The 264,186-nt window shown below is 41.9% G+C and overlaps 5 protein-coding genes, 1 long non-coding RNA gene, 4 other non-coding genes and 3 pseudogenes across 12 annotated transcripts; 10 read left to right on the forward strand and 3 right to left on the reverse strand.

Annotated features, from left to right (window-relative positions):
- Positions 1-23,194: 23,194 nt before the first annotated feature.
- On the forward strand, positions 23,195-23,884 carry LOC117517724 (annotated as a pseudogene).
- Positions 23,885-26,900: 3,016 nt separating this feature from the next.
- Positions 26,901-77,580, reverse strand: LOC117517721 (heat shock cognate 71 kDa protein). 2 transcript variants are annotated; one of them, XM_034178863.1, is made up of 9 exons: positions 77,507-77,580; positions 49,833-49,965; positions 48,111-48,316; positions 47,881-48,033; positions 39,477-40,032; positions 39,157-39,359; positions 38,825-39,023; positions 38,506-38,738; positions 26,901-27,128 (listed from the first exon to the last, which is right to left on the reverse strand). In XM_034178863.1, exons 1-9 carry the CDS (start codon positions 77,558-77,560, stop codon positions 26,943-26,945), a joined length of 1,923 nt encoding a protein of 640 aa, XP_034034754.1. In that variant the 5' UTR covers positions 77,561-77,580; the 3' UTR covers positions 26,901-26,942. The 2 variants fall into 2 exon arrangements, with proteins under 2 accessions (XP_034034754.1, XP_034034753.1); XM_034178862.1 differs by lacking the exon at positions 77,507-77,580 and adding an exon at positions 51,113-51,242 and having other exon boundaries at positions 49,833-50,042.
- Positions 57,960-73,963, forward strand: LOC117517723 (cytotoxic and regulatory T-cell molecule-like). 2 transcript variants are annotated; one of them, XM_034178864.1, is made up of 11 exons: positions 57,960-58,140; positions 63,453-63,587; positions 63,692-63,844; positions 64,829-64,948; positions 66,058-66,213; positions 67,629-67,880; positions 70,541-70,609; positions 70,890-70,961; positions 71,058-71,207; positions 71,389-71,490; positions 73,694-73,963. In XM_034178864.1, the coding sequence occupies exons 1-11, from the start codon at positions 58,095-58,097 to the stop codon at positions 73,864-73,866; spliced, it is 1,428 nt and encodes a 475-aa protein (XP_034034755.1). In that variant the 5' UTR covers positions 57,960-58,094; the 3' UTR covers positions 73,867-73,963. The 2 variants fall into 2 exon arrangements, with proteins under 2 accessions (XP_034034755.1, XP_034034756.1); XM_034178865.1 differs by having other exon boundaries at positions 57,963-58,140; positions 71,404-71,490.
- Positions 77,581-80,322: 2,742 nt separating the features above from the next.
- LOC117518015 lies at positions 80,323-80,415 on the forward strand. The gene has a single exon (XR_004562887.1). It is a non-coding gene; the product is annotated as a small nucleolar RNA SNORD14 (small nucleolar RNA).
- A 71-nt stretch (positions 80,416-80,486) lies between these two features.
- On the forward strand, positions 80,487-85,029 carry LOC117517725 (annotated as a pseudogene).
- Positions 84,075-84,167, forward strand: LOC117518017. Its single transcript, XR_004562889.1, has one exon. It is a non-coding gene; the product is annotated as a small nucleolar RNA SNORD14 (small nucleolar RNA).
- Positions 85,030-85,622: 593 nt separating the features above from the next.
- On the forward strand, positions 85,623-97,697 carry LOC117517994 (cytotoxic and regulatory T-cell molecule-like). The gene is given in 10 exon segments (XM_034179110.1): positions 85,623-85,641; positions 87,218-87,357; positions 87,454-87,607; positions 88,585-88,704; positions 89,806-89,897; positions 89,900-89,962; positions 94,846-94,945; positions 95,142-95,173; positions 95,175-95,229; positions 97,428-97,697. Coding segments are annotated over 10 exon segments (948 nt in total). The 3' UTR covers positions 97,601-97,697.
- Positions 97,698-101,234: 3,537 nt separating this feature from the next.
- On the forward strand, positions 101,235-108,935 carry LOC117517726 (annotated as a pseudogene).
- Positions 104,062-104,154, forward strand: LOC117518016. The gene has a single exon (XR_004562888.1). It is a non-coding gene; the product is annotated as a small nucleolar RNA SNORD14 (small nucleolar RNA).
- Positions 107,829-107,921, forward strand: LOC117518018. The gene has a single exon (XR_004562890.1). It is a non-coding gene; the product is annotated as a small nucleolar RNA SNORD14 (small nucleolar RNA).
- Positions 108,936-112,097: 3,162 nt separating the features above from the next.
- jhy (junctional cadherin complex regulator) lies at positions 112,098-207,928 on the forward strand. The gene is given in 12 exon segments (XM_034179111.1): positions 112,098-112,488; positions 130,725-130,820; positions 136,212-136,956; positions 164,759-164,839; positions 169,144-169,670; positions 175,524-175,602; positions 181,910-181,937; positions 181,940-181,995; positions 184,650-184,655; positions 192,189-192,311; positions 207,385-207,449; positions 207,451-207,928. Coding segments are annotated over 12 exon segments (2,316 nt in total). The 5' UTR covers positions 112,098-112,120; the 3' UTR covers positions 207,593-207,928.
- Positions 207,929-211,574: 3,646 nt separating this feature from the next.
- Positions 211,575-218,022, reverse strand: LOC117516621. Its single transcript, XR_004562491.1, has 2 exons — positions 217,670-218,022; positions 211,575-211,770 (listed from the first exon to the last, which is right to left on the reverse strand). It is a non-coding gene; the product is annotated as an uncharacterized LOC117516621 (long non-coding RNA).
- A 6,683-nt stretch (positions 218,023-224,705) lies between these two features.
- bsx (brain-specific homeobox) lies at positions 224,706-227,466 on the reverse strand. The gene is made up of 3 exons (XM_034177467.1): positions 227,155-227,466; positions 225,866-226,056; positions 224,706-224,982 (listed from the first exon to the last, which is right to left on the reverse strand). Exons 1-3 carry the CDS (start codon positions 227,438-227,440, stop codon positions 224,728-224,730), a joined length of 732 nt encoding a protein of 243 aa, XP_034033358.1. The 5' UTR covers positions 227,441-227,466; the 3' UTR covers positions 224,706-224,727.
- Between the last annotated feature and the right edge of the window lie 36,720 nt (positions 227,467-264,186).

Consider the following 264,186-nt stretch of genomic DNA (forward strand, 5'->3'; position numbering starts at 1 on the left):
CCAGAGGACTCATGGAGAAAGTTACTGGTCAGATGAGACCCAAAATAGAACTTTTGGTCGCTAATTCCACCTCGCCGGGTCTGGATGAAGAAGAATGCTGAGGACCATCCCAAAAACACCCCGTCCCTACTGTGAAGCATGGGGGTGAAGCATCATGCATTTGGGGGTGTTTTTCTGCACATGGGACAGGACGACTGCACTGTATTAAGGAGAGGATGACTGGGGCCATGTATTGCGAGATTTTGGGGAACAACCTCCTTCCCTCAGTTAGAGCATTAAAGATGGGTCGTGGATGGGTCTTTCAACATGACAATAACCAGAAGCACACAGCCAGGATAACCAAGGAGTGGCGCTGTAAGAAGCGTATCAAGGTTCTGGAGTGGCCTCGCCAGTCTCCAGACCTAATCCCAACAGAAAATCTTTGGAGGGAGCTCAAACTCTGTTTCTCAGTGACAGCCCAGTAACCTGGCTGATCTAGAGAAGAATGGAGGAATGGGCCAAAATCCCTGCTGCAGTGTGTGCAAACCTGGTGAAAAACTACAGGAAACATTTGACCTCTGTAATTGCAAACAAAGGCTACTGTACCAAATATTAACATTGATTTTCACAGGTGTTCAAATACTTATTTGCAGCAGTAACATACAAAAATTATTAAAAAAAATCATATATTGTGATTTATGGATTTTTTTTAGATTATGTCTCACAGTGGACATGCACCTAAGATGAACATTTCAGACCCCTCCAAGTGGGAGAACTTGCAAAATTGCAGGGTGTTCAAATACTTATTTTCCTCATTGTATATTTATTTCCCCTTTTGACAGTTTTTTTTTTTTTTTTTTTAATAAATCAATATATATGGCTTAGTAACATAATACAGCGAAATAGCACCCACCATGGCAGACCAGCATTTTTGTTGTTGTTTGTTTTTTAATTTGAGCAAGATGGAGCGCGCAGCATGCTGTCAATCTGAACCAGATAGTGAGGATTCTATATACCATATGCCAGTTCACTTGCCTCTACTGGTGGTTACGCTCTTTCTTGCCTCTACTGGTGGTTGGCTCTCACTGCGGTATTGTATCACTTCCTGTTCCGGAGCACAGCGGTGTTTTGCTGTATCTGTTAGCTGTTTAATCTGCGCAGTTAGATTGATCTAGTTATCTAGATTACGATTTGTTTCCCAGTGTAATCTTCACGTGCCTTAACTAAAGCACTCCTTCTGCTGAATCACCTTTAAATTATTTACACATTATTCACTTTGCATGTTTTTAGGAATCCGCTAGCTTAGCGCAGCTACTAGCTCTTAGCCGATTTAGCATGGCGGCTTCTCCTGTCTCTCCCGCACTTTTCTGCTCTGGGTGTGAAATGTTTATTCCTCGGCCTCCTTTAGCAGTAACGGTACTTGTAATAAGTGTAGCTTATTCATAGCTTTGGAGGCCAGGCTGGGCGAATTGGAGACTCGGCTCCGCACCGTGGAAAATTCTACAGCTAGCCAGGCCCCTGTAGTCGGTGCGGACCAAGGTAGCTTAGCCGCCGTTAGTTCCCCTCTGGCAGATCCCGAGCAGCCGGGAAAGCAGGCCGACTGGGTGACTGTGAGGAGGAAGCGTAGTTCTAAACAGCGTAAATCTTAGTGATCGATCTCTGCTCCCCTCCACAGCATGTCTTTTTCCTGGTTCTCTCCCTCAGCCCCAACCAGTCCCAGCAGAAGACTGCCCCTCCCTGAGCCTGGTTCTGCTGGAGGTTTCTTCCTGTTAAAAGGGAGTTTTTTCTTCCCACTGTAGCCAAGTGCTTGCTCACAGGGGGTCGTTTTGACCGTTGGGGTTTTACATAATTATTGTATGGCCTTGCCTTACAATATAAAGCGCCTTGGGGCAACTGTTTGTTGTGATTTGGCGCTATATAAAAAAAAAAAATTGATTGATTGATTGAAATTGATTCTGATAAGGAGATGATCCTTCATTTATTCTGGACAAGGAACCAGAGCAGGTGAATCCACCGATGTGTGTGCATATCTTCACAGTGGGTCAGATCACACACTTCTGTTTGCAGCTGAGCTCCGTTCCAGCGCTGAGTCCTGGAATGCAGAGACGCAGACACACACTGCTCCAACAGTGGCTCCAGGCGCGTTTCATTTAAAAGCGTGGAGATCAATGTTAGCTTCGGTTGCATTTTGTTCCTCTTTCGTTTCTTTTGTACTCTTGATTCGCAGGCTATTCAGTGATAAAGCTCATTCGTCTACCTTTTCTCAACGATATGTGACTTTTTAACTTTTTTCCCCACTTTCATTCAGTAATTATCATATGCCGTGTGACCGGGCCATAAGTTATGAGATTGTTGACCCATATTTCTTGAAAGTTACTCATAAGTCGAAATACGTTCATTGATGCTGTCCATTGATTGGTTGAACAACTGAAAGCTTCCTCATGCGAACAGTTCAGACTGTTATGCCGTATTCACACCGCACGCCACAAATTCGCATCCCTCGCCTGGCATGGGCGCGCCACCATCGCCCGGTGTGTCGCTCTGCTTGAGCCGCGTTCACACCGGATGCCACAAATTCATCATTTGCTGCAGGAGCTGCGTCTGGATGACGGCCGCTTTCAGCGGTACTTCTGCCTCTCCAGGACCCAGTCTGAGGACCTCCTGTCCCGTTCGCGTGTGCACGTGAGAAAAAAAAAAAAAAAAACTGGCTGCTGCTGCTGCTCTCTCTCCCCTCAAACTCTGTCATAATTGTGTTATAAACCAGTCACCATTTGTTTTATTATACATCTGTGTAGTTAATAAAATAATCATGGACGATTCGTTCGCGTGCACGTGAAAAGAAAAAAAAAACAGCTGCTGTGGTGCTGCTGCTCGCTCTTCCCTTTAAACTCTATCATAATTGTGAAATAAAGCACAAGATCACATAAGTCCTGCTCACAGGCTGGCTGCCAGAGACAGGACATGTCCACATCAAGTATAAACTCCAGACATCTCCACGTCACTACATATCCAGTCCCTGATTGGTCAGCGCGGCGGGACAAGACAAAAAGTTCAGATTTTCAACTTGGGGAGGAGGGTGACGTGATGTGCCAATCGCTCAAAACTGCTTCATTCGCGTCCATCGTGTCGCATTGCGTGGCTTGAACTTTTGTGGCAACCTGTCGCCGCAGTCACTTGCGTTTTGTCTAGTGTGAAGGCGGCATTACAAATATTAAAAGCATTCACACACGGAGTAAATATACAGTCTTCATCTTACCTTTTCATTTCAGTGGGATCCTGACGAAAACGTATCCACATAAAGGGTCCTGATTTTGGAAAAGGACGGCTGAAAATACTTTAGTTCCTTGTTGCGGCTGAAGAAATGTAGCGTTTTAAAAGAACTGTATTTGGTGTGTTTCACAGCCTGAACCAGAGAATGCCGGGGCTTTGTGCCACAACAAGAAAATGAACTTATTTTAAAATGTCACAGTGCCTCATTCATTCACATTCAGAGTTTACCACAGATATCAGTCAATTCTTCAGCATTGTGCACGCGAGAAAATGAATCCCATGATCCACCAAAGACAAAAATAAAATAAATTACTCTGTGTGGTCTCCGTGTAGAGGAGAGAGGCAGCGCAACAACGTACATACACTCGATGACGTGCTTGTTAATATTTACATGTTCCGGCTGCCAAACAAAAGGGTTCTGCTGGCGGTGGAAATACAAACCAAGCCAGACTTAACTGTTCCGACCAGCACCGTACTGTGCAGTACCGACCCAGACCACTCGATGTAAAAGGGGCTGTCAGCATACATTGCCTAAATCGTCATGGTGTGACAGCTGCATAACGTATTCGATGTATCCAGGGTATTCACTGCATATTTCATAGGTCGGCATACGCTGGCTGAATCCTCAAGGTGTGACAAAAAAAAAAAAACTGTGAATTGGGCTGAACTGACGTGAGATTGGTTGGTTTAAGCACACGTTCTGTATTTGAAGAATCGATGTCCGTGAAACAATAAGCAAGCCTGACTGTATACAGCACATCTGAAGCTCAGGGTCAATCTCCTGTTTATGATTTTCTATGTACTGGAAGTCACAGGGACCAGCCTTGCCACTATAACTTTTATAAAACATTCCAAAGCTCTTATCTAATCATCTGTATAAATGAAATGCTACTGAAACAGTGTCATACTGTCAGAATGAAAGGTCACAATGAGCACATGACTACTTTGCTTAAAGATTTATAAAGCTACACTTTTAAAGTCCCTGTTGTTAAAGGTATAGGACACCAGCAAAGCACAAGGTCATATGCTTGTGTAGGTCAGATATTCCCCAAAAATCTGGATAAATAGGCCTGGATTTTGTGTCAGTAGACATTCTGTCACTGAGTATTCCGGGTTTGTGTGAAACAGTAACCAGGCCTTATATGTACTGATGCGCAAAGTCATACTCCATCCATCCTGGCTAACTTTTTCACAGGTCAAAGATCACAAACAGGGATGACAGTTTATTTATTTTTACTACTACTACTTCTTATGATTTATTATTAAACTAAAGATGCACTTTTCAAATCACTCTTATTAAAGTGCATCCACATAAACTGGGACATTATTGAGGCTTAAGGTCATGTGTTTGTTTTACTGTAATTTTCCTGTAGTTCAAAGGTCACAAGATGCAACTATCATCTCATATTCTACCGAAGCACACACAGTCCAATTACGAGGAAGGGGAAATAAAACCACACACAGAAAAATGTAAGCACTTCACTGACCTGGCATTCTGAATGTTCTCGGATCCAAACAACGATTCTGAAGCTGAGCAAAACAGTACATGGAAATTTGATAAAGAACTACAGCCAGCCACATCATTGGAGAAAAAGCTACAGAATAGGAGAGAAATTCAGAAATCAAGAGTGTATTTGATCTACTCTTTACAAGACAGCAAAATATGAAATAGCTTTAAAAAAGCAATAAATCGCACAAATCTGTACATAACATCATCAAAGCCCATCACATATCTGTAACAAACAAACAAATTTATTGAAGATGTCAAACTAAAAATATGAAATTTTATTTAAAACTCTATCCAACAGGCAAGTATTCAAAGTGAAGACACTGGAAAAAACTTTTGCCAATAAATAAACAATATGTCTTTAGGTTTAACTTGTTTTTTTTCTGGTCTATTTTCTCATGCATAATAATATAACACTAACTGTAATTAATTTATAATTATTTTTTTAGTGGTTTCTGCTGTTTTGGTATTGGCAGAATGGCTTGCAGAGGTGCTGTGCACCTGTTTGATCCTTTCCAATCACTGGTACGTTAAAATTATTTTGAATTGTTTTTAAAGTTTATTGATGTCAATTATAAGAATTTTTAAGGTTTTTGTAATATTTTAACCTTTGTATTTCATCATTGTGATTATTTCATTTGTGGGTTTTTAACTATTTTGTTATCATTAACAATTTTATGTATTCAATTGTATGCGTATAATGTATGTTGTTAGCCAGTGGAAAACACATAATAAATAAACTAAACTCCACAGTGAAGCATTAGTTAGCTGAAATCATGAGTGTTTGATAAATTATTTAAATAGCAACTTGAATGTATTTCTTAAATCCACACTCTGCCTATGAAAATGATTGAATGTTTAAAAAAAAAAAAATCTGAATTCATAGAAAATAGGTTTTGAAACTGATGAACACACACAGTGACGCATGTGAAACAGTTGCTTTGTCCTCTGACTTTCTGTCTTTTTTGTTTGTAAAATTTGTTTTCCCTTGATAACCAATAATCTGCTAAGTGAAAAGTTAACTGTTATAATGCTAAAGTGCTAAAGCATTTAGCTGAAGCTACTGACATTTTTATTAACTTTAGAATGAACTATTATTATTTTTTGTTCTTATTTCTGGCTTGAAAAATCTTGAAAACAGATCCACAAAGCTGAAATTTAATACTTTAGTGTAAACATGGAGGTTCCCAAAAATGTTTAGCATGCTAAAATCAGATGATCAAGATTATACAATGAATAATTAAATGGACAAATACTTTGTATCCAACATACAGTTTCTTCAAAGTACCAAAAGCATTAAATAATAAGAAATATGAAATAAAAATGCACACATAAATAACATTAATTAATCCATTTATTCTGAAGTGAACTCCTGATCCTTCATCTTTTCGCGGCAATGCTTTTTGCCTTCACATGATGGTGTCATTTTGTTTTGTGTATAAACTCCAACACGAGCAAATATCTGATTTTAGGGTTTACAAACCCTTTTTAACAATTAAATGTATTCAAATCATGTTAGCTAACTTAAAATAGCAGAACTAAATTTAGTGGTAGCTACTGGTTTGCTAATGGTTTTCAAAGTTATCTTAAAAATAATCTGCTGGTAAAAGATTTTGAAGTCAGGACTTATATCGTACCCCAAACGTGAACTCTACAGGTCTGGTACAAGAAGTAGAGCTGCAGCATTTTTATACACAGAGAAAGAATTTTAAGTCCCTTAGTGTTACTCCACGTTCACACCGCACACGACGTGAGCGACGGCGGCGACAGGTTGCCATGTAATCCCTATGGAAGGACGCCTTGTGGCGCCACAAAAGTTCGAGCCCCGCAATACGACGCGATGGATGCTGCGTTCTATTTACCTTGGAAGTTGTACGTGTAAATGACATCAGTAAAGAATGCCACAAAAATATTCAGCATACCAAAGAGACTTTATAAAGGAAGACGGTCATAGCCATATATAATGGCCCCAGTTGATAAAAACACATTGCGTGGTATTTCAGACAAAAAAAACACATTAGCGTTCACGATTTATTAAACTGGACACAAAAAAGACAGAACTGCTGAAAAACATTTAAATCTACAACTTTCACTGCTGTTTTCCTGGGCGTAGCCATGTTGAATTGTGAACTTGGAGTACTTGGGGCTCATACAAGTTGATGAGTTGGAATTTCGACTTCAGGGGCTTACTGGGACAGGCATAACGGGACACTGTCCGATCAGCATTGGTGCCAGCCAGTTCAAAAACGGTCTTTAATGACTCACGTGGGGAGGTCAGAGGTTGGGACACAGGAGAGCAGTCCACAACTTGCAACAGTGTCCGTGAGGGGATAGGCAGGAGATGCAGCAAAATGTCCAAAAACACAAGAAGCAATTAACAGCAAAGAGTCCAAAGAGCAAGCAAGGTCAAACATTTACAAGAGGCAAAAAGGTCAGCAACAAGAAAACAGTCACTGGGAAACACTAGAAGTAATGCAAGAAGAAATCAACAAAGTACAAGCATTCAAGCAGTGCACGAGAGGAACACAGGGGTATAAATACACACTGGAGGCAATCACGCGAATGAATGACAGGTGAGTGTAACAGCTGAGGAGAGACACAGGAAGAAAGTTTACAAAGCACAAAGAAACCAAACCGTTAAAATAAAACAGGAAGAAGCAACTACAATAAATATAGAAACATAACCATGATCAAATAAACACAGGAATGAAACACAATAAAACCAGACTACAATAACTCAGAAACTAAACTGCAGAACATTTAAATAAACACCAAAGACATACAAGGATAAAGACAGCACACAGACATGAAAACCCGCAGGGAGCCCAAACAACAGTCACAAAGGAGACGCAGAGGACAAGGACAGACACAGACATGAAAACCCACAGGGAACTCAAAATAACACCAGGAACAACACAAAGGGGTGCAGAGAATAAGGACAGACAGACAGACAGGGATCGTGATACTCTCCCAGTTCCTGCAGCTGAAAAACATCCCTGCAGCATGATGCTGCCACCACCATGTGTTCCTGTAGGGGTGTGCCTAGTTTCCTCCAAACATGATGCCTAGCATTTGCACCAAAGAGTTCAATCTTTGTGTCGTCAGACCACAGAATTTTGTTTCTCATGGTCTAAGAGTCCTTCAGGTGCCTTTCATCAAACTCCAGGTGGGCTGCCATGTGCCTTTTACTCAGGAGTGGCTTCTGTATGGCAATTCTACCATACAGGCCTCATTGGTGGGTTGCTGCAGAGGTGTCCCTGGAAGCTTCTCTCTCCACAGAGGAATAATGGAGCTCTAACAGAGTGACCATCAGGTTCTCAGTCACCTCCCTCACTAAGGCCCTTCTCCCCCTATTGCTCAGTTTAGACGGGCAGCCAGCTATAGGAAGAGTCCTGGTGGATCTGAACTTCTTCCATTTAAGGATGATGGAGACCACTGTGCTCATTGGGACCTTCAAAGCAGCAGAAATGTTTTTGTAATTTTCCCCAGATTTGTGCCTCCAGACTCATGTCTCAGAGGTCTACATACAATTCCTTTGACTTCATGCTTGGTTTGTGCTCTGACATGTCAACTGTGGGACCTTATATGTAGACAGGTGTGTGTCTTTCCAGATCATGTTCAATCAACTGCATTTACCCCATGTGGACTCCAATTAAGCTGTAGAAACATCTCAAGGATGATCAGTGGAAACAAAATCAACCCCCCCCCCCCCCCCCCCCCCAAAAAAACAACATTTTTCACATTGCCTTGATGGAGTATTGTGTGTAGAATTTTGACCAAACAAAGCAATTTAATCTATTTTCTAATAAGGGTGTAACATAACAAAATGTGACAAACTGAAGCACTGTGAATACTTTCCGGATGTACTGTGTATATACAACATGAGGCAAATAAGTATTTGATCCACTGTTGAGTGGGTTTTCCCACCTACAAAGAATGGAGAGGTCTGTGATTTTTATCATAGCTACACTTCTGTGAGAGACAGAATGTAAAAACAAATTTCAGAAAGTCACATTGTATGATTTTTAAATAATTAATTTGCATTTTATTGCATGAAATATGTATTTGATACAATAGAAAACAGACCTTAATATTTGATACAGAAACCTTTGTTTGCAGTTACAGAAGTCAGATGTTTCCTGTAGTTCTTGACCAGTTTGCACACTCCAGCAAAGATTTTGGTCCACTCCTCCATAGAGATCTTTTCCAGATCTTTCAGGTTTGGAGTTTCAGCTCCCTCCAAAGATTTTCTACTGAGTTCAGGTCTGGAGACTGGCTAGGCCACTCCAGGACCTTGAAAGGGTTCTTACGGAGCCACTTCTTAGTTGCCCTGGCTGTGTGTTTTGGGTCATTGTCATTCTGGAAGATTCATCCACGACCATCTTCAATGCTCTTACTGAGGGAAGGAGGTTGTTTGCCAAACTCTTGTGATACATGACCCCATCCATCTTCCCTTCAATACGGTGCAGTCGTCCTGTCCCCTTTGCAGAAAAGCCCAAACAAAAATGATGTTTCCACCCCCATGCTTCACGGTGGGATGGTGTTCTTGGGGTTGTTCTCATCCTCCAAACATGGTAAGTGGAGTTTCTAGCAAAAAGCTCTATTTTGGTTTCATCTGACCACGTGACCTTCTCCCATGCCTCCTCTGGATCATACAGATGGTCATGGCTAACTTAATATGGGCCTGGACATGTGCTGGCTTGAGCAGGAGAACCTTGCCTGCCCTGCTGGATTTTAAACCACGACAGCATCATGTGTTACTAATGTCTTTGCGACTGTGGTCTCAGCTCTCTTCAGGTCATTGACCAGGCCTTCCCGTGTAGTTCTGGGCTTTTTTCGAATCATCCTTATCCCACAAGGCGAGATCTTGCATGGAGCCCCAGACTGGGTAAGATTGACAGTCATCTTGTGTTTCTTCCATTTTTAATAATTATGCCAACAGTTGTTGTCTTTGCCAAGCTGCTTGCCTGTTGTCCTCCTGTAGTCCATCCCAGCCTGGTGCCAGTCTACAATTTTGTCTCTGGTGTCCTTAGACAGCTCTTTGGTTTTGGCCTTGGTGGACAGTTGGAGTGTGATTGAGTGTGTGAACAGGTGTCTTTTATACAGGTAACAAGTTCAAACAGGTGCAATTAATACAGGCAAAGCGTGCAGAATAGGAGGGATTCTTAAAGAAACACTAACAGGTCTGTGAGATTGGATGGATGGTGATCAAATACTTATTTCATGCAAAACAAAATTCCAATTAATGATTTAAAAATCATACAATGTGATTTTCTGATTTTTTTTAAAGCTTCTGTATCTCACAGTTGAAGTGTACCTACGATAAAAATTACAGACCTCATTCTTTGTAGGTGGGAAAACCTGCAAAATCGACATTGGATCAAATACTTATTTGCCTCACTGTATGTATGTATATATATGCTGTGTGGAAAAGTGTATAAAGTGTAGAAACCTACCTTGTACAGATGGTCAGCGTTTGCCTCAATCGAAGTTCAGCGTTTCTGCCCTCGCCTTCATGACTTTCGGGCATTTATAGTGACCCCCTTTGAGCTGATGACTATAAAAACAATTCACACAAATGCTTTGAGAAGAAAAGGAAAGCAGCAACATAAGTAGCTGTGAACGTCACAGGTGGATCGTGTGTCACACAAGCAACAATGCACTTTTGTATATGAAGTGTCTGCTCACATTATGTTAAGTACATCAATTTTTTCTGATGGAAAATCATGCTACATGAAAATAACAATGTGTTTAAAAAAGATCATAACTTCTTGTTTTAGGGGTTTATCTCTGTTGAAAAGAATATAAAACAAACAAATGTTAGCTTAATGTGTACATGTAAATAGTTTTAAAGAAAACCACACTAATAATGTTGTGGAGTTGTTGCTTTGTTTCAGCCTATTATTTTGGATTCAGCTCCACTAAACTGATGTTTTTCTCACTGCCGCTGCTTGGCCGGGGGGCAAGCGTGCTATGTTTGGGAATCGGGTCTCCTGTGCATTAGTCTGACAGAAAGACACACCCTGCTACACAAAACCTGCTATAACTCTGAGTGTCACTTGAACCACAAAAACCAACAAAATTCCCTGCAGGAAGTCTGAGACCAGACCCTCCGTCTATTTCCATTCTGTCCTCTGCTCCAGACACAAATACAACGTATGGATGTGTTTGTGTCACCTTGTCAGAGTTGTTCGGAGTTGGACCTGAAAAGAACAACCCAGTTTACAGAAAAGATCACGCAAGAGACACTGAACTTCTTTTCCTGTTCAGGAGAAAACAAACAAGGAGCTCCTTCAAGAACTGCTCTGAAGGCCCTGCCCATTTGCTTCTCCTTTTTATTGAATATAGTTACATACAAGCATACGTATAGGGGTGACAATATTACAAAACAATGGAAAGACACAAAGTCTGGTCTCACATTGATATGAAAACTGTTATGGCTTTGAGCCCTCAGTCTCCTAAGCTTCCCATAATAATGTCCAGCCCTGAACGGTGTTCCGGTTACAATGCTCTTTCCTCAAGGCTGAACTGTTAATTAAATGTGCACATCTGTGCTTAGCAAAAATGTAACTCTAGCAAAACAGTCTGCACACTGACTAAGCCAAGATCATCTGCTCCCTTTCTCGTGTGGCAGTTTTAATGATCACTTGAACAGTGATTGCTTTGACAATAAGTAATTATTTAAAGGAATAATGGTACATGAACTCTCACACATGCATACATGTATATATGAAAAATAGAGAATAGAATCAAAGACATGATCACAGAGTACATCAAAGTAAAAGTAAGTCCCTTCGGCTGCTCCCTTGTTTGCACCCGGGGTCGCCACAGCAAATCCAAGGTGGATCTGCATGTTGAATGGCACAGGTTTTACGCCGGATGCCCTTCCTGACGCAACTCCACATTACATGGAGAAATGTGGCAAGGGTGGGATTTGAACCTGGAACCTTCTGAACTGAAACCAAGCGCATTAACCACTTGGCCACCACCCCTGCTCACAGAGTACATCAAAGTAAAGACATTAATATTTGATAATATATAGTGATAATATAGAGAAAACCCTGTCATTCTTCCTCCCTGTTTATCTAATTTTAATGTCTACACTCACAACATCATCATTGTAGAAACATCAAAAAGCTTACAAACAGTGTACTTAACCACCAGTTTTCCCTGTGGGATGGGGTGACATAATTCATCTGATAGCAATGACACAACATAGTAATGGTCCAGCAATAAGCCATCAGCTGTGGTGGAAATCATCCATTGAGCCATTGATCAAGCAAGAGGAATCATACAACAAATCATAACACGTAGTAAGTCCAAAAAAAAAAAAAAAAACACAACAATGGGGTGAGCAGTTGTAGCAGGATGTGATACCACAATCCATAGAAGAGCCATGAGGTCCAGCTACCGTTCATAATAAAGTCTATACTCACAGTGCTCCTCAATAACGTTAGAATATGAATAGCTCCTATATCGTTCTAGTTACCCCAGTACATACAATAATAAGAATTTAGATGAAGCACATTCAACACACCACACAATTCAGTGGTTTCCATTAGATACATACCCATTGAACACCATTTCTTTGTATAAATATTTAAACTGATTGATATTTGGACATCGATGGAGTTTCTCAGGTAGCTTATTCCAATTGTTTGGGCCACAAACAGAGACATAGGAGCATTTCCTGGTCGTCCTTGCGCCCGCAACTTTAAAATGATACAAACCCCTTAAATTATACATTCCTTCTCTTTGCATAAAATATCCTTGAACTCTGAGAGGTACATGTTTTTTTTTTTTTACTTTATACATCAGTTGAACAGTCTTAAATGAAATCATGTCATGGAGCTTTAAAATCTTTTGATTTAATAAACAGTGGATTGGTATGATCCCGATAACCTGCATTATGAATTATTCTTAATGCTGTAGTTTTGGAGTTATTGCCCACTGTATGTTTAACTGTATTTGTTCATCTTTTTTATAGTTTCCAAATAACATTATTTTAGTTTTTAGACCAATTTAGTGACAGTTTGTTCATATCGAATCGAACCAACTTTATCATCTCTGATCCCAGATCATCTAATAATTGTTGCAAATATCCCCTGAACAAAATAAGTTCGTATCATCTGCAAAGAGGACTGCTCTAAACAGATCCGAGACTTTACATAAATCATTGATATACAATATGAATAACTTTTGGTGCCAACACAGAACCCTGAGGAACTCCACAAATGACACAAACTCCATGTGTTTATTAATCACTCCTCCTGTCATGAGGTTTTCTCTTTTTTTTCTCTAGGGACAGAGAGAGAGAGACAACAGTTCTGGTCTTGAAGACGTCTTCTTTCTTTGGTGACAGTTCAAAAGGTTCAGTTTGTCTGGGCTTAGGGGTGGAAGGTGACAGTTCACAGTCTCAGTTCAGTTCAGCAAGGGACTGAGGGAATCTGGAATGTTATGTTAGTTTGTTATGTTAGTTCCCTTCAGCTGTAGTGCATAAGTCTGTACTATCTATGTATGTGTAAAGCATGTTGCAAGTGGAATGAAAATAATGTGTCATGTACTCTGTCCTGTGGCCTGCTCTTGATGTTTTTTTTCCAAACACAGGTGCACAGGAATAGAACAGGATTCCCTTGTCTCCCGTTATCAAAGATGCAGTTTCGTCTGCTTCTTTTCTCCTGGTCTGGTCTCGTCAGCTTCAGTGCTCTTATTTCAAGCTTGTAGTCCGTCTGCTTCTAATCCTGGATTACATGGACAGGATTCTCCTTGGTTGTAGCTGGTTTCTCATCTGCTTCAGGACCCTGGCACCTGCTTCAGTCTGGTCTCTGTCTTTGTTCACTCCTGGTCACTCTCTGTCTCTGTTATGACATGCTTCCAGCCGTTGCTGGGCCTATAGGCCATCAGCCGTCACTGTTACACGTCGCTCCCCTTGTCTTGTTCAGGATCTTTCAGGTATCTTTGTCTTTTGCAGTGGGATAGATGCACCCAAGATGACCTCTCTGCGATTTTCACTGCAGTGGGGGTGGTTAGCAGCACTTGGAATGGACCTTCCCACCTCGGAGATGACCAGTTCTTTCTCTTAATAGTCTTTATCAGCACCCAGTCGCCAATCTGGATCTGATTCTCAGGGTCCTGCACAGAAATAGGAGATTCTGGTATTGTGTTAGCGTGTATTACATTCTTATGGGGGACAACACACTTCTCATATAAACAACTAATCCCTCATCCTCACTATCAGGCCCAGCTATTTTCTGTAACTCTGGTATTCTGTAGGGCCTGCCATACAAAATTTCAAATGGCGTAAGGACAGTCTCTGAGCTGGGTGTTATATGCATGTACAGTGTCACCAAATCCAAACAATAAACCCAGTTTTTTTTTCTCTTTCATCCACTTTCCTGAGCTTACTTTTAATTGTTCCATTTGTTCTTGCCACTAAACCTGCACCTTGAGGATGATAAGCACAATGTGTTTTTGCATTTATTTTCAAATGTTCTGCCAAATGTTGGATGATTTTATTTACAAAATGTGTACCATTATCACTGTACATTGTTTCAGGTGGTCCATGTCTTGGAATTATGTCTCTACAAAGTATATTTGCAACTGTCAGAGCATCTGCATGTTTAACAGGGAACACCTCTACCCATATGCTATATGCATCAATCAGTACATTACCCTGCGGGTTGTGCTTTGCACAGATTAAACATGCTCTGCAGTAATGCTTTGCATATGCCTGAAATCCAAACATCACAAAATGATTATTAACCAGTCCAACCATCCCAGCCGTAAAAACGTGACACGGTCCATGATTTAAGACAGCTGCCCACTTGAAGAGGCTGCGGGGCAGGACTGGTTTGTTTGAGGATCAGGCATACACACCATCGGCAGTTTGGTGGACATTGTGACGCATTAATCTGCAAAAATTAATTGATTGGATGAATGATAAGCACTGATTAATATCGATTATTATGTGCAGGCTAATCTTAATATGACAAATCAATTCCTGACAATGATCCAATACTCCAATTAGATCAATACACTGCCTACCATGTAGTCATACGGACAAATTTGACCCCACCACAGTACCCCAGTGCCATCCCCTCATGTCCTAGTGAGACAGAGCGTCACAGAGACAAGGTCGAATAATCGTGACTGGGCCTGCCTTAGGTTGTCCCAGGGTTTAAGATGGGATCTTACCCGTCATGGGCTCACAGCCTTCCATACAGGGCAGGGGTTCCAAGGGGTGGGGGAACACCCATTAAGAGGTGTCATGTCAAAACAGCTTTAATTGCACAGAACTTCAAACATGCAGGATAATTGAAAGTGAATTGAAGTATCTTTTAGCAATTTTTATCCCAGAATAGATCATTCTATTCTATTAATCCTAGAGTGGATCTGTTGGATTAATCAATGCTTAAACACCAATAATAAGAAATAATGACAGAATCAGATACATAAACAATGTTGGTTCGCAGGAATAACTATGGGTCAGGATGGACAATATCATGAAAAGTTGTCCAACAATCTCTATCCTTTAAGGCCTAACTTAATCTGCATACATCAAATAATAATTAATAAGTGCTTCATTGGTCTTCAATGCTTTATGAAAGACTGCAGCTTCTTGTTTGATTTGCAGCAGGGGTTAGTTGTGTGTGTGGGCCGCCAGAAGAGGAGGTACTGCTGGCCCACCACCAGAGGGCGCCCTGCCTGAAGTGCGGGCTTCAGGCACGAGAGGGCGCTGCCGCCACGGACACAGCCGGGGTGACAGCTGTCACTCACCATCTACACTACATCATCTCACTCCATAAAGACTAGACGTCATCTCCACCTCGTTGCCGAGATATCATCTACCTACGGAGGTAATACTCTCAGCCGTTGTTGTTCTAAAGAATACGTAATTCTCTGAGTTGTTGCAGGAGTTCCTGAGGAGCCTACTGATAACGGGATGCTAAGTGTGGGGAGACGTGACGAGTGACGCATGTCCAACTAAATCCCTCAGTCTCTTACTGTGTTAGAGGTGGAGGTGGAATATCCGCCATAAGTGTTACTGGGTGTTCACCACCCACATCTGATTGTTTCTGTTCCTCGCCAGCAGTACCAGATCCGACACGCGGAGACGGTGGCCACCTGGGGACTCGGAGCTTGGCGGCTCCAGTATTTTCCAGGTTCGGTGGCGGAGGAAATCGTGTGGTTCCGGTTCTTCTCAGGACAGACGTCTTCTATCCTTGAGCCTGCCCACACACCTTTGTTAATTGATTTTTGCACCTATTCTGTAATCTGCTGTGTTGAGTTGTGCTATTCACAACAGTAAAGTGTTCATATTTGACTTCCTCCATTGTCCGTTCATTTACGCCCCCTGTTGTGGGTCCGTGTCACTACACTTTCCCAACAAGTTGCATCTCATGAGAGTTCACATTATTTCAATCAAAACACAGGATGATCAAAATATTGAGTTATTATTATTTGTTGCTTCTACATTGCTGTCAGTTCACCCTCACCAACATTAACGCTTTCAACAGGAGCTCTATAAACATGTTAGAATAATCAACCCAGTCTTACTGTTCACACACTGTACAACCTTCTGCTCTGCTCTTCGGCTGGAGTGATGAATTACACTTTGTTCCCAAAACAAACCACGCTTCAAAGAATAAACACTGAATGTATTTGGTAAAGCCGATGCAACGTAATGCAAAACAACATTAAAGCTGGAATTGATTACATCAAACAAACAATATCTCTCTAAATTTAACAGTAACAAACACTTTTAAAACACTGGTATCAATTACATGTAAGCAATTACATATAAAACCCCTGTGTTTCATGTGTTAAAGCACAACAAAACATTGCTGCAGTGTTTTCTCAATTTCTCCCTCAGCAGCTGTGTGTGTACACGCTCCTCCAACACCCCAGACCAGGAACAGAATCCCACAACTGCGACAACAAACAAGCAAAATAACGCAACTCTTCTCAAATAAAACATTACACTCAACATATTATACACACATTTATACACGTAGACCTCAATGGAACTATTAATTACAGTGAACTGATAGGAGACCTTTTTTTTTTTCCTCTCTCTTTCGCCAACCTTCTGTCAGGCTGTTTGGGACCCGGAGGTCAAGAACCGGGTATGCCTTCACAGTCTCACAATCAGTTTTTAATAGTCCTCAGAGAATCTACCACAACCACTGACTGCTCCCTTCTGTCTGTTACATGTCATCAGAAAGTTAGTGGATCAGTCCATCAACAATTTTTTTTTAATCTTTTAGCATTATTTAACATGTATACTGGGGACCTGATTCATAGAAATGTTTTATGACCCAAAGTCTTCGTTGTTTACACGAGCCTGTTTCCGGACAATGAATGCCCGCTGGAACTTATTAATCTAATTGGTCAGTTCCACAGTAGCTCATTCATGATTACTGAGGCAAGATGGGCCAAATACTGCAATGTTCAGTTGAAGCAGTCAATCTGAATTTTCTTCTTTTTCCCCAGACAGAATAGAATCACCTCACACAAATTTCAAACCAACAACACACAAAAAATATATCACACAACAATAACCCAATCATTAATCACTCTACCGGAATATAATCTTGATCAGCTTTGCTTAAAATCTGTTAAGTAGGCGAAACTAACCACCTTTTACACCTTATCCAGTGTACAAAAATCAACCATATTTTAACCACTTCACCCCAGTTATATGATCATTCAATATGGACAGTAGGAAGACAATAGTATTTATTGTCTTTGAGTTATCATCTTAACAAGCTGAAAAGTTTTATTTTATCAACAGATCTATTTCAGAATTCTCCCTCAAAATACTCTATCTTCGTCCCTGGACACCAACTCACACTCATATACACGTACAAAATAGATTAATGTGCACGTATTTCTCAGTATCTTAACTCCACACTTTAAAATGTTGAAGTGGCAGCAACTGTGACCATGACAGTTTTATCTAAAACAATTCACAATAATTACACACAATCTGTCTATATCGCGACAACAGAATAAAAGTAAGGAAAAACTGACAACAAGTATAATCTGTTAGAAAAGAAAGAACGGCAACCTTGTATGTACATAAACAAAATTCATGTTGAAAGTGAAGAACTCCTCGTCTTTGCGAGTGTGTACATTCACGTGCAAAGTGTCCATTCTCCCCACACTTCCAACATGTCAATTTCCTCTTTATGTCACGCTCACGGGCTTTGCCTCTGGCCGCTCTGCGGTGCTGACCTTTGCTCTTTCCTGCAAAATACACTTCTTCCTCACACATTATTATGACTACTCCAGCCGGTTTAAAAACTGCTGTGTTTGGTGCAAAAGCACGGTCTGGTGTATTTTTCACTCCACATCTCTCTTGCCTTTTGAAAAATCACTGGTGTTCTCTTTAATGGTATCAAATAACTTTGTTGTGGAGTTTAAAACCGTAATTTTCCCCGAGAAGTTAACTGTCTCGCGCCACATTTTAAATGTTCAGGTGATGCTGCATCTTTGTCTCCATGTACCTAACAGCATTTGACTGTGTCATGTTGGCTGTGAGAACAACAACTGTTACCCATTTTAGCGGTTCGTGGGGTTATCTCATAGGGAGATCTAAACAAACAGGCTGCGGTTCTTTTTTTTTCACTGTTTGGTCTCGATCAGTCCTGAAAAGTGCCACCACTTTGACCTCTGAGAGGTGGTGACCTTGCTTAGGGCTTCTTTTCAGACTCGTAGGCTTGCAAACAGGTGTGGTGCGTAATATAGATGCGTACAACGTACGTCACAACTTACTTTGTTTTCTGCCATGGGGTTAAAACTGGTGACAGGCCCCCTGCGATTCAGTTGAGCACGTCCTCAGTCATAAACACACACACATTCACACAAACACATTCACACTGCCGCGCTTCAGCGGTTATCACGTTTAGCTCACTGTTATCACGCTTTTGCTCCAACCGCTTTTATATCAGATGTATATATCAGAATTTTAACGGCTCACCCACCGAAGAGTTCACCGACCTAACACTGTACAGTTTTTCCCGACCCAAAAGTGGTCTTTTAGTTGTCTCTTGCTTGATTAATTGCCAATTGGTAACCGCTAGCTGGCTCAATCTGGAGCCAACAGCCACATCAGGTTGACACAGCGGGAAATGCAGCGCGAGCACGTGGCTCCGTAACAGATGATCTTTAAACCGCTTGCGCCACCTGACTTTTCTCTTTCTCTCTTAGAGAGTAAAATTTAACGCTTTACAGCCAGCTTTTGCTCACACCTTACAGTGTTTAGCCAAGAGACAAACACAAGAAGCCATTACGGGGTTTTGTTTTCCCCTCGTGGTGGTCCCAGCCACACGCACACACGTGCACGTAAAGAAATTCAGTTCTCACCCGTGATCAGACTTTGCAGCTGAATTCGAAGGCCTTCACCCCTGTAAGCGTCGACCCGTAAGGGAGGAGACCCCGCCCCCGGAAAAGGGTCTGCAGGAACTGGTTCCCGCACCACGGCCGCGGAATTCCACGGCGTTCTCCGTCACGGGCCGACGGGGTTTGTCGGGTCTATTGCACCCGCGTTCGAGAGGACCAAGATGTCAGAGTTGTTCGTGAAGTTGGACCTGAAAGAACAACCATTTTACAGAAAAATGCTCATGCAAGAGACACTGAATTTCTTTTTCTGATCAGGAGAGGACAAACAAGGTGCTCCTTCAGAAAGACTGTCACTGCTCTGAGGCCCTGCCCATTTGCTTCTCTTTTTTATGGAATATAGTTTACATACAACTATAGGAGTGACAATATTACAAACAATGGAAAAGACACAAAGTCTGTCTCACACTGATATGAAAAACGTTATGGCTTTGACCCTCAGTCTCCTAAGCTTCCCATAATAATGTCCATCCCTGAACGGTGGGTCCGGGTTACAATGCTCTTTCCTCAGGCTGAACTGTTAATTAAAGTGCACATCTGCGCTTAGCAAAAACATAACCTAGCAAACAGGCTGCACACTGACTAAGCCAAGAGTCATCTGCTCCCTTTCTCGTGTGGCAGTTTTAATGATCACTTGAGCGTTCAGTATTGCTTTGACAATAGTAATTATTTAAAGGAATAATGGGTACATGAACTCTCACACATGCATACATGGTATATATGAAAAATAGAGAATAGAATCAAAGACACATCACAGAGAGTACATCAAAGTAAAAGACATTAAGATTGATAATATATATTGATAATTAGAGACAAACCCTGTCACACACCTAAAGGGTCCTGTCTCATGAATCATATCAGATCTGGAGAAGGTGTGGTGTGTGTTTGTGTGTTGTGTGTGTTGTGTGTGTGGTGGGTGTGTGTGTGTGGTGTGTGTGTGTGGTGTGTGTTGGTGTGTGTGTGTGTGTGTGTGTTTGTGTGTGTGTGTGTGTGTGTGTGTTTCTAATGACTCATATAGGCTGAGAACTGAAACAGAGAATTAATCAGCAACTGTTGTGATAATCAAATTATTGAGTAAAATGTATGAATGGTAAAATTTAGCTGAGGAAGCTTCTGCAATTAGAAGTGAAACGTCCTCGTGTCAAGTAGGGGCGTAGCACCAAATTCTGGGCCCTAGGTACTAGCCACATTGACGACCCCCCACCCACACACACACACTGTTATGTTCTTTTTTATTACCACAAACGCCAAATTTCTAATGTGTAGTCAAACCAGGTCTAAATCATGTATACCTTAGATCACACCTGGGAGTCAGAACCCTTTTTAAAGTTGGGGGAGCAATATTGAGTTGGGGGGGGTCTGGGGGACAAATTGCACCATAGACTCCCCAACTCAATATAGCGAGCTTTCAAGCTGACCTCTGTTTTCAAAGAATTTGGTTAGCGCTGCTTTCTCCCTCATTTAGTTTTTTTTTCCCTGTCCTTTTTTCTCTTCTTTTTTGAAATCCGACTTTGATTTTTTTTTTAGGAAAGACGTGTTTTTATTTCAGCCTAAACCTAGGGCTGCAACTAACGATTATTTTACTAATCAGCTCATCGGTCGATTATTTTTTCGATTAATCTTTTTTTTTTTTTCTTTTTTTTTTTTACTTACATGTGAGTTTTGCCATTATTTCTTTAAGTGAGTTATTATTAAAAGACCTTTATCATGCAACATCATCATTTGACCTTGTAATAAAGTTATGTTATATTCTCATCAAAAACATACCTGGAGTAGATTATCATAAAAAGGTAAATATTACTCAGAGACATATGCTCTTGGGGTTTTAGTGGAGAAAAATTAAGATTAAGCGAATAAAACACTGAATCACTGGACTATTGTAATTCATTATTATCAGGTTGTCCTAAAAAGTTCCCTGAAAAGCCTTCAGTTAATTCAAATGCTGCAGCTAGAGTACTAACGGGGACTAGAAGGAGAGAGCATATCTCACCCATATTGGCCTCTCTTCGTTGGCTTCCTGTTAATTCTAGAATAGAATTTAAAATTCTTCTTCTTACTTATAAGGTTTTGAATAATCAGGTCCCATCTTATCTTAGGGACCTCATAGTACCATATCACCCCAATAGAGCGCTATTGGTGACTGATCATTAGTGATTGATCTCTGCTCCCCTCCACGGCATGTCTTTTTCCTGGTTCTCTCCCTCAGCCCCAACCAGTCCCAGCAGAAGACTGCCCCTCCCTGAGCCTGGTTCTGCTGGAGGTTTCTTCCTGTTAAAAAGGGAGTTTTTCCTTCCCACTGTCGCCAAGTGCTTGCTCACAGGGGGTCTTTTGACCGGTGGGGTTTTTACGTAATTATTGTATGGCCTTGCCTTAACATATAAAGCGCCTTGGGGCAACTGTTTGTTGTGATTTGCGCTATATAAATAAATTGATTGACTGATTGATTGATTGAATCAACAAAGCACCAGATCGAATCACTGCTTCAATCTGCGAATCACTGCTTCGATTGGTTCAAGGTTCAAAGCAAAGCCGTGCTGCAGGAACGGTCATTTATATGGAAGAACGAAACGTTTGCAGTAAAACAAAGTTATGTAACAACTAATTGAGGACTAAATTAGTTGACAACTATTTATAATTAATTAAATCGATTAGTTGTCCTCAGCACTACTAAACACCTCCTCTTTCTGTCAGATCCCGTTTGTGGTGTGTGTGTGTGTGTGTGTGTGTGTGTTGTGTGTGTGTGTGTGTGTGGTGTGTGTGTGTGTGTGTGTGTGTGTGTGTGTTGTGGGTGTGTGTGTTGTGTGTGTGTGTGTGTGTGTGTGTGTGTGGCAGCGTGCCGCTTGTGCGTCTGGACTAAACACACTGTACAACTGTGAAGGGGTGGGAAGGGCCCTCAGAGATCTTTCAATATTATTGTTAGAACAAAAATATGTTTTGCAACATTTATACATTCATTCTAATTAGATTCTTTTACAACCATGAATTGTATGGACATTAATAACATGCAACACAAAAATGTATTTAATGTAACACATTTCATCTACTTCTGTTACTTTATTAAACCGAGAAGCGGTGGACTGAGGCAGGAAGGAAACCGGCAGGAGCTAGTTTTTCTGTTACATCTGTCACAGGTGTGTTAAATGAGCTGTGTGTCCAGCCTAAATGATGCCTAAATCAGGAGAATGTCTGTATAGATAGATACAATGAAAAATATGTCCAAATATAAAATTGTCAGAAATATAAAAATATCAAGAAATATAAAAAATTTCCCCAATTCCATTTTAAATGCATCTGGTGAGAGAATCAAATGACGATAAATTGTTCCATATTGACATGTTTGAAAAAAAAAAAAAAAAAAAACAAACAAAAAACTATGCTTCTGGTAAAAAAAAAAAAAAAAAAAGTGTTCAATAGTACATAAAAAGCACACATCATGCACAAACAGAAATGTAAAAATTGTCAAGAAATATAAAAATGATAATCGTCTTCTTCCTCCCTCCTTTGATTGGCGGGTGGCAACCATCACTTTAGGTCCATACCGCCACCTACTGTACCGGATGTGTCAATGGATGTATAGCTACTTAAGGTTACATTCTAGTGTGTGGTTAGTGCACATAAAAAAAATAATAAATTAATTAAAATAATAATAATAACAGCAATAAAACAAAATACCACGATAATAATAAACAAAGCACCAAAGTTGGAACTACCTACTCAGATGACAACACCTACAGTATATTATAAAGCCCCGTTCCATAAAAATGTAATAAATATAATATTTATATACTCTATATATATAATTTTGGGGAGGGAGGGGACATCTGGCTCACGTGAAACGTCACACTGTGGTCGTCTCCTCTTGGTGACTGCCTCCTATTTATAAAGCCAGTGTGCAAATTTCGATGCACCATTGCTTCACTGTGATTGGTGCGCGGCACACCAGAGGTCGGCAGTTTCTGGAGGACGCCGCGCGTCATTGGATCGTGCATTTCTCGCTCAATCCACCAATCCCAGACGCTGTCACAGGTTATAATCCGTTTTTTGTTTTTTTTTCTCCCCAGACGCGCATTACGTAAAGGTCTGAACGTGGCGCTGCTGTTTTCTTTGTGTTAGCAGTTTCACTGTGCAACCGCTATGTCTGGACGAGGGAAAACCGGAGGCAAAGCCCGAGCAAAGGCCAAATCCCGCTCCTCCAGAGCCGGGCTCCAATTTCCGGTGGGGCGCGTCCACCGACTGCTGCGCAAAGGTAACTACGCGGAGCGCGTCGGCGCCGGGGCTCCGGTCTATCTGGCGGCCGTGCTGGAGTATCTGACCGCTGAGATCCTGGAGCTGGCCGGAAAACGCGGCCAGGGACAACAAGAAGACGCGCATCATCCCGCGACAACCTCCAGCTGGCCGTGCGCAACGACGAGGAGCTGAACAAGCTGCTGGGAGGAGTGACCATCGCGCAGGGAGGAGTGCTGCCCAACATCCAGGCCGTGCTGCTGCCCAAAAAGACCGAGAACCGGCCAAGAGCAAGTAGAGACCGGACTGCTCACATCGAACCAGCCGCCTTGTAGTACTCGTTTTCTTTTTTTGGGGGGGGGGGGGGGGGTTAAAAATCTTTTCAAATATTTGGACAGTGTTTAGTGTTTGTACAGTGAACACTTTTTTCCTGTTATTGTTGTGTTCCTGAAAATGGAGGTGCACTGTCTGCCCTGAAGATAATGAAGGATGTGGGTGTTGGGGGGGGGGGGGGGGGGGGGGGGGGGGAGATGTCTACTGAACATGGACCAAAACTCAGAAAATTCTCGCTTTACGTCGTGCTGAGGTTTTTTTTTTTTTTTTTTTTTTTTGTCGTTGTGTTTGAATAAATGTCCTGTGGTTTTAGGACGAACGTAATCTGTCAGAGCTCCGCTCTTATTTTGGTGGGTTAACATCCGGGTCTTTGTGAAGACGAGCTGCACTCACATGACCACAACAAACCAGGTTAAGAGACTCCCAGGTCCTTTGACCAAACGCGGAGATCAATTCAAAGATTTGCATGTAGACACAGATTCAACGAATCACGAACCCATCAACCATAAACTGAAAGGCGTCATTTTTTTTGGCCCTTAGAATAAGTCAAGGACATGAGACTTGCGGAAAAAGGAGAAAAAGAACAATGAGACAATTTTAAATGCCAAAATGGTGAAAAACACAAACAAAAAAAAAAGTTTCTTTTAAACAAATAAATTGGACGCTATGGGGAAAATGTATTTACTTTTTGGTACTTCTGGGGGGGGCTGCAGGGGCTATGCACCAAATGTCGGTTTTTTTTTTTTGTTTTTATAAAAAATGATTGCGCACAAATTTTGGGGGCGTTAATCAAATGGGAGGGAATGCATTTATACTTGGTATATATTTAGGAGGAATGCAATTATCTTTATCGGTTATCCATCCAGTTTCCATTTGAGGCAAAAAGCCAGTTATGCATCCATTTGTCACTTAATTTAAAAAGTTTAATTCAATTTTACAACGTGCTCAGACATCAGCCAACAAATGTATTTGGATAATTCAGAACAGAATAGTGGTCAACCACAAACAGCAATTAATATACACAAGGTGAAAAAGTTATTTCTGAAGATGGGGAGCAGATCTTTGGTACAGAATAACCTTTCCTGCTCTGAAACTAAAATAAATGAAAACGCACGCAAAACAAACCTATTGATCAGATGACTTTTCAAATATTGTACTGATTTCTGAGTACTTACAGCTGTATTTTATTTATTGACTGTTTTTCTTTCAGTTATGTTTATTTCCATTTTACAACCCCAATTCCAGTGAAATTGGGATGTTGTGTAAAATGAAAATAAAAATGATTTGCAAATCCTCTTCAACCTATATTCAACTGAATACACCACAAAGACAATATATTTAATGTTCAAACTGATAAAGTTTATTTTTGTGAAAATATTTGCTCATTTTGAAATGGATGCTTGCTATACATTCAAAAAAGCTGGGACAGTGGTATGTTTTCCTTCTAACAACACTCTAAGCGTTTGGGAACTGAGAACACTAATTGTTGAAGCTTTGTAGGTGGAATTCTTTTCCATTCTTGCTTGATGTACGACTTCAGTTGTACAACAGTCCAGGGTCTCCGTTGTCGTATTTTGCGCTTCATAATGTGCCACACATTTTCGATGGGCGACAGGTCTGGACTGCAGGCAGGCCAGTCTAGTACCTGCAGTCTGTTACTACGAAGACGCACTGTTGTAACACGTGCAGAATGTGGCTTGGCATTGTCTTGCTGAAATAAGCAGAAATGTCCCTGAAAAAGACATTGCTTGGATGGCAGCATGTGTTGCTCCAAAACCTAGATGTACCTTTCAGCATTGATGGTGCCATCACAGATGTGTAAGTTGCCCCTGCCATGACACTAACACACCCCCATACCATCACAGATGCTGGCTTTTGTACTTTGCGCTGGTAACAATCTGGATGATCTTTTTCCTCTTTGTCCGGAGGACACAACGTCCATGATTTCCAAAAACAATTTGAAATGTGGACTCATCAGACCACAGCACAGTTTTCCACTTTGCACCGGTCCATTTCAAATGAGCTCGGGCCCAGAGAAGGTGGCGGCATTTCTGGATGATGTTGATGTATGGCTTTCACTTTGCATGGTAGAGTTTTAACTTGCACTTGTAGATGTAGCGACGAACTGTGTTAACTGACAATGGTTTTCTGAAATGTTACCCATGCGGTAATATCCTTTACACAAGGGGTGGGCAACTTGTTCCAGAAAGGGCCAAGAGGGTGCAGGTTTTCTTGGCAGCCACTGACTCCACCAGGTGATTTCACTGATTGCATCTACTCAGTGATATTAGTCAATGAAATCACCTGGTGATGTCAGTGGCTGCCAAGAAAACCTGCACCCCTTGGCCCTTTCTGGAACAAGTTGCCCACCCCTGCTTTACACAATGTATTTTGAATGCAGTGCCCACCTGAGGGATCGAAGGTCATGGGTATTCAATGTTGGTTTTCGGCCTTGCCGTTTACATGCAGAAAGTTCTCCAGATTCTCTGAATCTTCTGATTATGGGCCATAGATGGAATCCCCAAAATCCTTGCAATTGAATACTGAGATTGTTTTAAAATGTTTTTACTATTTTTTTTTCCACAGTTGTTCACAAAGTGGTGATCCTCGTCACATCTTTACTTGTTAATGGCTGAGCCTTTTGGGGATGCTCCTTTTATACCCAGTCATGACACTCGTTTCTAATTAGCCTGTTTACCTGTGGAATGTTCCAAACAGGTGTCTTTGAGCATTCATCAACTTTCCCAGTCTTTTATTGCCCCTGTCCCAGCTTTTTTGAAATGTGTTGCAGCATCCATTTCAAAATGAGCAAATATTTGCACAAAAAAAGTATCGTTTGAGATTAAATATCTCGTGTGTGGTGTATTACATTGAATATAGGTTGAAGAGAATTTGCAAATCATTGTATTCTGTTATTTACATTTCACACAACATCCAAACTTCATTGGAATTGGGGTTGTACTTCCAAATGTATAAACTCTGGCCTTTTATTGATGCAGATATTTTGACAACCAAGATCATAAGCGTTGAAATAAGACATTTTCAAACACTTCAGTATTTAGTCATAATTTATTAACATAGGCTTAAGCAAGTAACTAAGTGGACATAAAATGCTTGCTTCAACATCTTAATGCATTTGTGCACAAATGATTGAAGGCGAACCAGATCTGATACACTTGTTATCTCTGAACATTCATGCTCTTGTCAGTGATATTAAAGAACATTGCGGTTAATCGACTTCCTCAATGGTTGGTCCGGATGATCCTCCACCAGAAGGAGTACCACCGGCTCCAGGGAATCCACTGGGCATTCCGCCGGGCATTCCACCAGCACTCTGGTACAGCTGAGTGATGATTGGTTTGCACACCTTCTCCAGCTCCTGCTGCTGATGTTCGTATTCATCCTTCTCTGCAGTCTAGATATGAGAACAGAAGATGGCCGATCATAAAACCATCTGAGGTCTTTTTGGATGAGCTCTGACTTGTGTAAATAACCTAACGAGATTAGACATTTCTGCTTTTCAAGCAGTTGTTTGGTTAACCCTTTATTGTCTGTGGGTGTCTGAGCAGTTTCCAACAATATAATATTCCCAACAGGAAAGGTTTATTATTCCTGAACATGAAAAAAAATTAATTTGTGTACAAACTGACAAAACTTTTTAAATTTGAGTTGACCTGAAGTTTAGATGTGAGGTTGATTTAAAAACACAGAATAGGTGAATGCAGCAGACACTGTATCCAGAAGGTATTCACAGTGCTTCACTTTATCCACATTTTATGTTACAGCCTTATTCCAAAATGGAGTAAATTCATTTTTCTCTTCAAAGTTCTACTCAACACACCATAATGTCAACATGAGAAATGTTTTATGAAATTTTGCAAATTTATTAAAAATAAAACTAAGAAATCATACAAACATAACACCCCGTCACATCTTGACAATTAGCCAGCCTATGCTGACCGTATTAAAACACTGGCGTATGTCTAATAAGTTAGGGGTAAGTTTTATACAAGTTAAGAGCACGTTGAAGCACACTGATATATTGCGAGTATGTCAAAACATTTGGGCATGCACAATGTTTTCTCATACGTTCCGCATACATGGGCCATAAGTTGCAGGTAAAGGCCCGGTCACACGGCACTTAACGAAGGGAAATGAAGCCCAAATCAAACAAGAAATCTGGACTTTCGTTAACCTCCGCAGCTTCGTTCCTGTGGCTGCCGCTTCGTCAGGATTTTTAAACTGTCAAAAATTTGAACAAACACTGCTTGAAAACCTCAATTCATGCACATTTCATTTTGCTGGAGTTCTTGACGTTTTTTTTTTTTTTTTTTTTTTTTTTTAATCATTTGCTTAGTTTTTGTAACGTTAGCGTTTAGATTGACTTCGTTCGACCATCTGAATGTTTTCATACAACACAGAAGCCAGGTTATGAGCACCCCTACGTTCATGTACCATTGGAAACTACAGTGCAAACTCAGCCTTTTTGCTTGGATTTTTTTTTTATCTGGGTGGGGGCGGGGTCAACTTTACAGGGCTCAAGCACCTTACATAAGCAAAAATGAATCTTTTGTGTGGATACAATTAATTATTTTACCAAAATAAAATGAAAACCACGCTCCTGCCACAAGCAACTGCTGAATTTGAAACAACAAAAAGTTGTGTAATTTCCGACGGTACATGAATGCAGCGTCAGCAACAGCCATTGCCTCCTGCATGTGGTTTTTTTTATTTTTTTTTATTAAATATAACTGAGTGCTGGAATGACAATCCAGCCCTTATGCACATGTGGCAACAGGTAGATTATATAAGAGCTGTTCTAGAAGGCAGAGTTCACGTTGTGGATCAGCTGCACCTGGTGGAAATAACCGCACATGGAGAGTATATGTGTGGCGTTCAAATCAATTCAAATCAATTTCATTTATATAACGCCAAATCACAACAAACAGTTTGCCCCAAGGCGCCTTATATTGTAAGGCAAGGCCATACAATAATTACGTAAAAAACCCCAATGGTCAAAACGACCCCCTGTGAGCAAGCACTTGGCAACAGTGGAAGGAAAAACTCCCTTTTAACAGGAAGAAACCTCCAGCAGAACCAGGCTCAGGGAGGGGCAGTCTTCTGCTGGGACTGGTTGGGGCTGAGGGAGAGAACCAGGAAAAAGACATGCTGTGGAGGGGAGCAGAGATCAATCACTAATGATTAATGCAGAGTGGTGCATACAGAGCAAAAGAGAAAGAAACACTCAGTGCATCATGGGAACCCCCCAGCAGTCTAAGTCTATAGCAGCATAACTAAGGGATGGTTCAGGGTCACCTGATCCAGCCCTAACTATAAGCTTTAGCAAAAAGGAATGTTTTAAGCCTAATCTTAAAAGTGGAGAGGGGTGTCTGTCTCCCTGATCTGAATTGGGAGCTGGTTCCACAGGAGAGGAGCCTGAAGCTGAAGGCTCTGCCTCCCATTCTACTCTTACAAACCCTAGGAACTACAAGTAAGCCTGCAGTCAGAGTGAAGCGCTCTATTGGGGTGATATGGTACTATGAGGTCCCTAAGATAAGATGGGACCTGATTATTCAAAACCTTATAAATAAGAAGAAGAATTTTAAATTCTATTCTAGAATTAACAGGAAGCCAATGAAGAGAGGCCAATATGGGTGAGATATGCTCTCTCCTAGTCCCTGTCAGTACTCTAGCTGCAGCATTTTGAATTAACTGAAGGCTTTTCAGGGAACTTTTAGGACAACCTGATAATAATGAATTACAATAGTCCAGCGTAGAGGAAATAAATGCATGAATTAGTTTTTCAGCATCACTCTGAGACAAGACCTTTCTAATTTTAGAGATATTGCGCAAATGCAAAAAAGTAGTCCTACATATTTGTTTAATATGCGCATTGAATGACATATCCTGATCAAAAATGAATCCAAGATTTCTCACAGTATTACTAGAGGTCAGGGTAATGCCATCCAGAGTAAGGATCTGGTTAGACACCACGTTTCTAAGATTTGTGGGGCCAAGTACAATAACTTCAGTTTTATCTGAGTTTAAAAGCAGGAAATTAGAGGTCATCCATGTCTTTGTCTGTAAGACATCCTGCAGTTTAGCTAATTGGTGTGTGTCCTCTGGCTTCATGGATAGATAAAGCTGGGTATCATCTGCGTAACAATGAAAATTTAAGCAATGCCGTCTAATAATACTGCCTAAGGGAAACATGTATAAAGTGAATAAAATTGGTCCTAGCACAGAACCTTGTGGAACTCCATAATTAACCTTAGTCTGTGAAGAAGATTCCCCATTTACAATGAACAAATTGTAATCTATTAGATAAATATGATTCAAACCACCGCAGCGCAGTGCCTTTAATACCTATGGCATGCTCTAATCTCTGTAATAAAATTTTATGGTCAACAGTATCAAAAGCAGCACTGAGGCCTAACAGAACAAGCACAGAGATAGTCCACTGTCTGAGGCCATAAGAAGATCATTTGTAACCTTCACTAATGCTGTTTCTGTACTATGATGAATTCTAAAACCTGACTGAAACTCTTCCATTAGACCATTCCTCTGCAGATGATCAGTTAGCTGTTTTACAACTACCCTTTCAAGAATGTTTGAGAGAAAAGGAAGGTTGGAGATTGGCCTATAATTAGCTAAGATAGCTGGGTCAAGTGATGGCTTTTTAAGTAATGGTTTAATTACTGCCACCTTAAAAGCCTGTGGTACATAGCCAACTAATAAAGACAGATTGATCATATTTAAGATCGAAGCATTAATTAATGGTAGGGCTTCCTTGAGCCTGGTAGGAATGGGGTCTAATAGACATGTTGATGGTTTGGAGGAAGTAACTAATGAAAATAACTCAGAACAATCGGAGAGAAAGTGTCTAACCAAATACCGGCATCACTGAAAGCAGCCAAAGATAACGATATGTCTTTGGGATGGTTATGAGTAATTTTTTCTCTAATAGTTAAAATTTTATTAGTAAAGAAAGTCATGAAGTCATTACTAGTTAAAGGAATACTCGGCTCAATAGAGCTCTGACTCTGTCAGCCTGGCTACAGTGCTGAAAAGAAACCTGGGGTTGTTCTTATTTTCTTCAATTAGTGATGAGTAGTAAGATGTCCTAGCTTTATGGAGGCCTTTTTTTATAAAGCAACAGACTTTTTTCAGGCTAAGTGAATATCTTCTAAATTAGTGAGACGCCATTTCCTCTCCAACTTACGCGTTATCTGCTTTAAGCTGCGAGTTTGAGAGTTATACCACGGAGTCAGGCACTTCTGATTTAAAGCTCTCTTTTTCAGAGGAGCTACAGCATCCAAAGTTGTCTTCAATGAGGATGTAAAACTATTGACGAGATACTCTATCTCACTTACAGAGTTTAGATAGCTACTCTGCACTGTGTTGGTATATGGCATTAGAGAACATAAAGAAGGAATCATATCCTTAAACCTAGTTACAGCGCTTTCTGAAAGACATCTAGTGTAATGAAACTTATTCCCCACTGCTGGGTAGTCCATCACAGTAAATGTAAATGTTATTAAGAAATGATCAGACAGAAGGGAGTTTTCAGGGAATACTGTTAAGTCTTCAAATTCCATACCATAAGTCAGAACAAGATCTAAGATATGATTAAAGTGGTGGGTGGACTCATTTACATTTTGAGCAAAGCCAATTGAGTCTAATAATAGATTAAATGCAGTGTTGAGGCTGTCATTCTCAGCATCTGTGTGGATGTTAAAATCGCCCACTAAAATTATCTTATCTGAGCTAAGCACTAAGTCAGACAAAAGTTCTGAAAATTCACAGAGAAACTCACAGTAACAACCAGGTGGACGATAGATAATAACAAATAAAACTGTTTTTTGGGACTTCCAATTTGGATGGACAAGACTAAGAATCAAGCTTTCAAATGAATTAAAGCTCTGTCTGGGTTTTTGATTAATTAATAAGCTGGAATGGAAGATTGCTGCTAATCCTCCGCCTCGGCCCGTGCTACAAGCATTCTGGCAGTTAGTGTGACTCGGAGGTGTTGACTCATTTAAACTAACATATTCATCCTGCTGTAACCAGGTTTCTGTAAGGCAGAATAAATCAATATGTTGATCAATTATTATATCATTTACTAACAGGGACTTACAAGAGAGAGACCTAATGTTTAATAGACCACATTTAACTGTTTTAGTCTGTGGTGCAGTTGAAGGTGCTGTATTATTTTTCTTTTTGAATTTTTATGCTTAAATAGATTTTTGCTGGTTATTGGTGGTCTGGGAGCAGGCACCGTCTCTACAGGGATGGGGTAATGAGGGGATGGCAGGGGGAGAGAAGCTGCAGAGAGGTGTGTAAGACTACAACTCTGCTTCCTGGTCCCAACCCTGGATAGTCACGGTTTGGAGGATTTAAGAAAATTGGCCAGATTTCTAGAAATGAGAGATGCTCCATCCAAAGTGGGATGGATGCCGTCTCTCTTAACAAGACCAGGTTTTCCCCAGAAGCTTTGCCAATTATCTATGAAGCCCACCTCATTTTTTGGACACCACTCAGACAGCCAGCAATTCAAGGAGATCAATTGATCAGTCTGTTCACACAGACTGATCAATTTACTGCCCTGATATATTCAATCATCTTTACACTTACAGTGAGGAAAACAAGTATTTGAACACCCTGCGATTTTGCAAGTTCTCCACTTGGAAATCAATCATGGAGGGGTCTGAAATTTTCATCTTAGGTGCATGTCCACTGTGAGAGAAATCCGGAAATCACAATGTATGATTTTTTTTAATAATTTGCATGTTACTGCTGCAAATAAATATTTGAACACCTGCCAATCAGCAGAAATTCTGGCCCTCAAAGACCTATTAGTCCGCATCTAAAAAGTCCACCTCCACTCCACTTATTATTCCAAATTAGAAGCACCTATTTGAGGTCAGTAGCTGCACAAAGACACCTGTCCACCCCACACAACCAGTAAGACTCGAACTACTAACATGGCTAAGACCAAAGAGCTGTCCAAAGACACCAGAGACAAAATTGTAGACCTCCACAAGGCTAGAAAGAGCTATGGGGCAATTGCCAAGCAGCTTGGTGAAAAAAGATCAACTGTTGGAGCAATTATTAGAAAAAGGAAGAAGCTAAACATGACTTAATCTCCCTCAGACTGGGGCTCCATGCAAGATCCCACCTCGTGGCATATCAATGATCCTAAGAAAGGTGAGAAATCAGCCCAGAACTGCATGGGAGGAGCTGGTCAATGACCTGAAGAGAGCTGGCACCACTGTTTCCAGGTTACTGTGGGTAATACACTAAGACGTCATGGGTTAAAATCATGCATGGCACGGAAGGTTCCCCTCCTTAAATCAGCACACATCCAGGCCCGTCTTAAGTTTGCCCATGACCATTTGGATGATCCAGAGGACTCATGGGAGAAAGTTACATGGTCAGATGAGACCAAAATAGAACTTTTTGGTCTTAATTCCACTCGCCGTGTCTGGATGAAGAAGAATGCTGAGGACCATCCCAAAAACACCGTCCCTACTGTGAAGCATGGGGGTGAAGCATCATGCTTTGGGGGTGTTTTTCTGCACATGGGACAGGACGACTGCACTGTATTAAGGAGAGGATGACTGGGGCCATGTATTGCGAGATTTTGGGGAACAACCTCCTTCCCTCAGTTAGAGCATTAAAGATGGGTCGTGGATGGGTCTTTCAACATGACAATAACCAGAAGCACACAGCCAGGATAACCAAGGAGTGGCGCTGTAAGAAGCGTATCAAGGTTCTGGAGTGGCCTCGCCAGTCTCCAGACCTAATCCCAACAGAAAATCTTTGGAGGGAGCTCAAACTCTGTTTCTCAGTGACAGCCCAGTAACCTGGCTGATCTAGAGAAGAATGGAGGAATGGGCCAAAATCCCTGCTGCAGTGTGTGCAAACCTGGTGAAAAACTACAGGAAACATTTGACCTCTGTAATTGCAAACAAAGGCTACTGTACCAAATATTAACATTGATTTTCACAGGTGTTCAAATACTTATTTGCAGCAGTAACATACAAATAAATTATTAAAAAAAATCATATATTGTGATTTATGGATTTTTTTTAGATTATGTCTCACAGTGGACATGCACCTAAGATGAACATTTCAGACCCCTCCAAGTGGGAGAACTTGCAAAATTGCAGGGTGTTCAAATACTTATTTTCCTCATTGTATATTTATTTCCCCTTTTGACAGTTTTTTTTTTTTTTTTAATAAATCAATATATATGGCTTAGTAACATAATACAGCGAAATAGCACCCACCATGGCAGACCAGCATTTTTGTTGTTGTTTGTTTTTTAATTTGAGCAAGATGGAGCGCGCAGCATGCTGTCAATCTGAACCAGATAGTGAGGATTCTATATACCATATGCCAGTTCACTTGCCTCTACTGGTGGTTACGCTCTTTCTTGCCTCTACTGGTGGTTGGCTCTCACTGCGGTATTGTATCACTTCCTGTTCCGGAGCACAGCGGTGTTTTGCTGTATCTGTTAGCTGTTTAATCTGCGCAGTTAGATTGATCTAGTTATCTAGATTACGATTTGTTTCCCAGTGTAATCTTCACGTGCCTTAACTAAAGCACTCCTTCTGCTGAATCACCTTTAAATTATTTACACATTATTCACTTTGCATGTTTTTAGGAATCCGCTAGCTTAGCGCAGCTACTAGCTCTTAGCCGATTTAGCATGGCGGCTTCTCCTGTCTCTCCCGCACTTTTCTGCTCTGGGTGTGAAATGTTTAGTTATTCCTCGGCCTCCTTTAGCAGTAACGGTACTTGTAATAAGTGTAGCTTATTCATAGCTTTGGAGGCCAGGCTGGGCGAATTGGAGACTCGGCTCCGCACCGTGGAAAATTCTACAGCTAGCCAGGCCCCTGTAGTCGGTGCGGACCAAGGTAGCTTAGCCGCCGTTAGTTCCCCTCTGGCAGATCCCGAGCAGCCGGGAAAGCAGGCCGACTGGGTGACTGTGAGGAGGAAGCGTAGTTCTAAACAGCGTAAATCTTAGTGATCGATCTCTGCTCCCCTCCACAGCATGTCTTTTTCCTGGTTCTCTCCCTCAGCCCCAACCAGTCCCAGCAGAAGACTGCCCCTCCCTGAGCCTGGTTCTGCTGGAGGTTTCTTCCTGTTAAAAGGGAGTTTTTTCTTCCCACTGTAGCCAAGTGCTTGCTCACAGGGGGTCGTTTTGACCGTTGGGGTTTACATAATTATTGTATGGCCTTGCCTTACAATATAAAGCGCCTTGGGGCAACTGTTTGTTGTGATTTGGCGCTATATAAAAAAAAAAAAATTGATTGATTGATTGAAATTGATTCTGATAAGGAGATGATCCTTCATTTATTCTGGACAAGGAACCAGAGCAGGTGAATCCACCGATGTGTGTGCATATCTTCACAGTGGGTCAGATCACACACTTCTGTTTGCAGCTGAGCTCCGTTCCAGCGCTGAGTCCTGGAATGCAGAGACGCAGACACACACTGCTCCAACAGTGGCTCCAGGCGCGTTTCATTTAAAAGCGTGGAGATCAATGTTAGCTTCGGTTGCATTTTGTTCCTCTTTCGTTTCTTTTGTACTCTTGATTCGCAGGCTATTCAGTGATAAAGCTCATTCGTCTACCTTTTCTCAACGATATGTGACTTTTTAACTTTTTTCCCCACTTTCATTCAGTAATTATCATATGCCGTGTGACCGGGCCATAAGTTATGAGATTGTTGACCCATATTTCTTGAAAGTTACTCATAAGTCGAAATACGTTCATTGATGCTGTCCATTGATTGGTTGAACAACTGAAAGCTGCAGTCCTCATGCGAACAGTTCAGACTGTTATGCCGTATTCACACCGCACGCCACAAATTCGCATCCCTCGCCTGGCGATGGGCGCGCCACCATCGCCCGGTGTGTCGCTCTGCTTGAGCCGCGTTCACACCGGATGCCACAAATTCATCATTTGCTGCAGGAGCTGCGTCTGGATGACGGCCGCTTTCAGCGGTACTTCTGCCTCTCCAGGACCCAGTCTGAGGACCTCCTGTCCCGTTCGCGTGTGCACGTGAGAAAAAAGAAAAAAAAAAAACTGGCTGCTGCTGCTGCTCTCTCTCCCCTCAAACTCTGTCATAATTGTGTTATAAACCAGTCACCATTTGTTTTATTATACATCTGTGTAGTTAATAAAATAATCATGGACGATTCGTTCGCGTGCACGTGAAAAGAAAAAAAAACAGCTGCTGTGGTGCTGCTGCTCGCTCTTCCCTTTAAACTCTATCATAATTGTGAAATAAAGCACAAGATCACATAAGTCCTGCTCACAGGCTGGCTGCCAGAGACAGGACATGTCCACATCAAGTATAAACTCCAGACATCTCCACGTCACTACATATCCAGTCCCTGATTGGTCAGCGCGGCGGGACAAGACAAAAAAGTTCAGATTTTTCAACTTGGGGAGGAGGGTGACGTGATGTGCCAATCGCTCAAAACTGCTTCATTCGCGTCCATCGTGTCGCATTGCGTGGCTTGAACTTTTGTGGCAACCTGTCGCCGCAGTCACTTGCGTTTTGTCTAGTGTGAAGGCGGCATTACAAATATTAAAAGCATTCACACACGGAGTAAATATACAGTCTTCATCTTACCTTTTCATTTCAGTGGGATCCTGACGAAAACGTATCCACATAAAGGGTCCTGATTTTGGAAAAGGACGGCTGAAAATACTTTAGTTCCTTGTTGCGGCTGAAGAAATGTAGCGTTTTAAAAGAACTGTATTTGGTGTGTTTCACAGCCTGAACCAGAGAATGCCGGGGCTTTGTGCCACAACAAGAAAATGAACTTATTTTAAAATGTCACAGTGCCTCATTCATTCACATTCAGAGTTTACCACAGATATCAGTCAATTCTTCAGCATTGTGCACGCGAGAAAATGAATCCCATGATCCACCAAAGACAAAAATAAAATAAATTACTCTGTGTGGTCTCCGTGTAGAGGAGAGAGGCAGCGCAACAACGTACATACACTCGATGACGTGCTTGTTAATATTTACATGTTCCGGCTGCCAAACAAAAGGGTTCTGCTGGCGGTGGAAATACAAACCAAGCCAGACTTAACTGTTCCGACCAGCACCGTACTGTGCAGTACCGACCCAGACCACTCGATGTAAAAGGGGCTGTCAGCATACATTGCCTAAATCGTCATGGTGTGACAGCTGCATAACGTATTCGATGTATCCAGGGTATTCACTGCATATTTCATAGGTCGGCATACGCTGGCTGAATCCTCAAGGTGTGACAGGGCCCCAAGTAGTCACACGCTTTGCTCAATACTTTGTTGATGCTCCTTTGGCAGCAATTACAGCCTCAAGGCTTCCTGAATATGATGCCACAAGCTTAGCACACCCATATTTTGGCAGTTTTGCCTATTTCTCTTTATTCCTCATTATGGGGTGTTGTGGGTAGAATTCTGAGGGAAAAAAAAAATAAAAAAAAGAATTGACTCCATTTTGGAATAGGGCTGTAACATAAGAAAATGTGGAAAACGTGAAGTGCTGTGAATACTTCCAGGTGCCCTGAATTTTGATTCCATTAAAAATATTCAAATTCTTTAATTTCAACTTCTTAAAGGCAAATCATTTATTTTACAAGCTGCTTAACTCCTAACTGGCAGTAAACTGATTATTTTTTGGGCTGTGGATGTAAGACATCAAAAGGTATTAGCTTGGGCTCTGGATAGCACTGACGGATGTACCAACTAATTGAGAAAGAAAATAATCATTAGTTGCAGCCCCATTTACAGTCTTAACAGTGTTCATTGTCTACACAGCTGTTAGTCCTGTGAATGGACACATCATTTGATGAATATTTTACCCGAGAACCTGTGCCCACTGAAGCTGATCAATCCAGAGTCATCACTCAATTCTGCTGATAGTCTCCTGGTGTCAAAGACATTATTTAAATTTTAAAAGAAATTATATCATCAAAAAATTAATTTTTAGCTCATATGCAATATTGTTCATTGACTGGATTTTTTTTTTTGGGGGGGGGGGGGGGTCACTGTAAGAAAAGTTAATTAAAACTGAACAGTGAAAAAATCCTATTTGGATGCAAACTGCACGGGAATACTTTGCCTCTGTGACAGGCCAATTTATATTCCTATCTCAAGTGGAATAACCATCAAATTAACTTTGAAATTTTCCATCCAACATGACGGCGTGACCAGAACATACACGAATTAAGAAGCCGCTCCTCTAAATCTAAACCAGATAAGGTGGCTCTGTGGGACAACAGTTAGCCTACCAATATACAGACTAGGATTTGATTCCAGGTGTGTGCTTCAGATTCTAATCTGTGTCTTTGGACAAAACACTACATCTGCATCGTCCCAGTCAACCAGACTGTAAATGGAGCCCTGCCTTGTTTGGCAAAGTAACCTGAAATGGGATGCCATCTTTACCAGTGCAAGTTTACTCTTATCCCTTTTGCACTAGAGCAGGGGTGGGCAACTTGTTCCAGAAAGGGCCAAGAGGGTGCAGGTTTTCTTTGCAGCCACTGACTCCACCAGGTGATTTCACTGATTAATATCACTTTGAGCAGATGGAATCAGTTAGTGAGTGAAATCACCTGGTGGAGTCAGTGGCTGCAAAGAAAGTCTGCACCCTCTTGGCCCTTTCTGGAACAGGTTGCCCACCCGTGCACTAGAGTATCAGGAAATAAGCACTGGCACCAATGGGCCTGAAGGTCTACATACGCAGGACATAAGGAAGCATTATAGCAGCACACAGTCGTACCTGGTTTTTGTCAAGCCAGCTGATGACCTCGTTGCACTTGTCTAAAATCTTCTGCTTGTCATCATCACTGATCTTGCCGGCAAGTTTCTCATCCTCCACGGTAGACTTCATGTTGAAAGCATATGATTCCAAACCATTCTTTGCAGACACCTTGTCACGTTGGACATCATCTTCAGCCTTGTACTTCTCAGCTTCTTGGACCATGCGTTCAATATCCTCCTTGCTTAGACGACCTATAATAAAACATATTATAGACACATACATATTTAGCAATTGGTCATAGATTTTGAGTCAAGAAGCATGTCTTTTCTTTCTGTACCCTTGTCATTTGTGATGGTAATCTTGTTCTCTTTGCCGGTGCTCTTATCAACAGCAGAGACATTAAGGATACCATTGGCGTCAATGTCAAAGGTCACCTCAATCTGTGGAACGCCACGAGGGGCAGGAGGGATACCGGTCAGCTCAAACTTGCCCAGCAAGTTGTTGTCCTTCGTCATGGCACGCTCACCCTCATAAACCTGTTGGGCATATGGGACACTGGCAACAGTTAAGATTTTCTCAAAATGCAAGATCATAATTAAGTGATTTAATTCACTCAAACAACAAACAAAATGTATTGCACAAGTATGTGACCTAAAACTGAATCCTCACCTGGATGAGAACACCTGGCTGGTTGTCAGAGTAGGTGGTGAAGGTCTGCGTCTGTTTGGTGGGAATGGTGGTATTACGCTTGATGAGGACAGTCATGACACCTCCAGCTGTCTCAATACCCAAGGAGAGAGGGGTGACATCCAGAAGGAGCAAGTCCTGGACATTTTCAGACTTGTCACCACACAGTATGGCAGCTTGGACAGCTGTGGAGACAGATTATAGTTTCACCGAATTACTATACCACATGTCGATTGAGTTTCCTCTCCTTGCATATAGGTTAAGGGCACATTAGTGATTTCACTGAAGTTCCACAAACGTACCAGCACCATAAGCCACAGCCTCATCAGGGTTAATGCTTTTGTTGAGCTCCTTTCCGTTGAAGAAGTCCTGCAGAAGCTTCTGGATCTTGGGGATACGGGTGGAACCTCCAACCAAGACGATGTCATGAATCTGCCCTTTATCCATCTTTGCGTCACGGAGTGACTTCTCCACGGGGTCCAAGGTGCCACGGAACAGGTCAGCGTTGAGCTCTTCAAAGCGAGCCCTGGTGATGGAGGTGTAGAAGTCAACTCCCTCATACAGAGAGTCGATTTCAATACTGGCCTGGGTGCTTGAGGACAGGGTACGCTTTGCCCTCTCACATGCAGTGCGGAGACGACGGACAGCTCTTTTGTTGTCACTGATGTCCTTCTTGTATTTGCGTTTAAACTCAGTGATGAAGTGGTTGACCATGCGGTTGTCAAAGTCTTCCCCACCAAGATGAGTATCTCCAGCTGTAGACTTGACCTCAAAAATTCCATCCTCAATGGTCAAAATGGACACATCAAATGTTCCACCACCAAGATCAAAAATGAGAACGTTCCGCTCAGACCCAACCTAGAAAATTGGAGAAAGTTGAGCAAAACTAATGGCTCCTTCACACATAGTGCAAAGTTTGGACAACATTTGGATGAAAACAGTGAAACACTTTGAAATTAGCGCACAAAACATTGTGCCGATGGGCAGGCATGCACGAACCCGGTGCAAAAGTTTGTGCACACGCCAGTGTCTTTCAAGCAAGAACAGCGCCAGGTGCAGCACATGGCGCCGCTTATGTGGTATAAATAAAAAATAACCAGCCGGTACGTGTGGAACCACATCACGCCGCTTATGTGGAATAATAATAATAAAAAAAATAAAAAAAAGAGAGAGAAAAATACACCACCCACTGGACGGGAACTCGCACCTTTCAAGAGTTCGGGATTACTTTACGGGAGACTTTACTACTGAGCTAGGGAGCTGTTCTGTGAAAGCTGTGGGAATCTGCAACATATCAGGAAGGACATGGAAGTATTACAAAAAAATTAAAATCCCACACCACATAAAAACACCGCATTTATCAAGTGAGCATATGATCCGTCTGTTCCTCTAGTGATGACCCATGGTCACAGACATACAGTCAGGAAATGACATGAATGAGAAACGGTGTGCTCTGAGCATGTCCACATCTATTGATCAGGTGCATCCCGTCGGCCACGCGCGGGTTCTACCTGACACGCGTCTTGTGGATGGCACGCCACAGCACAGACACCGCGTCATGTGGAACAGAGCTCACGTGGGTGATGTGATGGTCAGATCTCCCACTGTGTGTTCTGATCTGATTGACAAGTATACTTGTCAGTTTTTCCTTACTTTGTTCTGTTGTCGCTATAGACAGACTGTGTGTAATTATTGTGAATTGTTTTAGATAAAACTGTCAAGGTCACAGTTGCTGACGCTCCAACATTTTAAAGTGTGGAGTTAAGATACTGAGAAATAAGTGCACATTAATCAATTTTGCACGTGTATGAGTGTGAGTTGGTGTCCAGTGTAAAAGAGAGTATTCTGAGGGAGAATTCTGAAATAGATCTGCTGATGAAATAAAACCTTTCCGCTTGTTAAGATGTTAACTCAAAGACAATAAATACTATCGTCTTCCTACTGTCCATGTTGAATGATCATATAACTGGGGTGAAGTGGTTAAAATATGGTTGATTTTTGTATACTGGATAAGGTGTAAAAGGTGGTTAGTTTCGCCTACTTAACAGATTTTAAGTAAAGCTGATCAAGATTATATTCCAGTAGTGATTAATGATTGGATTTATTGTTGTGTGATATATTTTTGTATGGTGTTGGTTTGAAATTTGTGTGGGTTAGTTCTTTTCTGTGGGGGGGGGGGGGGGGGGGGGGGGGGGGGGAATTCAGATTGACTGCTTCAATTAACCATTGCAGTATTTGGCCCATCTTGCCTCAGTAATCATGAATGAGCTACTGTGGAACTGACCAATTAGATCAATAAGTTCCAGCGGGTATTCATTGGCCGGAAACAGGCTCGTGTAAGCAATAAAGACTTTGGGTTCTAAAACACTGCTATGAATCAGTTATTAAATACTGCTAAAAGATTGAAAAATTGTTGATTGACTGATCCACTAATTTTTTGATGGCACATATCAGACAGAAGGGAGCAGTGGTTGTGGTAGATTCTCTGGGGACTATTAAAAACTGATTGTGAGACTGTGATTGCATACCCGGTTCTTGACCTCCGGGCCCCAAACAGCCTGACAGAAGGATGGCGAAAGAGGAAAAAAAAAAAGAAGTCTCCTATCAGTTCACTGTAATTAATAGTTCCGTTGAGATCTACGTGTCTAAATGTGTGTATAATATGTTAAGTGTAATGTAAATTGTTTGTTGTAGCAGTTGTGGGATTTTGTTCTTGGTCTGGGGTGTTGGAGGAGAAGCGTGTATACACACAGCTGCTGAGGGAAGCTCTAAATGCTCACTTCCCTCCTCCTCCTCTCCCTGCCGCCCCACACCCCCACAACTTGAGGGAGGATTTGAAAAACACTGCAGTGATATTTGTTGTGCTATAACATATGAAACACGGGGGTTTTACTAGTGTTTTAAAAGTGTTTGTTACTGTTAAATTTAGAGAGATATTGTTTGATGTAATCAATTCCAGCTTTAATGTTGTTTTGCATTATGTTGCATTGGCTTTACCAAATACATTCAGTGTTCTATTCTTTGAAGTGTGGTTTGTTTTGGGAACAAAGTGTAATTCATCACTCCAGCCGAAGAGCAGAGCAGAAGGTTGTACAGTGTGTGAACAGTAAGACTGGGTTGATTATTGTAACATGTTTATAGAGCTCCTGTTGAAAGCGTTAATGTTGGTGAGGGTGAACTGACAGCAATGTAGAAGCAACAAATAATAATAACTCAATATTTTGATCATCCTGTGTTTTGATTGAAATAATGTGAACTCTCATGTGATGCAACTAACCCCTGCTGCAAATCAAGTAAGAAGCTGCAGTCTTTCATAAAGCATTGAAGACCAATGAAGCACTTATTAATTATTATTTGATGTATGATTAAGTTAGGCCTTAAAGGATAGAGATTGTTGGACAAGTTTTCACATGATTATTGTCCATCCTGACCCATAGTTATTCCTGCAAACCAAACATTGTTTATGTATCTGATTCTGTCATTATGTCTATTTATTATTGGTGTTTAAGCACTGATTAATCCAACAGATCTATTCTGGGATGATTTGCTAAAAGATACTTCACTTTCAATGATCCTGCATGTTTGATGTTCTGTGCAATTAAAACTGCTTTGACATGACACCTCTTAATGGGTGTTCCCCCACCCCTTGTAACCCCTGCCCAGTATGGAAGGCTGTGAGCCCATGACGGGTAAGATCCCATCTTAAACCTTGGGAAAACCTAAGGCAGGCCCAGTCACGATTATTCGACCTTGTCTCTGTGACGCTCTGACTCACTAGGACATGAGGATATGGCACTGGGGTACTGTGGTGGGGTCAAATTTGTCCGTATGACTATCAATCAATTTTTTTTTATATAGCGCCAAATAACAAACAGTTGCCCCAAGGCGCTTTATATTGTAAGGCAAGGCCACACAATAATTATGTAAAACCCCAACGGTCAAAACGACCCCCTGTGAGCAAGCACTTGGCTACAGTGGGAAGGAAAAACTCCCTTTTAACAGGAAGAATCCTCCAGCAGAACCAGGCTCAGGGAGGGGCAGTCTTTTGCTGGGACTGGACTACATGGTAGGCAGTGTATTGATCTAATTGGAGTACTGGATCATTGTCGGGAATTGAATTGTCATATTAAGATTGGCCTGCACGTAATAATCGATATTAATCAATGCTTATCATTCATCCAATCAATCAATTTTTGCAAATTAATGCGTCACAATGTCCACCAAATCGCCGAGCAGAGCATGTTTAATCTGTGCGAAGCACAACCCGCAGGGTAATGTACTGATTGATGCATATAGCAAATGGGTAGAGGTGTTCCCTGTTAAACATGCAGATGCTCTGACAGTTGCAAAGATACTTTGTAGAGACATAATTCCAAGACATGGACCACCTGAAACAATGTACAGTGATAATGGTACACATTTTGTAAATAAAATCATCCAACATTTGACAGAACATTTGAAAATAAATGCAAAACACATTGTGCTTATCATCCTCAAGGCGCAGGTTTAGTGGCAAGAACAAATGGAACTATTAAAAGTAAGCTCAGGAAAATGCATGGAAAAAAAAAAAAAAACTGGGTTCATTGTTTGGATTTGGTGAAACTGTACATGCAGCATGCAGATAACACCCAGCTCAGCGACTTGCCTTACGCCATTTGAAATTTTGTATGGCAGGCCCTACAGAATACCAGAGTTACAGAAAATAGCTGGGCCTGATATTGAGGATGAGGGATTAGTTGACTATGAGACGTGTGTTATCCCATAAGAATGTCATACAAGATACCAACTAACAAGATACCAGACTCTCCTATTTCTGTGCAGGGCCCTGAGAATCAGGTCCAGATCGGAACACCTCCATTTCGGAGTGTTAGAGGACAAGTTGGGACAAGCCTATCTCGGCTTTCAGTGCTTACCAGTCGAGTCAGTATAAGAGAAACTGTGGAGAGCTGGACATGTCCCAACTTGTCCTCTAACACTCCGAAATGGAGGTGTTCCTTTGTCTCGCTTCATCACCGAATCGGTCGTGACGCGCAAAGACTCCGCGTGGCTTTCCATGACAAAATCTCTTATTAAAAATGAAATCTGCCAGAAAATGGCTGATGTCCAGCTCTTGTGATAACCAGAGAAATTGCACACGACGGTCCTGGCTCCACACAGCCATCCGTTTAGAAATGATGTGGTTTTTGCCTCTCGATGGCGGCTCGGAGCGCGGCGCGCCGTGCGCCATTGTGGGGCGTCCTTAAAGCTGTAGTAACACTCCTTATTCTCTGTGAAGCCCGTAAAATTTTCACCGAAAGCCAGATAAATTTTTCGAATGGTTTCCAGCTGCCTGTCTCTAACAGTTTCTGAAAAAATTCTGATGGAAAAAAAGCCCAAATCATTCCGCCATTTCCTCGCAATGAAACAACGACGAGAGGGGTGGACCAGTGCTCACTCAAAGCCTGCCCACAGGCGAATGACGCAACCGACAGGCGTGGAAAAACTCACGCATGCGCACGAAGGTTCAAGCTTGGCTGACGTAAAAACATATGAATCACATCCATATATTTTTTGCATACAATAAAAAGGTCGGATACTTTTCTCACAGACCTCGTATACATGTATGCATGTGTGAGAGTTCATGTACCATTATTCCTTTAAATAATTACTCATTGTCAAAGCAATCACTGTTCAAGTAATCATTAGAACTGCCACACGAGAAAGTGAGCAGATGATCTTTGGCTTAGTCAGTGTGCAGACTGTTTTGCTAGAGTTATGTTTTTGCTAAGCACAGATGTGCACCTTTAATTAACAGTTCAGCCTTGAGGAAAGAGCAATGTAACCGGAACACCGGTTCAGGGCTGGACATTATTATCGGAAGCTTAGGAGACTGAGGGCTCAAAGCCATAACAGTTTTCATATCAATGTGAGACCAGACTTTGTGTCTTTCCATCATTTTGTGATATTGTCACTCCTATATGCTTGTATGTAACTATATTCAATAAAAAGGAGAAGCAAATGGGCGGGGCCTTCAGAGCAGATGACAGTTCTTTCTGAAGGAGCTCCTCGTTTGTCCTCTCCTGATCAGGAAAAATCAAATCAAATCAATTTTATTTATATAGCACCAAATTACAACAAACAGTTGCCCCAAGGCGCTTTATATTGTAAGGCAAGGCCATACAATAATTACGGAAAAACTCCAACGGTCAAAACGACCCCCTGCGAGGGAGGGGAGCAGAGATCAATCACTAATGATTAAATGCAGAGTGGTGCATACAGAGCAAAAAGAGAAAGAAACACTCAGTGCATCATGGGAACCCCCCAGCAGTCTAAGTCTATAGCAGCATAACTAAGGGATGGTTCAGGGTCACCTGATCCAGCCCTAACTATAAGCTTTAGCAAAAAGGAATGTTTTAAGCCTAATCTTAAAAGTGGAGAGGGTGTCTGTCTCCCTGATCTGAATTGGGAGCTGGTTCCACAGGAGAGGAGCCTGAAAGCTGAAGGCTCTGCCTCCCATTCTACTCTTACAAACCCTAGGAACTACAAGTAAGCCTGCAGTCTGTTGGGGTGATATGGTACTACGAGGTCCCTAAGATAAGATGGGACCTGATTATTCAAAACCTTATAAGAAGAAGAATTTTAAATTCTATTCTAGAATTAACAGGAAGCCAATGAAGAGAGGCCAATATGGGTGAGATATGCTCTCCCCTTCTAGTCCCTGTCAGTACTCTAGCTGCAGCATTTTGAATTAACTGAAGGCTTTTCAGGGAACTTTTAGGACAACCTGATAATAATGAATTACAATAGTCCAGCCTAGGGGAAATAAATGTATGAATTAGTTTTTCAGCATCACTCTGAGACAAGACCTTTCTAATTTTAGAGATATTGCGCAAATGCAAAAAGCAGTCCTACATATTTGTTTAATATGCGCATTGAATGACATATCCTGATCAAAAATGACTCCAAGATTTCTCACAGTATTACTAGAGGTCAGGGTAATGCCATCCAGAGTAAGGATCTGGTTAGACACCATGTTTCTAAGATTTGTGGGGCCAAGTACAATAACTTCAGTTTTATCTGACTTTAAAAGCAGGAAATTAGAGGTCATCCATGTCTTTATGTCTGTAAGACAATCCTGCAGTTTAGCTAATTGGTGTGTGTCCTCTGGCTTCATGGATAGATAAAGCTGGGTATCATCTGCGTAAATGAAAATTTAAGCAATGCCGTCTAATACTGCCTAAGGGAAACATGTATAAAGTGAATAAAATTGGTCCTAGCACAGAACCTTGTGGAACTCCATAATTAACCTTAGTCTGTGAAGAAGATTCCCCATTTACATGAACAAATTGTAATCTATTAGATAAATATGATTCAAACCACCACAGCGCAGTGCCTTTAATACCTATGGCATGCTCTAATCTCTGTAATAAAATGTTATTGTCAACAGTATCAAAAGCAGCACTGAGGTCTAACAGAACAAGCACAGAGATGAGTCCACTGTCTGAGGCCATAAGATCATTTGTAACCTTCACTAATGCTGTTTCTGTACTATGATGAATTCTAAAACCTGACTGAAACTCTTCAAATAGACCATTCCTCTGCAGATGATCAGTTAGCTGTTTTACAACTACCCTTTCAAGAATTTTTGAGAGAAAAGAAAGGTTGGAGATTGGCCTATAATTAGCTAAGATAGCTGGGTCAAGTGATGGCTTTTTAAGTAATGGTTTAATTACTGCCACCTTAAAAGCCTGTGGTACATAGCCAACTAATAAAGATAGATTGATCATATTTAAGATCGAAGCATTAATTAATGGTAGGGCTTCCTTGAGCAGCCTGGTAGGAATGGGGTCTAATAGACATGTTGATGGTTTGGAGGAAGTAACTAATGAAAATAACTCAGACAGAACAATCGGAGAGAAAGAGTCTAACCAAATACCGGCATCACAAAAGAAATTCAGTGTCTCTTGCGTGATCATTTTCTGTGTGTGTGTAAACTGGGTTGTTCTTTCCAGGTCCGACTCCGAACAACTCTGACACGTTTCAACCTTGGGGGCTGTCAGTGGTCGCTCCGTGCGCATGCGCGCTCGCTGCAGCTTGTTGCCACCACGGTGATACATGTTTTTATTTATGCCCACGTAAATACAGCAATCAGACAGACGTGCCTCACAGTGGACAGCTGTTAGTCCATGACTGTCCAAAAACAGTAGGTGTTGTGTACCTGGAATGTCAGAATGACAGATCACCACAGCTGCTTCTGTCAGAAGCCACGCCTCCCGTGAATGGAGCGCACACACCCACATGTCGGGGTGTGTTTGCAAAGTCACACTGGTGGGGAACGTAGACAAATTTCACAGCAGTACGACAGTGATTGTCTGCAGTCTCTTGTCGTGTCAAGAGTGCGACTGGCCACACATTTTCTAAGTGCCAAGCAAGCGGTGTTAAATGTTTGTGCGTGTCACCTGGAATTTGGCTGGCACCTGCCGGGAGAGGGTGCGATGGGTTTGCACAGCACACACTGTCTTTCAGGTGCTTGTGTGCGCAAATAGTTGAAGCAACAGGTGTACGAGGCATTGGCGACAGGGACGACATTACACGGTTTGCACACGATTCCTACGTCATGCACACTAAGTGTACACTTCGTCCAAACTTTGCACTATTTGTGAAATACAGCTGCATAAAGGTGAACCAATCCACACACACTACATCTTCTCATGACTTTAAACTCACCTTCTTGTCCAAGCCGTAAGCAATTGCTGCAGCGGTGGGCTCATTAATAATTCTCAGAACATTTAGACCAGAGATAGTCCCAGCGTCCTTAGTTGCCTGACGCTGAGAGTCATTGAAGTATGCAGGAACTGTGATAACTGCATTTGACACAGACTAAAAAGAAGAAGCCTTATTAGTCCATTTGATCAGTAGTGCTTCATGTATTGACACAACACTATTTTGTAAATTACCTTCCCAAGATAAGCTTCAGCGATTTCCTTCATCTTTGTCAGTACCATGGAGGAAATTTCTTCTGGGTAGAATGTCTTAGTCTCACCTTTGTGCTCAACTTTCACTTTTGGGCGTCCACTGTCACTGATGACACTGAAGGGCCAATGTTTCATGTCTGACTGAACCACTGGGTCCTCATACCTTCTGCCAATTAAACGTTTTGCATCTGAAATGACAAAAATAAACAAACAGCAGTCAGATGTTGCAGACAACTCCTCCCTAACAGGTCAACATTTAAAGATTGTGCCACAAGTCTGACGCTGCACTACCCAGAGAAACACCCATTTCTACTCAGAAGATTCAGATCAATCAATGCATGAAGACTGGTCAATGTTTGACCCTCTTTTTCAAACAAGTACAAGCCAAAATTTAGCAAAAACCTTATTGATCCAAGTAAAAACAATCCAGCTAAAAATTCTACACCAATTATGGTAGATTTGGCTGATGTTGGAAAAGGTCTAGCCACTGTGATACAAACATTTTAAGTTAATCACAGGAATGATACTACAGATCAAGACCAGTATGATGAAAATGGCTTATCTGTCATCTCAGACACTGATATGATTGATGTTAAAAGATATGCGGTACAGTGGCTTAGCAGTTAGCATTGTTGCCTTACAGCAAGAAGGCCCTGGGTTCGCTTCCCCCCTTTGTCCTTTCTGGGTGGACTATGCAAGTTCTCCCTGTGTTTGTGTGGGTTCCATTCAGGTGCTCTGGTTTCCTCCCCATTCCAAATGTAGCGGCTTCTACTCTCCGCTGTTCTGTGTTGTGATTGACTCCTCCCACTCAGCACATGAGCTCACAATCACCAGCATGGGAGGTGGACACACTGGCCAGTCAGCTAAAACCTGGGCTGAGTGGCCACAGTATCCTTTAACTGTCGGGGGAGTGAGGCCTAATAGCTACCACGTGCACAGCAACTCCTGCTGGCCTCGGTCACACAGAGACATGCAGATTAGGTGAATTGTAAACTTTAATTGTCCATAGGTGTGAGTGAATGTGTTCGTCTGCCTAAATGCGCTGGTTCTGTGATGGACTAGCAGCCTGTCCAGGGTATATCCTGACTTCAGATACTTCTAGTAAGAATGCAGATGACATAATTGGGCAGGGCAGTCTCGTTTGAGGGCGGACGCTAAAGGGGTAAAATATGACGCATATGATGTAATTTCTATACATCGGGGGACAGAAACACGGCACTTTCTCTGAGATTTTGGACAAATCACATGCAAACAAAGTGAAAATGCAAAGAAAAAGTAACGATGCGGTGGAAGGTGGACGTGTTGTGCTTTGTTTACGACATGGAGCTCAAACATATCAAGGCGGTTTTGCAGGAGTAGCTACTCTAGTTAGCTCTGTAGGCTAACAGTTACCGACAACGTCTCCCATTCACGTTGCCTTCCCTTCTCCACTGGGAGCTGAAAAAAATTGCCCTTTTCTTGACTGCTTGGGTGATTGCAGCCAAAAACAGAACAGTACACCATTTTTCTGTGTGTATACAGTATTGTGCAACGGGAACGGCTGTCCCCATAAGTGGTCAAATTGTGCAATATCACCCAGGGTTCAAATGAGACTGCGCTGCCCTATTAATTTATTTGCTCAATGCTGTCACAGTGGTAAAACAGTATTGTTGGGCTGCATTAATATTACATGACACCTATCACTGCACACTCCTGTAACCTTACCAAAGACGGTGTTGGTGGGGTTCATGGCAACCTGATTCTTGGCTGCATCTCCAATAAGCCTCTCAGTATCTGTGAAGGCCACGTAGCTGGGTGTGGTCCTGTTGCCCTGGTCATTAGCAATGATTTCAACTTTGCAATGCTGGAACACACCCACACAGGAGTAGGTGGTCCCGAGATCAATACCAACAGCTGCTCCTTTGGACATGGCTCCTGTGAGAACACAATACACTTTGTTATTCCACCAGAAGCTATAAACAGTTGTTTAAATGTACATAGAAAATGCTTAATTCCTGCGGTGAGTCAGTTAGTTAATATGGTTGAACAGCATGTTTAGCACCTATATGTATGTGCAGACTATCCCTGTAGTTTTCATTATCAAACAAGCAAGGTTTTATAATTAATCAAATGAATAGTCAATAGTGTAAAAAAAATAAAGCCCCCCACAAAAATACTCCAAACTTTTCCCAACTTACCTTCATTTCCTTTCTAGATGTCTTGTATGGACCAGACAAGGACAACTGTATAACCGTGGCCCTTCGTCTGTTGGCTGGCAGACGTAATGAAGTACATTACATGTGAAGTGGTATTTTGATACCTGTTTTGAGTCTTTTGTTGGGTTTCAGGTGTAAGCTATAGTGTAATAGGACAGTCTGACATGGCTCAGGTGCTGCCGGTTTGAGACACTTTATTTTCAGTCTGAGTGCACTATACGTTCTATTAGTGCACAAACTGATTTAAATAATGTGGTCTGTTCTGCTCCCACTGCTCATCTATCCATACACACACGTCTGCACCACCTCAGAGGAACAGTAGGCCTGCTGCACCTTCCCCACCGGACAGTGTTATATTCCTGGTTTCTCATGCCTTATCCATACGGAAAAGAACTTTCCCTATGCAATCTTGTCATTTTTCTTTAACGTTTTTGTAGCTACAAGAAATATTGAAAATGACTTGAAAAAAATCACCAGCAATCGTGTTTTTGTTTTAGCTGTTTTGTTTTTGTGTGAATGTAGGCTGAATCTGCTGACAGGTGCTGCTGCTGTGAGGTAAGTATAACGGCAACCAGCTAGTTAAAGTAACCAGAAGGAACATAACCCCAGTACGCATCTATGCGGGAAAAAAAAACCCTGCTGCACCAAATATTATCGCCGCTAATACTAATTACTACGACCTAGAGACGTTTCAATAACAACACAGCGCCTTTCATTAACGATAAAACCGTTTTATAAAGCTAAAGAGATCCATTCGTTTGTGTGCATAAATATGAGCCGCGGTCTTACCTGAATAACGCTGCGGATGAACTGACGGTACCGCAGCAGCTGAAAGCGAAGCAAAAGATGCCGCACAGCTTCTAGAACTGTCCCACGAGCAACCAACCAATCAGGTTTCAGAAGAGCCAGCTTCCAGCATTTTCTCGAATCATCCTCTGATTGGCTACATCTCCGGAAACGACGGTTCTGAAAGTGTATGTTTTGCTTTTGAAAATAGTTCTGAATGTCTTTAACTTGCGTGGGGCCCCCGAACTATCTCATTGACAGTCGTTTTCTTCGTCTTTTTTCCCCCATATTGTATTGCCTTGCAGGTCATTATCACAGTAGCACATTTTTACTTTGAATGTGCCCATTGATTTCATCTGAATTATTAGGGTCTTTCCAGGTCCTGGTGCTGCCTGTCTTGTCTTACTGGTTGTGAGACTAACCAGTGACCTAATGCCCCTTTACCTACGGTGACAACTAGATGTTTTTGGTAAGTATCTTCAATGGATCCTTGGATACCGGCGGAAGGTAACTGGATACCTCGGAACCACACAACCTTGTTATCAGCAGTACTGGTACAATCTCGGAACCAGTACGATGTCAGTAACACATCTCAGAACCACTACTATCTTGGTACCACATGTTTTAAAAAAGTGTAGTGAGTCCCAAAAAAGGGGGTAAATTTGTGCTCTCGGATCTCTGTACCACATGTATTAATGCTATATGTTTTCGTCCATAAGAATCATATACTGAAACGTAAAACAACATTTTGGGACTGTTTACCCCTTAAATTAGCTCATCTAAGACAAAATTAAGAGAGCCGTGTATGAAACATATCACATTAATACATGTGGTTCTGAGATCATAGTGGATTAATACATGTAGTATGGAGATCGTACTTGTTCTGAGATCACCGGTCCCGAGGTGTCTAGAAACCCCACTGGGATGCCTTTGTATCAAGCAAACGGTTCCTAAGACACATTGTGAGGGAATATCAGCTATGACATTTTGACCATGTGGCCTCTTTCTCTGTGCATGATCCAGCACGCAGGTGCCTGAGTGTTGACCCCAGTGGCGGGAGAAGGCCAAGGGGACACCTACATTTCACCTGGCGGCGGCAGATAAATGGTTATTTTAGAGATATGGGAATGGTCCAGCTGTCTGCGTGGGTAGTTGCCATCCAGGACCTAAGGAGGTTCTGTGGTGTTTTGGATGTGACAAAGCACAGCACCTGCACACGCTCCCAAACTTAACTTGAGTTGATTTTCTGAATACAGTGGAACACAAAGTTATTAATGCTGCATTGCATCATTTAAATCTTAAACTAATTAAAAACGTGTTCTGAAATAAATGCAAATGGACAAATTCCTTTATAACCAGACTTTTTAATTAAATGTGCAAAAGGTACTGAATCAACAGCAACAGACAAAGATGCTTTTATATTATGCAATTAAAAAAACAAACTGTATGTGACAATTAATAGTACCCTTTGTTGAATTTACAATAAATCACCATTTTTACAACCTGTTTGGTTTAGACACACAAACATTTCCAAGTCACTGAATCTCTCTTAGATGTCATTTGCATTATCTTGAAGAAATTCAAAGAGTATGGTACTGTATATGGTGAATCTGTCTGAAGTAAAATGAAGGACCATGCAAGAAGGAGAACAGTGGGGAAGCCACCAAAACAGCCATGACAACTCTGAAGGACTACAGGCTTCTGTGGCTGAGATGTGAGAAACTGAGGGTAGTGTAAACAACTTCATGGTGCAGTGGAATGGAGAAGGATTTAAGACAAAACAACACAAAACAAAAAAACAACAAATCTAGCCTTGAATCTCATGTGCTTTTTGGCGATCTGCAGCTGAAATTTCACATCTTCTTTTGAAGAAAATTCTTCTCAGCTCCATTCCACCATGAAGCTGGAACTGGTGATGTAAGTTGCGCCATACTCAATCACTATTCTCCAATCACATCCACAGAAGCCTATACCTCTTTCAAAGATGTCATGGTTGTCTTGGTGGCTTCCCTCTGTAGACTAGCTCATACTTGCATGTTCACTTAGTTTGAGAACTGCCTTCTTTCCTTTGCACTTCCGCATGTTATCCACAAAAATCCACCTGGTGCTGCTATTGTTGTCTTGGTTTCAGCTAAACTTTGCAAAGTGAAGATTTTTCAAGATTTCAGACTGATGACAACATGCAGCCCAATGGAGTGATGGGGGGAAACATTAGTTTGACCATTAAGACTAGGAATGGGTATTGATAAGATTTTATCAATGTCATTATCAGTTTCGCTTATCGATTTGATTCTTTATCGATTCCCTTATCAATATCTCTTGTGAATTTTCTGTGTACTAAAAGTAGGCTTTACAGGTTTTTGATGTCAACAACATTTTATTGAGTCTTTAAATAAATATGAAATTGGTCATTGGATCCTTGATCTCTGGACATAAATATAAATAAACAAAATCTGTATTTTTTTTTCAAAAGCATTGCCTTTCAGACTTTAACACAAATGTAACTCCATAGACTCTGGCCAGTGATAGACAGTGATCAGCAGGAGGCTACAGGGTGGAGGAGGCAAAGTTCTGGACAGCAGCTGCAAGAAGCAGAGAGGTGAGTTAGGATTCATATCTTTAAATGGCTTTGATGTTTTGCCTATTGGTTGCTGTTGATGAGTAAATAGTGGACCAGCTGCTTCAGATTATGGCCCCTTCAAACATAGTGCGAATATGTACAACTCCTGGGCGACACCCGTCAGAGCAGCTGGTATGTGCATACCACGAAACATTACGCCGATGGGCAGGCATGCACGATGCTGGTGCAATGGTTCATGGACGTAGGAACACAGAGCCACTAGCTGGATGATGTGGTTACACATCTTGCAGCTGGTGTGAAGAAAAAACAAATAACAAATAAAAAAATACATGCTGTGACGGTTCCATGCATGTGGAAACACAGTAGCTTTTCCCATCACGCAGCTGAAAAAAAAATACTTGTCACCCAAGGGATTTGAATGCGTGCTTCTAAAAGCTCTTATTGCAGCCAGAAACTTTACCAAGCAAGCTGCCATTGCAGTCCTGTAAAAGGTGCTGAACACTGCCTTATATCAGGAAGCACATGGACATATAAAAAAAAAAAAAACGCACCATATAAAAACATTGCATTGTATTAAATCCCTCTCATCAAGCGGGCAATAAAAATATGATGCGTCTGTTCCTCTGTAGATGACCCATGGTCACCGATGTACAGTCATGAAATCACATGAATGAGACTCAGTTCGCTTGTCTCATTCATGTTCACATCTGCTGGAGTGTGTCTTGCCGGCCCGCAGTGGACAGTGCGCCACAGGACACCACGTTATATGGAACAGAGCTCATGTGGGTGACGTGACAGTCAGATTGCCTGTTGTGTGTTATGATCTGACGGTCCGTTTCAACCTGGGGGCAGCCTGTCCATGTGCACGCCATGTGCGCTTGCTTGCTTGCTGCAGCCCAGCGCCACAGTGATACATGTTTTTATTTTTGCCCACTTAATGACAGCAAACAGACACACGCATGTCACAGTGGTCAGTTGTTAGTCCATGTCCATCCAAACACAGTACCGTCCAGCTGGGACGTCCAGAGTGGCAGCTCTCCACGGCCGCTTCTGTCATAGCCACACCTCCTGTCAGTTCAGCGCACACACCAAAGCCACACTCGTGGGGCACTTAGACAAATTTCACTGCGAGTACGACAGTGATTGTCTGCAGACTGTTGTCATGCCAAGAGTGCGAATGGCCACACATTTTTTAAGTGCCATGCGAGCAGTGTTAGATGTTTGTGCATGTCACCTGGAATTTGGCCGACACCTGCTGCGAGAGGTTCGATGGGCTCACACAGCACACACTCTGTCTTTCAGCCGCTGGTGTGCACGAATAGTTGTAGCAACAGGTGTACGAGGCGTTGGAAGCAGCTACGAAATTACACGGTTTGCATATGATTCCTGCTTCATGCGCACTTAATGTGAAATTCGACCAAATTCGCACTATGTGCAAAGAGGCCCTTAGAGATGCACCTGTTACTAATTAGCAGATGTGAATGAAAGCTTGAAACCTGAGTCTTCGTAGTGGAATCTGCACTACGCTACATTTCTGTAGTTTCAGTTTTCTGCAGGAAGGGGCTGTGTCTTTGCAGAATTTTGTTTGTTGTCTTGATGTCTTGTGTTATGTGGCAGTGGAACCTGAGGAACCTGTGTCTTCGTGCATCATTCTGACTTTGCCTTTTGACCTGTGAATGATGTAGGCATGTGAGAACAAAGCTTCATGGTGATGCCACCTTCCAGATTTACTTCCTTAATAAAATCCAGCATCATTTTCAAACCACTTCATAGCAAGAACACTCAATATTGACACTGTATAACCACGTTATGATTATTTTGACCATTTTGAATGCGCCGTCGCAATTCTACTACATGGAGTTTACTACATGGAGAATTTGGAGTGGCGATCCAAAGCCTGGGTAAATGAGTAGGGTTGCATCAATCAATCAATCAATCAATTTTTTTATATAGCGCCAAATCACAACAAACAGTTGCCCCAAGGCGCTTTATATTGTAAGGCAAGGCCATACAATAATTATGTAAAACCCCAACGGTCAAAACGACCCCCTGTGAGCAAGCACTTGGCTACAGTGGGAAGGAAAAACTCCCTTTTAACAGGAAGAAACCTCCAGCAGAACCAGGCTCAGGGAGGGGCAGTCTTCTGCTGGGACTGGTTGGGGCTGAGGGAGAGAACCAGGAAAAAGACATGCTGTGGAGGGGAGCAGAGATCGATCACTAATGATTAAATGCAGAGTGGTGCATACAGAGCAAAAAGAGAAAGAAACAGTGCATCATGGGAACCCCCCAGCAGTCTACGTCTATAGCAGCATAACTAAGGGATGGTTCAGGGTCACCTGATCCAGCCCTAACTATAAGCTTTAGCAAAAAGGAAAGTTTTAAGCCTAATCTTAAAAGTAGAGAGGGTGTCTGTCTCCTTGATCTGAATTGGGAACTGGTTCCACAGGAGAGGAGCCTGAAAGCTGAAGGCTCTGCCTCCCATTCTACTCTTACAAACCCTAGGAACTACAAGTAAGCCTGCAGTCTGAGAGCGAAGCGCTCTATTGGGGTGATATGGTACTACGAGGTCCCTAAGATAAGATGGGACCTGATTATTCAAAACCTTATAAGTAAGAAGAAGAATTTTAAATTTGCTTTTGTTCCTTATTTTAAATGTTTTGGCACAGTTAGAGCCTTTTGCAAACAAAATGTGTCATTTTCACCTTTGGGGGCACTGGTTAGGCCTCTGTGTTAACTGTTTTGAAAATGTGGATTTTGAGTTGACTGTTGCATCAAAGCAATCAATAAAAACTGTAATATAACGTTGCTTATTGTATTGCTTCTTGAAATATCAGGAAAGACAGAAATTAAAAAGAAAGGGCTAAAAATGAGACTGGGATCTGCTTTAAAATTTAATTAAGGCTTTCCATGAACCAAGTTTCATTTCTCCACCAAAATCTGTCCTCTAATTTTTAAAAAATTCATTCAGACTATATCAATGTTAGGAATCTTAAGCCCACAGCAACTGTAGAATTTCAAGCAATCACCACTTTATTTGTGCAAGGGGTCCCCTTCATTTATTGCTGGTTTATGAATACACTGACTGTATTATCCATGGTTGTAACAAACAAAAGATGCAAATTCAGTATCAGCAAATAAACTGTCGTGCAAATATTGCACTTTTCTTTTCTCATATTTATTTATTTACTTGTTTATTGAAAAAGTCCACACTGTGTGCACAGTGATCTTGATCTTGCCTCCCAACTAGAAGGTTGTCAGTTCAAGGCCACCTGTGCCACATTCTCTATGTAGGTCTGCAGGTGCTCTCAACATAACATGTACCAGATAAACACAGAATCCCCCGACCAAAATGTGAGCAGCCAGTCCTCCACCTGAGTTTCTGTCATTGTCAGATAAATGACCTAATGACACCAGACACTTCCATTGACTCGCACTGACCTATTTTACAACCAACCATCAGAGGGAGATGGAGATATTTTGGTCTCACTTTTGAAGTGCTGATGTACTTTCTCCTTTATTTTTGCCACACTCCTTTCATATGTTTACACCTTTAAATGTGTGTGTGTGTGTTTTGTAGCATGGTGTGTTCATGATGTAATAGTCTGAGAGCTGTGAGCTCTCAGACTGGTAGATGTTATTTAGGTAATTATATTTCTCATGCAAATGGTAAATGTGTATAACCAGGTGACCTTGTGGTGAAGCGGTTAGAACAGCTGCCACCACATGGCTGAGTGGCTCAAACTAGGGATGCACCAATACCACTTTTTTTCCAGACTGAATACAAGTACGAGTACATACTTTTTGGTACTCGTCGATTGTTAGTTTGAACGACACAGCTGGTCACCCTGCTGAGTCTGGTCTGCTTCAAGTTTCTTCCTATAAGCAAAAAAAAAAAAAAAAAAACACCTGAGGGAGGTTTTCCTTAACACGTTCCCAATGGGGAGGGGTGGGCTGTGTTAAAACTTTGGGTAGATTTATGCTGTGATTTGGCGTTGTGTGAGTACATTGAATTGAATTCATTGAAAGTCAAAGGAGATAGTATTCTGTCCATTTTCTGTCAACAAACATGCTTTATAAAACCATAAGATCTTGGTTTCAGTCTGGTCCCAGCTGATTTCAGAACAGGCCCAAGCCATAGTCACACTCTTGTATTCTGAGACGTTTGAGATGAAGTAAATTTTAGAGGGAATTTTCTTGATCTTTTGCCTTCTGGGTGTATTTATAGATATCAGTGAAAGAAAACTGTCTTAAACATTTAACCTTTTGCTTTTACTTGTCACATGAGGACTTCATGAAGCTTGTGGAAAGCACACAGCTGTGACGTCATGGAAGGTCCCTGAGTGGCGTACAACTAGACCAGGCGATGAGGAAGCAGCTCTGTGTAGTTGCTGCAGAGTGTGAGTGATGGAACTGAAGCTGCAGATGAACCTCTTCCTTCTGCTCATACACAGTGAGTGCTTCACTTGTAATATTTACATGAGAGCACAATCTATGCAATGAAAATTACACTGGTGATTTTACTGTTGAACAATTTTGACAGTTGGCTACAATTTCTGTATGTAACTGCTGAAAGAAATTGTTGTATTTAGTTCAGTCAGTGAGCTGTTGGGTGAATTCTGTCATAAAACTGTGTTTTACAACCCCTGGCAAAAATTATGGAATCACCGGCCTCGGAGGATGTTCATTCAGTTGTTTAATTTTGTAGAAAAAAAGCAGATCACACACATGACACAAAACTAAAGTCATTTCAAATGGCAACTTTCTGGCTTTAAGAAACACTATAAGAAATCAAGAAAAAAAAGATTGTGGCAGTCAGTAACGGTTACTTTTTAGACCAAGCAGAGGAAAAAAATATGGAATCACTCAATTCTGAGGAAAAAATTATGGAATCACCCTGTAAATTTTCATTCCCAAAACTAACACCTGCATCATATCAGATCTGCTCATTAGTCTGCATCTAAAAAGGAGTGAACACACCTTGGAGAGCTGTTTCACCAAGTGGACTGACATGAATCATGGCTCCAACACGAGAGATGTCAGCTGAAACAAAGGAGAGGATTATCAAACTCTTAAAAGAGAGTAAATCATCATGCAATGTTGCAAAAGATGTTGGTTGTTCACAGTCAGCTGTGTCTAAACTCAGGACCAAATACAAAAAACATGGGAAGGTTGTTAAAGGCAAACATACTGGTAGACCAAGGAAGACATCAAAGCATCAAGACAGAAAACTTAAAGCAATATGTCTCAAAAATCAAAAAATGCACAACAAAACAAATGAGGAACGAATGGGAGGAAACTGGAGTCAACGTCTATGACTGAACTGTAAGAAACCGCCTAAAGGAAATGGGATTTACATACAGAAAAGGTAAATGAAAGCCATCATTAACACCTAAACAGAATAAACAAGGTTACAATGGGCTAAGGAAAAGCAGTCGTGGACTGTGGATGACTGGATGAAAGTGATATTCAGTGATGAATCTCAAATCTGCATTGGGCAAGGTGATGATGCTGGAACTTTTGTTTGGTGCCGTTCCAATGAGATTTATAAAGATGATTGCCTGAAGAGAACATCTAAATTTCCACAGTCATTGATGATATGGGGCTGCATGTCAGGTAAAGGCACTGGGGAGATGGCTGTCATTACATCATCAATAAATGCACAAGTTTACGTTGATATTTTGGACAATTGAAAGGATGTTTGGGGATGATGAAATCATTTTTCAAGATGATAATGCATCTTGCCATAGAGCAAAAACTGTGAAAACGTTCCTTGCAAAAAGACACATAGGATCAATGTCATGGCATAGGGTCAATGTCAACGAGCAGATCTGATTTGATGCAGGTTTTAGTTTGGGGGATGGAAATTTACAGGGTGATTCCATAATTCATTCCTCAGAATTGAGTGATTCCATATTTTTTTTCCTCTGCTTGGTCTAAAAAAGTAACCGTTACTGACTGTCACAATCTTTTTTTCTTGATTTCTTATAGTGTTTCTTAAAGCCAGAAAGTTGCCATTTGAAATGACTTTAGTTTTGTGTCATGTCTGTGATCTGCTTTTTTTCCACAAAATTAAACAACTGAATGAACATCCTCTGAGGCCGGTGATTCCATAATTTTTGCCAGGGGTTGTATGACACAAAATAAGTCAAACCCTTTGACAATATGTATTAGTAAAACTGGTGAACATTCTGCTTCTAGCTTTACAAACATGAACATTAGCCTTTGTCTGTTATATGACTGTAAATTAAATGTAATTGAGGACTTGACTGTTAGTTGGTAAGACATGAAAACATCCATTTTTATCAATTAGAACATATATGGTTGTCAATCCCCCACTCACAAATGCTGCTTTGGTACAAGTGCTTGGTACATTCTAATAACATTTCAAGCACTTTTATCAATTATCAGAAAATTCATCCTAAATATGTGAGGAGTTGATTTCAGAATACAGGCACAACTGGCAGTGTCTTGGTTTGCTAATCAAGGGCAATAATGTGTCAATCTTGTACAGTATTACAATATGTGTATTATCAATCAACCAGGATTTGTACCAAGTTACATGAAATTCCATGTAAACGTCTGAGAGGAGTTGATTTCAGAATGCAAGCACCCAAGCACAAAACTGATGGAGTCTAGCTTTGGTAATCAAGGTCCATAACTCTGGTAAAATGAGCCCAACTCAAATGATATTACAATATGTGTATTATCAATGTATAACAAGGAATTGTACCAAGTTTTCCAAAATTCCCACTAAAAATGTGAGAGGAGTTGATTTCAGAATGCAAGCACCCAAGGACAAAACTGATGGAGTCTAGCTTTGGTAATCAAGGTCCATAACTCTGGTAAAATGAGCCCAACTCAAATGATATTACAATATGTGTATTATCAATGTATAACAAGGAATTGTACCAAGTTTTCCAAAATTCCTACTAAAAATGTGAGAGGAGTTGATTTCAGAAAGCTTAGACCCTTTTTGGGGGTGGATGAACAGACAGATAGATGGACGGAAATCCCAACAACATAATCCCCCTTCATGCCTTTACAGAACACTTAGGATGTGGAAACTAATTTCCCAGCCCTACTATTGAAGTGTTATTATTCTGTCTTTTTAATTTTGCGTGAGTGTTTTGTGCTATACCTGTATGAGGAAACCTGACAGGAATGTACAGTACCATGACCTTGAAACCGTGATTCATACTGGACTGTGAGGGAGGTGTACTGTTACACTTCTAATACCTCCAAAAATAAAATTTCAAACTTTATAATAATAAATGGTAAATGAACTGCATTTATATAGCACTTTTCCATCTGCATCAGATGCTCAAATCGCTTTACAATTATGCCTCACATTCACCCATTCACACATACACACACACACCCCAATGTCAGGGTGCTGCCATGCAAGGCGCTCATGACACACCGGGAACAACTTGGGGATTAAGGACCTTGCCTTCGTAGTGATTTTCCGGTCAGGCTGGGGTTTGAACCGAGGATCCTCTGGTTGCAAGCCCAGTGCTTAACCATCACCTCTCCTATAAATATCATAAAATAATAAAAAAGATAATACTTCAAGCATAGTTGCATGAAGCATTACTGGACTTTAAACATGTGTATTACCATGTAGATTTTCCACTACATTTTCTTAGTGTTTTATTATATTTCATACAAGTGTGTCAGTTTATCAGATTACATTTGATGTATTGCAGTGCTGTCTGAACAGTTCTGTTTTTTTCTGTGAGTTTTCTTAAATTGGATTTATTTCACCTACATGTGTGCATATACAACCAGTGAATGGTACAGTATAACAGTTAAAAAACAAACAAAAACAAAATTGCATCCAAGCCCGAATCAACCTCAAAACACGGTCAGTTTCTCTTTGATGAGGGTCCTACCTCTCCAATAAATTTCATTAAAATCCATCAATAACTTTTTTTAGTCATGTTGTCCAAACATAAAAAATACATAACTCTTTGGTAAAGCAAAATATACCACTAACAGCATAAGAAACCCACTGTCTTACTCATTATATTATTTTAGTCATTATAGCAAAACGTAGCAATTTTCTATAACTAAGCAATAAATTTTTACTGAGAAGTTGGAGCCCACCAAAGCAACAATATTTTGTTGAATAAATTACAGAAATTAAACAATAATCAAAATAATGGTCAGTTATTTTACACGTGCTTAATTGAATATTAATTTTCGCTCTGTATTTGTTTGCTGCTCTGTATAGCAGAGTTGAAATTTGTATTACTTGTGTAACAACACCTTTTGGAAATCAGGAATACTCAGTGAGTGTAACCTTCAACAGACTTTACAGCATGATGTCGTGGAGTTAAAATTACCAAAATGTAAAGAATGCATAGCATCAAAACGTAATGGAAAAACCAACAGACAACCCACACATGTGAAAGTCCTGATGACCTCTCTGGTCCTTCACGACCACGTCCGTCACCTCTGGTGTCAGTGTGTGCCCCCTCGTGTATTTTCCAAATAGCTCATGAGTCATGGAGTGGCCCCCTCGTGCAGCCCACAGTGACTGTAGATTCTATCAAAGAATATACAGTCAGAAATATACAGAAAGTAAAGACACCCGCCTTTACTTTCTCTTTCACCACATAAGCACTGACCACGCTTCCTGACACAACGGAAAGGTGGTCAGTGTGATGCGGGGGGCTGCTAAATGTTTGCAGCTGCTGTAGATTTATTTTTCCTGCCACAACACCTCCGTGCACTGTGTGCACGAGCAGTGGTACAGAAGACTCAAACCCGTGAGAAACACAAACACACAAACACAAGTCTTCCTGTTTAACTGAAGGAGGCTGGAAAATGTCACATTTAGTTTGACTGATTTTGAAATTTGTCTTGATGTTGTGTGTCATCTGATTCTTTACCACTTGCAGATGCAGCTAATTGTGACATTTTGTGACATTTCAAATGTGAGGGATTATTTGTAAAGTGCTTTGAGCATCTGATGCAGATGGGAAAGCGCTATATAAATGCAGTCCATTTACCATTTTACCATTTACCAAAATAGCTGTTTGTGAACTGGTTGAAGCCACCTTTAAGCCATTGTTAAGCGGTTTACACTGTTTAAAATTTCAGTACAGTTTGCTTTGATTAATGTTATTCAGATTTACAGCAAACTAAGGCTCCAACAGCTTCAAATGTGTTGTTTGTTTACACCAGATATTTTAAACTTGTTTGAAGTCACCTTGATGTGGTAGAATTAGAGATAATAAAGGATCGACTGGTTTGAACAGGGCTTACATTATTTGTTAGGTAATTGTGAGCTGATATTAACATCTTGGACTGCTTTCACAAAATAGGGAATTTGATGTCTCAAAAACAAAATGTGATCGTAATTTTTTATTATTTCCTGTCATGTTCCAAAAGGAAATAGTTGATTTAATGTTTTAAAAAAGGAATGTTGTTTGCAGCGTTTGATTCTTTACAGTTGAGATGGAATTTTTTGATATTTTAGCGTTTGTTTTCAGTGGTGTGTGTGAATTTATGAAATCATCTCACGAATGTGTGAATAAAGTGATTGGAATCAAATGATTCATCTTGAGCTGGTGGGAAGCAGTGTATGTTTCCATAAACCATGTGCTGATCAACCGACTGTTATGCTTCATAGCAGAGAGCTGGTTTGTAGTGGTCGTGGGTGATTGTAAAATAAACTGTATGTATTGTTGATTTATGAAGAAAATCAATGTTCCTGCTGCCAGTTTTTTCATATTTTGGTTTTATTTCTCTATTTAGCTGCAGTTTCAGTGGCAGTGACAGTATTGGAGGGACAAACTGTCACCTTAAGGTGTTCCATTATCAGTGCTCACAAACACTATGTGGAGTGGAAGAACCCCAAAGGATATACTATGTTCTTCAGTAAAAACAGGGGTGAGAATGACTACAAATGTGTAACAGAATTTATCTCATGTTTTTTGTAATGCCAGAATTAAAGGTATGACACATCATTTTCTTTTTTGCTCATTGATTTCCAGGTGTGAAAAACAAACGGTACAATATTGTTAAACTGTCAGAAACAGAATTCATAGTTAGCATTTCCAACGTTACCTTCAGAGACGGTGGTAACTATACGTGCCATGAGTACGCTGACGTCCCCAAAGAGAAGACAGTTGAGGTGACTGTGTTAGGTGGGTATTTTTTTTTTTAATCAGTCGAGTAGTTAAAAAAAAAAATCAATTGAGAGTAGTACAACCTGATCAGCACACAGTAAAGACGCTTGAATCTTCGACTGGACTGGGTTGCTCAAAGCAACCCAGTCCAGTCGAAGATTCAAGCGTCTCTACTATGGAAACCACCCGGACAACCGAGAGCCTTCACAGAAACAACTGATCAGCATATATATATATATATATATATATATATATATATATATATATATATATATATATATATATATATATATATATATTTGGCAGGGGCATTCATGCTCTCTTGACTTCTCTTGTGATAAACGTATGATATACCAATTAAAACGGAATTAAAAAATTATGCTTCTCAGTCTAGTTAGCTTGCACTAGAAACCTGTAGACCCTGTTTAGAGAAGAAACTACTGATTCCTCTTCTTTTTTATTCAGTCTTCTGGCCACACTACAAAATGCACAATACAGAGTAAGTTTGTTCCTTTTGGGCTACTTTATCAACATGGTGTTGCAACATGGTGGGCATGGCAGCCTCCATGGGGACGGGCCCATTGGCATGTAGATATGAAGGGCTCATTCTAAGCTTATGAAAACACATGAACAGATGGTTATTATAAATGCTATATGCCATCAGCTAATAAACTGATGAATTCTACAGACTGCAGCTTTAAAAACTGAAAGTTTGTAGCTAAAAACACCCTACTGCATCTGAACTGTTGTTTGCTGTACGCAAAAATACGTCACTTAAATTTTAAATTTAGTTTGTACCTGAATAGTTTCTGCAGACACAGATTTGTGGGACTTTGTGAACATTTAAAATCAAAACAACTTTATATTGACTCTGAAATGCAGATTTTAAAAAAATTGCATAATATGACCCCTTTAACATAGCAAAACTTTTATCAATTAACTTTCTCTATATTGTGACATTGTGACGTGAATAAGAATTTTATGGTATTTATTCAATTAAAGGTTTGCCAAAAATAGAAACTGGAAAGCATGACGGGAAGTTTCTGGTAAAATGCACCACAGCGGCGAACAGCCATCCTCCTCAGATCTCCTGGGTCCTTGATCAAGAAACTGAAATTATTGGTAAGTACTGACACAAAAATATAAAAGAACAGCAACAACAAAAAACAAAATCTAAAATGATGTAACCTATGAGCCCTAAGAAATGGAAAACTTTAAGCACTGCGTACCATTTACCATTTTTAGCTCCATGATTGTGTGGCTGTTTCAATTCTGAAACTAGGGAGTACAGACTACTGGGAGTCTGCATCACAGTAGAGGTGGGCGATACCGGGAATTTTGGTATTGATCCGATACCAAGTAAATACAGGCCCAGTATCGCCGATATCGATACCGATACTGATACTTTTTCATATTTAAGCTTCATAGATCCAAAGGATCCAAAAGACCTAGGATAGAATTTCACCAAATACTGTACGTGACAACAAAATACTTTATCACAACATTTTTGTTTAAAAAAATATTACTCAACACAACTTAAAATAAAATCTCCTGAGGTAGAGGGCTGACAAACCACAATACAAGGGTGCACCGCTCCGTGTTGTGTGACACAGCGCAGCACTGCTCTTACAGACAGAGAGTAGAGTTTGATGAATCTGTGTGCACAGCAGTCAGTGCGTGCGGGAGAGAAAAAAAAAGCTTTTGAGTATTGATCTTTTTACATGAGGATCGTTCAATATCAATACCAGCGTTGGTATCGATATTATCGATATTAGGATTGATCTGCCCACCTCTACATCACAGCATTTGGGAGCTCACAACTCACTGACAGTGTAGTTAAAGTTGTGCTACAGCAATTAAAAAAAAAAAAACAACATAAAAATGCTTGCATAACTGGTTTGTGTTCAGTGCAGCTTGTTGAAGCCAACATTTTGGTCAGCATTCTGAAGTACCTTTTAGGTCCAAAGAAACAATGTGATGGTGTAATTTATCTCAGTCTGTGTTAATCAGCTTCATTTAACAGTATACCAACAGATTTTATGTAATAATAGCAGCAGAAATTGGAGAATTGATTCAGTACTATTTTGGAGGCCATGTGCGCTCCCTACAATATTAATGATACACTTTTGACACAAATGCCAAAATGATGTGTGTATAGTATACCTTAACCCAATTTAATACATTGTCAGATTGTCTGTTGAGGTACTGATTCAAACTGTTCCATTCCATAGGTCACCCCCAAGTCTACGTAGAAGACAAAAAATATATCTCTCAGGATATGCTGCATGTCAAATCAGTGAGGAACCGGATCACAGTGAAATGTCTTGTTCACCATCCAGCGTTACACTCAAGACCCCTGATAAACTTTGTCAAAATTGGACGAAACTGTGAGTGCCACTTACTAAATAAAGAAAATTTGCACAAGGCTGCTTAGATAATATCAGAAAACACAGTGGTCTTGAAAATTGATGTTGTTATTCCCAACAATGGTGATATAGTGATTGGCATGTAGTGCCTGAGCTACCGTTGTATTAGTTTGGTTTGATAATCCACAGATATATTGTGCCAGTTCATGGTTAAATCATTTAATACGTTCCCAGCCTTGATTGCTAGCCCACAAACTTGCTCAACAATCCCATATTTGATCTTCTACATGCTAACTAGCCAACCTGTTTTAGCCATTGTTTGCTATGAACTGAGATAGCTAGCAAGTCTGGAAGCATGCACTGGTGCCACGCTTCACCATATCCACTGGATGGCAATCACCCAGGCAGGCAATTTGTTTTTATCTTTATATATTATAAATCTTATATGTATATTATATACAACTTATATATTGTGACAATGACCAAGCTAAATCTGTATATTGCTTGTATTTTATTTGTTTTTAACATTGACTTGATGATGTTAACCAGTCTATTATGACGTGTGCTGCTGCCTTTCTTGGCCAGGTCACCCTTGTTAAAGAGGTTTCGATGTCAGTGGGCTTTTTATCTGGTAAAATAAAGGTTATATTATAGACACCCAGCCCATTCCCACCTCTTGAAAGTAATCATCCCCTTCGCCGTGTTAGTGTGAACAGCAGTGTCCAAAGATCATTTATGATTCGGCATTACTGGTGCAAATTCTCATGTCAGAGTTCAGTAAATTTTAATTTGACATGAAACATTTACTTGTTTTACTTGAGGGAATATTTTTGCCCCCTTGAACGGTCAAATTTGGTCAAAATCTATGCATCAAAATTCCCTGGCAAAACTTTGCATCCAGCTTCCTCCGATGAGCCTCATACATGATTTCGTTTCAACAAAAATAATTATATAGTGTTCCATCATGAAATGATTTAGTCATTCATTCACTTGCCCTGAAATGTCACTGTGCCTCCAGTGGGACGGGCCCTCCAGTTTGGGAACACACCACGCTTTCAGATATATTCATCTACGGTGTCAGTAAATAGAAAATGTATTTCGTGTACTTGGAAGTAATTCTGCATGAAAGTGTATTTGAGGAACAAAGAACGAGTAACTGTGTTGTCACAAAGTAGGAAACCACTGCCTGGGTGAATGTTTTTATAAGGGACTTTCTGTTGCTCCATATCACCGTCATGATCACCAGACTGAAAATCTACCAAACTGCCCCATTCAAATTCCTCTTTCTGCCTCTTGTAAACAGTTTGTTTCCAAGTAGTTCAATTTAAAAAAAGAAGTGTGATTTACAAAAAAGAGAGAAAACGTCAGCGTGACTGATTACTTTTTTGGTTTATAATTAACGTCTTACTTCTCTCTCTTACTTCTCTCTGTGACAGCAAAAAAATTTCACTCAACCACTTCGATCAGTTCACCCACGACTCAGCCTCAAAGGTCAGCAGAGGTAATGAGAACGACAACCCGCTGGTTGACAAGTGGAGGAAGAACAACCAGACACCTGCAGGGACCTTCATCTGAGACTGTGACAAATTTACGATCTGTTTCCTCTGATGAGCCGAAGACAGTTACAGCACGCCCTGGATTTGTGTTTGGCACTGCCACATCCACAGGCTCTCACAGCAGCACTACTGGTGAATGAAAATGTTTGATTTATTCAAAGACTCATGTGCTGTGGGTGATAATATATTGTATCACATACCAGGTGCATATGTAATTGTCAAAATATAAAGTCATTGCTCTAAGTTCTTAGTGGTTGTCATCCAGGACCTGGGCTTAAGGTGGTGAAGCTTGGTACAAACGCATGTTCTCAGGCCTGCCCCGGAGTTAAAAGAATGAGAAAATGAATATGACTTCAAAAAGAGAATGTTAGCTTTAATTTGACATTAACAGTATACATGTCAGGTGGCTAATGTAGGAACTGCAGCTCTTTTTACATTTAGCCCCCACTTTAAAGACCAAAAGTACCGTATTTTCCGGACTATAAGTCACATTTATTTTTGAAATGTATATTTGACAAGAATTCAAGAAAAAAATATTTTCTAGCAATCTGGAAATACAACACCAATTCTAATGAAGCTGGGACGTTGTGTAAAATGTAAATAAAAACAGAATACAATGATTTGCAAATACTCTTCAATCTATATTCATTTGAATACACCACAAAGACAAGATATTTAATGTTCAAACTGATAAACTTTATTGTTTTTGTGCAAATATTTGCTCATTTTGAAATGGATACCTGCAACACATTTCAAAAAAGCTGGGACAGTGGTATGTTTACCACTGTGTTACATCACCTTTCCTTCTAACAACACTCAATAAGCGTTTGGGAACTGAGAACACTAATTGTTGAAGCTTTGTAGGTGGAATTCTTTCCCATTCTTGCTTGATGTACGACTTCAGTTGTTCAACAGTCCAGGGTCTCCGTTGTCGTATTTTGTGCTTCATAATGCGCCACACATTTTCAATGGGCAACAGATCTGGACTGGAGGCAGGCCAGACTAGTACCCGCACTCTTTTACTACGAAGCCACGCTGTTGTAACACATGAAGAATGTGGCTTGGCATTGTCTTGCTGAAATAAGCAGGGACGTCCTGAAAAAGTCGTTGCTTGGATGGCAGCATGTGTTGCTCCAAAACCTGGATGTACCTTTCAGCATTAATGGTGCCATCACAGATGTGTAAGTTGCCCATGCCATGGACACTAACACACCCCCATACCATCACAGATCCTGGCTTTTGAACTTTGTACTGGTAACAATCTGGATGGTCTTTTTCCTCTTTTGTCCGGAGGACACAATGTCCATGATTTCCAAAAACAATTTGAAATGTGGACTCATCAGAGAACAGCACACTTTTCCACTTTACTGTCCATTTCAAATGAGCTCAGGCCCAGAGAAGCTGGCGGTGTTTCTGGATGTTGTTGATATATGGCTTTCGCTTTGCATGGTAGAGTTTTAACTTGCACTTGTAGATGTAGTGATGAACTGTGTTAACTGACAATGGTTTTCTGAAGTGTTCTTGAGCCCATGCAGTAAGATCGTTTACACAATGATGCCTGTTTTTAATGCAGTGCCGCCTGAGGGATCGAAGGTCACGGGCATTCAATGTTGGTTTTCGGCCTTGCCGCTTAAGGGTAGAAAGTTCTCCAGATTCTCTGAATCTTCTGATTATATTATGGACTGTAGATGATGGAATCCCTAAATTCCTTGCAATGGGATTTTGAGAAACATTGTTCTTAAACTGTTGGACTATTTTTTCATGCAGTTGTTCACAAAGTGGTGATCCTCACCCCATCTTTGCTTGTGAATGGCTGAGACGTTTGGGGATGCTCCTTTTATACCCAGTCATGACACTCACCTGTTAACAATTGTGTTAACAACCTGTTCACCTGTGGAATGTTCCAAACAGGTGTTCTTTGAGCATTGTTACCTCTGTCCCAGCTTTTTTGAAACATGTTGCAGGCATCCATTTCAAACTGAGCAAATATTTGCACAAAAACAATAAAGTCTATCAGTTTGAACATTAAATATCTTGTCTTTGTGGTGTATTCAATTGAATATAGGCTGAAGAGGATTTGTAAATCATTGTATTCTGTTTTTATTTACATTTTACACAACGTCCCAACTTCATTGGAATTGGGGTTGTACTTGTCAATCACATACTAGCCTAAACATCCATCCATTTTCTGTACCCAAATTAAGGGGGGGGGGGGTGGAGCTGGAGCCTAACCCAGCAGTCACAGGGTGTGAGACAGGGTACACCCTGGACAGGATGCCAGTCTGTCGCAGGGCCACATGCAGACCAACAAACACATTCACACCCACTTCACCTAACCTGCATGTCTTTGGATGTGGGAGGAAGCCAGAGTAGCCGGAAGGAATCCATGCAAACACAGGGAGAACATGCAAACTCCACACAGAAAGGCCCCAGGTGGGAATCAAACCCATGACCATGAGGCAGCAGTGCTAATCACTAAGCCCTAGCCTGGTTCAGTGCTGGGCATCACACAGAAAGTCAACAAGTCTAAAACAAGAGAACCTGAGAGAGAAAATCGACATTTCTCAGTTTTTACACTGAATTTATTTCAGTTATGCAACCACCACAGCTATCTCTGATGCCAAGTTCCCAGACTGTGAGAGACGTCTGTCACAAGACGTTGCAGTGTTAGTGTGAACATCAGTAAATATGGATCAACTGTGAGGTTGTTGCACAGGCACAAGAACTTCATCAAGAAGCATTTTTTTTATATTTAATTTTTTTCTTCACTTTTTTTTTTTTTTTTTTTACAGATGACTTCGTGAGGTCATCGACAATCAGGTCTCAGAATGACAGCACGAGTAATGCAACAACTACTACAGGTACAGTACTGTGAACGCAGTGTGATGCACAGATCATTGGAGTGCATGTCAAAGCTCCAAACACAATGTAAATAAATATAGAAACAAAAGTGACACTATCTGCATTTGATCACGAAGATCTGAGAGAGAGAGAGAGAGAGAGAGAGAAAGAGGAGAGAGAGAGAGAGAGAGAGCGCGAGCGACTCTTTTGCTTCCATCTAGTGGTGAATTGTACCACTGCAGTTGTACTGTTTCTGCAGCGCTTTGCGTGCTCTAATGTGCATGCTTTTCATCATTATAGGCCCACTATCTGTCTCCATGGCAACACAGGAGATCATTTTCCCTAATGGTACACTGGATAATGGAACAAGAGGTATAATGACACTGTTTTGCTTTTCCTGAATAATGTACACAATTTTAAAATGATTTTAAAGGCTGAAATATCTGACAACATTATGTCTCTTTCTAGGGAGTGTTAATGAGCTTGATGCACAAATAGGAGCTAAAACAAATTCATCACTACTGGTGTTCCTGGTGACCTGCTTGATCCTCGCTCTTCTAGTGGTGGTCATTTTTTTTGCCATCAAACTGAGGAGAGCACACCTAATCTGGAAGAGAGGTATACAGACTGTGCCTTTATTTCCTTTCATAGGAACAGCACCAACAATATCAGATGAACTTTATCTATGAAGTTAAGCAGTAAATCCTTCACACTGGCTCTAGACACATGACAGTCTGACTTTGGGTGTGCTCTTGTAACTTTTTTTTTGTTTGTTTTTTCCCCCTAAAAATTTTGACAGTATTTATTATTACAGAGAATGAAGACTCAGATCCGTCAGAGGAGAGCCACAAATCAAAATCAAGTCAGGAAGAGAAACAATCTCAAGGACAAAGGCGAAGAGGTACGTTATTAAACACTTTTTTTTGCAACTGACAACCAAAAACATTTTCAATTAAAGCATGATTCATAATTCATAATTGGGTTGCATTGATCTGCCAGTGGTCAAAAGTGAATGTGATAATTGTTACTTATTGTGCTGCAATTGTATTTTCATTATTCATGCTCACGGAGAGCAAAAGCAGTCTGTCATTTAAAATCATTCTAAGTCATTTGTCAAGGAAAAATGCCCATACTGTTTTCAGCCTTTTTACTAAAGGACTTCACTCTTGTCTATATATTTAAAAATAACATTTAAAAAGACAATGTAGTTTACTTAAATTCGATGTAGACCCCCAAAATTTTATTAAAATATGTTCTTTCAAACCCTTTTGTTTCCTTTAATCACTTTCCCAGTATTTTAAGTTCTTGCATTATGACATCACAAAGAGAGGGTCAGCTGGGAGGGAATAGTGTTTGGCCATTGTTGCATCATGGGAGATATGTCTCTGAGTGCAATTTCTTATTAAGTTTTTAAAGTGTCATAAAAAAAGGGAAAAGTAATTTTTCTGTTTCACAGAACCCAAATCACTGTGGCCAACACCAAAATATTCTGATATCAGATCATGCAAAACAGAGACAAGCAACAAATCCTATTACACTGATTAAACTAGAACTTCTCAGAAGTTACTATTCCTCCTTTGATAAAACTATATATATATATATATATATATATATATATATGTATATATATATATATATACATATATATATATATATATATATATATATATATATATATATGTATATGTATATATATATATATATGTATATGTGTGTGTGTGTGTGTGTGTGTGTGCATGTGGTCCTACATCAAATTCATGTCAGATTTATAGCAACATGGCATGTGACTCCTATGATTACACTGGATACAAGTCACTTCTAAATGTGAATGATCTGATTTAGGTCACTTCATTACATCCGCCAAAGACGTAATAAAATCATCTGTGTTTATTTATGTCTGCCTTTTAGCAGGATTATGTCTAAACTACTCCACGGATTTTGAAGACATTTTCACCACAGATAGATAGTAGGGCATGGAGGACTCCATTAAATTTTGGAGGTGATCCGAATCCAAATGGGGATCCAGATTCTGGATCAAGATTTTACTTTATATAGGCTTTTAAGGATTACGTCAAAACTACTTCACCGATTCTCACCAAATTTGCACCACAGATAGATATTAGGCCATGGAAGACGCCATTAAATTTTGGAGGTGATCCAGAGCCAGATTCTAGATCAAGATTTCATTTTATATAGGCTTTTAAGTATTACATCAAAACTACTTCACGGATTCTCACCAAATTTGCAGCATAGATGTATATTAGGCCATGGAAGACTCCACTGAATTTTGGAGGTGATCTGGATTGGGATTTTCATTTGTAAACTTCACTTTGTGGGATTTTGAGGATTACATCAAAACGACATAACTGATTATCACCAAATTTTAACCACACATTGGTGTTAGGCCTTGGAAGGCTCCATTAAATTTTGGAGGTGCCCTACATGTTGATCTGGATTCTGGATCAAGATTTCTCTTTGTAGACTTTTACATCAAAACTACTTCATGGATATGACATCACAATGTAAAACCAAGATCAGGAAGAAGCTACTTTGTTTCAGCTTGTGAATTAAATATCACATTGCAACATCTTGATCAGTTGGTCCATTCTGGGTCAGTATGCAGTTATTACATTGTGCTGTGGAATCCGGATCCAAGTAAAGTCCAGGTCACGATGTGAATCACGTATCTGTTATTTTGAGTCCTGTCAACCCTCGGCGGATGTCAGAAATCTCTGATTGTTCTTGCTTGTTAATGTAAACACAGCTTATCTTTTCATTTGAATATGTGTTGCACATATACAGTATTTTTTTGCATTCACATCACCATATTTAATGAATTATGAAATCCTTGCATAGCTGTTGCAACATTATTCTAATGCACTGTATGCAGTCTTAATATGATTAAAGGTGAGAAACTAAATAGGGCATTTTTCATTCATTTTCTGATTATTGTTATAATGAAAGATGCCCATTAATTTTATGAAACAGTTCAAACCAGAATCACTGTTTCCTCTTTTTTATTTTCTACAATTCAGTCACATTGACTTGCGTAACGTTTTACTTTTCTGCTGAATTGCTGATTATGAAATGCTCTCTTTTCACAGGGATCCTCAACACAACATTCACGCAGTACATCGTTGAAGAACCAGCAGTGATGACATCAGCAATAAACACAAACGCAGTCATAGCATCAGAGAGTACAAATCATGAGGAGAGGTCACCTGTTATTTCAGCACAAGGTCCAGTCAGATGTGAAATAAAGGAAACTGAGCTGTAACAACCATTACAATTTTTATGTGTTCAGCATCGGCAACAAAATCAATAGATTTATTTCACTGCTTTTGTAAAATAGAGTGGATGTTTACACACACACACACACACACACACACACACACCACACACACACACACACACACACACACACACACACACACACACACACACACACACACACACACACACACACACACACACACACACACACACACACACACACACATATCATGTGATAACACACTGACTTTGGCTTTAGTACTGTATAACTTTTGTATCAATGCCCTGTTCATATGTGAAAATAAAATGTATTTTTCTTAAATACCATGGCATGCTTTATTGAGACAATGGTGCATTGTTGTGCATAACGCCACAACAATCTTTTTAACTGTTTGTCTTCACTAGGCACATGATGTCTTTGGTTTGTCTTTTGTTAAAAGGAGGATGATGCAAATAATGCAGCAAACATGAACATCATAAATCACTCTTATACCTTGAAAGGAGGAGATACAGGAATTGTTTTTCATAAAAACCAAAATTAATGCAGATCTGGATGTTCCTTGGTCAATGGTCAATGACGTGAGCTGTCACAAAAACATCTGCCCCTGTTGGCTGGCAGTAGTAAAAACACTTGTATACAACTTTTGCTCTTTGACCTGGAGTTGGTGTATCATTGATTGAAAATGATGTTATAAAGTTCTTCATCGGACCAAGATCTTACCACAGATTGGGCTCCTTTTTCAGGAAGGAAAGGATTACTATGCTAAGGAAAGGATTACTACGCTTTCTGTTTGATTTGTGGGATCACTTGATGCCTTGATTGAGACACTTGAGAAGGTGAGTTAGGATTCATAATGTCTGGGTTTGTGATTGTGCTGGATCAAGACTAGGATCCTTCAGTAACTTCGTGGATTTGGTTATCAGAAGTGTACCTGCATGCAGTAAAAGTGTTGACACACACCTCAGCCTCTGAGATCAACAGATGCCTCGGAAGAGCTGATGAGAGTCACGAGAGAGAGAGAGGTAGTGCCAATATCTTTGCAAGCAAACAAAGGTCCAAGTCTTTAGGGTCCTGGCACTTCCTGTCTTACTATATAGATGTGAAAGCTAGATGATTACCAGTGACCGGATGCCTCTTGGAAGTATGCTTGGGTACTGCTGGAATGACTTTGTGACAAACTCATGGTTTCTTAGGGGGACTCAGATGAGGTGTACCACTTGCATTATGACAGAACGTCAACTACTACATTTTTGTCATGCGGCACACTTCTGGGCACGATCTATTGCGCAGGTTCCACAATGATGAGAACTCTAGCAAATAGAAAAGGCCAAGGAAATCCCCATGTACATTTGGCTGTGGCAGTTCAAGTGTAAATGGCTGCTTTTGAGAGGTTGAGATGGTAAATGGACTGCATTTATATAGCACTTTTCCATCTGCATCAGAAACTCAAAGCGCTTTACAATTATGCCTCCCATTCACACCCACTCATACACCAATGTCAGGGTGCAGCCATAAAAGATGCTCACGACACTCCGGGAGCAACTAAGGGATTAAAGACCTTTCCAAGGTAAGGGCCCTTATTAGCGATTTCTGGTCTGGTTGGGTTTTGAACCGAGGATCCTTTGGTCTGAGGACCAGCGCTTAATCACTAGACTATCAACTCCCCTGATTGGTTGTTTGCCTGGCTGGGTGCCATTGAGGACCCAAGGTGGTTCTATAGTACATTGGATGCTGTGATGTGTGGCACCAGCTCATGCCCCCAGGCTTGACATAATTTTCCACTGTCACTTCTTGCTACGACTAATAAAACTGAATTAAAATCATTTGTGAATTTCACACAAGCTTAATGCTCTTCAGCACTTTGATGGCCTGGGGTTCAGGTGATTTGACAAAATGAAAATATCTTTTGCTCAGTCACTCACTGAGGTTGATTTAATTGGTTCGGCTGTATGTGATGGGTAAAAGTTAAATAATAAATATATGTTTGGTGGTACTGAGGTTCACTTCTAAATCTGAGACCAAGGTCCTCTGTCAGAAAAGGGTGGATTGTCCCCTCATTCAGGGGAGAGTTATTGCCCCAAGTGGAGGAGTTCAAGTAACTTGGGGTCTTATTCACAAGTGGGGGTAAGATGAGAGTGCTGTATGGGGTCTGCATCTGAGGTCCAGGTCCTGTGGTTGCTTGTACTGGACATCATGGTGAAGCCAGAAGGACTAAACTCTTGATTTACCGGTCAATTTACATTCCTACCCTCACCTGTGGCCATGAGTTTTGTGTACCATATGTGTGACCAAAAGAACAAGGTCTTGGATACAAGCGGCGGAAATGAGGTTCCTCTGTCAGGTGTCTGGGCTTAGGAGGGACTGGTTGAGAAGCTGGAATATCCTCGGCATAAAGCTGCTGCAATCAATACGGAAGTGTGGGATGAGCTGCTTGGTCTGTTTCCACCACCACATGGACCCAGATATAGAGGTGGGCGGATCGATCCTAATATCGATAATATCGATACCAGCGCTGGTATTGATATTGAACGATCCTCGTGGAAAAAATTGATACTCAAGCTTTTTTTTCTCTCCCGCATGCACTGACTGCTGTGCACGCAGATTCATCAAAGTCTACTCTCTGTCTATAAGAGCAGCGCTGCGCTGTGTCACACAACACGGAGTAGCGCACCCTCCCCCCTCTGGTCTTTTGTTGTTGCGCCATCACGTGGCTCAACGGCGCCAACCAACAGCCATGCAGGTAGGCTCAGCCTGGCCTGCCCACTCAGCGCTCTCCTCAAGTCAGCCCTCTACCTCAGAAGATTTAAGTTGTGTTGAGTGATATTTTTTAAACAAAAATGTTGATTGTGATAAATAAAGTATTTTGTTGTCACGTACAATGTTTGGTGAAATTCTATCCTAGGTCTTTTGGATCCTTTGGATCTATGAAGCTTAAATATGAAAAAGTATCGGTATCAATATCGGCAATACTGGGCCTGTATTTACTTGGTATGGGATCAATACCAAAATTCCCTGTATCGCCCACCTCTACCCAGATAAGTGGCAGAAAGTGAATGAATCAATGTTTGGTGGTCTCAGCAAGCATATTGGGAACTTATGCCTGAAATATCATTTAACACACTCTTGTAGAAAACTTCCCTCCATTGTTTAATGGAGGTATATAAGAAAATTGTTTTTTGTTGGATCATGTGAATTCAGCATAAAGCAAAGAAGCTTTAATATCTTTTATATGAATGCTGTTGTTTGGCCAAAACAATGTAATCCTTTTTGACAGTATCATATGCAGTAAAATTAACCCATTAATCAATAATGAAACTGTTATGCATGTTACGTTTTATTCAGTCATTGTGATTATCATTTTTGTTCACTGTTTATTTGTGGACACGGATTACCACAAGTCCAGAACGTGGTAACATTTTAGAAACATTAAAATTTATTTGTCTTAAACCACGTGCGCGGAGTCATATTTCTCCGGAAATATATGTTGTCATTCAGTGCCGTTGTGAAATAGGTGGAAGTAGGCCGGCACGTCTCTGAACACTCAAATATTATTGGTGGGCTGTGGAGGAAACCGCTATGACTCTGAATCTGATTGGCTGCTTGACAGCAATATAGCCTTTTCCGCTCCCTCCCGTCTTTCTTTCCCCTTCTCAAGCCGGTAGGTCATCTTGCCGCTCTCCAACAGCTTCTTTTTCATTACATCTGCGGTTCGTTAAATGGTAAGTATTCTGATTTTCGATATTTGATGTTCTACGATTTTAAATGGTACTGGATACATAAGGAAAATTGGTGGGGAATAATACATACAGGTGGACCCGTATTTTAGCATCCGAACTGTTTTATGTAAATAATTAATTAATATAACTCATTCATTTATTTTAAATTAGGGTTATAGTATTACTAATTGGTTAAAGCTATTGTGGCGGGTCGATGATGGGTTAGTGTTTCAATAGAGGGGAGGGGGAGGGGAGGGGGTTGTCAAGTCTTCCAGAATGTTCTCTCGGCGTCAAGCTAAACGCGCTAATCAATGAGAGCTTACTTTCACAATAAGTTTTTCAAAATACTTCCGCTTTTTTTTTTTTTTTGCAATGTGGTTGGAGTAGGTCAACGTGTAACATATATGTACGGATTGGATGACATGGTGTCGTTGTCGTCACTCAGTGCCATGTGGCATGATAGCGCCATGTTCTCTGCTAATGCATACGAGTATGTTCAAATTATAAACTAGGCCAGCTTTTGTTGAAGGTTTTTATTTATTTATTAACAAACCCATGGCAGAGAGCTCCTGATTTGTCTTTGTCCCCTAAAAATGTCTAAATATTTTTATTGGAGGTGGGTGTCTTGATAGTGTTAGCGAATAATTGACGCGTTTTGTAGAATTGTCAGTTTTAGATCCCAACCAAACTAATTTAATCCTGTATTTTGATAATTTGATTAATAGTTGTCTTAAAATAACCAAATTATCCAATTCCAGCTTCTTAAATGTGGTTTTCTCATTTATTTTACTAGTTTCTTTCCTGCTCTGGCAGTGAACTGAATATGTGAGTTGTGTACAAACCAGGACATTTGAAGACACTAGCCTGAAGCATTGACATTTGTTCGCTCTACTTTTTTTTTTTTTTTTTGATGGAACAACAAATCTATTAATCTATGGATTATCTGACGACAATTGTTGGCTGCAGTCCTAATCAGTTTACACCCTGATCTGTAAAACTAGTGATGACTCATGAAGTAAAGCTTAGAGCAGCCATTTCTCTCTCCCTTTGTGTGTGAATGTTTGACATGCTGTGAACAAAGGTGTGCGTTCTGTACACTTACAAGTCTTGTGTTCCCCTTGAAAATATCTAATCAACCTTTTTAATTGAAGAAATTAACTTTATAAATGTTAGGTTACTGCATAAAGCATGTTTACTGACCACTCCTGATTATGAATCTGTAGGTTCATCCTCTTACTACACTGTGAGCAAAAAAAAAGAGAAAAGTTAGCCAGGGTGGTGGCCAAGTGGTTAGTGCGCTTGGTTTCAGTGCGGATATCTATCAGTTCAAACCCCCCACCCCTGCCACATTTCTCCATGTAATGTGGAGTTGGTTCAGAAAGGGCATCCGGCGTAAAATGTCAAATCAACATGCAGGAGCCATCTTGGATCTGCTGCAACAACCCTGGATGACAAAACAAGGGATCATTCGAAGGGATTTACTCGTATGCTTATTTACAGTTAAGCTGTTGTAAATGTGAAATGTTGGAAGTCGTGTGGGGTTGTTTTTTCTCTGGGTGTATGCTTTATCACTTTACTCTGTGAACAGCCCACTTTAAATGTTGAATGGAATGGATTTGTATCATGGACTGCTGTTGTGATATCAGCTGGAAGGAAAACCTCTTGGTTTACAGATATGTGTCAACTTGGATTCCTGATTCTGTAAAGTCATTTCATAAATTCTTCAGCTGTTTAACTCTTTACATAAGCTATGGAGAAATTTAGCCTTGTTAATGGAAGGAATTTTTTATTAATTGAAACACTTTTGGCCAAGTCTAAAAGCTGGTTGGTTGGGGTCAGATTTTAAGTCTTAAAATATTAATTTTCATTTCACTAGTATTGGTCCAGGTGTTTATCCAATTAAGCTACTTGTATAAACAAGGGGTTTTCAAAGCGTGGGAGAGTGAGCCCAGCCTCAGAACAAAAGCCTTTTTTTTAAAGAGCTTCGTATTCTTTCACACATTTTAAACATGTTTTAGAGAACTTTCTATTTTAGCTTTTGTCATATTTAAACATCGTTTTTTTTAAAGATCTCTGTTTCTAAACATCTTTGGCATAACTAACACATTTTAACATAATTAATATTGATTCAACGTTTATACATATTTGTCTCTCATCTAATCTTACTACTTGTTTAGTGCGAGCACCGAGTCTGGGTCTTTGACACACACAGGCGGCTGATGCGGGCATGCACCTGTGGAGAGGAGCAAACAAAAATCATCCTATCCATTTTACCCCTGGCATACATTTATTTTTGTGCCTCCCTGGGGGTGGGGTGGGAGCTCATAGCTTGAAACCACTGGTATAAACTCATGAAATCATCCATCCTTGATGGATCAAAATCTATTAATTGTAAACTAACACTAAACTTTGTTGCTGAATGATCACTTCTTTCAGAAGTCATGTCTAAGGGCCAGCTGTTGGTATTGATCTTGGGACCACTTACTCCTGTGTTGGAGTCTTCCAGCATGGCAAAGTTGAAATCATTGCCATGACCAAGGCAACAGGACCACAACCCAGCTATGGTGGCCTTCACAGATACTGAGAGGCTCATTGGGGATGCAGCCAAGAATCAGGTTGCCATGAACCCAACAAACACGGTCTTTGGTAAGAATTTAAAATTTTCTGTGAAGTACAAGAGCACCATTATGGCCTATTTCTTGCTTTCTTTTAATGTCATAAGTTAGCTTGTTACATCAGTTCTTCACTGTGATGATGATTTTCCTGCCATTCGTAGTTTCCACCAGAGGTCGAAAGACCCAAGATGGCACAAATTCTTCCTTGGATGTCTGAGTGACTTGATGCGAATCTACTATACAGAAAGTGAATTTGACGATAAAAGTAATAATTGCTTCTCCTTCTCCCCAGATGCCAACGTCTCATGGCCGCAGATTTGATGATGCCGTAGTTCAGTCTGACATGAAGCACTGGCCATTTTCTGTAGAGAGTGACGCTGGTCGTCCCAAAGTTAAAGTTGAGTACAAGGGTGAGTCGAAGAATTTTACCCAGAGGAAATTTCTTCAATGGTGCTGACAAAGATGAAGGAGATTGCAGAAGCCTACCTCGGAAAGGTACACATTACACTTAAATAATGTGCCTTTAATATAAATTGTGTTTTAAGGGAACTAACTTGCTCCTTCTGCCCTTGCAGACTGTAAACAATGCTGTAATTACAGTACCCGCCTATTTCAATGACTCCCAACGCCAGGCCACAAAGGATGCTGGTACCATCTCTGGCCTCAATGTTCTGCGTATCATCAATGAACCAACTGCTTGCTGCCATTGCATACGGGTTGGACAAGAAGGTAAACTACTTCATAATTATTTATTTTATATTTTACGAAGAAGTAGTTTTACTTTCATACCAGAGGAATTGTTGTACCCATAAAGATGGTGGGAGAGAGAAAGCTCATTTGAAAATAGTTTGTCTGGCATGTTAAGTTATTGCATAAAACTCGCCATCTGGTGGGGGTGTCAGATATTGCAACAATCTGATCAATGGGTTCTCTAAAGATGTTTGACAGTTTAAATATGCATAGTGGAGAAAGTAAAAATATTCCATGTGACATGCTACTTAAGCATAGATGAGTTAAAGAACTTTGCTTTTTAGTTTCTGACAAAGTTCTGTTATGAATGATCCTCCAATAGTTATTTTCTGAACATGGCATTCTGTTATTGACTGACTCTCATAGTAAACAGCAACTATACATGGACAAGGACCCCCCCACCAAAAAGATATCATCTTGTGCTCTAAGCAGAAAGTATGTTTCTTTATTTACATTGTGGATTATGATTCAATACCAGGCCCCAAGATGGCAGCTCAATCAACTCACTAATGGCTGCTTGTGTGTGTGTGTGTGGTGTGTTGTGTCCACTTTGCTCATCAGCTGATCAATAGCAGGGTTCGGATTGCCATTCAAATTGTGGTTTTTTTTTTTTAATCAACTTTTACTTGGGGGGGAAAAATCACTTTCAAGGGTTGTATATTGTTCAGGCCTCAATGTCCATGACTTGATCCTCCAGAGCTCTTTTTTTTTTTTTCCTTAGACTCCAGTGTGCTCACTTTAGCTCTGAGAGTTTCAATGTTGTCCTCAGCAGTAGATATGAGTATCTCCATTTGTGCTACTTGCTCTGTGCAGTCACTTATTGCTTTAATTGTTCCCATGGGTCCGTCAAATCTCAAGGAGAAATCAGTTTTCACAGATGTTACAACACAGTATTTCATCCATCTTACTGCGCTCCTGTTTCTCCTCTCCACCCGGTGCTGTTATGTGAACTCTGCTAGCATTAGCTCTCTGCACCTCGCCACAAAGAATGTCGTCTGTTAGCTTGGCTTGTTTTGACTTTTCACTCACTTGACCAGTTTTTGCTGCTTCAGGCATCTTGTTGACATGCACATATTAACACTGTAATTCTACCATAGAAAAATATTTTAAAGAAATGAAGTGTGAACAGCAGACCAAGGGAAACATCCTTTTGCATGGCTGCAATAACTGGAAGTCCTCAAATTACTTGTTGCCTAGAAGTGGTGCATGTTGGACTTCATTACATGTCTGAAATTATGAATCTGACTTCATTTCAGGTTGGCTCTGAGAGGAATGTGCTGATCTTGACCTTGGTGGTGGCACTTTTGATGTGTCCATCTTGACCATTGAAGATGGCATTTTTGAGGTCAAGTCTACAGCTGGAGATACTCATCTTGGTGGGGAAGACTTTGACAACCGCATGGTCAACCACTTCATCACTGAGTTTAAACGCAAATACAAGAAGGACATCAGTGACAACAAAAGAGCTGTCCGTCGTCTCCGCACCGCTTGTGAGAGGGCAAAGCGTACCCTGTCCTCAAGCACCCAGGCCAGTATTGAAATCGACTCTCTGTATGAGGGAGTTGACTTCTACACCTCCATCACCAGGGCTCGCTTTGAGAGCTCAACGCTGACCTGTTCCGTGGCACCTTGGACCCTGTGGAGAAGTCACTCCGTGATGCAAAGATGGATAAAGGGCAGATTCATGACATCGTCTTGGTTGGTGGTTCCACCGTATCCCCAAGATCCAGAAGCTTCTGCAGGACTTCTTCAACGGAAAGGAGCTCAACAAAAGCATTAACCCTGATGAGGCTGTGGCTTATGGTGCTGGTATGTTTGTGGAACTTCAGTGAAATCACTAATGTGCCCTTAACCTGTATGCAAGGAGAGGAAACTTAATCGACATGTGTATTGTAATCTGTCTCCACAGCTGTCCAGGCCTGCCATCCTGTGTGGTGACAAGTCTGAAAATGTCCAGGACTTGCTCCTTCTGGATGTCACCCCTCTCTCCTTGGGTATTGAGACAGCTGGAGGGGTCATGACTGTCCTCATCAAGCGTAACACCACCATTCCCACCAAACAGACCCAGACCTTCACCACCTACTCTGACAACCAGCCAGGTGTTCTCATCCAGGTAAGATGAACATGTGTCATACAGTGCCCTCCAAACATATTGGGACAGTGGGTATTTCACATTTTAATTTGTTCATGCTATTTCAAAGACAAAAATAAAAATGATCTAAAGTAAATCTCTACAACTTGAGATAGATAGATATGCAAAAATGAAGGGTTGCATAAGTAATGGAATGCTTTGGTATAATACTTGTATATCACTTTTATTGGCAGTTTTCTTGACCAGTCAGGAGATAGATACATGGACACTTCCAAATCACTGAATATATCTTGGACTCTATAAATTATCAAGAAATACAAATGGTATGGCATTCTATGGCAAATCTGTGTAGAGTAGATGGTTCTCAAAACTGAGTAACTGTGCAAGAAGAAAAGTGAGGAAAGACATCCAGAAGAAGTGAGAACTTGCTGTGGCTGTGATTGGAGAAATTGTGCATGTTTTGAATTTTGTATTCCCAGTTAACAGCTTTACGATGAAGTGGTATAGAGGTGGATTTTCTTAAATCTTCCAGAAGGTACATCTGAGATGCAAGCCTAGATCTGATGTTTTGGTGAAAGAAAATCCTCCTGCTGTGTCACTGGAGATGCAAAACATGCACTAAGCACAATTTCTCCAGTTACAGCCACAGAAGCCTATAACTTTTGTGGGTTGTCTTTGTGGCTTTCTGCACCCTTCTGTCTTGGACAGTCACTCCCATTTTGAGAACTGTCTGCTCTATGCAGACTTACCATAGAGTGCCATACTGTTTGTATTTCTTCATAATTGATGTAAATAAAGTCCAAGACCTTCAGTAACTTGGAAATGTTCATGATTATTTACAGGTATTATATCAAAGCATTCCATTGTTTACACAACCCATCATCTTGGCTTTTATTATTTTTCATTATATCAAATTGTAGATATTTGCTTTAAGTTTAAGGAAGATAATTTTACAAACTTTTTTTTTGAAGTGGCTTAAATATGTGAAATACAAAATGTTCCAATATTTTGGGGGGACACGCTACCTCCCTCTGTATTTCGCTTTGATGACTTTTATTCCAGCCATTCGTAGTTTCCACCAGAGGTCGTAAGACCAAAGATGGTCCAGACCTTCCTTGGATGTCTGAGCGAATAGTTACATTTTCAGTTTGAAAATGTAACTTCAGGACTGTATGCCACAATCATTTGCTAACCTTGTTTTTACTACAGGTTTATGAGGGTGAACGAGCAATGACCAGAGACAACAACTTGCTGGGCAAGTTTGAGCTGACTGGCATCCCTCCTGCTCCTCGTGGCGTTCCGCAGATTGAGGTGACCTTTGACATTGATGCTAACGGTATCATGAATGTCTCTGCTGTTGATAAGAGCACCGGCAAGGAGAACAAGATCACAATCACAAATGACAAAGGTGAGTAATCCTTAAAAGTAAATTTCAAAGCAAGTCAGAATGTGAATTTTCAAACTGCTGTGTGTATTTGACACCCAGGGCGCCTCAGCAAGGAGGACATTGAACGCATGGTCCAGGAAGCTGAGAAAACAAGGCAGAGGATGATGTTCAGCGTGACAAGGTGGCTGCAAAGAACAGTTTGGAATCGTATGCTTTTAACATGAAGTCCACTGTGGAGGATGAGAAACTAGCCGGTAAGATCAGTGATGATGACAAGCAGAAGATCTTGGACAAATGCAATGAAGTCATCAACTGGCTTGACAAAACCAGGTAGACACCCTTCTCACATCTTTCCCCCATTACATAAGTGTAGGGTGACTGTTCTTGATGCATTCTGTGTCTTTGCAGACTGCTGAGAAGGATGAATACGAGCACCAACAGAAGGAACTTGAGAAGGTATGCAACCCAATCATCACAAAGCTGTACCAGAGTGCAGGAGGCATGCCTGGTGGCATGCCAGAGGGGATGCCTGGTGGTTTCCCTGGTGCTGGTGGTGCTGCACCTGGTGGCCGATCATCGGGACCAACCATCGAAGAAGTTGACTAAACATTCCAGCACTGTGGGTCCTAGCTCCTTCTGTTAGCAAAGAAAGTAACCCTCTTAGCCGGAGTTGTCAATGGGCTGAAGAGTGTAATATGACATGAGAATCCCATTCATTACATTGTTCAGTACACAATAAAAGCTTGGAACCCAACAACTGTACTTGTGGTTTCTGTAAAATAAACATCAGGACAGTATTCTGCTGCAGTGATCTTGATCATAGACACAAGATAGTAAAATGTGAATGAGTTGCAGTTTCTGAAGGTGGAAGACTGGACTTTTTTTACTGGGACCACATTGGAATTTAGCTGCTGTGTAAGGCTTCAGAAGTGAACAATGTTGTTGCATGGCCCTGGCAGTTATTGAAGTTTCCACACAAGATCTTTGCATTACAATTAAGATGTAAGCTTCAAGCCATAGTCTGAACTTTATTGTAACTGCTGTCCTAGCCAGTTGACCACCTTAAATTGTCACTAGTCAAGTTTATGAAATGCTGAGTAAGACTGAATCTGGCCTGTAGCAAATTGATTTTATTCTGGCTCGCTGAACTGAGTGCAGGAAGGAATTGAATTTACAAGAAATTTGCTTGCAGAGTAACTATGTACACTTTGGATTTAGGTGTGACGTATTAACATCCTGGGGCCTTAATATCAGACATTACCAAGCTCGTGCATGCTGTTGGCAACTTTTAATCTGAAAAACTTGCACAAATCTAATTTTTACACAATGCTAAAATGAAGTACTTTCATGAAATAAGGCCTATGCATTCTAATCTCGTGGTTTTTCATTACATTAAAAGCAGCGGCGATCTACATTACTGTACTGATGTGTAGTGAACTATTAACTCATTTGTTAAAGATCATGAGGCTCCGTATTTGTTACGGATTAGATTTCTAAACTACGTCAACCACTGACTAACAAGGCGGAATAGAATTTGGAATCAATGTGGCTACGTAGGAATAGCCATTTAGTTTTTCAAAAAATTGGGTAATCTTGCAAAACAGATTTTCATGGCCCTCCTACAATACCTTCGTGGCCCACACTTTGGGGTTCACAACCCCAAAACAGTTTCCTGTGTCTTGGAAATGTTGGTTTCAGCATCCGTACTTTATAATACAAGCTGTGCCCGTTTCGAGGGTTTCTGACGATAAAACCAGCAAGGCTGTAGTGCGTCTGTGTGACCATGGAAACCACAGGCGTGTTCAGGCCTTGTGAAGCTTTGAACTTTAATTGGTTTGTTACTCGGAGCTTCATTCACTCGCTGAAGACCTCTTCTGGAGATCGGAGGTACTGCCGTTTTTGGTCAATTTAATGTACAATGGTTCATTTCAGCTCAGCTTGACGTATAAATCTCCGTTCCAGGCAGTGAGAGCTGTCAGCTGGCTGTTGGAAGCAAAAAGAGAAAAAAAACGCACACGAGCTTGTTTTCATCAGGCGGCCAGTCAAAGTACGAATTCTCGCCTTCGGACTCGCCACGCCGGAAGTGACGTATCGGCGGCAACTCAGACGCATTCATTTATAACATTGTAATTTGACAAAGGGAAACTACAGTAACTATGAAATACGTAAGCACATTGATGAATAAAACAGACATGTAATCAGAGGATCTTGTCATCAAAAATCTTAAAAAGCATTAAGTGGCAATGTAAACACCACTCCTTTCGGTTTAATTGAAAAAAAAGCTGGCATTTCGGTTTAACTTACATTATTTGTTAGGTAATTGTGAGCTGATATTAACATCTTGGACTGCTTTCACAAAATAGGGAATTTGATGTCTCAAAACAAAATGTGATCGTAATTTTTTATTATTTCCTGTCATGTTCCAAAAGGAAATAGTTGATTTAATGTTTTAAAAAAGGAATGTTGTTTGCAGCGTTTGATTCTTTACAGTTGAGATGGAATTTTTTGATATTTTAGCGTTGTTTTCAGTGGTGTGTGTGAATTTATGAAATCATCTCACGAATGTGTGAATAAAGTGATTGGAATCAAATGATTCATCTTGAGCTGGTGGGAAGCAGTGTATGTTTCCATAAACCATGTGCTGATCAACCGACTGTTATGCTTCATAGCAGAGAGCTGGTTTGTAGTGGTCGTGGGTGATTGTAAAATAAACTGTATGTATTGTTGATTTATGAAGAAAATCAATGTTCCTGCTGCCAGTTTTTTCATATTTTGGTTTTATTTCTCTATTTAGCTGCAGTTTCAGTGGCAGTGACAGTATTGGAGGGACAAACTGTCACCTTAAGGTGTTCCATTATCAGTGCTCACAAACACTATGTGGAGTGGAAGAACCCCAAAGGATATACTATGTTCTTCAGTAAAAACAGGGGTGAGAATGACTACAAATGTGTAACAGAATTTATCTCATGTTTTTGTAATGCCAGAATTAAAGGTATGACACATCATTTTCTTTTTTGCTCATTGATTTCCAGGTGTGAAAAAAAACGGTACAATATTGTTAAACTGTCAGAAACAGAATTCATAGTTAGCATTTCCAACGTTACCTTCAGAGACGGTGGTAACTATACGTGCCATGAGTACGCTGACGTCCCCAAAGAGAAGACAGTTGAGGTGACTGTGTTAGGTGGGTATTTTTTTTTTTAATCAGTCGAGTAGTTAAAAAAAAAATCAATTGAGAGTAGTACAACCTGATCAGCACACAGTAAAGACGCTTGAATCTTCGACTGGACTGGGTTGCTCAAAGCAACCCAGTCCAGTCGAAGATTCAAGCGTCTCTACTATGGAAACCACCCGGACAACCGAGAGCCTTCACAGAAACAACTGATCAGCATATATAATATATTATATATATATATATATATATATATATATATATATATATATTATATATATATATATATATTTGGCAGGGGCATTCATGCTCTCTTGACTTCTCTTGTGATAAACGTATGATATACCAATTAAAACGGAATAAAAAATTATGCTTCTCAGTCTAGTTAGCTTGCACTAGAAACCTGTAGACCCTGTTTAGAGAAGAAACTACTGATCCTCTTCTTTTTATTCAGTCTTCTGGCCACACTACAAAATGCACAATACAGAGTAAGTTTGTTCCTTTTGGGCTACTTTATCAACATGTGTTGCAACATGGTGGGCATGGCAGCCTCCATGGGGACGGGCCCATTGGCATGTAGATATGAAGGGCTCATTCTAAGCTTATGAAAACACATGAACAGATGGTTATTATAAATGCTATATGCCATCAGCTAATAAACTGATGAATTCTACAGACTGCAGCTTTAAAAACTGAAAGTTGTAGCTAAAAACACCCTACTGCATCTGAACTGTTGTTTGCTGTACGCAAAAATACGTCACTTAAATTTTAAATTTAGTTTGTACCTGAATAGTTTCTGCAGACACAGATTTGTGGGACTTTGTGAACATTTAAAATCAAAACAACTTTATATTGACTCTGAAATGCAGATTTTAAAAAAATTGCATAATATGACCCCTTTAACATAGCAAAACTTTTATCAATTAACTTTCTCTATATTGTGACATTGTGACGTGAATAAGAATTTTATGGTATTTATTCAATTAAAGGTTTGCCAAAAATAGAAACTGGAAAGCATGACGGGAAGTTTCTGGTAAAATGCACCACAGCGGCGAACAGCCATCCTCCTCAGATCTCCTGGGTCCTTGATCAAGAAACTGAAATTATTGGTAAGTACTGACACAAAAATATAAAAGAACAGCAACAACAAAAAACAAAATCTAAAATGATGTAACCTATGAGCCCTAAGAAATGGAAAACTTTAAGCACTGCGTACCATTTACCATTTTTAGCTCCATGTGTGTGGCTGTTTCAATTCTGAAACTAGGGAGTACAGACTACTGGGAGTCTGCATCACAGTAGAGGTGGGCGATACCGGGAATTTGGTATTGATCCGATACCAAGTAAATACAGGCCCAGTATCGCCGATATCGATACCGATACTGATACTTTTTCATATTTAAGCTTCATAGATCCAAAGGATCCAAAAGACCTAGGATAGAATTTCACCAAATACTGTACGTGACAACAAAATACTTTATCACAACATTTTTGTTTAAAAAATATTACTCAACACAACTTAAAATAAAATCTCCTGAGGTAGAGGGCTGCAAACCACAATACAAGGGTGCACCGCTCCGTGTTGTGTGACACAGCGCAGCACTGCTCTTACAGACAGAGAGTAGAGTTTGATGAATCTGTGTGCACAGCAGTCAGTGCGTGCGGGAGAGAAAAAAAAAGCTTGAGTATTGATCTTTTTACATGAGGATCGTTCAATATCAATACCAGCGTTGGTATCGATATTATCGATATTAGGATTGATCTGCCCACCTCTACATCACAGCATTTGGGAGCTCACAACTCACTGACAGTGTAGTTAAAGTTGTGCTACAGCAATTAAAAAAAAAAAAACAACATAAAAATGCTTGCATAACTGGTTTGTGTTCAGTGCAGCTTGTTGAAGCCAACATTTGGTCAGCATTCTGAAGTACCTTTTAGGTCCAAAGAAACAATGTGATGGTGTAATTTATCTCAGTCTGTGTTAATCAGCTTCATTTAACAGTATACCAACAGATTTTATGTAATAATAGCAGCAGAAATTGGAGAATTGATTCAGTACTATTTTGGAGGCCATGTGCGCTCCCTACAATATTAATGATACACTTTTGACACAAATGCCAAAATGATGTGTGTATAGTATACCTTAACCCAATTTAATACATTGTCAGATTGTCTGTTGAGGTACTGATTCAAACTGTTCCATTCCATAGGTCACCCCCAAGTCTACGTAGAAGACAAAAAATATATCTCTCAGGATATGCTGCATGTCAAATCAGTGAGGAACCGGATCACAGTGAAATGTCCTTGTTCACCATCCAGCGTTACAACTCAAGACCCCTGATAAACTTTGTCAAAATTGGACGAACTGTGAGTGCCACTTACTAAATAAAGAAAATTGCACAGGCTGCTTAGATAATATCAGAAAACACAGTGGTCTTGAAAATTGATGTTGTTATTCCCAACATGGTGATATAGTGATTGGCATGTAGTGCCTGAGCTACCGTTGTTACTTAGTTTGGTTTGATAATCCACAGATATATTGTGCCAGTTCATGGTTAAATCATTTAATACGTTCCCAGCCTTGATTGCTAGCCCACAAACTTGCTCAACAATCCCATATTTGATCTTCTACATGCTAACTAGCCAACCTGTTTAGCCATTGTTTGCTATGAACTGAGATAGCTAGCAAGTCTGGAAGCATGCACTGGTGCCACGCTTCACCATATCCACTGGATGGCAATCACCCAGGCAGGCAATTTGTTTTATCTTTATATATTATAAATCTTATATGTAATTATATACAACTTATATATTGTGACAATGACCAAGCTAAATCTGTATATTGCTTGTATTTTATTTGTTTTTAACATTGACTTGATGATGTTAACCAGTCTATTATGACGTGTGCTGCTGCCTTTCTTGGCCAGGTCACCCTTGTTAAAGAGGTTTCGATGTCAGTGGGCTTTTTATCTGGTAAAATAAAGGTTATATTATAGACACCCAGCCCATTCCCACCTCTTGAAAGTAATCATCCCCTTCGCCGTGTTAGTGTGAACAGCAGTGTCCAAAGATCATTTATGATTCGGCATTACTGGTGCAAATTCTCATGTCAGAGTTCAGTAAATTTTAATTTGACATGAAACATTTACTTGTTTTACTTGAGGGAATATTTTTGCCCCCTTGAACGGTCAAATTTGGTCAAAATCTATGCATCAAAATTCCCTGGCAAAACTTTGCATCCAGCTTCCTCCGATGAGCCTCATACATGATTTCGTTTCAACAAAAATAATTATATAGTGTTCCATCATGAAATGATTTAGTCCATTCATTCACTTGCCCTGAAATGTCACTGTGCCTCCAGTGGGACGGGCCCTCCAGTTTGGGAACACACCACGCTTTCAGATATATTCATCTACGGTGTCAGTAAATAGAAAATGTATTTCGTGTACTTGGAAGTAATTCTGCATGAAAGTGTATTTGAGGAACAAAGAACGAGTAACTGTGTTGTCACAAGTAGGAAACCACTGCCTGGGTGAATGTTTTTATAAGGGACTTTCTGTTGCTCCATATCACCGTCATGATCACCAGACTGAAAATCTACCAAACTGCCCCATTCAAATTCCTCTTTCTGCCTCTTGTAAACAGTTTGTTTCCAAGTAGTTCAATTTAAAAAAGAAGTGTGATTTACAAAAAAGAGAGAAAACGTCAGCGTGACTGATTACTTTTTGGTTTATAATTAACGTCTTACTTCTCTCTCTTACTTCTCTCTGTGACAGCAAAAAAATTTCACTCAACCACTTCGATCAGTTCACCCACGACTCAGCCTCAAAGGTCAGCAGAGTAATGAGAACGACAACCCGCTGGTTGACAAGTGGAGGAAGAACAACCAGACACCTGCAGGGACCTTCATCTGAGACTGTGACAAATTTACGATCTGTTTCCTCTGATGAGCCGAAGACAGTTACAGCACGCCCTGGATTTGTGTTTGGCACTGCCACATCCACAGGCTCTCAGCAGCAGCACTACTGGTGAATGAAAATGTTTGATTTATTCAAAGACTCATGTGCTGTGGGTGATAATATATTGTATCACATCCAGGTGCATATGTAATTGTCAAAATATAAAGTCCATTGCTCTAAGTTCTTAGTGGTTGTCATCCGGGACCTGGGCTTAAGGTGGTGAAGCTTGGTACAAACGCATGTTCTCAGGGCCTGCCCCGGAGTTAAAAGAATGAGAAAATGAATATGACTTCAAAAAGAGAATTTAGCTTTAATTTGGACATTAACAGTATACATGTCAGGTGGCCTAATGTAGGAACTGCAGCCTTTTATACATTTAGCCCCCACTTTAAAGACCAAAAGTACCGTATTTTCCGACTATAGTCACATTTATTTTTGAAATGTATAATTTGACAAGATTCAAGAAAAAAATATTTTCTAGCAATCTGGAAAATACAACACCAATTCTAATGAAGCTGGGACGTTGTGTAAAATGTAAATAAAAACAGAATACACTGATTTGCAAATACTCTTCAATCTATATTCATTTGAATACAACCACAAAGACAAGATATTTAATGTTCAAAACTGATAAACTTTATTGTTTTTGTGCAAATATTTGCTCATTTTGAAATGGATACCTGCAACACATTTCAAAAAAGCTGGGACAGTGGTATGTTTACCACTGTGTTACATCACCTTTCCTTCTAACAACACTCAATAAGCGTTTGGGACTGAGAACACTAATTGTTGAAGCTTTGTAGGTGGAATTCTTTCCCATTCTTGCTTGATGTACGACTTCAGTTGTTCAACAGTCCAGGTCTCCGTTGTCGTATTTTGTGCTTCATAATGCGCCACACATTTTCAATGGGCAACAGATCTGGACGGGAGGCAGGCCAGACTAGTACCCGCACTCTTTTACTACGAAGCCACGCTGTTGTAACACATGAAGATGTGGCTTGGCATTGTCTTGCTGAAATAAGCAGGGACTCCTGAAAAAGTCGTTGCTTGGATGGCAGCATGTGTTGCTCCAAACCTGGATGTACCTTTCAGCATTAATGGTGCCATCACAGATGTGTAAGTTGCCCATGCCATGGACACTAACACACCCCCATACCATCACAGATCCTGGCTTTTGAACTTTGTACTGGTACAATCTGGATGGTCTTTTTCCTCTTTTGTCCGGAGGACACAATGTCCATGATTTCCAAAACCAATTTGAAAATGTGGACTCATCAGAGACAGCACACTTTTCCACTTACTGTCCATTTCAAATGAGCTCAGGCCCAGAGAAGCTGGCGGTGTTTCTGGATGTTGTTGATATATGGCTTTCGCTTTGCATGGTAGAGTTTTAACTTGCACTTGTAGATGTAGTGATGAACTGTGTTAACTGACAATGGTTTTCTGAAGTGTTCTTGAGCCCATGCAGTAAGATCGTTTACACAATGATGCCTGTTTTTAATGCAGTGCCGCCTGAGGGATCGAAGGTCACGGGCATTCAATGTTGGTTTTCGGCCTTGCCGCTTAAGGGTAGAAAGTTCTCCAGATTCTCTGAATCTTCTGATTATATTATGGACTGTAGATGATGGAATCCCTAAATTCCTTGCAATGGGATTTTGAGAAACATTGTTCTTAAACTGTTGGACTATTTTTTCATGCAGTTGTTCACAAAGTGGTGATCCTCACCCCATCTTTGCTTGTGAATGGCTGAGACGTTTGGGGGATGCTCCTTTTATACCCAGTCATGACACTCACCTGTTAACAATTGTGTTAACAACCTGTTCACCTGTGGAATGTTCCAAACAGGTGTTCTTTGAGCATTGTTACCTCTGTCCCAGCTTTTTTTGAAACATGTTGCAGGCATCCATTTCAAACTGAGCAAATATTTGCCACAAAAAACAATAAAGTCTATCAGTTTTGAAACATTAAATATCTTGTCTTTGTGGTGTATTCAATTGAATATAGGCTGAAGAGGATTTGTAAATCATTGTATTCTGTTTTTATTTACATTTACACAACGTCCCAACTTCATTGGAATTGGGGTTGTACTTGTCAATCACATACTAGCCTAAACATCCATCCATTTTCTGTACCCAAATTAAGGGGGGGGGGGTGGAGCTGGAGCCTAACCCAGCAGTCACAGGGTGTGAGACAGGGTACACCCTGGACAGGATGCCAGTCTGTCGCAGGGCCACATGCAGACCAACAAACACATTCACACCCACTTCACCTAACCTGCATGTCTTTGGATGTTGGGAGGAAGCCAGAGTAGCCGGAAGGAATCCATGCAAACACAGGGAGAACATGCAAACTCCACACAGAAAGGCCCCAGGTGGGAATCAACCCATGACCATGAGGCAGCAGTGCTAATCACTAAGCCCTAGCCTGGTTCAGTGCTGGGCATCACACAGAAAGTCAACAAGTCTAAACACGAGAACCTGAGAGAGAAATCGACATTTTCTCAGTTTTTACACTGAATTTATTCAGTTATGCAACCACCACAGCTATCTCTGATGCCAAGTTCCCAGACTGTGAGAGACGTCTGTCACAAGACGTTGCAGTGTTAGTGTGAACATCAGTAAATATGGATCAACTGTGAGGTTGTTGCACAGGCACAAGAACTTCATCAAGAAGCATTTTTTTTATATTTAATTTTTTTCTTCACTTTTTTTTTTTTTTTTTTACAGATGACTTCGTGAGGTCATCGACAATCAGGTCTCAGAATGACAGCACGAGTAATGCAACAACTACTACAGGTACAGTACTGTGAACGCAGTGTGATGCACAGATCATTGGAGTGCATGTCAAAGCTCCAAACACAATGTAAATAAATATAGAAACAAAAGTGACACTATCTGCATTTGATCACGAAGATCTGAGAGAGAGAGAGAGAGAGAGAGAAAGAGAGAGAGAGAGAGAGAGAGAGCGCGAGCGACTCTTTTGCTTCCATCTAGTGGTGAATTGTACCACTGCAGTTGTACTGTTTCTGCAGCGCTTTGCGTGCTCTAATGTGCATGCTTTTTCATCATTATAGGCCCACTATCTGTCTCCATGGCAACACAGGAGATCATTTTTCCCTAATGGTACACTGGATAATGGAACAAGAGGTATAATGACACTGTTTTGCTTTTCCTGAATAATGTACACAATTTTAAAATGATTTTAAAGGCTGAAATATCTGACAACATTATGTCTCTTTCTAGGGAGTGTTAATGAGCTTGATGCACAAATAGGAGCTAAACAAATTCATCACTACTGGTGTTCCTGGTGACCTGCTTGATCCTCGCTCTTCTAGTGGTGGTCATTTTTTTTGCCATCAAACTGAGGAGAGCACACCTAATCTGGAAGAGAGGTATACAGACTGTGCCTTTATTTCCTTTCATAGGAACAGCACCAACAATATCAGATGAACTTTATCTATGAAGTTAAGCAGTAAATCCTTCACACTGGCTCTAGACACATGACAGTCTGACTTTGGGTGTGCTCTTGTAACTTTTTTTTTGTTTGTTTTTTCCCCCTAAAAATTTTGACAGTATTTATTATTACAGAGAATGAAGACTCAGATCCGTCAGAGGAGAGCCCACAAATCAAAATCAAGTCAGGAAGAGAAACAATCTCAAGGACAAAGGCGAAGAGGTACGTTATTAAACACTTTTTTTTTGCAAATGACAACCAAAAACATTTTCAATTAAAGCATGATTCATAATTCATAATTGGGTTGCATTGATCTGCCAGTGGTCAAAAGTGAATGTGATAATTGTTACTATTGTGCTGCAATTGTATTTTCATTATTCATGCTCACGGAGAGCAAAAGCAGTCTGTCATTTAAAATCATTCTAAGTCATTTGTCAAGGAAAAATGCCCATACTGTTTTCAGCCTTTTTACTAAAGGACTTCACTCTTGTCTATATATTTAAAAATAACATTTAAAAAGACAATGTAGTTTACTTAAATTCGATGTAGACCCCCAAAATTTTATTAAAATATGTTCTTTCAAACCCTTTGTTTCCTTTAATCACTTTCCCAGTATTTTAAGTTCTTGCATTATGACATCACAAAGAGAGGGTCAGCTGGGAGGGAATAGTGTTTGGCCATTGTTGCATCATGGGAGATATGTCTCTGAGTGCAATTTCTTATTAAGTTTTTAAAGTGTCATAAAAAAAGGGAAAAGTAATTTTTCTGTTTCACAGAACCCAAATCACTGTGGCCAACACCAAAATATTCTGATATCAGATCATGCAAACAGAGACAAGCAACAAATCCTATTACACTGATTAAACTAGAACTTCTCAGAGTTACTATTCCTCCTTTGATAAACTATATATATATATATATATATATATATATATATGTATATATATATATATATATACATATATATATATATATATATATATATATATATATATATGTATATGTATATATATATATATATGTATATGTGTGTGTGTGTGTGTGTGTGTGTGCATGTGGTCCTACATCAAATTCATGTCAGATTTATAGCAACATGGCATGTGACTCCTATGATTACACTGGATACAAGTCACTTCTAAATGTGAATGATCTGATTTAGGTCACTTCATTACATCCGCCAAAGACGTAATAAAATCATCTGTGTTTATTTATGTCTGCCTTTTAGCAGGATTATGTCTAAACTACTCCACGGATTTGAAGACATTTTCACCACAGATAGATAGTAGGGCATGGAGGACTCCATTAAATTTTGGAGGTGATCCGAATCCAAATGGGGATCCAGATTCTGGATCAAGATTTTACTTTATATAGGCTTTTAAGGATTACGTCAAAACTACTTCACCGATTCTCACCAAATTTGCACCACAGATAGATATTAGGCCATGGAAGACGCCATTAAATTTTGGAGGTGATCCAGAGCCAGATTCTAGATCAAGATTTCATTTTATATAGGCTTTTAAGTATTACATCAAAACTACTTCACGGATTCTCACCAAATTTGCAGCATAGATGTATATTAGGCCATGGAAGACTCCACTGAATTTTGGAGGTGATCTGGATTGGGATTTTCATTTGTAAACTTCACTTTGTGGGATTTTGAGGATTACATCAAAACGACATAACTGATTATCACCAAATTTTAACCACACATTGGTGTTAGGCCTTGGAAGGCTCCATTAAATTTTGGAGGTGCCCTACATGTTGATCTGGATTCTGGATCAAGATTTCTCTTTGTAGGACTTTTACATCAAAACTACTTCATGGATATGACATCACAATGTAAAACCAAGATCAGGAAGAAGCTACTTTGTTTCAGCTTGTGAATTAAATATCACATTGCAACATCTTGATCAGTTGGTCCATTCTGGGTCAGTATGCAGTTATTACATTGTGCTGTGGAATCCGGATCCAAGTAAAGTCCAGGTCACGATGTGAATCACGTATCTGTTATTTTGAGTCCTGTCAACCCTCGGCGGATGTCAGAAATCTCTGATTGTTCTTGCTTGTTAATGTAAACACAGCTTATCTTTTCATTTGAATATGTGTTGCACATATACAGTATTTTTTTGCATTCACATCACCATATTTAATGAATTATGAAATCCTTGCATAGCTGTTGCAACATTATTCTAATGCACTGTATGCAGTCTTAATATGATTAAAGGTGAGAAACTAAATAGGGCATTTTTCATTCATTTTCTGATTATTGTTATAATGAAAGATGCCCATTAATTTTATGAAACAGTTCAAACCAGAATCACTGTTTCCTCTTTTTATTTTCTACAATTCAGTCACATTGACTTGCGTAACGTTTTACTTTTCTGCTGAATTGCTGATTATGAAATGCTCTCTTTTCACAGGGATCCTCAACACAACATTCACGCAGTACATCGTTGAAGAACCAGCAGTGATGACATCAGCAATAAACACAAACGCAGTCATAGCATCAGAGAGTACAAATCATGAGGAGAGGTCACCTGTTATTTCAGCACAAGGTCCAGTCAGATGTGAAATAAAGGAAACTGAGCTGTAACAACCATTACAATTTTTATGTGTTCAGCATCGGCAACAAAATCAATAGATTTATTTCACTGCTTTTGTAAAATAGAGTGGATGTTTACACACACACACACACACACACACACACACACACACACACACACACACACACACACACACACACACACACACACACACACACACACACACACACACACACCCACACACACACACACACACACACACACACACACACACACATATCATGTGATAACACACTGACTTTGGCTTTAGTACTGTATACTTTTGTATCAATGCCCTGTTCATATGTGAAAATAAAATGTATTTTTCTTAATACCATGGCATGCTTTATTGAGACAATGGTGCATTGTTGTGCATAACGCCACAACAATCTTTTTAACTGTTTGTCTTCACTAGGCACATGATGTCTTTGGTTTGTCTTTTGTTAAAAGGAGGATGATGCAAATAATGCAGCAAACATGAACATCATAAATCACTCTTATACCTTGAAAGGAGGAGATACAGGAATTGTTTTTCATAAAAACCAAAATTAATGCAGATCTGGATGTTCCTTGGTCAATGGTCAATGACGTGAGCTGTCACAAAAACATCTGCCCCTGTTGGCTGGCAGTAGTAAAAACACTTGTATACAACTTTTTGCTCTTTGACCTGGAGTTGGTGTATCATTGATTGAAAATGATGTTATAAAGTTCTTCATCGGACCAAGATCTTACCACAGATTGGGCGCCTTTTTCAGGAAGGAAAGGATTACTATGCTAAGGAAAGGATTACTACGCTTTCTGTTTGATTTGTGGGATCACTTGATGCCTTGATTGAGACACTTGAGAAGGTGAGTTAGGATTCATAATGTCTGGGTTTGTGATTGTGCTGGATCAAGACTAGGATCCTTCAGTAACTTCGTGGATTTGGTTATCAGAAGTGTACCTGCATGCAGTAAAAGTGTTGACACACACCTCAGCCTCTGAGATCAACAGATGCCTCGGAAGAGCTGATGAGAGTCACGAGAGAGAGAGAGGTAGTGCCAATATCTTTGCAAGCAAACAAAGGTCCAAGTCTTTAGGGTCCTGGCACTTCCTGTCTTACTATATAGATGTGAAAGCTAGATGATTACCAGTGACCGGATGCCTCTTGGAAGTATGCTTGGGTACTGCTGGAATGACTTTGTGACAAACTCATGGTTTCTTAGGGGGACTCAGATGAGGTGTACCACTTGCATTATGACAGAACGTCAACTACTACATTTTTGTCATGCGGCACACTTCTGGGCACGATCTATTGCGCAGGTTCCACAATGATGAGAACTCTAGCAAATAGAAAAGGCCAAGGAAATCCCCATGTACATTTGGCTGTGGCAGTTCAAGTGTAAATGGCTGCTTTTGAGAGGTTGAGATGGTAAATGGACTGCATTTATATAGCACTTTTCCATCTGCATCAGAAACTCAAAGCGCTTTACAATTATGCCTCCCATTCACACCCACTCATACACCAATGTCAGGGTGCAGCCATAAAAGATGCTCACGACACTCCGGGAGCAACTAAGGGATTAAAGACCTTTCCCAAGGTAAGGGCCCTTATTAGCGATTTCTGGTCTGGTTGGGTTTTGAACCGAGGATCCTTTGGTCTGAGGACCAGCGCTTAATCACTAGACTATCAACTCCCCTGATTGGTTGTTTGCCTGGCTGGGTGCCATTGAGGACCCAAGGTGGTTCTATAGTACATTGGATGCTGTGATGTGTGGCACCAGCTCATGCCCCCAGGCTTGACATAATTTTCCACTGTCACTTCTTGCTACGACTAATAAAACTGAATTAAAATCATTTGTGAATTTCACACAAGCTTAATGCTCTTCAGCACTTTGATGGCCTGGGGTTCAGGTGATTTGACAAAATGAAAATATCTTTTGCTCAGTCACTCACTGAGGTTGATTTAATTGGTTCGGCTGTATGTGATGGGTAAAAGTTAAATAATAAATATATGTTTGGTGGTACTGAGGTTCACTTCTAAATCTGAGACCAAGGTCCTCTGTCAGAAAAGGGTGGATTGTCCCCTCATTCAGGGGAGAGTTATTGCCCCAAGTGGAGGAGTTCAAGTAACTTGGGGTCTTATTCACAAGTGGGGGTAAGATGAGAGTGCTGTATGGGGTCTGCATCTGAGGTCCAGGTCCTGTGGTTGCTGTACTGGACATCATGGTGAAGCCAGAAGACTAAACTCTTGATTTACCGGTCAATTTACATTCCTACCCTCACCTGTGGCCATGAGTTTTGTGTACCATATGTGTGACCAAAAGAACAAGGTCTTGGATACAAGCGGCGGAAATGAGGTTCCTCTGTCAGGTGTCTGGGCTTAGGAGGGACTGGTTGAGAAGCTGGAATATCCTCGGCATAAAGCTGCTGCAATCAATACGGAAGTGTGGGATGAGCTGCTTGGTCTGTTTCCACCACCACATGGACCCAGATATAGAGGTGGGCGGATCGATCCTAATATCGATAATATCGATACCAGCGCTGGTATTGATATTGAACGATCCTCGTGGAAAAAAATTGATACTCAAGCTTTTTTTTCTCTCCCGCATGCACTGACTGCTGTGCACGCAGATTCATCAAAGTCTACTCTCTGTCTATAAGAGCAGCGCTGCGCTGTGTCACACAACACAGAGTAGCGCACCCTCCCCCCTCTGGTCTTTTGTTGTTGCGCCATCACGTGGCTCAACGGCGCCAACCAACAGCCATGCAGGTAGGCTCAGCCTGGCCTGCCCACTCAGCGCTCTCCTCAAGTCAGCCCTCTACCTCAGAAGATTTTAAGTTGTGTTGAGTGATATTTTTTAAACAAAAATGTTGATTGTGATAAATAAAGTATTTTGTTGTCACGTACAATGTTTGGTGAAATTCTATCCTAGGTCTTTTGGATCCTTTGGATCTATGAAGCTTAAATATGAAAAAGTATCGGTATCAATATCGGCAATACTGGGCCTGTATTTACTTGGTATGGGATCAATACCAAAATTCCCTGTATCGCCCACCTCTACCCAGATAAGTGGCAGAAAGTGAATGAATCAATGTTTGGTGGTCTCAGCAAGCATATTGGGAACTTATGCCTGAAATATCATTTAACACACTCTTGTAGAAAACTTCCCTCCATTGTTTAATGGAGGTATATAAGAAAATTGTTTTTGTTGGATCATGTGAATTCAGCATAAAGCAAAGAAGCTTTAATATCTTTTATATGAATGCTGTTGTTTGGCCAAAACAATGTAATCCTTTTTGACAAGTATCATATGCAGTAAAATTAACCCATTAATCAATAATGAAACTGTTATGCATGTTACGTTTTATTCAGTCATTGTGATTATCATTTTTGTTCACTGTTTATTTGTGGACACGGATTACCACAAGTCCAGAACGTGGTAAACATTTTAGAAACATTAAAATTTATTTGTCTTAAACCACGTGCGCGGAGTCATATTTCTCCGGAAATATATGTTGTCATTCAGTGCCGTTGTGAAATAGGTGGAAGTAGGCCGGCACGTCTCTGAACACTCAAATATTATTGGTGGGCTGTGGAGGAAACCGCTATGACTCTGAAATCTGATTGGCTGCTTGACAGCAATATAGCCTTTTCCGCTCCTTCCCGTCTTTCTTTCCCCTTCTCAAGCCGGTAGGTCATCTTGCCGCTCTCCAACAGCTTCTTTTTCATTACATCTGCGGTTCGTTAAATTGGTAAGTAATTCTGATTTTCGATATTTGATGTTCTACGATTTTAAATGGTACTGGATACATAAGGAAAATTGGTGGGGAATAATACATACAGGTGACCCGTAGTTTAGCATCCGAACTGTTTTATGTAACTAATTAATTAATATAACTCATTCATTTATTTTAAATTAGGGTTATAGTATTAATAATTGGTAAAGCTATTGTGGCGGGTCGATGATGGGTTAGTTGTTCAATAGAGGGAGGGGGAGGGGGGTTGTCAAGTCTTCCAGAATGTTCTCTCGGCGTCAAGCTAAACGCGCTAATCAATGAGAGCTTACTTTCACAATAAGTTTTTCAAAATACTTCCGCTTTTTTTTTTTTTTTGCAATGTGGTTGGAGTAGGTCAACGTGTAACATATGTACGGATTGGATGACATGGTGTCGTTGTCGTCACTCAGTGCCATGTGGCATGATAGCGCCATTGTTCTCTGCTAATGCATACGAGTATGTTCAAAATTATAAACTAGGCCAGCTTTTGTTGAAGGTTTTTTATTTATTTATTAACAAACCCATGGCAGAGAGCTCCTGATTTGTCTTTGTCCCCTAAAAATGTCTAAATATTTTTATTGGAGGTGGGTGTCTTGATAGTGTTAGCGAATAATTGACGCGTTTTGTAGAATTGTCAGTTTTTAGATCCCCAACCAAACTAATTTAATCCTGTATTTTGATAATTTGATTAATAGTTGTCTTAAAATAACCAAATTATCCAATTCCAGCTTCTTAAATGTGGTTTTCTCATTTTATTTTACTAGTTTCTTTCCTGCTCTGGCAGTGAACTGAATATGTGAGTTGTGTACAAACCAGGACATTTGAAGACACTAGCCTGAAGCATTGACATTTTTCGCTCTACTTTTTTTTTTTTTTTTTGATGGAACAACAAATCTATTAATCTATGGATTATCTGACGACAATTGTTGGCTGCAGTCCTAATCAGTTTACACCCTGATCTGTAAAACTAGTGGATGACTCATGAAGTAAAGCTTAGAGCAGCCATTTTCTCTCTCCCTTTGTGTGTGAATGTTTGACATGCTGTGAACAAAGGTGTGCGTTCTGTACACTTACAAGTCTTGTGTTCCCCTTGAAAATATCTAATCAACCTTTTTAATTGAAGAAATTAACTTTATAAATGTTAGGTTACTGCATAAAGCATGTTTACTGACCACTCCTGATTATGAATCTGTAGGTTCATCCTCTTACTACACTGTGAGCAAAAAAAAAGAGAAAAGTTAGCCAGGGTGGTGGCCAAGTGGTTAGTGCACTTGGTTTCAGTGCGGATATCTATCAGTTCAAACCCCCCACCCCTGCCACATTTCTCCATGTAATGTGGAGTTGGTTCAGAAAGGGCATCCGGCGTAAAATGTCAAATCAACATGCAGAGCCATCTTGGATCTGCTGCAACAACCCTGGATGACAAAACAAGGGATCATTCGAAGGGATTTACTCGTATGCTTATTTACAGTTAAGCTGTTGTAAATGTGAAATGTTGGAAGTCGTGTGGGGTTGTTTTTTCTCTGGGTGTATGCTTTATCACTTTACTCTGTGAACAGCCCCACTTTTAAATGTTGAATGGATTTGTATCATGGACTGCTGTTGTGATATCAGCTGGAAGGAAAACCTCTTGGTTTACAGATATGTGTCAACTTGGATTCCTGATTCTGTAAAGTCATTTCATAAAATTCTTCAGCTGTTTAACTCTTTACATAAGCTATGGAGAAATTTAGCCTTGTTAATGGAAGGAATTTTTTATTAATTGAAACACTTTTGGCCAAGTCTAAAAGCTGGTTGGTTGGGGTCAGATTTTAAGTCTTAAAATATTAATTTTCATTTCACTAGTATTGGTCCAGTGTTTATCCCAATTAAGCTACTTGTATAAACAAGGGGTTTTCAAAGCGTGGGAGAGTGAGCCCAGCCTCAGAACAAAAGCCTTTTTTTAAAGAGCTTCGTATTCTTTCACACATTTTAAACATGTTTTAGAGAACTTTCTATTTTTAGCTTTTGTCATATTTTAAACATCGTTTTTTTTAAAGATCTCTGTTTCTAAACATCTTTGGCATAACTAACACATTTTAACATAATTAATATTGATTCAACGTTTATACATATTTGGTCTCTCATCTAATCTTACTACTTGTTTAGTGCGAGCACCGAGTCTGGGTCTTTGACACACACAGGCGGCTGATGCGGGCATGCACTGTGGAGAGGAGCAAACAAAAATCATCCTATCCATTTTACCCCTGGCATACATTTATTTTTGTGCCTCCCTGGGGGTGGGGTGGGAGCTCATAGCTTGAAAACCACTGGTATAAACTCATGAAATCATCCATCCTTGATGGATCAAAATCTATTAATTGTAAACTAACACTAAACTTTGTTGCTGAATGATCACTTCTTTCAGAAGTCATGTCTAAGGGGCCAGCTGTTGGTATTGATCTTGGGACCACTTACTCCTGTGTTGGAGTCTTCCAGCATGGCAAAGTTGAAATCATTGCCAATGACCAAGGCAACAGGACCACACCCAGCTATGTGGCCTTCACAGATACTGAGAGGCTCATTGGGGATGCAGCCAAGAATCAGGTTGCCATGAACCCAACAAACACGGTCTTTGGTAAGAATTTAAAATTTCTGTGAAGTACAAGAGCACCATTATGGCCTATTTCTTGCTTTCTTTTAATGTCATAAGTTAGCTTGTTACATCAGTTCTTCACTGTGATGATGATTTTCCTGCCATTCGTAGTTTCCACCAGAGGTCGAAAGACCCAAGATGGCACAAATTCTTCCTTGGATGTCTGAGTGACTTGATGCGAATCTACTATACAGAAAGTGAATTTGACGATAAAAGTAATAATTGCTTCTCCTTCTCCCCAGATGCCAAACGTCTCATTGGCCGCAGATTTGATGATGCCGTAGTTCAGTCTGACATGAAGCACTGGCCATTTTCTGTAGAGAGTGACGCTGGTCGTCCCAAAGTTAAAGTTGAGTACAAGGGTGAGTCGAAGAATTTCTACCCAGAGGAAATTTCTTCAATGGTGCTGACAAAGATGAAGGAGATTGCAGAAGCCTACCTCGGAAAGGTACACATTACACTTAAATAATGTGCCTTTAATATAAAATTGTGTTTTAAGGGAACTAACTTGCTCCTTCTGCCCTTGCAGACTGTAAACAATGCTGTAATTACAGTACCCTGCCTATTTCAATGACTCCCAACGCCAGGCCACAAAGGATGCTGGTACCATCTCTGGCCTCAATGTTCTGCGTATCATCAATGAACCAACTGCTGCTGCCATTGCATACGGGTTGGACAAGAAGGTAAACTACTTCATAATTATTTATTTTATATTTTACGAAGAAGTAGTTTTACTTTCATACCAGAGGAATTGTTGTACCCATAAAGATGGTGGGAGAGAGAAAGCTCATTTGAAAATAGTTTGTCTGGCATGTTAAGTTATTGCATAAAACTCGCCATCTGGTGGGGGTGTCAGATATTGCAACAATCTGATCAATGGGTTCTCTAAAGATGTTTGACAGTTTAAATATGCATAGTGGAGAAAGTAAAAATATTCCATGTGACATGCTACTTAAGCATAGATGAGTTAAAGAACTTTGCTTTTTAGTTTCTGACAAAGTTCTGTTATGAATGATCCTCCAATAGTTATTTTCTGAACATGGCATTCTGTTATTGACTGACTCTCATAGTAAACAGCAACTATACATGGACAAGGACCCCCCCACCAAAAAGATATCATCTTGTGCTCTAAGCAGAAAGTATGTTTCTTTATTTACATTGTGGATTATGATTCAATACCAGGCCCAAGATGGCAGCTCAATCAACTCACTAATGGCTGCTTGTGTGTGTGTGTGTGTGTGTGTGTCCACTTTGCTCAATCAGCTGATCAATAGCAGGGTTCGGATTGCCATTCAAATTGTGGTTTTTTTTTTTTAATCAACTTTTTACTTGGGGGGGAAAAATCACTTTCAAGGGTTGTATATTGTTCAGGCCTCAATGTCCATGACTTGATCCTCCAGAGCTCTTTTTTTTTTTTTTTCCTTAGACTCCAGTGTGCTCACTTTAGCTCTGAGAGTTTCAATGTTGTCCTCAGCAGTAGATATGAGTATCTCCATTTGTGCTACTTGCTCTGTGCAGTCACTTATTGCTTTAATTGTTCCCATGGGTCCGTCAAATCTCAAGGAGAAATCAGTTTTCACAGATGTTACAACACAGTATTTCATCCATCTTACTGCGCTCCTGTTTCTCCTCTCCACCCGGTGCTGTTATGTGAACTCTGCTAGCATTAGCTCTCTGCACCTCGCCACAAAGAATGTCGTCTGTTAGCTTGGCTTGTTTTGACTTTTCACTCACTTGACCAGTTTTTGCTGCTTCAGGCATCTTGTTGACATGCACATATTAACACTGTAATTTCTACCATAGAAAAATATTTTTAAAGAAATGAAGTGTGAACAGCAGACCAATGGAAACATCCTTTTGCATGGCTGCAATAACTGGAAGTCCTCAAATTACTTGTTGCCTAGAAGTGGTGCATGTTGGACTTCATTACATGTCTGAAATTATGAATCTGACTTCATTTCAGGTTGGCTCTGAGAGGAATGTGCTGATCTTTGACCTTGGTGGTGGCACTTTTGATGTGTCCATCTTGACCATTGAAGATGGCATTTTTGAGGTCAAGTCTACAGCTGGAGATACTCATCTTGGTGGGGAAGACTTTGACAACCGCATGGTCAACCACTTCATCACTGAGTTTAAACGCAAATACAAGAAGGACATCAGTGACAACAAAAGAGCTGTCCGTCGTCTCCGCACCGCTTGTGAGAGGGCAAAGCGTACCCTGTCCTCAAGCACCCAGGCCAGTATTGAAATCGACTCTCTGTATGAGGGAGTTGACTTCTACACCTCCATCACCAGGGCTCGCTTTGAAGAGCTCAACGCTGACCTGTTCCGTGGCACCTTGGACCCTGTGGAGAAGTCACTCCGTGATGCAAAGATGGATAAAGGGCAGATTCATGACATCGTCTTGGTTGGTGGTTCCACCCGTATCCCCAAGATCCAGAAGCTTCTGCAGGACTTCTTCAACGGAAAGGAGCTCAACAAAAGCATTAACCCTGATGAGGCTGTGGCTTATGGTGCTGGTATGTTTGTGGAACTTCAGTGAAATCACTAATGTGCCCTTAACCTGTATGCAAGGAGAGGAAACTTAATCGACATGTGGTATTGTAATCTGTCTCCACAGCTGTCCAGGCTGCCATCCTGTGTGGTGACAAGTCTGAAAATGTCCAGGACTTGCTCCTTCTGGATGTCACCCCTCTCTCCTTGGGTATTGAGACAGCTGGAGGTGTCATGACTGTCCTCATCAAGCGTAACACCACCATTCCCACCAAACAGACCCAGACCTTCACCACCTACTCTGACAACCAGCCAGGTGTTCTCATCCAGGTAAGATGAACATGTGTCATACAGTGCCCTCCAAACATATTGGGACAGTGGGTATTTCACATTTTAATTTGTTCATGCTATTTCAAAGACAAAAATAAAAATGATCTTAAAGTAAATCTCTACAACTTGAGATAGATAGATATGCAAAAATGAAGGGTTGCATAAGTAATGGAATGCTTTGGTATAATACTTGTATATCACTTTTATTGGCAGTTTTCTTGACCAGTCAGGAGATAGATACATGGACACTTCCAAATCACTGAATATATCTTGGACTCTATAAATTATCAAGAAATACAAATGGTATGGCATTCTATGGCAAATCTGTGTAGAGTAGATGGTTCTCAAAAACTGAGTAACTGTGCAAGAAGAAAAGTGAGGAAAGACATCCAGAAGAAGTGAGAACTTGCTGTGGCTGTGATTGGAGAAATTGTGCATGTTTTGAATTTTGTATTCCCAGTTAACAGCTTTACGATGAAGTGGTATAGAGGTGGATTTTCTTAAATCTTCCAGAAGGTACATCTGAGATGCAAGCCTAGATCTGATGTTTTGGTGAAAGAAAATCCTCCTGCTGTGTCACTGGAGATGCAAAACATGCACTAAGCACAATTTCTCCAGTTACAGCCACAGAAGCCTATAACTTCTTGTGGGTTGTCTTTGTGGCTTTCTGCACCCTTCTGTCTTGGACAGTCACTCCCATTTTTGAGAACTGTCTGCTCTATGCAGACTTACCATAGAGTGCCATACTGTTTGTATTTCTTCATAATTGATGTAAATAAAGTCCAAGACCTTCAGTAACTTGGAAATGTTCATGATTATTTACAGGTATTATATCAAAGCATTCCATTGTTTACACAACCCATCATCTTGGCTTTTATTATTTTTCATTATATCAAATTGTAGATATTTGCTTTAAGTTTAAGGAAGATAATTTTACAAACTTTTTTTTTTGAAGTGGCTTAAATATGTGAAATACAAAATGTTCCAATATTTTGGGGGGACACGCTACCTCCCTCTGTATTTCGCTTTGATGACTTTTATTCCAGCCATTCGTAGTTTCCACCAGAGGTCGTAAGACCAAAGATGGTCCAGACCTTCCTTGGATGTCTGAGCGAATAGTTACATTTTCAAACTGAAAATGTAACTTCAGGACTGTATGCCACAATCATTTGCTAACCTTGTTTTTACTACAGGTTTATGAGGGTGAACGAGCAATGACCAGAGACAACAACTTGCTGGGCAAGTTTGAGCTGACTGGCATCCCTCCTGCTCCTCGTGGCGTTCCGCAGATTGAGGTGACCTTTGACATTGATGCTAACGGTATCATGAATGTCTCTGCTGTTGATAAGAGCACCGGCAAGGAGAACAAGATCACGATCACAAATGACAAAGGTGAGTAATCCTTAAAAGTAAATTTCAAAGCAAGTCAGAATGTGAATTTTCAAACTGCTGTGTGTATTTGACACCCAGGGCGCCTCAGCAAGGAGGACATTGAACGCATGGTCCAGGAAGCTGAGAAATACAAGGCAGAGGATGATGTTCAGCGTGACAAGGTGGCTGCAAAGAACAGTTTGGAATCGTATGCTTTTAACATGAAGTCCACTGTGGAGGATGAGAAACTAGCCGGTAAGATCAGTGATGATGACAAGCAGAAGATCTTGGACAAATGCAATGAAGTCATCAACTGGCTTGACAAAAACCAGGTAGACACCCTTCTCACATCTTTCCCCCATTACATAAGTGTAGGGTGACTGTTCTTGATGCATTCTGTGTCTTTGCAGACTGCTGAGAAGGATGAATACGAGCACCAACAGAAGGAACTTGAGAAGGTATGCAACCCAATCATCACAAAGCTGTACCAGAGTGCAGGAGGCATGCCTGGTGGCATGCCAGAGGGGATGCCTGGTGGTTTCCCTGGTGCTGGTGGTGCTGCACCTGGTGGCCGATCATCGGGACCAACCATCGAAGAAGTTGACTAAACATTCCAGCACTTTGGGTCCTAGCTCCTTCTGTTAGCAAAGAAAGTAACCCTCTTAGCCGGAGTTGTCAATGGGCTGAAGAGTGTAATATGACATCTGAGAATCCCATTCATTACATTGTTCAGTACACAATAAAAGCTTGGAACCCAACAACTGTACTTGTGGTTTCTGTAAAATAAACATCAGGACAGTATTCTGCTGCAGTGATCTTGATCATAGACACAAGATAGTAAAATGTGAATGAGTTGCAGTTTCTGAAGGTGGAAGACTGGACTTTTTTTACTGGGACCACATTGGAATTTAGCTGCTGTGTAAGGCTTCAGAAGTGAACAATGTTGTTGCATGGCCCTGGCAGTTATTGAAGTTTCCACACAAGATCTTTGCATTACAATTAAGATGTAAGCTTCAAGCCATAGTCTGAACTTTATTGTAACTGCTGTCCTAGCCAGTTGACCACCTTAAATTGTCACTAGTCAAGTTTATGAAATGCTGAGTAAGACTGAATCTGGCCTGTAGCAAATTGATTTTATTCTGGCTCGCTGAACTGAGTGCAGGAAGGAATTGAATTTACAAGAAATTTGCTTGCAGAGTAACTATGTACACTTTGGATTTAGGTGTGACGTATTAACATCCTGGGGCCTTAATATCAGACATTACCAAGCTCGTGCATGCTGTTGGCAACTTTTAATCTGAAAAACTTGCACAAATCTAATTTTTACACAATGCTAAAATGAAGTACTTTCATGTTAAATAAGGCCTATGCATTCTAATCTCGTGGTTTTTCATTACATTAAAAAGCAGCGGCGATCTACATTACTGTACTGATGTAGTGAACTATTAACTCATTTGTTAAAGATCATGAGGCTCCGTATTTGTTACGGATTAGATTTCTAAACTACGTCAACCACTGACTAACAAGGCGGAATAGAATTTGGAATCAATGTGGCTACGTAGGAATAGCCATTTAGTTTTTCAAAAAATTGGGTAATCTTGCAAAACAGATTTTCATGGCCCTCCTACAATACCTTCGTGGCCCACACTTTGGGGTTCACAACCCCAAAACAGTTTCCTGTGTCTTGGAAATGTTGGTTTCAGCATCCGTACTTTATAATACAAGCTGTGAACCGTTTCGAGGGTTTCTGACGATAAAACCAGCAAGGCTGTAGTGCGTCTGTGTGACCATGGAAACCACAGGCGTGTTCAGGCCTTTTGAAGCTTTGAACTTTAATTGGTTTGTTACTCGGAGCTTCATTCACTCGCTGAAGACCTCTTCTGGAGATCGGAGGTACTGCCGTTTTTGGTCAATTTAATGTACAATGGTTCATTTCAGCTCAGCTTGACGTATAAATCTCTCCGTTCCAGGCAGTGAGAGCTGTCAGCTGGCTGTTGGAAGCAAATTAGAGAAAAGAAAACGCACACGAGCTTGTTTTCATCAGGCGGCCAGTCAAAGTACGAATTCTCGCCTTCGGACTCGCCACTTCGCCGGAAGTGACGTATCGGCGGCAACTCAGACGCATTCATTTATAACATTGTAATTTGACAAAGGGAAACTACAGTAACTATGAAATACGTAAGCACATTGATGAATAAAACAGACATGTAATCAGAGGATCTTGTCATCAAAAAATCTTAAAAAGCATTAAGTGGCAATGTAAACACCACTCCTTTCGGTTTAATTGAAAAAAAAGCTGGCATTTCGGTTTAACTAACATAGCTGAAATATTCATTTAGCTCTGTATGTAAATAAATATATAGATGATCCCAACTTTTCGAACAACGAAACAAGTTTCGACACCATGCTTTCATAATCAGCAGAGACGTGCTTCGAAGTCTGTCAGATGAAACACTGACTCATGATGGGGAACAGGTGAGTGTCTTCACTTACCAGCTTTGCCACTTTTGACGTTTAGTTTTGTTGTTACACAAACATATACAGGAGGTATCGTAAATGTGTTGCATACGTTTTATTTGATTTGTTTATTGTGACGTTAGTTGAAGCAGTGGATCTGTTGCTCTGTCGTTAGCTTAGCTCGGTGGTTCATTTCAGAAGCACGCGCCCCCTCCGGTGGATTTTTTTTTTTTCCGACTTTGTCTTTTTGTATTTCAAAGTTTAGGCACTGGGCAGTGACGAATTTTTTTTTTAATTTTGTCTCTGTACACCGCAGTGGAGTTGGAGTCATGCATTCAATATGTGTTTGTTGCTCAGACTTTGCTTGAGAGGGTTTAAGATCATCCATTTTTTGAGACCAAAAGTAACTGAACAATGCAACATAGATGTAGGGATTATTTTGAGTTCTGGGATAAAAGTATTTTGTAGTCAGTGCCTGAATCTGGAACCCAAATGCTCCTTCATTTGCTGCTTGTTTGTGGGCCTCATGTTTTGTCTTCACTAGTGAAAAGCTGCTGTATGGGATTGAGGTCAGGTGACTGCTTTGGTCATTGAAGAATATTATATTTTAATTCATTGCCTTGAAAAGCTCTTTGGTTGTTTTGACATTATTTTTTGAGTCATAAGCCATCTGCACTGTGAAGTGCTACTGAAGCACTACTACTGACGTCACTCACATAATCAATAAACATTGATTTGCTTCCATTGGCAGCCATTAATTCACTTTAGTTGTGTTCCTTGGTATTACATGGGTTTTGCTGTTTGCTGTGCTCACTGGTGCATTCCTTCTTTGGGAATGTCTAAATTGTCAGTTTGGCCACTCCTGTTGTTTCTGCTATCTGTCTTGCAGGTTCATTTTATGTATTTTCTTTTACAACCTGATTGTGGCTGCCTTCACTTGCATATTCAACACTTGGGAAAACATGAAACTATTTGTCAATTGTCCACTTACATATGGGGTCTTAAAAATGTATTCAAACAGCAATTCCTAAAAGGTTAATGCTGTTTACTCATTTAATTTTTTTATTCATTAATTTTCTGCCACTGTGGCAGCAATCCAAGCTGCTCAGCACACACTTTCTTATTCTTTGCCAAAGCCCGTAACTCTTCCTGGGGGATCCCGAGGCATTCCCAAGACAGCTGGGAATCATAATACCTCCAGCATGTCCCAGACGTTACTGTAGTTAATGTAATATTTTTGTTAACCCCCCGATTGCTACATTTCAAATCCATTGTGCTGGTGCATGGAGACAAATTTTGTCATTGTAAAAATGCTTGGGCTTTGAATGAATGTCAAAATTAAAAATTTGGATTTTCTATTGTTTCACATTGTCATATCCATAGCTTGGAAGTATGACCTAAAAAAAAAAAAGGCCAATTGTACCATGTATCATTTTTTTCTTCTTCTTTTTTATGTTAGCATGTTACTGCCCTGCTGCTTGGAATAATGCAGTGCAGGTTGAAGAATGAGCATCAGAATCCTCCTGCATTGGCAGGAGGAGTTCCGGCCAGCCAGTGGGACCCTGCTGAGTCTGACACTGAGAGCTTGGCTCAGGAAAGGACCTACCAACAACAGCTCCACACGCACACTGGCTGCTCAGATGAACCCAAATTCATACAGTCCCAAGAGGAAACAACCAACAGATTGCAATTGCAACAAGTTTTTAATGAAGATAAAGATAGTATTGATGATGAATCTGAACATCTTGGGATTTATGATAGCCTAGAAGTCACAGAATTCTCTCTGGTCAGAGACTGTGCCAGGCGACCCATTGAACCTTTCAACACAGAAAAAAAGCAGCAAAAAACACAAAGGTAAGTAGCGCCATAAGTCAACAAACAAATAAAATAAAGCAACTAGTTGGTTTTAATAACATGTCAAAAGTATAACCCCAATTCCAATGAAGTTGTGTAAAAATGTAAATAAAAACAATACGATTTGCAAATCCTCTTCAACCTAAATGCTTATTGAGTGTTGTTAGAAGGAAAGGTGATGTAACACAGTGGTAAACATACCACTGGCCCAGCTTTTTTGAAACGTGTTGCAGGCCTCCATTTCAAAATGAGCAAATATTTGGACAAAAACAAAGTTTATCAGTTTGAACATTAAATATCTTGTCTTTGTGGTGTATTGAATTGAATATAGGTTGAAGAGGATTTGCAAATCATTGTATTTTGTTTTTATTTACATTTTACACAACGTCCCAACTTCATTAGAATTGGGGTTGTACATCACTGCAGCAATACCACTATTCATTTAGGCCAAATACATTGGAGCTTAATTTGAGTTTTCAGTTTTGATTTAGAATATTTACACTTGGCCAGTAGATGGCAGTATTCAAATATTAATACTTGTACACTGCTATGGTTTTGCCTCCATTTGTCTGTTAACAGGTTTAGTAAAATAGAAAAACTGGGCCCTGTTCACTAAAAGTATGTTAAGGTTAGGAAATTCTTATTCTATTGCATTCCAAAGGCACTATCATTTTAGGTTTTAGAAGCTTTTCAAAACCAAAGGACCTGATGAGTGTGAAACTTGGTAAACGCATTGGTTGACAGGGCCTGGATGCTTGTGCTGGTACCCTGTATCACTGCATTCACCACATTACAGACCCATCTTGAATCCTTGATGGCAGCTACCCAGACACACAACCAGTCTGTCTGCACCTCTTGAAAGTAACCATCTATCTGCTGCAGTCAGGTCCTCCAGCTGCTGGGGTACTTATTACAACTGTTCTCTTTTTGCTCTGTATGCACCACTCTGCATTTAATCATTAGTGATCGATCTCTGCTCCCTCCACAGCATGTCTTTTTCCTGGTTCTCTCCCTCAGCCCCAACCAGTCCCAGCAGAAGACTGCCCCTCCCTGAGCCTGGTTCTGCTGGAGGTTTCTTCCTGTTAAAAGGGAGTTTTTCCTTCCCACTGTAGCCAAGTGCTTGCTCATAGGGGGTCGTTTTGACCGTTGGGGTTTTACATAATTATTGTATGGCCTTGCCTTACAATATAAAGCGCCTTGGGGCAACTGTTTGTTGTGATTTGGCGCTATATAAAAAATTGATTGATTGATTGATTGACTAACCACTTGGCCATTGTCTCCTGGGTTTCCCATCTACAAAGAATGGAGAGGTCTGGAATTTTTATTGTAGGTACGCTTCAACTGTGAGAGACAGAATAAAAAAAAAATCATATTGTATGATTTTTAAATAATTAATTTGCATTTTATTGCATGAAATAAGTATTTGATCACCAAACAACCAGCAAGAATTCTGGCTCTCACAGACCTGTTAGTTTTTCTTTAAGAAGCCCTCCTATTCTGCACTCTTTAAATGTATTAATTGCACCCATTTGAACTCGTTACCTGTGAAAAAGACATCTGTCCAAAAAGACACCGACCAAAGAGCTGTCTAAGGACACCAGGGACAAAATTGTAGACCTGCACAAGGCTGGGATGGGCTACAGGACAATAGACAAGCAGCTTGGTGAGAAGGCAACAACTGTTGGTGTAATTATTAGAAAATGGAAGAAACACAAGTGACTGCCAATCTTCCTTGTTCTGGGGCTCCATGCAAGATCTCACTTCATAGGATAAGGGTGATTAAAAAAAAAAAGCCCAGAACTACACGGGAGGACCTGGTCAATGACCTGAAGAGAGCTGGGCCCACAGTTGCAAAGATTACATTGCAACACACTCACCGTGTTTGGAGGATGAGAATGACCCCAATAACACCCTCAACCGTGAAGCATGGGGTGGAAACATCATTTTTGCGGGTGCTTTTCTGTAAAGGGGACAGGACGACTGCACCGTATTAAAGGGAGGATGGATGGGGTCATGTATCGTGAGATTTTGGCAAACAACCTCCTTCCCTCAGTAAGAGCATTGAAAATGGGTCATGGCTGGGTCTTCCAGCATGACACTGACCCGAAACACACAGCCAGGGCAACTAAGGAATCGCTCCGTAAGACCCATTTCAAGGTTCTGGAGTAGCCTAGCCAGTCTCCAGACCTGAACTCAATAGAAAGTTGGGGTTGGGGTTGACCGTTGGGGTTTTTCTGTAATTATTGTATGGCATTTGCCTTACAATATAAAGCGCCTTGGGGCAACTGTTTGTTGTGATTTGGTGCTATATAAATAAAGGAAATAAAGGAAAGAAAGTCTTTGGAGGGAGATGAAACTCTAAACCTGAAAGATCGGGAGAGGATCTGTATGGAGGAGTGGACCAAAATCTCTGCCGCAGTGTGCAAACTTGGTCAAGAACAACAGGAAACGCCTGACCTCTGTAATTGCAAATAAAGGTTTCTGTACCAAATATTAAGGTCTGGTTTTCTGTTGTATTAAATACTTATTTCATGCAATAAAATGCAAATTAATTATTTACAAATCATACAATGTGTTTTTTCTTTTTTTTAAGATTCTGTCACTCACAGTTGAAGTGTACCTAAAAAAGAATTAAAATAAAAAAAAAATCACAAACCTCTCCATTCATTGTAGGTGGGAAAATTTGCAAAATTGACAGTGGATCAAATACTTATTTGCCGCAGTGTGTGGCACACACATATATATATATATATATATATATATATGTATATATATATATATATATGTATATATGTATATATACCACGTACACCCCCAATTACAATGAAGTTGGGACGTTGTGTAAAATGTAAATAAAACAGAATAGAAAGATTTGCGAATCCTCTTCAACCAATATTCAATTGAATACACCACAAAGACAACATATTTAATGTTAAAACTGAAACTTTATTGTTTTTGTGAAAATATTTGCTCATTTTGAAATGGATACCTGCAACACATTTCAAAAAAGCTGGGACAGTGGTATGTTTACCACTGTGTACATCACCTTTCCTTCTAACAACATTCAATAAGCGTTTGGGAACTGAGGACACTAATTGTAATTCTTTCCCATTCTTGCTTGATGTACGACTTCAGTTGTTCTATAGTCCGGGGTCTCCATTGTGGTATTGTGCGCTTCACACTGTGCCACACATTTTCAATGGGCGACAGGTCTGGACTGCAGGCAGTCCAGTCTAGTACCCGCACTCTTTTACTATGAATCCACGCTGTTGTAACACGTGTAGAATGTGGCTTGGCATTGTCTTGCTGAAACAAGCAGGGACGTCCCTGAAAAAGACATTGCTTGGATGCAGTGGTGGGCACAGGTCCGCTAATCCACTAACCTGTAATTATTGAAGCTAATGTTTTCATTATCTGATTATCTTTTCAGATAACTTTGAAAACCATCATCGGATCATTTATCTTCCAATAAATTTTGGTCTGATAATTTTTAGACCGCTAACATATTATTGCAAGCTTAGTGAATAAAGCTTTAATAGTTAATACAAATTTTTAAAGACTGATATCAAAGATTTTAGAGCCTACCTGTTAAATGTTTTGTAGTAGACTTACAGTTCTATCCTCTACAGACAGAGGACGACTGGTTTCAGGAGAAACCGCTCTATTTTCTGCAATCAGAGAAGAGCTGGTCACAGAAGTGAACCAAAATGAGAGCCAAAAAAAAAAAAAATCTCTTGACACCCTACTAACTAGTCGGCAATATCACTCAAAACATCCAGAGGCATACAGTTTTAACTTATGGTTAACATTTTTCACTAAACTAATTTCAGACAAGTTATTTCATGAAAATATCAGCTATATGATGTAGTTTTAAAGTATTGCACTAATTTTAAAGGTTTTAGTATAGACATGGTGTGTGTGCAGTGCATTCTGGGTAACGTAAAAGTTCACAACAGGAGAAATGCACTTGATACGCTCTGATCAGGCTCCACACGGACAACAACCCTTTGTATATTGTGCCTAAAACTCTCATGAATATATTCTTGGGTTTATAGACGTTATTGTGTTTGTTTTATGTAAAAATGCCAGAAGAAGCTCAGGTTGCTTCTCCATTATTTTCAGTTGGAATCACTGTGAGCTGCAGTCGCTTCCTGTTTGCTCTATAATGTCCTGGTTATTGTCCTTTACAACACTGTTTGTCATTTTTGTTCCAGAGTAATATAAGATGTCTGAAATTCGGTTTGTGTTTATTAAATTGCACGCAGATTAAACATAGCAAACACGGATTATTTATTTGGAATATTTGTTTTGGCAAGTTTTCACGGTCTCTACTGCCATCTACTGGCAAGTAGTGTTCATGGCAGTATTCGCCCTAAGTATTGAGATATTCCATAATCCTTTGCGTTGAAGAGAGTTGCTGCAGCTGATGAAAAGAAATAAAAATGTACATTTTGGTTGTATAATGTTCATTTACAATTGTCATCATGTGTTTTCTCTCTGTGCTGTTTAAACTGCAGCAACTCTCTGGTGGGCAAAGGGTTATGGGTTAGGGTGTGAGTGTCTGGGCACAAATAGAGGCAGTGTTCTGTGCATTTTGACCCCGGTTATATCAGACGGTTGTCTAATCACAACTTGACTTTTGCAGATGGCTTTTTTTTTTTACATATGAAAAAATGGCATATTTTACAAAAGCACATTTATATGTAAACCAACACACACGTCACATTAATGTGTTTGTTTTTACATAGAATGAATGAGTCAACCAATCAGTGTTAGCGGAGGCTCATTTTACCCACAATCCTTTTGGCATATGTGTGTGTTTGTTACAAAACTTCAGAATTAGTGCATTATTTAAAATTAAAAGATATGTGTTATATTTTAACTTTGTACAAATGACAGAATTCTCATTAATGTAGTTATTCTATCCAGAATAATTTGATTTATAAATCAAAACCATAAGTCAAAACTGCTTTATTTTCCAAGACCTCTGCCTCATGGCAGAACTGCTGTATGTGGTGAAGGAATAATGACTTTTTTTTTGTGACAACTTGGTGGTCAGGCTCCTTTTGCTGCGGTAGAGTAAAATATGTAGTAAACAGGAGCTTCCAGCAAGGAGCACAGCGCAGGAAGACAGAAGTGGTGGTTCATTCATTGGGTTTGTGATCGTTTAGTTAAAACTCAATTTTGAAAGTTATCGGTTAGCTGTAGCTTCCAATAAAGTTTTGGGTGGTTTATCGGTTTAGCTTTATAAAAGATAACTTTCCAGTTAGATGATTAGCTGTTATCAAAGCTAACTTTTTGGCTAGCTGTGCCCACCACTGCTTGGATGGCAGCATGTGTTGCTCCAAAACCTCGATGTACCTTTCAGCATTGATGGTGCCATCACAGATGTGGAAGTTGCCCATGCCATGGGCACTAACACACCCCATACCATCACAGATGCTGGCTTTTGAACTTTGGGCTGGTAAAAATCTGGATGGTCTTTTTCCTGTTTTCTCTGGAGGACACGACGTCCATGATTTCCAAAAACAATTTGAAATGTGGACTCATCAGACCACAGCACACATTTCTGCTTTGCGTCTGTCCATTTCAAATGAGCTCGGGCCCAGAGAAGGTGGCAGCATTTCTGGATGTTGTTGATGTATGGCTTTCACTTTGCATGGTAGAGTTTTAACTTGCACTTGTAGATGTAGCGACGAACTGTGTTAACTGACAATGGTTTTCTGAAGTGTTCCCAAGCCCATGCGGTAAGATCCTTTACACAGTGATGTCAGTTTTTAATGCAGTGCCGCCTGAGGGATCGAAGGTCACGGGCATTCAGTGTTTGTTTTTGGCCTTGCCGCTTACATGGAGAAAGTTCTCCAGATTCTCTGAATTTTCTGATTATATTATGGACTGTAGATGATGGAATCCCTAAATTCCTTGCAACTGAATGTTGAGAAACATTGTTCTTAAACTGTTGGATTATTTTTTTTCATGCAGTTGTTTACAAAGTGGTGATCCTCACCCCATCTTTACTTGTGAATGGCTGAGCCTTTTGGGGATGCTCCTTTTATACCCAGTCACGACACTAACAATTAGTGTCCTCAGTTCCCAAATGCTTATTGAGTGTTGTTAGAAGGAAAAGTGATGTAACACAGTGGTAAACATACCTCTCTCCCAGCTTTTTTGAAACATGTTGCAGGCACCTATTTCAACATGAGCAAATATTTGCACAAAACCAATAAAGTTATGAGTTTGAAGATTAAATATCTTGTCTTTGTGGTGTATTCAATTGAATATAGGTTGAAGAGGATTTGCAAATCATTGTATTCTGTTTATATTTACATTTCACATAACGTCCCAACTTCATTGGAATTGTGCTTGTGTGTGTGTGTGTGTATATATACGAGGTCTGTCCAAAAAGTATCGGACCTTTTTATTTTTTACGAAAACCATATGGATTTGAATCACGTGTGATTGCATCAGCCAAGCTTGAACCTTCGTGCGCATACGTGAGTTTTTTCACGCCTGTCGGTTGCGTCATTCGCCTGTGAGCAGGCTTTGTGTGAGCAGTGGTCCACCCCTCTTGTCGGATTTTTATTGCGAATAAATGTCTGAATGATTTGGAGCTTTGCTGCATCAAATTTTTCCAGAAACTGTGAGAGACCTCCAGGTGGACACCATTCGGAAAATTCAGATGGCTTTCAGGGACCATTTTAAAGCCACCGACAGCCATCTGAAATCCATCTCAAAGCCGTCCTGTGAGACCAACACGGAGGTGGTTTTGTCCCGCGCAATGAGCAGCACGGTGGCGCATCCGTCCGCATCTTTTTCCATGAAAAAAACTCCTGTAACAGTGGAATGTGCCGAAAAAGTGCTGATGTCCGCGCCTTATGCCTTTTTTGTGGAAGTCAGATGACGTCCTGGATCAACAAAGCCTTCACGTTGGAAATGATCTGGTTGTTTCAGCGGGGTGTCAGCCTGTCGGCGTGCGCCGCGCTCTCAGACGCTGTGGGCGGTCTTTAAACCGGCTGGAGCACTCCTTAATCTGTGTAATCCCCATAAATGGTCCCTGAAAGCCATCTGAATTTTCCGAATGGTGTCCACCTGGAGGTCTCTCACAGTTTCTGGAAAAACTTGATGCAGCAAAGCTCCAAATCTTTCAGACATTTATTCGCAATAAAAATCTGACGAGATGGGTGGACCACTGCTCACACAAAGCCTGCTCACAGGCAAATGACGCAACCGACAGGCGTGAAAAAACTCACGCATGCGCACGAAGGTTCAAGCTTGGCTGATGCAATCACACGTGATTCAAATCCATATGGTTTTTGCAAAAATAAAAAGGTCTGATACTTTTTGGACAGACTTCGTATGTGTGTGTGTGTGTATATATATATATATATATATATATATATATATATATATATATTTTTTTTTTTTTTTTTTTTTTTTACAGTGCCCTCCTCCAACAGTATTGGAACACTTGGTATTTCACACATTTTAATTTGTTTATGCCATTTTAAATGCAAAAAATAAGTTCTAAAATTATCTTACTTATGCTCAAACTGAAAGTAAATGTCTAGAACTTGATATAAATTAAATAAAAATATAAAATCCAAAGTGATGGTGTGTATATATAATGGGCCCTGTTGGTATAATACCTGGTAAATAATCAATTTTATTGCCAATTTTCTTCAGACAAGTCAGATGATGGATACATGAACATTGCCAAGTCACTGAATATATCTTGGACTTTACCTCAGTTATGAAGAAATTAACAATGTTGTTAATGTTAATGTCACATTAATGTTAATGTGACATTAACGTTATTATGTATGCGGACGATACTGTCCTGACAGAAGTGGCCACAAAATTAACAGGAGAATTGAAAAAGGTTGCTGCTTGGCTACAAAATTGCTGTTTCACACTAAATGTTGACAAAATGGTTGCAATGTACTTTACAAACAGACAAAAACATTTAAATCAACCAGACATCCATATAAATGGGGAAAAAAAAAAATGTAAACAATTTCACCTACTTGGGCGTTGCCCTTGACCCAACCTTGACTTTTAAAAATCATGTCAAGAAATTGTGTAATTCTTTAAAATTTAATCTGGCAAATTTTAGGTACATTCGAGGATCTCTTACTGTTGAGGCATCTCATATGTATTTAAATTCTATGATTCTCTCACGCCTTCTGTATTGCGTGACTAGTTGGTCGCAGGCCAGTAAATCAGTCCTAAAGCCACTTGAATCAATGTTCAAAAGGGCAATAAAAATTCACGATAGGAAATCCAGACAATATCATCATTGTCTTATTCTTTCTAAATATGATTTTCTAAATTTTGACAATCTAATAATACATGCAAATATCTGTCTACTCTTTAAAATCATCTATGATATGGCTGCTACTCCCCTAAGAAGGTTTGTCACATTGTGCTCAGAAAGAACAACTCGAACTACAAGGGCGACCTCTAGAGGAGAGTGCAGCATCGCTAAATGTAGGACCTCTTTTGCCAAATCTGCCTTTGCTGTTGTTGCCTCTAGTCAGTGGAATATCTTACCAAATGACATAATGAAATGTACAACTTTTCCAATGTTTGCACAGCTGACAAAGAAATGGCTTTTATCAAAACAAGTTTGCACCCACCACTGATGAATGTATGTGTATGAGAGTGTGTTCACGTGAGAGCACAGAGTGCAGGTGTCTGAAAAGTATGATTTGTATATATGATGTATGTATGTATGTATGTGCCTATGCGTGAGAGTATAGCGTGAAGATGTTTGAAAAGTGTGACTATGTGTGTATATATATATATATATATATATATATATATATATATGTATGTGTATATATATATATATATGATGAGTGTGAATAAAGTGGTATCTTTTGTATATGTCTTTGAATTGATAAAATGGGGGCCAGAGCAGGCGACATTGAAGGAAATTTGAAACTGCTGGCTAAGGCTAAGCATAAATTTGGTAAGATTGTAATTCACGTCGGCAGTAATGACACCCGGTTACGCCAATCGGAGGTCACTAAAATTAACATTGAATCGGTGTGTAAAACAAAAACAATGTCGGACTCTGTAGTTTTCTCTGGGCCCCTCCCCAATCGGACCGGGAGTGACATGTTTAGCCGCATGTTCTCCTTGAATTGCTGGCTGTCTGAGTGGTGTCCAAAAAATGAGGTGGGCTTCATAGATAATTGGCAAAGCTTCTGGGGAAAACCTGGTCTTGTTAGGAGAGATGGCATCCATCCCACTTTGGATGGAGCAGTTCTCATTTCTAGAAATCTGGCCAATTTTCTTAAATCCTCCAAACCGTGACTATCCAGGGTTGGGACCAGGAAGCAGAGTTGTAGTCTTACACACCTCTCTGCAGCTTCTCTCCCCCTGCCATCCCCTCATTACCCCATCCCCGTAGAGACGGTGCCTGCTCCCAGACCATCAATAACCAGTAAAAATCTATTTAAGCATAAAAATTCAAAAAGAAAAAATAATATAGCACCTTCAACTGCACCACAGACTAAAACAGTTAAATGTGGTCTATTAAACATTAGATCTCTCTCTTCTAAGTCCCTGTTAGTAAATTATATAATAATTGATCAACATATTGATTTATTCTGCCTTACAGAAACCTGGTTACAGCAGGATGAATATGTTAGTTTAAATGAGTCAACACCCCCGAGTCACACTAACTGCCAGAATGCTCGTAGCACGGGCCGAGGCGGAGGATTAGCAGCAATCTTCCATTCCAGCTTATTAATTAATCAAAAACCCAGACAGAGCTTTAATTCATTTGAAAGCTTGACTCTTAGTCTTGTCCATCCAAATTGGAAGTCCCAAAAAACAGTTTTATTTGTTATTATCTATCGTCCACCTGGTCGTTACTGTGAGTTTCTCTGTGAATTTTCAGACCTTTTGTCTGGCTTAGTACTTGGCTCAGATAAGATAATTATAGTGGGCGATTTTAACATCCACACAGATGCTGAGAATGACAGCCTCAACACTGCATTTAATCTATTATTAGACTCAATTGGCTTTGCTCAAAATGTAAATGAGTCCACCCACCACTTTAATCATATCTTAGATCTTGTTCTGACTTATGGTATGGAAATTGAAGACTTAACAGTATTCCCTGAAAACTCCCTTCTGTCTGATCATTTCTTAATAACATTTACATTTACTCTGATGGACTACCCAGCAGTGGGGAATAAGTTTCATTACACTAGAGGTCTTTCAGAAAGTGCTGTAACAAGGTTTAAGGATATGATTCCTTCTTTATGTTCTCTAATGCCATATACCAACACAGGGCAGAGTAGCTACCTAAACTCTGTAAGTGAGATAGAGTATCTCGTCAGTAGTTTTACATCCTCATTGAAGACAACTTTGGATGCTGTAGCTCCTCTGAAAAAAAAGAGCCTTAAATCAGAAGTGCCTGACTCCGTGGTATAACTCACAAACTCGCAGCTTAAAGCAGATAACCCGTAAGTTGGAGAGGAAATGGCGTCTCACTAATTTAGAAGATCTTCGCTTAGCCTGGAAAAAGAGTCTGTTGCTCTATAAAAAAGCCCTGCGTAAAGCTAGGACATCTTACTACTCATCACTAATTGAAGAAAATAAGAACAACCCCAGGTTTCTTTTCAGCACTGTAGCCAGGCTGACAAAGAGTCAGAGCTCTATTGAACCGAGTATTCCTTTAACTTTAACTAGTAATGACTTCATGACTTTCTTTGCTAATAAAATTTTAACTATTAGAGAAAAAATTACTCACAACCATCCCAAAGACGTATCGTTATCTTTGGCTGCTTTCAGTGATGCCGGTATTTGGTTAGACTCTTTCTCTCCGATTGTTCTGTCTGAGTTATTTTCATTAGTTACTTCAAACCATCAACATGTCTATTAGACCCCATTCCTACCAGGCTGCTCAAGGAAGCCCTACCATTAATTAATGCTTCGATCTTAAATATGATCAATCTATCTTTATTAGTTGGCTATGTACCACAGGCTTTTAAGGTGGCAGTAATTAAACCATTACTTAAAAAGCCATCACTTGACCCAGCTATCTTAGCTAATTATAGGCCAATCTCCAACCTTCCTTTTCTCTCAAAAATTCTTGAAAGGGTAGTTGTAAAACAGCTAACTGATCATGAAGGTGATCAGTTAGCTGAACGTGAAGGTTACAAATGATCTTATGGCCTCAGACAGTGGACTCATCTCTGTGCTTGTTCTGTTAGACCTCAGTGCTGCTTTTGATACTGTTGACCATAAAATTTTATTACAGAGATTAGAGCATGCCATAGGTATTAAAGGCACTGCGCTGCGGTGGTTTGAATCATATTTATCTAATAGATTACAATTTGTTGATGTAAATGGGGAATCTTCTTCACAGACTAAGGTTAATTATGGAGTTCCACAAGGTTCTGTGCTAGGACCAATCTTATTCACTTTATACATGTTTCCCTTAGGCAGTATTATTAGACGGCATTGCTTACATTTTCATTGTTACGCAGATGATACCCAGCTTTATCTATCCATGAAGCCAGAGGACACACACCAATTAGCTAAACTGCAGGATTGTCTTACAGACATAAAGACATGGATGACCTCTAATTTCCTGCTTTTAAACTCAGATAAAACTGAAGTTATTGTAGTTGGCCCCACAAATCTTAGAAACATGGTGTCTAACCAGATCCTTACTCTGGATTGCATTACCCTGACCTCTAGTAATACTGTGAGAAATCTTGGAGTCATTTTTGATCAGGATATGTCATTCAGTGCGCATATTAAACAAATATGTAGGACTGCTTTTTTGCATTTACGCAATATCTCTAAAATTAGAAAGGTCTTGTCTCAGAGTGATGCTGAAAAACTAATTCATGCATTTATTTCCTCTAGGCTGGACTATTGTAATTCATTATTATCAGGTTGTCCTAAAAGTTCCCTGAAAAGCCTTCAGTTAATTCAAAATGCTGCAGCTAGAGTACTGACAGGGACTAGAAGGAGAGAGCATATCTCACCCATATTGGCCTCTCTTCATTGGCTTCCTGTTAATTCTAGAATAGAATTTAAAATTCTTCTTCTTACTTATAAGGTTTTGAATAATCAGGTCCCATCTTATCTTAGGGACCTCATAGTACCATATCACCCCAATAGAGCGCTTCGCTCTCAGACTGCAGGCTTACTTGTAGTTCCTAGGGTTTGTAAGAGTAGAATGGGAGGCAGAGCCTTCAGCTTTCAGGCTCCTCTTCTGTGGAACCAGCTCCCAATTCAGATCAGGGAGACAGACACCCTCTCTACTTTTAAGATTAGGCTTAAAACTTTCCTTTTTGCTAAAGCTTATAGTTAGGGCTGGATCAGGTGACCCTGAACCATCCTTTAGTTATGCTGCTATAGACTTAGACTGCTGGGGGGTTCCCATGATGCACTGAGTGTTTCTTTCCCTTTTTGCTCTGTATGCACCACTCTGCATTTAATCATTAGTGATTGATCTCTGCTCCCCTCCACAGCATGTCTTTTTCCTGGTTCTCTCCCTCAGCCCCAACCAGTCCCAGCAGAAGACTTCCCCTCCCTGAGCCTGGTTCTGCTGGAGGTTTCTTCCTGTTAAAAGGGAGTTTTTCCTTCCCACTGTTGCCAAGTGCTTGCTCACAGGGGGTCGTTTTGACCGTTGGGGTTTTTCCGTAATTATTGTATGGCCTTGCCTTACAATATAAAGTGCCTTGGGGCAACTGTTTGTTGTGATTTGGCTCTATATAAATAAAATTGATTTGATTTGATTTTGATTTGATAAAATGTTGAAAGTTTTTATGAATGGTATATTTGAGGGGCGAGGTATGATATGTTTACAGTATGAATAGTCTTTGTGCTAAATGGACTTTCTTTTCACTTACAAACTCTGTCACTTATAGTTAGACATCAACCTGTCCAGGGACTACAGGTGGAAATTAGTATTTTTGCTATAACCTGGCACAATGCATCTTTCCTGTTTTTTAGGTCAGTGTATTATTGTGCACTGTCCCCGAGAAATAAAATCATACCATACCATACCAAATACAAACAGTATGGCACTCTGTGGTAAATCTGCATGGAGTCGATAGTTCTCAAGAACTGAATGAATGTGCAAGAAGGAGAAGAGAGGAAAGCCACTAAGACATCCAGACAACCCAAAAGAAGTTATAGGCTTCTCTGGCTGTGATTGGAGAAATTGTGCATCATGCATGTTTTGCATCTTGTATCCCCAGTTATATAGATTCATGATGAAGTGGTACAGAGGAGGATTTTCTTTCACCAAAACATCAAATCTAGGGTTGCATCTCAGTGTACCTTGATGTGCCTTCTGGCAAATTGTAGCTGAACTTTCAGGTCTTCATTTTAAGAAAACCCTCCTCTATACCACTTCATCATGAAGCTACGAGGTCTGTCCAAAAAGTAACGGACCTTTTTATTTTTTTCAAAAACTATATGGATTTGAATCACGTGTGATTGCATCAGCCAAGCTTGAACCTTCGTGCGCATGTGTGAGTTTTTCCACGCCTGTCGGTTGCGTCATTCGCCTGTAGGCAGGCTTTGAGTGAGCACTGGTCCGCCCCTCCCGTCGGATTTCTTTTGTCTGAGAACTTGCTGAGAGACTGCCGCCTTGCTCCATGAAATTTTTTTCAGAAACTGTTAGAGACAGGCAGTTGGAAACCATTCGATAGATTCAGTTGGATATCGGTGAAGATTCTGTCAGCATCAAGTGGATTATGGACTGTTTAAACCTTTTTAAAGACGGCCCACAGTGGCGGAGGGCGCGCGGGGCGCCGAGCGGCCATTCGACAGGCTGGATCGACCAGATCATTTCTAAACTGAACGCTGTGTTGATCCGGGACATCATGTGACTACCACAGAAATGGCAACAGAGCTGGACATAGCACTTTTGCGGCACATTCCACTGTTACAGGAGATTTTGTAATGAAAGACGTGCGGAGGATTTCGCGCGTCGGCACGGAGCAGCTCGGGACGCGCAGCAAAAAAAAAAAAAGCACGCCTCCGTGTTGGAAACCATTCAGAAGATTCAGACGGCTTTCGATGGCTTTCAGTCGAGTGAGTATCTGAGAAATTGTGTAACAGCTGGACATGCCCCAACATGTCCTGTGAGACTTCCAAGACGAGACTTCCTGAGCTGCTTCGTGCCCACGTGCGAAATCCTCCGCACGTCTTTCATTACAAAATCTCCTGTAACAGTGGAATGTGCCGCAAAAGTGCTATGTCCAGCTCTGTTGCCATTTCTGTAGTAGTCACATGATGTCTTGGATCAACACAGCATTCAGTTTAGAAATTATCTGGTCATTCCAGCCTGTCAAATGGCCACTCGGCGCGCCGCGCGCCCTCCGCCACTGTGGGCTGTCTTTAAAAAGGTTTTAACAGTCCTTAATCCGTGTGACGCCGACAGAATCTTCACCGATATCCAACTGAATCTATCGAATGGTTTCCAACTGCCTGTCTCTAACAGTTTCTGAAAAAAATTTCATGGAGCAAAGCGGCAGTCTCTCAGCAAGTTCTCAGACAAAAGAAATCCGACGGTAGGGGTGGACCAGTGCTCACTCAAAGCCTGCCCACAGGCGAATGACGCAACCGACAGGCGTGGAAAAACTCACGCATGCACACGAAGGTTCAAGCTTGGCTGATGTAATCACACGTGATTCAAATCCATATAGTTTTTGAAAAAATAAAAAGGTACGATACTTTTTGGACAGACCTCGTATAAGTGTTCAGAATAATAGTAGTGCTATGTCACTAAAAAGATTAATCCAAGTTTTGAGTATATTTCTTATTGTTACATGGGAAACAAGGTACCAGTAGATTCAGTAGATTCTCACAAATCCAAGACCAAGCATTCGTGATATGCACACTCTTAAGGCTATGAAATTGGGCTATTAGTAAAAAAAGTAGAAAAGGGGGTGTTCACAATAATAGTAGCATCTGCTGTTGACGCTACATACTCAAAACTATTATGTTCAAACTGCTTTTTTAGCAAAACTAGTATTTAGTTGTATAACCACAGTTTTTCATGATTTCTTCACATCTGCGAGGCATTAATTTTGTTTTCTATTAGTAAAAAAAGTAGAAAAGGGGGTGTTCACAATAATAGTAGTGTGGCATTCAGTCAGTGAGTTTGTCAGTTTTGTGGAACAAACAGGTTTGAATCAGGTGTCCCCTATGTAAGGATGAAGCCAGCACCTGTTGAACATGCTTTTCTCTTTGACAGCCTGAGGAAAATGGGACGTTCAAGACATTGTTCAGAAGAACAGCGTAGTTTGATTAAAAAAGTTGATTGGAGAGGGGAAAACATACGCAGGTGCAAAAAATTATAGGCTGTTCATCTACAATGATCTCCAATGCTTTAAAATGGCCAAAAAACCAGAGACGCATGGAGGAAAACGGAAAACAACCATCAAAATGGATAGAAGAATAACCAGAATGGCAAAGGCTCACCCATTGATCAGCTCCAGGATGATCAAAGACAGTGTGGCATTATCTGTAAGTGCTGTGACAGTTAGAAGACGCCTGTGTGAAGCTAATTTATTTGCAAGAATCCTGTTATGTTTCGGATGCAGTCGGAGCACCGACCCAGCGTTTGAAAGGACCCAGCATAAAAGAAGCAGAGCATGTTTCAAAGGATAACAGAATTTAATAAACATAACAGTGAGCAGTGCTAAACAACCAAAAAGTCCGCGGTCTGGTGAGGTGGAAACACGGCGCGCTCTCAACAGCGCAAACGGTCCGGAGCCACAGCAGTTCGGACCCAGGGACCCCGCCGACACCCCCCAGGTGGCCGCGACAAACCAAGTCTGTGAAGAAAGAAAACATGAGGTGAGTCCAACTCCACACAGAGAGACACAACTCAAAGGTGCACGCAATCAGCAAACACTTCCTGGCTTAAATCTATACATCAGCTTCTTACCCTGCAGGCACGGAACAACTCAGTTCAAATCTCCACTGCAGCAGAAGCTGATTAGACAATTAGCATAACATGACAGCTCACTAACACAAGGTGTGAGGGACACCAAATCCACTGTCATTACTTCATAATTGTCACCAAAAACCGAATTACCTCAGGAAGTGTGCTGAAGAGCATGAGACCTCACCCAATCCTCCTTCACAGACTGTGGCGTCAAACCTGGAGCGGTCTCTGCGTCCGTGATGGTGAGATTGTTCTCCTGACGTCGATCTCACACGTCTGCTCACAAGGTCGAGTCTCTGGCAATCACACACTGTGCATTCAAGGTTTAAATGCAGCAATCTCTGATCAAGACAAAATACACCACAGCTGTGAGTCCTGATGACCTGCACGTGAAAACAAGCCTCAGGTGTTCAGGGTGAGGTCCTAATGCTCAGCCACTCAATCCTGAATGCATACCACCTGGTGGGAGAAACAGAAAACAAAAACCAAGCCAGCCAAACACCCCAGCCCACAACAAATCCCCCGCAAAGTTAAATAAAAGACATAAAAGACTCTGTTAAATAAAAGACATGTGCAGAAGAGGTTACAATTTGCCAAAAGAACACATCAACTGGTCTAAAGAGAAATGGAGGAATACTTTGTGGACTGATGAGAGTAAAATTGTTCTTTTTGGGTCCAAGGGCCGCAGACAGTTTGTGAGACGACCCCCAAACTCTGAATTCAAGCCACAGTTCACAGTGAAGACAGTGAAGCATGGTGGTGCAAGCATCGTGATATGGGCGTGTTTCTCCTACTATGGTGTTGGGCCTATATATCGCATACCAGGTATCATGGATCAGTTTGGATATGTCACAGTACTTGAAGAGGTCATGTTGCCTTATGCTGAAGAGGACATTCCCTTGAAATGGGTGTTTCAACAAGACAATGACCCCAAGCACACTAGTAAACAAGCAAAATCTTGGTTCCAAACCAACAAAATTATTGTTTTGGAGTGGCCTTCCCAATCCCCGGACCGAAATCCAATTGAGAACTTGTGGGGTGACATCAAAAAGCTGTTTCTGAAGCAAACCCAAGAAATGTGAATGAATTGTGGAATGTTGTTAAAGAATTTTGGAGTGGAATAACAGCTGAAAGGTGCCACAAGTTGGTTGACTCCATGCCTCGCAGATGTGAAGAAATCATGAAAAACTGTGGTTATACAACTAAATACTAGTTTAGTGATTCACAGGATTACTAAAAAAGCAGTTTGAACATAATAGTTTTGACGAACTCACTGACTGAATGCCACACTACTATTATTGTGAACACCCCCTTTTCTACTTTTTTTACTTATAGCCCAATTTCATAGCCTTCAGAGTGTGCATACCATGAATGCTTGGTCTTGTTGGATTTGTGAGAATCTACTGAATCTACTGGTACCTTGTTTCCCATGTAACAATAAGAAATATACTCAAAGCTGGATTAATCTTTTTAGTCACATAGCACTACTATTATTCTGAACACTACTGTACATCTGTCTCTCTGTCTATCTATGGACTATCCTATATGAAAAAAGGTGGATCAAGACATTATGATATTTATTCATTCTGTAGCCTTGTGCATTCTTATCAGAACAATTCAATTTATACATCACTGAGGAAGCTGTTTTACCACAGTGAGATTTGTGCCCTGACCTTGTTCAGTTTGCCTGTTGAGCTCAATTGTCACTGTCAGAGACAAATTAATTAAATTAAGCAGATATTAGCTAAGCCTGGGTGAAGTACCTTATAATGGGGAGATTGCAGCAGCAATCAGACCTTTCACTTTCAAACAGCACATAAAGGATAAAAAATAAAATGGGTGTTATCTCAATTGCTATTCATCACTTAATGAAACAGTGTTATTTGTTTAATGAGATGCAGACTCTGACGGTTCATTGTCGTGATTGGTGTGCTTTCAGGAAAACTGCTTTCATTTGAGGGGAATTAGACTTTTGTTTTGATAATGACAATGCCAGTAATTGGTCACTCGTGGTCCGTTAATATGGATTATTGTCGGTGTATGCAGATTTCTACCTCACTCTTTTTATTTTGAAGAGCCAACGGTGGGTATCTGTGGTCCACATCTGTTTTTGTGTTTGTCTGGTTTCTTCAGACACTGCCTGATAGTCATTTCCCTCCAAAATAGAAAAAGGGTTTTCTCCCCTTTCTCTGTCATCAACCTGTGTGGATTGATGCTCACCGAGTGCATGTCAGCTTGTAAAGTACATTGTTTCAGATGAAAATGACCATGACATATTCTCACAAAAGCCTCCATTTTGTAGCGGAGGCAGTGGACAAAGTCCCATTCCCAGCAGTGTGCAAAGTCCTATTCCCATCATCATGTTTTCAGAGTCCTCTCCACTGCCTCCTCAAAGTGGGTAAGCCTTTTCACACAATGGTAGGCATTGCATAGTTTTCAAACCCAATGGGCATTCCTCATTCAAGCAAAAGATTCCTATTCAAGCAGTTCCTTTCATTGCCCTGTGTTATATTTTACACTCATCTCTGTTCAGATATTGCTAACAGATGTTTGACTATACACTGTATGATAATAATTTTTCAGTTTCCCATTCAGTTTCTGTCATAACATTTCATTGCCTTTTGTATTTTGGTGTGTGCATCTTGGACTAGAAATAATAACGTGCCATGTTTTTGCCATTGAAGCGTTACACCCAGCTGCGCATTATTTGTAATGCATTCTCTAACTTGTTTGAGTCATTAGTGAGACATCCCTTACCCTTTTGGCCTCATAGAAGTGAAGGGCCCTACATGTAGGCAACCCTCGCCTCCGAACGCACAACATCACGACAGGAGAATTAGTCTCCCCTCGTTCTCCCAGTAAGCACAACAAAGAGGCTCTCTACTATTTATTTTAATGAGATCTTTTCATCACCATCAGAAAGAGCATTTTAGCCTGCAATTTTCTAGCCATTTCATAAGCTGAAAATTGCCATTTGTGAACCATTCCCCCGCTAGTAGCTCTCAAATACACTCTTATTAGTGAGCTTGGAGGTGAAAATCCAAAAATTATCTGTAAATACAGGCTCATAATCCCCATCATCTGTTTCAGTTTCAGAAGTCTCTGATAAGGCTCAGTTCTCATTGTTTGGAAACATCATTATTCTAATAATGGTATAATGCCTCTTGTTACTTTGACCTTTCACTGGAGTCCCATGTCGCATTCAGGGATTTGTAAAGCTTTCCTTGCATATGGAAATTGGATTATTAAAATGAATGAAATGTAATTTGACTAATAATTTTTCTAATCATGTCCAATTCCTTAATAATTGTGAATTAAGTGGGAGCGCTGTCTCTGTGTATAACTGACCATACAATCATTTACAGCTCCTGTGGTAACTTTTTGCTCTGTGGATCAGTGAAGCTACCGCTGTACAGTGCAGTTCGTTGCTCGTAACTACACTCAACAAAAATATAAACGCAACACTTTTGGTTTTGCTCCCATTTTGTGTGAGATGAACTTAAAGATCTAAAACTTTTTCCACATACACAATATCACCATTTCCCTCAAATATTGTTCACAAACCAGTCTAAATCTGTGATAGTGAGCACTTCTCCTTTGCTGAGATAATCCATCCCACCTCACAGGTGTTCCATATCAAGATGCTGATTAGACACCATGATTAGTGCACAGTTGTGCCTTAGACTGTCCACAATAAAAGGCCACTCTGAAAGGTGCAGTTTTGTTTTATTGGGGGGGATACCAGTCAGTATCTGGTGTGACCACCATTTGCCTCATGCAGTGCAATACATCTCCTTCGCATAGAGTTGATCAGGTTGTCAATTGTGGCCTGTGGAATGTTGGTCCACTCCTCTTCAATGGCTGTCCGAAGTTGCTGGATATTGGCAGGAACTGGTACACGCTGTCGTATACGCTGGTCCAGAGCATCCCAAACATGCTCAATGGGTGACATGTCCGGTGAGTATGCCGGCCATGCAAGAACTGGGACATTTTCAGCTTCCAAGAATTGTGTACAGATCCTTGCAACATGGGGCCGTGCATTATCCTGCTGCAACATGAGGTGATGTTCTTGGATGTATGGCACAACAATGGGCCTCAGGATCTCGTCACGGTATCTCTGTGCATTCAAAATGCCATCAATAAAATGCACGTGTTCTTCGTCCATAACAGACGCCTGCCCATACCATAACCCCACTACCACCATGGGCCACTCGATCCACAACATTGACATCAGAAAACCACTCACCCACATGACGCCACACACGCTGTCTGCCATCTGCCCTGAACAGTGTGAACCGGATTCATCTGTGAAGAGAACACCTCTCCAACGTGGCAAACGCCAGCGAATGTGAGCATTTGCCCACTCAAGTCGGTTACGACGATGAACTGGAGTCAGGTCGAGACCCCGATGAGGACGACGAGCATGCAGATGAGCTTCCCTGAGACGGTTTCTGACAGTTTGTGCAGAAATTCTTTGGTTATGCAAACCGATTGTTTCAGCAGCTGTCCGAGTGGCTGATCTCAGACGATCTTGGAGGTGAACATGCTGGATGTGGAGGTCCTGGGCTGGTGTGGTTACACGTAGTCTGCGGTTGTGAGGCTGGTTGGATGTACTGGCAAATTCTCTGAAACGCCTTTGGAGAAGGCTTATGGTAGAGAAATTGTTGGGAAAGTGTAGGAACACGGACCCACAACAGGGGGCGCAAATGAACGGACAATGGAGTAAGTCAAAATAACAACGCTTTACTGTTGTGAATGTGCACAACGAATACAACCAATTACAGAAATGGACAAAAGTCAATACACAAAGGTGTCGTGTGGGCAGGCTCGAAGATAGGAGACGCCTCTCCAAGGTAAGACCGGAACCACACGGCTTCCTCCGCCACAGGACCCCGGGAATACTGGAGCCGCCAAGTCCCGAACTCCCAGGTGGCCACTGCCTCCGCGTGTCGGACCTGGTACTGCTGGCGAGGGAAAAAGAACAGTTAGATGGGGGCGCGTTTGCACCCAGAACTCCGAACGGCAGGAAAGGTACCTCCACCTCTCGTTGGAACAGTAAACCAATAACTAGCTCAGTCAAAACTGTGTACTCAGTAGGCTTTGATATGTTACCTCTCTGGTAGAAACGATATCTCGGCAATGAGGTGGAGATGCCGTCCTGCTGATATACCCCACTGATGATTGCCGTCAGCTGTCTCAGGTGATGGGTGACAGCTGTCACCGAGGCTGCTCCCGTGAGGCGGCGGCGCCCTCTGGTGCCTGGAGCCCGCACTCCAGGCAGGGCGCCCTCTGGTGATGGTGGGCCAGCAGTACCTCCTCTTCAGCGGCCCACACAACAGAAATGAACATTCAATACACGAGCAACAGCTCTGGTTGACATTCCTACTGTCAGCATGCCAATTGCACGCTCCATCAAATCTTGCGACATCTGTGGCATTGTGCTGTGTGATAAAACTGCACCTTTCAGAGTGGCCTTTTATTGTGGGCAGTCTAAGGCACACCTGTGCACTAATCATGGTGTCTAATCAGCATCTTGATATGGCACACCTGTGAGGTGGGATGGTTTATCTCAGCAAAGGAGAAGTGCTCACTATCACAGATTTAGACTGGTTTTGAGAGAAATGGTGATATTGTGTATGTGGAAAAAGTTTTAGATCTTTGGGTTCATCTCATACAAAATGGGAGCAAAACCAAAAGTGTTGCATTTATATTTTTGTTGTGTATTTACAATAACAGTATGTCTTGTTGTCATGAACCAGACTTTGATAAAAACAGAATGCATGAAACAGAATTAAATGATGACAATATAGACCACAAGAAGCTCGAAACAGCAGATGTTATCTTGAGACTAGACATGCAATCAGACTATAAAACCTTTGCCAAAACATTAAATGATGATTTTGATTCATTTATTTTGAGAAAAATGTGAGGTCATGCCATGTGCACTAGGCTCAACCATCCCCCGTAACCTTTGTGAGAAATTAGGAAGGCTTCATGGGTCAAAGATGACCTCTCTTAAAGATCCTAGAGCAGAAAAAGATGAGGCACAGAACAGGAAGATCTGAGTGTTTTCTGTCCAATTAACTAGATGGAAGGACAACAAAGCCAGGTAATTGGAAGCCAGTTACAACATCCTGTACAGTGGAGTAAATGAGCAAGGTGTAAGATTAGTATTATTTGGAAAATTCAAAGATAGTTTTCAGGAGGCGCAACAGTTTAAGTGTCAAGCTGATCTTTAGTGATAATGGTAATATTTGCATATGAATTAATTTATTCGGCACACACAGACCCAAAATAACAAATTAACCTCACAATGAAAACAAAGAAAACAATCCGACAATGTGCCCATGTGTCCAAAAGGGTGTGGACAGAAGCACAAGCTATGCGTATGTTCTCAAAGTTGGCTGCGAAGAGATGAACAATGGGAGATTTTGGTTTGAGATGTTTGAGAGTATAGTGTAGCACAAGATGGAAAAAAGAGGAGTAGAAAGATGAATGTGGGGGTACATGGAGGACTTGGAGTAGAAGAAGAAAAAATACCCTAGACCTACTGCTATGTCTAAAAACCTGCTCCTAAAAATTGATCATAGTGTGTAAAAGTCAAATACGAACTACAAGTGAAGTGACAACCAATATTTAAAGACAGCAAATGAAGCAGTCAAAAGGTTTAAAGCAGTCCATTATGAATGTAGAACAGTGTACATTTTGTTAGTTAGGTTATGGTATTTAAACTTTAGCTATGTTAAAAAATGTTTAATCTTTTACCTTTGGTTTATGGAACATATTATTATTGTTGGTTTAAATCTCTTTATAACACATTTGAAAGACTATAAATGCTGTTGAAAATCATATTATCTTCTATGTAGAACAGACTAAAACCAGGTTCTTTCACAAATAGCCATATGACAATTTATTGTTGAGGTCTTAAAATGTTTGAAGATCTTTAAAAAGAATGGTAACCATGTCTCCATGCTTTAGAAAAATATGCATGCACTCTGTAAAATGCAATGAGTTATATAGTTTATATAGATAGGTTATATAGTAGATCTATTAGAGTCCATCGACCCCATTTTAACACAATAACTTGTCCTATGTGTCTTGATATAAAAAAAGGGCATATAATAAGGGTAAACTATTTAAAACCTGATGACCTTTGATGCACCAGATCAATCCAAAAAGCAATGTATATAGTACATAGTCAACGGTGGAACACTGCCATCCACTGGACATGTCTGGGCTTATCATCAAGATAATCACATGCAGGTGTGGTTGCAGTTAACCCCTTAACGCCTATTGTCGCATATATGCTACAATATTTGACTGAAATATGCAACATACCAAATTGATCAGTATGCCTGTTGTCGCAAATTTGCAACATACCATTATTATTATTATAACATTATAACATGAAGTCATTACCAAAATACCAAAATTACTATTTATTTTTTGTGCAAAAGTGAAATTAATAATCTCAACATTATTTACCATCTGCTTAAAGGCAAAAACACACACAAAACATTTTTTTTATATACAGCTATATAAATTCAGGCATTTGTCTCAAATAAAGCAAACATTGTGAAATTGTAAATAGAGTTTTTTTCTAATTGGTAATTTAAACATTTAAACTATTTTCAAAATACGTAGTTGATTTCATTGTTGTTGATTATGTTATCAATTTATGGACAACAATTAAATATCAGTGTTGATAAAATATTACAACATATTAACATCAAATGAATTGTATTACTTGAAGTGAACATTTGATCTTTTGTTTTCTTTTTACTCAAAGCAGACACATTGTTCCAGATGATGCCTACTCAGACCTGCGCTGTGATCCGAACTGGAGGACCAACCTAAAGGGAGCTAGTTGCTTTAATGACAGTCTCCAGCTGTCTGTTGAGGATTTTGACCAAATGTCTGAGAAGAAAACTCATCAACCATGTGGTGAAAGATCAGAACTAGTAAAACATGGGCATAAACGCATCATCAGCACTGACCCACCTGTTGAGACGCCTCAGATGATTAGCAACGAGTGCGACCATCCTTACAGCTTACATCTACATGATGATCAGACTGCCTCAGTAGCTTCCCACCATCACAACCATGCTCTACAACTCAGATTACTAGGAAATGGCCATGCAAGTCCCAACATTGTGACTGAAAATGAACAAAACAACAGCTGTTTGCAGAGAGGATTCAAAACTGAGCACGAGAAGGACCGCAACTGTGCTGCTGAAGACATGGACAGTTCCCTTAAATTGGAAGAACACATAAAGGAAATAAATGCCATGTATGTCCAAGAATTTGACCGCTACTACGAGCAAGAAATGGGACACATAGAGAGCAAAACTAAAACACAACAGGCTAAAATATCCAGTTTAAAGAATTTTCATCTTTTAGCAAACAAAAAGCTACAAAAGCCAGCGGATGACATAGTGGAACGCAACAAAATCACTCTGGGGTGTGGTACATCCAAATGTGGCTCTTATCTGAAGGCACATAAACAAAAGCAGGAAACATCTCAAGTTCTGAAGGTGCGTATGAAAAGTTGGATTTTTTTAACTCATAAAATCTGCTACTAATCATTCTCCCTACGTGACATTTCACACTCAAAAGGCATTAAACTGAAACATTCTGCAGTTACTGAAACAGACACCAGGAGCTGCACTCACACTGACAATGATGTTGTTTACTGGGTTACACTGTCTTGGCTTGACAGTATTCTGCATTATCCTTAATCATGGTTGAAGGTTACGTTTTGTGTGTTTGTTTGGGGAAAGAGGAAAGAGAATACTTTTTAAATCGTTATTTCAGCTATTAACGGAATTATTTGTTTGGTCTCTGTGATTAGTAGCCAGAATTTGGTGGTGTTTCCAGAACTGATCTGACAGGCATCTTTTGTTCAGTGGTTAGATGAAAATGGATATTTTATGTTTGGACAGAGGACATTCAGTATATAATGTAGATCAGATTGATTTATTGCACAAACAGTTGTTATTGTGGGTGTTTGGCAGTTTGTGTATTTTATACTGTAGGAGCAAGTAAAAGGTAGTTTGTGGTGTCTTTATAGTTATGGTAAGTTATTCAGGTTTCCATAGGTTGACATAATTTAAATACTCCTTTCAGTTCCCAGGCTTATTAATACTCTAATGTGCTGTTGTTTACATTGCTTAGAGATGTGTTGTTCTCCCTCTGTGAATAGAGGGCATGTCACTTTATTTGTCACACCCCCTGTCCACATGCGCCCTGTTAGGTTGCGGTTGACTTCCCGATAGAAAAAACTGCAAAAGGGCAAACTCACGGGATAATCACCAACCCTGCCACAATCGATCTGCAAGCACATACATGGTCATCCTGGAACACACCGCCCTCAATCTGTAGTGTCAGGATTATCGGGAACAAAATTTTGGACTGTTCAAAATTTTGACGCTGACAGAAATCATCGGGAACCCAACAGGGTCATTAGCAAGCTCACTGCAATTTAACCCGGCCATCTGCAACATTCCGGGAACCTTGCTGCATGCTGCTGGTATTAGACTTGTACCAAACACTGATGCAGATCTGTACCAGATCTGTTATCCTAAAGCTCACCACGACAGTGAGGCAAGCAGGCAGCAAACATTCCGTCCCGTGAATAGGTGTCACCAGTGGTAAGGTCCCCTTTTTGCGGCTTCGGAGGCTGTTTGCTTCCCAATTTGTCTGGAGCCCACCTGGAAACTGACAGGGAACATGTGGACACTAGGCTTCAGTCTTTCTTTAGATCAGGATTATTTGCAGAAAAATAAGTCCTAGACAGACCCTGGGACCTATTGGTGCCATTGCGTATCCACAGATGCCAGCTATACGAAAATACGAATGGACAAAATGGGGTGAAATGGAGCCTGATGATCATGAAATGGGGGTAAAATGTAATGAAATGGAGCAGACTGACCCAGTCCGACTCCAGGTATGATTCAATTAAGTACTTTTGTTATGTGTCGACGCGGTTTGAGGAGCGGACCTGCGTCTGACTGAACCCAGCGCTAAAATAACCAGAAAGCGGTTCCAATAACAACATTTATTTTCCCCCTTTTGTGCAATACTCGGTGTACAAACATAAAGCGCGTCTGTCTGGTGGAGTGAAGGACGGCGCGCTCTCCAGCGCCCAAAGGGATCGAAGCCCGGCGCCTCTGGACCCACGTTCACCACCAAACACCCCCCAGGTGGACGCGACAAACCGACTCTGTGAAGGATAGAAAAGGTGAGGTAAGTCAGCAGCTACAACTAATATCCTTCAAAGGCACACACTATCAGCAACACATTCAGGTCTGAATTTAAGCTTTATGTAAATGAGCAGCTTCTCACAACAGGTGGAGGATCATCTGTCCGCACGCCACGGCCGTGAGAAGCAAGCTGCACAACTCTCATCAATATTCACATATACTGCGTAACAAAATACCAAATTACTGTTAACAATTATTCAGACAATCAAATCACCTCTGATGTGTGCTGACAGCATGTGTCCCTCACCCGTCCTCCTTCACAGGCACGATGTGTCAAACCCAGGCGCGGTCCTCAGCGTCTCACAAACGAACATCACAAGGTCGAGTTCCCGGCAATTCTGCTCGAATCACACATGGCTTAAATGCAGAACGCCATCTCATTATCTGCTTCAGCTGAAAGTCTTTAAGGTTGCACGTGAGCATCATCCACAGGTGCTGCATATCACGTTGATGAGGGTGAAGGACTCCTCTGCCAGCACCTTCTCCACAGAATAATAAATCAGTTTGCATACCACCTGGAGAGCAAAGAAAAGAAAAGAACACCAAAATGTCCAGCCAAACCCCCCAACACACAACACTTTTATTTAAATTTTTTAGCCGAACTGGGCGAAATGGGGATTAATAATAACGAAATGGGGGCAAAATGTAACGAAATGGAGCAGACTGACCCATTGACTGAAGTTTCGTCTCTTGAATGCCAGATGCTGCACCTGCCCCTACGACATGTACTGAGTGCATCTCACAAAAAACACAAAAGCTAAACAGTTAAATAAAAGTAATTATTTGGAGTCAGTCTGGTCCACTCTGCTCCATTTTGTTACATTGTACCCCCATTTCGTTTTTATCAGTCCCAATTTCTCTCCATTTTGCTCCATTTCATATTTTAGTATGGCCATCCAGCTGCTATAGCGTGAAGTGGATGAACGTCTTGTCACTCCCCTTGGACTTGATGCCAGTTCATCACAGGTTACTTCCCAAGCCATCACGCCCATTTATATCTGATTGGACATGAAGTGTTGTGGTTAGAGGTCCAGATGGGACCGGTCTGGTTCAGACGATGGACTCAAATGCTGGAAGCAAGGATGAGACAGGAGTGGACAAAAGGAAATTTATTTACAATAATGGATTAACAAAGGATCAGTGGTGGGCACAGTTTCGCTAATCCGCTAATTATCAAAGATAATGTTTTCATTATCTGATTAGCTTTTCAGATAAGTTTGAAAATCATCATCGGACCAATTATCTTCGATACGTTTTGTCCGATAATTCTTAGACCACTAATGCAGATGTAGCTTTTTGTAGTAGATGTGCAGTTCTATCCTACAAACAGAGAAGAGCTCTATCCTCTGCAGGCAAAGGAGAACTGGTCACAGAAAGAAAAAAAAAAATCTAATTTCTTTTGACTCCATAGTAACACGCTGGCAATATCACCCAAGTCATCCAGAGGCATACAGTTTTAACTTATGGTTAAAATTGTAACCAAACTAATTTTGGACAAGTTATTTAAATTAACATCACGTCTGAAGTTTTATGAAGTGAAAATATCAGATATATGTTTTAGTTTTAAAGTAATGCACTAATTTTGAAGGTTTTAGTGTGGACATGCTGTGTCCAGGTGCATTATGGGTATCTCAGTACATTCATGACAGAAGAAATGCATTTGAGACGCTCTGATTAGGCTCCACATGGACATCAGCATTAAAATCTTTGTATATTGTGTCTAAACTCTCGTGAATATATTCTCTGGGTTTATAGGCATTGTTATTGTTTGTTTTATGTAAAAATGCCAGAAGAAGTCCAGGTTGCTTCTCAAAGCCAAAAAGTCTGTTAAATTGTGATTCAGGCTGTGTGCTATAACCTGCGTCAAAATGCATAGAACACTGCCATCTACTGGCAACCAGTTATATCACAGTGTTGTCGACCGCAGGATTTTAAAATTATCTGTAGGTTTCCAAAACCTCAGCGACTGCACATGTGGAGATAAAAAAAAAAAAAAAAAAAATCAGAGACCTGACAGGTTTAGTTGTACAGTGTGTGGTGTCAGCCACACAGTAAAAACAACACACACAAACATTCCCAGGTCAAACACCTCGCTTTCTGATGGGCTGCATGTCACATTTAGCTCCTCACGTCCTTCTTAACACACCACACATGGCAGGAATATCTGATAAGAATATATTTAGCGTCATCACAATTGTCGGGGCGTCCTTAAGATTGTCGGAAGGAGAGGATCGGGTCCGATATCGGCCTAATTATCTTGCCATGTGAACCAGGCTTGATGTCACGACGCTTCATGGAGCGACTAATTGATGTGTTATGACATCGCACCGAACATGTTTTCACTATTATTTGATTTCTTTGTGCGACTGACCTCGTTGTTCAAGCATTCAAAAGGCGATTCAGATTGCCACACAACTCTAGCCACACACGAGAAAGTTTTTTGACAGTTCTTGTTATTGAAAGAAACCTTGTCTCCCTAACTGGATAGAGTTGTGATGTCATCATGCATGCGCTTAGGTGCTGTCTAGCGGGATCTTGAAAATTTCTTTCTTTTTTTTTATATACAAATGATAAAAATTACATATTTTACAAAAGCACATTTATTTGTAAACACCAACACGTTACATTGATTCACTTGTGTTGGTTTTTACATAGAATGAGTGGAGGCTTAGTTTACCCATAATCCCTTTGGGCTTCTGTGTGTTAATGTTCAAATCTTCAGAATTAGTGCATTGTTTTAAAATTAACATATGCGTTACAGTGAGGAAAATAAGTATTTGAACACCCTGCGATTTTGCAAGTTCTCCCACTTAGAAATCATGGAGGGGTCTGAAATTTTCATCTTAGGTGCATGTCCACTGTGAGAGACATAATCAAAAAAAAAAAATCCGGAAATCACAATGTATGATTTTTTTAAATAATTTATTTGTATGTTACTGCTGCAAATAAAGTATTTCTTTAAGAAGCCCTCTTATTCTGCACTCTTTACCTGTGTTAATTGCACCTGTTTGAACTTGTTACCTGTATAAAAGACACCTGTTCACACACTCAATCAATCACACTCCAACCTGTCCACCATAGCCAAGACCAAAGAGCTGTCTAAGGACACCAGGGACAAAACTGTAGACCTGCACAAGGCTGGGATGGACTACAGGACAACAGGCAAGCAGCTTGGTAGAAGACAACAACTGTTATGATTATTTATTAGAAAGTGGAAGAAAAACACAAGATGACTGTCAGTCTCCCTCGGTCTGGGATTCCATGCAAGATCTCACTTTGTGGGGTAAGGATGATTCTGAGAAAGCTCAGAACTACACAGGAGGACCTGGTCAATGACCTGAAGAGAGCTGGGACCACAGTCACAAAGACTACATTAGTAACACATGATGCTGTCATGGTTTAAAATCCTGCAGAGTAGCAAGGTCCCCCTGCTCAAGCCAGCACATGTCCAGGCCCGTTTAAAATTCACCAGTGACAATCTGGATGATCCAGAGGAGGCATGGGAGAAGGTCATGTGGTCACATGAGACCAGAATAGAGCTTTTTGGACTCAACTCCACTTACCATGTTTAGAGGATGAGAACATCCCCAAGAAAACCATCCCAACCGTGAAGCGTGGGGGTGGAAACATCGTACTCTGGGGGTGCTCTTCTGCAAAGGGGACAGGACGACTGCATCGTATTGAAGGGAGGATGGATGGGGTCATGTATTGCGAGATTTTGGCAAACAACCTCCTTCCCTCAGTAAGAGCATTGAAGATGGGTCATGGCTGGGTCTTCCAGCATGACAATGACCCCAAATACACAGCCAGGGCAACTAAGGAGGGGCTCCAGAAGAAGCATTTCAAGGAGTGGAAAGTCTTGGAGTGGCCTGGCCAGTCTCCAAATCTGAACTCAATAGAAAATCTTTGGAGGGAGCTGAAACTCCAAACCTGAAAGATTTGGAGAAGATCTGTATGGAGGAGTGGACCAAAATCCCTGCTGCAGTGTGTGCAAACCTGGTGAAAAACTACAGTAAACGTTTGACCTCTGTAATTGCAAACAAAGGCTACTGTACCAAATATTAACATTGATTTTCACAGGTTTTGAAATACTTATTTGCAGCAGTAACATACAAATAAATTATTAAAAAATCATACATTGTGATTTCTGGATTTTTTTTTTTTTTTTTTTAGATTATGTCACAGTGGACATGCACCTAAGATGAAAATTTCAGACCTCACCATGATTTCTAAGTGGGAGAACTTGCAAAATCGCAGGATATGTTGTGAAAAGTGTAGGAACACGGACCCACAACAGGGGGCGCAAATGAACGGACAATGGAATAAGCCAAATATAACAATTTAATGTTGTGAATGTGCACAACGGAGCAACAGACAACACAATTGAGATCACCAGTCAAATAAGTTACGGTGGTGTGTGAGCAGGCTCGAGGATAGAAGACGCCTGTCCAGAAAAGAGCCGGATCCCACACGCCTTCCACTCCGCCGGACCTGAAGCAATCCTGGAGCCGCCAAGCACTGGGTCCCCAGGTGGCCACTGCCTCCGGCTGTCAGATTGGGTACTGCTGGCAGAAAGAACAGACAGGTGATGGTGGGTGTATGAACACCCAACAGTTCAACACGAAGGTGAAAGCACCTCCACCTCTCAATCACGGAGTTTGTACAGATCCTGCAGTAACAATTAACAGTCTGCAAACTCAGATTACTGTCAGTACGTACAGAAGTAAAAACGTTACAACTGTATAAATCAAAGGCTGAGACGTTTACTTCACGGTAGACGATTTCTCGGCAGTAAGGTGAAGATGCTGCCCGGCTCTTATGGAGGTGTGGATGATGATGATGAGTGACAGCTGGTGTTGTAGATGAGTGACAGCTGCCACTCCCAGTGCTCCGGCGCCCTCACGTGCCTGAAGCCCACACTTCAGGCAGGACGCCCTCTGGTGGTGGGCCAGCAGTACCTCCTCTTCAGCAGCCCACACAACAGGATGTTCAAATACTTATTTTCCTCACTGTATAGATCACTTTGTACATTTTAAGAGTTTACATTAATGTAGTTATTCTATCCGGAATAATTTTATTTTTAAAGCAAAACCATATTTCAAACCTGTTTTCCATTTCAAGACCTCTGCCTCATCGTGGGACCACTGTATCCTGTCAGGGTAAATGATGCTTCCCTACAGCAGGGGGCAGAGCGCACAAAGACATAAGCGCTGGCTCATTGGCTGTTTGGGTTTGTGATTGCCATTGGTTCTGTTAGAAGCTTTGGTGGTGTTTAAACTCAAAATCAGCTTCTTAGTAGCTGAGAGTGTGTTTGAGGCAAAATTGAAAGTTATCGGTTATCTGTAGCTTCCAATAAGTTTTTAGGCAGTTTATCGGTTTAGTGTTAAAAAAGATAACTTTTCAGTTAGCTGATGACCAGTTATTGAAGCTAGCTTTTTGGTTAGCTGTGCCCACCACTGCAAAGGATTTAATGGTGCTGAAGCTGGAGCTGGTGCCTGCAGAGCCGAGACAGGGCCCGCTTGTAGCAGTGGAAAGCCGGGAGCTGCAGTGCACACACATCCAGGCTTGAGCGTTAATGAGTGGGATGAAATCCAGGAGTATGGTACAGGAACGGGAGCCAGGTGGGATGCTTGGAACCGAGGAGGGAGGAACATTCTGAGAAATGAGGAGAACAAAGGGGAGTCATTACACTCGTAACACTGGAAGCCTTTAACAACAGAATGTTCACAGGAAGGGTTAATGCAGGAATGTTCACAGTTCAGGAATTATTCACAGTTCAGGAATTGTTCACAGAGGTCAGCAGTGGCGCATCTTATGATGCAGTTCAATTAAGCTTGACTTGGCTTCAGGAATGACTTGGAAGTTCTTAGTAGTTCTGCATAACAGTTCATACAGTCCTTGGTAATGCACAGTCAATGACAGGAGCAGAATGAGAGGGGAAAACAGACAAACAACACACAAGAGGAGAAAGAAGGGAGGGGAGAGAGGCAGACAAAGGCAACTCACGACATGAAGTGTCTTATCCCAGGACACAGACATACAGCTTGACTGGTAATTGAACCCAGGTCTATATACAAGTGCTGGTCATATAAGTAGAATATCATGAAAAAGTTGATTTATTTCAGTAATTCCATTCAAAAAGTGAAACTTGTATATTATATTCATTCATTACACGCAGACTGATCAAATGTTTATTTCTTTTAATTTTGATGATTATAACTGACAACTAATGAAAATCCCAAATTCACTATCTCAGAAAATTAGAATATTACTTAAGACCAATACACAAAAAAAGAATTTTAGAAATGTTGGCCAACTAGAAAGTATTAACATGGAAAGTATGAGCATGTACATAGTGGCCTTCAGCTCTTCTGCATTGTTGGGTCTGGTGTGTCGCATCTTCCTCTTCACAATACCCCATAGATTTTCTATGGGGTTAAGGTCACGTGAGTTTGCTGGCCAATTAAGAACAGGGATACCATGGTCCTTAAACCAGGTACTGGTAGCTTTGGCACCGTGTGCAGGTGCCAAGTCCTGTTGGAAAATGAAATCTGCATCTCCATAAAGTTGGTCAGCAGCAGGAAGCATGAAGTGCTCTGCAACTTCCTGATAGACAGCTGTGTTGACCTTGGCCCTCAGAAACCACAAGCGGACCAACACCAGCAGATTACATGGCGCCCCAAACCATCACTGACTGTGGAAACTTTACACTGGACCCCAAGCAATGAGGATTCTGTGTCTCTCCTCTCTTCCTCCAGACTCTGGGACCTTGATTTCCAAAGGAAATGCAAGATTTACTTTCATCAGAAAGCACAACTTTGGACCACTCAGCAGCAGTCCAGTCCTTTTTGTCTTTAGCCCAGGCAAGACGTCAAGTCAGCAGTCTTCCCCATGATTGTGCTGCCTACAGAACTAGACTGAGAGACCATTTAAAGGACTTTGCAGGTGTTTTGAGTTAATTAGCTGATTAGAGTGTGCCACCAGGTGTCTTCAGTATTGAACCTTTTCACAATATTCTAATTTTCTGAGATACTGAATTTGGGGTTTTCTTTAGTTGTCAGTTATAATCATCAAAATTAATAGAAATAAAAACTTGAAATATATCAGTTTGTGTGTAATGAATGTATACATGATACAAGTTTCACTTTTTGAATGGAATTACTGAAATAAATCAACTTTTTCATGATATTGTAATTATATGACCAGCACCTTTTTTTAAGAATTTTTGCTGGTGATGAGAACAAGGCTTGTACGTATTTTCTTATTATAATAGTCAGTGTGAGATTGAGCCATGACCCAATTCCTTGTTCATGCACCCAAAAGAAAAATTAGATTTTATTTATTTATTTATTTTTTTTATGTGTGTGTGTGAGGGCACTTCATCATGATTAGGACCAGAATTGCACCCAAAAAGTGTCTGTGTACTGTACTTTTGTCCCATGGGAAACATGCTTTTGATTCAGTGTTGATATGATTTAGTTTACAGTATCTGGATGGACAGATTGGGGGGAGAGGTGATGAGTAATTGCAGTAGCCACTCTGGTGGCCTTTAGTCTCCAGGGTCTTATTTCAGGTATCAGTTTAAAAAAAGATACAAAGATAAAATACAGTGTAATTGTAAAAGTCACTTACTTCAACCATATATACAATAGTAGAGACAATCCTGTTTTTGATGTAGTACACCTGCAGAACACGAGATCAATTATCTCTCAGCTTTTCTTGCAGTTGACACTGTTAAAGTTCTGTAGTGTTGTTTCACAACAAGAATGTTCCATATTTTTAAGCCACACCTTGCAGGTTTTGGCGAAGGTCTGAACTCTATGATGGCTTGCCAAATCTTCATATTTTGCACTGAAAAATGCTGGTGTGATGTTAGAGACGGTGTCAGTCAATAGTGTCTTGGATGGAAGTTTTCTCATGAGCACAATATATATATTCATTTTCTTTCTGATCTGCACCAGCCAAACTCATGTTCATTTAACCATGTAATTGGTATCTACATGTCTTTTATTGTCATTTCAGACAACAGCCAATAGAGTATCTTATGATGTTTGCCCTGACTTGTCTGGAAAATTAATTTGTTTGAAGAGCATTGCTGTTGTCATCTGCCTTATCCTCCACCTTATGAAAAGAAGGTTGCCTGGTGATACGGTGCTTATTATAAGTTGTGTACAACAGGAGCATCAGAGACACACAGTTACCAATAGGCTTTTAGATATCCCTGCACCTGGCACAGTGGCATAATTGGTCAGGATGGCCCATATACTCCATTTGTTGGGCCACAAGACTGTTTTGCTGGCTATAATACCCCCAGCCTTGTTCAACCATCTGAGCCCCAGCCCGCTACAATGTCTCATATCATTTCCATTTACATAGTCAAGAGCCGTTAGCTTTGTGCAGTGACAAACAGAGCTGGAGCCTTTCCCTCTCCTTAACCCTTGTGTTTTGTCATCTTCCCCTGAATTCACTTATTGGTTTTCCATTGCCTTCTATCTCCTTACATGTATGTGAATTGGGGACATAAAAGAAGCTGGCACCAATTTGTATGTGCTTTCCATTTTATTACAGTGTTAATAGATAAATAAGATGTTTAGCTCCAAATTTGTAACCTGTTTAACAAGCTCATTAGAAATATACACTTAAGCAAAAAAAAAAAAAAAAATGATTTAACCGTGACTGATATACGAGGGCCAGGTGAAATGTTCTGCTACCCCGATTATTTCCATAAGCTAGATATCAAAGTGAAACTGGTACGAGGATAATTCTTTACTTTTTGACTGTCTCTGTTTCAAACATTTTTTTGCCCTGCAATTTCAGGCATGCAGAGAATTGCCTTTGACGTAACCCATGGCCATAGTAATTGGTTAAAAAATGGCAACATACATGGATGTGTGTTTGAAAAAACCATGCTGTTATTGAATTACTCAGGAGGGTTGTGCACCCATGGACATTCATGGACAAATGAGTGTTGTGTATGGCGATACCTGTGCGGATGTCAGTACAGTCAGGAGGTCGGCAAAGAGTTTAAAGTGTGAAATTCTAGCAGTTACAAGTCTGCATCACCAGGCTCGAAGTGGGTGCCCCATAATAGCCACAGATGTTAACCCCCAAAATGTGAATCAGCTGCAAATCGTGAACTATCTGCAAACTGTTAAATGCAAAACGTAAATACTAAAAAAATATCTCTCAAAACGTCAAGGCAGGTCTCGCAAAATGTGAATATCATTCATGATATATATATATATTTTTTTTTCAGTTTAAGTAGTTTATGGATTTCAGTTTACAGATCAATTAATGCAGAAAGTCCTGATTGCAAACCCTATCACTGCAGAAATGATTTTTTTTTTTTTTTTTTTTGGCGGGGGTCACAACAGCCAGTGAGGTGCAGAACGTGATTGGAGCAGCTTTCGCTTCTGGTTTTACGCACCTGGTCCCGCTGGGTTTGTCCCACTCAATCAATCAATCAATCAATTTTTTTTTTTATATAGCGCAAAATCACAACAAACAGTTGCCCCAAGGCGCTTTATATTGTAAGGCAAGGCCATACAATAATTATGTAAAACCCCAACAGTCAAAACGACCCCCTGTGAGCAAGCACTTGGCTACAGTGGGAAGGAAAAACTCCCTTTTAACAGGAAGAAACCTCCAGCAGAACCAGGCTCAGGGAGGGGCAGTCTTCTGCTGGGACTGGTTGGGGCTGAGGGAGAGAACCAGGAAAAAGACATGCTGTGGAGGGGAGCAGAGATCGATCACTAATGATTAAATGCAGAGTGGTGCATACAGAGCAAAAAGAGAAAGAAACAGTGCATCATGGGAACCCCCCAGCAGTCTAAGTCTACGTCTATAGCAGCATAACTAAGGGATGGTTCAGGGTCACCTGATCCAGCCCTAACTATAAGCTTTAGCAAAAAGGAAAGTTTTAAGCCTAATCTTAAAAGTAGAGAGGGTGTCTGTCTCCCTGATCTGAATTGGGAGCTGGTTCCACAGGAGAGGAGCCTGAAAGCTGAAGGCTCTGCCTCCCATTCTACTCTTACAAACCCTAGGAACTACAAGTAAGCCTGCAGTCTGAGAGCGAAGCGCTCTATTGGGGTGATATGGTACTACGAGGTCCCTAAGATAAGATGGGACCTGATTATTCAAAACCTTATAAGTAAGAAGGAGAATTTTAAATTCTATTCTAGAATTAACAGGAAGCCAATGAAGAGAGGCCAATATGGGTGAGATATGCTCTCTCCTTCTAGTCCCCGTTAGTACTCTAGCTGCAGCATTTTGAATTAACTGAAGGCTTTTTAGGGAACTTTTAGGACAACCTGATAATAATGAATTACAATAGTCCAGCCTAGAGGAAATAAATGCATGAATTAGTTTTTCAGCATCACTCTGAGACAAGACCTTTCTAATTTTAGAGATATTGCGTAAATGCAAAAAAGCAGTCCTACATATTTGTTTAATATGCGCTTTGAATGACATATCTTGATCAAAAATGACTCCAAGATTTCTCACAGTATTACTAGAGGTCAGGGTAATGCCATCCAGAGTAAGGATCTGGTTAGACACCATGTTTCTAAGATTTGTGGGGCCAAGTACAATAACTTCAGTTTTATCTGAGTTTAAAAGCAGGAAATTAGAGGTCATCCATGTCTTTATGTCTGTAAGACAATCCTGCAGTTTAGCTAATTGGTGTGTGTCCTCTGGCTTCATGGATAGATAAAGCTGGGTATCATCTGCGTAACAATGAAAATTTAAGCAATACCGTCTAATAATACTGCCTAAGGGAAGCATGTATAAAGTGAATAAAATTGGTCCTAGCACAGAACCTTGTGGAACTCCATAATTAACTTTAGTCTGTGAAGAAGATTCCCCATTTACATGAACAAATTGTAATCTATTAGACAAATATGATTCAAACCACCGCAGCGCAGTGCCTTTAATACCTATGGCATGCTCTAATCTCTGTAATAAAATTTTATGGTCAACAGTATCAAAAGCAGCACTGAGGTCTAACAGAACAAGCACAGAGATGAGTCCACTGTCCGAGGCCATAAGAAGATCATTTGTAACCTTCACTAATGCTGTTTCTGTACTATGATGAATTCTAAAACCTGACTGAAACTCTTCAAATAGACCATTCCTCTGCAGATGATCAGTTAGCTGTTTTACAACTACCCTTTCAAGAATTTTTGAGAGAAAAGGAAGGTTGGAGATTGGCCTATAATTAGTTAAGATAGCTGGGTCAAGTGATGGCTTTTTAAGTAATGGTTTAATTACTGCCACCTTAAAAGCCTGTGGTACATAGCCAACTAACAAAGATAGATTGATCATATTTAAGATCGAAGCATTAAATAATGGTAGGGCTTCCTTGAGCAGCCTGGTAGGAATGGGGTCTAATAGACATGTTGATGGTTTGGATGAAGTAACTAATGAAAATAACTCAGACAGAACAATCGGAGAGAAAGAGTCTAACCAAATACCGGCATCACTGAAAGCAGCCAAAGATAACGATACGTCTTTGGGATGGTTATGAGTAATTTTTTCTCTAATAGTTAAAATTTTGTTAGCAAAGAAAGTCATGAAGTCATTACTAGTTAAAGTTAATGGAATACTCAGCTCAATAGAGCTCTGACTCTTTGTCAGCCTGGCTACAGTGCTGAAAAGAAACCTGGGGTTGTTCTTATTTTCTTCAATTAGTGATGAGTAGAAAGATGTCCTAGCTTTACGGAGGGCTTTTTTTTATAGAGCAACAGACTCTTTTTCCAGGCTAAGTGAAGATCTTCTAAATTAGTGAGACGCCATTTCCTCTCCAACTTACGGGTTATGTGCTAATCCTCCACCTCGGCCCGTGCTACGAGCATTCTGACAGTTAGTGTGACTCGGGGGTGTTGACTCATTTAAACTAACATTCATCCTGCTGTAACCAGGTTTCTGTAAGGCAGAATAAATCAATATGTTGATCAATTATTATATCATTTACCAACAGGGACTTAGAAGAGAGAGACCTAATGTTTAATAGACCACATTTAACTGTTTTAGTCTGTGGTGCAGTTGAAGGTGCTATATTATTTTTTCTTTTTGAATTTTTATGCTTAAATAGATTTTTGCTGGTTATTGATGGTCTGGGAGCAGACACCGTCTCTGCGGGGATGGGGTAATGAGGGGATGGCAGGGGGAGAGAAGCTGCAGAGAGGTGTGTAAGACTACAACTCTGCTTCCTGGTCCCAACCCTGGATAGTCACGGTTTGGAGGATTTAAGAAAATTGGCCAGATTTCTAGAAATGAGAGCTGCTCCATCCAAAGTGGGATGGATGCCGTCTCTCCTAACAAGACCAGGTTTTCCCCAGAAGCTTTGCCAATTATCTATGAAGCCCACCTCATTTTTTGGACACCACTCAGACAGCCAGCAATTCAAGGAGAACATGCGGCTTAACATGTCACTCCCGGTCCGATTGGGGAGGGGCCCAGAGAAAACTACAGAGTCCGACATTGTTTTTGCAAAGTTACACACCGATTCAATGTTAATTTTAGTGACCTCCGATTGGCGTAACCGGGTGTCATTACTGCCGACGTGAATTACAATCTTACCAAATTTACGCTTAGCCTTAGCCAGCAGTTTCAAATTTCCTTCAATGTCGCCTGCTCTGGCCCCCGGAAGACAATTGACTATGGTTGCTGGTGTCGCTAACTTCACATTTCGCAAAACAGAGTCGCCCATAACCAGAGTTTGATCCTCGGCGGGTGTGTCGTCGAGTGGGGAAAAACGGTTAGAGATGTGAACGGGTTGGTGGTGTACACGGGGCTTCTGTTTAGGGCTACGCTTCCTCCTCACAGTCACCCAGTTGGCCTGCTTTCCCGGCTGCTCGGGATCTGCCAGAGGGGAACTAACGGCGGCTAAGCTACGTTGGTCCGCACCGACTACAGGGGCCTGGCTAGCTGTAGAATTTTCCACGGTGCGGAGCCGAGTCTCCAATTCGCCCAGCCTGGCCTCCAAAGCTATGAATAAGCTACACTTATTACAAGTACCGTTACTGCTAAAGGAGGCCGAGGAATAACTAAACATTTCACACCCAGAGCAGAAAAGTGCGGGAGAGACAGGAGAAGCCGCCATGCTAAATCGGCTAAGAGCTAGTAGCTGCGCTAAGCTAGCGGATTCCTAAAAACACCCAAAGTGAATAATGTGTAAATAATTTAGAGGTGATTCAGCAGAAGGAGTGCTTTAGTTAAGGCATGTGAAGATTACACTGGGAAACAAATCGTTATCTAGATAACTAGATCAATCTAACTGCGCAGATTAAACAGCTAACAGATACAGCAAAACACTGCTGTGCTCCGGAACAGGAAGTGATACAATACCGCAGTGAGAGCCAACCATCAGTAGAGGACAGTGTCAGGTGAGGACTTTGACTGGGACGGTCCACCTGTCAAAGGGTACCGAAGGCATCAAACTCACGGAGGGGAGACCTCCCCCTCCGGTAAACGGCTCAATAATCTTAAGAGAAACACTGTAGAAAAACACTAGTTTCTAACCTCAAGAAGGTAGACAATGAGCTACAACCTTGTTTTTATCCATATGAGCCGTCCTCTGAGCTGGAAAAATAATATTGACCTGAACGAGCAGACGGTGGAGAAACAGAACCATAGGACTGACTACAAAGTCCAAAAACAAGAAACCAGAAAAATATTCAATAAATTCAGGTGTGGTGTCACCAAATTCACTGAACACATCAGTGGTCTCCTGCTGGTTATACTACAGCACAAAGTTTGGAAAAATGTCATTGTGAAAAACTTTGGAAAATTTTTTGATTAAATTTTCAAGAGTGCTCATGTTAGATGGTGTAGTGACAAAATTTACTGCACACATCAGTGGGGTCCTGCTGGTTGTACTATAGCGCTTAGTTTGGAATAGTGTCATTGTGAAAAACTTTGGAGAATTTTTTATTGTTTAAATTTTCAATGTCAATGTTATACGGTGTAGTGACACAAAAATTTCTGCATACATCAGTGGAGTCCTGCTGCTACAGCACTCAGTTTGGAAAAATGTGCAAAAATTGAATTTTAGTGAATTAGTGAATTTTATTGCTCATTTTATGACTTATTTTAATGATAAAAAAAATTTGTGTACATGATGTAAACAGGTGACCTGTTTACATCATGTACACAATTTTTTTTAGGTGTTTCACAAATGTTGAACCAAAAAGTGTTTGAAGCCAAATTGATGATAAAAACAGATAATAAATAATAAATTGATAGCTCTGCAAAGTCACTTTGTTGTTAATTGTTCACAGTCTGCAGGCCATTATAATTACTGTTTTTAATACAGCACTCATCAAAGTGTCGAGCAGGTACAGTGCATTCAGAAAGTATTCTCAGTGCCTCACTTTTACCACATTTTTTGTTGCAGCCTTATTCCATAATGGATGAAATTCATTTTTTTCCTGAAAATTCTACCCCATAATGACAATGTGAAAAAAGTGACAGTTCATCTTTCAACAGGCCAATGACCCTAAGTACACAGCCAAGATATCAAAGGAGTGGCTTCAGGACAACTCTGGGAATGTCCTCGAGTGGCCCATCCAGAGCCCAGACCTGAATCCGATCAAACACTCTGGAGAGGTCTGAAAATGGCTGTGCACCGACGCTCCTCATCCAACCTGATGGAGTCTGAGAGGTGCTGCAAAGAGGAGTGGACAAAACTGCCCAAAGATAGATGCACCAAGATTGTGGCATCATATTCAAGAAGACATGAGGCTGTAATTACTTCCGAAGGTACATCAACAAAGTATTGAGGAAAGGGTGTGAATATTTATGTACATTTGATTTCTTAGTTTTTTATTTTTAATAAATTAGCAAAAAATTCTAAAGAACTTTTTTCATGTCATTATGGGGTGTTGTGAGTAGAATTTTGAGGGGAAAAAATGAATGTACTCCATTTTGGAATAAGGATGTAACATAACAAAATGCAGAAAAAATGAAGCGCTGTGAATACTTTCTGAATCCACCGTAGTTCAGTGGGATGAGGAGTTAGCCTGCCAGTACACATGAGTTAAGTTCTCTGTCATGCTGCCTGTCTGTGCTATTGGATAAGACATTGTCCTAGTCCACCAACCTGTAATGGGTATCAGCCTTGACTGGGGACATACTGTAACCTGCATTAGACTAGTGTCCTGTCCAAGGGGAGGCATAAATTCTTTTCTGTATCATGCTAGAGAATTTGTTGGGAAGGTGTACCAAAGCTTGGAACGTCGCGGGGGCGTTAGTGAGGCCGAACGGCATGACCAGGTACTCAAAGTGACCTAACGGGGTGTTGAATGCCGTCTTCCATTCGTCTCCCTTCCGGATCCGAACCAGGTGGTACGCGTTTCTAAGATCCAATTTAGTGAAAATTTGGGCTCCATGCAGGGGCGTGAACACTGAATCCAACAGAGGTAACGGGTATCGGTTGCGAACTGTGATCTCGTTCAGCCCTCTGTAATCAATGCATGGACGGAGTCCGCCGTCCTTTTTACCCACAAAAAAGAAACCAGCACCCATCGGGGAGGTGGAGTTCCGGATCAGCCCGGCAGCTAAAGAGTCCCGGATGTAGGTCTCCATTGATTCGCGTTCCGGACGTGAGAGGTTGTACAACCTACTGGACGGGTACTCAGCGCCCGGGACCAAATTGATGGCACAATCGTACGGTCGGTGCGGGGGAAGAGTGAGCGCCAGATCTTTGCTGAAAACGCCAGCAAGATCATGGTACTCCTTTGGCACTGCCGATAGATTGGGGGGGACTTTAACCTCCTCATTAGCTGTCGTGCCGGGAGGAACCGAGGATCCTAAACACTCCCGGTGGCAGGTTTCGCTCCACTGCGTCACAACCCCGGACGGCCAATCTATCCGGGGATTGTGTTTCACCATCCATGGAAATCCCCAAATCACTCGGGCGGTAGAAGGTGTTACATGGAACACGATCTCCTCCCTGTGATTCCCAGACACAACCAAGGTCACTGGTTGTGTCTGATGTGTGATTAATGGAAGCAGGGTGCCATCTAGTGCTCGCACCTGCAATGGTGCCGGCAGAGCCACCAGGGGGAGCCCTACTTCCTTTGCCCATCTGCTATCTAGCAGATTCCCTTCCGACCCCGTGTCTACCAGTGCTGGGGCGTGAAGGGTTAAATCCCCACAAAGGATCGTTACTGGGATTCGTGCAGATTTGCGGGGTTAGCCCAGTTTCTAAGGACGGGCGTTGTAGTTTGACCGTTTGGGGCAGTCCTTCTGCCGGTGCTCACAAGAGCCGCAGATAAAACACTCCCCGCGGGCCAGCCTCCTTTGTCTGATGTTTGTTTTCACTTTGGCCCTGCTCGTGTCCATAGCCTCCTCAGCAGGGGGAGCTGTAGCCACACGGAACTCTCTGGCAGTGAAGCGTGGGGACGACGTCACCTTTTCGGAACCGGAAGGGGGAGGGACGGCTCGTGCCCGGTCACGCCCCCCGGCCTGCTCCCGACGATGCTCGTTTAAACGGTTGTCTAAGCGTATAACTAAATCGACAAGCCCGTCAAAATCCCGCGGTTCCTCCTTAGCCAGCAGGTGCTCCTTCAGGACCGGAGACAGTCCGTTTACGAAGGCGGCGCGGAGCGCAATGTTATTCCAGCCGGACCTCGCTGCCGCGATGCGGAAGTCGACTGCATACTCGGCTGCGCTATGGCGCCCCTGTCTCATTGACAGCAGCACGTTCGAAGCGGTCTCGCCTCTGTTGGGATGGTCAAACACTTGTTTGAACTCCCGTACAAACCCAGTATAAGACGTTAGGAGCCGTGAATTCTGCTCCCAAAGCGCCGTAGCCCAGGCGCGTGCCTCTCCTCGAAGCAGATTAATAACATAAGCCACCCGGCTGGCGTCTGACGCGTACATGACAGGGCGCTGTGAAAAGACGAGCGAACACTGCATAAGGAAGTCTGCGCACGTCTCAACACAGCCCCCGTACGGTTCCGGAGGGCTTATGTATGCTTCAGGGGACGGTGGGGGCTGTCGTTGAACGACCAGTGGAACGTCTGTTACAGGCCCAGGACCAGCCAGAGGAGTGGCTGCAGCAGCGCCCTGATCGCGCGCTTCCACTCTGGCGGTGAGAGCCTCCACCCTCCGGTTAAGGAGAACATTCTGCTCGGTCACTAAATCTAACCGAGCCGTGAAGGCGGTTAAGATCTGCTGCAGCTCACTCAACACGCCTCCCGCTGACGCCTGCGCTCCTGGCTCTTCCGTTGGCCGTTCAAGCTCGGGTTGACGCCCCTTGGAATCCATGACGATGGCCGAGAAATCCTGTTGGGAAGGTGTCGTAGCACGGACCCACAACAGGGGGCGCAAATGAATGGACAATGAATAAGCCAAAAAGTAACAATTTAATGTTGTGATACTACACAGCTAAATTCACAGAAATTTGCACAGTCAATTGACACCAGGTGACGTGTGGGCAGGCTCGAAGATAGAAGACCCCCGACGAGAGAGAAGCCGCGTCCCACACGGCTTCCACCACCAACGGTCTGAAGAACACCGGAGCCGCCAAGTCCCGAGTCCCCAGGTGGCCTCTGTCTTCGGCTGTCGACCCTGGTACTGCTGGCAGAAAGCAGAGATAAGATGAATGAATGTGAGTCCGCACACTCAGTAATCCACAGTCTATACAAAGTTAGGAGGGAGCACCTCCACCTCCAATCACACACTCGTGCAGCTCCTGGTTAACCACTTATCTGGGTTGGAGTGTGAGGCGAAGCCGTCGCTGTCACACCAAATGCCAATCCCGCAGACAAGGCAACACTCCAGGAAAACGGCTGCAACAGAAATTCAGATTGTTACACAAAGTGTCAGTCAGCAGAGAAATTACCTCTTCAGTAGTTGCGATTTCTTGGCGAGGAGGTGGAGTTGCAGTCCGGCTTTTATGGTGGTGATGATGATGATGAACGAGTGACAGCTGGTGCAGGGGATGAATGACAGCTGTCACTTCTTCTGGGTCTGGCGCCCTCTCGTGCTTGGAGCCCGCACTCCAAGCAGGGCGCCCTCTGGTGGTGGTGGGCCAGCAGTACCTCCTCTTCAGCAGCCCACATAACAGAATTCTTGATAAGTACTGGAACCAATGGCTTCCTGTAGCTGTGCCCCAATTCAGGGTTTGCACCCTTCTAAGGTCAATGTCTCACAAAACACAGCAGAGGCCAGAACAAATCGTTCTGAAATGAGACAGTCAAGCCCACTGAGTGTCTTCTGTTACATCATTACATTTTCCCGTCCGTACCTCCTGTCACTTAGCAACTTTAACAGCTGCATGTGCTAAAGTAGTGTAGTGGGTGTAATCCCTAGTGTTGTTATTTTTCAGTTGTTCTTTATGCTTTACTTACAAATACTTATTTACAATTGCATACAGTGAAAAAGGAGTTAAGCCAAAAGGTGATGCTCTCAGTTTACCACTCAATTTACGTTTCTGTCCTGACCTATGGTCACAAATTTTGGGTAATGACCAAAAGAATAAGGTTATATTCCCCCATTGGGTATGTGGGCTTACAGTCCAGGACTGACAGAAACAGTCCAGGACATGGTGAGACGCTCGACTATCTGGGAGGGACTTGGAATAGAACTGTTGCCACTTCGCATCAGAAGGAGCCAGCTGAAATGCTTTGGGCATCTGGGGAGGATGCTTCGTGGTCATCTCTTTAGGGAGGTCTTCCAGGCATCGCCAAATGGGAGGAAGCCTGTGGAAAGACCCAGGACACGCTGGAGGGATTAAATTTCCCAGCAGGCTTGGGAACACCCCGGGATCACCTGGGAAGAGTTACAGGACTTGGCTGAAAATAGGGAAATTTGGGGTGAGCTGTTTGGTCTGCTGCCACCATGACCTTGGACCCAGATAAATGGTGGAAAATGAATGAATGAATGAATGAATGAATGAACATACAGGGCCTAAAAGTGTCCCTTTTGTATTTTTTTTATTATTTTACCAACCCTTTTGTCTTAAAAAAATTTACACAATGACTCATGGGAGTCTTTGGGCCGCGAAGGATCTTCTTATTTTATTCTTCATTTTAAGGGGGAAAGAAGGCTCTGAACGTCGGCCGCTTCACAAGCAGCCTTTGAAATGGGACTGCCTAGTCGTGCCACTTATGACATAAAGGACTGACGATTACAACCTTCGAAGCGTACTGCCACGGAATTGGGACACAGCCTACTGTATATACGACTTGCTTCTTCAAAGCAGTGTTCTGAAATATCTCACAAAAAGAACATGGTGTTGGTACGTGGAGAGCAGTGACGTGCGGTGAGGTTGATGGCTGGTGAGGCACTGATTTCATCACAGTCGGTCGGCACTATTTAATAACCCTGTAAATCTGATGCGCAAACTTTCATGAAGTGTTCCTTAACTTCCTTCAGTTTTAAAAGTGTCTCTGTCTCAGTGGAGATCACTGCCATGGAAGAAAGTCCTCCTTTCTGCCTTTGAATGTGAGTGGTTGACCGCTTGTGTTTGATGAGAAAATTCTTCAGGTCACAATATCCCATTTGAATCCAGAGAGTCACAAGTTGAAAAAAGAAGGCAGCAGAAAAGGTATTTTTTCTTGCTGGATGTCCACACAGCCAGACTTTAGTGTGTGCCACTGTTAGAAAAGAGTATAGGCCTTCTGTCCCGCGCCCTTCCTTTAATTATTACCTCCTGCTTTGATTGAAAGTCCAATTTAGAAAATTGTTTCAGTTTGGATATGTAATCCTCCATTCTGAAAGTAAAGTCCAGGCGAGAGGAAAAATACATGAACAGCTGTTCTTGTTGCTTGCTGTCACTTATTCTGCAGCTGAGGAGTTGCTGCAAGAAGAATCCCCGGGATCACTAGTGCCCCCTACCATGAAGCAGGAGAACTGCATGACCCACTTGGTGTCTTTTTGCAGCCATTTTATGATTGCTCAGCACACGGAACACATTACACACACATACAGCTGGTGACAAAAAACACTGTACATTGTGTACATCAGCTAAACTATGGGATTTAAGTTCATCTAACCAAAGTGTTTAATCATTTTAATGGCGACATACAGAGAGACAGTGAGACAGAGTATCACTGCACAGTATTCTAGCAGTTAATCCAGTGACTGCGCAATCCAAGGTGAGGCCCAGCGGGTTTCTGCCTCACTGCATGTCTCTTCTCAGTATTTGAACTGCAAATGTGAAAATTCAGTGATTTTGATTAAAAAATAATCTAAAACTGGTGAAGTTAAAAGGAAAATAACTTTATAGTACAAATCACTGGATAAATATTACCATTTCATTTATTTTTTCATTTTACATTTTTTCTTTCCATGATGACAGGTGAGGCACACCCTCACCTGCCTCTCACCTGACCACACGTCACTGGTGGAGAGTGCATACTTACACTAGTGTTACAAATTTCAAAGATGAAAATTTCAAGATAAATTTGGATCTGTCTCAAAATTTAATACACTCTTTATGACCCAAGGACTATGCGTGAAATGGTTCTAATCAACAAGCAGACAAACATATTTTCTCAAAAAAAGAAGAAAAGCACTGTGATAACTGACCAAATGGCATCTGTTACGGTGTACGTATTTCTGCTGATATGTGACTGAAATTGGCGTATGTGTCATACTGTTGACCTGTCATATGGTCCTGCTGTGTCCCGCTCACATCCTGTCAGACAGACGTGACGTTCAGATCATCTGCTGCGTGTCCACATAAACTGATGCTGCGGTCCAGCTGGACTTGTCAGTGTGTGCGCTCTCCAGCCTGTTGCAATATATGTTTTTATGTTTTCAATGTGAGTACAGCAAGCGCGTGCACACACATATGTCCGTCAACGCATGGTGCATGTTCTACAGCTCTGATGCCTTGCGAGCGGTGTTAGGCGTTTGTGCGTCACCTGGAATTTGGCCGACACCTGCCGCGAGAGGGTGTGATGGGTTCGTACAGTGCACACTTTGTCTTTCAGGCACTTGTGTGCGCAAATAGTTGCAGCAACAGGTGTACAAGGCATTGGCGACAGGGACAACATTACACGGTTTGCACACGATTCCTGCGTCATGTGCACTAAGGCACTAAAATAGGGTAAAATGGAAAAAAGTACATCACATGAAATAACAAAAGGAAATTTGTATCTGTTTGTCGCATTGACATTTTGTGTTGTGTTTTCTGGCTTTGGAATCAATCTGTTTCAGTTCATACGCACCCAAATGATAAATTATAATCAAAGACTTTTGGTCTCTTCAAGATTATATCTTTACAGAATCTAATAAACACCAGTGGTAGGGACGTTTTAAAATGCCAAAAGGAGCTTTTCAGAATTTGGATCTCCACTTCCTCTGTATTGTAACTTTTTTCAAAACATAGTAACACACCTTATACACCTTGCATCAGTTTCCACAGTTGATATGTCAGTTGCTGCTTATCACTTTTAAAGCACCCGTTTTGTCTTTTGCACAAGAACAGCCACATGAAGGCAACTGGTCATGTAATCAGCCATGTTATTAAATGTACACAATTTCCTAATGCAACAAATGTTTAGCTGGGCCAAGTGGTAGAGTGGCGGTAGCAATGATTAGCTTCGTCGGAGCCCAGGTCCCTTTGATAAAGGCAGAAGTAGCAGATCAATCTACTATTGCACTCAGCCCTCAGAGTCCCTTCTCCTCTTGTAGACCCTCACTTCAAAGCCAGGGGAATATAATGTACAATCTTTTAATAGCTTTAGACCAAAGCTCTGGGGAGCTCTCTGCCACTGTATACCCTGCCGCAGTCTAAACACCTAATCAAGATTACCTGGGCTGGCCACAATAGCAGCTAAATGCAATTCAAGAAACATAGCCCCTTTGAAGTCTTTATTGCAAAAAGAAGATGTTTCCCGGGTACAGGAGGTAATATAGCTAGCTGCAATTGCCAGACTTTGTTGTGGCATCGACATGCAGACAAGCAATTACGGGTCTTCCAATTTACGAGAAAAGGTATTACACAGCTTATCATGTTCAAAATGCAATACAAGTTTGCTGATTTTCTCCAGCTGATTTGGATTTTTATAATGGACAACAAAAGCCAGTGGCAGGGGAAATGGTTAAAGGTGAGAGCCATAGAGTATTTGAGTGTGTCCACTGCTGGACATAGTTGATCACACCTGTGACTGAGCTGCCTCTGTCATTTAAAATCTTAAAATAATTTTCAGTACATTCACATATTATGTCAGAAAGTAAATGTACTGTACATTATTAGTTCAAGTGACTGTCAAAAGAATAAGGAGCTATACTGTTTAAAAACATTAAATTGTTGTTTTCCCTTGAGATTTTCAAGCATTTGGTGTACATTATCCAACAGACCAAGAACTCAGGTTTTGTTCCAGTGTACAGCATAAATATGACCGGCTGAACCTTTTAACTTTTACAAACACGTTTATTGATGTATATGTTACAAATGGATCCACCCCTTTTGTTGTGACCTTTGCCTATTCAGGCTTACAGAATTAGTGGCATTCAGTATAAAACGTGTTCAGTCTGTCAATACCATCGATCCACTCAGATGGTCCTCTGCAGCTGAGGGGAGTCCCAAATTTAACAAAATGATTTTCATTACAGCATTAACAGAACATATTGTCTGCGTCAAACTGGTGCATTAGGACCAACTTGAACAGTAAATTGATGTAATATGATTTGGTTGAGGGTAAGAAATTGGACACTCATAGGTTTTTCTTTTTAATAAAGACTTCCTTTTTAAATGTTATTTGGTTGATGTTGTGTGGGCCGCCAGAAGAGGAGGTACTGCTGGCCCACCACCAGAGGGCGCCCTGCCTGAAGTGTGGGCTTCAGGCAGGAGAGGGCGCTGCCGCCACGGACACAACCGCGAGTGACAGCTGTCACACATTAACTCATGACAGCTGTCACCCATCTTCATTTCATCACTCCGTAAAAGCCGGATGTCATCTCCACCTCGCTGCCGAGATATCATCTACCTGTGAAGGTAATTCTCTGCTAAACTGAAAACACTGACTAATAGTCTGAACTTCTTTGCAGCCGTTTTCCTGTAAGTGTTTCCTTATCTGTGGGATTGCGTTTGGTGTGATCAGCGACGGCTTCGCTTCACACCCCAACCAGATAAGTGGTTAGACAGGAGCTGCACGTGTGTGTGATTAGAGGTGGAGGTGACTTTCCACCTTCTGACTGTTTTTGTTACTGGGTGTGCACACACCCACATCTCACTGTTTGTGCTCCTCGCCAGCAGTACCAGATCCGACAGTCGGGGACGGTGATCACCTGGGAATTCGGGACTTGGCGGCTCCAGTATTCTCCGGGTTCTGTGGCGGTGGAAATCGTGTGGTTCCGGCTCTTCTCAGGACAGACGTCTCCTATCCCCGAGCCTGCCCACACGTCACCTTGGTGTATTGACTGCTGTCAGATTCTGTGATTGTCTGTATCATCGTTGTGCACATTCACAACATTAAATTGTTACCTTTTGGCTCATCTATTGACCGTTCATTTGCACCCCCTGTTGTGGGTCCGTGTCACTACACTTCCCCCAACAGTTGACTGAATAAGTTGAACTTGAATCAGATGTGAATCACATCCCTGCTGGACACCTTAGACCACTAGTCACAGATGGTCCAACGAACTTCATACAAGAACATTTTCAGACTTCTCTGAAATTTCTTTTCCACTTTTTAATACTATGTACTCATAAAGGTGTACTATGACAGATTCAGGTTAGTGCTCATGAATACAGATACTTGTGTCAGTTCCATGTGTAAACCTGCTCACAGTGATTTGGAACTATTATGTGAAACTAGATTTATTTGGAGGTGCATGTGTAAAATGCATGGCCCGCCACTGACATCAGTACAGTTATGACATGTAATTTATGTATGATACTCTGATTAAAATGGCTTCAAAGTAATGCAACATTCAGTCAGTTACTGAAAACATATAGGTTTTATGACAGCAGCTAATTTGTAAATGGCTCCCACTGAGTTCCCAGGAAGTTCTCTTAATAAATCACTTGTATGTGCTATTAATGAACACATTTGTCAGTAGCTGTTTTTTTTGCATAAGACCTTTTATTTCTACCTTACAAGCTGCAAAAGATAGAACTCCAAATTAACTTCTACTGTATTCTCATATAGACTGTGACAGAGCTTGTTTCTTAAAAGACATACGAGGTCTGTCAATAAAGTAACGGTCCTTTTTTTCAAAAACTATGGATTTCATTCATATGTTTTTACGTCAGACATGCTTGAACCCTTGTGCGCATGCGTGAGTTTTTCCATGCCTGTTGGTGACATCATTCGCCTGTGAACACGCCTTGGGAAGGAGTGGTCCTGCCCCCTCGTCGGATTTTCATTGTCTGGAAATGGCGGAATGAAAAGGACTTTTTTTCCATCAGAATTTTTTCAGAAGCTGTTAGAGACAGACACCTGGAAACCATTCGAAAAATTTATCTGGCTTTTGGTGAAACTTTTACGGGCTTCACAGAGAATAAGGACTGTTACTACAGCTTTAAGGACCCCTTTAAGGATGCTCAGCGCGCTGCGCTCTGAGCTGCGACGATGCGGCACAAGCCACCGGACCATTTCTAAACGGATGGCTTTGTGGATACGAGACCGTCGTGTGCTCTTTCTCTGGTTATCACAAGAGCTGGACATCAGCCATATTCCGGCAGATTTCGCTTTTAACAAGAGATTTTGTCATGGAAAGCCGCGCGGAGGCTTCGCACGTAAAGACCGATTCGCTTTGGAAGCGAGACAACGGAACACCTCCGTTTCGGCGTGTCAGAGGACAAGTTTGGACATGCCTATCTCGGCTTTCAATGCTTACCAGTCCAGTAAGTAACAGAGAAATTGTGGAGAGCTGGACATGTCCAAACTTGTCCTCTGACAAAAAACTCACGCATGCGCACAAGGGTTCAAGCATGTCTGACATAAAAACATATGAATGAAATCCATATAGTTTTTGAAAAAAAGGACCGTTACTTTATTAACAGACCTCGTACTTAGAAGATATACCTTACTTAATTTTCATGGAGTGCAGCTTTTGATATTTCAGGTCTGATTTCACCAAACTGTCAGTGTGGTGCTACATACCACTAACTTCCCAGTTCAAGTCAAGTCAAATCTGGTGTCACACCTTGCTGCTTCCATGATTCTGTTTAAACACTTTGGGCCCTGGATGGCAACGACCCAGGCAGAAAACTGGTCCATCCCCACCTCTTCAAAGTAACCCGGTGAAGCATGGGTGTCCTCTTGGCTTTCTGCAGCCATTGGGGTTGTCAACACTCAAGCACCTATGAGCTGGATCAAGCACAGAGAAATTTGCCACATGGCTAAAATGTTGTAGCTAACACTCTCATGATGCAAACGATACTTGTCATCTAAATCTCCCCAAGTAAACACTTGTTTGACATATATTCATTCCAGTCATCCTGCAAAGAGACCTAGTTTCAAACACATCTCTTAGGTCGCCTTATATCACTGGTTAGCATGCAAGTCTCACAACCATACAGCAAGACAGGATGCACCAGGACCCAAAGACTTGGAGCTTTGTTCTCCTGTGAAGATATTGGCATCACTGAACACCTCTGTTCAATGACCTCATGATTCCATAAACCCTTTCCAGGTGTCTTTAGAAGTCAAAGCTCAGTACTTGGAGAGATGAATGTCACTACCAAGATAAGTGAATGCCTCTACCAGTTCAACACTTAACCATCAGATGTGTCTCTGTATGCAGCGTGAGGCCAGGGAGTCATTGAAAGCCTGGATCTTAGTCTAAATCCAGGGCAGTCGCAGACCCAGGCACTTTGATTCCTCACTTAGCTTTGTAGGTACTGCTGTCAGGGTATCCATTAATTTAACAATGATAACAGCAACATGCACAAAGTCAAGGTCAGTAAACTTTTCTTTGCCAACAAAAACACCTAAACAGCTGGTTTCCAGAACCCTGCCCAGTTGAATATAATAAATATTTATATAAAACATCAGGAATATGTGACCATCTTGGTTTTACATCTTGTTTGATTTATTTATTTATTAAAAAAAAAAACCTTTTAGACTTTTCTGTAACAGTGTGTCTTTATTTTCTCGGCTTTCTAAAGTTGGATGAAACTCCAACAGGGGCGACCACTGCATACACAGAAGACAGTTCAGACTTGGAGCAGAAAACACAACCGCTTAGGGTAGGAGCTTGACACTTATTCTGGATTGTAGGACATTTTGGACACTGAATATAGGATGTTTTGGACATGAACTACAATTTTTTAAATGACATTCTAGGTTTTTTGATATTTAAACATATCCATCCATTTTCTTCCGCTTTATCCAGAGTCAGGTCGCGGGGGCAGCAGCTCAAGCAAAGCCGCCCAGACCTCCCGATCCACACACACCTAACCCAGCTCCTCCAGGGGAACCCCAAGGCGTTCCCAAGCCAGCCGAGAGATGTAGTCCCTCCAGCGTGTCCTGGGTCTTCCCCGGGGCCTCCTCCCAATGGGACGTGCCCGGAACACCTCTCCAGCGAGCCGTCCAGGGGGCATCCGGAAAAGATGCTCGAGCCACCTCAACTGACTCCTTTCGACGTGGAGGAGCAGCGGCTCGACTCCGAGCTCCTCCTGAGTGACCGAGCTCCTCACCCTATCTCTAAGGGAGCGCCCAGCCACCCTGCGGAGGAAACTCATCTCGGCCGCTTGTACTCGCGATCTCCTTCTTTCGGTCATGAGCCAAATCTCATGACCATAGGTGAGGATCGGAACGTAGATCGATCGGTAAATCAATCAATCAATCAATCAATTTTTTTATATAGCGCCAAATCACAACAAACAGTTGCCCCAAGGCGCTTTATATTGTAAGGCAAGGCCATACAATAATTATGTAAAACCCCAACGGTCAAAACGACCCCCTGTGAGCAAGCACTTGGCTACAGTGGGAAGGAAAAACTCCCTTTTAACAGGAAGAAACCTCCAGCAGAACCAGGCTCAGGGAGGGGCAGTCTTCTGCTGGGACTGGTTGGGGCTGAGGGAGAGAACCAGGAAAAAGACATGCTGTGGAGGGGAGCAGAGATCGATCACTAATGATTAAATGCAGAGTGGTGCATACAGAGCAAAATGAGAAAGAAACAGTGCATCATGGGACCCCCCAGCAGTCTACGTCTATAGCAGCATAACTAAGGGATGGTTCAGGGTCACCTGATCCAGCCCTAACTATAAGCTTTAGCAAAAAGGAAAGTTTTAAGCCTAATCTTAAAAGTAGAGAGGGTGTCTGTCTCCCTGATCTGAATTGGGAGCTGGTTCCACAGGAGAGGAGCCTGAAAGCTGAAGGCTCTGCCTCCCATTCTACTCTTACAAACCCTAGGAACTACAAGTAAGCCTGCAGTCTGAGAGCGAAGCGCTCTATTGGGGTGATATGGTACTACGAGGTCCCTAAGATAAGATGAGACCTGATTATTCAAAACCTTATAAGTAAGAAGAAGAATTTTAAATTCTATTCTAGAATTAACAGGAAGCCAATGAAGAGAGGCCAATATGGGTGAGATATGCTCTCTCCTTCTAGTCCCCGTCAGTACTCTAGCTGCAGCATTTTGAATTAACTGAAGGCTTTTTAGGGAACTTTTAGGACAACCTGATAATAATGAATTACAATAGTCCAGCCTAGAGGAAATAAATGTATGAATTAGTTTTTCAGCATCACTCTGAGACAAGACCTTTCTAATTTTAGAGATATTGCGCAAATGCAAAAAAGCAGTCCTACATATTTGTTTAATATGCGCATTGAATGACATATCCTGATCAAAAATGACTCCAAGATTTCTCACAGTATTACTAGAGGTCAGGGTAATGCCATCCAGAGTAAGGATCTGGTTAGACACCATGTTTCTAAGATTTGTGGGGCCAAGTACAATAACTTCAGTTTTACCTGAGTTTAAAAGCAGGAAATTAGAGGTCATCCATGTCTTTATGTCTGTAAGACAATCCTGCAGTTTAGCTAATTGGTGTGTGTCCTCTGGCTTCATGGATAGATAAAGCTGGGTATCATCTGCGTAACAATGAAAATTTAAGCAGGCCAATATGGGTGAGATATGCTCTCCTAGTCCCCGTCAGTACTCTAGCTGCAGCATTTTGAATTAACTGAAGGCTTTTTAGGGAACTTTTAGGACAACCTGATCGAGAGCTTTGCCCCCCTACTCAGCTCTCTCTTCACCACGACGGTCCGATACAGCGACCGCATCACTGCAGATGCTGCACCGATCCGTCTATCGATCTCATGCTCCATCCGTCCCTCACTCGTGAACAAGACCCCGAGATACTTAAACTCCTCCACTTGAGGCAAGGACACTCCACCGACCTGAAGAGGGCAATGCACCTTTTTCCGGTCGAGAACCATGGCCTCAGATTTGGAGGTGCTGATCTTCATCCCGGACGCTTCACACTCGGCTGCAAACCGCCCCAGTGCACGCTGAAGGTCCTGATTTGACGAAGCCAAATATTTAAAATATTTAAACATAAATATTCAAATTTTTTTGATGGATTTTTTTTCTTTCTTTGTTTAGAAATAAGATCACATGTTGCAGTATCACACTCACAGTGTATCAATGTGTAAAGAATACAAAATATTATTACAGTGTATCATTGTTTAATCCATACAAAATATATTACGGTATATGTACAAGGAATCAATAAGATCTAAATGTCGGCTGTCCAGCACGCAGGTTGTGGCTGATGTCCTGCAGCATCTTCCGGCCTTCCTTGAGGTCACATACAAGTTTGTAAAGTTGATTGTGTAGTTCTTTGTAAGTCTTCTTCCCATGCATGGTAGGGTGAATACCACATTCCTTATGGAGTAGACATGTTGATTTGCCGATTATTCACATCAGTAACTGCACATAAATGTGAAAGTGTCGTGACACGGACCCACAACAGGGGGCGTTAATGAACGGACAATGGATAAGCCAAAAGTAACAGTTTAATGTTGTGAATTGTACAACGACGTACAGACAATAACAATATGGTGACTGTCAATCATACACCAGGTGACATGTGGGCAGGCTTGACGATAGAAGACGCCTGGCGAGAGAAGAGCCGGATCCCACACAGCTTCCACTGCCAATGGAGCTGAAGAACACCGGAGCCGCCAAGCCCTGCGCCCCAGGTGGCCGCTGTCTTCAGCAGTCAGACCCGGTACTGCTGGCAGAGAACAGAGACAGTCCTGATGAGTGTGAGGTCGCACACTCAGTAATCCCACAGTCTGTACACAATTAGGAGGGAGAACCTCCACCTCCAATCACACACTCGTGCAGCTCCTGTCTAACCACTTATCTGGTTGGGGTGTGAAGCGAAGCCGTCGCTGATCACACCAAACGCCAATCCCACAGATAAGGACACACCACAGGAAAATGGCTGCAAAGAAGTTCAGACTATTAGTCAGTGTTAAGTCAGCAGAGAAGTTACCTGGATGGTAGCTGATTTCTCTGCGAGGAGGTGGAGTCGCAGTCCGGCCTTTATGGAGATGGTGATGAGTTGGCTGAGTGACAGCTGGTGCTGATGAAGAGTGACAGCTGTCACTCCCAGTGACTCCGGCGCCCTCTCGTGCTTGAAGCCCGCACTCCAATCAGGGCGCCATCTGGTGGTGGTGGGCCAGCAGTACCTCCTCTTCAGCGGCCCACACAACAATAAAACTTCCTTGTTGTAGATAAAACATGAATTATATATATATATATATATATTATATATATATATATATATATATATATATATATATATATATATATATATATATATATATATATAATATATATCGCTGTCCACCCTTATTCTGAATCTCATAATCTCTGCCCCTAACCATGTGTAAACTGTAGTGTAAAATCTATGGATTTGTGTAGCATAATTGTTGAAAATGTATTTCTTAATCCTTTGTCCATTGTTTTATATCCTTTGTCAGCAGTAGCTATCAGCAGCCTGTATCTATGGTCTCTTGGGGTTTTGAACACAAATACTCTGGCCAAGCTTGTCTGATATAATAACAAATAGCAAGAAGTATAAATCAAGAATTAAAGTGAGAAAGGCGGAAAATGGAGTATTGTTATTTAGGCACCAAGACAGAATTGTAAAGTTTTTTTTGCCCCTGGATTAAGTAAAGCAGAGAAATATAAACATTTCCCCCCTGGAATAAGAAAAATTGGTTTTTGCTAAATCAGTGATATTAGATGCATGAAGCACATGCTCGCAGACTTTGTCTGAAATAATTTTATTCAGATCATGTGAAGAAGAGTGCCAGCTCTCTTTACACTTGGGAAAGAATTTTGCCTCTCATCCAATGCTCATGTTTTCCTGCTGTTGTTTTTGTGTTTTAAATGGGTAGATTTAGAGCTGATACTTTGTGCTTTACACAGGCTTCTGAGACTTCACAGGTCTTGTGTTGTGCTCTGTCATTAAAATATAACTTAATCAAAAGTACTCAAATAAAAAAATAGCTAATTCTGCTTCTTGTCCAGGTCACCCAACTCAGTAAAGACAAGAAAACCAAGTGGAAAGAGAACACCATCTCTTGTCAACATCAGCAATCACCTGCCCTATGGGTTAATGCTCAACAGGGTCCTTGTTTGAACCTCCCATTAGAAAGACCTGCAGCCAAAAGTCAGCCAAAACCTAAGAAAGTCATAGACAGAACACAGCCTTCACCTCCCAGCATCCACCTCAACATCAACCTCAACACTACATCTCATCTCCTTCCATTTGTGCAGCAGCAGGGTCAAGATTCCATAATCAACTTGGCATCTGTTCGCTCCCTTCTGAATCAGAACCTCAGTTTGAATGACAGTTGCATGAACTCTCCATTCGGCAGTGATGCTAATCTTCAACAGTTTTCTTCTGCCAGTGGTCAGTTACAGGAATCACAGTTTGTCTTGGATGCAAAGTATCAACAAACAAATCCAGGAAAGTCCTCCCACATGTTTCAGGAAAAGCTAACTGTGGATCCTCATCACTGGAACCCAGTAAAGTTTCCTGGACACTGGCAAAGGTAAAGCAGCCGTGTGTGTGTGTGTGTGTGTGTGTGTGTCTGTGTGTGTGTGTGTGTGTGTGTCTCTGTCTCTGTGTTTGTGTTTTCATAACAGCTGCATGAGCCACTAAGCCTGCGCGCGTGTGCCACCGAACACCTTTGCTGAAAGTTTGCTGGCAGTGGGCCAGGTAGTCACATCATGCGTCAGATGCAGCCTTTCCAGCGAACTTTAATTTCTTTTTTCTTTTTTGTTCACTTCAGGAGCACAACACAACTCTGTACACCGTGATGTCGGTTGGATTATCACATAGGATTTAATTTTGGCCGTGATTATTTGCAGCACACAGGAGCCGGGTGAGAGGCTTTTCACCACAGGCTGTGGTTTGGGTCCTGTGCACGCTGCGCTGTGAAGCGATCCTGGTTCTGTGCTGGAGGCGAGTTTCATGTTTAATAATGTTTTCATGGACTGGCGATACAGTTCCACGTCACACCTCCTACAGAGTTTAGATGGTGATCAGGTAATAATATGTATATTACAGCAGTGAGATCCATTCAGCTCCATGCCTGATGTGCTCTATGATGCATTACTGTGCGTGAGACCACAGAGAGGCACAGTGGCAGCGGCACACGGTGCTTTTGGCTTGATAGCGCGCTGTTCACATTTACTGTACATGAGATATGTGTGCCACATACATGTTATTACATATCAACATTTCCTTTGCCCTCCCTGGCCGGGGTCCATTGGTGGTGGACATTAACATGCCGGCAGATGCTGTGACCGATCGATCTCAGAGCTCAATCAACCGCAATCAAATCGTTTGAGATGCTGTTTGATACTGTGAGAATATGTAGACTGCGATCAGATGAGGCAAAAACTGCACATAGACCGCCGTCAGATGTGCATTCCATCTTGATGGTGCCAAGAGTGTTTTGAACATGTGCAACACACTCGGGACAGTTGAGCAAATGGGACCAAATATGTAGACTGTTCATAGATTGCCGTCCGTAGGTCTTCAGACCGCACCTCAATACTTCTCGATTGTGGCCGGATGTGTCATTCTGATGTCATTCGGCCTCAGTTGGCATATGTGTGACGAGGGTATTACTCACTAAAGATCTTAAATCAGGTCAGTTATTATGAGGCAAATCCAACAAAACAGTAAGAAGCGCACTCATTAGAATGTAGTCTTCCACCAGGACAAAAATTCCAAATCTTGAAATTTGAACTATATACACAATATTGTGCAAAGGGTTTTGGTGCCATTAATGATAATTGTCATTTTTTAAATAAATAAATACAAATAACTAAAAATGTGAAACTACTTTTCACATTTACGGTTTTCTTTTAGGTGATTACAAACAGCATAATTTGTTTTTGCCTCTGAAAGAGAAACCTAATGTGGAGATTGAATATTTTGCACAGATTGCCTTTGCTTAATTCATGAAAAAAAATTTTCCTCCTGTTCTTAAATGTAAGAAGGCACTTGTTTTACAAGTAAGTTCATAAATATAACCAAAGGTTCCTGAATGAACCCCAAATTATGCAAATTTGTTTTTGTTTGTTTTTCAACAATATTGTCTTTTATCCTGTTAATTTGTTGTTTCAGGCCAGAAGCATCAAAGTGGCTCCTGTCCTGGGAAAGGGGAGAATCAGACTGAAACCGAAAATTGGCTCCAGCACCCTGCAACTACACTGACACAGGACTCAGCTCCTTATGAAGTACTTCCCCCATAGGCAAGCTTATGGTCCAGCAAAGTGGATGACCTGAACCTCCGACAGAATGTGAATGCATCCGGGTCCGTTAATAGTGACAGCTCTGAGAGCTACTTGGTTCAGAATGGACAAACAGAAACAGCAAAGGCAAAGTCCCTTATCAGGTTAGTATGTCTGAGTAATGGACTGCCTCAAAGTACTGTTCAGCTTGTGTTGCAGACCAGTACTCATGTTTGAAACCTATTCGTCATACCTTAAATTCTGTTGTTCTTATAAGGCACTGCTATGCACAACACCAGTGTCTGTTTGAAATTCGAGAAAGGTTGAATTCATGTTATTGTTGTTTAAAGGGGAACAGAAATTCTCACGGATTATTTATAGCATGAATAAACACAAAAAATGTGTTCTTTTGATAGTTCAAGAAACACTAAAGACCAAAAAACATGTACAGAAAACCTTGTTTTGTCGTGGTCTGAGAGGCTTTGACATCAACTGGCTGCCGCCATTTATGCAGGTCAGGCGGGTGACGTCACTGGTTGGGGGAAGATGAGCCTCGTTCTGAGATTCCCTGCCAGAGGCACCAACAAAGAGGTTATATATGACTACTAGAGTCCGCAACTCCCATTGCTGCGCACTAAACATGAACGTCCCTTCATGGACAGCGACATAACGCCTCCTAACCAGGCAAATATTGACCAAGTTCCCGGATGTTAATGCATTTTCAATGGGGATTCGCGGAGTGAACACACTCAACAAAACACTCGCAAAATATGTGTAAAAATGCCATTCGGACCTGGATATCGAACCAGTCAAATGAATTAACATTAAATCATATCAGGAAAGTATTAAACTTACTCTGATACGCACACATTCCAAAATATTAATGTTGAAAGTTACAAGGATCTGCGCTGTGAAGCTGCACTACTGTTTTCAGCGTAGCTCCTAAAACCATTACGAAACATATATATATATATATATATATATATATATATATATTTTTTTTTTTTTTTTATTTATTTTGTTTTACACAATTATCCTTTATTGACAGAGGTTTCATTCATGAAGTCAGTAGTGTGTGTGCACATCTCTGTGAGTCGTGTGTGTAAGTATCGTCCGTGTCCTCGGACGACACAGGCACAGGCTGGAAACATCCACCTGTTTATCAACCAAATATCATGGACAAAGTATCAAGGATAACCAAAACCACTTACTTATGGAAGGAAATATTGTCTCCCTTGTTCCTCCGTTTGTGGCTTTGCCAACATTCGCAGCTTTCCGGCATATTCCACCTGTTTCTTGATGAGACTAATAGAACTTCAATGAGTGAGCTCAGTAAACTGTCTGGAATTAAAATGGCGGCCACGCCTCCTTGCCAGGACACAGCTCAGTGCGAGTGCGGACTCTAGTTCTTATATATATGACCTCTTTGGGCACCAACAACATGGCTTCGGGATCAACAAGTGAAAGCACATCTTCGGAAATTTCTGACTTTTCTGATTGTGAGGAAGGTGTTTGTGCAGTGATGCGTTGCTCGCTATGTTGGTATCTGTACTGCACGCATCCCCAGCAGAGAAGACCCCAACCAGTGACGTCAACCGGAAGTGCCCTCCACTGACTTCAGCCAATGGTGGTTTACATGTCAATTTAGAGGCAAATTTGATTCAAATAATATTATCTACACTGTGCTCAAACATTCTGCAAGTGTATGAATAACACTTCATTTTTACCAAGGGAATGCACAAACAAATTCTCAAAAAGCATTTCTGTTCCCCTTTAAAACTTCCAATAAACACATTAGACCTAATGTGGTTAATGTTGGGAGGAGGCCGTGAATGAGCAGTGAACCGCCGGACTCATGAGGTAGCACCTTGAATAAATAATCCAGAAATGTGAATGAACAAAATAAAATGAACGTGTCTACAAAAAATGACATAATGCAGTTCTTTAACCAAACACAAGTGACACATCAATGCTTAAACTGAGTGGCATTGTCCTTTAATATCCATATACATGAGACGCTCTACAAAAAAAGTGTCTTTGAAGTCCCAAATAATCCCCTCAACTGTGTCCATGCAGGGACTAATCTGTGCAGAGTGTTCTGGTGACTAAGGGCACAAAACATCAAGCTAATTGTCTAGTCCATCTACGATATGCTTAATTGCTGTAAGAGGATGACTAGTATATAAAACAGCATGCTGCAAGCCCTGAAAAGCCATTTGAAGAAGTGTTAGAGGAAAAGGTGATTAGAGATTAGAGTGTTTGAGGCACAGGACCATGAAAGATTGATTATTTTATTAATTTTCTTTCTGTGTCTTTGGTTTGTCACGATGCAGGTGTGTCTGGAACAAATTCTAACTAGACCACTGTCTTTTACACATTAGTGACATAAATAGAGATGTGTTTATTATACATGGTGAGCACAAAGACTCCTTGAATTCAAGTAGCTATAATAGCAAATCTTTTTGGAATATGTTTATAAATGTGGTGACTAAATACATCTCCAAAACATTCTTTTCTCACCTGCAGAATTTCTGTGCATACAGTAGTGTTCAGAATAATAGTAGTGCTATGTGACTAAAAAGATTAATCCAGGTTTTGAGTATATTCCTTATTGTTACATGGGAAACAAGGTACCAGTAGATTCAGTAGATTCTCACAAATCCAACAAGACCGAGCATTCATGATATGCACACTCTTAAGGCTATGAAATTGGGCTATTAGTAAAAAAAAGTAGAAAAAGGGGTGTTCACAATAATAGTAGTGTGGCATTCAGTCAGTGAGTTCGTCAGTTTTGTGGAACAAACAGGTGTGAATCAGGTGTCCCTTATTTAAGGATGAAGCCAGCACCTGTTGAACATGCTTTTGTCTTTGAAAGCCTGAGGAAAATGGCATGTTCAAGACACTGTTCAGAAGAACAGCATAGTTTGATTAAAAAGTTGATTGGAGAGGGGAAAACATATACGCAGGTGCAAAAAATTATAGGCTGTTCATCTACAATGATCTCCAATGCTTTAACATGGACACAAAAAAAAAAACAGACGTGTGGAACAAAACGGAAAACAACCATCAAAATGGATAGAAGAATAACCAGAATGGCAAAGGCTCACCCATTGAATCAGCTCCAGGATGATCAGAGACAGTCTGGAGTTGCCTGTAAGTGCTGTGACAGTTAGAAGACCGCCTGTGTGAAGCTAATTTATTTGCAAGAATCCCCGCAAAGTCCCTGTTACATAAAAGATGTGCAGAAGAGGTTACAATTTGGCAAAGAACACATCAACTGGCCTAAAGAGAAATGGAGGAAAATTTTGTGGACTGATGAGAGTAAAATTGTTCTTTTTAGGTCCAAGGGCCGCAGAAAGTTTGTGAGACGACCCCCAAACTCTGAATTCAAGCCACAGTTCACAGGGAAGACAGTGAAGCATGGTGGTGCAAGCATCATGATATGGGCATGTTTCTCCTACTATGGTGTTGGGCCTATATATCACATACCAGGTATCATGGATCAGTTTGGATATGTCAAAATACTTGAAGAGGTCATGTTGCCTTATGCTGAAGAGGACATGCCCTTGAAATGGGTTTTTAAACAAGACAGTGACCCCAAGCACACTAGTAAACGAGCAAAATCTTGGTTCCATACCAACAAAATTAATGCCTCGCAGATGTGAAGAAATCATGAAAAACTGTGGTTATACAACTACTCGTAAATACTAGTTTAGTAATTCACGGATTGCTAAAAAAGCAGTTTGAACATAATAGTTTTGAGTTTGTAGTGTCAACAGCTGATGCTACTATGATTGTGAACACCCCCTTTTCTACTTTTTTTTTTACTAATAGCCCAATTTCATAGCCTTAAGAGTGTGCATATCATGAATGCTTGGTCTTGTTGGATTTGTGTGAATCTACTGGTACCTTGTTTCCCATGTAACAATAAGAAATATACTCAAAACCTGGATTAATCTTTTTAGTCACATAGCACTACTATTATTCTGAACACTACTGTACCTCGATCACGCCGGATACATTGCAGAGACTCTCGACGATGTTTGCTGAGTAATGGGCAGGATGCACGCTCTTACACATTGGTTGCATTATCTCATAAAATTTCATGTGATATTGGTTGGTATTACAGTTACTCATTGTGTGCCCTGCCTGTCACTTAGCAAACATCGATGTGATGATCTCGCAGTATGCATGGACCTGTCAACCTGTCTTTTCAGTGGCCTCAACAAGAAGATGACGGTTGATTTTCTGCAAAGACTGGGCTCAATAATGTGCTGTCATTAGAAAGCGACTGGTATGGGCAACCAGCCAGTGCCTGGTTTTTTTTTCACACAGATCATCAGCTGTGCATTCAGTCTCCTTCTATTTCATAAATTTCAGACCCATCGCAGCTATAATAGCCGACATCAGTGTTGCACGCAAAGCAAGGTTTTAAAGACATACAGCGGTTAAAATAAGTATTTAACACGCCACCATGTTTTTCAGCAAACAAATTCTAAGGTGCTATTGACATGAAGTCAATCAATCAAGGAGTAATACAACATATACTCAACAAAAATATAAACGCAACACTTTGGGTTTTGCTCCGTTTTGTATGAGATGAACTCAAAGATCTAAAACTTTTTCCACATACACAATATCACCATTTCCCTCAAATATTGTCACAAACCAGTCTAAATCTGTGATAGTGAGCACTTCACCTTTGCTGAGATAATCCATCCACCTCACAGGTGTGCCATATCAAGATGCTGATTAAACACCATGATTAGTGCACAGGTGTGGTTTTAGGACTGCCCACAATAAAAGGCCACTCTGAAAGGTGCAGTTTTGTTTTATTGGGGGGGATACCAGTCAGTATCTGGTATGACCACCATTTGCCTCATGCAGTGCAACACATCTCCTTCGCATAGAGTTGATCAGGTTGTGGCCTGTGGAATGTTGGTCCATTCCTCTTCAATGGCTGTGCGAAGCTGCTGGATATTGGCAGGAACTGGTACACGCTGTCGTATACGCTGGTCCAGAGCATCCCAAACATGCTCAATGGGTGACATGTCCGGCGAGTATGCCGGCCATGCAAGAACTGGGACATTTTCAGCTTCCAAGTATTGTCTACAGATACTTGCAACATGGGGCCGTGTATTATCCTGCTGCAACATGAGGTGATGGTCTTGGATGTATGGCACAACAATGGGCCTCAGGATCTCGTCACAGTATCTCTGTGCATTCAAAATGCCATCAATAAAATGCACCTGTGTTCTTCGTCCATAACAGATGCCTGCCCATACCATAAACCCCACCGCCACCATGGGCCACTCGATCCACAACACTGACATCAGAAAACCGCTCACCCACACGACACCACACACGCTGTCTGCCATCTGCCCTGAACAGTGTGAACCGGGATTCATCCATGAAGAGAACACCTCTCCAACGTGCCAAACGCCAGCGAATGTGAGCATTTGCCCACTCAAGTCGGTTACGACGATGAACTGGAGTCAGGTCAAGACCTCGATGAGGACGACGAGCATGCAGATGAGCTTCCCTGAGACAGTTTCTGACAGTTTGTGCAGAAATTCTTTGGTTATGCAAACCGATTGTTTCAGCAGCTGTCCGAGTGGCTGGTCTCAGACGATCTTGGAGGTGAACACGCTGGATGTGGAGGTCCTGGGCTGGTGTGGTTACACGTGGTCTGCGGTTGTGAGGCTGGTTGGATGTACTGCCAAATTCTCTGAAACGCCTTTGGAGACGGTTTATGGTAGAGAAATGAACATTCAATACACGAGCAACAGCTCTGGTTGATATTCCTGCTGTCAGCATGCCAATTGCACGCTCCCTCAAATCTTGCGACATCTGTGGCATTGTGCTGTGTGATAAAACTGCACCTTTCAGAGTGGCCTTTTATTGTGGGCAGTCTAAGGCACACCTGTGCACTAATCATGGTGTCTAATCAGCATCTTGATATGGCACACCTGTGAGGTGGGATGAATTATCTCAGCAAAGGAGAAGTGCTCACTATCAGATTTAGACTGGTTTGTGAACAATATTTGAGGGAAATGGTGATATTGTGTATGTGGAAAAAGTTTAAGATATTTGAGTTCATCTCATACAAAATGGGAGCAAAACCAAAAGTGTTGCATTTATATTTTTGTTGAGTGTATAAAGAAATTAAAACAAATAAGTACAAAAATTAAGTTATGTGTTTAATAATGTAAATAATAAATGACACAGGGAAAAGTATTGAACACATTGAAGAGGGTGGGGTGGAGGGTGCAGAAAGGCATGGAAAGCCAAGACACCAGCTGAAATCTTATCAGTAATTAGAAAGCAATCCTGCCCTTTGTCAGTGCAAATTAATATAATTTGGTTCAGTCCTAACTGATGGCCTATAAAAAGTGTCTCATTACCAAGGTGTCACACAAGAAACATTTCATGATGGGTAAAACAAAGAGCTCTCTTAAGATCTTCGCAATCTTATTGTTGCAAAACATACTGATGGCATTGGTTACAGAAGAATTTCTAAACTTCTGAAGGTTCCAGTGAGCACTGTTGGGGCCCTAATTTGGAAGTCGAAAGAACATTTCACCATAAACCGGTCTCCTTGCAAGATTTCTGGCACAGTGAAAAGAATTATCAGAAGAGTTGTCCAAGATCCAAGGACCAGTTGTTGAGACATAGTATGAAGAATTATTTCAAAGAAAACAATAAGTAATGCACTGTTCCACCATGGCCTTTATGCATGCTCATCACACAAGACTCCATTGCTGACGAAAAAGTATGTTGAAGCTTGTTTAAAGTTCGTTGCACGACATTTAGACAAGCCTGTAAAATACTGGCAGAATACCGTCTGGTCAGATGAGACCAAAATTTAACTCATTGCATGCAATAATTCACACCATGTTTGGAGGTCAAATTTCACTGCACATCACCCCAATAACAACAGAGCAATAGTGAAGTTTGGAGGTGGGAACATTATGGTGTAGGGCTGGTTTCCAGTGGATGACACTGGCAACATCATACGTATATTTGAAGGAAGGATAAATGGAAAAATGTACTGAGACATTCTTGATGAAAATCTACTGCCATCTACCAGGATGATGAAGATGAAACAAGGGTGGACATTTCATCAAGACAGTGATCCCAAACACGTAGCCAAGGAAACTCTTAGTTGGTTTCAGATTATGAAAATAAAGCTGCTAGAATGGACCAGCCAATCACCTGACTTGAATCCAATAGAAATCTATGGAAAGAACTAAATATCAGAGTTCATAGAAGAGGTCGACGGAACGTTCAAGATTTGAAGACTGTTTGTGTGGAAGAATGGACCAAACTCACACCTGAGCAATGCATGCGACTAGTTTCTTCATACAGGAGATGTCTTGAAGCTGTCATCACCAACAAAGGCCTTTGTAGAACATTTTAAATAAATTTCAGTAAGCATGTCCAATCATTTTCCCCCTGTGTCATTACATTTTATTACACATAACTTCATTTCTGTACTTATTTGTTTTGGTTTCTTCATATGTGTGGATTACTTGGGTTGTTACCGACATCTGGTGAAAATTCCATGTCGGTAGGACCTTTAGAAATATATTTACTGAAAAAAAGGTGATGTCTTAAGTACTTATTTTAGTTGCCCCTTATTTTAGTCACACTTGCCCCTGCCTATACCAGCTGTGCATTTTGGACCACACTCCGTTCTATCATATGAGAACACTTTCCTGCAGATACATTGATGCAGATCAGTGCATGAATATGAATTTACTGTTCCTCAGTAAATTAAAACAAAAAGCTTTCACAGAATGAAATCCCAGCTCAGTCTCGTGCTTTTTACATGTTCTCTGTACAAAGGATTTGGTTGTTTGCATTAGTTTTTTTTTTTCTCCACAGTGAAGAGTTCTGGTATTACATCATTCATTACATCATATGATTGAACTCTTCACACTTGGTGTGCGGCTCGTGGATCAGGCTCACATTTATTTAAACCTATTGATAAATAATCCTGGGGACAACCCAAAATGGAGTGTATAAATTATTCATACTGGAACCTTTACGAGTCCTTCCTTTGGTGTCCAACACTCCCAAATCGTTGACCTTCTATCTGTCTTTATGTCACACATCATGTCTGACAAGATTACAGGCTGAGTTTGTAAATCAGTCTAGCCATGGTGCCTGGACAAGAAAGTAGATGAGCATGACTTAAGGATTGGACAGAAGGCATGAATAGAAAGGTGCTCTGTTGAATCCGTGACCAATGGCTAATTCTGGAGCAGTCTGGAGTGATTACCTCCTTTTGTCTATGATAAGCTTGTGGATTATGTGCACACACATACAGACATAGTCAGTACTGCTTTTGGATAAGCCATGAAGCAAAACATCTTTTCTGACTTTGTCTGAATCACTTGGACTCCATTCCTTAAGCTTCAGGAAAAGGTCTTCAGCATTTTACTGTACATGACAGGATTTCAATACTTAGTAGCTTGCACTTGATATTGCTGGGCCCATGATCTCATGCTTGGCTGCCATTTTTATGCATACATAATACTTTTAAAATTGTAAACTCCAATTAAAATCCATGGAAAATATGTCACAATACCCCAAAAATTGTTGGATGGATGGTGACCTTTGAGGAATGCAGTGCACAAGAATTTTAAAGTGTTAGAAAGGTACCAGTGAGCAACATTAAAATTGTATTATGCTTTTCCGTGTGCATGACTGATCATGAAATAGAACTTATTAAAAAACTTCTCCTGTCCAAAATCCTCCTGTTGTTCCATACACAATGATATCCATAAAAGTTTTTTTTTTTCAGGCCACAGTCAGACTGATGGCATCCCTGAACTCAGAGTAGTGGACTGTTTACAACCAAAACCCACTAGGCAATATTTACATTCAACTATAACCTAATGTGCAATATTTTATTTTATATAATGGCTGAGTGGATCCTTGTCATTTGATTGGTGCTTTGTATATCACATGACATGGATTAATTCATCCCATTTGTGTGGCATTGCATTTAGAGAGCTTAGTTCCATTTAGAGTGCAAATTTGGTTCCATACGTTTGGTACCATTGCACTCTACACGCACGCACGTGTGCACGTCCTTGCCCATGCGCACGGCCTCGCGCATGCGCGCACACGTGCACGAGAACATGTGCGCACCCACACATGCTCGCGCCCACACATGCGAGGGCGCACGCACGCACGCACAACACGTGCGCGCACACACAAAACAAATCCTGTGCTGTCTGGAGGCTGTTAGCAGGAGGAGAGAAAGAAAAGCTGGACTCATTTCTGACGTGAATGGTTTTTTTTTTCGCTTGCACTGAGGACGTACACAGTCGACCGAGCTGGTTGCGTGTGTGTACGCACGGGGGACAACGACACGATGATTTGATTGAGCTAACTGACGCTGCTACACACACACACACACACACACACACACACACACAAAATCCACTACGCTGTAAGCCGTCTGGATGCATGAAGACCTGTTCACATGAAATGCTGATGTGATTTTTGGCTGAACTGAGGAACTACACAGTCTTTTTTTTTTTTATTATTATTTTTTTATGAAGTCTGAAGTAAGTGCGCAGCATCACTGGACTACACGTTACAGTGGAACACAAAAATGTAAGTCCCTTTCTGTGCTTCTAAATTAAAATATCAAATGACAAGGATCTATTTTAGCCGTTATATAAAACAAATAATGACTGTTTTTACATTCTTTCAATGGAATGAATATTTAATTCAGTGAAATATTCATACCATTGAACTCATAAACATTCATTATTTGTATCTTGTTCCTTTTGAATTAACAGTCATTCGTGCAATATTTATTTGATCTACATGTGCAATATACACTTTGTTATCTGTGCAGTATCCACTGTGTTGGAATATAAGTGTGCAATAACTGCTGTTCTTTATTCCCATTAACCTGACACTTTGAAATATATTTCTTTTTTCAGGTGCACTGGGTATCTTTTTTATTCTACTATACCTTTTATACTTTTGGACCTTTGTTTTTGTTTACTTGTGAGCTCTGCACAAGAATTCCAATGTATTCAAACCTTGTATGTCAGTACAAATAGCAAATAAAGTGTCTGTCTGTCTGTCCATCCATCTGTCCGTCGTCCATTTTTTTTAAATTGTAGATGAGATTTTATCAGCAGCGGTTTTGTTAAAGACCGGCCTCTGAAGCACTCATTCACTGTTCTGTTATATGGGCTTTTAATGTATCATTAGTTGCACTTATATACTGTATATTTGTGCCAAACAGCCCATCAAAAAGTTTATGACAACTGTTTCATTCACAAATAAACTCTGTCCTCACCTGCGTTATATTGGGTATGATTGAGTGTGTTGTTGGTGATTGCATTTTTATTTATTTATTTTTATCCTAAATTAATTACAGACAACAAAATGGATGGCAATAGTTGAGAATTTGTTCTTAGTGCTACCAGTGCAATAATGCAATAATCAAAAGTGTCAGGATGTCAGTCAGCTAGGACACTAATGACCTGTGATTTTTCCTGTCTGTCTCTCTTAGGCGTACACTCTAAAAGAGTACAAACAGCTGACACCACAGTGAAACTGCGCGGCCTGGGTCCAGACTATGCAGCTACCGAAAAGACAGTAAGTACTGACCTGTAACATCTGTTGTTCTGGTAGGCCAGAATTTTATAGAATTATATCACTCTCCATGGCTCACTAATATGAAACACTGTGGGACAGCAATCTGTGTTCATCAACATGAAATAGCATCCATGATGTTGCCCACTGCACCTTTATATGTCTATTTTACTTATTTTTGGAATTTAAAAGTCCTTATGTAAGGTCCCCTTCACACATAGAACAAATAAGTACAACTCAGGGTGACTCCTGGCGAAACAACTCATATGAGTGAACCACATGAACATCGAGCTGATGGGCAGGCGTACACGCAGTGGTGTCTTTGAGCAGAACGCAGTGTGAGCAGCTGCAGCACATCATGCTGCTTATGTGGAGAACAATAAAATAAAAACCAGCTGTATAATTAGTGAATATCACTGAGTTGATATAAATAATACATAAAAGGGGACATAATACAGAACCCCACAGTTAAATAACCCTGGTTAAAAAAGTCACTCATGGGATTCGAACTGATAAGCTCTGATAACAAGACAGAATTTTACACGCACGGCGCTACCATCGCTGACCTGTAATCAGTGTGGGAAAAATGCCTGAAAGCAACAGAGATAGGGATAGTGCGCTGTGTGCAGCCACTGCAGCCCGCACAAATGCGAAAGATGTTTTATTATATTTCCACTTAAGGAAAGCAGGCAGAGACACGCGGAGAGGAATGGTGTCAGCTCATTCCTTCCCAACACGGAATGTGTTCTCAAGCTGTGAGTCCAGGGAGCAGAGATCTTGAACAGCCACGGCTGTGAGCAGACACGCTCCTCCTGTCCGTTGAGCTCCCAGATCAACGTGTCACTGTTGTGAAAGTGTAGGAACACGGACCCACAACAGGGGAGCGCAATGAACGGACAATGGAAAGATAATAACAAGTTTTACTATTGTGAAACGAGCACAAACCAATACAACAATCAACATTTGGGGATAGCCGAATTCTGCTGGTGTCCGTGTTGGGCAGGCTCGAAGGTAGGAGACGTCCGTCCAGGTCGAACCGGAACCATCCAGATTCCTCTGCCCACCGAACCCTGGAAGTACTGGAACCGCCAAGTCCCGAATTCCCAGGTGGCCACTGCCTCCGCTCGTCCGATCCGGTACTGCTGGCAAGAGAGAGGCAACAACACACAGGTGTGGATGCGGCTGCACCCAGTAACACGGAGAGGGGAGAAGCTGCCTCCACCTCCTCGTCCCAAAAAAAGCAGGAAGGTGAGTACTTATCTAGTCACTGCGGCCTGCGGTAGTCCACTGTCCTGAAAGGTTTAACAAGTTTATCGATTAACACAGAATATGCTGCAGAGATGTTACCTTCTCTCTCCAATGGCGATATCTCGGCATCGAGGTGGAGACGCCGTCCCTGATGATATACCTCTGTGCTGAGTGGAAGTCAGCTGTGTCCGGTAATGGGTGACAGGCTGTCACCCCTTGCTACTCTCATCAGGCGGCAGCGCCCTCTGGTGCCTGGAGCCCGCACTCCAGGCAGGTCGCCCTCTGTGGGGTGGTGGCCAGCAGTACCTCCTCTTCAAGCGGCCCACACAACAGGACCCCCCCCCTCAACGGGCGCCTCCTGGCGCACGACCGGGCTTGTCCGGATGGCGACGGTAGAAGTCGGCCAGGAGGGCCGGGTCCAGGATGAAGCCCTTCTTCACCCAGGAGCGTTCTTCGGGGCCGTACCCCTCCCAGTCCACCAGGTACTGAAAACCCCGGCCCATTCGACGGACATCGAGGAGCCGGCGCACGGTCCAAGCCGGTTCCCCGTCGATGATCCGGGCAGGAGGTGGTGCCGGACCCGGGGTGCAGAGGGGTGAGGTGTGATGGGGTTTTATCCGGGAGACATGAAACACTGGGTGAATCCGCAGCGAGGCCGGAAGCTGAAGCCTCACTGCGGCGGGATTGATGACTTTGAGGATCTTGAAGGGACCGATGTATCGTTCTTGGAGCTTGGGGGAGTCCACTTGAAGGGGAATGTCCTTGGTGGACAACCACACTTCCTGCCCAGGACGATACGTGGGGGCCGGGGCCCGCCGCCGGTCTGCATGTTTCTTCGCCCTTGTCCGGGCCTTCAACAAAGCAGAGCGGGCGGCACGCCACACCCGACGGCACTTCCGTAGGTGGGCCTGGACCGAGGGCACACCGACCTCTCCCTCGACCACCGGAAACAAGGGGGGCTGATACCCCAAGCACACCTCAAACGGGGAGAGGCCGGTGGCTGATGACACTTGGCTGTTGTGGGTGTACTCGATCCAGGCCAGGTGGGTACTCCAGGCCGTCGGTTGCGCGGCTGTCACACAGCGTAGTGTCTGCTCCAATTCTTGGTTGTCCCGCTCTGCTTTGCCCGTTGGTCTGGGGTGGTACCCGGACGAAAGGCTGACCGAGGCCCCCAGTTCCCGGCAGAAGCTCCTCCAAACGTGTGAGGTAAACTGGGGACCGCGATCGGAGACGATGTCTGATGGTATACCATGCAGACGGACGACGTGGTGGACCAGGAGGTCCGCTGTCTCCTGGGCCGTTGGGAGCTTTGGGAGGGCCACGAAGTGGGCCGCCTTGGAGAAACGGTCCACTATCGTGAAGACGACGGTGTTTCCCTGGGACGGCGGGAGACCCGTGACAAAGTCCAGGCCGATGTGGGACCAGGGGCGATGAGGCACGGGCAGTGGCTGTAGCTGCCCTGAGGTCTTTCTGTGGTCGGCCTTGCCCCTGGCGCAGGTGGTACAGGCCTGGACGTAGTCCCGGACGTCGGCCTCCAGGGATGCCCACCAGAAGCGTTGCCGGACGACTGTCACGGTCCTTCGCACCCCAGGGTGACAGGAGAGCTTAGAACCGTGACAGAAGTCCAGGACTGCAGCCCTAGCTTCTGGTGGGATGTATAGTCTGTTCTTTGGTCCGTTTCCGGGGTCCGGGTCACGGGTCAGGGCCTCCCGGACGGTCTTCTCCACGTCCCAGGTGAGGGCGGCCACGATAGCGGACTCCGGGATGATGGGATCCGGGGGATCCGACGGTTCCGTTTTGACTTCGTCTTCGTGCACCCGGGACAATGCATCCGATCTTTGATTCTTGGTCCCGGGACGGTAGGTAATCCGGAAGTCAAAACGGCCAAAGAACAGTGACCAGCGGGCTTGCCTGGGGTTCAGCCGCTTGGCGGTCCTGATGTACTCCAGGTTCCGATGGTCAGTGAAAACCGTGAATGGCACGGCTGTTCCCTCCAACAGATGTCTCCACTCTTCGAGGGCCTCTTTCACAGCAAGGAGTTCCCGATTGCCGACGTCATAGTTCCGTTCAGCGGGGGTCAACCTGCGGGAAAATAGGCACACGGGTGAAGGACCTTATCGGTCTTCCCGCTCTGGGAGAGCACCGCTCCTATCCCTGAGTCCGAGGCATCCACTTCAACCACTAACTGGCGGCTAGGATCGGGCTGCACCAGAACTGGTGCAGACGAAAAGCGCCGTTTCAACTCCTTGAACGCGGCTTTGCACCGATCCGACCAGGTGAAGGGGACTTTTGGTGAGGTCAGGGCTGTCAGGGGGCTAACTACCTGACTGTAGCCCTTAATGAACCTCCTGTAGAAATTAGCAAAGCCGAGGAACTGTTGCAGCTTCCTACGGCTTGTGGGTTGGGGCCAATCTCTCACCGCCGCAACCTTGGCCGGATCAGGGGCGACGGAGTTGGAGGAGATGATAAACCCCAGGAAGGACAAAGAAGTGCGGTGGAATTCACACTTCTCGCCCTTCACAAACAGGCGGTTCTCCAACAACCGCTGCAGGACCTGACGGACATGCCGGACATGAGTCTCAGGATCCGGGGAAAAGATGAGTATATCGTCCAGATACACGAAGACGAACCGGTGCAGGAAGTCCCGCAAGACATCGTTTACCAACGCTTGGAAAGTCGCGGGAGCATTAGTGAGACCGAACGGCATGACCAGGTACTCAAAATGGCCTAACGGGGTGTTAAATGCCGTCTTCCATTCGTCTCCCTTCCGGATCCGAACCAAATGATACGCATTCCTAAGATCAAGCTTGGTGAAGATTTTGGCTCCATGCAAGGGGGTGAACACTGAATCCAACAAGGGCAACGGGTATCGATTGCGAACTGTGATTTCGTTCAACCCCCTATATCAATGCATGGACGAAGCCAAGCCATCCTTTTTACCCACAAAAAAGAAACCAGCACCCATCGGAGAGGTGGAATTCCGGATCAACCCGGCAGCTAATGAGTCCCGGATGTAGGTCTCCATTGATTCACGCTCCGGCCGTGAGAGGTTGTACAGCCTACTGGACGGGAACTCACTGCCTGGAACCAAATCAATGGCACAATCATACGGGCGGTGGGGAGGAAGCGTGAGAGCCAGATCCTTGCTGAACATGTCAGCGAGGTCATGGTACTCCGCCGGCACCGCCTTCAGATTGGGCGGGACTCGGACCTCCTCCTTAGCTTGGGAGCCGGGAGGAACCGAGGAACCTAGACACTCCCGATGGCAGGTTTCGCTCCACTGAACCACTACCCCGGACGGCCAATCGATCCAGGGATTGTGTTTTAGCATCCATGGAAAACCCAAAACCACACGGGAGGTGGCCTGAGTCACAAAGAACTCGATCACCTTCCGGTGGTTACCTGACACCACCAGAGTTACTGGAGGTGTCTTATGCGTGATTGGTGGGAGTAGGGAGCCATCTAGTGCCCGAACCTGCACAGGCGAGGTAAGAGCCACCAGAGGGAGCCCTATCTCCCTCGCCCATCTACTGTCTAGCAGATTCCCCTCGGAGCCCGTGTCCACCAGTGCTGGGGCCTTCAGGGTTGAATCCTCAAACAGGATCGTGACTGGGAGTCGTGTGGCAATGTGGGTGTGTCCCACGTGAATGTTTCGGCCCACCCCTGGCCCAGTCTCTAGGGGCGGGCGTTGGAGTTTAACCGCTCGGGGCAGTCGTTTGCCAGATGCTCAATCGAGCCACAAACAAAACAAGCTCCGTGGGCCCGCCTCCTTTGTGCTCCAGGTGCCCTAAATGTTGCCCTGCTCGTGTCCATAGCTTCGTCAGCAGGGGGAGCCGTAGGCGCACGGAGCGCAGGAACAGAGGAGCGTGGGGAGGGCGGAGCTCGGTCGGAACTGGAAGGGAGAGGGACGACGCGTGCCTGGCCACGCCCTTCGCCTCGTTCCCGACGGCGTTCCTCTAGCCGGTTGTCGAGTCGTATGACTAGATCGATGAGCCCATCTAAATCCCGCGGTTCGTCCTTCGCCACCAGGTGCTCTTTTAGGACCAGTGACAGTCCGTTTACAAAGGCGGCGCGGAGGGCAGTGCTATTCCAGCCGGATCTCGCCGCCGCGATGCGGAAGGCGACTGCATAGGCAGCTGCGCTCCGACGCCCCCTGTCTTATTGACAGTAGCGCGGTTGAAGCGGTCTCTCCTCTATTGGGATGATCGAACACCGTTCTGAGCTCCCGCACAAACCCATCGTATGTATGAAGGAGCCGTGAGTTCTGCTCCCAGAGCGCTGTAGCCCAAGCGCGTGCCTCCCCGCGAAGCAGGTTTATTACATAAGATACTTTGCTAGCGTCAGTCGCGTACATCACGGGACGCTGTGCGAAGACGAGCGAACACTGCATCAAAAAATCCGCGCACGTCTCCACACAGCCTCCGTACGGTTCTGGAGGGCTTATGTATGCTTCTGGGGACGGAGGGAGGGGCCGTTGAACGACCAGTGGAACGTCACTATTACGCGCAGGGTCCTCGGGAGGGAGAGCCGCAGCGGCGCCCGAAGGGCGTGCTTCCACTTGTGCGGCGAGAGCCTCCACCCTGCGGTTTAGGAGAACGTTCTGCTCGGTCATTAAATCCATCCGAGTGGTGAAAGCGGTGAGGATCCGCTGCAACTCACCGATTACCCCTCCCGAAGACGCCGACGCTCCCTGTTCTTCCATTGGCCGTTCAACAGCCGGTTGACGCCCCTCGGGATCCATGACGCTGGCCGAGATATCCTGTTGTGAAAGTGTAGGAACACGGACCCACAACAGGGAGCGCAAATGAACGGACAATGGAGAAGATAAATAACAAGTTTTACTATTGTGAAACGAGCACAACCAATACAACAATCAACAATTTGGGGATAGCCGAATTCTGCTGGTGTCGTGTGGGCAGGCTCGAAGGTAGGAGACGTCCGTCCAGGTCGAACCGGAACCATCCAGATTTCCTCTGCCACCGAACCCTGGAAGTACTGGAACCGCCAAGTCCCGAATTCCCAGGTGGCCACTGCCTCCGCTCGTCCGATCCGGTACTGCTGGCAAGAGAGAGCAACAACACACAGGTGTGGATGCGGCTGCACCCAGTAACACGGAGAGGGGAGAAGCTGCCTCCACCTCTCGTCCCAAAAAAGCAGGAAGGTGAGTACTTATCTAGTCACTCGGCCTGCGGTAGTCCGCTGTCCTGAAAGGTTTAACAAGTTTATCGATTAACACAGAATATGCTGCAGAGAATGTTACCTCTATCTCAAGGCGATATCTCGGCATTGAGGTGGAGACGCCGTCCTGATGATATACCGCCGTGCTGAGTGGAGTCAGCTGTATCCGGTAATGGGTGACAGCTGTCACCCTGGCTGCTCTCATCAGGCGGCAGCGCCCTCTGGTGCCTGGAGCCCGCACTCCAGGCAGGGCGCCCTCTGGTGGTGGTGGGCCAGCAGTACCTCCTCTTCAGCGGCCCACACAACAGTCACTCTGTGTTATGTGTTCATTCATTTTCATTATTTGTTATCTAATTGTGTATGTAGGTATTGTCGTAATTATTTATATAACTGTCCTGGTGGTGGTTTCTGTGTTTGTAATGTGTCTACTGAGCTGTCATCCAGCTGTTAGTGTGCTGCGATCAGCTGAGATGCAGCTCCTTGTGCTGTGTGCGATCAGACTTCGCTGGCGATCTGTACATACATATAAGCATTTTATGCAAGTGTGCCCCCCCGGCATGCCAGAGATGTTGGGGGAAGTGGGGGGGGGGGGCGATACATACATGCATCACGTGTGTGGCTTTTTAAAACTCCACAGTCGTGGGGCACTTAGACAAATTTCACATCCAGCTCGACAGTGATTGTCTGCTGACTGTTTTCATGATGATAGTATGAATGGCCACACAATTTCTAAGTGCCAAAACGAGCGGTGTTAGATGTTCGTGTGTGTCAGCTGGAATTTGGCCAACACCTGCCACGAGAGGGTTCCATGAGCTCGCACAGCGCACATCTTCGTCTTTCAGCCGCTGGTGTGCACAAATAGTTATAGCAACAGGTGTACGAGGCATGAGAAGCAGCTACGAATTTACAGGTTTTGCATACAATTCCTGCTTATTGTGCACTTCATGCGCAATTTAACCAAATTCGCACTATGTGTGAAGGGGCCCTAAGGTAACAGCATAGACTGTGGTGTGCACATGTGCTGCATTGAGTTCCTCTCTGTTGTTAAACTGACAGGGAAATGTTGTGTGAGTTCTGAATACAGGAAGAAAGGTGGAACTTACACTCCAGTGGGACTTATACTCTGGAAAATATGGTACATTATTTTTCATGTGCCACAGAGAAATGCAGCCTAGGATACAGGCACACATCAACATTCTTGCTTGTGCGGGGAAAACTCGAGGGATGCATGTTGCCAGTGTTCTCTCCCTTCTGGGAATAATTTGAAAATGTGCAGGACTCTGTGTGCATCAATTAAAGCTGTTGATTCTTTGTACTGTGAAGGATATTTGTGGCTGTGCACTCACTCATCCTCCTGTTTGTGACCAGTCTCCACTTTCGATAACAACTAAAAACAAACAAACGAACAAACAAAAAAGTTAGCTATCTTTTTAGCAGTCCTTTCCAGCTTACGTACCAGTGCCAGGGCCTCATGCCCACAGTTGGTCGCAATGTTTCTGTGTAGGCAAACTACACAGCCTACACAGAAACAAAAAAGATTATTTCCAGTTTCCAAACATGCACCTCCAGTGTATTATAATGCTTCACACAAAACTATGACAACTGCTGCAAAATGACTTAATTTAAATTTGAAGCATCAAAAATATTTTTTCTGTTTTCAGAAACTGAAAAGATGATGCCTTTGAAAGTGTAAATTTGAATAATTTTTAAAGGCATTTCTGACAAATTCTGATGGATACCAATGCAAATTAATCATGTCACCACATAGGAATATTAACATTTTTCTGTACATTAAAAGGGCTCTTGAATAAAAAGACAGTTAAAAATAGACCATTTAACCAGAATTATGGATCAGATCTGTCCACCTATACACACTGCCTGCTCTGAATCCTGCTGGCACAGATCATGCACATACGTGTTCACCTTTTATGTATGTTCATTTTCACTCTTTCACAACAACCAATATATGTGTGCTCGTGCACATAGAGACCCTGCTCTGACTGTAGCCTCAAATGTTTCAAAACTTTCTATCCATTCTTCACACATTCTATCCATTCTTCAGTTCCTGTTTTACTCTCCTGTGTTGATTTATATTTTATCCTGTGTTGGCCCGTGTAGTCGCCGTTATTTTTCTGCCCTGCTGTTGTTAGTTCAACCTGTTAGCTGGCGCTTATATGAAGGGTGGAATGTGCTGATGAGCATATGAATGTGCCCAGTGTTCAGCAGGTGGCAAACAACCTATGTGTAAATTCAACCACAGCGGTTCCTGCGATGGACTGGGATCCTGTTCAAGGGGAGTTGCACACTCTTGTCAGTATCTTACTATGGAATCCAGGGATAACCACCGAGCACAATGGGCATCCACAAACAGTCCAGCAGGTGGCAGACATTTCTATGGGATGTTATATAGGCAAAACAAAGTTACTTTTTGATTCATCTGAGGCATCAAAATTCACTACTATCTATGCACTTAATCCTCACTAAGTGCTCTTCTAACTTGGTGAGATAAAAGATGATAGCATGTATTGGTTTTGAGTTATTGCTTCCACAAAGCTGGGATGGACTACCCTGCCAGCCCACTCATCTTTATTTTTGCTGTAAAAGCCTTCTGCGTTTACCAGTACAGGGAGCAAAAGCAATGACAAGACTGAAAACTAGGATTTGAACAAATATAAAGAAGTGTTTATTTAACTGTGATTGGACAGTGCACCCCCATGCAAGTCCTACAGTATATGCGTATTGATTTGGTCATTGGAGAATGGTACCAAGCCCATATTATGACATGGAATTAATAATAGATAGCAATATTTTTATTGTGTTTTCTTAAAATTGAGTTGAGTAACATTGAGAGTACAATTTAATTATTTGAGAATCAGTCATACTGGACATCTTGAGGAAGGATGACACTGAGTGGCTAGTTTTCATAAAAGGATAATAAAGGTGAGTAAGTTAGCAATCTGAAAAAGTAATGCATGACAAATAGCAACTTCTAAAAATAATCGGCATATATTTTCATTTCATTTCATTTATTTATTTATTTGAAACAGGGACAGTGCACAATATACATTATCCTTAAATAGGAGAGATGCATTATGCCAGGTTGTACCACACGTGCTAAATATTATGATACGTGCAGTTCAACACAGAAATGTATATCTGGCTGAACTATCTTTGCCAGTTATCTTATCCCTTCTAAATTATATTTTTATTCATATCATGGGTTGAAAGGCAGTTTTAACAACAAAAATGTTGTTTGGGTGTGTTACCTAAACAATATGTGAGCTACAAAAAAGTGATTAGTTATTTTAACAAACGTGCCCAGGTGTCTTTCAGTGCTTCTCCTTTGTCCATATCATACTGACCACTAGTTACTGTGTTCACATCCACGTCCATGTTGCAGCCTCTCTCCACACATTGTGTTACATTACAAAGCAAATGACCATATATTTTCTGCAAGTTAAGTGCTGTTTTTGATCCCGTTCTTTAAAAGTGAGCATATTTGGCCACTTTACAAGAGACTGAACCCTGTGGATCTCTGGGGCCAAGCCTATTAATGTTTGATATGTGTAAATGTTGATAGACCACTGAACGGCTCACTGTTTTTTTTTTTTTGCTTTTGTTGGGCTGCAAGGAGACTCTCTTTCGAGGGGATACACAAAGAGAAGGGCCTTCAAGGAGTAATGGCTCAGTTAATTAAACCTTTTCTAATCTGCATCTGCTTTTCTTTCTTTTTCCCTCTGTGTCTCTTGCTCCCCTGTCTTCATGCTGAGAAAATGAGACGACAGAAGCTGTATTCAAATGTGATCCGTGAGCAGAACAAAAACATAAGTAGGATCCCCTTTCTACCAGCCAAGGACCTGGGAGGAAACAACAAGGAAGATGCCAGGATGAAGGTGCGTGTGAATGGTAGCCCATGTCTCGTTTCTATGTGAGAACGGCGAGTTGTGACTAAATAAGCGAAAACAGTGTGTGAGGATATGGATAAAGTCGCTGAAAGATTCTAAAGGCCCTGTCACACTTAGCAAGAATGACCAGGAATCAGTCTGATTCAGCCAGAATGGGGGAAAACAAGCCAAACTTTGAGGCGCAGTTGGGAGTTTGGACATTCGGACAGCTGGGTATGAATGCCGTACGATCACTTAGAATGTGGGCAGATCCCGCCACGACTGCTTCGTGCACACCCGTGCGTGTGCACATTATGGCACTCCAAACGTAGCTGCAAAACAGTACGAACCACATGATGCTGTTAGAATGCACGAAGATCAAAAATAAAGCACTCCGACTGCCGGATGAATGCGGTCGATTGCCACCTGATGTATAAAAGTCTGGACAGCAAACATGAGGAGAGGAGGGTGTGAGCCAGCGCTGTGTCTGACCTTTGCACAAGACCTGGCAATACTGTATATTGAAATACAACCAACGTATGGACTGGATTCATGTCATATGTGTCAAAGCTGTCAAATGCACTCTGTCACTGACTGAATGACTCACCCACTCACTCACTGCCTCGCTCCCTCACTCCCCACTCACACGCACTGATCTGTCAGCGGGACTCTGTGCCGGCAGAATGAAAATGTGTGTCCCACACATGATGGACCCCTTGCACTGTGCGAACGGACATAGCGCGGCGATGTTATGACACGGAGGGGCTGTGCGTTGCGCTGTCCAGTTGGAAGGCACGCATCACTACGTGGCAGGGCGTGGTGGATGAGGCATTTGTGAGCAGATGCTACCAGTTCACGGCGCAGCCAGAGTGAGAGTGAGTTCATCACAGGCTACAGCTCTTGGTCTGGTGACACTCCAATGAGCTGTGCTGTGGCACGCCGTGCAGGGCCTATGACTCACCGTGGGGTGTCAGCGCGATGTGGCGCTTCTGCATGTGGTGTTACAGCTATGATGATCATGATATTTCACATACATTATGTAATCCATGAGGGGGCATGACAATGTATCTGTAATCTAAGGTTTATTATGGATATAACACCCTTTTCAGATGTGTGCGCGATGCACCGCGGCTTTGGGACACATTAAATTGCAGGGACGCGCGGTGCTTTTGGTTTGATTGCGCGATGTTCACATGTAGTTCACAAGATGAATGCATGCCACAGACATTACACATAAGATATCCCCTTTGCGAACCCCAAACGGATCTAGTGGAGGTGCTCATAAGGCTCATCCATGCCACATTCTGAACATGCTGGCAGGAGGTTGACATGCCTGACCATGGCGAATTTCCCTCAAAGTGAACAGACTGTTTTGATGCTGTGAGAATAATTAGAAACGCAGTCAGAATGCAGTTAGAGTTCATCTTGATTGCCATACGATATTTTTCCACTTCGACTGCACCTTGACTGTTTTGTACATGTGCTAAATATTAGGACTGGCCACAGGAATTTCCCCCTACTGTTTGGAGTGCAGCAGAGTGCTGTCAGAGGTTTTTGATCGTGCCTTGACTTTGCCTGGATGGTGATCTGATATCATTCGGATGCATTCGGGCTCATTCAGATTCTAGTGTGACAAGGCTATAAAGAGGTGCTGCCTCACTGAGTATCAGCCTCGAAGTTTTAATGAGCTCTTCGCTGGACCAAGCACACTCTCTCCACAAAACTTTTTATCTAAGACCACTTATTGCTGTTGGACTTGTCCTGCAGAGGGACAGGGTTGCTCACATGACCTCCACCCTCCACCATCGGCTGGTAGGAGGTTAATTAACATGCCAACCCAGTCAGGCAGGCATTTAGCTGTTGTTCACTTGTGTTAATGTTTGTTGTTTTAGAAGATGCTGTACACATGTTCTCCTGACCACATTTCGTATGATATTATTTTGAAAGTTAAGGATTATATTTATGCAAATTCATACAAATTCCCATGTATATGCAGCAGGCAGATTTTCACTTTTAATGTTCAGAAATACACGTTTGTGTTTTGTGTTAATGTTAGGGTGAGAGTTAGGTTTAGATGTAGATTAACAATAATTATAAGTGAAAGAGGACTTAACTGAGTTCTACTGAAGTAGAATACGTGTATTTTCCTCTGTATTACATCATGAGACAATCAATAGACCAAGGTGTTTTGTCTGACATTTAGAAGGTAGCACGTTATTCCAATCTTTCAAAAAGGTAACAAATTGTTAGCAGAAAATTATAGACCAGTATGTCTGACGTCTCAAGGTGGAAACTTTGTTGAAAAATGATTAGACAAAGAGTGTGTTGACTTCCTGGAAAATAACAATATTCTGCCTTATATACTCAATACATACACAATACTACTCAATCTATGCGCTGTATATCTGCCGTTAGCGGCTGATATCTGCAACTGACAGGGATTTGCGGCTTGGCAGCAGGACTGGGACAGTGTGTAAAACAGATATTTTGCGTGCCCATCATGTCCACATCACGGACTAAAACACGTTGTAGCGACTGCATACAGATTGGCCACGAATAAAGCCTTTTTATTACGTCTGCTTGCAGCTGATTTGCGGTGGATACAAATCAGATGTGGCTGTGTTCACAGCTGGACACCGTTCTTTGTTTTAACCGGTTGCCACGCCGCTCTGCGCTGGATGCTGCGTATATAAAATAATTATTTTGTGGCGGATTAATCATTTATTCTGCAAATTGGCTGTTGAAAACGGCTCTAATCACCTCCTGAATCACAGAGGAAGCTGCAGCTGGGCCATCACGTGTGTGCACGTGCGCGCAAATGGCTAACAAGCTGCAGAAAGCATTTTGAGCTGTCTTAAAAGGTAATTATTTGACTTGTTTACATTGTCAAGACTTGATAAACAGCTGCTGTTTTTTCCTTCTTGTCTGCAGCTGTTACAGTATTTATTCCTGTTTATAACAGATTTACATTCTTATTATAATTGTTCAGACGAGCTGCGCTCTGGTGCGTTCCGCTGATGTCACCACTGCCCTGTTCACTGCTTGTTTACTCGAATCTTGTCCATGTCCAGCAAATGCTCCAGAGCCTGTATTGTTGGTGTGAATAGTGATGCCGACAGCCCGAGTGCACTTCTTTTATGACCGCAATGCAGATGCCGTGCACGCACAATACGTGCACGAAGTGTTGTGTGGGCCGCCAGAAGAGGTAGGTACTGCTGGCCCACCACCAGAGGGCGCCCTGTCTGAAGTGCGGGCTTCAGGGCACTGGAGGGCGCTGCCAACCTTCCAAGAGCGGCCGGGTTGACAGCTGTCACTCATCGGCTATGACAGCTGTCACCAATCATCTGCGCCTCACCCCACATAAAAGCAGGACGACACCTCCACCACGTCGCCGAGATATCGTTCTTCCAAGGAGGTAACTCTCTCAGCCTGAGAATTCCTAACCGTTGTTTGTTGATACATTGTTTGCAGCTGTCTTCCTGAAGGACCGGCGTATGCTGCGACTGCTTCGCTCTGCATTCCGCCAGATAAGTAATTAGACAGGAGCTGCACCAGCGTGTGATTAGAGGTGGAGGTGGAATAACCACCATCCATGTTACGGGGTGCACACACACCCACACCTGACTGTTTTTGCTCTTCGCCAGCAGTACCAGATCTGACACGCGGAGATGGTGGCCACCTGGGGAACTCGGGACCTGGCGGCTCCAGTATCCTCCTGGTTCGGTGGCGGAGGAAATCGTGTGGTTCCGGTTCTTCTCCAGACGGACGTCTCCTATCGTCGAGCCTGCCCACACGACACCTTTATTAATTGACCTTGTATTCATTCTATAATCTGCTGTGTGTAGTTGTGGCATTCACAACAGTAAAGTGTTCAAATTTAACTGCTCCTATTGTCTGTTCATTGCGCCCCCTGTTGTGGTCCGTGTCACTACACTTTCACAACAGGATATCTCGGCCAGCGTCATGGACTCCGAGGGGCGTCACCCATCTGTTGGACAGCCAATGGGAGAGCAGGGTGCACAGGCGTCTGCAGGAGGCGTGATTGGTGAGTTGCAGCACATCCTCACCGCCTTTAAGGCTCGGTTGGATCAGATGACTGAGCAAAACATCCTCTTGAACCGCAGGGTGGAGGCTCTCTCCGCACAGGTGGCAGCGAGCGCTCAGGGCGCTGCTGCAGCTCCTCCTCCTGCCGACCCTGTGCAGGATATAAATGTTCCACTGGTCGTTCAACAACCCCTCCCACCATCCCCTGAAGCATACATAAGCCCCCCAGAGCCGTACGGAGGTTGTGTGGAGACGTGCGCGGACTTTCTTATGCAGTGTTCGCTCGTCTTTGCACAACGTCCCGTCATGTACGCGTCTGATGCTAGTAAAGTAGCTTATGTAATTAATCTGCTTCGAGGAGAGGCACGCGCTTGGGCTACGGCGCTTTGGGAGCAAAATTCACGGCTCCTTCATACGTACACTGGGTTTGTGAGGGAGTTTAAGACCGTGTTTGATCACCCTAACAGGGGAGAGACCGCTTCAACTGTGCTGCTGTCAATGAGACAGTGACGCCGGAGCGCAGCCGCTTATGCAGTCGACTTCCACATTGCGGCCTGCGAGGTCCGGCTGGAATAATGCTGCGCTCTGCACCGCCTTCGTAAACGGACTGTCGTCGGTCCTGAAGGAGCACCTGGTGGCCAAGGACGAACCGCGGGAATTAGATGGGCTTATCGACCTCGTTATACGGTTAGACAATTGCTTGGAGGAACGCCGTCGGGAACGAGATGAGGGGCGTGGCCGGGCACGCGCCGTCCCTCTTCCTTCCGGGTCCGAAAAAGGTCCGCCCTTCCCACGCTCCATGGCCTCTACGCCCCGTGTGGCTACAGCTCCCCCTGCTGACGAAGCTATGGACACGAGCAGGGCCACATTCAGACCACCGAATAGACAGAGGAGGCTTCCCCGCGGGGCGTGTTTTGTTTGCGACTCAATTGAGCATCAATTGAGAGACTGCCCCGAACGGTTAAACACCAACGCCCGCCCCTAGAAACTGGGCTTAGGGTGGGCCAAGAAATTCACATGGGACATACACATATTTCCACACGACTCCCAGTTACAATCCTTAGCGGGGATTTAACCCTTCAGGCCCCAGCACTGGTAGACACAGGGTCAGAAGGGAATCTGCTAGACAGCAGATGGGCCAGGGAGGTAGGGCTCCCTCTGGTGGTGCTTCCTTCGCCATTGCAGGTGCGAGCACTAGATGGCACCCTACTCCCTTTAATCACACACAGGACACTACCAGTAACTCTGGTGGTGTCAGGGAATCATCGGGAGGAGAGAGTTTTTTGTGACTCCCTCTACCTCCCGTGTGATTCTGGGGTTCCCATGGATGTTAAAACACAATCCCCGGATTGATTGGCCATCCGGGGTGGTGGTTCAGTGGAGCGAGACCTGCCATCGGGTGTGTTTAGGATCCTCGGCCCCTCCCGGTTCCCAGGCTAAGGAGCAGGTCAAAGTCCCTCCCAATCTGTCGGCAGTGCCGGTTGAGTACCACGATCTTGCTGACGTTTTCAGCAAGGATCTGGCACTCACCCTTCCCCCGCACCGTCCGTACGATTGTGCCACTGATTTGATTCCAGGCGTGGAGTTTCCGTCCAGCAGGCTGTACAACCTCTCATGACCTGAGCGCGAATCGATGGAGACCTACATCCGGGACTCCTTAGCTGCCGGGCTGATCCGGAACTCCACCTCCCCGATGGGAGCAGGTTTCTTTTTTGTGGGCAAGAAAGATGGCGGACTTCGTCCATGCATTGATTATCGGGGGCTGAACGAGATCACGGTTCGCAGCCGATACCCGTTGCCTTTGTTAGATTCGGTGTTCACCCCCCTGCATGGAGCCAAAATATTCACAAAGCTGGATCTTAGGAATGCATATCACCTAGTTCGGGTCCGGAAGGGAGACGAGTGGGAGACGGCATTCAACACCTCGTTAGGTTATTTTGAGTACCTGGTCATGCCGTTCGGCCTCACTAACGCCCCCGCGACGTTCCAAGCTTTGGTAAACGACGTCTTGCGGGACTTCCTGCACCGATTCGTCTTCGTATATCTGGACGATATACTCATTTTTTCTCCGGACCCTGAGACTCATGTACGGCATGTACGTCAGGTCCTGCAGCGGTTGTTGGAGAACCGGCTGTTTGTGAAGGGCGAGAAATGTGAGTTTCACCGCACCTCTTTGTCCTTCCTGGGGTTTATCATCTCCTCCAACTCCGTCGCGCCGGATCCGGCCAAGGTCGCGGCGGTGAGAGACTGGCCCCAACCTACGAGCCGTAGGAAGCTGCAACAGTTCCTCAGCTTCGCAAATTTTTACAGGAGGTTCATCAAGGGGTATAGTCAGGTAGTTAGCCCCCTGACAGCCCTGACCTCACCAAAGGTTCCCTTCACCTGGTCGGATCGATGCGATGCCGCGTTCAGGGAGTTGAAACAGCGCTTCTCGACTGCACCCGTCTTGGTGCAGCCCGATCCCAGTCGCCAGTTTGTGGGTTGAAGGGACGCCTCTGACTCAGGGATAGGAGCCGTGCTATCCCAGAGCGGAGAGACCGATAAGGTCCTTCACCTGTGTGCCTATTTCTCCCGCAGGTTGACCCCAGCAGAACGGAACTATGACGTGGGCAATTGAGAACTCCTAGCGGTGAAAGAGGCTCTTGAGGAGTGGAGACATCTGCTGGAGGGAGCGTCAGTGCCATTCACGGTTTTTACTGACCACCGGAACCTGGAGTATATCAGGACCGCCAGGCGACTGAACCCCAGGCAAGCCCGCTGGTCACTGTTCTTCGGCCGTTTTGACTTCTGAATCACCTACCGCCCCGGGACCAAGAACCAGAGGTCGGATGCCTTGTCCCGGGTGCATGAAAATGAAGTCAAAACCGAGCTGTCGGATCCACCGGAACCCATCGTACCGGAGTCCGCTATCGTGGCCACCCTTACCTGGGACGTGGAGAAGACTGTCCGGGAGGCCCTGGCACGGAGCCCGGACCCCGGAACAGGGCCAAAGAACAGACTGTACGTCCCACCAGAGGCCAGGGCTGCCGTCCTGGACTTCTGTCACGGGTCCAAGCTCTCCTGCCACCCAGGGGTGCGTAGGACCGTGGCAGTGGTCCGGCAGCGCTTCTGGCGGGCGTCCCTGGAGGCTGACGTCTGGCATACATCCAGGCCTGCACCACCTGCGCCAGGGGCAAGGCGGACCACCAAAAGGCACAGGGACTCCTTCAGCCGCTTCCTGTGCCTCATCGCCCCTGGTCCCACATTGGTCTGGATTTCGTCACGGGCCTCCCGCCGTCCCAGGGGGCACACCACCATCCTCACGATAGTGGACCGGTTCTCCAAGGTGGCCCACTTCGTGGCCCTCCCGAAGCTCCCGTCGGCCCAGGAGACAGCGGATCTCCTGGTCCACCATGTCGTACGTCTGCATGGGATACCAACAGACATCGTCTCAGATCGTGGTCCCCAGTTTTCCTCGCAGGTTGGAGAAGTTTCTGCCGGGAGCTGGGGGCCACCGTGAGCCTCTCGTCCGGGTATCACCCACAGACCAACGGACAGGCTGAACAGGCTAATCAAGAGCTGGAGCAGGCCCTGCGCTGTACCACATCCGCACATCCGACGGCTTGGAGTGAACACCTGGCCTGGATCGAGTATAGCGCATAACAGCCAAGTGTCCTCTGCCACCGGCCTCTCCCCGTTCGAGGTGTGTCTGGGGTACCAGCCCCTTTGTTTTCCTGTGGTGAGGAGAGGTCGGTGTGCCTCGGTCCAGGCCCACCTGCGGAGATGCCGTCGGGTGTGGCGCACCACCCGTTTGGCCTTGTTGAAGGCCCGGACGAGGACAAAGACCCATGCAGGCCGTCGACGGTCCCCGGCCCCCGCATATCGGCCTGGGCAGGAGGTGTGGCTATCTTACAAGGGACATCCCCCTCCAGGTCGATTCCCCCAAAACTTCAGGACCGGTACATAGGGCCCTACAAGATCCTCAAGGTCCTCAGTCCCCGCCGCAGTGAGGCTCCAACTCCCGGCCTCACTGCGGATCCATCATCCGGTATTCCATGTGTCGAGACTGAAACCACATCACACCTCACCCCTCTGTACACCCGGTCCGCACGCCTCCTGCCCGTATCATCGACGGGGAGCCGGCTTGGACAGTGCGCCGGCTCCTGGACATCCGTCGAATGGGCCGGGGTTCCAGTATTTGGTGGACTGGGAGGGGTATGGACCCAAAGAACGCTCCTGGGTGAAGAGGAGCTTCATCCTGGACCCGGCCCTCCTGGCCGATTTTTACCGTCGCCACCTGGACAAGCCTGGTCGGGCGCCAGGAGGCGCCCGTTGAGGGGGGGGGTCCTGTTGTGTGGGCCGCCAGAAGAGGAGGTACTGCTGGCCCACCACCAGAGGGCGCCCTGTCTGAAGTGCGGGCTTCAGGCACTGGAGGGCGCTGCCACCTTCCAGGAGCGGCCGGGTTGACAGCTGTCACTCATCGGCTATGACAGCTGTCACCAATCATCTGCGCCTCACCCGCATAAAAGCAGACGACACCTCCACCACGTCGCCGAGATATCGTTCTTCCAAGGAGGTAACTCTCTCAGCCTGAGAATTCCTAAACGTTGTTTGTTGATACATTGTTTGCAGCTGTCTTCCTGAAGGACCGGCGTATGCTGCGACTGCTTCACTCTGCATTCCGCCAGATAAGTAATTAGACAGGAGCTGCACGAGCGTGTGATTAGAGGTGGAGGTGGAATAACCACCATCCTTGTTACGGGGTGCACACACACCCACACCTGACTGTTTTTGCTCTTCGCCAGCAGTACCAGATCTGACACGCGGAGACGGTGGCCACCTGGGGAACTCGGGACCTGGCGGCTCCAGTATCCTCCTGGTTCGGTGGCGGAGGAAATCGTGTGGTTCTGGTTCTTCTCCAGACGGACGTCTCCTATCGTCGAGCCTGCCCACACGACACCTTTATTAATTGACCTTGTATTCATTCTATAATCTGCTGTGTGTAGTTGTGGCATTCACAACAGTAAAGTGTTCAAATTTAACTGCTCCTATTGTCCGTTCATTTGAGCCCCCTGTTGTGGGTCCGTGTCACTACACTTTCACAACGCGAGGCTTTCATAATACACCCGTAATGTTGCCGTGATAATCACAATGCATCAAATCCATTTCATCACTACATGCGTTATACAACCGTGATTGTTCATCATATATTCGCTATACATTATTAATATATCCGTAATTCATACTGGGACATTTGTCATTTTTTGCCATTTTTGTTGCGGACAACAACGAATGCCCGTAATTCGTGTACTCAATTTATGCGCAATTAATCCTCTCCCAGTGGGACCGGGCCTTAGGAAAGCAAGGTCATGTTTAACTAATTTACTGTGTACTCTAGAAGAGTGGACTAGACTTTATGATGATGGATTACCATTTGATATTTTATATTTAGACTTTCGCAAAACTCTGATTCTGGTGCCTTTTACTAGATTTTCATACAAGCTGTATAAAGCAGAAATAATCAGAAAATTAAACTTTTGGATCGAGGATTTCGTCAGAGGTAGAAAGCAGGCTGTCTATATGAACGGTAGGGGTGTCGGAAAAAAATCGATTCACGTCTGAATTGCGATTCTTATTTATTACGATTCTGAATCGATCCAAAATGTCCAAGAATCGATTTTAAAAAGCATTTTTATGCTTACTCGCTGCGTGTACTGTTTGTCAGGCAATGGCTTCCGTACTGCAGCATCCCCGCGAGGGGAGGGTCCGGCGTGCTTCAAACATTCATGAGCTGTAGCTTAGCATGGCGGACGAAGAGCTAATTCAGCCAGCACCGTCTTTGCTGAAGGCAAATGTTTGGGCACATTTTGGATTTATTATTTGCTGCGTAAGAAGGAGCTTGACATGACTTATGCTGTGTGCAAAATCTGCAGAATGAAAGTCAGGTACTTCAGAAACACTTCACATCCGCAAGCCCACATGCTACGCCATCACCCAGAGCTAAAAGAGGGGAGCAGCGGTCTCTGCCGACTACTGACCAGCGCTTCACTAAACTGCCAGCCAATTCTGAACGGCAAAGCAGATAAGTAATTACATCTAAATCACGTTGATTACCTTGTAAAGCTACATTTCTTAAACATAAACATTTTTAAGTATATAACTATTTCTCAGAGCTCTTTGAATCGAAAAAACGATTCTGAATCGAATCGTCACCCCAAGAATCGGAATCGAATTAATCGTGAGTTTTTGTACGATTCACATCCCTAATAACGTAACACGTTTGTCATATCTCAGTTTTACCAGTGGAGTCCCTCAGGGTTCTGTTTTAGGACTGGTGTATTTTAGCATTTATAAATATTACCTGCAGTTTGTACCACTAAATGTAAAATTTTTGCAGACGATACCAAACTTTACCATCCTATTCTTTCTCTGGTTGATAATGGCAATGTACAAAATGATATTGATAAACTCATAGAATGATCAAATGAATGGTTATTAAGGCTTCAATAACAGCAAGTGCAAAGTTATGCATGTAAGTAGCAAAAATCCATGTTATCAGTACAATATGAATGGAAATGTAATGGACACTGTAAGTGAGGAAAAGGATTTGGGTGTACTGTGTAAATGATAAGTTACATTTTTCAAAATATATGTAAAGTTGCAGGCCAAAGCCAATACAGTTTTAGGCATGATTAAGGAGAACTTTATTCACATCTCAAAGGAGTCCTTTTTGATTTTGTTGGCCAAGCTTGGTCACCTCATCTGCAGAGGGACAAAAATGTTTTAGAGAAAGTCCAGAGGGGGGCTACAAAAATTGTACCTGAGTTACCATATGAGGACCGTTTGAAGCTTTAAAACTTGACCACCCTAGAAAATAGAAGAGTACGGGGTGACATGATTGAAGTGTATAAAATTGTTCATGGTCTTTGAAAATGTCAGGTCAGATACCTTTTTTCAAAATAGAATTTACCAGGGCTTAAGAGACCACTCTTTCATGTTGAGGTACAAAGATGTAAATATGATGTAAGAAAGTACTTTTTTCAAATAAAACATTAACCTTGTGGAGTAGTCGCCCTATCATGGGTTAATGCACCAAGTGTCAGTACTTTTAAGAAATATTATGATGACTTTTATGTTTAGAACACTTACAACATGTGCTTTATTGTACCTCTGTACATGTTTTATTTTCACACAAGAAATGATTATGAATTATGACTAACCAAGTGTCAGTCTGGTGTGGGCCTTTGCCCCTGTCCCAGCTGCCCGTAACACAGTGCACCAGACCCTTACACTCCCCTTGAGGGTAGTGAGCCCACATGGAGGTGACAACCATGTTGTTTTTTTGGTCTGAGCCCAACCGAGTCTCACGGTTGTAGACCTGGCCACCAGGCGCTTGCCTTTGAGCTCCCTGCCACAGGCCTGCCTCCAGAGGAGGCACCAATTTCCCTCATCCAAGGTGAAGTGACTTTGTCCTTTTTTGGTGTCCATCCTAAGAGTCTATTTGATTGCCCTTTGTCTGTCTCCTTACCTGGACCAGTGTGCCAACAGTGACCCTACCAGGAGCTAATGTGCCAGATAACTCGCAGGATCACTGGAGCACACAAATGCTCCACCATGATAAGGTGTTGATCTGGGATGTGCCCAGGGTGGTTATTACCCCAAGTGGAGAGTAGTGGTACTCACTCACATTGGGGGTAAGTTGCTCTGCTGCCTCCTCAAAATGAATGAATGAAAGATGACTTACCACTTTTTGTTTTTGCTTGGGTGTTCTGCCAGCTTGTTGTCAATGTTGTCACCATCTCCCAGCAGAATATACATAGAATATGTACAAATTTGGCACAAAATACCCCCCCGTACCACTTCTGTGTCTTCACTCCAAATTGCCATATACAGTAGTGTTCAGAATAATAGTAGTGCTATGTGACTAAAAGATTAATCCAGGTTTGAGTATATTTCTTATTGGTTACATGGGAAACAGGTACCAGTAGATTCAGTAGATTCTCACAAATCCAACAAGACCAAGCATTCATGACATCATACTCTGAAGGCTATGAAATTGGGCTATGGTAAAAAAAGTAGAAAAGGGGTGTTCGCAATAATAATAGTGTGGCATTCAGTCAGTGAGTTCGTCAATTTTGTGGAACAAACAGGTGTGAATCAGGTGTCCCTATTTAAGGATGAAGCCAGCACCTGTTGAACATGCTTTTCTCTTTGAAAGCCTGAGGAAAATGGGACGTTCAAGACATTGTTCAGAAGAACGGTGTAGTTTGATTAAAGAGTTGATTGGAGAGAGGAAAACTTATACGCAGGTGCAAAAATTATAGGCTGTTCATCTACAGTGATCTCCATGCTTTAAAATGGACAAAAAAAAATCAGAGACGCGTGGAAGAAAACGGAAAACAACCATCAAATGGATAGAAGAATAACCAGAATGGCAAAGGCTCCACCCATTGATCAGCTCCAGAATGATTAAAGACAGTCTGGGAGTTACCTGTAAGTGCTGTGACAGTTGAAGACGCCTGTGTGAAGCTAATTATTTGCAAGAATCCCCCCGCAAAGTCCCTCTGTTAAATAAAAGTCATGTGCAGAAGAGGTTACAATTTGCCAAGAACCATCAACTGGCCTAAAGAGAAATGGAGGAATATTTTGTGGACTGATGTGAGTAAAATTGTTCTTTTTGCTTCCAAGAGCCGCAGACAGTTTGTGAGACGACCCCCAAACTCTGAATTGAAGTTAGGTTCCAGTTGGGTGTTGAATACTTGAGATAATGTTTCAAATATTCTTCCAAAAATTACTCAAACTAACGCATGAAAAGAACATATGGCCAAGCGAGGCCTCTACAAGATTACATCTGATACATAATGGGCTGACCGTCGGTACATAGAAGCCAGCTTAGCCTTTGAAAAATGGGCCCGATGTACCACCTTAAACTGGATCAGCTGTGCCGTGTACCAAAGCGAGGATGAGCTAATCAGCCCTAGAGCAGAGACCCATGGCATCGTTAGATATGGGGAGGTCATAGCTTTTTTCCCAAGCCATCTTGGATTTATCTTGTAATGGGTTTTTAGATCCAGCATTAGATTATAGCCTAGAAATGAGACCTTTCTTTGATGGTTTAATGACATGATTCTGTCCTTGTTCTTCTGTCTCTTTGGTAGATGAAAAATTGGGCAATTGGGAAGTGAGAAAGTGATGTGCCTGAAGATAACGAAAGAAGTCAAGAGTTGAAAGATTGAATTCTCTTTAATCTGAGCAAATGATGCTACAATCCCATCCATCAGTAGATCCCTGAAACATTTGATACCATTTCGGTGCCAATGTTGAAAGCCTGAATCCATGATGGATGGCTTAAAAAAGTTATTAGCAGCAATAGGGCTCCAAACCGAGAAACTACAAAGACCAAATTGCTTTCTAAACTGAGCCCATATCTTTAGTGAGTGTTTAACACAGGGTTTTGAAAGATGTAATAAAAGTGGAACGTGGAGGCAAAGCAGAGTTGGATATGTCAAAATACTTGAAGAGGTCATGTTGCGTTATGCTGAAGAGGACATGCCCTTGAAATGGGTGTTTCAACAAGACAATGACCCCAAGCACGCTAGTAAATGAGCAAAATGTTGGTTCCAAACCAACAAAATTAATGCCTCGCAGATGTGAAGAAATCATGAAAAACTGTGGTTATACAACTAAATACTAGTTTAGTGATTCGCAGGATTGATAAAAAAGCAGTTTAAACATAATAGTTTTGAGTTTGTAGTGTCAACAGCAGATGCTACTATTTTTGTGAACACCCCCTTTTCTACTTTTTTTGCTAATAGCCCAATTTCATAGCCTTAAGTGTGTGCATATCATGAATGCTTGGTCTTGTTGGATTTGTGAGAATCTACTGAATCTACTGGTACCTTGTTTCCCATGTAACAATAAGAAATATACTCAAAACCTGGATTATTTTTTTTAGTCACATAGCACTACTATTATTCTGAACACTACTGTAGTTCAGGATCTTTCCAGGCTGTTTCCAGCAACAAACAAAAATGTCGCCTGCAACTTGGCTTGAAAACCAGGGACCCATTCGTTCTATACATTGATTTACTATTTTAGATTCCTTTCTTGACTATTAGGCATGATCCCAGATTTCTCAGTTCTTCAAAACAATTGCTGGATTGGTTGTCACAGCAACATGCGCAGGTTTATTCTGTGTAAGCAAGATTACATAATGGATTTAAACAGTGTTATTTCAGGACATCTTCCCAACCATGGCTGTGCTGTTCTTGCAGGAGGCAACTGTAGTGAAGTGAAGTGTGTTGATAATAACATTCCAAGTGGAGAGAATGTTGTGTGATTGTCAAAATCCTTTAGACATCTAAGATAATATTTGACATTCAAGATAACATTTTAGTCAGTGGGGAACAATTTTAATAATGTATTTGAAGTATTGAGATGTACAATGCTATGTCATTTTTTTCTCAAATGGGAAAAATGCAATTGAAAATGTGAATTCACAGCAAAACCCATCAGAAAATGCACAGGTTTACGTAAATAAATTGAAAATGGTGTGTTCAAATTATTTAATATTTTGCGCATTGATAGTGACCTAAGCAGCTAAGTGCATGTTGGCCTCAACTCAAAATTTGTGGTTTTGGACTTAGTGTTTTGCATTTCAACTTTTCTTTTATTATATTATTGTATTATTAATGTTCATATTTCTGTTTTACTTTAATCTGATTCCAGGTCCCTGGCGTGCTAGTAGTTAATCTGAATATTCAGTAAGATATTATAAAACTGTATATAAATTGATAAGTTTACTGAATTCCAAGCTGTTTTTTATTCTCCTGTCACATTTTTACTCACTGTATGCTCATTTGTCACTACATCTGCAAGAATGTGGTCGTTCTACTCTGAAGAAAAGGAAACATGATCTAAATATTTGCATTGATTGCACATAATCAGAATGTATCCAAATAACATGTTTTTTTTTCTGTAGGGTGCATTCTGAATGATAGTTATTGTTCCAAATGCAGGTATCTGACACAAATCTCACTCTTTCTCTCTCTCACTCCAGGCTTTAAAATATGCCAAGACAATAGCCAAGCCCACTGTGCTGTCCCAACCTAAACCGAGAGAGAAGAGCACCCGGATGCCCGCTCTCAGCCAGCTACCTACCTGAAAGACTTGATGGATCCCAGCTGGCTACATTGGAACGCCTTAGAAAGCGACATGAAGAAGAAAAACAGGCCGTGGCTGTGTTCACAAAGCTGCATGCTGTCTGAGGCAAAGTACCCAATATTTGAACTGTCCCACACTCTGATATACCTTTTTACTGCGTGACGAGGGATCCAACATGATGCATCATCATCAGATTTTTTTTCCAAGTGCATTAATAACAAGTCACAGCAACACTTTTTTTTCCAAACACATACACCCTCACATAAATATTTTTTTAATTTCAGCAATTGAAGTTGTGAGCCAGCAGTAGATTTAGCCTGGTCTTGTTCCTAAGTCATGAAATTATAACACTTTGTCAGGGCACCAGCTGAAATGGGTGGATGTGCTGGTGTGCTGGCTACAGGGAAATGTGAGCCTGCAGTTCACGTCCTTTGATAGTGTCATCACATCACATGATGCTTGAATGTGTGTTGGTATATGTGTCCAATACTGATGCTACATATATCCAAGAAACTGCTTGATAGGACCACAGGTTCCTGCACACTTGGATGCTCTGTGGTCAAGCACTTTTTGTCCATTTACTGGCAGAATACCTCCTCTTGACCAATGGCTTCCCATCTGCCTGATCTGTGGTGACACAATGGTGCACATCATAATGGTGTTAATTGCTTGGTGATGTATGTCATTGTTCATATGTAGAGAGGTATCTCACATGGGGTTGTATGACCTTAATGCATGTCTTAAATCTTAAGCATCACCATAACCCTTGCTGTAGCCTCTCTCTGACCTGTCCAATCAAAGCTGTCTGCCTGGATTGTTTTTTGTTCTGACACCAGCTTCAGATGTGGGTCCCATCTGATACAACCTCCACACTACGGTCCATTCCATTTCCGAACGCATCACTGTGCCTGTGAAGAGGGACACACACACAGCACTCCATGGGCTCTCACAAAGCGTCACACTTTTACGTTACACTTTTGCAGCCAGCCAATATTCAACAGGTGACTGTGTCTTGAAAACAACCGTAAGGTTTGCAGGTCAAAATATCCATATAGACACTGAGGGGATGTATGTTTAAAGAACAAAACGATTATGAGATTTCCAATAACTTGCCTGTTTCTGTTACTGTTGCTTAAAGTGGAAAAGAGATGCTTCTTGCCACACCATTCAAACAAGCCATCTCAGTCCTAAATTGTTTATAGCCGCATCGACATACAATTGCAGGACTTAGCCATATTGAACTAGATTAAAAAAACTAAAATAAATTTTTCACAATCTGACCCCTTGAAGGAAACTATACTATCTATAGCACAACTGACGTATAAAAATAAGAACACTCAAACCTTTTTGTTTGTATGCAGTGCAGACGGACCTGGTCAAATGTAACATGTACAGCTGTGATTGAATTTTTTTTAATGTAAGATATTTTCGTCACATTATTCCCACTTTTTTGAGATTATTCTCTAGTTACCACATTACACCTGCTGCTAAAATATAAATCCACGCACTCGTTGTGGTGGATTTGATTGTTTTCTTCCTCTGTTTCATACGTTCACAAAATCCTGCAGAAATGAAGGATGACACTTTGAAGCTCACCCAATTGCACTCCTGTCCTGCTGCGCTCAAAACAGTAACTGCTCCGCGGCACAAAACGTCGTCAAGCAGCTCATTTCACTAAAGGAACCCTCAGATCATTATCAAAGCACTATTTACTTCTGTGCAGCATTTTAATTAGATTATAGTCTCTATTTAACCCATCATCAGCTCTTTGAAGCTCTGTGTTTTTAGTGTTAAGTCCTCAGATGCGCGGTTGGAAACAAATGATGGTGCCTGTTTTGATTTAATGAGAAACGCTTTCTTTCCAGACTGCGCCACCGCATCCCCCCCATCCCCACAGGTCCCACCTACTTGTTTTTTGCCATTGAAATCCAGTTAATTGAAGAAGTCTTTCACTGCCATACATGAAGGGGCCAAATTAGCATCCCTTTCTGCCCATTGGAAAGCTGAGGCAGACGCTTTGATGTGAGAAGCACACTTTCAGGAGGCGGCGGGCTTCCTGAAAATGAGCTGATGGCCCTGCTATTAGGCCCAAATGCAGATGCATCCATGTGTTGCAAAACACTTAATCTTTTAATTGATCACCTTCTACATGGCCCGTTCTCCTACTTTCTCTGCTAATCAGAATCACATTTTGAAGAGCACATGAAAGACAAAAAGCCAGGGCAAATCCTGTACGAAGCACAAGAGAGGATTGGACGTTATTGTGCGAGATGCAGCTTGCGGAGAAACAATTTAATAAAGGTAAAAATAGCTTTTTAAAACAAGCGTGGCTCACTTTGAGAGGCCGGCATCACTTTGTTATATTGTTTACTGTTGAGCTTCTATCTCCATCTGCTTCTGCAGGCCTTATTTGGTCGAGATGATTAAATGAAACCAGATGGAAAACACATTAATTGATAAATTCATGATCTAAACATGAATAGTACACAAATTATTATTATTTTTTTTATCACACCTGCCTTATTGATGGTGCAGGTGATGCTGGAAATTACACATTCACTGATGATCTCAAAGTGACAAAGGCAAAGCTTTTAGATAAAAGTAAATAAATACAGCATATGGGGGAAAATTGCATCGCAAGGCTTGCTGGCAGTAAATATGCTGTAAAATTCTCATTTAATTTGTTTTTATCCCATAAGTTACATCAGTAATGAAAATGTGTTATAAGCGTATGCTGCAACAATAATCTGCAAGTGCCCATTTTTTGAAAATGTACTATTTTCTGGCTGTCACACCATAACCACATTTAGTCATATTCTCAACATTATAAAAGCACAAATCTGGGCAGATGTTTAAATTATTGTGCATTTGAGTAAAAATGATCAGATAATTTACTTTTAGTAAGGTGATTTAAACACTTGATAAATGTTTTGAACACTATAATGTATACAACTGCAGTTAACCAGCAGAAAAACAAACTGGTGACAGTTTCACATGGAACTGATCACAGTGCGCTGAATGTGAGACGCTCCTGACAGTTCTTTAATGCAGCACTTGAATGCATCAGCGAGGAATGTAATACTATGATTAATAATAATAATATTAACATTAATACAAATGCTGCTGCTACTGCTATATTTGTATAATACTATCTTTAATATCCAGTTACTTCTAAACATGGGAATCCATCTAAATAGTTTAACACATTTATGGTACCAATTAAAATAGTTAAAGGGAAAATACAATTACATTTTTATTGAAAGTGATTAACAATTAAAATGAAAATACATCTATTTTTTTACATTAGGGAATAAAAATGGTGAAACATTAAATCAGAATGTAACGTTTAGTCAAATGTCTAAATGAAACATGTATTGAGTTCCTTCTTACATGCGTTGAACGACCTTGGCCCCGTAATGTCTTTGGGCATGTTGTTGCACAGTTTAGGAGTAAAATTACAAAAAGCTACATCACCAGTTCTGTTCTGATTTTGTGCTGTCAGATTTAACAATGAATCATGGGAACATCTGAGTGACTGAAGGCACAAAAGGTACGAGAGAGTCTGACATGTAGAATGGTCCTGGACCATTTACAGCCTTGTACACAATAAAAGCACTTTAAATCTATTCTGAATTTGATTGGCAACCATTGACGTTGAGTTAAGACAGCAGTGATGTGCTGTCTCATCTTGGTTTTCATTTCAAGTCCTGCACAAGAGTTCTGAATAAGTTGTAGTCTCAGTTGTCTTTTTGGGAAGGGCAGTAAAATGTACGTTAGAATACTTTGACCGAGGGATGAAGGCACGGATGAGCGTTTCATCATCTAGGTGGCTGAGAAAATGATGTACTTCCATGGTATTTGTAAGGCAGAAGAATACTGTTTGGTCACCTTTTAATGCAGGAACTTAAATTTCAATTAATTCCTTCATTTTCTGCTGCTTATTAGGGTCCAGGTTACAGTGGCAGCAAGCCAAGCATACTGGGATAGGGAAGTGTAGGATGAGCTCCAATTTTTCATTTTTACAATTCAAATTACAATAACACAAGTGGTCCATGATTTTTGGCTACTGAATCAATTTAACGTTTGAGTCCAAATAGAGGTTTTTCTGTATTTTCTTCATTAAGCTTCCATATATTGCTAGCCAGGTTATGAGTACGTACAGACTAGTTTTAGGCTCCACAGTTGTATAAATGTGTCGTCAGCATAACTATATGAAAATTAATGTTGAATTTTCTGAGGGCATCTATCATGGGAAGTACGTAGCATGAGAAAAACAAAGGACCTGTTGTGTGGGCCGCCAGAAGAGGAGGTACTGCTGGCCCACCACCAGAGGGCGCCCTGCCTGAAGTGCGGGCTTCAGGTAGGAGAGGGCGCTGCCGCCATGGACACAGCCGGGGGTGACAGCTGTCGCTCATTACCTCTTGACAGCTGTCACCCATCTACTCAACATCATCTCACTCCATAAAGACCAGACGTCATCTCCACCTCGTTGCTGAGATATCATACTTCATAGGAGGTACTACTCTCAGCCTTTTTTTGAGATTTATAAATCTGTGATTGTGAGTGTTTGCAGGAGAACCGGTCGTTTTGGTGGAGGCTGTGCATGACGGCGCTCCTTTTCCTCTGAGACCATTGCAACGTGTTGAGTGAGAGGTGGAGGTGGCATTCCCACCGTTGTTGTTACTGGGTGTACACACACCCACACTTGACTGTCTTTGTTCTTCGCCAGCAGTACCAGATCCGACAGTCGGGGACGGTGATCACCTGGGAATTCGGGACTTGGCGGCTCCAGTATTCACCAGGTTCTGGGGCGGGCGGAAAATCGTGTGGTTCCGGCTCTTCTCAGGACAGACGTCTTCTATCCTCGAGCCTGCCCACACGTCACCTCTGTGTATTGACTGTTATGATATTCTGTGATTGTCTGTATGTTCGTTGTGCACATTCACAACATTAAATTGTTATATTTTGGCTCATCTGTTGACCGTTCATTTGCGCCCCCTGTTGTGGGTCCGTGTCACTACACTTTCCCAACAGGATATCTCGGCCAGCGTCATGGACTCCGAGGGGCGTCACCCAGCTGTTGAACGACCAATGGGAGAGCAGGGAGCGCAGGCGTCTGCAGGAGACGTGATTGGTGAGCTGCAGCACATTCTCACCGCCTTTACGGCTCGGTTGGATCAAAAGACTGAGCAAAACATCCTCCTGAACCGCAGGGTGGAGGCTTTCTCCGCACAGATGGCGGCGAGCGCTCAGGGCGCTGCTGCAGCTCGTCCTCCTGCCGACCCTGTGCAGGATATAAACGTTCCAGTGGTGGTTCAACAACCCCTCCCACCATCCCCTGAAGCATACATAAGCCCTCCTGAGCCGTACGGAGGTTGTGTGGAGACGTGCGCGGACTTTCTTATGCAGTGTTCGCTCGTCTTCGCACAACGTCCCGTCATGTACGCGTCAGACGCTAGTAAAATAGCTTATGTGATTGCTCTGCTTCGGGGTAAAGCACGCGCCTGGGCTACGGCGCTCTGGGAACAGAACTCACGGTTGTTATCAGCATACACTGGTTTGTGGGGGAGTTCAGAACAGTGTTTGATCACCCTAACAGAGGAGAGACCGCTTCAACTGTGCTGCTGTCATGAGACAGGGACGCGAGAGCGCAGGCCGCTTATGCAGTCACTTCCGCATCGCGGCTGCGAGGTCCGGCTGGAATAACGTTGCGCTCCGCGCCGCCTTCGTAAACGGACTGTCGTTGGTTCTGAAGGAGCAGCTGGTAGCTAAGGAGGAACCGCGGGATTTAGATGGGCTTATCGATCTCGTTATACGGTTAGACAATCGATTGGAGGAACGCCGTCGGGAGCGAGGCGAAGGACGTGACCGGATACGCGCCGCCCCTCTCCCTTCCGGGTTCAATAAGGCGCCGCCCTCCCCACGCTCCACAGCCGCAGCGGCTTTGTGGGGCAAACAGCTCCCCCTGCTGACGTTGTTAGGGAAACGCACAGGACCAAAATGGGGAGGCTGATCCGTGGAGAGTGTTTTCTCTGCAGCTCAACTGAGCACACACAGAGAAACTGCCCCAAACGGCCAAAACGACAACAACCGCCCTTAGAGACTGGGCTAAGGAGGGTCAAACCATTCAAGTGAGACACACACAAATTGCCACACGACTCCCATTCACATCCTGAGCGGGGATTTAACCCTTCAAGCCCGAGCACTGGTGGACACGGGGTTAGAAGGGAATCTGCTAGACAGCAGATGGGCAAGGGAGGTAGGGCTCCCTCTGGTGGCGCTTCCTTCGCCATTGCAGGTGCGGGCACTAGATGACACCCTCCTCCCTTTACTCACACACAAGACACAACCAGTAACTCTGGTAGTGTCTGGAAACCATCGGGAGGAGATTGAGTTTTTTGTGACTCCTTCTACCTCCCGCGTGATTTTGGGCATCCCATGGATGTTGAAGCACAATCCCCGGATTGATTGGCCGTCTGGGTGTGGTGGTTCAGTGGAGCGAAACCTGCCATCGGGGGTGTTTAGGATCCTCGGTTCCTCCCGGTTCACAGGCTAAGGAGGAGGTCAAAGTCCCTCCCAATCTGACGGCAGTGCCGGTTGAGTACCACGATCTTGCTGACGTCTTCAGCAAGGATCTGGCACTCACCCTTCCCCCGCACCGTCCGTACGATTGTGCCATTGATTTGGTTCCAGGCGCTGAGTTCCCGTCCAGCAGGCTGTACAACCTCTCACGACCTGAGCGCGAATCAATGGAGACCTACATCCGGGACTCATTAGCTGCTGGGCTGATCCGGAACTCCACCTCCCTGATGGGGGCAGGTTTCTTTTTTGTGGGCAAGAAAGATGGCGGACTTCGTCCATGTATTGATTACAGGGGGCTGAATGAGATTACGGTTCACAACCGATACCCGTTGCCATTGTTAGATTCCGTGTTCACCCCCTGCAATGGAGCCAAAATCTTTACTAAGCTTGGATCTTAGGAATGCGTATCACCTGGTTCAGATCCGGAAGGGAGACGAATGGAAGACGGCATTTAACACCCCGTTAGGTCACTTTGAGTACCTGGTCATGCCTTTCGGCCTCACCAACGCCCCCGCGACGTTCCAAGCCTTGGTTAACGACGTCTTGCGGGACTTCCTGCACCGATTCGTCTTCGTATATCTGGACGATATTCTCATCTTTTCTCCGGATCCTGAGACCCATGTCCAGCATGTACGTCAGGTCCTGCAGCGGTTGTTAGAGAACCGACTGTTTGTGAAGGGTGAGAAGTGCGAGTTTCACCGCGCGTCTTTGTCCTTCCTGGGGTTTATAATCTCCTCCAACTCCGTCGCCCCTGAGGTTGCGGCGGTGAGAGATTGGCCCCAACCAACAAGCCGTAGGAAGCTGCAACAGTTCCTCGGCTTTGCTAATTTCTATAGGAGGTTCATTAAGGGCTACAGTCAGGTAGTTAGCCCCCTGACAGCCCTGAGCTCTCCAAAAGTCCCCTTCACCTGGTCGGATCGGTGCGAAGCCGCGTTCAAGGAGTTGAAACGACGGTTCTCTACTGCGCCAGTTTTGGTGCAGCCCGACCCTAGCCGCCAGTTCATGGTTGAAGTGGACGCCTCTGACTCAGGGATAGGAGCCGTGCTGTCCCAGAGCGGAGAGACCGATAAGGTTCTTCACCCGTGTGCCTACTTTTCCCGCAGGTTGACCCCGGCTGAACGGAACTATGACGTCGGCAATTGAGAACTCCTTGCGGTGAAAGAGGCTCTTGAGGAGTGGAGACACCTGTTGGAGGGAGCGTCTGTGCCATTCACGGTTTTCACTGACCATCGGAACCTGGAGTATATCAGGACCGCCAAGCGGCTGAACCCCAGGCAAGCCCGCTGGTCACTGTTCTTCGGGCTTTTCGACTTCCGGATCACCTATCGCCCCGGGACCAAGAACCAGAGATCGGATGCCTTGTCCCGGGTACACGAAGACGAAGTCAAAACAGTGCTGTCGGATCCACCGGAGCCCATCATTCCGGAGTCCACTATCGTGGCCGTCCTCACCTGGGATGTGGAGAAGACCGTCCGGGAGGCCCTGGCACAGAGCCCGGACCCTGGAACCAGTCCGAAGAACCGTCAGTACGTCCCACCAGAGGCCAGAGCTGCAGTCTTGGACTTCTGTCACGGTTCCAAGCTCTCCTGTCATCCAGGGGTGCGAAGGACCGTGGCAGTTGTCCGGCAGCGCTTCTGGCGGGCGTCTATGGAGGCCGACGTCCGGGAATATATCCAGGCCTGCACCACCTGTGCCAGGGGCAAGGCAGTACATAAGAAGGCCCAAGGGCTCCTCCAGCCGCTGCCGGTGCCTCATCGCCCCTGGTCCCACATCGCCTGGATTTCGTCACGGGCCTCCCGGCCGTCCCAGGGCAACACCACCATCTTCACGATAGTGGACCGATTCTCCAAGGCGGCCCACTTCGTGGCCCTCCCGAAGCTCCCAACAGCCCAGGAGACAGCGGACCTCCTGGTCCACCTCGTCGTCCGTCCTGCATGGGTACCTCCGACATTGTCTCTGATCGTGGTCCCCAGTTCTCCTTCACACGTCTGGAGGAGCTTCTGCAGGAACTGGGGGCCACCGTGAGCCCTCTCGTCCGGTACCATCCACAGACGAACGGACAGGCAGAGCGGGCCAACCAGGACTTGGAACAGACACTCCGCTGCGTCACATCCGCGCACCCGACGGCCTGGAGTAACCATCGGCCTGGATCGAGTATGCGCATACAGCCAGGTGTCTCTGCCACCGGCCTCTCCCCATTTGAGGTGTGTTTGGGGTATCAGCCCCCGTTGTTTCCGTGGTGGAGGGAGAGGTCGGTGTTGCCCTCGGTCCCAGGCCCACCTGCGGAAGTGCCGTCGGGTGTGGCGCTCCGCCCGTTCTGCTGTTGAAGGCCCGGACGAGGGCGAAGTACCCAAGCAGACCGCCGGCAATCCCCGGCCCCTGCTTACCAGCCCGGGCAGGAGGTGTGGCTTTCCACGAAGGACATCCCCCTCCAGGTGGACTCCCCAAAACTTCAGGACAGGTACATTGGCCCCTTCAGGATCCTCAAAGTCCTCAGTCCTGCCGCAGTGAAGCTCCAACTCCCGGCTTCACTGCGGATCCATCCGGTTTTCCACGTGTCCCGCATCAAACCTCACCACACCTCACCCCTCTGTGCTCCCGGACCGGCGCCGCCTCCTGCTCGGATCATCGACGGGGAGCCGGCTTGGACGGTGCGCCGGCTCCTGGACGTCCGTTGGATGGGTCGGGGGTTCCAGTACTTGGTGGACTGGGAGGGGTATGGACCCGAAGAACGCTCCTGGGTGAAGAGGAGCTTCATCCTGGATCCAGCCCTCCTGGCCGACTTCTACCGCCGACACCCCGACAAACCTGGTTGGGCGCCAGGAGGCGCCCGTTGAGGGGGGGGTCCTGTTGTGTGGGCCGCCAGAAGAGGAGGTACTGCTGGCCCACCACCAGAGGGCGCCCTGCCTGAAGTGCGGGCTTCAGGCATGAGAGGGCGCTGCCGCCATGGACACAGCCGGGGGTGACAGCTGTCACTCATTACCTCTTGACAGCTGTCACCCATCTACTCAACATCATCTCACTCCATAAAGACCAGACGTCATCTCCACCTCGTTGCCGAGATATCATACTTCATAGAGGTACTACTCTCAGCCTTTTTTGAGATTTAATAAATCTGTGATTGTGAGTGTTTGCAGGAGAACCGGTCGTTTTGTGGAGGCTGTGCATGACGGCGCTCCTTTTCCTCTGAGACCACTGCAACGTGTTGAGTGAGAGGTGGAGGTGGCATTCCCACCGTTGTTGTTACTGGGTGTACACACACCCACACTTGACTGTCTTTGTTCTTCGCCAGCAGTACCAGATCCGACAGTCGGGGACGGTGATCACCTGGGAATTCGGACTTGGCGGGCTCCAGTATTCACCAGGTTCTGGGGCTGGCGGAAATCGTGTGGTTCCGGCTCTTCTCAGGACAGACGTCTTCTATCCTCGAGCCTGCCCACACGTCACCTCTGTGTATTGACTGTTATGATATTCTGTGATTGTCTGTATGTTCGTTGTGCACATTCACAACATTAAATTGTTATATTTTGGCTCATCTATTGACCGTTCATTTGCACCCCCTGTTGTGGGTCCGTGTCACTACACTTTCCCAACAGGACCAAGACAGTGTCCTTGTAGCACACCATATGAAATTGCTCTTTGTAATAAAAGACAGACCAAATTTAACACCTCATTCTAAAAGCCTACCCACTTTTCAAGATGATCTGCTGGAACACTGTGATCAACAGTGTCAAATACAGCACTGACACCTTTTTTGCGTCAGTTTTAAATCACAGAATGTTTTATTGAGTGATGTTTCTGTGCTTTTTTTTTTTTGAAAGCTCGATTTGAATTTTTCCAAATTTTGTTTTACTTTAGGAAGTTGATTTTTTAAAGGCCAGCTTTGAAAGTGTCTAGCTAATAAATGGAAGATTCCATAGGGGTTTGTAGTTACATATCACCTCCATGTCTAGATTAGATTTCTTTAATAGTAAGTTTAATGTTTTTATTATTACCAGGGCTTGACCTGAGACACTTAAATATAATCTTAACAGCTCTACTTGGGACTGGGTCAAGCTATATGTCACGGATCTGCTGTCATTCATTATTCTGGTGGAATTCAGTGGCAGAGATGAACATAAACTGACTTTTACTTGGCTGCCTGTCACAGGTCTGATGACGGGAATGATTTCCATCTGCAACGGAACCAGTATATAATCTTATAGCTTTAATGTTGTGGTTAAAGAACTGTACAAATAAATTTTTCTGGGAAGGTTTGACACTTGACATCAGAAGGATCATGTACAAATCATCGTCCAGAATGAAATCGGTTCTGTTGTTTTCACTTATTCCATATAAATGTTCTTCTCGTTTAGCATGTACAGCCTTCTTATAAGTAGTTATATTCTCTATAAATATTTCAATGGACCAGCTGAGTCTTTGTTCATTTATTTTCCACTGCTCTTTATTTTTAGGCAAAGAACAGAGTCCTCCAGGGTGATGAGTTGACATGCATTCTTTATTTAAAGTATTTAAAACTTGACTGAGACCACATTATCAAAACACACCGTGCATCGGTAAAGTATTCACAGCGCTTCACTTTTTGCACATTTTGTTATGTTGCAGCATTATTCCAAAATGGAGTCAGTTCATTTTTTTTCATAAAAATTTTGTTCACAGCACCCCATAATGATAACATGAAAAAAAGTTTTTTGTTTGTTTGTTTTTTGTTTTTTGCAAATTTATTCAAAATTTTAAAAAAGAAATCATATGTACATAAGTGTTCACACCTTTTGCTCAATACCTTGTTGATGCACCTTTGGCAGCAATTACAGCCTCAAGTCTTTTTGAATATGATGCCACAAGCTTGGTGCATCTATCTTTGGGCAGTTTTGCCCTTTGCTCTTTGCAGAACCTATCAAGCTCCATCAAGCTGGATGGGGAGCGTCGGTGTGCAGTCATTTTCAGATCTCTCCAGAGATGTTCAATTGGATTCATGTCTGGGCTCTGCCTGAGCCACTCAAGGACATTCACAGAGTTGTTCTGAAGCCACTCCTTTGTTTTCTTGGCTGTGTACCTATGTCTCTGTAAATTGCTGCATTCATCTTTCCCTCAATCCTGATTAGTCTCCCAGTTCCTGTCTCTGAAAAACATCCTTGCAGCATGATGCTGCCACCACCATGCTTTACTGTAGGGATGGTACCTGGTTTCCTCCAAAGAAGACGTCTGGCATTCACACCAAAGAATTCAATCTTTGTCGCATCAGACCAGAGAATTTTGTTTCAAATAGTCAAGTTCCAGGCGGTCTGCTATGTTCCTTTAACTAAGGAGTAGTTTCCCTTTGGCCACTCCACAGGCCTGATTGGTGGATTGCTGCAGAGATGGTTGTCCTTCTGGAAGGTTCTCATCTCTCCACTGAAGAATGCTGGAGCTCTGACAGAGTGTTCATCGAGTTCTTGGTCACCTTCCTGACTAAAGCCCTACTCCCCCGATCACACAGTTTAGGTTCCCAGCCAGCTCTAGGATCCAAACTTCTTCCATTTACAGATGATGGAGGCCACTGTGTTCATTGGAACCTTCAAAACAGCAGAAATGTTTCTGTACCCTTTCCCAGATTTGTGCCTTGAGACAATCCTGTCTGAGGTCTACAGACAATTTCTTTGACTTCATGTTTGGTTTGTGCTCTGACATGCACTGTCAACTGTGGGACCTTATATGTAGACAGGGGTATACCTTTCCAAATCATGTCCAATCAACTGAATTTACTCCAGGTGGACTCCAATTAAGCTGTAGAAACATCTCAAGGATGATCAGTGGAAACAGGAGGTACCTGAGCTAAATTTTAAGCTTCATTACAAAGGCTGTGAATACCTATGTACATGTGATTTCTTTGTTTTTTTGTTTTTTGTTTGTTTCATTTTATTTTATTGATAAATTTGCAAAAATCTAAAAAAAAAAAATCACATTGTCATTATGGGGTATTGTGTGTAGAATTTTGAGGAAAAAATGAATTTCATCCATTTTGGTATAAGGCTCTAACATAACAAAATGTGGAAAAAGTGAAGCGCTGTGAATACTTTCGGCATGCACTGTACACCAGATTTTGATATAAAATCATCAACTGTTTCATCTAATGGGCAGCTACCATTATAAAGATCCAAAGAGTTTAGTAGTTCCTGTGTCATTAATCTGTTTCCAGTTATACTTTCTAATTGTTATTGCTACTAATTATACTTAAAGGCAAAACAACATAAAGCAGTAATAATCACAAATATTCATATGAGATACTGGTAGATTCAATGTTTAGCCGATGTTGAAAAAAGCCAAATCTATTATTTCACTGTGTTGAAGTGATATTCTGAGTAGCGCAAAGTAACTGAGTAGCTAAAGCAGATTTTACAGTCTGCTCTGTTGAAGGCCTACGTTTAGGAAGATTCTCTCATAACCCATGATAACCAGATCAGCAAATTGTTGACAAAGAAAACAAACAAAACCCCCAACAATATTAATCGCTTTGGTGCTGTGTAAAGTGTAATCAGAATAATTATGTTCTATTTTTAACACATTGACCACATAGTCAAAGGAAGAAAATAATCAGACAAATTGATTTAATTATATTCTCACCTTCCTCTGTCCTGCTTAGTTGAGGAACAGAGGTTGTAGTTGAAGGTCCATGCCAGCATCACTGATGCAGCCCCGTCATTCCCCAGTCAGGTCTCAACAAGAAACACAACATACAGTTGTTCTTACTCACTGACATCTTGTCTCCAGACAACGTACTTCCATTTTAACTGCACAGTCAGTTGCTGACAGTACAAATTGTTGACCAGTTACCTTACCCATGATTTTTTCCACTATCAGTATGTTTGTTATAATAGTGTATCAGAATGAATTGAATCAAATAGCACCCAGGAAAAGTAGGAAAGAATGTGTTTAGCTTACCGTTGGCAGATACTTGAATATGATTTGGAAAATATTTCCTAATAACATAATGTGTATGGTAACTAGGGTGGCAACAAAGGGTTATTTATTTTCTCAGTTAATCAGTGACTTATTTGGTCCAAAAAAAATATGAGAAAATGGTAAAAACTATTAATCAGTGTTTTCCAAAGCTGAAGCTGATGCCCTCACATTTTATTATGTCCACAACCCAAAGATAACCAGTTTTACAAAAAAAAAAAACAACAGCAAAAAACAAAACAGAAAATGTTAATATTTAAGAAGCTGAAATTACATAAAGATTATTTAATATTCAGTTCTAACAATTCATCACTGTAGCTCCAAAGGATATATGCAAGCTGGGCATAGTTCTTTAAATGTATATTTTTAAACAAATAGTGTTTGATATCTACAACCCCAAATCAGAAAAATTGTGACAGTATGAAAATTGCACCCCCACTAAAAAAACAACAAACAAACAAAAAAAAAAACCCAAACTGCAGTAACTTTTAGTTTGATTTCTATTTAACTGCAGACAATCTGAACCCAAGATACTGGTCATTTCATTTAGTAATATACATTTCTTACCTGTAATATGTTTCAAAAAAAAAAAAAAAAAAAGCTGGAACAAGGACAACTTAGTAATGAGTTACAGTAAAATACACAATGATGTTATTTCAAACGTGACGTTAACAGGTGATCGCAATTATGATTTGGTACAAAAGCAAGATCCACCAAAAGATGAGTTGTGACAAGCAAAGATGGGCAAAGGATCTTCTGTTTTTCAGTAAATATCTGACAAAATTCTTGAAATATTTAAAAAAGTACTGCTCAAAGAAAAATTGGAAGGGATTTGCATAATTCTCCCTCCAGCACAAAATAAATAATTTTAACATCATTAACCTATTCAAGGAATCTGAAGGAATTTCAGTGTGTAAAAGGCAAGAACACAAGCCTAAGGTGAATACCCGTAACCTCTGATCCCTCAAATGGCACTGCATAAATGACCGTCATTCATCAATAGCTGATATAACCACATGGGCAAGGGGTTACTTGGGAAATCTTTGTCAAGCACTGCAATACAGAATTGCATTTACAAATGGCACTGAAAACTTTACTATGCAAAAAAGAAGCCTTATGTTAAGTTTGACCAGAAGCAGCATTGACTTCTCTGGATTCAGAGTCATCTGAGTTGGACCATCACACAATGGAAACGTGTATTGTGATCAGATAAATCAGTATTCCAGATCTGTTTTTGGGAGAAATGGATGCCTAGTGCTCCAGACCAAAGATGAAAAGCACCATCCAGATTGTTATCAGCAACAAGTCCAAAAGCCAGTCTTTCATCGTATGGTTGCCTTTGGCAAAGACAGTTTACACTTCTGTGATGGCAAATGGTAATGCAGAAAAGTACATTGAGATTTTAGAGCAACATATGTTACATTCCACACAACAACCTTTCCATGGACATGAAGGCATTTTTACAAAAAAAAAAAAAGAGAAAAAAGAAAAATCACATTCTGCATACTTTAAAGGCATGGCTGTGGAGGAAGTCGATATGGGTACTGGACTGGCCTGCCTGCAGCCCTGTGCCAAATAGAGAATGTGTGTATAATTTTGAAACAATAAATGCAACGACACTGTTATACACCTTTAAACCTGTTTATGAGAAGAATGGAACAAAGTAACGCCTGAAACGCTTCATTGCTTGGTAACCTCAATGACAAAATGTCTTGTGTCGTAGAAGGAATGGCAACATTACAAAACGGTAAATGCTTTCACTTACCAACATTTTTTAAAATATATTGCAGGCCTTCAATACAGGAATGGATGCATATTAACAAATGAAATGAAGCAGACCATAAAAAAATATAAAATATCTTGGGTGCATGGTGTCTGCAATGAAATAAAAGTCAAAGTAAATGTAAGAATTTTTTCAATTTTATTTTATTTTTTATTTGCATTTTCTACACTGTCCCAATATTTTATGATTTGGGGTTGTAGTGCTTTGTGACCTCTCGAATCTTTTACCCCCTGTGCATTGTATCTCACTCTAGAATGAGAAATAATTTATTAAAGCATTAATTAATCTTTTCCCACTGCAACCAGTAAATCAAACATCCACCTTTTTCAAATGAATTCCTTATTTTTTTTTTTACAAACAGCTAATCAAAAATGATGCAACCCTTATTTCCATTCACTGAGGAAGGATTTTGCACACTGCGGATCTGAAAACTGCTGTGTGTGATTTTTTTTTTTCTTCTTCTCTTAATGTAAAGCACAGCGGGCTGCTGGCCTCCCACTGAAAACTGGTCTTCTTGCTGTGCACGCTGTTTCCTAATGCATGTGCTTAGAATAGCAGAGGAAGGAGCTGTTTAAACCCTACACAGTAAAATCACTAGTATAAAACAGTGTTAAATTAACACTGCCAGTGTACATATGGTCCTAGTCTGGTCAGAGTGTGACCATATGTACACTGTCAGTGTTAATTTAATACTGGTGATTGTACTGTGTACCAACCACACACACACACACACATTTAGTTCAGTTTCACCATTATAAAAAAGGACAGCAATACTAAAGATTAAAAGAACTTCAGTATTTGTATGCTGTCTAAAATAGGGACCATATCACACTTATTCAGAACTCAATCTAGTAAGTCCCTTCGGCTGCTCCCTTGTTTTGTATGGGGTCGCCACAGCAAATCCAAGGTGGATGTGCATATTGAATTGACACAAATTTTAGGCCGGATGCCCTTCCTGATGCAACTCCACATTACATGGAGAAATGTGGTAGGGGTGGGATTCGAACCGGGAACCTTCTGCACTGAAACCAAGTGCATTAACCACTTGGCCACCACCCTCTAATTTCTTCAAAATCTTTTTTTTTTTTTCTTTTTTTTTTCTGAGCAACATGGTGAAAATTTTAATTTACAGATAGGAAAGCTGCACATCATGGGAACAAAAAAATTACCAAAATGTTCCTCTTTAAATGAGTCAAAATGATTACAGAAAATATTACTCATTTTCTTCTGATTGACTAATTAGTTGATTCATACAGGAAATTTCAAAGATAAGCTGGCTAAAAAAATAAAAATAAAAACTAAAGTTGTTACAGAAAACGTTACATACAAAATGTGCATGAAGAATAATGCAAAAGAAAAAAGAAAGTATTTGTACATGAGGAAAATCATATAAAATGGATCAGAAAATATTTTCATTTCGATAAAGGTGCAAAAGAATGAGGAAGCGGCTGTTAAAAAGAGCTACTGGGTTCTTATTTACAGATTTACAGATTGTCAGTAATAATGATGATAATGTTTCATTGTAGGTCTTATACATACAGAATAAAATCCTGAAAACCTGTTTGAATAAATAACATTGTGTCGTTTTTTCCATAAAGTACTTATATATATATATGTTTTTTTTTTAGGGAAATAAAAACAAATGTTTGTACAAAAGATTTACAGTGTCGTTCGCAGCTGCTGCAACCCAATCTCACGGCAGTTCATGATGGAATTACCAAAAGTAAATTAATCTACTGTTCAGCATTTTTCGTGATGGGGGCACGAATTCTTTTCTTGATGGGGCAGGAAATGAGGGGTGAAATGGTGGGGAGGTTATGGTTAGGGGTTATGATGATGGTTATGGTTAGAGTTAGGAGAAGGGGGAGGATTACGAAAATGTGAGTCATTTCGTAATGGGGGCAAGAAAAAATACGTGAGACTGGGCTGAGCCTACTATAGGAGGTGATCTGGGGAACAAATGTCCTCCTCGATGTCCACATCATCGTCATCCTCGTCGTCGTCGTGCTCCTCCTCCAGCATGTAGGAGTCTCCGGGCTCCAGGCCCTGTTTGAGCTCTTCTGCGCTCCTGTCCGTCAGTTCGCTCTCGCTGCAGTTTTCCGCAGATCTGTCCGCACTTTTGCGCTCGTCCTGCGCCTTCCTCAGCTGCTTTTTGTGCTTCATGCGCCTGTTCTGAAACCACGTTTTTACCTGCAAGGGTTTGGAAAAAATAAATAAAAAGGAAATTGTGTATATAGCATGGCGATTTCAGCAATGTTCGAACTATTCGTTTGCTCTAACCTTCAAACGTACGAAATAAAAATCATTTAGATATTTGTTTGCTTTTGCACTTACGTACAAACCTGCCACTGTCTTTTTCAACATAAAATATCAAATTGCTATAATTCTGCAATAATGCTGCTTAGAAATAAAAGACGATTTTATTATTGAAATTAATGTAATAATTAAGAAATTGGTAAATTATCTTCAGGATATTTCAAATCAACATGCAGATCAGATCTGCAGCTGCGGCCCAAAGTGAAAAAGGGAGAAGCCGAAAGAACTAACTACTATAAAAATATACATAAGTCTAAATGGTGATGATGATTGTTATAATAATATAATATTATTTTATAATATGTCGGCAAAATATGACAAATGCCTAATACTTTCCTAGAAAAGACAACCTTTTTAAATGTCTTACGTAAACAATGAAAACACAAACACTTAAAACCTAAAAAAGAAGCAAATCCATATATTCACATGAATGACAAATAATTAAAAACACACTAATTTATTTTCGAATAAATAATTTTCATTTTCTGTCTTGTATAGTTCCAGAATGTGTGTATTAACCAATTAAACAACATTATTGGAAATATACGTGGGTAATTTAAGTTTCTGAACAGTATGTTTTACATCTACTGCGTATTTAGTGCAAAAACTACCTGTATATTTTGTACCTTCATTCATATATATATATATTTTTTATTTTGGTTATCATACCATCATTTGTATTGCCAGGAAACCAAGCAATATTTGATCACTTTCAAAATTTGTTTTTGATATTTCTTGATTGGTGTCGAGCGTTTACCTGGGTCTCGGACAGGCTGAGCGCCGTGGCCAGCTCCACGCGCTCCGGTGTGGACAGGTACCGCTGGATCTCGAACCTTTTCTCCAGACCCGAGAGCTGCGAGTCCGAGAAAACCGTGCGCGCCTTCCTGCGCCTGCAATGCTTACCGGGTAAGTCAGCGTGGTGCTGGAACAGGGCCGGCATCTGCATGCCTGTTGGACACATTATCAACAGAAACAACAAAATAGAAATATAAAATAAAAAAAAAACAAAGGAAAAACAACGGCGTACAGTTTCAAAACGAACACAGCGATTCTGGAGCAATTTGCGCGTTAATAAACTTCAGTTTCCATGTGAAAAATATTCAAACACATTGTAGATATTACAAAATAGATATGCCTGTAAAGTGTCCTCAAATATTTAAATCCTAATTCTTGAGACTTTTCTTATCGTTGTAAAATTCAGCAAGGTGGCGTTTGTGATTTTCAAGACAAACGCACCAAAATAAAGGTTGGCTGCATTAAAAAGAAATATCACTAAATCGCTGTATTTGAGACTCGACCTTATTTATCTAAATGTTATTTAAATTTAATAAAATTACTGTTTTAAACATGAACATTATAATTTAAAAAAGTATCAGCTCCAATGAAAATATATTTTAAATAAATACGTATCGAATAAGCTTCGTAATGACTTTTTCTGAAATCGATTTTAGTTCTTTTTTAATGTTTAAAATGAGTTGTTTTATGCGTATATTATATGAACCAATAATTTTGAAATTCAGAGTGCTTTGAATGGATTTTGTGTGAAAGGCGCAAATCAATTATTATTACATTCATTATTATTGACTTAAAAACAAGAAAACAAAAACGAAAAATTAAAATAAATCCTTACAAATTTTATTTATTTATTTTAGATCATACTGAGTCGTTGTCTAAACCATTTTGGAACCTGTGTGATAGCCTGTTTATTCTGAAACTATGTTTTTAAATTTAGTTTTTTTTTTTTTTTACTTAAAAATAATTTCGAACCTGTTCGACTATATTTCTAAAATATATGTTTTCGATTTATTATTTTTTTTAATTACAACTAGTTCGAAACCTCTGATACTGATTTTATTCAGAAAATATCTATTTTTAAAAAGTTTTCTTTTTTAAAGTTGGGAACTTTTGTGGCAGTTTTATTCCACAAAATATGTGTTGTTTTTATTTTGTTTTATAATGTGATACATTTCAAACTATCTCTTGTAAAGTAAATGAATGTAAACTGTTGCTCTAAATATTTTTATTTATTTATTTTTCATTTATTACCGGAGGTGAAGAAGTATTGGTGGTGCTCCGGCTTGTGCAGAGGATGGTGCGGGTGCGGCGCCAGGATCGGGGTCGGCATCAGCGGGTATCCGTACTCCAGGATGGGCACCCTGGAGGCGATGGAGCCGCAGAAAGGAGGCGGGATGACCTCTCTGAGCGGTTTGGGTTTGTGCAGTAAAATGTCCTCGATGAAGAACGACGTGGCTCTGTGCGTCGGCGCTGCAGACGCGTAGTTCAGACTCATGCTTTCACTTTGCGTGTTTCCGCTCCAAATCCGCACCTTCATGTGCGCCCTGTCCGCCGCTGCTGTGCCGCCCGGTGAACCACAGCTCCGGCCGAGTTCCGGCTCTCCAACGGTTATTTATTTGGAGAGAACGGAAACGGATTTGTGCATCAGCCAATTAACGATTCGAATGGACGAGGGGCGACGTGAAGTGTCGGTTCTTCCTCCTGATTGGCTCAGACAGTTTTGGGGCGATGAGCACCTGCGCCTGAAGAAGAAGAAAAATCAATTTGTGGACAGTTAGAGTTCTACTCCAAAACGAACGATTCCGATTTGGCACCATTTCACTAAACCTTGAGTTCTTATTTCATTATGAGCGATGAGAAATTGATTTTTTTTTTTTCAGCTTAATGATGAATAACTTAAATATTTAAAACGCTGTTCTTAAGAAAATTGAAAATACAATTTGACTCTAGAGATTTGAACATTATTAACAAATGATCTACTGTCAATAAACCTCATCCAAATGTAAATTTTGTGAGTTTATAAGATTTTTGTAAACACAACCTTTAATTCCAATTCTGTTGACCCATAGCTGTGGAGAATGATAACATTTTGAATATGTTATTTAGATAAATATCAACGCATAACGACCTATTTTAGTTTATTCTGTTAGGAATGCAAAGTTGATTCATTTCTTTAACATGAGTTTGAAATAATATTTAAAAACAATGCAAAGCCGAAATAGTTTCAAAAATTGCAATTTCTTTAATAGTTATTAGAAAACTTTAGGAATGCTCAAAACGCATTCTGCAACAAAAGGAATAAATGTTTTAAGTAAAATAATCCTTACTTTGTAAATATCTTTATCTTAATTTTTTTTTTTTTTGAAAGGCTGAAAACCCGAGGTTTGATAGTTGAATTTAAAAGCTGCCTGTGCAAAGTGCTCAAATGCTGTGGTTAATGTCACAATTTAAAAAGATTTTTTTTTCCAAAAAGATGAATATTTCTCAGGTAAATTTAGTATAGCTGGTATCTTGGAGTGTGATTTATGGAATAATGCTTGTTTGTCATTTAACTTCTTTGGTGATGGTGATGGTGGTGATGATGATGATGATGATGATAATAATAGTTTACATTTACGTTTATTTTGAGGATTATGTATTATTTCATGTAAACTGATGCTGCTGCAGTGTTGCTGCTGACCATGGTGCTGAAAAGTTCCACCTCTGTCTTTCTGTGATAAGGAGCTATGCAGACATGATATGATGGTATTTAATGTAGCACTTCATATAGTAGTACTTATACGAGTATAATACTTACTAATGCTTTTAATTTTTAGACTAAATCCCTTATACACCCCAAGAAAAGGGAACTGTCCATCGTTCCGATCATTTTTGGAATCTTAATATGATGAAAGATATTTCCCAAATTACAGTTTTGCCTGATATTCTTATGACCCCCTGTCAATAACAGGGGTGTAACCAGAGAGGTATTACTGGGTTCTCCAAACCAAACTCACATTAGGAAAATCTGAAATACTGTTGGAAAATGTTTGAGCCCCACAATTAAATTTTAAAGCATCAGCAGGATACATGATTTTATACAGGCATTGTCTGATCAGAATACCGTAGGGATCGTTACGTATTTATTTATTTACACATATTCTGGGCTGGGATTAAACAGCCTTCTTCAAAGGCAAATTTCTTCCCTCATCTCTGTGATACATAATAATGTTAATAAAATGAAATGCCATAAAAAAAACACAAAACAAACAAACAAAAAACCCTATTTGACAACTGATGCCAATGTGCACATTGTTAACAAGTACCATCATGAGTTTCAAGGGCTTTAGTCAAAATTTTCAAGCACCAAAAAAACAAAACAAAAAAAACAACAACAATGAACGGACCAATTCTAATAAGGCTTTGGCTTTACAAGTGAAAGAAAATAAATAGACCATAAAAGATGGCTCAAAATTTAAACAGCAAATTAAAAATATCATACAAACCAAATGACAATGTCTTATGTACAATATGTGGCTTCAGTGATTCTCAACCAAAGGATCATGATCCAAATCTACACAAACTTTCTCTTGTTCATTGTCAGTTATGTTGTGTTGCATGTATTCCAATGCAGATAAATGCTTTAATTTTGGAGAAATTTCTGAAAATACGCCCCCCCCATTCATAGTGGTTGCGCCCCTGCGTGCTGAAGTTTTCACACAGACTTTGACTTGAAACTTTAAAACGTGTCTTTTAACAGTTGCACGCTCCATCCTGATCATTTCCCCCCTTCTTTTTTCAGTTTGTGAGGCAGCCCGTGTCACAGGAGGTTCAGGCTGCCGCAGGACTGTCATTCTGCCCAAATTGGCTGTAATTGTCGGTATTAAAATCTGGGAGAGTACAAGTGGCGCTCCTGTGCCCATTTGCGACAGAAAGCGGTGTGCAGTAATTTGTTGATATGGTGTTTTCATCACATTTCCAATAAGGCCGCTTAATGTGAAAGTGTCTTAATGCAGCCAGAATTCGCGCAGCAATCCTATTAGGTAATTAAAGGAGATGTTTGAGAATCCTCAGGCCGCAGGACAGGAAGTCCATCTGATCAGACGGGTAAATTTGTGTGAAGAAGAAACTAGATGACTTCAGGAAACACAACAAACAAATGAAAATGTCTCACAGCTGCTGTAGCAAACACCAGCTTTATGACATCACTACAGCCTTCTCTTTATTTTCTTGCCTCTTATTTGCATTTGTGTTAAATAACAATAAAGCATTTTGCACATAAACATGATCTTCACTGATGATCTTTTATCTTATTTTGTGTTGTAAATAGTTATAACTTGCCATTGCGATTGAATGTGCAAGATTTCAGTCATGAAAACCCACTAACAGTAAGGTTGGACTGGCTTGTTGTTATGATGATGGAGCTTTCGGAGTCCAGTGAGGTGGAAGAGAAGCTGCCAGCTGCTTGTTTGAGACTCCCTTGCAGCAGATGGAGCTGACCCTGGCTGCGCCCGGCTGTGCGTCAAATCCCTTTTACCGTGCGCACGGGGATAACAAGTTGCTTTTAGGGGAAAATTGGAAAGTAAATGAAACAAATGGCTATGAAATTGTCTTTAGGATCCACTCTTGAGGCGCAGTTAAGCGGCTTTTTGCAGACGTTTCATTAGGTAACGCTCAGAGGCTGTGCGTCATGTGCTCAAAGGAGAGTCAAAGGAACAAAGGGAAAGACAAAATGGACACGACATTTATGGACACGAATCATGAGTTCTTTATGTACATCACATACAATTAATGATATACGAGGTCTATTAGAAAAGTATCCGACCTTATTTTTTCAAAAACCATATGGATTTGAATCACGTGTGATTACGTCAGACATGCTTGAACCCTCGTGGGCATGCAAGAGTTTTTTCACGCCTGTCGGTTACGTCATTCGCCTGTGGGCAGTCTTTGAGTGAGGAGTCGCCCACCCTCTCGTCGATTTTTTCATTGTTTAGGAATGGCTCAGAGACTGCTGTTTTGTTTGATCAAAATTTTTTCAAAACTATAAGGCACAACTGAGTGGACACCATTCGATAAATTCAGCTGGTTTTCGGTAAAAATTTTAACGGCTGATGAGAGATTTTGGTCTGGTAGTGTCGCCGTAAGGACGGCTCACGGCGCCTGACGGCGATCTGCGCTTCGAGGCGGCAGCGTCTCACCGTTTCAAGTTGAAAACGTCCACATTTCAGGCTCTGTTGATCCAGGAAGTCGTCAGAGAACAGAGAACTTTCAGAAGAAGTCGGCATGAGGAGTTTATTCGGACATTCCATTGTTAACGGACATTTTGTAATGAAAGAACGTGCGGGCAGAGTCGCATGTCGGGCCGGACCTGACCGCGGGGGGGTCGCGACAGGAAAAACACCTCCGTTGGAAACCTTAACGGACAAGTTGGAACATGCCCAAGCTGTTAAACAATTTCTCAGTTACTCACTTGTTGAAAGCCATGAAAAGCCGCCTGAATTTTACAAATGGTTTTCAACACGGAGGTGTTTTTCCTGTCGCGGCGCACACAGATTCACCGAGTCGTCACGGAAATGACTCGGCGAATTTGCGCGCACGTCTTTCATTAAAAAATGTCCTTAAACAGTGGAATGTCCGCATACAGTCCTCATGCCGGCCTCTTCTGAATCTTCTCTGTTCTCTCACGACGTCCTGGGTCAACAGAGCCTTAAATTAGGATGATTTCAGCTTGAAACAGGCCGATGACGGCGCCTAGAAGCGCTGCAGGACGTCCCGCTCCGTGGGAAGTCCTTACAGCGACAGAAACACCCCATCTCTCATCAGCCGTTAAACTTTTCACCGAAAACCAGCTGAATTTCTCGAATAGTGTCCACTCGGATATTCCTCACAGGTCCAGAAAAAAGTTTGATAAACCAACGCGCGCCGTCTCGAGCAGCGTGTGAAACAAAGGAATTGAGCCGAGAGTGCGGGACCACATCTCACTCAAGGCCTGCCCACAGGGAAATGACGTCACCGACATGCGTGAAAAAACTCACGCATGCGCACGAGGGTTCAAGCATGATTGGTGTAATCGCATGTCAATCAAATCCATATAGTTTTTTTTTTTATAAAACTGCCGGTTAGTTTTATAAGATACCTCGTACTTACAGTACTGTTGGGTATTTTCTCCTCCAAACATTCTTAAAACCTTTAACAAGACAAACAGAGTCAAGAAACACCAGTGAGACAGAAAGTCAAATATTACGCGCGGAGTGCGGCCAGGCTGTACACCAAGGCTACACTCAAGTCTGGCCTGCTTTTCCGCTCTTTTTATTAAGAGACGCCCTCATCACATAAACAAGAAACTTGTCCTAAGGGTGGGGGTAATGACGCAAGACAAGTTTCTTCCCATAACATAAACGCATACGTCAATAAGTGCAGCTGTAAGGAAGAACACTTCAGGTCAGCACATCTTGTTCGTCTGTTGCAGGTATCAGCTGTTCTGCATCTGCCTGAAGTGTCCTGTCTTCCACACTCCTTCACACTAAACACCACATCACAAACGTCAAAACAAAATTGAATTCTCAGGATTGCATTAAGACAGGTGCAAAACAGCACATCTCCGTTCTCATGAGAAAGAAGACAAAGCTAAACAAGGTTGAATAACACGTACGTTCTCAGGGTGAAGTGCAAAACAGCACAACACCGTTCTCATGAGAAAGAAGACAAAGCTAAACAAGGTTGAATAACACGTACGTTCTCAGGGTGAAGTGCAAAACAGCACAACACCGTTCTCATGAGAAAGAAGGCAAATGTACAAACGTTTAACAGTGATAACATATATACAAAATCTTTAACATTCCCCTCCTGTTTATCGCCTGTTAAAACATACAGTAGGCATCACTCAGCTTAGCACTTCTTTTTGAGATTTTCACTAAGAGGTTCATCATGGTATGTTTTCTCTAGGCTTACACCCCAGAGGTGATATCATCATTGTCACCATCATCGGTGTCTGGGTCATCATACTTCCATTGGTCTGGGTACAGGTCAGGAGAGCCATCGTCCTCCTTGTCGTCATCTGTCCCCAGAAGTGGATATGATGCTGGACCCCCTCCTGGTCCTGGACTTATTGCTGTGGTTATCATTCTATTTACAAGGCCTCGGAGACATGGAATACAACAACATCCACACAATGTTAGAATTGCAGCAAATACTGCTATAGACACTAATAGTGAAGAAATCAAAGACCTCCATTTTCCCATCCCTTCCAGCCACCAATCCCAGCCTTCGGTGTTTACTCCACTGTGCTCTTTCATCTTCCTGTTCAACGTCCTCAGCCCGTCAATGGCTTGAGTGAGACTGCCGTCTGCAGCTGTGTTGTTGGGAATGAATGTGCAGCATTGTTCTCCGAACATGGCACAAACACCTCCTTTCTCTGCCAACAACATATCCAGAGCAATGCGATTCTGGAAGGCCATAAGGGACGTGGCTTCTAACTGTGAATGGACAGCCTTAAATCCTTCCTCAGTCCAATTTCCTAATTTCTGTACATTGTAGTGGATGTAGTTTATTCTGTCCACGTTTTTATTAATTGAGCACCACCAACAGATGGAAGATTCGAATCCAGCTGCTATTTGATTAACCAGTTTATACTCGTCAGGCACTCCCCTGGGGACTCCTATTGCATCAATATATGTTGGATTTCCCACTCCTTTCCAATCTCTTTTCACTCTATGTCTGGCTACGCCTTTCTGCCAATCTTCAGGAATAAGAGAGGCTGCATATGTCGTAACGTCTTCAGGGGTCATGGGTATGGCTTCAACTGGTAACAATAATGATATTAATGCACAATAACCTGACACATTTCGTGGCAGTCTGTCAAAGATTCTGTTATCCCCACACCACCACCATACGTCACTCCTCCCGACAGGTTTGAATGTGGGAGTACTATGGACCACATTCTTACACCAGGCGGTGTGGTTTAAGCTACCCAAAGTCTTACTTGTCCCTGTCAAGTGTACACATGTATGGTTAGCATGCCCAACTTTGCTTGAGAATAAAGGTTTGATCTTAGTTAATTTGGTCACTGGATAGATCTTGTCCCACTTAAAACATTTGTTGTTTACCGCAATGTATGTCTGTGTCATAGCAGTCAGTAGACAGTCTTTGGGTAATGCTGCCGGTATTACCTGTAATACAGGTCTGGGTCCCATACACACAACACAGTCCTTCTTTGCTGCTAGTCCTGCTTGTTCTGCCATTAAAAGCCAATTGTTATTTTGTCCACTAATTCCTGTAGTTACTAGGAACCAGTCATCTGCCTTCATGTCTTTTGTGCCTTGTACAGACACCCCCTTTGCTTGTATGGACACCCCCTTTGACGTACTTAATTCGGTCAATATTGGTTGCTGTACTCTATCTGTCTCACAGAGGAAGAAATGGAAATACGGGTCTTTTCCTTGTTTGTATACCCAAAGGAGGAACAACCAACAGTCTCCCTCTATATCAGGTGGGAATATGGTTCCTTTTTCTGTGGTATTCACCACTATAGACAGCTTATCATCTGTTTGATACATTTTGAGACTTTGACTCTGGTACTTAGCCCACTCGGTTTGTGCCCATCTTGGTGTCCATCTACTCCATTCATCGGCTACCAACGTTTCCCATCTCCTATCTTGTTGATCGTTGGTCATATACCATGAGAAACTATTTCCGTAATTAGCCCCTCTGTCACCATCCGGCATTCCATGGGTAAGAGCACTATATGGTACAGAGATGATCACAGAAGTATTTCTAGGAATGCAGGCCTGTACACCAAATCGGTATGCATTATTCCCATCACAGCTATGTACTGTGGCATTGATTATCGGACTGGGGTCTTTGTTACTTCTTTTTGGTCTCTGCAATCTGCGGATGTGATCCTTATTATCATGTCCCGTGCTCATGGCTTTTAATAATACTCCCAATTCAAAAAAGAAAAGTAGCATAACAAGGACTGTCCGTGGGGTCCAGAAACCCCCGTTCTTTTTATTTTTTTCTTTCGCCATTTCTGCACACTACAGCACACCTATGTTCAGAACAGTGGCTTCTTAATGTCTTCTGCTAGCTTTCGTGTCTAACCTGGATCTTAACACCAAGCTCACACACTATTACTAGTCTTGTCCTACTGTTCTTACTGTTTGTCTGTGTCTGCAGAAATGACTTTCTTACAGTGAGTTAAATGAATCCATGTACTTCTTTCCCCAATTTTCAAAGCTGTGGGTGTTGTGAGTAGTACTTGATAGGGCCCTTCCCATTTAGGTGAATGCCAGTGTTTTCTCTTGATGCTTCTTATCAACACCCAGTCTCCAGGTACCACTTTAGGGTCCTCCTGTGGAGAAATGGGATCATCAGTGTTTGGAACTCTCCCTCGTTGTCCTTCTAACATTTTTCTCATGTAATCCGCCAAATTGGCTTCCTCAGGTACATTCCAAATTTGTCCATAATATGGCAGTCGATATGTTCTGCCAAACAATGTTTCATACGGTGTCAACCCCATGGTACTAGTTATGTTTATATACATTTTTACCAAATCTACACAATGCGTCCATGGTCTGCCTGTTTCCTCCATTGTCTTTCTAAGTCTGTTTTTTACTGTTCCATTCATCCTTTCCACTAATCCGGCACTTTGTGGATGATAAGAACAATGATTTTTTAGATTAACCTGTAGTGCTTCTCCCACGTATTGCACTATTGCATTAACAAAATGCGCTCCGTTATCTGAATAGACTGTTTCTGGTATTCCAAATCGTGGGATGATGTCTTTGCATAATGCTTTAGCCACTGTAAGTGAATCTGCATGTTTTGTAGGGAACAATTCTACCCATTTTGAGAAGGCATCAATTATGACTAAACAAAATTCCTTCCCTTCATGTTTACTCAGCTGTATATAATCCATATGAATCACTTGAAAGGGATATTGTGGTGTTGGAAATTTACCTCTTTGGGGTCTCAAATTGCCTTGTGAGTTGTGTTTTGCACATATCATGCATGCTCTACAATGCTGTTTTGCATATGCTTCGAACCCATAAAGACAAAAAATAGATTGCAATTGCGATATCATACCCCCTGATGAGACATGCGTCACGCCATGGCTCATAATAGCTGCCCATTTAAACATATTCTTTGGCAATATGGGTTTCTTTTGTGGTCATACGTACAAGTCATTTGCATACGTAGCGCCTTTAGCTATCCACATTTGTTTCTCTCTGTCAGTTGCCTGCTGTTGCATGTCAGCAAGCAGTGTATGACCTAAATGCAAATCTGGAGTAGTTTCCTGTACAACACAAATAGAAGAAGCTGCTGCTGCCTCTTTTGCTGCTCTGTCAGCAAAATCATTTCCTTTTGAAACACTGTCAGAGCCATTGGTGTGAGCCGCACATTTGCATATAGCAATTTGTTGAGGCAACTTCACAGCTTGCAGTAGGGCAGTTAGGAGAGTGGCATGAGTCACTGGCTTTCCAGACGATGTCACCATTCCACGCTCCTCCCACAGTTTTGCAAACACATGCACTGTGCTAAAAGCGTACTGGCTGTCTGTATAAATTGTTACAGCCGTACCTTTAAACAGATAGCAAGCTGCAGTTAAAGCAACTAATTCAGCTGCTTGTGCTGAAAATGACGATGGCAATGAAGCAGAATCTAATACTTCTGAATTTGTGACGACAGCATATCCAGATTGCGTTTGTCCATAAGCATTTTTGGTGGAAGAACCATCCACATACACGATTGTACTGTTTGGGATGGATGTGTCCCGGAGGTCTGGGCGTGCTTTTGTACAAACTGTTGCTACATCAAGACAATTGTGCGGCTCACCATCCTCAGGTAAAGGTATCAATGTGGAGGGATTCAATGTTGTACATCGCTCTATCGTAAGGTGTGGCTGTGATAATAGCAAGGACATGCACGAAAGATGTCTTGCTGGGGACAAAAGGCTCATGTTTGTCTGCAACAAAAGTGCAGAGACTGCATGTGGAACTTTCAATGTCAACTGATGGAATAGAACAACATTACTGCTACTTTGAACAGCCATAGAGGCCGCAACAACAGCCTGTACGCATGGTGGTAAAGCACTTGCTACTGCATCCAATTTAGATGAGTAGTAGGCAACTGGCCTCAATTTGAGCCATACACTTGAACCAAAACACTAGTCATGAACTTATTCTTACAATCAACTGTTTGAATGAATGGTTTACTATAATCTGGTAGTGCCAAAACTGTGGATGACACTAATGTTTGTTTTACTTTTACAAAGGCTTCCTCAGCATCTTTGTTCCATTCCAACACGGTTGACATTGAAATATCATCATCTTTGTACATCAAATCAGAAAGTGGACTAGTCAACTCTGCATAGCAAGGAATCCATGCCCTGCAGTAATTTGTCAATCCAAGAAATGACATCATCTGCTTTTTGGTTTGTGGTTTTGGAGCGTGCAAAATTGCTTCCTTCCTGTCAGACAGGATCGTGCGCCCTGTGGCTGATAACTCATGTCCTAAATATTTTACTTTATCCCTACACAACTGAACTTTGTTTCTACTCACTCTGTGGCCATTGTCAAATAAGAAACATAATAATGCTACTGTGTCAGTTATGCAGTTTTCTCGTGTGTCAGAGGCAATCAAAATGTCATCAACATACACTAACAGTTGGCTATCTGCCGGTGGAACGAAATTGGCTAAACATGCTGACATGACTTGAGAATAAATAGTTGGGCTCTCTGCGTAACCCTGCGGTAATCTGGTGAATGTATATCGTTGTCCTTTAAAGGTAAAAGCAAACCAGAATTGACTATCTGGATGCACTGGCACAGAGAAAAATGCATTACTTATGTCAATTACTGAGAAACTATTAGAATTTGGTCTCAGCGAATTTAACAAGGTATGTGGATCTGGGACACATGGTGCTCTTTTAATCACAGCAGCATTTACTGCCTGCAGATCTTGAATCATTCTCCACCCCACTGAGGGCGGAGCCTTTTCACAGGAAATATGGGTGTGTTACATGGTGAATCTGGACATGGCACTATTACTCCTGCTGTTAATAAATCCTCTATTACTGGCCTGATTCCGTCAATTGCATCAGGTTTCAATGGATACTGTCTTACACATGGTCTGTATTCTGTTTTTGGCCTTATAACTACAGGTTGTGCATTTTTAATCAGTCCTACGTCTGAAGGACCTGTTGTCCACAATCCTGACGGTACTGAAGAGAGAAGAGCATCCTCTTCAGGACTCAACTGAAACACTCAGGATTGTGAAGTGGACGCATCAATGTGTGTTCCAGCTGTCAGCACCAATGAGACATTAACTGGCACTTTATACAACTTGGTTGATGGACTGAACTCCGTTCGTGGGCCAACTCTACTCCAATCAGAGGCTGACAAAGCTGTTATGACTGTCAGTCCCAATTCTTGCCATTCTGTCAAATATGGCTTACAAAGTGACATATGTAATGGCATACCTGTGAATTTTAATTTTGATACATCTTCAGTGGCGCCTGTTACTGTTATGACGGCTATTGAGTTGCCATCATGAATCAAATCGGTCATTGTCAGTTTCACAGGTGAAACATTTTTCAATTTAGTTTCATAGTCACCATCCGGACCTGGAGGATCTTTATGCCACATTGTGACATGCATGTCAGGTGGTGACATCTGTTGTTCAGGATTTTTTAGTAGGGCTGTCGCTTGCAAGACGACATCTTTACCCCATCCTGCAGCATCTTCTTCTGAGATGTCAAATGTATAGTAATAGTGGAATGTGGGGTCAGCGCTTTCTTCTCTTACCATGTTAACGCCTCCTGTGCGTTCACAACTAATTTCCCTTGTTCCACAATTATGGACAAGCCCAATGCAGTCAATCCGTCTCGTCCTAGGAGGTTAACTGGACATTGTGGCATGCTCAACACTGACATAGTACACGTCAGGCCAAATGGATCTGTCAACGTTATGGGTTTGGTGATAGGGACGTCTGATGTTTGTCCATTTGCAGAGCGAACCCTAAAGAGTTCGTTGCTTAATTGATGGACAGGTATGTTGTCATTACATGTGGTTCTACATGCTCCTGTATCACAAAGGAATGTCACTGGTCGTCCATTTACCAACAAAGTCACTTCTGGTTTTGGTACCGGATTTCCCAGCAAGGCACACAGATCCATACATACAGATTCAGACTGCCTATCTGATATGGAATCATGGATTATGGATTCTAGTCATTGTGGATACTGTGGCTGCGGAGGATTATTCCGTTGTGGAATTCTCCCTGCTGCTCCCTCAGTAGGTGGATTGGACAATTTCTATACATATGTCCCTCTCTTCCACAGTTCCAACAAATCAGGGGACCACGTGGTGGCCCTCCCTGCTGTTGTGGTTGCCATGGTCCTTGACGTTGTGGCTGTCCACCTTGTCTATTTTGCCATGGCTTTTTGGGGCATTTGCACTGCTTCTGCTGTCTTAAGTTGCCCTGCTGGTAATATATTTCATCATCTCCATGTGCTACATACACTCCTTTGTCGCTGTTTCTTGTCTTTTTCTGTTTTAAGACTTCTTCTGCATGACAGCAGTGTGTATGTGTGTCTTCCAATGTGCCTGTAGGCAATCCAATCCAATGTTTCTGTATCCAAGCTTTTATATCCTTATTGGAATGTTGGATCAGAGCGTTTTTCAATTGTTGTTCATACACAGGTGTTTCTGGCAATATGCCACTATGGACCCTAAACACATTCTCAAATCTGCACCTAAACTCTGTCCATGGCTCTCCTTCTTTCTGAGTTGTCCTGGTAATTTCAGTATAATTTATCTTTGGTCCTAACACTCCTTTTGCACGTGTAATCATAGCTTCCACTCTTGTTTTCAAGACTAGATCATCATGTGTCAGTGGTACGCCTTGTTGATCTGCAGGATTCCAGTCTCCACGTACCTGACTCCATTTAGGGCCACATGCTTTCATCCACACCTGTTGGACTTCAGGTCCATTAAGGTGGTAAGATGTTCTAATGTTTTCTATATCCTGCATAAATCCCTCAATATCGACATGTGGCGATGGTGCTGCTTTGATATCATCAGCATTCCATGTCCGATAAACGAGCATGGTTGGTAGCTGTCCTGCTGTTCCTGCACGAGGATTTGGTACTTCTATCATAGGATAGGCACCTCCCTGATCACTATGTTCCACCATGGGAGGGGCTGTAGGCACTTTCGCTTGACTGCGTGTTTGTGGTTTTTCTGGTTTTTCTCTTTTTACCTTAGGTTTTACTGCCAAATCATACTGTGGTGGCGGTACATCGTCATCCTCTGGTAGAGGAGATAAAGGTCTCTTTGTCACCGACGATCCAGCCGGCGGTGATTGTTGAGGCTGTTCTGGCTCTCTGTGCTGAATTATCACATCTTCTTCTGCCTTACCTACAGCTTTCTTTTTCCTTGCTTTCTCTAATCGTCGCTTCTCTGCTCCTTTCTGTCTGTTCTCTGCTTCTTCCTCCCAAAATGCCACTAAATCTGCCCCTACTTTCTGCATCTTTTTCTCATCACCTTTATGTTCCCGTTCTAACTCCTTCTTCAGCTTTTGTATGCTGATCAGGTTCAGTCGTCCGTCAAAGTCATGTTATTTATCCAGGTCTCCAATTTCTTTGTTGCTTTTGGATTTTTTGCCTCCATAACTTTCCAGTCGTCAGTTGATAAATTTTCCTTATTTTTAGACGTCTTACCCCCCATTTTTATTATATTTTTTTATCCCTTGTTATAATTTGGACTTCAGACGGGGGCACACCTAGGGTGTTCTAAATCTGAAGTTTCACACTTTCTTTGGACGTGACAGTTAATTTACCGTCGTGTGGTTGATTCCTTTCACCTCCCCGTGGGAAGCGGAATCACTTGCCTGCTGCTTCCACACGCACGGTTGTCACTAACGTTGTCCAAAGTATTACACTTTCACACAGTTATTTACACTTGCGCAAAACACTATTTACACATAGAAACACTCCTAATAATCGTACGCGTATTCTTATGCCAGGGGAGCTCGCCCTCCCGTGAAATTTAACTAATGTCCTGCCTTAGGGGACTCCGCCGTCCCTGCCAAATTTAACTGCTTTTTTACAGTGCACATATTTCTACCCGGGATTCCCTGTACGTATTAAAACAGAGGAGTCCGTATCCTCCTTCCGGAATTTAACTACTCGCGTCCCTCGCAACCGTAGAGGAGTCCGCCCTCCTTACAGAGTTTAACTGTGTTTCATTAACAGACGATTCTGTATCATCGCTTACGGAGTTTAACTGTTTTATGTGATCACTTTTATCCCCTACCGGTACGCGTATATAAACAGAGGAGTCCGCACCCTCCTTACAGAGTTTAACTGCTTTGCATTAACAGGCGATTCTGTATCATCGCTTGCGGAATTTAATTGTTTTATGTGATCTGATCACCACTCACTCAGTACTGTTTACAAAGAAATTTTACTCACTGACTCGACTTCCTGTCTGTCTTCTTCGGGAAAATCTCGTCAACCAGACGATGCCAGTGGTGGTCGACAATTGCAGACACGATCAATCGATCGATCAGACCTTGGCCAAGGATTTACGTCTGGACTTGACGACCTCCGCCGGACACCTCCGGTGTTGTTGAGATCCCGGACGAGCCCCCAGTCAATGTTGGGTATTTTCTCCTCCAAACATTCTTAAAACCTTTAACAAGACAAACAGAGTCAAGAAACACCAGTGAGACAGAAAGTCAAATATTACGCGCGGAGTGCGGCCAGGCTGTACACCAAGGCTACACTCAAGTCTGGCCTGCTTTTCCGCTCTTTTTATTAAGAGACGCCCTCATCACATAAACAAGAAACTTGTCCTAAGGGTGGGGGTAATGACGCAAGACAAGTTTCTTCCCATAACATAAATGCATACGTCAATAAGTGCAGCTGTAAGGAAGAACACTTCAGGTCAGCACATCTCGTTCGTCTGTTGCAGGTATCAGCTGTTCTGCATCTGCCTGAAGTGTCCTGTCTTCCACACTCCTTCACACTAAACACCACATCACAAACGTCAAAACAAAATTGAATTCTCAGGATTGCATTAAGACAGGTGCAAAACAGCACATCTCCGTTCTCATGAGAAAGAAGACAAAGCTAAACAAGGTTGAATAACACGTACGTTCTCAGGGTGAAGTGCAAAACAGCACAACACCGTTCTCATGAGAAAGAAGACAAAGCTAAACAAGGTTGAATAACACGTACGTTCTCAGGGTGAAGTGCAAAACAGCACAACACCGTTCTCATGAGAAAGAAGGCAAATGTACAAACGTTTAACAGTGATAACATATATACAAAATCTTTAACAAGTACAGTGTATGATCACATGCATCAGCGTCAATCTATCTATCTATCTATCTATCTATCTATCTATCTATCTATCTATCTATCTATCTATCTATCTATCTATCTATCTATCTATCTATCTATCTATCTATCTATCTATCTATCTATCTATCTATCTATCTATCTATCTATCTATCTATCTATCTATCTATCTATGTGAGGGTTAAGATCCTGGTTTTCAATGACTTCCTGGACTTGGTCATCAGAAGTGTTCCTGTATTCTATGAAAGTGTTAAACTTGTAGAGACATTCACTTTTATAATAACGCCTAAATAGATCCTTGTCATTTGATTGGTGGTTTGTATGGCATGCGATATTCATCCCATTTGTCATTTTGCTCCATTTGCCATGCAATTTTGGTTCCATATGTTCTGTACCATTGCACGCCACAACCACCTTAACGTAAAAACACAGTGACGGTGCTTAGTTTAAAAACAAACACAGCGAAATTTGTTTTGGTGACAGACGATGATTTGAACAAGTTTGTTGATGGTGCTCATTTTTCTAACACAAAGAAAAGAAATCCCATACACCAGCCGTCTGGAGGTATTTGTGGTATTCGCTGGGGCGTCTCTGTTGGATGAAGAGCTCGACAAATGTCTGTTACAATTTTTCTCTGGACTGAGGGAAGCAGATGGCAACAATCTTGGATTGGATTGTTTTTGAACTATCCAACTGTTTTTGCAAGTTGACAACAATTTTGGGTTGGTTTGGATTGCTATTTCAAGTTCATGTTGGACTGTTTAAAACCTCTTGACCTCAAAGGACCAGTGATGCCAAAATATAAGTCCCCTTTCTCTTGTTTATAAATTAATAAAATATCAAATGACAAGGATCTATTTTAGGCATTATATAAAACAAATAATGAATGCTTTTTCATTTGTGCAATGGAAAGAATATTTCATTCGGTGAAGGATGAACTGTGCCTCGTTGAATGGAACATTCCATCATTCACCTCTTGAAATATTCTTATCATTGCACTCATAAACACCTGTGTGTGTATGTGTGTGCGTGTGTTTGGCTTTGATCACCGAGAAACTGGGGAGAGCTGACATTTGCCACTTGGCATGCTTATGTATTTTGGATCAAGAATGAACGCTGCGAAAATGAAAAGTTGATGAGACTAATATTTTTGGAGAAATTAGTGATATTAGCTAACAACAGTGAACAATGGATATTGTGTTGCAACGCACCATGTGTGTTTGGGCTTTTGGGGGTTTTAAATGTTGTTATTGTGGTTCATGTTAGTTTAACAGTGTTGTTAGTTTTATCAATTGTTTTGTGTTTTTGTAGTTCAATTGATTTAGTCAGTTTAGTTAAGTGTCATGTTGCTGTTACCACAAGAGAGAACGTTTGTGCATTTGAGGTCTTCCGTCACCATCTCTGTTTGTGGTTGTGTAAAAATAAGTGCAAGTGTACAATTTCAAACATGGATAAACTGGGATGAGCTGACATTTGTTGTTTGGTTTGCTTATGTATTTTGAGTCAAGGATGAATGCTGCCAAAATGGAACGTTGATAGGACTAATATTTTGGAGAAACTACAGATATTAGTTAACAACAGTGAACAATGGACATTGATATCTACATTCTGGACTCACATGCCAATCCAGCAAGGAGTGGTAAATCATCTATATATTTAAAGCATGAATGCATGCGTGATTTTATTTAGTAAGTTCAATGTAAGTACATAATATAATTGTAAATATGTTAAAAATACATGGATGACACAAGAAAGTGAAAACACTTATTTCCATTGTGGTCCATTTAAAAATCAAATGACAAAATAGAAGTAATAATAAAATATAATAATAATAAGGTAGTGGATATTCGCCCGCTCCCAGAAGAGGGCTTAATTTGGCTATTTGTCCTGAACACACTGTTAATGGTCTAGCGTGATGAAAGTGGGTCACAAGGGTCACATGATGATGATAATAATAATAGTGTGTGCATAATAACAACAACCTAAACAATTTTTTAAAATTTTTAACATTAAAAACTTTGCATAATTAACAGGAAATAGAAGGGTTGTGGTCTTATAAAAATTGTTGAGGTCTAAGCTTCTAAAAACATTCTGGACTCAAAATACTATTCCAACTCTTTATAGAAACTTTGCATAATTTATTACCACCCTTGAAAAATGTCAGCTACACTACCCAATCTGGAGCCCGTGGAGCCCCACAGGCAACGTGCTAGTTATCTGTATAATAGTGGGGCAGCATAACTATTTTTTCATAAGATTGTGCATTTGGTAATTAATAAAAGCACCAAATCGGCACAGAAGTAGTCAAAGATATTACAAAAAAGTGTGGATATTGAGCCATGGTGAATTTTCATCATAGTTGCCATGGCGACCATTTGTCAAAATGAAATTTGAAAAAAATGCTCCAATCATATTGAAAAATATACCACACTATTTGTCTGATCATATCAATTCCAAAAAAGTATAGTTTGGACAATCTATACTTGAATGTTACGGATTTATGGAGTAAAAACAGCAAAAATGGTGACAAAGGTCAATTTTAGTTTGTACAGCATTTAAAGTCGCTCCAATTTTGATAAAAGCGATGTAAATTATTGTTTTAGTTAATAGAGTTTTAAAAGGAATAGTTTGCACCATGTGTCATGCTTAGTTTTCAAGTTATGGGGTAAGATATGTCACGTCATAGAATCCAATGGGCGTTTACCTTGTTTGAACTTTACGTTCAACACAGTCAAAACTATTCCATAAATATTTCATATTTTGCTTCAGTGATGTGTCAAAAAGGACTTTCAAAAAAAAAAAAAAAGAAGCCTAATTTGAAACTACAAATCTCATAAACAAACACTTGTTTTAATGTGTATGTCCTTCCTGGTCTAAGAGAACATATTTACTGATTATCACTTCACAATAAAATGGTTAACTAAAACTGATTACATACAACATTTCTTAAAAATTTCACGAGGCATAGTAATTACATGCTCAAACTATACAACTATCAAATGCAATTTAAACATAAAAAATGGTCACACTTTGTATTTATTTATTTTCTAGCTGAGTTACCCATCCTATGCACGGGTAACAGAGATTAATTTTAGCCATGTCATTGTATATTTCATGTCAATTTTGCTAAGGTATAGTTGCATTGCATTGTGTGTATGTTGTCATCATTAATTTTCATAGAGCAATTTGAGACTCAAGTGAATGATGATAAAAAAGGTGATAGCATCACAGCAATGCTGTGGGATATATAATGTTCTTAATGTCTCTGCTGATGTTTCCCCAGCTCTATTACATTTCATCCGTTTAGCACTTGGGGTTTTACAACCTAATGCTCCTTGCTTCTTGGGAGGCGTATCGACAGTCTGCATGATGTATACAGCAGGTACATTTTAAGTAAAAAAAAATGCACACCTTAACTCGCATGGCCCGTTCAGATTCTAATTAAAGTCTACCCTCACCAGCCGCAACTACGTAGTAAGTAAAGTGTGATGCTTGCTACCTGACCTGAGTACCATGTGAACTGTGAAAATTAGGGCTCCAGTGAGCGGGTCGTGATCTAATATATAAGGCTGACTATGTGTGTGTGTGTGTGCTTGTGTGTTCGCACACATGCGCTTTCAACCTAAGGTCCCCAGTGACCTCGCCCTTGGTACTCCCAGTCACCATACCAAGTTTAAGATAAGATAAGATAAACTTTATTGATCTCACAGAGGAGAAATTCACATGTTACGTCAGCTCTTATAAAACACACAAGATGGGTGAAAGTAGAGGAAAATGTTCGTCAGACAGCGTGTGCGAGGATAAGCAATAATAATAATACTTGTAACAGTACAGGACATAAGAAAATGAGTAGAAATAGAATGTGTATGTATACATATATACATACATATACATGTATATATGTACGTACATATGTAAGTACATATGCATATATATATATAAGCATGATTGACATTGAAAGAGATAGGAGCGGTGTCGCTTGCTTAATTAATGTGGCTGTGTATAGCAAACACAAACCGTGCCACATACATACATACATGCCTTTTACATAGATATTTGCTCTCTCTCTCTCTCTCTCTCTCTCTCTCTCTCTCTCTCTCACTCTCTCTCTCGCTGCAGAATTTACACTTCACATGTATCCTGAATTTTTGCACCAGTGATGAGATCAGTTATTTGTTTCTAAGTGTATAACAGTCTTTGTTACAATTGCATTGCCAATTTTGTTTGCTGTAACACATTTCCTGGACATGTGAGTGATGTATAATTATATCAAACTCATCTCAGCTTGTGTCATTATCATGTCAACATTTTCTGTCTCATTTCATCGTGTCTATGAATACACCAGTTATATTTGTTGCTGTATTGTTTTCAGCAGTTGGAACATGATGTTTTCTGTTTTTATGGTTAAAACACTTTAAGGCAGCATTTTCCCCTGTAACACAGAGCCATCTATCCAAATCAATTTATTTTTCAACTCTTCAGGATAATTGGAAAAAGATTTCATATTTACTGTGGAGTAACATGTAATCATGTTTGAATACACAATGTTTTCTTTATTGTGTGTCTCTATTTGCACAGAACCTCAGAGATTTCATCACTGACCTTCATGGGGGCGCTTTTTCAAAGAAAAGTGTGTTCAGCTAGATTCACACGATATAATTATTTTGTTAAATCTACAACCCCTGGCAAAAATTATGGAATCACTGGCCTCGGAGGATGTTCATTCAGTTGTTTAATTTTGTAGAAAAAAAGCAGATCACAGACATGACACAAAACTAAAGTCATTTCAAATGGCAACTTTCTGGCTTTAAGAAATACTATAAGAAATCAAGAAAAAAAGATTGTGGCAGTCAGTAACGGTTACTTTTTTAGACCAAACAGAGGAAAAAAATATGGAATCACTCAATTCTGAGGAAAAAATTATGGAATCACCCTGTAAATTTTCATCCCCAAAACTAACACCTGCATCAAATCAGATCTGCTTGTTAGTCTGCATCTAAAAAGGAGTGAACACACCTTGGAGAGCTGTTGCACCAAGTGGACTGACATGAATCATGGCTCCAACACGAGAGATGTCAATTGAAACAAAGGAAAGGATTATCAAACTCTTAAAAGAGAGTAAATCATCAGGCAATGTTGCAAAAGATGTTGGTTGTTCACAGTCAGCTGTATCTAAACTCTGGACCAAATACAAACAACATGGGAAGGTTGTTAAAGGCAAACATACTGGTAGACCAAGGAAGACATCAAAGCGTCAAGACAGAAAACGTAAAGCAATATGTCTCAAAAATCAAAAAATGTACAACAAAACAAATGAGGAACAAATGGGAGGAAACTGGAGTCAACGTCTGTTACCGAACTGTAAGAAACCGCCTAAAGGAAATAGGATTTACATACAGAAAAGCTAAACGAAAGGCATCATTAACACCTAAACAGAAAAAAAACAAGGATTCAATGGGCTAAGGAAAAGCAATCGTGGACTGTGGATGACTGGATGAAAGTCATATTCAGTGATGAATCTCGAATCTGCATTGGGCAAGGTGATGATGCAGGAACTTTTGTTTGGTGCCTTTCCAATGAGATTTATAAAGATGACTGCCTGAAGAGAACATGTAAATTTCCACAGTCATTGATGATATGGGGCTGCATGTCAGGTAAAGGCACTGGGGAGATGGCTGTCATTACATCATCAATAAATGCACAAGTTTATGTTGATATTTTGGACAATTGAAAGGATGTTTGGGGATGATGAAATAATTTTTCAAGATGATAATGCATCTTGCCATAGAGCAAAAACTGCAAAAACATTCCTTGCAAAAACACACATAGGGTCAATGTCAATGAGCAGATCTGATTTGATGCAGGTGTTAATTTGGGGGATGAAAATTTACAGGGTGATTCCATAATTTTTTCCTCAGAATTGAGTGATTCCATATTTTTTTCCTCTGCTTGGTCTAAAAAAGTAACCGTTACTGACTGCCACAATCTTTTTTTCTTGATTTCTTATAGTGTTTCTTAAAGCCAGAAAGTTGCAATTTGAAATGACTTTAGTTTTGTGTCATGTCTGTGATCTGCTTTTTTTCTACAAAATTAAACAACTGAATGAACATCCTCTGAGGCCGGTGATTCCATAATTTTTGCCAGGAGTAGTATTTTCCGTGTTTCAGCTTAGTTTATATTCTATTGCAGTCTAGTACAAACTCTTCATAGCTGTGGATGCTTTCTAATCATATAAACGGTTCACTGTTGCTCATCTGTGGATGCTCACTTTTGATCTGGGCGTGATAATACGATCTGCCTCATAAGTGGATGTAATAACATCAGCTACGTTACACTGCAGGAGGAGGAGTCGGCGAAGTCGTCTCAGCATGGAGGGATGAAAAGTACAGCGGTGAGTGGTGATGGTTTTCCAGCCATGCTTATGAGGATCAGAGGTCAACTGATGAACTCATGTTACGTCATGTCTGAATGTCATCTACATTAGAGCATTTGAAACTCAGGAACTTGCTTGTGGCTTATGAGGCATTTTGTAGGGGCTGAAGGTGCATTGTGGCTGGTGTGAGAATTTAGGAATGTCTTTAATTACCGCCCCAAGAGAGTGTGTTCACCAGCGCTTGTCTGTTTGGTTGTCTGTTAGCAGGATAACTCAAACAGTAATGATCTGATTTTAATAAACATTGGTAAGCAGATAGATCATGTTCCTGGGAAATAAGTGATTCAATTTAGAAGATGATCTGGAATATGTTATGGAACTGAGATCCAGAAGAATGTTAGGCACATCGCAACACTTAACTCAAAAAGCTGTGAGAGAATGATGAGGAAATTTGGTGAGCAGATGGATAATTTTCCTAGAAAATGAAGGATGTTATTTTGAATTTTACCCAGAGCATATTTTGGGTCCAGGATCCAGAAGGTTTTAAGCAACATGTCACCTTGGAGGAGGTGTGTGCTCTCTGAGTGCCTTCTACTTCAATAACTGATCTGGTGTTGATGAAATCACTGATTACCTCCGCCAAGGAGGTTATGTTTTCGGTCGAGTTTGTTTGTTTGTTTGTCTGTCTGTTTGTCAGCAGGATAACTCAAAAAGTTTTGAATGGATTTTGATGAAATTTTGTGGAGTGGTTGGAAATGACAAGAGGAACAAGTGATTAAATTTTAGTGGTGATCCAGATCACAATCCGGATCCAGGAATTTTTTTTAAGTATTCTTCACCATTGCGGGATAGGGGCCAAAAATTATTGAAAGGGTAGTTGTAAAACAGCTAACTGATCATCTGCAGAGGAATGGTCTATTTGAAGAGTTTCAGTCAGGTTTTAGAATTCATCATAGTACAGAAACAGCATTAGTGAAGGTTACAAATGATCTTCTTATGGCCTTGGACAGTGGACTCATCTCTGTGCTTGTTCTGTTAGACCTCAGTGCTGCTTTTGATACTGTTGACCATAAAATTTTATTACAGAGATTAGAGCATGCCATAGGTATTAAAGGCACTGCGCTGCGGTGGTTTGAATCATATTTGTCTAATAGATTACAATTTGTTCATGTAAATGGGGAATCTTCTTCACAGACTAAAGTTAATTATGGAGTTCCACAAGGTTCTGTGCTAGGACCAATTTTATTCACTTTATATATGCTTCCCTTAGGCAGTATTATTAGACGGTATTGCTTAAATTTTCATTGTTACGCAGATGATACCCAGCTTTATCTATCCATGAAGCCAGAGGACACACACCAATTAGCTAAACTGCAGGATTGTCTTACAGACATAAAGACATGGATGACCTCTAATTTCCTGCTTTTAAACTCAGATAAAACTGAAGTTATTGTACTTGGCCCCACAAATCTTAGAAACATGGTGTCTAACCAGATCCTTACTCTGGATGGCATTACCCTGACCTCTAGTAATACTGTGAGAAATATTGGAGTCATTTTTGATCAGGATATGTCATTCAAAGCGCATATTAAACAAATATGTAGGACTGCTTTTTTGCATTTACGCAATATCTCTAAAATCAGAAAGGTCTTGTCTCAGAGTGATGCTGAAAAACTAATTCATGCATTTGTTTCCTCTAGGCTGGACTATTGTAATTCATTATTATCAGGTTGTCCTAAAAGTTCCCTAAAAAGCCTTCAGTTAATTCAAAATGCTGCAGCTAGAGTACTGACGGGGACTAGAAGGAGAGAGCATATCTCACCTATATTGGCCTCTCTTCATTGGCTTCCTGTTAATTCTAGAATAGAATTTAAAATTCTTCTTCTTACTTATAAGGTTTTGAATAATCAGGTCCCATCTTATCTTAGGGACCTCGTAGTACCATATCACCCCAATAGAGCGCTTCGCTCTCAGACTGCAGGCTTACTTGTAGTTCCTAGGGTTTGTAAGAGTAGAATGGGAGGCAGAGCCTTCAGCTTTCAGGCTCCTCTCCTGTGGAACCAGCTCCCAATTCAGATCAGGGAGACAGACACCCTCTCTACTTTTAAGATTAGGCTTAAAACTTTCCTTTTTGCTAAAGCTTATAGTTAGGGCTGGATCAGGTGACCCTGAACCATCCCTTAGTTATGCTGCTATAGACGTAGACTGCTGGGGGGTTCCCATGATGCACTGTTTCTTTCTCTTTTTGCTCTGTATGCACCACTCTGCATTTAATCATTAGTGATCGATCTCTGCTCCCCTCCACAGCATGTCTTTTTCCTGGTTCTCTCCCTCAGCCCCAACCAGTCCCAGCAGAAGACTGCCCCTCCCTGAGCCTGGTTCTGCTGGAGGTTTCTTCCTGTTAAAAGGGAGTTTTTCCTTCCCACTGTAGCCAAGTGCTTGCTCACAGGGGGTCGTTTTGACCGTTGGGGTTTTACATAATTATTGTATGGCCTTGCCTTACAATATAAAGCGCCTTGGGGCAACTGTTTGTTGTGATTTGGCGCTATATAAAAAAAAATTGATTGATTGAAATTGATTGATTGATAGGGGGAATTTTGACATTCTAGTTTCTAACTCCACAAAAACAAGGCAGAAAGGCTTGAAAAAAATTAGGGTGTAACATAGTCAAATGTTCTATCAAACAACAAAGTTTGGTGATGATCGGATCCGGATTCCGGATCTGGTGATCCAGAATATGCAAAAATATAGGGAAAATAGAAGATGTATCAGTGTGAGGTGACAAATGAAGCTAGAGATGCACAACTAACACCAAATTGTAGCTGAATCTGTACTGATTCAGTAAGGTGTCATCAGATTTGATGTAGCTTCAAATGTAATGGAGCTAGATCCAAAAGAAAACCGCCATTACCGAAAAATCGTTTTTATACAATAACTTTTGAACTAATAAAGACATAAAAGTGATTCCAAGTTCTAGTGGTATGTTTTCATGGTCAAGGATGTCAAATACTTGTATAAATGAAAGAAAAGTGTATGTATCATAGTTTTGGTTGTAACACTGAATTGTTGAATAGATCACTGTGCCAAGGAGGGAATCTCTTTAGGGTCAGTGACCCTATGGCCTTGTTAGTAAATGATGTCAAATACAACACACTGCAAAGAGGAAATCCCTCATGACAAACTATACAGGACTGGGGAGCACAATGAATTTATTAGATGAAGGACTATCATTTGGCATTATTATATTTTAGTGGCAATGAATATCACTATCCAGATTACTTCACTTAGCAAAAACAAAGTGATGAGTCAGCAGTATACTCAGCAGTGGTTAAGTTCTGGTTCAGTGCATATCACTGAACACAGTACACAAGGTGCAAAACCCACTCCCAGGTGTTGATGAATCCAGAAAACCCAGAGGCCGACATCAGCACCTTACCATCGCATATATTCTGCTTCGGTGCACTTCATTATGTAGCACATGCAACACTTAAAAAATAGTTCTATTTCAGAATTAACTGTTATTTATTTAGAGGAGTGGTTCATAAATGTTAAAAAATTCATATATTTGCAGTTTAGTTGCATAATAAATTGAATTTTGTCTCTTATTTGTTTTTGTCTATAAGCACATGCAATATCAATATCAGTGCTCAGATGACAGTAGCTTCTGGGAAAGGTGCAAGTTGCAATAAACTGTGATGCCAAGCGCTAAGGATACATGCTATCCAGTCACAGCAGATGAAACTTTTTTACTACTGAGCAAACATCATTGTTAGACTTTTTTTAGGTTCAATGATTCCACGGCGTGTAGATGTTATGGCGTCAGTGACCCCATGGCGCCTTGGCGGAGGTTTGTGTGATAGATTAATTTTATTAAGAAACCGATAATTGATATTGATAATTTCATGAGGCAGCAAAACAGTCATTAAAAGCAGTTTTAGAATACACAATTAAAATCAGTCAGTTAAAACAGTAAAATTGGGAGTTAATCTATGAACGAATGCCTGAAATGTAAGACTCTTTCATCATTAATGATTTTAAAATTCATTTTGAATTACATTAAAACTGTGAGAGCTGTTAAAATGTTAAGTGCTAGGAAAGAGCTAAAAATGGGTTAAAACAAGGTTAAAATGGCCATAAATATACAGGTCAGGTTATTTTATCTGGGATCCACTTGTTGAGCCTTCAGAGAGATTGATGGTGATTGATTAGTTATGCCTGCAGGGACCAGGAGGGGGAGCTCGCGGTCACGATGCTTCATTCTCAATGAAGCTGCAAGAGAGGAAACATTGTGTCTGTGCGTCTTTATTGATATTTCCCCCTTTCAGGTATGTAAAAAGTGTTTATGCTCTCTGGGTCATTCTGTATGTGTTTTATGAAGATGTTGACCACATTTTGAGCATGTTTTAGGTTTTTCTTATGTTTTAATCCTTAAATGGTGTACTATTGAGGTAGTTAGCTTAACTTCATCCACCTCGTGGACGCACGGAGCAGCACCTCGTTAAACACGTGACGCTGGACTGTGTTTTATGGTATGCTGCTGCTACTGTTGTGTTTTTATAGTTATCACAGTATTTGTGGGTTTATTTCACCGAGTGACTGTTTAAATAATTTAACAAAGAGACAAATGTTAAAATATAGTTTATTAATTTAGGACACATTTCATTTTGAATAATTTAAGTTGATGTTCATTATTGTAAAGGACAATTTCACAGTTTTTGCCTGTGGTATTTCAGTTAACCTGTTGAGCAGAAAGTAGAAAAAAATTGCTTCACTGTTAAAGAAAAACATACTTACCTGTTAAAGGACAGAATGAATGTGGAACTTTTGTATATTTGTAAATAATTTTTGAAACAAATGTTAATTCTCAATGAAGCTGCCAGAGAGGAAACATCGAGTCTGAGCGTCTTTGATATTTCCCCCTTTCAGGGTGTAACATTTTGGAGGCACCGCTGGGATGAGTGTGACGAGGGCCAGCTGTCCCAGATAGACGTCCCTGGTTATCATTCAGCCCCCCATATCTTCAGCCAGGGTGGATGACAGCGTGTGGTGTTCCATCTGTGGAGAGAGACTTCGTGCAATCTGAGGCTAACCGCTGGTGCCAGGAGAGCTGTGTTGTCCATTCTGCCAGGAGATGAATCTACATCACCCTAACATTGTCCACGGGCCAGCGACTGGGATGGATTTTTCAGAGCTTGAGAATTTCAAACTAGAAGTCGGCAGTGCATTGTACACACTAACAAAAGATGCTTTGGTTGAAGTTTGTGACTTTTTAACTATTGCTGGTGCAAAATTTGAGAAGGTATCAGGCAAGAATCGCTCTTCTCTTATCTCACATATCACCAGTCATCTGGAGAGAGCAGAGTTACATGAACTGGAGGACCAAGGCATGTCTGAATTACTTGGCCTAAAAGACAAAGTTATTGAATTGCAACATTCCCCTCAAAATACTGCACCAGAACAGGCAGCCAAAGATGCAAAACAAACGGAAGTGGTGCAAGAGCACGTAGTTCAACTATCAGAAGAAGAGTTGTTGAAAAAGAAATTGAGAGATTACAACAAGCACTGGCACTCTCACAACAAGAGAAACCAAACCAAAGCAGTGAAGCCAAAAGGTCAGTGGATGATGGAGTTAACGTTGTTGAAATGAAACACACGCAACAGTTCTCCCAACCCTGTTTGTCAGTACAGTGGAGCAAAGAGTTCAAAATATCAGGACAGATTAGTGAGCCAGGACAAAAAGACAAACTTACTTTCTCAAGCCTAGCACACCAGATTGAACAAGGCATCAGCAAGGGATTTCCCGAAATTGAGATAGTTGACGCAGTGATTAGGGCCATAGCACCAGGCCTGCAACTACGCAGTTATCTTGAGGGCAAAGCCAATCTTACCCTACCAAGCTTAAGAAGGATTCTGAGGTCTCACTATCAAGAAAAGGGTGCAACAGAACTGTACAAACAACTAACATCAGAGGTCCAAAGCAGCACGGAAACTCAAGCATTCCTGATCCGTGCTCTAGACTTGAGGCAAAAAATTTTGTTTGCTTCAAAGGAAGCAGAATCTGGCCTTAGGTATGATCATGTCCTTGTCCAAAGCATGTTTCTTCATACCGTGCTAACAGGTCTGCAAAATGACAGTATTAGAAGTGACCTCCAACCTTACCTGCAACAAACTGCATCAAGTGATGAGCTTCTCGAAAAAGTCAACCGTGCCTGTGCAAACGAAGCAGAGAGACAAAACAAAAAGAAATTAGTAACCCAACAGCGGCCAGCCACTGTGCACTCAGTCCAGCCGAATGAATCACATGCAGAAACAAAAGGGAAAAATCGCAATACTGAACCCACCAACAGAATCCAAACTGATGTACTAAATGAACTGAAAGAATTACGTTCTGATATGACAGTACTGAAAAACCTGGGCGCTGAAGTTGCACAAATCAGAGAGTCGATTCGCCGGCCCAGTTCAACACAGACCCAGTATTTGGCCTCCCCCACAGCACAAGAATGCATCTCTACTCCTCAGTTTCATTTTCCACCACAGAGCTTCTGGCCTTCCCTAGGACCAGGTTGAAGAGGAGACACAGCACAATATCAACAGCGGTTTGCCCCACAACCCCATTATTCTGCCACAAATCGTGCACGGCTGAGAAAGTGCAGTGGCTGCCATCAAAGTGGACATGAATATTGCACCCATTGCTTCAGATGTGGTAGTAATGAACATTACCTCGCAGGCTGTAAGGTGAGAGACAACAGAAAAGACGGAGATGGTTCTTTAAACGAAAGAGGGTTGCCCCCACAGGACAGGGAGTAACCACCAAAAATAGATTGTCCCACAAGTATTGCTCGTACTGTGGTGTCTCTGAAAAACATCGATTTCAACAATGCATCATGTAAAAGAGACATCTACTGTTCCAAAAACTCAAATTGAGCATTGGCCAAGACACAAAAAACAGTGCAACCAAAAATCTCATGCACAAGTAAACCACCACTCTCACTCAAGTTCCAGGTCTGGTCACACCAAGGAAGAGGACAGACAGTCTCAACTTGTTGCACTGGTAGGGAAACGGTGCATTGTTGAGTGCTACATACAAGGTCGCAGGACACAAGCTCTGTGGGATACGGGTTCCCAAGTCTGTATCATGGATGAAAAGTGGAAAAAGTCATTTACCACATGAAAAGTTAAGTGTCTCTGAGCTACTTGATGCACGTGATGATTTGAAAATCACTGCTGCTAATGGACAAAATATGCCTTACAAAGGCTTCATTGAGGTCACCTTTGGGTTGGCTGCAGAGGGAGCTGACCCCAAAGAACTCGTGCCCATGCTCGTGATGAAAGGCAGAAGCCTTTCACAGCCAATCCTAGGCTATAATGTCATTGAGCAAGTAGTGAAAACCAACACGAAAGAACTGGATGCTGCAAGAAACGAGCAGTTGCATGGGGCGCTTGAAGCAGCTTTTCCTAGCCTTGACAAGGAAAATGTCGTAACCTTCATTGACCTGGTGACAACTGAACAGTCTTACGACTATGTCGTGAAAACCACAAAAGAGAAAGTCACAGTTCCAAAACATAGTTCTGTTCAGCTTGACTGTAAGGTGCAGACACAGCCATCTAAGAAAGACACTACACTCCTGTTTGAGCCTGACATAAATCCCCAGTGGTCTGAGGGCCTTGAGTTCTGTGAAACTTTGATAAAGTGGTGTTTCACCTTATGTAGTTCTTGATGTGCAAAACCCCACTGATCATGATATTGAGCTGCCAGGAAAGACTGTTGTGGGTACCCTTCATCAGATTCAGGCTGTGTATCCAGCTGCTGTTTTGGAGAAACCTGATAATTGCCCCCCAGTATCAGTGAGTCAAGTTAATGCAGACAGTGACCAAGTTACTGATACTCCATGGGATCCACCAATTGATTTGAGCCACCTGAATGAACCTGAGAGAGTAGTGGTGCATGACGTGCTTCGTGATGAATGCTCCTTTTCAAAATCAGACAATGACATTGGATGTATACAGAAACTGAAGTTGAGCATATCGCTGAAAGATATGGATCCTGTAGCACGCACCTACCTATGTGCCAAAACCATTATATAAGGAGATGAAAGATTATCTTCACAATCTTACTGCACAGGGATGGGTGAAGAAATCGAACTCTTCTTATGCATCACTGGTGGTCTGTGTAAGGAAGAAGGACGGGAGCCTTCGACTTTGCATAGATTACCGAGAACTAAACAGAAAGACCCACCCTGACAGACAGCCCATCCCTCGAGTGCAGGACATCCTTGACAGCCTTGGTGGCAATTCATGGTTCTCATTACTAGACCAAGGAAAGGCCTATCATCAAGGTTTCATGGATGAGAATAGCCAGCCTTTGACTGCATTTGTGACACCATGGGGCCTCTACGAATGGATAAGAATCCCATTTGGGCTGATGAACGCACCTGCTGCCTTCCAAAGGTGCATGGAGGAGTGCTTAGAGGATGTGAGAGACAACTTCTGTGTGCCCTACTTGGATGATACACTTGTGTATAGTCAGTCTTTTGAGGAGCATGTCAACCATGTCCGCAAAGTGCTTCAGTTGTTGAGGAAGCATGGGATAAAGCTAAAGCCTAGCAAATGCGAACTATTCAAGCGAGAGGTCTGCTACCTGGGAAGAGTTGTTTCTGCTGAAGGTAGCAAGATTGACCCTGCTGACACCATTGCAGTGAGAGCTTTGAAAGATAAAAAAACCAAGCAATGTAGGAGAGCTACGTGCTATCATGGGCTTGTTAAGTTACTACAGGCAGTACATACAAGATTTCTCCCGTATTGCAGGGCCACTTTATGACTTGTTGAAAGGCACAGAAGCAGACACCAATGTGACAGAAAACGCCACAAACACAAGACAAGTCACAAGAAAGACAAAAGGAGTGCCATCACATAAACCAATCATTTGTATTGAGGTACATCAAAACGTCTTGGAGCGGCTAATAGAATGTCTAGTCGAGCCACCAGTCCTTGGATTCCCAGACTTCTCACAGCCATTTGTACTCCACACAGATGCCTCAAACCAAGGCCTCGGGGCAGTTCTATACCAACGACAGAATGACAAACTCCGTGTGATAGCCTATGGTTCCCGAACACTGACTGCTGCTGAACGGAATTACCATCTTCATTCAGGGAAGTTGGAGTTCCTTGCGTTAAAGTGGGCAGTCACAGAAAAATTCCGGGATTATCTGTATTATGCGCCTACATTCACTGTCTTCAGTGATAATAATCCTCTCACTTATGTCATGTCAAGTGCCAAGCTCAACGCAACTGGATGCAGATGGGTGGCGGAGCTTTCAGACTTTCACTTTACCATTCGGTATCGTCCAGGTAAAGAAAATGTGGATGCCAATAGCTTGTCACGGATGCCTGTAAATATTGAGGAGGTGATGGGACAGTGTACCGAGGAACTGGCATCAGATTGTGTTGCAGCGATGGCCCAAGCTATCAACGTTCAAGACTCCAGCTTACCATTTGTCTATTCAGTGCTTACTCCCTTCCATTGTACAGCTGTGAGCAAGGAGGTGCACAAGCCACTCTCAGCAACCGAGGTCAAACAAGCACAGCTCAATGACAAGAACATTGGTCCGGTGATGCAGTGCAAACTGAGAGACACTAAGCCAGCAGTGCATGAACTTAATGCCTTCAGTATGCCAAGTAAGTGTCTGTTGCGGGAATGGGAGAGACTTCACATTGATGAAGATAGCATTCTTCGCAGGAAGACAGCAAACAAAACACAACTTGTATTACCTGAAGTGTTTCAGTCCACCGTGTTGAGAGAGTTGCATGATGAGATGGGCCATCAAGGCATCGATCGAACAACATCACTAGTCAGAGACGGATTCTTTTGGCCGTACATGCAGAAAGAAATTGAACACTATGTCGCAAGGTCATGTACCTGCCTGAAACAAAAAGGCACCGAGCAAAGAAACAAGGACACCTCTGACCAGTATTGTAACCACACAGCCATTTGAACTGGTATCGATAGATTTCCTGCACCTGGATAAATGTAAGGGTGGATATGAGTATATACTGGTAATCGTTGATCACTTCACTCGTTTTGCACAGGCTTATGCCACCACCTCTAAGTCTGCGAGAACAGTTGCAGAACGAATATTCAATGATTATGCCCTAAAGTTTGGACTGCCAGCACGGATACATCACGATCAAGGTGGCGAATTTGAGAACCAGCTCTTCGCCCAGTTGAAAAGGAACTGTGGTGTACTTGGATCAAGAACGACACCCTACCACCCTCAGGGAAATGGGCAAGTCGAGTGATTCAACAGAACATTGCTACAAATGTTGAAGACACTTACTGACAAGCAGAAGACAAACTGGAAAGAATCCTTGAACAAGTTGATCTATGCATACAACTGCACACGATGTGAGGTAACAGGTTTCTCTCCTTTTTACCTCTTATTTGGACGGTCCCCAAGGCTACCTATTGATCCCCTGTCCTCTGAGACAGGAAAACTTGACCACCGAAAGTACATGGAAAAATGGAGAAATGAAATGCAGGAAGCATATGAAATTGTTCAAGCGAATGCAAAGAAGTCGAGAGAGGTAAAAGGCATCATGATGGAAAAGCAAAGAGCTCATTGCTGCATCCCGGTGATTGTGTCCTTGTTCGCAATCTGACACCCAGGGAAGGCACTGGTAAACTTCGTAACCACTGGGAAGACACTATCCACATTGTGACCCGCCAGGTTAGAGAAGACATCCCTGTCTATGATGTTAGACCTGAGGTAGGACGAGGACGGTCAAGAATCTTGCATCGCATCCAGTTGTTACCATGTGATCACTTACCATTGGAAATCCAGCCAAAAGGAATGCCTAACCACCAGAGACAACCAAGGACTCCACAACTCAGGAGGAGGATGAGAATGAATGTGACTACTATTACAACCCAGTTGTTCAGTCTGAAGTGCCCATGGTCGACGAGCCCCTTGAGTATATGAACAGTGACCACGAGTCAGTGTCGAGTACTGACAAGCCAGTGCTTGAGGAAAGCTCTGTGATACACGGACAAATCTGAGACACAACAGAAGAATGGACAGGACAATGATAATCAGAGTGAAGTCATTCAACCAGATGAACCTGTGACGGATGAGGATCCTGTAGCCCTGCTCCCAGACCCACCTGAACACCACATACAACAAGGTTATGGCCTACCAAAAAGAGAAAGACGAGCCCCCAAGATCTTCACCTATGACCAGCTTGGAACCCCTGCATGCTGTAGTGCTGCATATGCAAATGACATGCTTTATCAGATCCAGCCCATACCATACAGAGAAGTGCAGCCAGTGACAATGTGGATGAGCCCATTTCCAGTTTACCAACCCTTACTCACGCAGGGATACTGAGTATAACACTACAAACACTGCTACACTTAAGATAATCTGTAAATAAATTGTCAATTTGCATAAAGGTATTATTACCAGAACTAGCTATGTTGTCATTGCCCCCATAGCAGTCAAGCCAACTAAACCATACCTAGTAAAGAGCTGTTGGTTCATAATGTTTGTGATGTCGGGACATCAACTTTTGCGGGGGAGTGTGTGATAGATTAATTTTATTAAGAAACTGATAATTGATATTGATTTCATGAGGCAGCAAAACAGTCATTAAAAGCAGTTTTAGAATACACAATTAAAATCAGTCAGTTAAAACAGTAAAATTGGGAGTTAATCTATGAACGAATGCCTGAAATGTAAGACTCTTTCATCATTAATGATTTTAAAATTCATTTTGAATTACATTAAAACTGAGAGCTGTTAAAATGTTAAGTGCTAGGAAAGAGCTAAAAATGGGTTAAAACAAGGTTAAAATGGCCATAAATATACAGGTCAGGTTATTTTATCTGGGATCCACCTGTTGAGCCTTCAGAGAGATTGATGGTGATTGATTAGTTATGCCTGCAGGGACCAGGAGGGGGAGGTCTGCCAGAGAGGAAACATCGTGTCTGAGCGTCTTTATTGATATTTCCCCATTTCAGGTATGTAAAAAGTGTTTATGCTCTCTGGGGCATTCTGTATGTGTTTTATGAAGATTTTGAGCATGTTTTAGGTTTTTCTTATGTTTTAATCCTTAAATGGTGTACTATTGAGGTAGTTAGCTTAACTTCATCCACCTCGTGGATGCACGGAGCAGCACCTCGTTAAACACGTGACGCTGGACTGTTTGTTTTATGGTATGCTGCTGCTACTGTGTTGTGTTTTATAGTTATCACAGTATTTGTGGGTTTATTTCACCGAGTGACTGTTTAAAGAATTTAACAGAGACAAATGTTAAAATATACTTTATTAATTTAGGACACATTTCATTTTGAATAATTTAAGTTGATGATCGTTATTGTAAAGGACAATTTCACAGTTTTTGCCTGTGGTATTTCAGTTAACCTGTTGAGCAGAAAGTAGAAAAAAATTGCTTCACTGTTAAAGAAAAACATACTTACCTGTTAAAGGGCAGAATGAATGTGGAACTTTTGTATATTTGTAAATAATTTTTGAAACAAATGTTCATTCTCAATGAAGCTGCCAGAGAGGAAACATCGTGTCTGAGCGTCTTTATTGATATTTCCCCCTTTCAGGGTGTAACATTTGCACTCTCTGAGTGCTTCTAGTTTATTCATGTAGTTTAGTTGGCTGGGCTCTGGTCTTCACCTCCTGGTTGTACTTTTGGTCATCTGTCTTTGTGAACACTATGGCTGCTTCCGCTTCCACAACAAGAAAAAACAAAACAAACAAAAGTGGCAGATGTGGTTGGCTGAATAATTCTGTTAAAAAATATAGTACAAATATGTAAATACCCTTTACAGAAAATAATGTAAATTTTACAGTATGAAACATTTGTAATTTGGGGAGAAAAACAAAACAGAAAATCAGGTACAGGTAGCTTTGATCTGGAGATATTCTGTTTTGGAAGCAAGCACATTAACTCGTGCCACCATTTGGTTTAAAAATGGAATGAATAATTACAGAATCCATTTTCTCTGATATATAGCCTACTCAAGTTCAACAGACATTATTGTTTTCCCCAGAACTCCTTATATTAACATACTTTGTGCAAATACAGTAAAATTGTCATTATAGAAATATGATTCATTATATTTTCAGAGTAGTCCCTGTTGTGAGACAGCGCAATGGTGCACTGCACACAGTTAGTGTGCTTGTCTTCCACGTGAAATATCTCCGGTTCAAGCTTCCTGATGCCCAGATAGGAGTTGTTACACTAAGTCAACATATGGACCACATGCCAAACTGGCTGTGGCGGTCCTGAGCAAAAGGGGAGCAGCACAATAAAATCCCATTGAATTGGGTTCAATGTACAATAAGTAACAGCTACATTTAACTTCTACAGAAATTATTAGTTTAACCCCTTAACGCCCGAATTTATATAGCTGTATATAAAAAGATGTTTTGTGTGTTTTTGCCTTTAAGTAGATGGTAAATAATGTTGTGATTATTAATTTCACTTTTGCACAAAAACTAGATAGTAATATTGGGTATTCTGGTAATGACTTTATGTTATAATGTTATAATAATAATATGTTGCAAATTTGCAACAACAGGCATACAGGTCAATTTGGTAAGTTGCCTATTTGAGTCAGAGATTGTAGCATACATGCGACGATGGGCGTTAAGGGGTTAAAAACAGCATGCTAATGTTAATGTTAATTTAGCGGAAAAAAAAAGATGGATTTACAAATTTAAAATGTCTTTATATTATTAATTACAAAAGCTTTATAGTGTAAAATGTACAGGTTCTGTAGAAGTACTGATGAATTTTTACTGATTTTTTTTTTTTTTTTTTTGTGCATAATTAGTCTGGCAACCACAGCTGATGGTTTTTTTCCTTTTCTTTTTAACAGTGTAGCTGCAATTGCTGTGCTGTCTTGGATCTGCACTGCTCCCCCTCCCTTCCTGTGTCTCCAGGCACTGTGTCATGGAGTTGCTTCTGCACACCTGTCAGTAATCACCACCACCTGCTTTTAAACCCTGGTCATTCCTCTCTACAATGGGCAGAATCTCAGTTCTACCTGTGTGGTACCTGGCCTCAGTGTTCCATGTGTTTCACTCTGTAAATTTTGACTCAGTTCTTCCTTGGATTTTTCTAATCATTTTCTCTTGTCATCAGCATTCCTGCCACCAATGAGCTCTGAAGCGGCTGCCTGGTCCTGGCTTTGTGGACATCCGCCATCTGGTTTGGGAACTCGGCCATCCTGCATTCTGGTCATCAGCGTCTCCTTCTACCAGTGCCTCACCCTTTGGATTTGTACATTTACTATTTATCCAACTGTGCACAATAAATTGCTATTGGTTTTTTAACTTGCCGGCTGCCTGCTTTTGGGTCATAATGTTGTATTTCTGATCACACCGTTACTGGAGTTTCTGGCCACCCCGTGGACCCAGCAGGGGCAGACTCTGTACGCAAGGCCCTTCACTCGCAGCGAACCTTGTTAGGCTAACAACAACAACAAATGAAGACCCTCATCGATCAGCTCTCCACCTTAACACAGTTACAGTTAGCCCAGACACACACAAATCACTGCACTGTCTGCCCAGCTAGCTCAGTTCTCTGCCACTCCGACACATTCCCCACTCATGTCAGCACCATTGGTACAGCCCCTGGTTCCTGCTGTGCCACTAGCTGCCGCATCATGTGAGGCAGTAATTTATCATCCAGAGCTGTTTCCAGGAAATGTTGATACATGTTGAACATGCAATGTTCTCTAATATTTTCTCAGTGCCTGTTCCAGTATTCCACAGACAGCAGCAAAATTACTTACCTGGTCAATCTCCTTCGCGGGAAGCTCTGTCCTGGGCTATGGCCTTATGGGGACAACAGTCGCCCATTTTTGCTTCATACGCTACATTTGAGCAGGTGTTCTGGGTGGTGTTCAAGGTAAATGGCTTCCAGGAGGGTGCTATCTCTTCGGCAAGAGACCTGTAGTGTGGTGACATTCATTGGATTTTCAGGTTCTTGCCGCGGAGTCTGGCTGGAATGCCGCTAAACTGTGGAGGTGCATTTGTTAATGGGCTCTCTGAGGCCCTCAAAGATGCACTGGCAATCTGGGCTGAACCTAACTCCCTTGACACATTTACTTCCTTGGCAATTAAAATTCTTAATTGTTTAAGAGAAAGACGGTGGGAGAGAGGCCAAAAGAGTCAGCCTTTCATCCACAATCCAATGATCAAGTGGGGCAGGCCAACCAAGAACTGGAATCTGCCTTCCCACTTGGCCTACTGGAGCAGTCAGCTGCTGTGGGTGGAATATGCTCACGACTCCCAAGAAAGCTCAACAACTGGTATGTCTCCATTCAAGTGTTCCCTGGGTTATCAGCCCCCACTGTTTTCACAGCAAGAAAGTGAACGCCGTTCCATCTGCTCAGGACCACCTACAGCAGTGCAAACTGGTTTGGAGGACAGTCCATTCCACTTTACTCAGGACGAGAGATTGAACCATCAACCATGCAGACCACCACAGAAACTCGGCCCCCAGTACCGGCCAAGCCAGGAGGTGTGGCTCTCGGCCAAAGATGTGCCAT

Source organism: Thalassophryne amazonica, chromosome 9 (assembly GCF_902500255.1).
Source record: "Thalassophryne amazonica chromosome 9, fThaAma1.1, whole genome shotgun sequence".
Classification (NCBI taxonomy): domain Eukaryota; kingdom Metazoa; phylum Chordata; class Actinopteri; order Batrachoidiformes; family Batrachoididae; genus Thalassophryne; species Thalassophryne amazonica.

Coding starts and splice junctions, on each gene's coding strand:
- LOC117517721 (XM_034178862.1), bottom strand. CDS start 50,037: ATGTCCAAAGGAGCAGCTGTTGGTATTGATCTCGGGACCACCTACTCC. Junction 48,034..48,110: donor CTGAAGCTTATCTTGGGAAG/GTAATTTACAAA, acceptor TCTTCTTTTTAG/TCTGTGTCAAATGCAGTTAT. Junction 40,033..47,880: donor CTTACGGCTTGGACAAGAAG/GTGAGTTTAAAG, acceptor CCAATTTTCTAG/GTTGGGTCTGAGCGGAACGT.
- LOC117517723 (XM_034178864.1), top strand. CDS start 58,095: ATGGAACTGAAGCTGCAGATGAACCTCTTCCTTCTGCTCATACACA. Junction 63,845..64,828: donor AGTTGAGGTGACTGTGTTAG/GTGGGTATTTTT, acceptor ATTCAATTAAAG/GTTTGCCAAAAATAGAAACT. Junction 66,214..67,628: donor TGTCAAAATTGGACGAAACT/GTGAGTGCCACT, acceptor TCTCTGTGACAG/CAAAAAAATTTCACTCAACC.
- bsx (XM_034177467.1), bottom strand. CDS start 227,440: ATGAAGGTGCGGATTTGGAGCGGAAACACGCAAAGTGAAAGCATGAGT. Junction 226,057..227,154: donor CCAATACTTCTTCACCTCCG/GTAATAAATGAA, acceptor TGTGTCCAACAG/GCATGCAGATGCCGGCCCTG. Junction 224,983..225,865: donor TCAGCCTGTCCGAGACCCAG/GTAAACGCTCGA, acceptor AAACCCTTGCAG/GTAAAAACGTGGTTTCAGAA.